The sequence below is a fragment of the Biomphalaria glabrata genome, chromosome 1 (genome assembly GCF_947242115.1).
Source record: "Biomphalaria glabrata chromosome 1, xgBioGlab47.1, whole genome shotgun sequence".
Taxonomy (NCBI): domain Eukaryota; kingdom Metazoa; phylum Mollusca; class Gastropoda; family Planorbidae; genus Biomphalaria; species Biomphalaria glabrata.
In genome coordinates this window covers 82,808,187-83,048,025 of record NC_074711.1, presented here as the reverse complement: position 1 = coordinate 83,048,025, position 239,839 = coordinate 82,808,187, and the positions used below count along the sequence as shown (strand labels likewise).

The window sequence follows — 239,839 nt, the reverse complement described above, 5'->3', positions numbered from 1 at the left end:
CCTCCCCCTTTTTAATTAATTAATTAAGGCGGCAGGCAGGGTTAAAAGCGGGGGCCGCATACCACACGACCAGGTAGCCTAATTGTTAGCGAAGCAAGTATATCTAGTCTACTAATTCTAAACAATATTTTTTTTATAATCCCCATGACCCAACACCTGGTACGCTTGTTTTTACAAGTTTCGGAACTGAAGTAGGCATAGGCAAACTAGCCAGCATCCTAGCCTAAACCTATAATAGGGATGAAAGGAGGCAGGGTTCAAACTCGGGACCATTGGGACGTATAGTCTAAAATACATTGTAGGCCTAGACGAACAAGGAGCAATCTCTGAGTATTGTTATTGTCCAGGGCTTTTGCAAGAGAGGATTTGAGCCTCTCAAACCCTCACTCAAATGGAGTTTGATGATGATGATAAACATAGGTGCACTTGCACCCCCACCCACCCCCAACCCTGATTCTGAGTAGCCATTTTTTTTTGCATCATCAAATCAATTCATATAATATAATCAATTCAATTCTTAGTAGCCACTGAGCACTTAGTACTTCCTTATCTTATCTTATATAATACAGACGTTACTTCAAAAAGAAGATGATTTAATCCTACGCGTCATGCATTCAGTCATGCATATAAACCAATGATTTAAATTCTACCAAGTCACTGGTTTTTCCTGGCTAGCTCAGGCAACCCATTCCATGCTCTAATAGCACTAGGGAAGAAGGAGTATTTGTACAAATTTGTCCTAGCATATGGAACGAGGGATGTGCCTTTACCTTTGTGTCTTTCTGAGTATTTTATTAAATTTTGTTTTTGTATTTGAAGATTATGGTTCAGTGTTTTATATATAATTGCATAATTGTATAACAAACTAGTGTTTAAGAGGGAAGACATATTAGGAACTCCATTTATTATGGAAACACAAGCGGTGTTGCACTGACGCGCTAGTGTACAAATGCAATACCATTATGTTACAGTTGGAGTACACAATGTTTTGAAAAAATTTCATAATTTTATTTTTTTCCCATGTATATTTAAAAAAGATAATTTTGGTCTATATCTATTAGGGGCCTCCAATTATCTAAGACCGGCCCTGAATGAAGATTATTACATCCTAGCCCAAACCTACTATAGGGATGAAAGGATCGAGACAGGGCTCTATATAATCACACTCGGGACCATCGGGACGTAGTCTAAAAAATACATGGTAGGCCTACACGAACCAGGAGCCATCTTAGAGTGTGAAATAATTTCAATAAATTATATGATAAGGTAAGAAAATACTTTCTTATGTAAATGGATTCGAAACCTAAACAGATTTACTGCATAACAGCAGTAGCCTATAAATAGATGATTAAAAATAAATGATTCAATAAAACTTCTCTTTTCAACTATAACCATCATTAAAACAATGTTTATTGAACATACCTATAATTAGGCTTTTAGTCGATACCAAAGATTAATGAATTGCACTTTCTGTGTAAAGGCGGAGGAAGTCTGCCCTCCTATGAACGCTACTTTGTCATCAATGTTTTTTTTTTTTTGGGGGGGGGGGGGGGGGGGAGGGGGCGAAGCGGTCGAGCGGAAACTAAAAAACACTGCCGACCAATCCATTTTTTAATTATTTTTTTTCTTTTCCTTTTCTATGTTTGGGGAAAGGGGCGACACGGAGGTCAAAAGACAACGCCCCTTCACCTCTCTCCACGTCTGTTTTGAGGGATTTGTTGTTGTTGTTATTTTTTACTATTTTTAGGGTCAAGACTGAAGAGTTGACTGGCAGTGGCCTACTTAATGACACATGTTTGTTTTTAGGGCTCCTTCTTCCCTAGCGCTATTAGAGCATGGAATGGGTTGCCTGAGCCAGCCAGGAAAACCAGTGACTTGGCGGAGTTTAGGTCATTGGTTAATATGCATGACTAAATGCATGACGCGTAGGACGTAATCATCTTCTTTTTTTGAAGTAACGTCTGTATCATATGATAAGATAGGGTTTTAATTCAATGGTGCAGCAGCCTGGTTGAGTGGTTTGCTCTTCGACTGTCGTCACGGTGGTCCCGAGCTAGAGACCAGCCTGCTACCATACCCTGCTACCATACCCTGCTGTCTTACAGAAGATCGTCACAAAGTATAAAACATAAACGAATGCGTTTGTAGTTGTAGACTGTTGATTTAACGTAAAGTTATCATAAACACAATTTGATCCAACGTGTAATTAGTTTAAATGTAGGCTATTAAAAATAGATGTTAGTGCTATCAGGTCATGGAATAGGTTGTCTGAGCCAGCCAGGAAAACCAATGACTTGATATTCATTGGTTAACACGCTTAGGACGTAATCATCTTATTTTTCGAAGTAACGTCTGTATTTTATAAGATAAAAATAATTGCAGAAAGTGTCAGGCTAAAGTGTTCTTTCACCATAGAAGTGTCGTAGTAGATACCGCTTTAAGTCATTGCTATCATCTTGTTGGTTCTTGATAAACAGAAATAACTTCTGGCAAGATCTATGCTCAGATGGGGTGAATATAGAATACTAGTCGACCGGCGGCGTAGCATACACCGCTATTTTGCAGGGCCAACCTTAGGCCATTGCAACCTATGCGACCGCAGTGGGCCCAGCACTTTTATAGGACCCGCGCTAATTTTAGGTGTATAAATTATTAAATTAAACCATCTTATAACTTGTAACAGATTTCCCGCGGCCTCCTGTTGATTTAACAGGAGTTCCTGGACATCTCCTGAAATTGCAAAATATACGAAAAAGTCCTGAAAATATTCGGAAATTATTAAAATCTTTTGAAAACTCATACCAATCTCCTGAAATGTACAGACAAAATTGTCTTTTTTTTTCACTCTTAAATTACCTAGGATAACTCCGTCCGTCCGAGTTGCAAAAATAAAAGAGTGATCTTTCCATGGTGTCCAAACTCTTGAGCGTGCACTGTCGCCTCGATAATTACTACAGAGTAGATTACTCCCCCCACCCCTTTTTTTTTTAAACGTGAGGTAGAAAAAAAAAATAAATAAAAAGAGTGATATTGCAACGGTCCTGCCCTGCTAGGTTGTGACTACGTGTTCTCTCCCCTCCCCTCTTGTTTTCTCGTGGACTATCGCAGAGTGATCTTTCCTTTACTTCTTACTACTCGTTTAAACTGTTGAGGGAAGAAGAGAATTTTATATATATATATATATATATATATATATATATATATATATATATATATATATTGATACATCTGATATAGATTTACAGCAGGTAGGTTCTGAGCTTTGGGTGGTAAAGAATGATGCTAACTAATTATAGAGCTTGATCTTGTAATGAGAAATGTAGCAGTCACCGTGTGAAGGTAGTGTCCAAGTTATTTTGATCTTTTTAGCAATGGTTCAGTTGATTGGAGCTAAGTTAATGAGTAAAAAGTTGCGATAGGCCGAGACTGAGAGCCAGTAATTTGATAGACAAGAGACAAGGATACATGACTTAGCCTTAAAGATCGCTAGTCCTGAAAGTGTTTGGCTACATTTCTAATTATACGAACATAAGCTGCTGTTTCAATCCACTATTAGGCTATAGACATTATGTTGAATCCACCATCTTCTTATTACCTTTACACTGGAGTCTTAAAAACGTAATTTACCGATTAACACGAGGAACATATTACGGAAAGAATCAAGGGGCAATAACAAGTTTGTCAAAGGGCAGATAAATAGGACTTCCTATGATAGAGGATTGCCAAAAAAAAATAAAAATACGATGTCATTTGTGCGTGGCCTTATAGTTTACGTCAGTCGCTAACAGGTGCGTTGAAGCGTAAAGCGTTATGGCCTTGAAATACAAGTTACTGTAAACGGATATAAAATAAACAACAAACGACTTTACAGACAGTAAATAAGTTTACATACCGACCAGACAATGACCACCTTAAAGTACACCGAAATATTGCATTCCAAAATGAGATGAGCTTAACATTGAACTAAATGTATTTTTTTAAGATGAAAACGTTGCAGTCAGTACAAATAGTTTATTTGTAAGAAAAGATAAGTTAACCCTTTCTGTCCTTAACCTTTTTATTGTTGTCAATTATTTAAACAGGAAAATAGCGCCTATTGACATAATAATACAGCACATAACAAAACAACAAGAACAATAAAAAGTTGATATTTCTTAATGGTCATTTCATAATCTAGAACGAGATCTTAAACACTTTTCCCAGTGGCGCACACCTTTTTAGGGCATCGGAGGGTTATGATCTGTTCTTAACACACACTTGCTGTAAACCTGACAGATAAATATGATCTCTCTTCAACGTCTGTCATAGAATTCTTGATCAATTGTTTTTCAGATATTCTGTTATATCTGAGAATTTTTTTTCGAGACATCTTCTTCCATTTCAACAACGTATCATTTCTCTGCCTATCAAGCTTAATTACAGAAATACACTTGATGCAGAAGATGTGAATTCCTAGTGAAATAAAAACAAGCTCAACTTTCGCAATAACTTTGGCGTGTTTGAGAATATTGTCATAACAATAGTGTGGCTGAAGTTGACTGTGTCAAAGACTGTACGTTTTACAAGCTTAGCAATATTTTTTTAAGTGTCATTTCTGTTTGCAACAGATCATAAACAAGCAATAAAAGTAAATAAAGGAAAGTTTTAAAAGATACACTTTTTTTTAATAATTGAAGCATTAATTTATTTTACACTAAAAAAATCCCTTGCCATATACAGTCTCTAACAATGGAATTAACATCAGTGATCTACAGTTTAATAACGATTCCATCACATTGACCTAGGATTATAAACGAAACTTTTTGAATGGGAGTTGCCGCCAAGTGAAAAATTGTATGAGAGGTCGCGGATCTTAAAAGGTTGAGAACCCCTGCTGTAGATCTTTACAGAATTTTTTTTTGTCTTCGTGCTAGAACTCTCACTTTGTTGTACCGTCTCTAGTTCAAGGTCGTCCCTTTCCTTTAGTCATTGTTTCAGTCTCACCTCTATTCTCTGCCAATCTTCAAAGGTGACCTGCCTGGCCTTGTCAAAGAGCCTTGCTCATGTCCCTTAAAGTAAATACACAATAAATGTGTGCAAGCTCTGCTCCGGTTGTATCAATAAAATAAACTTTACATGTGATTAAACTGTAAGACTTTTCTGTCACGCATTAGACTTGCTTTGTTAAAAAAAATGGATGGAATTTCATTTTTCATATTTAAAATATAAAAATGTTATATATGGAATTAAAACTAATTATTCGCAATATTTAAAATTATTATATTGGTTACTGTTGTCATTAGCTAGTCTCTTATCATCATTATTTAGTTGGTTTATAAGCAAACGTAATAAAAAAGTAATACTTGTAATGGACAAATTGCTTTATTAAGTTAAGAATGATACATTATTTAATTTACAATTAATTAGTAAGGAAACGTCCGTGAAGAGAGTATGGTATATGTGTAGGCGTATAAGCTCGATTGATTAGTCTTAAAGAAACGGCATCCAGTATTGCTAAATAGCTCTGACGTTTTTGTCCGTCCAAAACTGGAACCAGCAGCAAACCGTCATCTTCAGAAGTCCCACCTGGTCTAGGAACAAACCAAGGTTCCACTGGGTAGTGACCTGGCTGCTGCCAGGTTCTGTCCCCTGTTCCACTGTAGCACATGTCCTTTTTCACTATTGCCATATTTCCGAAGCTGACATTGTCCGATTTCAGAACGAGCCCGTAAACGTAACAATATTTCTTTGATCGGAAGTTTTCGTTAATGATCGGGAAGTCTAGTCGGGACGCTAAACTGAGAACAGGAAAGGGAAGTAATTGGAGCTCATGCACTTGCAAGGTTTTCAGATCAATGTGAAATCGCCTCAAGTGGGCCTGAGCGTCAAAGGAGTTTCTGGCGAAGGGATCTCGCATGACGCTAAGTTGAAAAGCATTTATGATGTCTGGAGAAGGATAAGTTGAAATGTCCATGATGATCTCTTGGTCGTTGATGTCATAAGCATTCACATGATGCATGGAGAAGAAACTGTGAAGTGTGATAGTCATCACTTTACCAGACTTCAAATTGATGACGTAGAGAGTCCCATTCTCCTTCGGATGCCAGTCTAGACAAGAAAAAGGCTCCGCCTTTCTCATGATGCACATGATGTTTACGAAGAAAGGGTTGGCCAAGAGAATAGCTTTGGTTTCAGTCACTGAGAAGGAGTGCATGTACGGAACTCTATCCACTCCCCACTCTGACACGACGCTTCTTTTCTTCAAGGAGTTAATCCGTACCAAACTGATTTTGCTCTTTACCCAAGGCAGCACTGCTACGCTGGTCAGAAAGGTCAAGTAATTTTGGGTACCCGGCTCTGGCAACGGATGAGCAGAGGATAGCAAGTCCAAGAAGGCTTTACCAAGCACCCAGGCATTGTTCTTATTGCTTGTTAACTTTGGACTGGCTTTATACTCTGTGGTCAGATTCTCCAATCCAATTTTGTAGACCGACCAAACGTCGGTCATCGCCGCGTATTCTGTTTTGCCGTTATTGCTGTTGCGAAACTCATAAATGTTCACATTCATATTGTCTACGCCTCTTATTAAACACAACAATTTCTCAATGAGGTTAAACCCAGGGGAGACAGATTGGTTTGAAAGATACGGCGCTATTGTCTTGGCTTTCTTTGACGCTCGGTAGAAATCAGACTTGATAAATTTAGTAGAAAACAGTACCGTGGGATTCCCTGAGAATTTCCAACTTGCGAGTTTGGCGAATCCGTCAAAGGCGTGAAGAAACGTTCGAGGTCCGATTTCAAACATCCCAAGGCCGTTGCGAACCTGTTAAAATAATTATACGTTTAGCAAAAATTAAAGCAATGAATATTTATTAAGAGTGTAGAGTGTAGATGAGAGAACAGTTGAATGAAGTACGATTTATTGTAATTGATAGTTAAAACAAGGTGAACAGTTTGTAAATTGATTCTAAGCTTGGAATAGGTGATGTTGGTAAAGCGAATGGCAGAGTCTTAAGTTGGGCCTAGGACAGATAGAATGATAGAGCTTTAGACAAATAGAATGACAAAGCCTTGGAAAAATAGAACGACAGGGCCGTGGAAATAGGAGCATCATGGAATACATGCTATACAAGTATACATGCACATATTTACACCAAGACAGCTTTAAAAAATAGAGACAAAAGATAATGAGCTCTCAAACTTCTAGAATACAGAATGAGATTTAACCTAATTTAATTGCAAAACTGTATTTGGAGTTACCGCGCCAGTCCCACTGGATCCTCCTTTAGCTGCAAATGACCATTTCGTCATTGTGAAACTTAGACACGAAAGTCAATGTTCCACGCCACGCTCCACGGTTTCTTGCAAGTCGTTTATTTTTGTGTCCCCTTGTTCTTCTGTTTGTATGGCCGGTATTCAAAATCTGATATCTTATAACTGGAATGACCCGTATTTATTTTAAGGGTTTCAATTTACTGTGAAATCATGACAAACACACACACACACAAGTTTTTTTCTCTCTCGTGAACGAAATTCCGGAAAGCTAGTTCGACACACGTGAAGTCAAGACTGTCTAAGGGCAGGGCCGGACTTCACTATTGCTATAGCTTAGCGCCCCCAAGAAATAGCACTGATATATCTGGACTTAAAAAAGGGCTCCGTATCTCAAATAGCTTAGGGCCTTTTTAAGTCTAAAGACGGTATTGCTAAGGAAAAGGCTGAAAAGAAAACATTACAGCTATACTGGACACTTTCAAACGCAAACACACACACACATTTACACACACATTCTCACTATTCTTGCACACACACACATTGAATACTTACAAGACTTCCTTTCAGCCAAGATGGCAAAGACTTTTCAAAAGTAACGGGAACATCAAGTAACTCTTCAGGATTACTTTGAAAGAGGAGATTAAATCCGTCGTCTGAAGTTTGGTTTAGATTGCCATCAATGTCAGAATCTGCGATGTTCAGTTTTATTTTACGTTGCGACATCATGCCAGTTTCTCTCTGACGAGATGGGAGAATGGCATTTTTATCCTCACAGAACACGTTATCATGCCCTTCTAGAAACAGTAAAGATATGAACAAAAGCCTGACCTGAAAGTAATACATTAGATCGGACTGGTCCCATAAGAACCACGAGCTTCTAGATTTGCTTTTAATAGTAGATTTGTAAACTGTTTGTACCTTAGTAACTTATATAGTTTCTTAGACAAATACTTCGTAAAAGTACAACTTCTGACATAGATTATTGCAACATCTTGCTAAACTAACGCCAATAAACAAACACATTTCTTCTAGTATTTCCAAAGCGACTGAATGTTTTTCTCCTTTTTTTTTATTGAGTCATCTATTTAATAGTTTCCAATTATAGATCCATTTTATAATAGTACATAACCAGTTCTCACATATAGATCTAGGATGTGTGTGACTATACAAAAAGTGGGTCTAGGTATATTTAGTCATCCGAAAATCTTAAACAGAACTAATAGATTTATTATGTGCCTGTTGATTGATCGAGTTCTGTGTATTTCCACCTCACGATATGTAACAGTTATTATGTTAACACATGCTAGTTGCGGAGTTTGTTCCTTCCTATAGGTAAAAATCCGATTGTTTGATAATTTTTGTTTATATAATGTGTGTTTTGATTCAAGAAAATGAGTATATTGTTGTGAATCTAAGGCAGGCAACTCAACGAAGTTCTACAGTAGATAAATAAGTGTGTTTGATTACCAGGACAAACACATAACAGCCTTCTGCAATGAAAGAGTCTTGTTACTAATTCTACCAGTCCTTTCACCAGTAACTTGAATACAGACCAATGACAGCCTTCCCTGCTTCGCTCCAGGTCCCCACTTCAGTCTTCAGGCAGCCCAAAAGACGGCTCCTTAGTTTCCAACAATTCAGACTCTTGAAAATCACGTGATACACTTTTCTTTCTTCTCATACAGCGTCCTCCTGTTCTGGTTCAATAGTGCGCTCGTACGCACCACAAACATTAGTGCAAGACAGGGTTACAACAATCTTATTCTTTTTGTTATATTTTCAATAATAACTTAGTAATTGATATTTTTCTTACGTAATTTTTCTGCGCTTAAAAAAAAAAGGTCATATTTTCACCGGGGCTTCTATGTGACGTCACATAAACCTAGTAATTTAATCTATTACAGTAAAGTCTACATTCTCATAAAAGAAATATATCTTAGTTTATGCAGTTAGATCTAGATCTTGTAAGCAAAGAAAAAATATCTGTTAAGAGTAGAGCTACATGCTTGAATAACCATGGTCATATGCATCTTCTCGCCTGACCACTCAACACACACACACACACACACCCTATTGCTTGGTTGACTTGTCCTGATCAACTACATGTAGTCAAGGGGAGACTAGTCTTTCACTGACCAGTTTGTTAGAATCCGCCTGACACACTTTCTAGTTTTTTGGGGATAGGGAGGGGTTTAGATTGAAAATGTTGCTTTTTTTCTACCTACGGATTGTGTCGAGACATTTTGCGTTTACAAACCAACAGTAATGTCTTTTAGTCACTGAAACCACCTTTCCACAGCTTCCATAAACAAATTATATGGCTCCTTTTGTCTCGAAAGGCAATGGATGCGCCAAAATGAGTCACTGGTTTTGGCTTAATCTTGAGACGGGGCAGAATCTGGTGTGGCTAATCAAGCCAATTCTAGAACGGCAGACTTTGCCACAATTCGTGCATGTGTATGCCTCTGATTTAGGGCTAGCACACAGGGCAGCTTTCTTTTTTTCTCTCTTGATTAAAGCCGCTTCAATTCTTTTGTTCTCAGCAAGGGTTGTCCCAGCACGCACAGTCTGTCTCCATGCACTCCGGTCTTTGGCTATGTTTTCCCACATAAACAAATTATGGTTCAGACAAACCACAAATAAATCCGTCCATATTGTGTGATGAAATAAGTGCGTAAGATCCTCTTTGCTCTTTTTGTTCTACTACTGACAGCACCTCTCAGGTGTGTGGGTTGCTGTGTGGGGTGCAAGTTAGTAGATTGACTTTCTGATATAAACTTTGTCACATGTAAATTATGAGTGAGTCTGGTGTGAATGTACACTTTGGTTTCTTATAGTTATAATGTTTTATTGTTTGGTGTAATGCACAAATTGTAAGAAAAATTTCCGTACGGACAATAAATATTATTATTATTATTATTATTATTATCATATGGCTATGAATTACCTTCAGTTTCTTCTTCATCATTCTTATTTCGGATGACTAGACCAATACATGAGATGAACTGCGCAGTGGTTTCCAAATCAGGGAGTTCTCCATATAGTTTTCTTTCTATAGGTTTTTTGTGAGGCCAGTGTCTTGTACGGGCCTCTAGGTAAAGAGAACAGTTTTGAAGGACATGGTCAGCATTCTCTGGTGACAATCCACATGGGCAGATTTCACTGGTTCCAATTTTGAGCTTTCATTACATATGTTGTCTCATTCTGTCGTGTCCGGTCCTGAGTCAAAAGATTAGACGTTGATCTTGTCGGGATAGCTTATAAATAGGCATCATCTTTCTTGTGTGATTCGGACGAGAGCGTGTCCATTTCTCATTTATTTTATTCACTATTAGTTTCTTCATTTCTTCTGGATAGAGTGCAACTGTTTAATTGTGTGTTTGTACTCCCACAACCTTCAGTAAATACTTCAATCATTGGTGAACACTATTTACCTCCCATGTAATTTTATTTGATATTCAAAATAGTCAAGGGAGAAGTAAACCCATTTTTACAAAGTTTATTAATTCACTTTCTTTGCATTGGTGCAATCTCCCACTCATTATCTCGTACTTCTCATTCTGGTCACAAGTTGTAGCTTTGCAGGATATTCATTGTCGATGACAACAGATGAATCGTATTCGGAATTAACCACTTAGTTAAATAGTCGTTATTAATAAACGTTGTTTTATATAGAAAATGTACTAAGCTAAGGGGAGATAAGCCTTGTTTAGAGAACTAATAAAAGGATTAAAAAACCTTGCAAGTCGGTCTTCCACCGTGGAGTCTAAGAGTTTGAACTTGACACTAGAAACAATTTTTTTTTTTATAATTATTTTTTTTAAACATTTGTCTTGATTTCGGATTTTGTTTGGAAAGACAAACGGAACATCGAGTCACTAGACACTAATACAAATTTAAATTCTTAAAGTTTTCCTTTTTTTTTTTCACTCATTTTTATTATTATAAACTAAATTATAAGAGATTGAGTAAATTCAATGACCCGAAATAAAACACAAAAGAAAAAAAACAACCAACGAAACAAATAACAAACATAAGCAAACAAAACAAAACAACCTTATTCTGGCCAAACCAGTTGGCAAACTAAGAAATACTCTGTTTGGGAAGTAGATCTCAATAAAACCAGCCCAAACAGAGCAGAAACAATTATAAAAGAGAAATGAATCCACCGAAAAAGAGACTGAAAAAAGAGACAGACTAAAAAGAGTGTTTAAATTACTTCCTTCTCTTGAAAACGAAACAGCTTACACCTCTGAAATACAGGAAACAAATAACGGTGCTGACTGACCTTAGAAAAAAAAAGTTCAGGTTACGGTAAAAAAATTAAATATCCCTTTCTCTATTTACATAATTTCGTATTTTTTGTTTGGGGCGTGTACGCTTTTTATTATTTTTTTTCTAACATTTTTTTTTCTCTATGTATATAGTGTTCAAGTGTGTAGGCTAGCTTTTGAATCTACCCAACCCCGTTCTCCCCAATAATCCTTGTTTAAAACATTCCCCCCAATCTCCAAGAAATCCTAATAAAAACAGACCTTGTTAGTGTCAATACGAAATAATTGTATTGCGTTGTAATGTAGAATCCAAAAGATAATGCGATGTGATAAGAAAAACATTTCAGGTTAGAGATTAAGTGACACTAGAGACTGAATAGATTTTCAAACGGAAACACTACAACTCCAAACATGGCGGCCTCCAACTAGCAAGCTTTTTGGTGCATCCGGTGTACGGACTAAAGGACGTATGTATTATGTAGCGTTTAGTAAAGCCAAAACAATATTATGAAATAAGCTAAATTTTCACTACACTATAAACCAGCGGTTCTCAACCTTTTGTTCTCGGCGACCCCTTTTTACAAACCTCCAGTCTGCCGCGGCGACCCCCCCCCCCCCCACCCCCGCATACACACACAGCAATAGAAGAGTAGACAAAAACAATCCATTTTTTCGATGGTCTTTGGCGACCCCTGGCAAATCGTCAATCGACCCCCAAGGGGTTCGCGACCAACAGGTTGAGAACCCCTGCTCTAAACGATATGTTAAATAAATGAAACAAGTAAGTAATACGTATTAAGGAAACATGTTCCTCAATTTAGTGTATTTAAATAAAAGTGTATCATTTACATTTTTCTTTTTTTTTCCATTAACATTTATGATTGATTAAACGTATAGCCAGTAACATTTGCTTAATTTTAAAGCACACACATCTTAAACCCGATCAAAATGAAATTCAGAGAGTTGGCTAAAGGACTATGGCGGCCTCCAATAGGTTTAATAAACTACGAGGCTAGTGAATTTAAGGCATCGTGTCCTGGAAAACTCCTTGGTGATAATGAAGGAGTCTACAAAATAACTTGTGAAGTCTTCGCAGTATAAGTGTTATACAATAGCCACAAAAGACTTCCGCTAATTCCATGGGCGTAGCTAAGGATTTGGGGGCCCGGAGCCTGACCTCTTAAGGGGCCTCTGCACTTTGACGTACGACATCATGAAATAAGATAATGGCGTAATATTTAAAGTAGAAACAAATTTCTGGCACTCATTTGGGGTCCCTCCTCAAGTGGGGGCCCGAGAGGATTTTCCAATCGGAACCCTCCTCCCCCCACGCTAGCTACGCCAATGGCTAATTCCTTCACCTTCGGAGCGTGGCCGTATTGTTATTATTGACGCTGTTCATTAATAATTCTTATACAAATCACTGGGGTTTTTGTAAATGCATAACAAAGAAAACAATGGGCTTAGAGAGTATTACATCTCATTTCAGACTTCCAACTCATTAGCAAAGAAACGCCCGTGAAGAGAGTATGGTATATGTGTAGGCGTGTAAGCCCGATTGATTAGTCTTAAAGAAATGGCATCCAGTATTGCTAAATAGCTCTGACGTTTTTGTCCGTCCAAAACTGGAACCAGCAACAAACCGTCATCTTCAGAAGTCCCACCTGGTCTTGGAACAAACCAAGGTTCCACGGGGTAGTGACCTGGCTGCTGCCAGGCTATGTCGCCTGTTCCATTGTTGCACAGATCTTTCTTCACAATTGCAATGTTGGTAAGGCTCACGTTGTCTGTCTTCAAGACCAGCCCGTAAACAAAACAGTATTTCTTAGACCGGAAACTTTCATTGATCACCGGCATATCCAGCTTGGACGCTAAGCTTTGCACTGGAAAGGGAGGTAAGTCTATCTCATGTACTTGCAGCCTTTTTAAATCGATGTAAAATCGCCTTAAACGGGCATGAGCGTCAAACGAGTTTCTCTCCACAGGATCCCTCAGGACTTTTAGCTGAAGGAAGCGTACAAAGTTAGGTGACGTATACGTGGATAGATCCATTATGATTTTTCGGTTATTGATATCATACGCATTCACATGATGCATAGAGAAAACATTCTGGATTGAAATGGTTCTCACTTTGCCAGACTTCAAGTTAATGACGTAGAGAGTGCCATTCTCCTCTGGATACCAATCGAGGCAGGAAAACGGCTCTGCTTTCCTTGCCATGCAGAAGACATTCACGTAGAACGGGCTGGCCAAGAGGATCGCTTTGGTCTTGGTCACGGAGAAGGAATGCATGTACGGAACTCTATCCACCTCCCACTTTGCGACAACACTTCTTCTTTTCAAGGAGTTAATCCGTACCAAACTGATGATGCTCTTTGTCAAAGGCAGCATCGACACGCTGGATAAAAATGTTAAGTAGTTTTGGGTTCCTGGCTCTGGTAACGGATGTGCCGATGAAAGCAAGTCCAAGAAGGCTTTACCACTCAGCCACTTGTTTCCATTTCTGCTAATAAACTTTGGACTGACTTTATACTCTGTAGTCAGATTCTCTAATCCAATTTTGTAGACCAACCAAAAGTCGCTGAGTGCTGCGTATTCCGGTTGGCCGTTTTTGGCATTGCGAAAGGAGAGAATGTTGACATTCATGTTGTCCAAACCTCTCATTAGACACTGCAGTCTTTCCAACCAACTAAAAGCCGGTTCCACAGACTGAAACAAAAGATACGGCGCTATTGTCTTGGCTTTCTTTGACGCTCTGTAGAAATCAGACTTGATGAACTTTGTAGAAAACAGCACCGTGGAATTCCCTGAAAATTTCCAACTTGCGAGTTTGGCGAATCCGTCAAAAGCGTGAAGAAAGGTTCGAGGTCCAATCTCAAACATTCCGAGGCCGTTGCGCACCTGTGAAAATAAAATAAAACTAATAAAACATAAAGAACTTTTAAAATAATAAAAGAAAGAAAAAAGTCCCCTGGCTCAAGACATCTCCATTATACATACCTCAACAAACAAAATATAAATCTATATAAAATATAAATGTTGATATATAATAAATTTCAATGCAATGTTTAACAATAAATATTACAGAAGTTTAAAAAAACCTTGACCAAATACGAATAACCCAGGAGTAAATTTCTTTTATTTCCACCCAGGGTAAGAGAAAAATAATCCTGTCACTCCACGGGCAGGTGATGTAAAAGTACTCTGTTTCTATGGTCAACGGGTTACAAGGATGTCATGTGGCCAGCACAACGATCGATCTCCTTTAGTTTCCCCAATTCATGTGAAGTACCCATTAGAGTTAGGTGAATTTAAGGGCGTCCTAAAATCCCCGAAATTCAAAATCCCAGTCTTCAACAAGATTCCAACCCAAGATCTCGGTTGAGAAACTAGGCACGTTACAACTGAGCCATCACGCAGCATGCTCCACCCTGTGTAGCCAGGCATGAAATAGATAGGGCAGTAAATATTGTTTGGTTTTTTTCATAATGTAAAAAAAGAAAAACTATCGATGCAAGTTGTGGATTTAAAATTAAAATGAACTTAAGCTCCCCCTTCTCCCCCCTTTTTAGTAAATAAAAAGTTAAAAAGAAAAACAAAACAAAAAAAAACAAACAACTGAAATCATTTTGAAACAATAAATTTGACTTCATTGAAAAGAAAACTTACAAGATTTCCAGTCAGCCATTCTGGCAAAGGATTTTCAAAGGCAACTGGCACGTCAAGTAACTCTTCAGTGTTGCTTTGAAAGAGGAGATTGAATCCTTCGTCTGTCTGCTGACTTTTGGTTCTATTGTTTTGGATGACAGATTTGATTTCCTGTTTTCTGTGATTAAACGGTGGCAGGCTGGTTTTGTCTTCAGAGAGAACGCAATGCTGTCCAACTAAACATACGGTCAACAACATCTGGACAAGGAAATTGATCATCATGTCTAGAGAAACACTTAGAAACTGAAACAGACAATAACCAAAGTTTAATTAATTAATGCAGATTTATTAGACAGTAAAGAAGATTAACAAATAAAGTCAGCATTTGTTAACATCATTTAAATTGCATTTTGTACCTAAAATATTATTTGGTACTTTCACATTAATCATGATCTTATAATGAAAATTATTATAAAATGTGATTAGAAACTTTCTTATCTTATATATTAGAGACGTTACTTCAAAACAGAAGATAATTACGTCCCACGGATTTCATGTGGCAATCTAGTCATGAATGTTAATCAACGACTTCAGGCAAGCCATTCCATTCTTTAATGACACTTGGGAAAAAGGAGCACTTGTTCCAATTTGTTCTTATGGGATAAGAAATATGCCTATATTTTTGTGACTTTCTGAGTATTTCATTAGGTTTTCTTTTTTAATTTGTAAATATTGGGTTCAGTGTTTTATGTCTTACAGCTACTTAACTTTTTGTTCTCCTGTCCTGAAGTGTCTCTAAGCTAAGTGATTTTTACTAATGGTGCTACTCTAATGAAATGTGAATATTCGTTTGTTATGAATCTCACTGCTCTATTCTGTATTTGTTCTAGTTTCTTTATGTTTTATTGAGTTGAGGCATCCCAAACAGAGGATGCGTATTTTAATATAGGCCTAACTAAAGTTGAATAACATTTCTTGGCTATATAAGTATTAACGTAGCACAAAATACATATTAAGCCGTTAAAGGGAAACTCCGATGGTTTTGACAATTTTCGATATAATATGTGTTTTCATTTACAGATAATGAATATATTATTTGTTTTTTTTTTTTAAATTTGCAATAATAACTTAGTAATTAATGTTTTTTCTGTCATATTTTTTCTGCGCATCCAAAACGATCAGATATTTACAAGGGTTTCTACGGTGACGTCACACTTGCCTATTAATTTAATCTATTGACTTGAGTGTTGAAAGTAGATTTACATGCTTGACTAACCACGGCAGTTTGTATTTTCTCGCCTGACCACTCAACACACCATGGGCGTAGCCAGAATTTTTTTTCGGGAGGGGTTTTGGGGGGGATCCCCCCCCCCCCGCGGAAAAAAATTATATGTGTGTGTGTGTGTGTACATAATTAATCTTTATAACATTCTGACCCTTTCGGAAGACGTTTATTGTTTATTGTAGACTCCCCGCCCTTGATAGCAAGGGGGTCTGGGGGAGCTCTCAGCGCTCCCCCAGCGCGGGGCGAAGCCCCGCCGCCGAGCACTATTTCTGGTATTGAAAGCCAACAAAATGCATATTCTGAGGTATCTACAGTGCATTATCTAGCTATTAAAAAGTTTTATTTTAAAAAGCTAATGTGCTATTCTTACTGACTTAGACCCTCTCGCACCGTTCGGCGCATTTTCCGGCAAGCTGTTTCCGCAACTTTTATTTTGCGTAATTCATTTTTTCGGAGAACATGTCCCGCAAAACCTCATGCGACGCTCTGTCACAACCTTACTAAGGATTCGACTCCCAGTTCGGCATATGATTTCTTTGATTTAGACCCGATCTCTATGACTGACTCCTAAAATCTGTCTTAGCCATCTTTGTTGAGCCACATTTAATGTTTTTCAATTTCGGCAGAAGACTTCACACTTTATTAATGGAGCCCAAGCCACTGGTAGAAATTTGTAACCTTTCTTGACTACGCTTTTGGAATTACATGCCTGTATTTCGCTTTAGATTTTATATCGAAAAGGAAAGTTTTTTCGTCAAATCATCTGTTGAGGGGTTTTAAACTAAAAAATCTCTGGAGTTTTTTTTTTTTTTTTTTTTTTAATTCAAAACCCCATTTAGCTACGATTATAGAATTTGGTGACTGTAGTTTGCTTTAAAATAATATTGAAGAGAGAGGTTTTCAACTCTAAACGCTCTGTAGGGGAATTTTAAACTCAAAACCATCTGGAGGGGTTTTTAACTTTAAAGAAAAAGCCATCTGGAGGTTTGGATTTAAACTCAAAACCCCTTTGACTACTCTCATAGATTTTATAGTGTGTAATTTGCTTTTTTTTTATATTGAAGAGGTACTTTTTTAGCTTCAAACCCCAACTGGAGGGGGGGGGGTTTAAACTCAAAACCCCTTTGGCTACGCTCATAAAATTTTGAATGTGTAATTTGCTTTATTATATTGAAGAGGGGTTTATCGTAAATTTTGAAATCAAAATATTCCTTAACTGTGCAGTTGGAATTTGGGGATTGCTGTTTGCATTTTTTTTTGTTTTGTTTTATAGAAGAGGGGGATTTAACTGCAGAAACCTCTGGTAGGGGGTTTAAAACTCAAAACCCCCTGTTGGGGGGTTTAAACTCAAAGCCCCTGGTAGGGGGTTTTAAACTCAAAACCCCCCTGGTAGAGGGATTTGTATCTCAAAACCCCCTGATAGGGTTTTTTTAAATCTCAAAACCCCCTGGTAGGGGGGTTTAAACTCAAAACCCCCTGGTACAGGGTTTTTAACTCAAAACCCCCTCGGCTGTGCTGTGGTAAGTGATGATTTAGTATTAAAATCTCACCTAAAATAAACAAAATGAAAGCAAAAATCAGTCACTTAATTTCGTCCCCCCCTGCGGGGGGGGATTTCATTTCGGTGGGGGTTTGAACCCCAAAGAACCCCCCCCTGGCTACGCCCATGCAACACACAACAAACACTATCGCTTGGTTGTCTTGTCATGACCGACTACACGTAGTTACACTGACCACTTTGTTAGAATCAGTCAACGAATTTTTTACTTTTTAGGACAAAATGTTACTTTTTTTATCGAGTTGGTTATCCTAATGCTTTTAGATCTCTCTATTTATATAACTGTATCATAGCTCTGGACTAGGCCGTCACTAAGCCTAACAGCCTAACAGCTTCTGTAAGAATGAGTAGTTTCTCTTTTAGTATTGTTGAGGGAAGTGACGTATGCCTAACCTAAAAACAAAATCTTAAAGAACCCTGTTTTTTTGGGAGATGTCAAGAATTTACTGTCTAATTTATTAAACATAAATGTTTTAAATACAAAATGGTAAAATGTTTACTATTACAACTTTTTACGCAGAATTTAAATATGTCAATAACTCAAATTTGAAAAACCATCGGAGTTTCCCTTTAAGAGAAGCTAATTTTGGAGGAAATCACCTAGCGGACCCCGCTTTGGGAGTCTCACAGCGCTTCCCGCAGACTCATTAGGGACATTCACTGCACGCCACTTGAAAAGCTCTTAAACATCATCATCGTAGTGTTGTACATCTTCGCAAACGTCGGCGCTATAGTGCGCACAAGCGCACCATTTAGAACTGGGTCTATGCATTACTGTTTTAATAAATACTGAGCTTCCTTCTGCTCAAGAAACGGGGGAAGACAATGTCTAGAGCTTGGTTCGCTAAGCCTGCTTAACACCAAAGGATCATCGCTCTGGACGGATCAGCAAAGTGTGTATCAGTAGACGTGCTGTGCGGGGATCTCAAGACAGGAAGGTGTCTGAGACACTGGTCTGAGACAGTGGGAAAGTAGTACCTGAATAGTGGAAGACATTCTGGAACAACGACAGAGTGACACGGAACTGTGAACCTTGGCAGTGGGACGTGACATAGGCGGCACCGGTGAAGTGTGTGGACACGAAGCTGTGAACCTTGGCAGTGAAATGAACATAGGCGGCACCGGTGAATTTTGTGGACACGAAGCTGTGGGACGTGACAGGGGCGGCACCAGTGAACGGTGTGATGTTATGTAATTAGTGTGTAAATCTTTGTCGATAATTTGTAGATATCGCGAAAATCATTACAGACGTGAAAGAATTTGTAAAAAAATCAAAAGTAGTTTAATGACTTCAGTTAAGGCTGTTACGCTATGAGTTAGTCGACGATTTTTTTCTAAGTTTGTTTTGTACTATGATTGATCATCGAGCCTGGCTCCTACGATAAGTTGCGTTAATTTACAACGGTATTTATCTATGCCAACCATTATCACAGAGGCTTCAGAAGCTCAACAAAATGTGAAAACACTTTACAAGGAGTTAAGAAATCTATTTTGCCTATAAATTATGAGCAATAAATGAATAAGATGAAAAAAGGGGAAATATTTAACTATCCAATAACAAGACAGACATTGATCTATCAGTACTTTTATGTCAATGTTTGTCTTTATTTTTACTTATTATTTTTTTCTTCTTTAAGACTACTAACCGCTATGTAATTAATTTATTTGAAGACCTATTTTTCAAATTGGAAATCTATATCTATGTCAATACCTATATCTTTATCTCTATCTATCTATCTATCTATCTATCTATCTATCTATCTATCTATCTATCTATCTATCTATCTATCTATCTATCTATCTATCTATCTATCTATCTATCTATCTATCTGTCTGTCTGTCTGTCTGTCTGTCTGTCTGTCTGTCTGTCTGTCTATCTATCTATCTATCTATCTATCTATCTATCTATCTATCTAAATTTAAATAATGATATTTCGTATACATAAGCATATATTTATATAAAATAGATCTCTGGATTGCAAATACTCTTTTAAGACTAGAATAGGTTGATACGTAAAAATAATTTGGTATCTGTGGTAGTTGGCAGCTTCAAATTGAAGCAAGTGAGCTCTGATTGGCCCAGAACTGGCCCCCAACGTGCTGGTTTTAAAGTTTCATAAAACAAATGTGTATGTATTAGAATGCGAGTAACATTGATATTATATCTAAAACTATAATTATACTGATTATTAAGATGACATTGCTCTAGACCGCACTATGTGGAGAGAGATGGACAGCAAAAAAAAAAAAAAAACATGGACCTCAGCCCTGGAAGAAAAAAAGTGCCAAACGAAAAATAGCTGGCTCCTCTACAACCAAAACAAAAGCCACCTTAACCTGCGATATAAATGGATGATGGTGTCTTTCCTATATAGGGCTCTACAGTCACATGAAAAAGTGTTTTACAAATGAACCCTAGTAGTTACGTTTGAAGGAGGCCAAATATTTTTAATGCTAAAAAACTAAAATGGTTAATAGTACTTTTAAAATAAAAAAGCCTATCACCTTTTTTTTTTTTAACAAACTGTCAAGCGTTGAGGTACTTTAAGTTGACCATGGCTACACTTAATAGAGAAGTCCATTTTCAGGTAGTGACACAATTGGTACGCTTTGGCATAGGCTCAGTTTATTTTATATAAATATTAATGAAAATTATTTTGGTAGTCCATTAAGTTTTGACATAGGAAATAATCCAACACCGAACACTGAGAATAAACTAGAACAAAAAATCCTTAAAGCTTTTGCAAACAGAAACACACACGCACACTTTCATGTACACGCGCGCGCGCACACAAACACAAAATATAACACAAGAGACCATTAATAAATGCACCTGACCTAAACAACTGCGCACTCATGTGCACGCAGAATTAAATTCCCCTTGACTGCTCCGAAGCAGGCCACTGGCACCTCACTGCCCCCCCCCCCCCAACGTGTGTGCAATATCTGATCTCCTAATTTGATGCATCGCCTCCCCCCCCCCCCCATCTATTCCCCCACCACCTTGCTCCTGCAAGTTTTCAGTGGTCACGTCTGCCTATTACTGTCACCAGTCAGGCGATCGTCTTGTAGGCATACTGTTATTACCGGTGTGTGTGTGTGTGTGTGTGTGTGTGTTACATCCCTTCCCCCCCCCCCACACTTCGTCTTACACACTCACAAAAATAAAATCTTGCTCTTATAAAATAAATTACAGTTATTAAATTATGATTTAAACAAACTAAGAATAAAAATTTGTTTTCTATTTTGTATGAATTTTTAAAAATCTATTTTGTTCCGTTGTTTTATTAAACGTATTTCGAATTTCACATTTTACATTATTTTTAAAACGCTCCACGTAACTAAAAGTGCTATCAATGTTTAAATCATTGACTTAGGATTGAAAAAAACAACAACTTTATTTCTTGCGGCTACTTTACAAAACAACGCATCGTTTTAACTTTAAACAAAAATTTCACATTTTTTAAAAATAGTTTTAAAAGATCTCCATGTCCAGTCTAGATACAATATAAGTCTATGGATTAAATTACGGCTTTGAAGAATGACGATGTCGCAATGAGATATGGAGGTCTACAATTATTGGCATTCATGTGTGATTGTAGACGGATTAATGCATAGTAAGCATTGGCTATACCCAGGACGGGAATTGGTCTTAATAATGCGCTAAGCTATTTGGAGTCAAACAAGCGGGCTCCCTAAGCTATAGTTTATGTTGCCTATCGGTAAATCCAGCGCTGTCTATACTATTCATTGACAAAAAGAATGTTCCAGACCTTAGATATTTTTTCTTCCTTAAAACGAGTTTCATGTTTATTAAAGAATAGTGCATGCACACATCCAAACATACAGTTCGTACATCTAGTAAACAACAACAAATAAATAAAGGTTATTACTAACATGCAACTAACAGGTAACTCATGCATTTTTTATAAAATATTTTTTTATTACCTGATGAAGTTAAGTCACACGAGACTGCACCAGTTTAGAAACGTATTCTAGTTCTGTTATTTTGTGTAAACGTATACCATGATCCATACTGATCGGACATGTATAAATTATTTCTAAATCCAATCAACTGCCACAATTATCTTTTCCCCTTTTTTATGTAACTGCTGACCTATTTAATATTTAACTAGGTCAAAATTATAAAAATAGTTACGCGTAAAGGAATTACTCTACGAAACAAAACAACAACAACATTGTGTACATACTCTTTCATATTGCTCTCCCACTTCTTATCTGTTGAAATTAAACCAAACTCCTAAGTCCCAAGAAGACGGTTTAACTATTGATTGCTAGTCATTTTTCATTTGAGAAAGGGCGGACAACCCCTTTGTTTAGTGAAATAAAGGAGAGAGGCCAGAAGAACGGCTGGGGAGGGTGAGATAGGGGAAGTGCTTATGAAAGCCTGTCCAGACTATGTCAGCTGGTCAGTAAAGCAGTGACCCTGGAACACTTGCCCTTGACATTGCCAGAACTGTCTAGAAGGTGTTAAGATAGTAGCTCCTTTGTAGGTCACATCTGCCGCTTTTTTTCATGTTAAAAAAAAAAGATTGAATGGATAATATATTTGAGCTAATGGCCTTGAGTTTCGTTTGTCCTCTGTGCACTTCGCACTGAAACTGCCGCTATAGGCATTCTTTGTTAAGATCTGTAGTACAGTAGGGGATAGGAATTTGTTCAGAATACCAATGACCAACTGAGAGGTTTTATTATTTTTTTCAAAATCTTTTTTTTTACGTAATTAAGTTACGTTTAATTTTTTGAGTAAATTTATAATTAGCATTAGTCCACATGTCTAGATCTAATATAATACTTGAACCTAATTTTTTTTTTTAAACATTTGAATATTGAATAGTTTCTTGTAAAAAAAAAAAGAAGAAAAAAGTAGATTAAATTTAAAAGTACTCTATTTCTGTCTTCTAAGATATGTAATTCCTTTAGATATAAGTATTTATAATACTCATAAGATTCACAATTAAATGTTTATTCTTAAAGCTTTCCAAAAAGTGTAGGGGTCTCCACAAAAATCCTGCCACAGGGCTACCACATACTTAAATCCGGCCTTGAAGAGAAATAATGTGTTCAATTATCTAAGGGGACGAAACCGTACATAGTTAGCCATATTGTGAAAATTGCACAATTAATTTCTCTGTTAGTATCAAAGAAAAAAATTAATCCCCAGTAATTAATTAACTGATTGGTTAATTTTTAAAAAAATTATTCATATCTTGTCTATGCCAATGAGTATTTGTGCAAAGTTTCAAACTGATCCGAGAATGAGCGTGGGGTAATTTACGTGTGAAAAATTGAGTTGATAAAAGTTGTGTAAACAAGAAAATAAACAAGGGGACAAGGGGAGGGGGTTAAGGGTATCTGAAGTATCTGTGTAAATGTTTCCATGATCGCTTTTGAAATGCATTTATATTTTTAAAAAAGTTGAAAGACCTGAAATTGAACTTGAGGGCTCAAGCCTCTTCAAGCCGACACACTAATCACTGTGCCAACGAATCACTTATGAAAATAGTTGGCTTTATAGATATCTATTGTTAGTTTCAAACTTTAAAGTGGCGATCTATACAGTATAAAAGTGACTAATTTAACTTATTCGGCGATATCAGTCAAGTACAATTTCTTTCCTTTGTTTGACACCAAACAAAATAGCTAGTTACCAATAGCTCATTAATTAGTTTACTTTTTCAATTGGTTCTTCTTATCTTATCTTATCTTATATAACACAGACGTTACTTCAGAAAAGATTATTGTTTTGTCAGGTGAAAGAAATAATTAAGCAAAATTTCAGCTCGATCCGAGATTGGGTGTGGGAGAAATCAAGTGTACAAACTTTTTACCACACAGACAGTTCCTTGTTAAAAGAACGCCCTTGCGTTCCACTAGTTAATTAACAAGCACCCCCACAGCCCTCCCCCTCCCACAGTTTGAGAAACACCACCTAACAACAAGAAATATTCTTCTTTCGATCCGTATCTTGCGTTGAATGATATTTGAATATGAAATACACCTAGCGGGTCTGTATTTCTTGTGTTCAAATGAACCCCAAGCTTTTTAAAACGGAGATACATAGATGATACGATGCCATTGCAAGCAATAAACTATTCGAGCGAACAGCAGAAGTGACATGGGAAACGCTTCCCGCACAGGCACATAAGTGGAAAGTGTTGCAACTATTGTTATGACGACTGTTCATTTACTCCGAGCCTGCCAAATCTCTCTCATTATCAACACTTTTCCATTGAGTCTCTTCCATGACCCACGACTTTTTAAATTGGACAAATGCGCTCGGTGCTGAGACCCTCGCAATTACAAATAAATAAATCCCAATAAGAAAAAAAACAACCTTAAACAAAACCAAGACTGAACTAAATGACCTTTACCTTCTCCAGAACTTTAACACTGGTAATGAGCACTGTGTAAACAAGTCTTAGTCTAAGTTTAGTGAATGACTGTGTAAGCCTTAGCTGGAAGGGGGGGGGGGGGAAGGGGGTGTTAGGCCAAAGAGATTTTTTTTCCATAGATTAAGCTTCAGTAAGTAAAGCTAACTATTTTCTAAAGAGGTTAATTGTACTACTATAAGTTTGAGGTGGAGGCGCGGTGGCTGAGTGGTAAAGCAATCACTTGGCTTTGAAAACCGTGGTCCCGGGTTCGAATCTTGATGTATACTACGAGAACTACTTTCGGAATCTTTCGGGCGCCTCTGAGTCCAGCCAGCTCTTGTAGGTACCCGACATTAGTTGAGGAAAAGTAAAGGCGGTTGATCGTTGTGCTGGCCACATGGCACCATCGTGGGCCACAAAAAAAATAAATCTTTACATCATCTGCCTCATAGATCGCCAGGTCTGTAAGAGCAACTTTACTTTTTTTTTTTTTTTTTACCAGATCGGTTCTTGATTATAAAAAGATCACCAGCTTAACCACATCTTACTAATGGCCAGTGTACTAAAGAAATGACCAGCAAGTTGTATACACGTGTAATTATTCTTTGTCACGCCAATGGGGATTTAAAAATAAAAAAACTCCATATGTATTCCCACTCTAGGAAAGGTTGACATTGCCGGAAGTGCTAAGGACAATAAGTACACCATTACCTATAGAACACTTCCAAAGTGTCTTAAATAGCTTCTGACAAGCAGTCCAACTTCTGGCCTACAACATTCTCTGAATCCATCTCTCCATCCTGCGCTTCCCGCCTCTCCCAGTACACATTCTCATTTGTTCAGTCTCTTATTGCCATTAGCCATGCGCACAAAGCCTGCACAAGGAGTTCTCCCATAAGTGATTAGGTGTACTCCTGGTGACACGAGAGACAGAGAGAGAAGGAGAATGAAAGAGAGAGAGAGAGAAACGGAGAGAGAGAGAGAGGGAGAGAGAGAGAAGGAGAATGAAAGAGAGAGAGAAAGAGAGAGAGAAAGAGGGAAAAAGAGAGAGCGAGAGAGAGAGAGAGAGAGGGAAAGAGAGAGATGGGAGGAGAAGAGAAAGAGATAGAGAGAAAAAGAGCAAGAGATAGAGAGAAAAAGAGAAAGAGATAGAGAGAGAGAAAGAAAAAGAGTGATATATATATATCGAGATAAGAATTATAGAATTAGATAAATAGATATATAGGTATCTAATCTCTATACATATATGTATGTATGTATATATGTATGTATGTATGTATATATGTATGTATGTATGTATGTATGTATGTATGTATGTATGTATGTATGTATGTATGTATGTATGTATGTATGTATGTATGTATCTATCTATCTATCTATCTATCTATCTATCTATCTATCTATCTATCTATCTATCTATCTATCTATCTATCTATCTATCTATCTATCTATCTATCTATCTATCTATCTAGAGAAAGAGAGAGAGAGAAAGCTAATGTCTCACGTAGCCAATAAATACTACTTTACATGAGATCATGCTTTCTATTACCGTACGTTTAGAGAGCTTGATGTCTGAAAGTCACGCTGGCCCAGATGACATCACTGGCCTGTTGACAAATGGCATTTCTAGATACTCCGATTAGACGTCATTAGTGTCATTATGTGCAAGGCATGTCATTGACATTGTCAGTTGACAATACCACGAAGGCACTAAGTACAAAAGATCACGTATTCTGCGTTAGATAACATTGTATAAGCATTCCTTAGGTTTTAATTCAATTTGAACATTTTTATAAAATATATAATGTATGTCTTCTCTTTACAATCCTTTTCGTTATCAGGATTTATTGACAGCTTCATTGACAGTGTGTTACTTTTGGAAATAGATGTTTAATTTAGACAGTGAAGAGACACTGAAATAGATCTAATTCATCGACACAGATACAAATCTATCGACACAGATATAGATCTATCTCATCGACACAGATATAGATCTCACTGACACATATATAGATCTATCACATCGACACAGATATAGATCTCACTGACACATATATAGATCTATATCATCGATACAGATATAGATCTCATCGACACATATATAGATCTATCTCATCGACACAGATATAGATCTATCTCATCGACACAGATATAGATCTATATCATCGACACAGATATAGATCTATCTCATCGACACAGGTATAGATCTATCTCATCGACACAGGTATAGATCTATATCATCGACACAGATATAGATCTATCTCATCGACACAGATATAGATCTATCTCATCGACACAGATATAGATCTATCTCATCGACACAGATATAGATCTATCTCATCGACACAGATATAGATCTATCTCATCGACACAGATATAGATCTATCTCATCGACACAGATATAGATCTATCTCATCGACACAGGTATAGATCTCATCGACACAGACATAGATCTCATCGAAACAGATATATTTAATCTACACTGATATAGATCTATCTCATCGACACAGATATAGATTTATCTCATTACCAAAAGAAAAGCCTCCTAGGTCTAAGGAAGACGACTTAAAGACAGAATACATCAACCTCAGACACAGACTTTGTTGAGTGCTGGCGTTGATAGGACAAAATACGCTTAAGTAACGACTTGGTCGGCGTACTCCATGTGAAATACTCCATTTCTCCGTTACCTCTAAGACTCCTTTTACAAAGCTTATATCAACAAAATCTATTTGTCTGGCTGGCTGTCTGTCTGTCTGGTAAAAAGTATGAACATGTTTTATTCTCCCATTTCCTATTCTCGGATCAAGTAAAAACTTTGCGCAACTATTCATTGAGCCTAACAAGATGTGAATAAATAAAAAAAAAATTAAAAATTAACCACTTATTAAATTAATTATTGATGATTTATTATTTTGTTTGATGTTAGAATAAGGGGAATAAATGCTACTTAATTTTCGGATCAAGTTGAAATTTTGCATACTTATTCATAGTCAATGACAATACACTAATCAATCCAAAAAAGTTAACAATTAGTTAATCATTTAATACTAATTAAATAATAATTATTTTAATTAACAGAAAGGGAGCCAAAACCTGTGACTTTCAGTAATTGACAGTAATTAGCGGTTCTTTCCCTTAGGTTAGCTTTGTTTTTGTTTAATTATTCTTTTTTTTCTATTGCTAGTTACCCTTTAAAACCTACATTCAAATACTAAGAAATTATTTTAATTAGTAGTGGCCTAAGTAGCGCGAGGGCCATGGACGGGCTGACAGTAACAAAAGTTTCTAGATCTTAACATTAAATTTTATGTTACATAGGTTAGGGTTGAAAACAACGTTTACTTCATATAATTACTTTACAAAACAATGTTTCATCTTTGTTTAAAAGTTTTTCACGTCATTTACTGTAGTGTTAGATTTAAAATATCTCGATGTCTTGTCTAGATATAATATATATATTTAATGTATGTCTGTGGTTCTATATTTCAAATCTAGTGCGTCGTTAAGGTATATAACTGTGTTTAACTAACCAAAAATCTGCTCTTTTAGAATTATTTCCCTTGTCTAACAAGATACGATGAACTATCGGACAAGTTTAATTTAGAAGGATGGATTGTAGTCGCTGTTGGTTGAAATACTTTCCAAGAGTAGCAAGGCTTCAGGCACACAACTTTTTATTAAAGTAAATTATGATAGCACAAACATTGGTAGGGCCTAGATCTTTTTCATACTTATCATCTAGATCAGTGGTTCCCAAACTTATTTGTCTCGTAGACCCCTTGCCATGTTTTCTGATTTTCGGTACACCCCTGCTTAACTTATATTGCATTTTTGCACATTCACAAACAAATTTTTTAAACTAATTTCTAACTGCAGTGAGTCGAAGAGTGAAAAAGTAATGTAAAACTACATCATAAGCTACTGAGATCTATCTTTTTTTTACAGATATAATTCAAATTAAAACCTATTAAAATAACAATTAATATGTATTGATGGAATCACCATACACATTGGAAATGTTTTTTTTTTTTTATGTTCATCATCCTTCAAACATTAAATATTAATTCATTAATTTCCCTATGTATTATTGTAAAAGTTTTCGCAAAGAGTTTCTCGTGGATTTCTTGATCTTTCACGTTTGACTCAAATATTGGCCCTGCGGAGCTGTTTTCACTAACAGGAGAAGGGGCAAAGGTGAGTTACTGGCGCCTGAACCAGTAAGCTTCGGGCAGGAGGGACTCATTAGCCTTGGCTTGCATCCCGCCTAGCCGAAGGAAAATATAAATCAAACCTCTGCTGCTTTGCAGCTATACACCCAAACATGGGAAAGGTTTCGTGGGTCAGCCTTGGGGAAAAATATGGAGCTGAAGACCATTAGGCAGTTTGCAGCTTTATTGCTCATCCAACCGATTTGCCCTTGAACTGTAGTGTTACTAAAAAAAAATTCGTTTCATAATATCAGATGAAGGTTTGTGTAAAACAGTTTTTAAAACTACTTCAAGGGCTGGTAAAATCAATGTTTTATCTATAGTGTTTTACGTATTCGGCTATAGGTAAAGAGATTTTGTAAAACGCTCACAAACCACCATCTTTTCTATATGATGTTGAAGAAAGATTTTGTGAGTCTATTTTGAACTTTTTTCTCACTTTTCTCTTTTTATCAGGGTGGCATTGTCTCAAATAATCCTCGAGTGTAATTGGTTTCATATGGTCATAAAAAGGCTCTTATTATAGACAATTGCTTATTTAACAAGGAAATAAATAATCAAAGCTTTAAAATCAAGATATCTTTTTGTTAAGCCTTGGTTACATGTAGACAAAATTATCTATTTAAATACGTATTTAAATTAAATAAAACTATTTTACTTTTGAACAGAGATATAGATATTTATAACTAAGGTACAAATCATTTATAAGTGTATGAAATAGTTACATCAATGGGGTGTCAACATTAAAGTCATAGACCCCCATGGACATCTCATAGACCCCCAATTTACTTTTTCACTTTCGTAGACCCCTTGGAAGTCTTCGTAGACCCCTGGGGGTCGATATAGACCACTTTGGGAATCACTGATCTAGATTCTAGACTAGGCCTACAATAACAGAAACAACAAATCTAATGCCGGCCTTAAGCTGATGTGACCGATTGCTCCCGCCTGGCAGGGGCCCCCACACATTTACGTTAATCATATATCACAATCACGTTATGGCTCTTGTCACAGTATTCTAAAGATGTAGGACTAAAAGAGCATACTTAGTGCATCGTATGATTGACATAACTTTAATTAACCCTAACGCCAATTGCGTTTGAGTTGCTTCCTATGCATGTTGTTTAATAAATGTAGTTATAATGATCTAATAAATAGTAATAGTTGCTATTCCAAAAATAAATAGAAGAAGGGCCTCTCAAGCATCCATTGCATTGGGCCCGGCAATTCGTAAGGCCGTCCGTGTTTACAAGGATATCATGTGACCATAACAACCATACAAAACCCACCTTATATTCCCTGTCAAACTTCATGTTCCTGTAAGAGATCCGAGACTCGTCTTGCATGCCGGCAGGGGACAGGGGCGGGCAGGGTTCACACCAGATATCATTCGGACGTCAGTTCGGAGCGCAAACCACACGACGAGTTAAAAAAAAAAAAGCCTTCATGTGGAATAATTGATACTAGCTTATAGCTAAAATTAACCTTAATCATAAAACTAATAACAATAATAAAATAAATAATTATCTTAGGCCAAACACCTGCCAGTCCGAACACTAGTACAAGCTACTCTAACTTGACAATGCCTTCGATTCCTAAGATTAAGAGTGAGTGCAGTAGCGACCTATATATTTTCCAGCTTCTGATGCAGATAAAGCCATTGTCCGACGGTATTCTATTTAGGTTTTCTTAAGGTCTTCCAAGTCTGTTTTATACAAGAGCTTTTCTTTGGGCCTTAAATGTTTATTCCCAATAGTCACTCCTCCTGATAATGTGTTGCTGTAGATCGGAGGGACCATAGCTCATCCCTGGTCAGGCTTGTCCACTATTTCCATTTCGCCATATGATATATAATAGCCATATGATATATAATAGACCCAGACTTAATTAGCCAAAAATATAATCTTAATCTAAATAATCAATTTACTTTGACATATATTTACATACATGTCGTAAATGTAAGAGCTAGTATCTTTTACTTAGGGGAATTAACGCATTAAGCCAGACAACTGTGACATTAAACCTTACATTATAAAAAGTACGACTTAATAAAATCGAAACAATTAACGTAATGTTGTAATTAAGCTAGCGTTGTAGGTAGGTCTACGTGTGAGCTCGTCTTGCTAATGTTTTCTAACGTGGGAGTGACTATTGGCAAGCTATTGCTTGAACCACTTATAATCTGTTTGGCCGTCTCCCCATGGAGTCGGCGTTGTGGTCCATGGCTCGTGCGATCCTTGAAATCATTGGCGGGCGAGTCAAAAGAGAAAAAAAAAACCCAATATAGATTAGGTGATGTATTATTTTCTTCAACGAGGGAGCGCGCATTATTAATGCCTAGGGGGTTTACTCTTAGTGACCAATGATGTCCTATGACGCCCTAAGATGTCACGTGATGCCTTAAGATGCCATACGCTATTCGGTGATGCCCTAGATGCACTGAGATGTCATGTGACGCCCTACGATGTCCTGTGACGCCCTACGATGCCCTGTGACACCCTACGATGTCCTGTGACGTCCAACGATGGCTCGTGACGCCCTACGATGTTCTGTGACGCACTACTATGATCTGTGACGCCCTAAGATGTCCTGTAACGCCCTTCGATGTATTGTGTTGCCCTACGATGTTCTGTGAGGCCCTATGACAACGATATCCTATGACAGGTTCGTAGATAGGGTGGGGGAAGAGGAGGATCCAAATTTGAAACCCCCCCTCCGAGCCGCCCATTGATGGGCGCCCCTAAATGAGTGTCCCAAATTTGTTTTAAAATTATCGCCATTATCTCATGTCATGATGTCGAATGTCAAAATGCAGGAGCGCCAGCTAATGAGATCGAGCCGCCCCTGGCCCCAAATTCCTAGATAAGCAACAATCCTATGATAGCCTAAAATGCTGTAATGTAAGGAGCACCTTAGAGAATCAGATGTAAAACTGGGTACAAAGCTGCTCCTAACGAGCTAGATGTATTTGTACTCTGGTATCAGGTTTCAACCCTACCCGCCGCAAGGCTCGGCCGCGCTGTCGAAGAAATGTGCTACAATGCAATAATTTTTAATTTTTAAATCCGAAACATGTTAAACAAGACAAAAAAATGTATGCCTTTAAAAAAAGTTGCTGTGAAATCTGGTATTTCTTGATTGTCGCCCTTTTCCCGACTAGCCCTGTATGTTTTGTATGCTAGTACTATGTTTATATAATGGAAATAGTGTTTTTTTTAGTCCTCTCTCTTATCTAGACAATAAAACAATTAACTGTAACAATAAAACCAAAGAAGGAACTACACTTAATTGAGAGTACAAAGTAGATCAGTCTGTGACATTTGGCACCTCCACATAATGCATAATAAATGCTTAGTATTGGACTACTTACTGGAGAGTTGGAATACACTTGTGTTATGAATCCAAGATACTCAGACAATTTCGTTATAGTTGGCAGGCTTGGTCTAGAGAGTCTAGACATTGAACGGTGAACCCTCCTTTTTTTTTTATTATAAAGCTTATGTAAAACGCACTAAGTTTGTCTGGTAAAAAGTTTGTACGTTATTTCTCCCACACCCAATCTCGGATCATATTGAAATTTAGCACAATTATTTCCTTTTACCTGACAACACAAGAATAAAAAAAAATAAAAATAAAAAAAATTAAGCAATTAGTTTAACTATTGGTAATTAATTATTTTGTTTGGTATCACAAACAAAGGAAAGAAATTGTAATTGACTGAAGTGATGGTATTATCTGAATTAGTTCCCTTTATAGGTCGTTGTCTGAGTTTTATTGAACACAAACCTGAAAAATAGGACGAGGCTATAAAAACAATAGATAACTATACATATCTTCCATGTTCATAAGCTCTCCACTAGCAGAGTGGTTACCCTGTTGGCTTGAGAAGCCTGAGAAGACTTGAGCTATAACTTCGAATTCAGGTCGTTCCCTTTTTTTTCTTTATAAATGCTTTTTTTTTATTGTTATAGTAAATTTAATTAAATGGCTGATCCAAACTAATTTATACAAATGCGCTTAATATAAGCTTTGTTTTTGTTTAAATAACAATTATTAAATGATTAACTTGCTGAGCTGGAGACCACTGGTCAGTTTAATATTTGTCTAATTTTCCGAGACATTTAGTTAGAAGACGGACGACGTACAGCAGCCAGGACAACCACGTGACTTGGCAGAAGTTAAGTCATTGGTTAATATGCATGAATAGGTGCATGACGCGTAGGACGTAAACATCTTTTTTTTTTTTAATAACGTCTGTATTATATATGATAAGAAATTGGAAGATCATTAAATATTGTAATAACTTAAGTGAGACGACTCAACGAGACAAGGATGTCTATTCACAAGACATCACTAATACATTATAACACTCTATCTCTTGCACAGTCTTTTCACTTCGGCTTTAGATTTAAGCGGAAATCGTTCTTCTTCCTAATGTAAACATCCTCCCTAGTTTGGTTTCTAGAAGTGCGCACCTTCTGCACTAGCCTGGATGGCGGTGCGCATGGCAGATTTATAACAATATTTTAAACCAGTGATGCGCAACTTTACTCCTTCTGCGGGCCATTTTCATTTCCAACACACTATATATATTTAACTTATACTAATTCAGGTTAAATTCTACTACACTCCTTACTGTCAGGGGCAGGTATTGCGAGAGTGGATGCGTTATTTCTTTGTTGCTATTTAGGTATGAAAGAGTTATATCTCTTTGTACACACGGGATGGTTTTTGAATGTTTGAGTTTTCCTTGTATGAAAGAGAGAATTATCTTTTTGTTTCCTGTCGAGGATAGTTGGACTTTCCCTAGTAGCTGAAGATAGTTGTTCTATTGAGTGTGTTATTGAACAAGTTGTTTATGTGGATATTAAACTTCTAGTTTTGTTCTAGTTGATGTTCATACAGTGTTTTCTTAATATCGTGTTGGAGATTTGACAATGATAATGTTAAAAATGCAAAGTAATGTATCAAAAGAATAATGCTGTATGTAGACGATGTACAGTAAAGTAACGCTTTCAGACCTTGCGATATATAGGACAGAAGGTATTTTGTTTCTATGGCTTTAAGGAGGGTATCGTGTCTCCAGCACAACGACCAACTTCTTTTTTTTTCCCCAACTAATGTCAGGCACAAATTAGAGCTGGGTGGACTCAGAGGCGCCCAAAGATCCCGAAATGAATAATACCTATTTACAACGTGATTCGGGGCCCCGGTTCGGAAGCCAAGCGCTTTACCACTCAGCCACAGCCGATCAACAGAGATCGAAATAATTTAATTGCATAAATAATAAACATACTATTATTGATCGAATAGAGAAGAAAAAGAACATGCCACCTATATCTTAATGTAGGAGTGTAGGACTGCAACAGTACACATAGGCCTACATAGTTGCACGTATAGTCAGTCCGCCCCTGCCTACATAGTTGCACGTATATTCAGTCCGCCCCTGCCTACATAGTTGCACGTATATTCAGTCCGCCCCTGCCTACATAGTTGCACGTATAGTCAGTCCGCCCCTGCCTACATAGTTGCACGTATAGTCAGTCCGCCCCTGCCTACATAGTTGCACGTATAGTCAGTCCGCCCCTGCCTACATAGTTGCATGTATAGTCAGTCCGCCCCTGCCTACATAGTTGCACGTATATTCAGTCCGCCCCTGCCTACATAGTTGCACGTATAGTCAGTCCGCCCCTGCCTACATAGTTGCACATATAGATCTTGTCATTGTCATAGCGTTTTAAAATATTTTAAATTTGTGTGTGAGGCTGCTATCACGCTTTTATAGGCAAGTGAGCTAAGGGAAACAATGTAAGACTAATATTTTTGTAGATGTGGGTACTTAAAAAAAAAATCAATGATTCTTGGACTGTCGACAGCCACACCATATAAGCAAACCAATTCAAACCCAAACACACACATACACACATGTTCTTTCTAAGTTGTCTGAAATGATTTTGTCTTCTCTTGTCTCTATTAAATTTCAACGTCAAACAGTGTCAGGGGCGCTAACTGGGTATGCTAGATCATAAAATATTCATATGACAACTTTTTTGACTCAAAAATAACTCTATACATTCTACAGGATTATGACAGGGTAACCTCCACAAAGTGTAAGTCGTTAGTTGTTTTTCTCCATTGTGTCCCGAACGTTCACCTTCACCTATCCCTTAGTCCAGCGGTTCTCAACCTTTTAAGCTCGGTGACCCCTTTTTACAATCCCCCACTCTGCCGCGACGCCCCCCCCCACAAACACACACACATACAGCAATAGAAGAGAAGACAGTAACAATCCATATTTTCGATGGTCTTTGGCGACCCCTGGCTAATCGTCAATCGACCCCCAAGGGGGTCGCGAACCACAGGTTGAGAACCCCTGCCTTAGTCTGTTGAATCGTTGGGGCACCACACAAGACTTATCAACCGTCTTTGTCCATACCTCTCTGTCCTTTGCCTTGATTTGAATTTGATTTAATGATAAGACGTACGTCTATTCTTTGATGTCTTCCCCTCACTTCCTCCTGTTCTTCCTGGTACTTATTTTATCTTATAAAAGACAGACGTTATTTCAAAACAGAAGATGATTACGTCCTACGCGTCATGCATCTAGTCATGCATGTTCACCAATGACTTAAATTCTGCCAAGTCATTTGTTTTTCCTGGCTGGCTCAGAGGCGCTCAAAGAAGGAAGTAAGGTCTTCGCGAGCCCTGAGGTCTTTTTGATGTGGCTATAAAGTTTGAGTTTACATTTTTAGCTGCATTTAGTTTTATGATGATTATTATTATTTTTCTATTTTTGTGCTAGTTATTGTAGAGACGCACTTAAGGTGACTGCTAGTGATCACACAATTGTGATGACATTAACCCAAAGCGAGACTGTAGATTAGATATAAATAAACGGACAGTTGAAGCTACACTTTCATAGAGCCATAGACTATATCTATCTATCTATCTATCTATCTATCTATCTATCTATCTATCTATCTATCTATCTATCTATCTATCTATCTATCTATCTATCTATCTATCTATCTATCTATCTATCTGTCTGTCTGTCTATCTATCTATCTATCTATCTATCTATCTATCTATCTATCTATCTATCTATCTATCTATCTATCTATCTATCTAATCTATCTATCTATCTATCTATCTATCTATCTATCTATCTATCTATCTATCTATCTATCTTCCGAACATACATATTGAACCTAAATAAAAATAAGCATGTATCATTCATACGATTACATACGTAGCCTCACATTTATATTAATCTTCTAATCAGTACAAATTATACAGACCCAGATTAGACATTTTTTCTACCTATTTGAAATATTAAAGCCTCTTGAAATTGTGAAACCTAAAATTAAAAGCCTCTTCACCTATTTGAAATATTAAAGCATCTTAACATAGCCTAAATGTTTGTTTGTTTTGGAAAACATTTTACATGTTTCGGATGTTCCTTCAGTGTTGAAGATAGTTTACTTCCTAGTCCAAATCTCCAGCTTGACGGGATAGGAGCGTGCAGGGTTTAAACCCGGGACCATCGATAAATCCAAACGACAGTCCAGCTCGCAAACCGCACGACCAGGCAGCCATCCAATGTCAAAGATCACATCATAAAGTCAGCATCACATAAACATCAGTCTCTGCGTTTTCCATAGTCTGAGAGAATCTTTGTAAAAATTGTAATAAATCGTTTGTCCATTCTGAGTTAGGTTTGTTGTTTTTTTGTTGGAGAGAGAAGAATTGTAAGAACTATAAGCAATAAACACTTAAATATTTCATTACGTTTGTCTAGAACTCTAGATTGATCATTATTTTGAAATGATTGTTTTTCCAGTAAGATACGATGGGGCCTCTGCACTCTTCAGTTTCGTCTAGTCTAGTGGTGAGATATGCGATACTAGAAAACTACTCAAGAATGCATACATTGGCGACACATCGGGCCCTTCGTTAGCTCCTTGTTTATCACAACATATTTGTCCACTCATGACTCAACACTAGCTTACTTTTGTGTGGTATCTGACCTTTGAATTATGGTTTGTATTCGCTTAGGGACTGTATTCGCTTAGAGACTGTATTCGCTTAGAGACTGTATTCGCTTAGGAATTGTATTCGCTTATTTTATCATTAAACTAATGTTGCTAGACAATCTACATACACTGTTTTATGAAAAAACACACTGGACCGACCTATATATTAGCTTATAACAATCTCGTTATTAATAGCAACTACATTTCATTAGTAAATGTGTTTTAGTTATATATTTTTTTTTAAAACGGAAAACATATTTTTGATCCTCATTGTGGGGACACGGTGGCTGAGTGGTATAGCGAATCTGTCTAATCCGGTTCTTAGTGAGCGCCTTGGAGGTAAAATGAACCTGTGTACGAAATTTCATGAGTTTCCGTACGACAGTTTAAGAGATTTCTTGATCATTCAGTGACTCAGTGGTGACTTATAAATATATAGTAGATTGTGGTTCAGTTCTCTATGCATACGAATTATTGTTTCTTTTCTTTAAAGTCTTATGTCCTGAAGCGCCTCTTAATTTAGAGGTTTTACTAATGATGTTACTTATTCAAATGGGAATCTCTTATAAATCTCACGGATCTATTTTGTGTCTGTTCTAGTTTTTTTGTTTTCTTGAGTCGAAGAGTAACAAATAGATGAATAGAGGATGCATATTCTAATATCTGTTCAACCAAAGTTAAATAGTATTTTAGTTATATGTTCAGGTTTAGGTCAATTATTTCAAGTCATAATGCTAAGGAAATTCATTTACATTTGCATTACCTTTGTTCGGAGGATTAATGAATAGTGTAGTCCTTACATACATTAAAATGAAGTTATATCTTTTGTTATTGTGAAATGACGCATTTGCTAATACATTATTTAAGCACGTTAGATCAAGTAAGATGTTTCTCAAACAGTTTACCTTGCTTCTGCCCCACCCAAAATGTGTAGAAATTTCTTCTTTGAATTTCATATTCCTGTACTAACTAACAAACAAACAAACTGACTATTTATATATATATATATATATATATATATATATATATATATATATATATATATATATATATACAACAACAGCATCATAAAATAATTATAACAAAATCAACTACAACAACGATATACAATAACCATTACTACAGCAGTGGCTGAGTGGGTAAACACCTAGCTTCCGAACCTGGGGTCCTGGGGTCCAATCTCGGTGCAGACTTGGACTTTGGACTTCGGGATTTTTAGGGGCCTCTGAGTCTAGCCCAACTCTAATGGGTACTTTAGCTAGAGGAAAGTAAAGTGGGGTGGTTGCTGTGCTGGCCACACCTTGCTCGTTAACCGTTGGTTAAAGAAACAGATGACCTTAACATCATCTGCCCTATAAACCACAAGGTCTGAAAGGGGAACTTTATTCCAACAACTGAGCTTGTTATTAGAGAGTAAGCCATCGTAATAACAAAACAACATAAAGCAGTGTTTCTCAAACTGTGTTCTGTAGAACTCTAGTGTAATGCGAGGCCTGGGTAGGTGTTACACAAACTATTGGAATAGTTAACTAGCAGGCCACCACATGAATTAAAATGTCTAAAAACAATTTAGCGAAGTGTTCCGCTAAATACTCAGAAAGTGCGAAGTGTTCCGCTAAATACTCAGAAAGTTCGAAGTGTTCCGCTAAATACTCAGAAATTGAGAAGTGTTCCGCTAAATACTCAGAAATTGCGAAGTGTTCCGTTAAGGAAAAAGTTTGTGAACCACTGGCATAAAGCAATAAAAACAATCATCATCATCATCATCCAACTCCATTAGAGTGAGGGCTTGAAAGGCTCATATCCTCTCTTGCAAAAGCCCTGGACAGAAACCCTGCTGTCTTGCGTAGTGCATAAATGTCGCCATACAGGTCGAGAATTTTGGGTTTCCCAGACCTGTCGAGACGGAGATCAGCAAGTCTTGGGCAGTCAAACAGAATATGAGGCACGGTTTCCTCTTCTTCCCCGCAGCGGGGGCACCGTGAATCAAAATTTGGCCATAGCCGCGAGAAATATGAGCCAACAGGACAGTGGCCTGTCCTGCACTGTGCTATAATAGCTTGCTCAGGCCTGGACAGCCTCCACCACGGGGAAGTGCGGTCAGGGCGCCTCATGCGCTCCCAGACTCCACGGGCTTTTTGGGACTTGTCCCAGCACTCAAACCACTTTTCCATTTCTGTTTTTTTGTATTATAGCCTGGGCTTGATGAAAGCTTACAGCCTGATCAGTGGGTGCAATTTGCCATCCCTGATGGGCCAAAGAGTCTGCGATTGTGTTGCCAGTCACACCTATGTGACTCGGTACCCACTGCATTATTACAGGGGTGCCATAGCGTTGTTTGATGTTTTGTGAAGCCATGATGACAGTGTTGATATTGGGGGGCCATGGTCCGGGGCTTTGCAAAGCCTGTAGTACAGATTTTGAGTCAGTGACCACAACAATCTGTGTTGCCCTCAAATGTCCCTCGCCGAGTTGAGAGTCAATGACTTTTAAGGCTTCACAGACTGCCATGGTCTCCGCATCAAAACTGCAAACACTACCACATGGTTCAAAGATTTTGACTGTGTAAGAGCCAAGAAAGTCGATGTAGGCTCCATAGCCTGCTCTTCCAGAATCTATTGATGCCGACCCATCAGTGTATGCAAAAATAGCACTGGGCTTGAAGGTATTAATGGTCTCCAGAGCTAGGATTTGAAGGTCGTTAGATGAACGGCTTTGCTTTAGTGGCATTAGGGTCTACTAATTTCAAGCGTATGTCTGGGGTTGTTGGGCGACACCAAGGGGGAAGGGGATGAAAGCGTTGAATGTTTTGTCGGTTGGTGGAGAGGCCAGCTTCATCAGATAGTCTAGTGGCATGATGCATAAAAGACTGCATCTGGATACGTCTTCTGCATCTCCAACCATCAAAAACAAAAACAATAACATCTATCAGCCACAAGAAGAACAAAAAAGAAACAACCACAACAACTGCTATAACAACAACAAAAAATACTATAACAAAGTCATAAAACAACTAACACCTAAAACAACCACTAACCAAAAACTATAAAGTCACAGATAACAAAAAAAAAAACAAAAAAACACCAACTCCGATTGGATATCTGTGTAAGAAATAACAGTTTGCTTTTATTCAATGTAAAAGACATTATAATAAATTTAATGGATCCTTGAACATAGAATCTGAACAGGTTGCACAGGTTCAACAGGTTCAACAACCTAATCAACAACAGACACTTTTGCCGTTTTTTTTTGTCTAGCCCTGAAACTTCAGTAGGAAGGATGGGAAAGGGAGGTAACAGAATACAAAGGGAGGTAACAGAAAACACAGGGACAATAGGGACAAAAGAGGACATAGGACAGAGAGAAAGGACACATAGACCTGTTTAGTTTTAGGGCACGCACTTGTACAGTTACGCACACACTTTCATTTTTAGATGCACCCGACCTTTCCTTATCATTACATGTCTCCCTAGCCGAGACCGTTTGTTAAAGCAGGCCTTATCACTGACTGCGACGTGGTAACGAGGTATTGGTGTACACTGCCCACAGGTTGCGACGTTCCAGGTCAGTGTAAAGGCCTGTCTTCTATGACGATTGGCCACGCAATAGCTCCTACTCAGTTTATATAGATAGTCAAGTGCGGAGCTCTGTTTAATAGTGTCCGAGCAGAGGCGGCCTGAGGGGGGAGGGCGAAGGGGGGAGCAGCAATAAAGAGAATCTTTTGTCAATGTCACCTCATTGTATAACAAATGTGTCACGCGCCCATCGCCCCGCTAAGACCGTCTCTGCCCCGGGTGTACCCTAATTGGCCTAGTTTTCTTTTAGAGTTTATATCTATCAAACTATTCTGTTATATTCCTATATACTCTGCTATATAATATTTGTGTTTGAATATTGTAGACAATTTAAAGAACACTAACTTCCATATTTACATTCCTTCCTGTAATGCTATATTGGTCATTTTGGAAAAATCGTTCTAATTTGCATTATTATAATTTTCTAAAGTCAAGAGGTAAAATATTACTATCACTGTCAAAGTTCTCATAAAAAGGTTTAGTTTTGGTAAACTAATAATGATAAGTTACTTTTCTTTTTAGATCATGATCACTGCCCTACCTATTAAATGGAATATAACTGAAGTTTACTGATTATTGATTTTAAAAATATTTTATCGATTACTACAGCCTTTGTTATCTCATAATTTATTAGTATCTTCGCTATTTCATACCATGTATGGATTATTAGAATATTTGCTTTCTTATCGATTATTAGAATCTTTGCTGTCCTACACATTATTAGAATGCTATTTTATTGATTATTAGTATATTTGTTGTCTATCTTTCTGTTAGAATCTTTGTTGCCATTTCGATTATAAAATTATCGATGCCCCGTTGTTTTAACGAAATTTGAAACAGCCTACATGCGTATCTTATCTTATATAATACAGACGTTACTTCTTGTCCTGTTGTTTTATCAAACCAGATCCTAGAACTATAGGATAGTGTTGGGATTCATAACAGACCCATCTATGCTTCAACCATTAAACACTTCTTGAACCTCTGCTATATGTGGGTGAAAAGTATTCGAAATAGAAGCTAAAAAAACTAGTGGAACTCTTTGATGTGCACGGATATATATATAACGTATAATTTTAATGTAGTTAAAAAATTATTAAGTGACGATTAAAATTGCGAGAGACTGAGTTGGAGAGTGTCGTGTGAGTAGAACTTGTTAAATTTGATAAGGTGCCTAAGACTGTCTTTCTTATGTGGGTACAAAATGCAGGTCAGACGTCCATCAACGACAGTTGTGCATCGCATTCATTCATCAGACGCATTTGTGCATCGCATTAAATCACAAAGACTTATATAGTATAGAAAGTGACAGAGTCAAGGGATTAATGTATACTGCAGAATGAGGGAAAGACTTTAAGGTTTTAACTGACGTAAAGTTTAAAGTGTCAAAGTATAAAGGTCAAAGGTTAAAAAAACAAGAAGTTGTTTAGTTGTAAAACACTCAACATGTCGCAGACAGAATGAAACATAAACGAGTCGTACATGTGAGGCATGTTGATATACCAAGCAGAGAGTTATGTGACATCTATTTACTGACATGACATTCTGTCATCTTACACATTTGTACTTGAGATGACATTCTATCATCTTACACATGTGTACTTGTAATGACATTCTATCCTCTTACACATTTGTACTTGTGATGACATTCTATCATGCACATTTGTACTTGTGATGACATTCTATCATACACATTTGTACTTGTAATGACATTCTATCATCTTACACATTTGTACTTGTGATGACATTCTATCATACACATTTGTACTTGTGAGGACATTCTATCATAAACGTTTGTACTTGAGATGACATTCTGTCATCTTACACATTTGTACTTGTGAGGACATTCTATCATACACATTTGTATTTGTGATGGCATCTGTCTTCTTGCACATTTGTACTTGAGATGGCATCTGTCTTATTACACATTTGTACTTGAGATGACATTGTATTATCTTACACATTTGTACTTGAGATGACATTGTATTATCTTACACATTTGTACTTGAGATGACATTTGCCTTACACATTTGTACTTGAGATGATAACTATCATCTTACACAGAGAACGTTTGTTCATATCATTTATCGTTCTAAAGCTCTAGTTGTCTAAGGCATCCTAAATTATATGCCATTTTATACACATAGGCTAACATTCATTCAACACATCGACTATCTCTTGACGTTAAATTCATTGTACCTAATACATATATACATTGAAGCAATTTATAAACAGATACATGTTTCTAATAACCAGAATTCTAAGGAATAATTACTATAATATTAAGATCACCATGACACGTCATAAATAATAATATAACCTGACATTAACCGTATTCCATTTTTTAAAGTTATTCATCATTTAGACAAGATAATTGAAGTTCGTTAAAAACACATAGAGTTAAGACACTCACCTTGCGATGGTCTATTATTACAGATCTATACGTTTCTATATCAAAGTATATAAATACATAATTCAGTATGTTATCAATCTGCATTTCACACTTTCACATTGAAATTCCGAGACATTTGAAAATGTGCATTTAGAAACGATTATGAAACAATTAAGCGACATAAGATCTTGAAGCAAGCATGCGCCATTTACTTTCCGAAGATACTTAAAGAGAGTCACTGTGTCCATTGCATCTCAGTGATTGGTCAATCATCAGACACTTTTGTAGACACATGTCTCAATGCCCCACATGGCTTTATAATGGACATAGACACAAAAGGCAACGTCTATTTTATACTGTATATGTAATACTATCTAATACTATACACATAACTCCACCTACCCATCTGTTTATACAATAAACTTAACTGGGTAATGGTATTTATGGTACTGATTTTGTACCCCATCACGATTTTAAATACTATTAATGAAGTTCAGTTCACTAACTATAAATCCTTCCAAAGCAATGATTCAGTTATAGGTTTAACCTATTTGGTTATTTTGTCATTCAAGTTTCAATAGATCCTACAGAACTGTGGATTGTTACGTCCCTAGTCAAACCATCATGCACTAAGATGATGGCGGACTCATACCATCATGACGGAAGTCTAATGCCCATACCACATGACTAGGCATCAAGGTTCAACGCCTGACAACGCCTATTTTTTTTTACTGTCATAAACCCTAAACCGTAGTATCACAAAATACACTATAATAGTAACACAACTGTTCAAGACCACCTGTATAACAATTGCGGAGAGACCAAGAGCGAATGTCAAATTTAAAGGGATGTCATTGTTCACAAACAATGAATAAATACTAATTTACATCTTATCTATACAACCATGACGTCAGTTTCTCAACATTTTAAAAAAATACTAAAAACAATCAACGAAACAATTATAATTTGTATAAAAATAATAATTTAAGATGATGAAGGCATTGAGTTGATACTAATCATGTAACCTTAAAAAAAAACAAAAAAACAAAAACAAACAAAGATGGATGCCAGATAAAGTACAGATCATAATTAACAGCAATATATAAGCTTAAAATACATATATAGGTCATGCTTATGGTACATGGAAAATATAAGACACATGATTTTTTTCAATTAAAAAAATCTATTTCAATGTGACCACATGAGAACCAGGGTCAAGGCCAGGGTCCACAAAAGGAAAACAATGTAGACAGTATTACAGTGATTTAAAAGCAGTAATGTTTTTCTTTCAATGAAAAATAATAGGCGCATGTATACGGCTAGGAACGATAACTCATACAGCCAAGGGAGAGTAGGAATGATTAATAATTGAACTGGTAAGCAGGCGTCCTTTATTAATGCAGGCACAACATTGGAACATATGTTCTTCCTATTGTTTTTAGAGCCCTACATGGAACTTCACACGCGTTTAAAATTTTCCAATTTAAATAAAAATATCGACGTTCACCATGCCTAGTACACGAATATTTGAGATACATTTATAATATATTCCTTAGCAAGAAAGATCAGAATATACACAGTATCGCTTTCTTTTGTTGTCCTTTGTGTTGTATATAGGATATTAATAATACTAAAAACCCAGATAACATAAGTGTATTTTATTTAACAAAGATTGTATTTCAATTAATTAGTTGATTTTAGCAGATTTTTTTTAAAACTACGATTAGAGAATCTGACAGTCTAGGACTGTTAGGTCACAGCACAGATCAGCTGGCATTACCCACTTAGCTAATTCATTACTTACGTTGATTGTATATACTCAATAATTTGGACCCTGTGTGCTGACCCATCCTGGGGATATTCAAACTGATTTGGTTATTATCGATGTTAATGAACTGGGTCAATTGTTTTTGTCAATCATTGACATATTTTGCAGAGCTATGAGTCAAGTATATCTCATTAAGATGCCCCTCCCTTAACGCTTTAGTTCCCTCAATGCAATACCACTTAGATATAGCAATTTATTTCCCCCCCCCCCCCTATTAATTTGAGACAGTTCTTAATGACATTGGTTTTTAGGGGAAATAATAATACCTAGCCTAGCTGTGTTTAACGGTTGTTTCCCTTGGCTCATGCACTTTCTTTAATAATCACGAAGGCCCACTCAAAATAGCTAAGCAGAAAATATACGTGTAAGCGTTTACGCTACAGATTCGTATTCGGAGACTTGAAATGCAGGGCCTGGGCTGTCATCCTTGTCCTGATTATTGCCCCTGTCATAGATAGGCATCTCCCGCAGAGAGAACTGCTGTTGAAAAGGTCGTCGTTGTCTGGGATTCGTGGATCTCCTTAATCCAGCAAAGTCCGAGAGGGGTCTGGGGGCGATGCTCCTTATATCCGCATCTTGTCTCTGCTGGGCGCTGACCTGGGTTATCGATCTAGCAATCAGTTCAGGTAGAGTGTCCAGATTTAGCTGGCGAGAAACCAAAAAAAAAAAAAGTCAATTATCGAATAAAAAAAAATCCAGACACAGTAAGTGTTCTATTGTATGGCGCTTTTATGTGACATTTTATTCGAAGTGATACAGCAGCACGAGACTGGTTGAGACAAACAAAATATAAAAATCGAGAATTGTAAATGTGTGAAATAACTTCACTGTCGATTTTTAATTGTTATTAAACATTTGATTACAGGTGAACAACCTAAGCCATTCTACAAAAGTACAAAATGAAAAACATTACCATTTTGGCAACCGTGAACGATTACCTGGCCAATAATTTCTACACATGATTAGACATTTGTGTACATGGTGAGCTAATATCTAGAGCGAAGGTCTAGTTGTAAAGCTATATAGTATTCTCCTAAAGCTAGTCAATTACTTATTGTTATATAGTATATTCTGCTCCGTTAGCATCCGCTCTGTTATCAGTAGCAGACGCCTTGGCTGGCTTGGCCACGTTCGTAGAATGCCAGTAGGTCGACTTCCACAGGACATTCTGTATGTCGATGTAATAGAAGGCAGGAGAGCCGCTGGTTGCCCACTTTTACGTTATACGGATGTATGCAAACGTGACATGAAGCTCTTTAAAATCGACACTAGCAACTGGGAAAAAGTAGCACTGGATAGATCTACATGGAGAGAGAGCATAAAGGAAGGGTCTCGGACTGCAGATGTCATACACAACAGAAGCAGAAAGAAGGGTGTTAATGCAACGGCGCCTGGTGTTCACATATGTCCAACATGCGATCGCAGCTGTGTATCAAGGATTGGCCTCTTTAGTCACACAAGAAGTTGCAAAGGGAAAAGATGGTCTCTTTGGATGTAAAATGCCACAGACTAGACAGATATAATATATTGTATTTTTATAGTAACTTTATACATTGAGACATAGATGTACTAATTTATTGAATTTGATATATGCGATGTGTGTTTAATTTAGTTACACAAAGACCCAAATCCCATTTTCATCCCTGAGAATTGAAACTCTTCATTCAGTGTCCCGATTTCATTATTTCAATTTATATTTATGGTTTTGTTTAAGTCCGCTTCATCAGTCTTCTTCTTAGACCCATTTCAGTCTTCTCCCTTTTTCCTTCTTTTATCCCTTTTAATCTTTTTGTCTCTCTCTCTCCGTTTTTTTTTTTCGTTTTTATCTGTCTCTCAGACACAATAAACGGCTTACGTCCCTTGTCTGTTATAAGCGCATTGTCTACGAATGCGACCAGACTTCATGAAGCGAAGTGAACAGTTTCCTGTGAGATAAACTCATTGAAATAATTGGCACCTCAACTCGAGACAAAGTTTTCACTTCAAGTCACCTCCACCTCTAGCCGATCTTTCTTTTAAATTATTCGTTATCCGTGTTAACAGGAGGCCTTAACAGTACACGGAGACCTCGGCGAGTGTTATAGGCGTGGCCTTACCCTAACTCTAACCCAAAATATCCTGCTAGGAATTTTCATGCTAATTGCTATAGCCTAGAACAGAGATATAAAAAGCCTTAAACAATATCGAGTATATATATATATATATATATATATATATATATATATATATATATATATATATATATATATATATATCTATATATATATATATATTTTGATTTTTTTCCAGCTTCAGAGAGAAGGAAAATCAATATTTTGTTCAAAATTTATAGTGGAATTAATTCATGTGTAGGCCGACTAGTTAGCTACTCCAAACGTTCGCGGAACACCTAGTCAAGCCTCGCGGAACACCTAGTCAAGCCTCGCGGAACACCTAGTCAAGCCTCGCGGAACACCTAGTCAAGCCTCGCGGAACACCTAATCAAGCCTCACGGAACACCTAGTCAAGCCTCACGGAACACCTAGTCAAGCCTCACGGAAAACCTAGTCAAGCCTCGCGGAACACCTAGTCAAGCCTCGCGGAACACCTAGTCAAGCCTCACTGAACACCTAGTCAAGCCTCACTGAGCACCTAGTCAAGCCTCACGGAACACCTAGTCAAGCCTCACGGAACACCTAGTCAAGCCTCACGGAACACCTAGTCAAGCCTCAAGGAACACCTAGTCAAGCCTCGCGGAACACCTAGTGTTCAGTGAAACACAGGGAAACACTGATCTTAGACATGGTAGTACTGAGGGTGTCATGATACAGGACGCCAGGTATCACACAATCTTGAGGCCAGGGCTCTGTTTGTTGTCAACTAAAATTGAGTCTGATGCGTTACTCTTAAATTAGAATTATCAAATGTCAGGTGGTATAAATGTCCACCCTCTTTTAATTATGACTCTCATTCCATTAGGTATGAGGTCTTCAAAAAAAGGGGAAGAACTCCTGACCGCTTTACTGGATGAAACGGAACGAAGGACTTGAACATATTTATTGAGACTCAGTTTCATCCCCATCAAGTGCAATGAACTCTGTTCCATTTGACGTCCCAACGAGGGACTCCTAATCGTGTCCCTATAAGACTATTTATAAATTCCTGACAAATGCAAGAAACGTGTCTGCGCATGTCTACATGACCTACAGGACCTACATGACCTACATGACCTACCTGCAGCTGGGCCAGCTTCTCTTCTATCTTGCTCACTCGTTTCTCCATAGCCGTCTGATTGCTGTGCATCTCAACCACCAGCTCCTGGATGTTGGACTGAGTCTGTCAACATAGAAAAAACAAGCAATAGGAAAAAGAATACTTTAAAAAAAACAAAGCTTATTCAAGGGAAAGAATCGCTAATTACTGCCATTTATCTGAAAATTACAAGGTTTAGCTCCCTTTCTGCTATATACAATACATAAATTAGTATTAAAAGATTAACTAATTGATTGATTTTTATTGATAGATCGTTTATTGTCATCGATTATGAATAATTATGCAAAACGTCAACTTGATCCGACAATGGGAAGTGGGAGAAAAAAGTGTCAAAACGTAACAAGGGGCTTAAATCCATATATACATCCACACTCTCATTAAGTAGCATACATTCCCTTTATTTCGATATCGAACAAAATAATTTATCACCAACAATTAATTAACTAATTGGTTAATATATATTTTTTTTTTTAAATGTTCGAACTTTTACCTATCAGTCAGAAAGAGTTGATATAAGCTTTGCAACAAATTCAACACTAGAATTATTAGAAACTTCGAATCAATAGATGGAATCTTGCATTGATAGTTTTAACTCATGACATCGAAAAGAAGGATCTATATGTCCATCTCTTGGACATGTCCACATCACCAGCAAAAGCTGGTATTCAACCTTGACATTGGCCTTCGATTATACTATAAATGTTATGACTATACAATGTTTTTTTATGCTCGTTCAATGCATCCCGTGGTGCAATGTTTATGACGTCTGCTTGCAAGTGTAATTTATTTACTAGTCGAACGTTCATTCACGCGCACATTTAAGTCAAGGCCTTGTTAACAATGATATATATATATATATATATATATATATATATATATATATATATATATATATATATATATATATATATATATATATATATATATATATATAGTTATTACAGTAGGACTGGAAAACTGGAATCTATCTTCGATGTCCAACTAACTGTGTTGAATGGCAGTCTAAACGATCATCTAAGTCCAACTTGAAACATACGAAATTGGTATTTGTCAAGATTCAAGAATGCCCACTATCATTAAATGTAACATTTCTTATTTACTCGATGCGGTCCCTGTTTTAAGCTTAAGAAATCAACATCTTTTATCATCAGGAAGAAGATGTAAGACGCCGATCGCAAAAACAAATGGAGATATGAACTCTTTTGTTCCTTTGGCAATGAAATCGTTGAACAAACTGTAACTTACTGTTGTAGATTTCGCATGTAATGTTAAAGAAAAACTAGGGTATGAACGTATATCTTGTGTGCTATCGTACAAATTGTTTGCTCTAGTTATGTATTGCTTTTTAGCGGCCCCCGAAAGGGGAAAAGACGCTATTAGTTTTGTGCGAAATGTCTGTCCGTATGTCCGTCTGACCGTCTGTCCGTCCGTCCCGTTTAGATCTCGTAAACTAGAAAAGATATTGAAAATCCGACATCACAATATTTTAGACCATTCAAAGTTCTGATGCAACGGCTACTTTTTTTTTCACTGAAAGCGAAAAATCTAATTTTTTAAATCAGTTATGCAAGCATTTTTTTAAAGAGAAAAATCTAATTAGTATGCATTATAAGTTAGACCTAATTTAAAATGAATAGTAATCTTATAAACTTCATTTTTGTGAACATTTCTTTTATTGCGAAAATTTTTTTTTTTTTTTTTTTTTGAGGATTTGAATAAGAGATTGAACCTTTTCAAAACAATTGGATCAATTATAAGACATCAGTTAGGCCAAGGGAGGCGCGGTGGCTGAGCGGTAAAGCGCTTGGCTTCCGAACTGGGGGTCCGGGTTCAAATCCTGGTGAAGACTGGGATTTTCAACTTTGGAATCTTTGGGCGCCTCTGAGTCCACTCAGCTCTAATGGGTTCCTGACATTAGTTGGGGAAAAGTATAGGCGGTTGGTCGTTGTGCTGGCTACATGACACCATCGCTAATCGTAGGCCACAAAAACAGATGAACTTTACATAATCTGTCCTATAGACCACAAGGTCTAAAAGGGGAACTAGTATCTAACTTTACATTCACTTTCACCTATCCTTTGATCTGCGGGACCGTTGGGGCACTACACAAGATCTGTTAACCTTCTTTCTACATTGTTATCTCTCATTTGTCTTTGATATAATTTCATTTGCATGTTCTTTCTGAAAATATTGAAGCCTGCCTGGATGGACCTTTTCGGGGGCCGATTTTGAGTTTGTGTTTCCACACAAACTGTCTTTTGTTACCTTGTTAAATTATTATTATTATTTTTTTGTATTACGACATAGTAGCTGCCAACTTAATAAAGATTATGGTTATTGTTATTTAAACAATTTTGATTTGCTATTCACGTCATGTCACTGTGATTCGTTACTAGTTTAAACGTCTAAAATAATTACAAAATGAACCCTTCGCGCCATCTATACTTATAGTATTAACACATCCTTACGATACAGAATATAAATATGACATTTAGGTTTGAACTAGGACAACGAAGTGATAGCTAAGGACAGCATAGCACATCTGATGAAAAGAAACAAAGTTATCTCTCTTTTCACGTGTTTCTTTCTTCCTTTTTTTTTCTTTTAATTAAATCATGAGAGCTAGGAAATACTTGCAGTTGACTTTTATGTATTTCTCCTTTCATTGCGTAGGAACTCTGATAAGTCTAGTTAACTTAATTCGGTTTTTCGACACATATAATAATTGACACAAAAATTCTCCTAAGTGGAAAGATTAAAGGCTGTCTCACCCGTCACTTTTGACTTGACGTCAAACAAACTAAACAAATTCATTAAAAGAAAACAAATTTGAACAAAAAAAAAACTTTTTTTCAAAGCGTGTTTTTTTTTATTGGAAAACTTCTGGATCAGACTATGTTTCGGTCGATAGTATTTTACTAAAGAAGGTAATTATAACATAACTAGTTTCCAAAGTCGAGACATTCAGAGACATAAATAATTGGATTATTTCATATTATGTATTATGTAATTACAAAAGAAAACAAATAATTGTAAACTCAAAAAGTAAAAAAAAATGACAAGATTTAACAACATTGGGTGACCACTTCCGCTAAAGATGGTTACAACAACAACGTGGGGTGACCACTTCCGCTAAAGATGGTAACAACAACAACGTGGGGTGACCACTTCCGCTAAAGATAGCAGTTACAGGAAGAGATTACTATAGTATATAGTACTATATACTATTACTATAACACCATAATGTATATGCTACAACAGTAGGAGTATCTTATCTTATAAAATACAGACGTTACTTAAAAAAAAAAAAAGATGATTACGTCCTATGCGCCACGCAATGGCTTAACTTCTGCCTAGTCATTGGTTTTCCTGGCTGGCTCAGGCAACCCATTCCATGCTCTAATAGCACTAGGGAAGAAGGAGCATTTGTACACATTTGTCCTAGCATATGGAGCATAAGTTGTACTACACATTTTATCCAATCCCGTTTAGATCTCGTAAACTAGAAAAGATAGAGAAAATCTGACACCATAATATTTTAGACCATTCAAAGTACTGATGCAACGGATACATTTTTCTTTTCTGAAAGCAGTTCTAGGGGAGGGACTGGCCAGTGGTCAAGTCTTACATTTACTAACCAATGACCTGTTTTTTAGCGGCCCCCGAAAGGGGAAAAGACGCTATTAGTTTTGTGTGGAATGTCTGTCCGTCCGTCCCGTTTAGATATCGTAAATTAGAAAAAACAGTGAATATCTGACCCCATAATATTTTAGACCATTAAAAAATCTGATGCAACGGCTACATTTTTCTTTTCGAAAGCGAAAAATCTAATTTTTAAAATCACTTATGCAAGCAGTTTTTAGAATAAAAATACACCACTTTTACAACTTTTCACTATTAATAGTAACAAACAAGGGAGGCTCTTTAGAAGGGGGGATGACCATTGAACATATTTTTAACATATTTATGCAAATGGTTTTAGATTTTTTGTCAAAACTTTTTTTTTTACATTTTTATTGCTAAGTTAAGTAAGTTCGTCAAACCTACATACTACATCTACACACAATTTTTTTTTTCTATTTTTAAAGAGAAAAAATCTATTTAGTATGCATATAAGTTGAACATAGTTTAAAACAACAATTAATAAGTAGTTTTTCATATTATCGCGTGTACTGTAGTTCCCTGCAGACAAAATAGTACATTGAACTATTATTTTAATTTTTTTTTTTACGGAAATTTTTTTTCTTGAGGATTTGAATAAGAGATTGACAAAACAATTAGATCAATTAGATATTCATTATAAGACATCAGCTAGGCCAGGTTCACACCTAACTTCACATTCTCTTTCACCTATCCTATCTTCTCTCTCATTTTTCTTTGACAGAATGTCATTCTGATGTTCTTTCTGAAAATATTGAAACCTGCCTTTTTACCTGCCTGGGTGGACCACTTCAGGGGGCCGATTTTGAGTTTGTGTTTCCACACAAACTGTCTTTGTAATCTTGTTTTTATCCTTTTTTGTATGATTTGACTTCACATTGAACAGACAGCTCTTCCAGACGAATACAAATGTTAAACATCATTCTTCTCGTGCCATCAGTTTGTCAAGTTTTCTAAGACTTTTTGTGTTGATTTATAATTGTTTTTTCTACATGTTCCATCAGTACTAAAGACTATTATATCCTAGCCCAAACGGCCACTAAAAGTCAGGGGAATGACGGCGGACAGGGTTAGAATCCTGAGTCACCGAGAAAACTTTCCAGAGCATTTGCTAGATCACTAGGCAGCAATATTATTGCTTTGTACCTCAAGAACTATGACACGGGGTAGTCATTAGTGAAAAATATATTAGACATGAGAAAAATGTAGAGACGCTATTAAGTCTGAATATGTCTCATGAATAAATACGTGGCATCGTCTTTAACTTCTTTTTATCAACGTACTACGTAAGAGTAGATCAAGTGTGTTTATATGTCTTACACGGGTTCTGACCCTTTGTCTAGGTCTAGGCTAGTGATGCCAACAATCTTGGTCATGGCTAGTGATGCCCTTGTCTTTGTCTACGCTAGTGATGCCAACAATCTTGGTCATGGCTAGTGATGCCCTTGTCTTTGTCTAGGCTAGTGATGTCAACAATCTTTGTCATGGCTAGTGATTCCCCAGTCATTGTCTAGGCTAGTGATGCCAACAATCTTTGTCATGGTTAGTGATTCTCCAGTCATTGTCTAGGCTAGTGATGCCCTTGTCTTTGTCTAGGCTAGTGATGCCCCTTTCTTTGTCTAGGCTAGTGATGCCAACAATCTTTGTCATGGCTAGTGATTCCCCAGTCATTGTCTAGGCTAGTGATGCCTTTGTCTTTGTCTAGGCTTGTGATGCCCCTGTCTTTATCAAGGCTGGTGATGCCCCTGTCTTTGTCTAGGCTAGCGATGCCCCCTGTCTTCAGTGTGTTGTTCTTAATCAAGATGGCACCGACATAAACAATGCTCTTTATGTTGCTTAACAAGCCTACTGTTTGTCCTTGCTTATAGTAGCCATAACAAACGGAATGGACGGAATAGATTTGAAGTCAAGAGGAAGATTGGGGATCCACACAGCATTCAGGCCACCTATTAGAGTAAAGTTATTCAGGGTTTGAGAATACGTCGACAACATTATCCCTGTTCTTCCCCTTTGCTGTTATATTTGGCGAAACAAGGCATGAAATACTATTTAGACACTTTGGGATCAGACATTCACTGCCTCGAAACTTCGATTTGCCATAAACTCTAAACTAGAGAGGAGACTTACACTTATGAAAACAATGTCACGTGACTAGTAAATCTATAATCATGCACTGCAGTAGATCCAAAAGGTTAATGACGGTGCCATAGAAAAAAGTTTGTCAACCGTAATGAGCAGACACGCAGAAGCCAGACGTGGAGACTGACACGTGCGGACCAAGCACACAGAGACCAGACATGAACATCCAAACGTAGTAACAAACAACAACAACAACAACAACAACAAAATCCTTTTTTTTTTAAAAGTTATTCTAAGGGGAAGAACACCGCTTTTTAAACTATATCTCTCATTAATGCAGAAACTATTTCACTTATTCGATATAAAAAAAAAATTAATAATCAAAAATCAATTAACTAATTTTTTAATACTGCGAATAATGAATTTTTTATGTACAATAAATTATCGTTTAAAGTTTCAACTTGATCCGAGAATGGACGTGCGAGAAAATACTATGTAGAATTATCTAAGAAGACCAAAACTCTTAAGTATTTAGCCATATCCGTCAATACGGAAGCACCGATTTCTCTCATGGGTATCAAATAAAAATAACTAATTACCAGTAATTAGTTGGTAAATTGGTTAATTTGTTTATTGATTCATGTCTTGTCGATGCCAGTGAATAATTGTGTAAAGTTTCAACTTGATCCGAGAACTGGTTTGGGAGAAATAATGTGTTCTTTAAAACGTGTACAGACTTTTGACCAGACAGACAGAGTGAGTTGATATATTTAAAAAACCAGGTTACAAAGACAGTTTGTGTTTCCACACAAACTCAAAATCGGCCCCCGAAGAGGTCCACCCAGGAAGTTAAAAAGACAGGTTTCAATATTTTTAGAAAGAACATCAGAATGAAATTCTATCAAAGAAAAATGACAGAGATTAATGGAGAAAGAAGGTTGACAGATCTTGTATGGTGCCCCAGCGGTCCAGCAGACCAAAGGTTAGGTGAAAGGGAATGTGAAGTTAGATGTGAACATAGCCTAAATAATATCTTATAATGAGTATCTAATTGATCTAATTGTTTTGTAGAGGGTATCTCTTATTCAAATCCTTAATAAAAAACAGTTGATTTTGAGTTTGTGTGAAACTGTCTTTGTAACCTTGTTTATTTTTAAACTTAAGTTTGAATCCAGTCGAAGGCTGTATTTTAAATACAGGCTTGGTTCATACCTCTTCGAAAGTTGAGTCGTTTTTTTATTCAAGTTAAAATTTCATTAAATGCAATTTTCTTAAACTTAAGTTCCGTTGAAGGCTGGGCTAATACCTTATACTTATAAACGTATAGATCTTTGGATGTGAATTGTTACTTGATCCAATCAAAGATTATCTAATGGATTCCCAACGTCAGAGTGTGTTTGTTAATTGATACTTAGTAACATTCACCTTGTAATGCATTCATCATCCCCCCCTCCCCCTCCCTTTATCATAGTTGTCTTATACTCGAGTGAAACAGGAGGGGAAACTGATCTAATTGCCATTTAAGCAGGGCGCCAAATAGTCTTTTAATTATTCATCTCCCGCTATGACAGACTCTTACAAAGCTCTAAATGTCGACTGTAGTCCCACATCCAACCCCACAATCCATCGGCCGACCGCCCCCCCTCGGCCAACTCCGTCAAAGTTCAGACATGACGCTTCTGCTTAACGTGCTGTGCACTATAAATGTTGTTTTGGATGCGTCAAATAATTTAGTGGGTTAATTGGTCTAGATCTATAAGAACATACACAGCGCGCGCACACACACACACACGGCACTCAACGTTCTTATGACTCTTAACCAGAGGTTCTCAACATACTTGTATAATACCCCCACATCGGTCCAAAGATAAGACTTAGACAAGAGGTCTTGACATAAAGCTAAGAATAAACTACAAGAACTTTTTAACGACAACTCTTCTGGACACTGTCCAGTCCAGAAGCTTATACCGTACGTTCAATAAATATCTCATTGAACTAGAGAATCGCCTGCTTTTGTCAAGTCACTAAACATAAACATAGGTCAAATGGAACACTTTACTAGGTTAATGAAGCTGAAGCGTCTGCCTGTGTGCCCAGGTACTTATTATACAACACACAAATGTAATATCATAAAGTTATTTGCCTATATTATATTATGAATTAGATCAGGCTCATATGATTAGTATTTTGTAATCAATTTTTTGTGTTGACTTATAAGCGGATATATATACAACCCAGACAACGAGACGATTTTTATTGGCTTCCATCTCTACTGATAAACACAGCGGTTTTTAAATAGTCTGTACATTTTCTCTTCGCCTAAGGAAAACTTGTGATCTTCAGTTTAAAGAATCCAAATACAACCTGATTCCCATAATCCCGATATTTTGAATCGGTACATTAAAAATAAAGCCAAAATCGTTAATTCTTTGCACCTATTCTATTTTTGTTTATGGTATTCGTGGAAATCTTGACATAATGTTGTACACCTCAACATCGTTTCAGTTAGATCTAGATATCTAGACACAAGTTGAAATCTCAATAGAATATACCACACAGAAGTTGAAATCTCAATAGAAAAACCTAGACATAAGTTGAAATCTCAACAGAAAAACCTAGACATAAGTTGAACTCTCAATAGAAAAACGAGCACAATTTAAAAACATTATTTTAACAAAAATATTATTTAAGGAAAAAGAACTGCATGTTCACAAACAAATATATAACTACTGCAAGATTTATTTCCTTTTTCTATATATATAATAACATAAATTAATTACCATTAGTTTATTTAATTGGCTAATATTTTCTTTGATTCATGTTTTCAACTTGGTTCGAGAAAGGGAAGTGGGAGAAATAACGGGTGCAACATTTTTACTAGACAGACAGACTGACTGACTGACTGACTGACTGAGTTGATATAAGCTCTGACCAGAATGTGCTCCGACGTGCTTATTGTGACGTAGCGCAAGTCAAACTGTACAACGGTCAAGCAATAACTTTGTATTCAATGCTAGTTATTTTAAAGCCGTATATCAAAACATGAACAGGACAAGATGTACAGCCTAAAATATACATTTTCCAAACATTTATCATGTTCCTGTGATTCATTGACATAAACAGTGTCTCTACTTTATTCTATCGTAATGACACTCTACATAGACAAACTAAATGTTCAATCCGTTCGCCAACTTCTAGACTAGCATATTTATGAACCTAGAAAGCCAGCTAGCACCACACGTATAGCAGCAAGCAATATATGCACCAATACATGTACTCTAATAATGATTAATGACAAAAGCATGCCCTAAGAAAACTCAGCACTGTCATCATGCCCAGCGGATCGCAGATGTTAAATCCGGCTCGAAAAACAACAGCTCATAAAAAGCTCTGGGGAATTCGACAGTCGGCACTGGATTGATCTAACAATAGCAATCTATCACCGTCAGAACCAGTAAAGAACATATAATTGCTTTTCATGTTCTAGTGACTTTTGCTATATTTAATGTTGCCTATAGCTAGCATGGTTGGTTCATTATAACGAGATCTTTGTATAGAGCTTAAGAAAGATATACTATCTCCTAGCCCGTAACCCCCTGGTTGGAATAATTACTAACTATTAGTTTTATGCTACCATATACATTCTACAGTATAAAGTACCTAGTTTTAAAAGTAATATGATTTAATTTTTGACTATGTACACACACACACACAGACACATACACACATACGTACATGCACACACACATACATACATAATAAGGCTTGTCCTCGAGTCCGAAGATTGGCGAGGAATGCAGTATTTTCCGTGACTACGCAGTCCCAGGCGTGACCTACATATTTTGCCACATGCAGCGCAGACGTAATCATTGTCCGCCGGTGGTCAATTTAGATTTTCTTTTCGCCGTCTACGTCTGTCCTCAGTAGCGAATTTTCTTTAGGTCTTTTGGTCATATAAGTATTGGGCCTACATATTTAAGACCAAGAGAAGCTCCGAATCTCTACATGTGTTAAAATTCATATGCAAACAAAGACATTAAACAGCGATGAAGAACTGGCCCTCACGACTATGATGAGCCCAAAATAAGTGTCTAGAAAAATGTTTATGTTTAGATATAATAATAATAAGGCTTGTCTTCAAGTCCAAAGATTACTGAGGAATGCAGTATTTCCCGTGGCTACGCAGCCCCAGCTGTGACCTACATAGATATAATAAGCTCTACATATACACAATATACAAGGTATTCGACAATAGTACATTACTAATTTCTAGATCTACATTATATATATTTTTTAATTCCTAGATCTACATTATATATATATATATATATATATATATATATATATATATATATATATATATATATATATATATATATATATATATATATATATATATAACGCGAATATACGATACTGAAGCCATGCAACCATTTCGCTTCATTCAAAAATAAAGCTTACAGTAGACAACACAGCATTTCCATATTCCATAGACAAAATGCAGAGCTCAATAAGCGCTTGTTTTCTTATATTCTTGTTTAAATGCGTTGTTGAGCTTGACATTATAGATATTCTTTGTCTCGACACAGTCGGATGCATGAAGATGCAAAAGGGCACATTGCTACACTCAAAGCCATCAAGAACCACAACAAGCAATGACATTCACAGGAAATATAATTCACAACAATAGTTTGCCTAGAAAGGTGTGATTATTATTTCTATTAAAAGGGCTACAACAACATGATTATTCAAGGGAAAGCACTGAAGCCGTAAACAACAAGCAGAGAAAGAGTTGTCCAACCTGATGGTATACCACGTGAGGGATGGAGATATACACACTGGGGGTGGGCAGTATACCCGCGTGACCCATGTTCTAGAAAAAGAAAGTAATTACGTCATCAAAAAAATGATAAATTACTTTCGGTTATCAATTTTTATTTTTAAATTAAAAAACAAAACTTTTTATATTGTTAAAAAAATGTAAACAGAGGAAAATCAAAGTAGGGCAGACCTAAAAGATCTTAATGGAAACTTAACCATGGAGAAAGAGGCTAAAGTGTTATAAAATAAAATATTTTTATCTGATCGAGTCCTAACTTTTGCTTGATTGGAGATTTTTTTCCATGAACTAAATAATGTCCAGGAAGCGAGATGAAACTTCTAAACAACTAAATTTAAAACAAAACAAAACAGAGCTACAAAAGTTTACAAAGATTTTCATATTAGTTGAAAAAAAAAACCTAGCTCATCAACACTTCCTTAATTCTGTACACCGGATACACCAAAAAAGCAGCTATTTATAGGATTTACTGAAAAACAGTCAGCACAACCGCCCAGGGCCTTATCCTAAAAAAAATTAATTCAGAATATGCAAACTATAAAAAGAAAAAAAAAGGATATTAAATGGACCCTAACATTAATGAAGCCCATTTTCATTCAAATTTTCAAACAAAGGTAGGAGATTCAAAAAAAAGGTCCTGGCCAGGGCCTCCACACATTTAAAACAGGCACTGGAAAACCACGTTAATTTTATAACTAATAGTAGCACTCTTTGACATACTAAAAACCTCATCATTCGCCGAGATTTGAACCCGTGAAGTCCAAAACTCTTCAGTTACGGCATTGAATACTTTTCTTTCTGACTGTGACTGACATTTTTCGACCATTCTAGACACAGGGGAGGCAACGTAGAGTTTGCCTGATTGTGTCAACGAAGATGTTACGGTAAACTCTTTGTACACATACACATTACATGAGCTTTTGAAAGATTAAAGACACAAAGACAACACTAAAAGTGGATTTGAACCCCAAGCAACAAGCCTTTTGGGCCAGAAAGGACAAACCCTTAATGATAAAACTTTATGGTCTAGGGGACATATACATTTCTGACATATTTGTCACTGGCGCAGTAAGGTTAAATATCGTAGAGTCCAAACGAAAGCAAGTCTCTACGGCATTTTTATGCACTTTGGTTAAATGTTTCGAGAGGGCGGGATACATCGCGCGCGTCATGGACCAGATATGATATACCTGAGGGAATGGTCTAAATGAGGACCAGAATACTAAGGATAGATAACTAAAAAAAGATTTACTGCTGCAGGGGTAAATGGGTCTCAAAACACGACTCCGTTAACACATTGGAGACATTCAAAATGGTGAAACTAAGCCGGTCTTTATTCATTTTCAAAGCACACAACATAAGTACCACTCATCTCATAACAATGCAATGACCAAATACACCCGTCTGATGATTAAAAATAAACTTATTTACATGTCAGGCACCCTGCAGCGCCACATCTATGTAACAGACGTTTCTTTAAAATGAGATGGGGACAAACATTCCGCTCAATTCTCACTTTTGTCAGCACTGCCTCCTTCCGAATTCCCGCGCTTTTACACCAGCACATCTCTTTTCTTTTCTGCCTCGATAGACAACCACATCGGATTGATAAGTTTACTGTTGGCCTATTTGGTTTTAACTGTTTATCTTTTTTTTTTGTTTGTAGCTGGCGAAGGCCTCACGGCCCAAGCGTTCTTTGTTTTTACTTGGTCCTATCGGGTTTTCTAAATGTATGTTGATTGTATTTAATAAGGATAGAGTCATTCTTCCTATCTTCATTCCTATTAGTATTCTACAGAATTCTGACCAATCAGAGAGAAAAAAACAACTCGTAATTAATTCAATAACAAAAAGTAAATTTATTAAATCAATTTTTTCCCTTAGAGTTTATTGGAATGTAGAGGTGAAAAAAAAACAGAAAAACCCGTTTAGTCTAAAGTTTAATTTCAAAGTTTGAGCACTTTACCGTCAGTTTAATAGTTAATTTAACTTGCAATTGATGAAATAATCTTATTGCCAACTCCAAAGGCATACAAAACAAAACCTGTGATTAGTTTCAACAATATATCATCCAACTTTGAGGAGGCAAATGAATGAGTGAAAAGCAAGGAGATATTTTCAGCCACAGTATCAAGAACAGAAGAACTTGTGTTTTCATTTCTCTCTGGTGTAATTCCTACGCACTTGAGACTGTTTAAACTATGTCTTAGAGACAATCTGCTGCCTTGAACTAGTTTATAAACAGTGTAAACTTTGTTTACTTTTCAGCTGGACACAAAATAAATTTCATTTTTTACAATTTTTTTGTTCGTTGGCTGCTCAAGTTACCAAAAACAAAAAAATCTTCGATAATTCTACAACTGTAAACAAAGCAAGGACAAAGATGTTATTTTTAACTTTTCAATTTCAGAAATTCCAACACGGTCTTAGAAGTCTGACAAAGTGCCTTCTCAGGATCAGTGGCGTAGCTGAGGGGGGGAGGGGGTCGAAGCGAAACCATTCGTTAAAGAAGGCCTCATCACTGACCTGCAACGTCAGAACCTGTGGGCACGTATCAAGGGCTGCACCAAAGTGATCAAATGACTACGAAATAAAAAAAAAATCTACATTTGTTGTGTATTCAATCAATGCATGTTGGTAAATATCTCTTTCAAATATTACATTTCAATAAAAAGATTAGACCAAATACATATTTTAGCTAAAAGTCTGTTCAGGGCTCAGGGAATGAATAATTTGAGAGTGGCATCAACATCATAGCACACCGGGTGTCGCCAAACCTAGCGACGCCACTGCGCTGGATGCCTTCTTTAGTATTTAAAGTAATTAATTCATTGCTGTGATGTAAACGTGATACATTTTTAAAAAAACTTAATTGATACGTTTTCAAACGAAACATGAGACAGAACTAGTTGATGCTGTACAGATTGATGTAACATGTATGTAACAATGGATGCTGTTGTAGATTATGTTGGAGTCCTTCAGTCGTAGAACGACTATGGTTCGTCTCGCGCACTTCCTCTTGTGGCTGTGGAGGCCTATTAAATATCGCAGGTTAAAGTGGCTTTTGCTTCGGTGGTAGAGGATCTGGCCATTTCTCATATTGTATGTTTTTCTTCCTGAGCTGAGACCCATGTTCTTTCACTGTCCATAGCTTTCTTGGTCACTGTCTCTCTGCATCTGGTGCGGTCTAGAGCTATGTCTTCTCAATGGTCAGTATTGATGTTCACTGATTTGAGGTCCCGTTTTATTACATCTATGTAACGGAGGTGGGGGCGACCAGTGTTTCTTGAGCCAGTCATTGTCTGAGGACTGTAAAGATGCTGGGAATACCTGTTCGTGCAAGGATCTCAGTATTGCACACTTTTTCTTTCCATGTGATTTTCAAGATCCTACGGAGACATCGCAAATGGAATGAGTTTAGTTTTCTCTCTTGCTTTGCGTAGGTGGTCCATGATTCACTGCCATACAGTAGTGTACTAATAACGCATGCCTGGTAGACTTCCATTTTGGTCACTGTAGTTAGCTTCTGGTTTTCCCAAACTCTTGTAGATATAATAACAGAAGTTGCAATAAATGTTACTGCAGACATATTGTAGATCTTAGAGTCGATATTCTTATAGATGATGTAATACATTATGTAGTGGATGATGTAGTTGATGCTTTAATATGTAATGCAGTAGATGCTGTGGTAGATGGTATGATTGATGTAGCAATAGATCTTATAGCAGATGCTGATGTAGTTCTTTTAGTAGATGTTGTAATTGTCAGGGAGAGGTATGGCGAGAATGAATGTTAGTTTTTGTTATTTTGGTATGATTGATATATCCCCTTGTTATGAATGCAAAGTGTTGCACGTGTTGTGAACTGAGTGATTGTCTTCGTTGAATGTGCGAGAGAGTGTGTTAGGCCAGTAAGTTAGTAAGGTCTTGCTCCCGGTCTAGGAAGGTTGGATAGTCGCTTCCTGGACTGGTGTTTGTTTAGTAATATTTATTGTGCATTATTTGAGCTATATTTGATATTAAGATATCATTGTTATATTCTTGGACATCTAGATTGGAGTTGATGTGTATCTAGTGGTAACTGTTCTTATTTGAGTAACTAAGCAAGTATTTAGTAATTGTAATTGAGTATTGAAGAATTTAAGAATCAAGTAATATTTGTTCGTATAAGTGAAACCCCTAGAGAGCCAAGTTAAGAAACACAAGAACAAGAGATAAGCAGCAGTATGTATAAAATTGAACCTCTGACAGTAATGAATGATCTAGTTTATGTTTTAATATATGTTGAAACAGATGCTATTGTAGTTAGTTCTTTTATTAGATGTTATTTTGTTGTATGTATGTGATAGATGATGTGATATATGATGCAGTAGATGTTTTATTAGATGTCTCAACAAATGTTAAAGTTGATGTTATTGTCGATCATGAAGTAGATATTTATAGTAGACATTGGAGTAGACGTTTTATTAAATGTTGTAATGTTTTGTTGGATGCAGTACATGTTGTGGTTAATGTCTAAGTTGATTAAGTGTTAGATCAGTGATTCCCAAACTTGTTCCTTAACGGAACCCTTCGTTTATTCTGAATATCTATCGGAACCAGGGGCGTAACTAGGAATTTTTCATCGTTTGGGGGGCCCAGGGGCTTGACCTCTTTGGCGGCCCCTGCATTTTGCGTAATATTTAATTTGTAATGTAAAAAACACTCATTTGGGGGCCCCTCTCAAGTGGGGCCCGGGGGGATTTTCAATTCTCCCCCCCCCCCATCCTCCCCCACCCTAGCTACACCACTGATCGGAACACATTGCTTTTTTGTTAGAGATTAATTCGCACGGTGGTCTACTAGCTCACCATACCAGTAGTTCGGGGAACACCTATTCAGGAACACCAGGATTCTGCCGGAACACAGTTTGGGGACTACTGTGTTAGATGATGTAGTAGAAGATTTAATAGACCTGTATCAGACGTTTGAATAATCCTGTAGATGTTTAAGTAAATGTTCTTATAGATGATGTACTAGACTATGAAGTAGAGACTGTTATAGATAATGATGTAGATGACATGGCTAATAACCCAACATCCGTCTAGTTACAACTTGGTTCTCCAGACAGAAAAATAAATATCTTTCCAATTATTTATACATTTTATTTAGGTCACTGACACATGTTGATAAAGATAACAAAGGGAGACAAGTCAGTCTGCAGACGTTTGAAGAAGGTAAACAGATATTTAACAACCCAGGTGTTCCCGCCTAAAATCTAAGTCTACACCTGCTTCGAAATCAGCCACTTGGCGGTCTAATAAAACGAAGAGAATGTTGAAGAAAAGATTTGTTTGCAGCTCGCCAACACTAAAACACAGGAACAAAACATTTTCTAATTACTGCCAAACTAATTATCTAGGACAAGAATAATTTTAAGGAATAAAAAAAATTTAGCACAAGCGTAACTTCTATAGGCACATAAGTATGGATATTTCTTTGCATATAAGCATGATGCATGTCCTTGTGTGTGTGTGTGTAACATTCATTCAGGTTTGTTTCTGTGTTCGGCAAAAAAGCGTGAAAGTTCCACGTCTAAATATATTTTCTCGTACCCCCCCCCCCTCTTGCTTTCCTTATTTATTTTTAAAGAGGAAAACCGTTAAAGGGTTGTTAAACATATAAAACATAAATAAATAAATTTCTAGATTTATAAATATTAACATTTTTTTTAAAGTTGAGAAATACTTATCAATAAGTACTGCTTCGTAACCTTATCAATAACTGTCAATAAGTATCAATATCTATATGTACCATGGGCGTAGCCAGGATTTTTTTTCGGGGAGGGTTTGGGGGGGGGGATTCCCCCCGACCCCCCCCCCCCCGCGGAAAAAAATTATATATATATATTTATATATATATATATATATATATATATATGTGTGTGTGTGTGTATGTGTGTGTGTACATAATTAATCTTTATTACATTCTGACCCTTTCGGAAGACGTTTATTGTTTATTGTAGACTCACCGCCCTTGCTAGCAAGGGGTCTGGGGGAGTTTGCAGCGCTCCCCCAGCGCGGGGCGAAGCCCCGCCGCCGAGCACTATTTCTGGTATTGAAAGCCAACAAAATGCATATTCTGAGGTATCTACAGTGCATTATCTTGCTATTAAAAAGTTTATTTCAAAAACCTAATATGCTATTCTTACTGACTTAGACCCTCTCGCGCCGTTCGGCGCATTTTCCGGCAAGCTGTTTCCGCAACTCTTATTTTGCGTAATTCATTTTGTGTGAGAACATGTCCTGCAAAACCTCATGCGACGATCTGTCACAACCTTACAAAGGATTCGACTCCCAGTTCGGCATATGATTTCTTTGATTTAGACCCGATCTCTATGACTGACTCCTAAAATCTGTCTTAGTCATCTTTGTTGAGACACATTTAATGATTTTCAAATTCGGCAGAAGACTATTCACACTTTATTAATGGAGCCCAAGCCACTGGTAGAAATTCGTAACCTTTCTTGACTACGCTCTTGGAATTGCATGCCTTTATTTCGCTTTAGATTTTATATCGAAAAGGAAAGTTTTTTCGTCAAATCATCTGTTGAGGGGTTTTAAACTAAGAAATCTCTGGAGTTTTTTTGTTTTGTTTTTAATTCAAAACCCCATTTAGCTACGATCATAGAATTTGGTGACTGTAGTTTGCTTTAAAATAATATTGAAGAGAGAGGTTTTCAACTCTAAACGCTCTGTAGGGGAATTTTAAACTCAAAACCATCTGGAGGGGTTTTAAACTTTAAAGAAAAAGCCATCTGGAGGAGGGGGATTTAAACTCAAAACCCCTTTGGCTACGCTCATAGATTTTATAGTGTATAATTTGCTTTTTTTTTATATTTATATATTATACTTTTTAGCTTCAAACCCCAACTGGAGGGGAGGGGGGTTTAAACTCAAAACCCCTTTGGCTACGCTCATAGAATTTTGAGTGTGTAATTCGCTTTTTTTATATTGAAGATGGGGTTTATCGTAAATTTTGGATGGTGTTTTAAAATCAAAATCTTCCTCAACTGTGTTGTTGGAATTTGGGGATTGTTGTTTGCATTTTTTTTGTTTTGTTTTATAGAAGAGGGGGATTTAACTGCAAAAACCTCTGGTAGGGGTTTAAAATTCAAAACCCCCTGTAGGGGGTTTTCAACTCAAAGCCCCCTGGTAGAGGGATTTGTATCTCAAAACCCCCTGATAGGTGTTTTTTAAATCTCAAACCCCCTGGTAGGGGGATTTAAACTCAAAACCCCCTGGTAGAGGGTTTTTAACTCAAAACTGCCTCGGCTGTGCTGTGGTAAGTGATGATTTAGTATTAAAATCTCACCTAAAATAAACAAAATGAAAGCAAAAATCAGTCACTTAATTCCGTCCCCCCCCCTGCGGGGGGGGATTTCATTTCGGGGGGGGGGGGTTTGAACCCCAAGAACCCCCCCCTGGCTACGCCCATGATATGTACTGCTTAATTGCCTTATCAATATGTATCTATGTCGATATAAAGCGATATTTCTTAGCATATGTATCAATATGTACAGAGTTAAATGTGTTCGATTATCTCTACGTATCGTCGTCTGTAAATGTCTACGACGGAATTTTTCAATGGGTCTTCAACGCATGCACCGCGGACAGTGGATTAAAATAATAGCAAAACAGATCGAATGGAACCGTCTCCACCCAAAGGACGCAAGGAGACATAACACCAACACTAGCTAAAATAGAGAATAGATTCATTCTAATATTAAATCAAAGTATTTTTTGTTTATCTCCCGTGATATGAAAACTTCAATTCAGGGTAGGATTGATACATTTATAATAAGACAAATTTGTACAAATGCTCCTTTTTCCCTAGAGTTTTTAAAGCATGGAATGGGTTGCCTGAATCAGCCAGAAAAACCAATGACAATGGCAGAATTTAAGTCATTAATTAACATGCATGACTAGATTGACTTTGTAACACGCGTAAAACGTAGTCATTTTCTTGTTATATTTTATAAGATAAGATAATTCACTCTACGTTGTGGTATAAAATGATGTACAAACCCATATAAAAATTAATTTACCCCTCCCGATCCGTCCCCCCAGCAACTCTTAACATGAATACGTCGGAGTAGCCTTTCGTTCTAGAGTTTAATTGATTACATCTTGATGTGGGATCATACAGGAGCTAGGCAGAAATAGACGATCAGTCGTCTGCAAACATGAAATAGTTCACTCCTTTCTGGGATACAAGGACGAGGGAGTTACGCTAGTTACATTATTTACTATGTATTTTTGGTAAAATTCTTTTGAAATACTGTTTTACTCTTCAATACATTGATATCGTCTACACAAATCTTTGTTTTTATTGCAGTGATCGTAGAAATCCTAAAACAGATCGAGTAGCGCGCATAGCTCATGAGTTGCGCCCCCTACACCTGGACTTATCGTTTAGACTCGTGAGACCTTTAAACACTCAATAAACCTAGGCTAGAGATAAGACTGACTAGCAGTCCATAATACTACTAAAGTGATTAATAGTAATAGATTTATATATATACAGAGAGTGATAGATTGATAGATAAATAGAGATAGATAGATAGATGGATAAATAGATAGATAGACAGATAGAAAGATAGATAGATAGATGGATAAATAGATAGATAGATACATAGATAGATAGATAGATTATTTAGAAAACGGCTCTAACGATTTTTTTCATTTCAAGGTATATCACCGTATATGTATATAAATGAGGGAAAAAATATCTCCACTTATTGGTCACATCGCAAAAACTCAAGGTCGACCATTATATAGATTTAATAATGTTTCATTCTCGTTAAAATGTATTTTAGCTTTAATTTCTAAAAAGGGAATTCCTGCTCTCGTCCTTATAAATAGACACACGAACGTTTCCGAAATGGGAAACAAATCATTCAACCGAGCGAGGCTCGGTCACCTGGTGCGGCGTGAGGGGCAATGAAACGGCAGACACCCTTGCACGAGAGGGAGCTTTGGCAGCCACACACCTCGAAGCACCAAGCAAGCACGTTTTTACAAGCAACGGCAGAAATCCGAGCACTCATTCATGAGAAGTGATTAAAGTCCTGGGAGGAATCCGATAGAGCACGTTGTGTCTGGCAGCATATGCGTGACCAAGATCGCGACGATCCGTGGTGGCGGTTAAGGAGGTCAGAACAAGCAATCATTGCACATTGTAGGACGGAACATTGTCCTGTTGGAACATACTTTGCCCGGTTCCGCCCGAACTATGATTCCCGATGCCGTCACTGTGGAGAGAACGTCAAAACAGTGTCGCATATCTTGTACGAGTGTCCCCAGCTCCGAGAGCCAAAGGTGGGGGGGACGTGTCTGAGCAGTCACTCGACTTGTATGGTAGCTACGAATCCGAATGGCCCAGTTTCTTACCAGTGCACTACGGGAGGATTGAGTCCTTCCTGCTCTGATTTTTCAATAGGAGTTCATCTCATGTACTAGATTTAAACAGAACGAGGCTTGCTTATGACGTTTTATTAGTGATCCTAAGACATTTCTCAGGGTCCGAGACATCTGTTTGAGAATAAAAGTGTGTCAGTAACACTTTCCAAACACTGGTCATTAGCAGCATCCACATCTAGCCAATGAAGTATTAGTCTTTCAAATAGATTTTTTTTTGGGTACAATTTCTCACTCAAATTAGTTGAAATAATTTTCATGAGTTCAAAAAAAAAAGTGTAACACTGGACACTTCGACATTTCAAAAACTGCTCTAACGTTGTCCTAAAAATGAGACAGTTTATGTATATCCTTGGGGGGAAATTGACCACACAGCGAAAACTCTGGTTTGACCATTGTAAATTTTCAATATATAATCATCTTAAAATTATAATTTGGCTATTTTGGAGACATTCCCGCATGGAAGTCCATGCACATTTTGCGCACCGTCCTGGCTTGGCAGTCAACGACGAAATTAATTGTGCGAAATTGAAGAGTGACAAGAAATAAATCCAATGAGAAATATAGGTCAGCCCCATCTTCGTAGAGGAGGAATTTTTTTTTTTTTTTAATGTTCATGTTTTTTTTTTAATTTATTTAAGGGATCACTAACTTAAAATAGTATAATTTGTGGTTCGGTAATTACTTTCTATTGTTGTAAATGAATTGAACACAAAAAGTCCATCCCAGAAACTGAAAATGACGTAAACGCCAGACGATGTGAAGAAAAGAATTACAAATTGACGTCATTAAAAGCTAAACCCGCTACACCAACTTCTCCGCCAAGCTAAAATTAGATGGATTAGTTTGAGACAAACTTCGCTGAAATTTAGCCAATCACTTTGAATCTAAACATAGATAATACAAGAGTTGTCTCTCTCTAAACCAGGGGTTCTCAACCTGTGGGTCGCGACCCCCTTGGGGGTCGATTGACGATTTGCCAGGGGTCGCCAAAGACAATCGAAAAAAATGGATAGTTTTGTCTATTCTTCCTATTGCTGTGTGTGTGAGCGGGGGGGGGGGGGGGGTCGCGGCAGAGTTGGGGATTGTAAAAAGGGGTCGCCGAGTTTAAAGAGAAGATTCATGAACATTTTTTTAGATAACTTTTTTTTTACCAAAAAATACGAGATAACTGTAACTGTGTGTCTTTGTCATAAGACGTCATTTCACGTGGAAAAGGGAATTTTATAAGGGTAAGTGCCAGATCTACAACTATAAATAAATAGATTTGAAGATTTATGTAGGTTTTTTTTTTTAGAGGAGGGTGGGGTGGGAATGGTCGGCAAGGGTTGCGATGCTTTATGAACCAAAGTACAAAAAAAGGAGATATTGGAGAATTGTTTGCCTTTAGTTATTAAAAAAAAACATTCATAAAGTAAGAATTTTAAACATATCTTTCTGTCTGAAGACATGAACTAGACTCGATTAGTTTAATTGGTAACCATAATGGAAGACGACACAGGAGTGTTGCCATGGATACTTAGCCAAGGTAAAACATCTACCTTAATCGACCCTGACCTTAAATCAAAAGAAATCCAGCCATCGAGTCTAAAAAAGGGGTTTATCTTGCCATTAGAAGAAATGAGAACTTTAAACAGTGATTGGATAAAATGCTTTTAATTTGAATCACCGCTTTCATCATAGACTAGAACGGGCACGGGAGACCAGGAATAGTTCACTTCTTTATTTGCAGACGACGAAACCACTCAACCTTTCGAGCATTGTGCCAGGAGGGAATTTTTTGCAGTCTGTCTTACTTTGACGTCTGATTAATTGGATGCGATGTGCAACATCACGACCCGTTGGCCAGGAGTTTGGTGAAGTCGTTAGCCAAAGGAAAATACAAGCTTGGTCTGACACCTTGGAACAGTAAGTGTTTGAAGAGTAATAAATGAGTCGTCTAAACCAAACCAAAAGGCTTCGGCTCTTCTTTCAGTGGGGAGAGTTTGATCTACGTAATAGCCGTCTAGGCTGGTCTAACGGATGTTAAAATACTAATTAGCTGTTTAGGATGAGTTAAATGATGTTAAAATACTAAAAAGCTGTCTAGGGTGAGTTAAATGATGTTAAAATACTAAAAAGCTGTCTAGGATGAGTTAAATGATGTTAAAATACTAAATAGCTGTCTAGGTTGAGTTAAATGATGTTAAAATAATAAATAGCTGTCTAGGTTGAGTTAAATGATGTTAAAATACTAAATAGCTGTCTAGGGTGAGTTAAATGATGTTTAAATACTAAAAGGCTGTCTAGGTTGAGTTAACTGATGCTAAAATACTACATAGCCTTAAAGGCTAGTCTAAATGATGTTAAAATACTAATTAGCCGCCTACGCTGGTCTAAATAAATGTAATCAGATGTGAACAAATGATAAAAGACTTTCAATATACAAAAATGCCTCTATTATTATATAGTCCTTGAGATATTACTAGGAAATAGGAACTCTTACATCTGTAGTGCATACCTGATGTTATTTCCCCAACTCAATAAACGTTTCTTTTTTATTTAATAAAAAACAAAGACTTAAGGCTCAAAGTCAATACAGCACAACATAGCCACGTGACTTTCAGACTCAATGAAGACGAGTTTTATACACAAACATGGAAGTCAAAAATAAGTTTAACCTTTTTTTTACCAACTATAAGCTCTTCAAGTCAGTGGAAGTAAAATGTAACCCACATTCACAATGCGTTATTACAACGAAAGTGGTGCCTGCTTAAAGATGCCCTACCGAAAAAGAAGCGCTTGAACACTTCATGAGAATACGAATGCATACAGTAATGTCTCAAGAGGATTATTATTATAGCTTTTATATAGCGCTACTTTCAAGCTTATAGCATGGTAAGAGCGCTTTTGGTCCAATCTCATTTGTGGACCAGTGGGGGGGGGGGGGGGGGGGAGGGGGGGAGGCACTCAGTAAACACAACTCTGCCCGAGTCGAGTGTCGAACCTCGAGCCCAACCTCGAGCCCCCTTCTAGGTAGCCAAGCCAAGCCAAGTTCAAGCCAAGACCGCGCTTCCCACATGTGGTGTGAACATGTTAACTACATAGCCTAATATTCAACCACTTCGATACAAGGACAGATACACTACTAACACACCATTAAACCAAATGTAATAGCTCCTTTTACATTTTTTAAAGGTATTAAAGATTTTCATAGAAGGGAGGCTAATCCAAAAATTAAAAAAAAAAGCATTTGAGTGTATCCGGTGTACGAAATACGAAAGTGTTGATATTTTAATAAACCAGATAACAATTTCTGTGCACTTTCAGTAACATACATTCAAATTTGTAAACCGTTTTAGTTCATATAGAAAACAATTATAATGGTTTAGTTGGCAACAGTGATCTTTAGATATGTACACCCTTGACATTATGCACTCTGCCTATTTATTTCAAAACTTTTCGCAATCAAAAAAGTTTCATTTTTTTCCCTCCAAGGCTCCTTATATCTACACCACATTTCTTCATATTGTTTTGTCTTCTTTTTCTCTGTGATTGTATTCTATTGCTTAATGAAAACAAAGAGAAGATTACAGTGGTTCACTTTTAGGGTAAAAGTCCTGAATAATTTGGAAATGTTCTGAAACATCTTTCGGTGAAGCATAACAGACATACACATATCTAAGAGAACTTTAACACACACATACACATCTCTAGATGAACCGTTACTACCAACGTGTTCACAACATATTATTCACAATTTTGTTTTCACTTAAAGTTGTATATCCCACAATGCAGCTTTCTAAATAAAAATGTTGAGTATTGTAGACCCCCCCCCCTTTCTCCGTTCTTCTTGATACCCTCTCCATTCCCCCATTAGTTATTAGATAGAGTTTCTAGACCACATAAATTGTCATAGATAACCTATAATATAGGGGGACAATGGACCTCATTCACCAATTGTAAATAAACACATTTTGCCACGTCATAATATTGATAAAACAATGAAAAATGCGTATCACTGACAGCCTTTATGGATTACATAGTTTGTATAGAGGATATAGAGAATCACGTGGCAAAATGTTGTTTGTTTACGATTGGTGAATGGGGTCCATTCAAGTCATATGACTTATAGATCTACTAATGACTGACGTGTTCGACCATCACAACAACCTATAACGAGAGCCAAGATATAAGGCCATCTATTTTGCATAGACTCGATGGGGCATGATGGCGAGCCACGAAGCAGAGAGAGGAGCCGAAAGGTGTAGGGCGTAGGGCGTCCATGGTAGACCCAGATTGAAAGGGAAGAGGGCTGAAACATCAGCACAGTAAGCGGATATTACTTAGGGGCCTTAGTCTACAAAATGTAAGGAATAGTCATGCCCTTGATAGTAAATGCAATGGCTATTGGGGCCTGATATCAGCTCTATCTCCACAGAGTTCAAGATTACAGTAAACACGTCTTTTATCCGAACGTCAAATATCCGGATTTTCTTTGTTATACAGCAGGGGTTCTCAGCCTGTGGGTCGCAACCCCTTTGGGGGTCGATTGACCATTTGCCAAGGGGTCGCCTAAGACCACCGAAAATATGGATTGTTATTGTCTACCCTAAAACTTTGTAATTGTGTATAGGGGGGTGTCGCGGGAGAATGGGGGATTGTAAAAGGTAGTCGCCGAGCTTAAAAGGTTGAGAACCGCTGTTATACAATACGGTATTTAAGTAGTCTTGCCGATGTGCATTGAAAGATTACCGATTATTTATCTCAATAATGGGAGGCTACTACGTACAACGCTTTGTTCTGTATATTTTACTTGAATTTTATGTTTACCTACAACGCGGTAAACCCCCCCCCCCCAAACCTATTTGAATTTTCTTTATATTGTTGGGGAAATGGACCGTTTATAATATTCCGCGTTCGATTATCCGGACGATGGATTATCCAGACAGATCCCATTACGTTTCGAATTAATCCGGATAATGGACGTTCTACCTTAGTGCGGTGTACAAGATTCTAAGGTTAATGATGGCGACCAAATACTGAGGATTGACGAGATTTAGAAATAGTCAAAACACGAAGTGAGAAGATAGATTGCTAAAATAAATATAGATAGATAGATAGATAGACAGACAGACAGACAGACAGACAGACAGACAGATAGATAGATAGATAGATAGATAGATAGATAGATAGACAGACAGACAGACAGACAGACAGACAGACAGACAGACAGACAGACAGATAGATAGATAGATAGATAGATAGATAGATAGATAGATAGATAGGTAGATAGATAGATAGATAGACAGATAGACAGATAGATAGATAGATAGATAGACAGACAGATAGATAGACAGATAGATAGACAGATAGACAGATAGACAGATAGATAGATAGATAGATAGACAGACAGATAGATAGATAGATAGATAGACAGATAGATAGATAGATAGATAGACAGATAGATAGATAGATAGATAGATAGATAGATAGATAGATAGATAGATAGATAGACAGATAGATAGATAGATAGATAGATAGATAGATAGATAGATAGATAGACAGATAGATAGATAGATAGATAGATAGATAGATAGACAGACAGACAGACAGATAGATAGATAGATAGATAGATAGATAGATAGATAGATAGATAGATAGATAGATAGATAGATAGATAGATAGATAGATAGATAGATAGATGTAGAGAGTGGAGAGAGAAAAAAAGCAATAAGGTGAGAAATAACATTCAAGTTTATTTAAGTTAAAAAGAGTCAATTGCCCCCTCCTGGATCATATCTTTCTATGACCAACGGTTAACGAGGGTGTCATGTGGTCAGCACAAGGACCAGCCTCCTTTCCTTTCCCAAACTAAAGTCAGGTACCCATTGGCGTTGGAGTAGCTCTGGGATGTCCTAACGATCCCGAAGTTCAAAATCTCAGTCTTCACGAGATGCAAACCCAAGTCCTGCTGGTTCGGAGGCCAGGCGCTTTGCCACTCAGCCATCACTGTCTATTTATGGATGAATGCAAGCTTAGCTTCAACAAGGACAGCCGAGCAAGAGGCAGTTTCAGAAGGGTGTGGAATGTTGTTTTAAAAAACACAGCAACGACAACATATTGACATAACTAATAACAGAGAAGTAAGGAACTAAGAAAGAGATGTATCGTTTGCACATCGATGACCGATGGTCAGTTATGGATCTTTCATTAATAAAATTTAATTGTAACATGAACAAGTGATCTAACCCCTCGAGGTATAGGGGATACAAATATTGTACAAGGCTTGGCTTCGAAAATGCTAGATATAATGACTGTCATTTCACTAGTTACTTGAATTAAAGTTTGTGTAACAGAGAAACAGTTTAAATTTACTTTATCTTCTATTTTATAAAGTAGAATGTGAGGTGTATGTTACTTATAGACATCAAAACCGCTTGACCAATCTTGATAAAACTAGGCAGGAATGTCCCTTGGGTACTAACTTAGACCGTAGTGTATGTATCATAGCCCTAAAACAAACTTAAGACTCTCAAAAAAATAAGTTGTCCGACTCTATTAAAGCTTTAGTATTTATGGATCTAGGCCATGGTTGACAATGTTGACATGAGAAAAGATCGAAAGGATTTAGACCTAGATCTAATTTTAAGAAATACACTTTGCGCAGATAGTTTTTTACTTTGACACATGAAAATACAAAAGAAGATACATTGATTTCATTATATAATAAAATTAACCTTCAAATTTGTGTTTCAAAAGCATTTTTTTACATAAATTAGTTCCTGATATCTGTGACTACAGATTTCCTGGCGAAGATTCTTTCATTAGACAATACCGTAATGAATCGCGTACTAAAAATTAATTCATTTAATTGTTTACTTTATAATCCCATCCCTAGATCTAAAACTCTAATTCAACTCTAAGATGATAAAACCTTCTCTTCGCACAGATAGTTTTATACTTTAACACATGAACATACTAATTATAGTCATTTCATTTCATATTTTGATCAAATAAACATTCAAATTTGGTTTTCTAAAGCATTATTTTCAAGAGACTACATTCGTTTACAAAAGCTGCGAAGCCGAGTTGAGATAGGTCTAGATCTATATTCGTTCATGAATCGCGTACTAAAAATTATTTCGTTTAATTGTTCAATTTATAATCCCATTCATTTAACAAAGCTGTCGCTCTTCTCGTTTTTAATAGATGTGAATGTATCGGCTTCTGGTAAACCCATTTTCGCAAACCTAATTTTATTTTCGTAGCGAAAGAGAAAAAACTTGAAAGGGTCATTAGCTAAGTTTAACATACATCTAAATCCAATCCACTAGATTAGTAAACACAAACTTAGACCCACAGGCCGCGGGTAATGTCAGGCTAGTACAAAATAAAATCTCTTTTTTTTTTTTGCTCAACAAATTATTAACCTTTAAAGTTTACATATAAAATATACTTATCTAATATGTTCATTTAATCTTCAAAGCTTTTTAGTTCTTAAATCTTATTTTTATGTATCGGAGTATGTATTGCGCAAGATGTCTTTGACGCATTGTTGTAATGGGCTTTTGAAAGTCAAGATGTAAAGAAGATGATTTCAATGATTTCAATTTCTATCTATCATATCTATCATATCTATCTATCTATCTATCTATCTATCTATCTATCTATCTATCTATCTATCTATCTATCTATCTATCTATCATATCTATCTATCTATCTATCTATCTATCTATCTATCTATCTATCTATCTAACTATCTATCTATCTATCTATCTATCATATCTATCTATTTTATCATATCTATCTATCTATCTATCTATCTATCTATCTATCTATCTATCTATCTATCTATCTATCTATTTTATCATATCTATCTATCTATCTATCTATCTATCTATCTATCTATCTATCTATCTATCTATCTATCTATTTATCTATCTATCTATCTATCTTTCTATCTATCTATCTATCTATTTATCTATCTATCTATCTATCTATCTATCTATCTATCTATCTATCTATCTATCTATCTATCTATCATATCTATCTATCTATCTATCTATCTATCTATCTATCTATCTATCTATCTATCTATCTATCTATCTATCTATCTATCTATCATATCTATCTATCTATCTATCTATCTATCTATCTATCTATCTATCTATCTATTTATCTATTTTATCATATCTATCTATCTATCTATCTATCTATCTATCTATCTATCTATCTATCATATCTATCTATTTTATCATATCATATCTATCTATCTATCTATCTATCTATCTATCTATCTATCTATCTATCTATCTATCTATCTATCTATCTATCTATCTATCTATCTATCATATTATATCATATCATATCATATCATATCATATCATATTATATCTTATCTATCTATCTATCTATCTATCTATCTATCTATCTATCTATCTATCTATCTATCTATCTATCTATCTATCTATCTATCTATCTATCTATCTACTGGCTTGAGGAACTTAAAAAAAATATATCAGTTAACGAACACATTAATGCTATTGATAAGAAACTTGTAGCCACATTGTAGCCCCTAAAGGTAGCGACTGCTGCTAGAAACTAAACGAAACAACACACGAGGTACAAGAGGAGATCAATGCCTGATGTTGTCTTTAACAAAGTCCACATGTTGACCCCCAGCACTCCCCATGTTGACTCTGATCTCTGACCACTCTCTTTAACATCATGTACTGAGTCCAGTCTTTCAACCAGGCCAGGTCTTAAGAAAATTTGTTAGTGTCGAGGAGTCTCACATTAAGCGAACTCCAGTACTTGACAGTGAAAGTATTTGTTTGAGAGTTACTTCACACATAAAAGAAGAACACGTGAGCGATAAAAAAAACAACTTAAGAACTGCTAGTCATTTTTTTTGAAATTATATATATTTTTATAAAATCAAATAGTTCCCAAATAAATTTTCATAACAACCCCACCAGATCAAAGTAGCACCAGACAATCGTAAATACTCTCAAAAAAAAAAAAAACAACACCATTATCTCAAGTTAGTAATGAACAGTTCTACGTGTTTCAATACCAATAGAAACATGCCTGTAAGCTTGGATGCGAATAGAAACAGACCTACATGTTTGGATCCCAATAGAAACAGACCTACATGTTTGGATGCCAGTAGAAACAGACCTACATGTTTGGATCCCAATAGAAACAGACCTACATGTTTGGATCCCAGTAGAAACAGACCTACATGTTTGGATGCCAGTAGAAACAGACCTACATGTTTGGATGCCAGTAGAAACAGACCTACATGTTTGGATGCCAGTAGAAACAGACCTACATGTTTGGATACCAGTAGAAACAGACCTACATGTTTGGATGCCAGTAGAAACAGACCTACATGTTTGGATGCCAGTAGAATCAGACCTACATGTTTGGATGCCAGTAGAAACAGACCTACATGTTTGGATGCCAGTAGAAACAGACCTACAAATTTGGATGCCAGTAGAAACAGACCTACATGTTTGGATGCCAGTAGAAACAGACCTACATGTTTGGATGCCAGTAGAAACAGACCTACATGTTTGGATCCCAGTAGAAACAGACATGTTTGGATCCCAGTAGAAACAGACCTACATGTTTGGATCCCAGTAGAAACAGACCTACATGTTTGGATCCCAGTAGAAACAGACCTACATGTTTGGATGCCAGTAGAAACAGACATGTTTGGATCCCAGTAGAAACAGACCTACATGTTTGGATCCCAGTAGAAACAGACCTACATGTTTGGATCCCAGTAGAAACAGACCTACATGTTTGGATGCCAGTAGAAACAGACCTACATGTTTGGATCCCAATAGAAACAGACCTACATGTTTGGATCCCAGTAGAAACAGACCTACATGTTTGGATGCCAGTAGAAACAGACCTACATGTTTGGATGCCAGTAGAAACAGACCTACATGTTTGGATGCCAGTAGAAACAGACCTACATGTTTGGATGCCAGTAGAAACAGACCTACATGTTTGGATGCCAGTAGAAACAGACCTACATGTTTGGATGCCAGTAGAAACAGACCTACATGTTTGGATGCCAGTAGAAACAGACCTACATGTTTGGATCCCAGTAGAAACAGACATGTTTGGATCCCAGTAGAAACAGACCTACATGTTTGGATGCCAGTAGAAACAGACCTACATGTTTGGATGCCAGTAGAAACAGACCTACATGTTTGGATGCCAGTAGAAACAGACCTACATGTTTGGATCCCAGTAGAAACAGACATGTTTGGATCCCAGTAGAAACAGACCTACATGTTTGGATCCCAGTAGAAACAGACCTACATGTTTGGATCCCAGTAGAAACAGACCTACATGTTTGGATGCCAGTAGAAACAGACATGTTTGGATCCCAGTAGAAACAGACCTACATGTTTGGATCCCAGTAGAAACAGACCTACATGTTTGGATGCCAGTAGAAACAGACCTACATGTTTGGATGCCAGTAGAAACAGACCTACATGTTTGGATGCCAGTAGAAACAGACCTACATGTTTGGATCCCAGTAGAAACAGACATGTTTGGATCCCAGTAGAAACAGACCTACATGTTTGGATCCCAGTAGAAACAGACCTACATGTTTGGATCCCAGTAGAAACAGACCTACATGTTTGGATGCCAGTAGAAACAGACATGTTTGGATCCCAGTAGAAACAGACCTACATGTTTGGATCCCAGTAGAAACAGACCTACATGTTTGGATCCCAGTAGAAACAGACCTTCATGTTTGGATGCCAGTAGAAACAGACCTACATGTTTGGATGCCAGTAGAAACAGACCTACATGTTTGGATGCCAGTAGAAACAGACCTACATGTTTGGATGCCAGTAGAAACAGACCTACATGTTTGGATGCCAGTAGAAACAGACATGTTTGGATCCCAGTAGAAACAGACCTACATGTTTGGATCCCAGTAGAAACAGACCTACATGTTTGGATGCCAGTAGAAACAGACCTACATGTTTGGATGCCAGTAGAAACAGACATGTTTGGATCCCAGTAGAAACAGACCTACATGTTTGGATCCCAGTAGAAACAGACCTACATGTTTGGATCCCAGTAGAAACAGACCTTCATGTTTGGATGCCAGTAGAAACAGACCTACATGTTTGGATGCCAGTAGAAACAGACCTACATGTTTGGATGCCAGTAGAAACAGACCTACATGTTTGGATGCCAGTAGAAACAGACCTACATGTTTGGATGCCAGTAGAAACAGACCTACATGTTTGGATCCCAATAGAAACAGACCTACATGTTTGGATCCCAATAGAAACAGACCTACATGTTTGGATGCCAGTAGAAACAGACCTACATGTTTGGATCCCAGTAGAAACAGACATGTTTGGATCCCAGTAGAAACAGACCTACATGTTTGGATCCCAGTAGAAACAATTACAGCTTTGGATCTTAGGATCCCAAAAGAAACAGCTACAGATTTTGGTCCTAAAAGAAACAGACCTAGATGTTTGGAACTAATGTTGTGAACAATGAACCGCTACAAATTAGGCTTAATGCAATAAATGGTATGCGATCTGGACTGTCGTCTGGATGGTCCAGAATTTGAACCCTGCCGCTGCCATCCTCTGACGATCTGCAGGAGGTATGCGTTAGAACGTACTAATCTTTATTTTTGAAGGCACGCCCGAAACAAAGAAATAAAACAAACAAATTGCAATACAGAATTTTTATTGGAAGTTTTTCATGTCTTGAGGGCTAGGAGTTAAAAAGGGGGTAGCAAATCAATTTAGATTTGTGATTTTTTTTTTTTAGGGTTTGTGGTGGCATGAATAAATGGGCAGAAATTCCTTCATAAATTAAAGTTTATTTCTCAAATTATGCCGTGTTAATGTATTGGACTGTAACCAGTTTGACTTCACTATCGTTGGTACTAAGAGAAGTGTCATTATAATCAGACCATCAACTCCTGTCTCTCCGGTCAGACACGAAAACACTCGAGAAAAATGTGATGTCCAGAACTTCATTTGGAATTAGTTCCCCAACAAGCCGCCAGACCAGAAAAGAAGAAGAAGACAGCGGAACATTGCGTTGTTTCTCAGACTCTTGAGTCAAAGCCAAGCATTGAAACAGAGAGCTCTATCCCCCATCTTCCCCGCCCTATGAAAAATATCCCCCCCCCACCTGAACACCGACACACAGACCCCCCCCCCTCCCACAACAGCGCCTGCTTAAGCTCAATGTCCTCCACGGATTCGGGCAGAAGATTGTCGAACTCGAACTTTTGAACTTCTGGGACAAATTGGAATTAACCTTCCAGGACCGGCTGCCGGACCACTGATTCCTTTACAGGGTACGCGGCAATTGAAGGTCAAGGGCCTTGTGGGAGAAGGGGCGGGGGAAGGGGAAATGGATGATGCTGCGACAGACGACTTAGTATTTGCGTGCGTGCGTGTGTGTATAAGTGTGTGTGTGTGTGTGTATAGCAGGTCGAACCATCGTCTCAGTGTTTTATCAATAAACATCGGCCAAGCTTCCATTTATCAGGCGCCTTGGTCTAAAGAGTCCGTTTAATATAACGGTGTGACCAGTGGCTACTTGATGTGTTTACGTTTTCCTAATTCATCAATCTAAAAAAAGTAATTGCTTATACATTAGTTAAATTCGGAATTCGTCTGATAGCGCTCTTAGTGTAAATACTAATCATGGCGTTCGAATCCTCGGTTTATAAATTTTTTTAGAGCGTAAATTACAGTCAAATAAAGGGAATCAATAACATCTGAATTCAATGGCTTCCAAAATAAGTAGGTTCATTTCTTATTCCATATGCTTGAGCAAAATTGTACAAGTGCTTCTTCTGCCTTAGTGTCATAAAAGTGTTGAGAATGTAGCTAGAATCAGCCAGTAAAATCAGTGAGTCAGCCATCTGCGTCAGCCTAAGAACTCTACAATTTAAACGTTTTGTTTATCTCGTTGTCAATGAGTTAAGATGATAATAATGAGACTTGTACAGTATTCTATTTTAAATATTTTAAACTTTTTTTTCTCTCAATTTATACATTTCACCAAAAACTTGTGATTTAAAAATAAATCGTTTTTTTTTTGGCTTTAAAACAAAACAAAACAAAAAAACGGAAATAAAACTACGGATTATAAACAATATAATATTTTTTTAATTAGTTATTTAAAGAATATGTTACAAAATAATTGGAGATGACAAATAATGCATAATCAATATCTGAGAAAATATTTTGTTTGTTTCATTTTGCCACAAATAGAAAAGAAAATTAAACATTACTAATTGAAGAATTATGAAACATTAATTTTAAATTATTTCTCCCTGCGACATTTGAATGCCAGAAATTTCAAAGAAAAACTTCAAAGAGAAAATTATATCGTCATCAGCGTCAAAAACATCAATTAGATCTCCCCAGTCTGACGTCATGACATCGCTCTCTTTTTAAGCGGAGACATTCCTTTTCAAAACATCACTCTCTTTGTGACGTCTTTCATCACCCCCCCCCCCAACCCTCCGACTTTCACCAGGCCTCCCCCACCCCCCACCCCAAAGTGAACTTTCTGTTCAAGGAGCATCCCCGATTCCTATCGATTGGCAAATCAATGTTGACTGTTTAATTGCTTGTTTCCCTTTGAGCACAGACCTCATGCCAATATTGATGTCTCCGTTGTGCTTCCAGACTTGAACCGTCCCTTGACTTTATAAATCTAAACGCCTGTACATGTACAGTTGTCAGGCACGTCTACAACCCTAACCGTCACTTTTCAAATAAAGGCTTTTAGCTGCACTATCTCCACAGCTGTAGTAAGTCTGTAATCATTAACAGACCAAGACTTTCTTTAGCTGCACTATCTCCACAGCTGTAGTAAGTCTGTAATCATTAACAGACCAAGACTTTCTTTAGCTGCACTATCTCCACAGCTGTAGTAAGTCTGTAATCATTAACAGACCAAGACTTTCTTTAGCTGCACTATCTCCACAGCTGTAGTAAGTCTGTAATCATTAACAGACCAAGACTTTCTTTAGCTGCACTATCTCCACAGCTGTAGTAAGTCTGTAATCATTAACAGTCCAAGACTTTCTTTAGCTGCAATACCTCCACAGCCGTAGTAAGTCTGTAATCATTAACAGTCCAAGACTTTCTTTAGCTGCAATACCTCCACAGCCGTAGTAAGTCTGTAATCATTAACAGTCCAAGACTTTTTTTTACTTCGTTGTTTACAGTATCAATATAGGAGTGTTCAGGGCCGGATTTAGACAAGGCTAGGCCCTAAACTATTTAAGGCATGGAGCCCCTTGTAATACATACAAGACAATTTCTCCTTTGCACTTTCTATGATTGTGAAATATTGCCGAAATCATTTTTAGGGGCTGTTGTTGGTCGGTCGTTGTTTGTAGCTCCAAACAGTTACTAGGTGTAGGCGTATTATTATATTTTAAATTAATGAACTTAAATAGCTCATACAAACGTCTCTAGTGCACAAAAACTTAATAAAACTTTTATTACAATATTTACAGATTCAACTTCAAATAAGATATAGATCTAATAGTAATGAAAAAAAATGATATAAAAAAAACAACAACACAACAAAACACGTCTATACTGTTTCATGTCTCTAGATCGTCTGCCGTTCATAACATAAATTGTGACAGATTGCTTCTTATTTCATCATTCTAGACTGCACCAACCAATCGCTTAACCTCTCCCCACCGTCAAATAGGAAACACACACACTCCATAACAGTGGGTCCCCAAACTATTGTGGGCTCTAAGCTAAAGGTTATATTACCTATAGGTAAATCCAGCACTTTGAGGGTTAAAATAAATAGTCCCATATTACAGATGAACTGCGCAGTCATCTACTCTGCAGCAACCAATCGCTTAACCTCTCCACACCATCAAATAGGAAACACACACACTCCATAACAGTGGGTCCCCAAACTATTGTGGGCTCTAAGGTAAAGGTTATATTACGTATAGGTAAATCCAGCACTTGGAGGGTTAAAATAAATAGTCCCATATTACAGATGAATTGCGCAGTCATCTCCAAGTAAGGCTGTTCATACTGTATTTTTTTTTGTCTTTTTTTTTTATCCCGGGGCCATTATCTCGATCGCGAATTTTTGGTAAAGTATAGAAGATATAGATTTAAACACAAACTAATCAGTGTTCCAAAACGGCGTTGTACCTCAAAGTCAAGCGGTTCAATAACAGTAGAACATAAAAAAAAAAATGTCAGACGGATTCATGGATGCAGGGGAATGGTGCTGATGGGGTGTCTACGTAGGCATGAAAGATATCATGTTGAAATGTCAGAAAGTGGTGGGTGATGTTAGCAGCTTAAAATATGCATTGGGTAAAACATTGATCTAGAACAGGGGTTCTCAACCTGTGGGTCGCGACCCCCTTAGGGGTCGATTGACGGTTTGCCAGGGCTCGCCTAAAACCATCGAATATATGGATTGTTTTTGTCTATTCTTCTATTTCTGTGTGAATTGGGGTCGCCGAAGAGTGAGATTGTAAAAAGAGGGTCGCCGAGCTTAAAAGGTTGAGAACCGCTGATTTAGAACGAACTAGATCTAAGTAATGAATGAAAATGAAATATCAAGATTGGAGAAGTAGAAAAAGACAGACATTAAAAATACTTATTTTACAAAGACAATACCTTCCTTATGCAAATTATTGAGCGTTGTTTTTATCTTAAAAATTAATGAATATTAGATTTAAAAACATTTTTTTACTCCGCCCCTGTTACTCCGTTACACTCAGAAAGACTCCTGGTTAAACGAACGTATAGATCATCTTTAAATAATCTAATAATAAGCAGTGAATCTAGAATTAGATCTAGACTCAGAAGACAATGCGTACAATTTCCCTGAAACTTAATACTTACATTCGGGAATACCCGCTAAAGTACACCTGTTCAAAAATGTAAAGTGTCTAGACCTCCGGAACAAATTAAATTTTAAAGATTATTAGATTTTGAAAAATCATAGCGGTCAGAACCATAATTTTTACAGTGTGGATTATTAGCTTGTAATTCTTTTCCCAAAGATATACATAGAGTCGTGTTCGAGATCCGTGTCAAGGCAGGTTCCAGGTTTTGCCAATGCTGATAAGAGAAACTGTCAAAACAGAGAAAGAGAGAGAGTACAATGACTTGGATGTTTGACATCTTCGATGTTTTGCTTAGAGATTAAACAGACAGTCCCCAGTACATGCAAATCTATTGTCACGTGTTTAATCTATAAACTTCCCCAAGTGTTGTAGCTTGATAGGTCTGCTGTTTGTACAGCCGGTATTTGTATTTCGATAACCGTAATGTCCTAGGATGAAACTCTTAAATTGATTTGGCATTGGCCTGGGTCTACAGAGGTGAAGAGCTTTTTGGCATTGGGTTGGTAACATGATCTTCAGGTATGTTGAGATAATACAAGCTCTACTTTAAAGACAGGAAAGAGTGTATCTGACTGTGGGGTCTTTATACTCCTATAATTCTTTATTCAGTTCTACATTTAATGTACAAAGCTTATATCAACTGAATCTGTCTGTCTGGTACAAATCTTGTACACATGTTATTTCTCAAACTTCCCATTCTCATATATATATATATATATATATTGTATTTGTAAGTTTATATGCATTCAGAACTTCTGATACTATCGCTATCCCTCAAATTATTGCAATTGTGACTAGCTGTAAAATAGAAGCTTGTCTTTTCAGTATTACAAAGAAGAAAATAGGAAAGGTAAGACCACTCCGTGACGAAAATTTCTAAATACGTCAAACATCAAAGGGAGATAATTGCTTGAATCTATACTATATAAACTCTCAAAATAACACAGACATTGAACCTCGCTACAAAGACTTGTGCAAATATTCAACTCCTACATGGCATGCTTTGTGCAAACAGACGCATTAGAAAATCAACAGGGCAATCTCCGAGCGCGCGGGCATTGTACAGGAGAATGGCTCTTAACTCAACGTGCCCTTGTTCAGAGTTCTGATTACAGAATACTGGAGCCGTACTCTTGGCCCTCGTTACCGGAGTCATAGCTAGACTCTTGGCCATCATTAGCCTTGAGCTAATTCGTTAATCGTTCTTGATATCATCTGCATTCCCCCCCCCCCCACCCCACCACTTCACCGATCTATTATTAAAATAACGTCCAGATATTGTGGTCAGTGCTTCCACACTGACCTCGTGGGATAACTTGTTTTTATCAGGATTCTGGCACTAAATGTAACTTTTCGGAGGAAGTTTTTTTTTTAAAAAAAAAGGCGAGTGAAAAAAAAAGATAACAAAAAGGAGGTAACTCTAATATTTCAGAGCGTGAGTTATCTCTCCTTGACATGGAGGAAAAAAACAAAAACAAAAACAAAAAACACACAAAAAACAAAAACGAGATATGTTTTGATAAGTGCGTGCTTGTGTGTCAGTGTGAATTCGTGAAGATGCGGTCAGTCAATGAAAATGTTCTGTGTGTGTGCGTGTGAGTTTGCTGTCTGTGAATTTACACGGAGATTGTGTGTGTGTATGTGTGTGAGCTAGGCAAGTGTGATGAGCAGAGTTCCCTTTTTTATGGGCTTTGGTTTTTAGAACTCCACAGATGGCTCTAGCACAAACAATGAAGAGGAAAAGAGGGAATGGAGAATATGGAGGAACTGGGGGGCGGAGAATGTCATTTAACGGCATATGTTTCAGAAATGACGTCTCTGCTCATTTAAGAAGGGGTACTCAGCCCATGATAAGGAACATCCCAGGAAAATATGCATCTATTACATGATAAGTGTTGAGATGAAACAGAAGAACTTAGACTAGCCGTCTTTTTAAAATCAGAACTAAGAGTGCTTGTAAAATATTTTACAGGTTTCGGGTGTTCCTTCAGAGTTGAAGTTATTTCCTAGTCTAACATTCCCATAGGACGCGGGATGGCAGCGGGCAGGGTATGAACCCAGGACCATCGATAAAGTCCTAACGACATTCCATCGCAAATACGACTAGGCAGCCACTGCTGTCTTTTTGGAATCATGGATCAGTCTGAAATCTGAGAACTTGTTCTAGATTTACATCAGCATAGGCGTGATATTCGAACAGTCAGCCGCATTTTATCTTATCTTAAACAGTAACATTCCCCTTTCAGACCTTACGGTCTGTAGGGCTGATGATGTAAAGGTCATCTGTTTCTGTGGCCCACAGAGGGTGTCATGTGGCCAGCACAACAGCCAACCGCCTTTACTTTTCCCAAACTAATGTCAGGTACCCATTAGAGGCGTGGATTCAGAGGCTCCCAAAGATCCCGAAATAAAAAAATCCCAGTCTTCACCAGGATTCGACCCCAGGTTCGGAAGCGATTTACCGCTCAGCCACCGCGTCTCCCTTATCTTATCTTATAAACGTATCAAAGTACTGACTGGGCTTCAAAGGAGACTACTACGTCCTAAACGTAGCCACGTGTAAATCTAATCTTGAATGTTAATTAGATACTTAAGCGCTACTAAGTTATTGGTTTTCCTGGCTGTATCAGGATACACGATCCATATACTCTAAGACACTAAGGAAGAAAGAGCACTGATACGACTTGTGCGAATTTGTCTTAGCATATGTAATCAGAATTGTGTCTTTATATAAAGGTCTCTAAGTATTTTATTAGAGTGTGATTTTTGTTTTTGTAAAGAATGGTTCAGTATTTTACTTATTCATGTTGCTCTACATAAAATCTATTGTTCTGAAGTGTCTCTTAGCTTATTGATTTTACTAATAGCGTTACTTTGTCAACTTTAGTCAATTCTAATTTGTTGTAAATCTCACTAATCTAGTCTATATCTACTCTATTTTTATCGATTTCTAAATTATTAGAGCCCGTGATGTCAGACACAATCGATTAGATATGTTTTTTTTTGTAACATTGTAGTTTACGAACTAATAGTTTATTTTTTAAAAAAGTAGAAATACACACATGATTCAAACGGAACCTTTTTTTGTTAGGTTATTTTTTCATTCATGAAAAAAAAATGCCAATATTACCGCACACAAACAGAAATTTTGTCATTTATTTCTTAAAAAAAACAAAAAAAACTTGAGTGAATGCACTAGTCAACCCTGTTACATAGATGGCTTCTGAAGATGACACAAAATCTTAGATATTCTTTTTTTTTTTTTTTCAATTACTTTTTTAACGAAATACAGACGATTTTTCTCAACAATGAAATGACGTCATTAGTTAAAGCGTAGACTAGACGAAAAGTGACAATTTGGTCTCAAGAGTATTGTGTTTCTTTAGATCTTGTCTGTCTTTCTTAAATCTTAAAAAAACACAATTAAAAATTTCAACGTGTTATATATGTCATGTATGTATTTAAAAAAGGGAAATATTAAACAAAGGAAAAAAAAAAGATTACTAAGTTTGTGTGAAAATACAAACTCAGAAGCGGCCCCCGAAGTGGTCCACCGGGGCTGATAAAAAAGCACAACAGATTTAAATATTTTCAACGCAAACATCAGAAGCTATGCACTACAAACTGTTAACATCCACAACTCTACCTCTGTCCAAACATCAGAAGCTATGCACTACAAACTGTTAACATCCACAACTCTACCTCTGTCCAAACATCAGAAGCTATGCACTACAAACTGTTAACATCCACAACTCTACCTCTGTCCAAACATCAGAAGCTATGCACTACAGACTGTTAACATCCACAACTCTACCTCTGTCCAAACATCAGAAGCTATGCACTACAAACTGTTAACTTTCACAACTCTACCTTCGTCCAAACATCAGAAGCTATGCACTATAAACTGTTAACATCCACAACTCTACCTTCGTCCAAACATCAGAAGCTATGCACTACAAACTGTTAACATCCACAACTCTACCTTCGTCCAAACATCAGAAGCTATGCACTACAAACTGTTAACATCCACAGCTCTACCTTCGTCCAAACATCAGAAGCTATGCACTACAAACTGTTAACATCCACAACTCTACCTCTGTCCAAACATCAGAAGCTATGCACTACAAACTGTTAACATCCACAACTCTACCTTCGTCCAAACATCAGAAGCTATGCACTACAAACTGTTAACATCCACAACTCTACCTTCGTCCAAACATCAGAAGCTATGCACTACAAACTGTTAACATCCACAACTCTACCTCTGTCCAAACATCAGAAGCTATGCACTACAAACTGTTAACATCCACAACTCTACCTCTGTCCAAACATCAGAAGCTATGCACTACAAACTGTTAACATTCACAACTCTACCTCTGTCCAAACATCAGAAGCTATGCACTACAAACTGTTAACATCCACAACTCTACTTCCGTCCAAACATCAGAAGCTATGCACTACAAACTGTTAACATCCACAACTCTACCTCCGTCCAAACATCAGAAGCTATGCACTACAAACTGTTAACATTCACAACTCTACCTCTGTCCAAACATCAGAAGCTATGCACTACAAACTGTTAACATCCACAACTCTACTTCCGTCCAAACATCAGAAGCTATGCACTACAAACTGTTAACATCCACAACTCTACCTCCGTCCAAACATCAGAAGCTATGCACTACAAACTGTTAACATCCACAACTCTACCTTCGTCCAAACAAAGGAGACATGTGAAAGTTGAAAGTGCTGCCGATGTTTTGGTATTGTTATGCCGGCTGATGTCATAATAAAGGAAAGTAATGCAGTGGCGTAGCTAGGGTGGGGGAAGAGGGGAGAATTTGAAAATCCCCAGGGTCTCCGCTTGAGACGGAGTCCCCAAATAAGTGTTCGAAATTTATTTTACATTAAATTTAAGCCATTATCTCATGACGTCGCATGTCAAAAAGCAGGGGGCCCCCAAAGAGGTCAACCCCCCCCCCATTCGGGCCCCCAAACGATGGCAAATTCCTAGCTCCCCCATTGGTGTAATGTTATTATTATTATTACGTCGATAATATTCAAATCAAATGCATTTAATGAACTGATATGAATTTATTGTTTCCTGTGAGTCTGATTTGACAGATGCTATAAAATGATCTTCTATTTGATTATTGGTGGGGGCTGGAGGGGCAAGCCTTCATTTGTGGCTTTTCCTTTTAGTAATGTGTCTTTGGGATTTTGGTAATTGAAAGAGAAATGGGTTTGGGAAATTAAAAAAAAAAAAAAACGTTGTGCTTGCTATGGCGGGATGCTATTATGAACTGCGTTTAAAATCTTAATTTAATTATATTTTAATTGTGTTGCATTTTGTTTTTAACAAATGTAAACGTATTCTGTAAATAGTTTGTAGCTTGTATAACATAAAAAGCATTTCAATAAGTAATAGAAATATTTCCTAAAACATTGTAGAAAATAACAAAACAAAACCAATAATGTGTTTGTCTGTTGAATAAACACAACGATTAATAAACTGTACAACTTCGTTGAGGTACCGTCCTTGGGTTTATTGCCTTATTTCGGAAGTTCTCAAACTTTTTTGACCTGGGGACCCCTTAATATAGTCAAAACTTGCCCATGGACGCCCCAACTCACTAACTGAAAAAGCTACATCAATGCATATTATGAAAGCAACAAATGTAAAAGAAAAAAAAATTGTTGAATGAGTGTTTCGTATTTTTTTGTTTAAAATAAAATAAATAAAAATAATAGTTTGATGACATTTTACGAGTGTATTTATTTTAGGCTCAATAAACACAGATTTTAGTTTCTTTTTTTTTTTTTATGATGATGATCTCTGAATGAAACTATGTTGTACCAAACAAGAAGACAGGAAAGCAGTCAACAATTTCTTTACAATGAGCCATGGTGTAGGATATAAATATGGAATAAGTGCTTGTAACCAGAATCTGTGGTCTTCTTGTTTAAACATTGGTTTAAGTTCCTCGTTTGTGAATATTTCAATAAGATGCTCCTTTATTGTTATGGATTTATTTGTGATTGGGGTCTGAAATTGTCCACGTACAAAAGTATTCTATGATTCAATCCCCCTGAGGCCCGCGGACCACAGTTTGAGAAACACTGCCTTATTTTATAGTAGGTCTATGTGTTATGGTGTGAATGTGTATGTTTCTAATGTAAACATGAGTAAAGGTGGCCGGATGGTTTGTTTGTGTAGGCTGAATAGATTCTGATGAAACCATGAGGATGTCTGTGGTAATTCAGGTTTAAAAAATAAGGGTTTGAAAGTTTAAGGCGAGAACAAGTGAGAGACGAGTGACGGAAAGACGTGTTTTCTTTAGAGTAACTTCTATTTTGTTTACATTGTTGAAAATATAACATTATGTTCATTTACATTGAAGTTAAAATCTGCGTAGGTTTATTAATAAAAGTGACATTTAGTTCTGTTTTAGAATTAATATGCCGACACCGGTTTAGCTCTTCTAGCTGTTGGGAGCTACAAACCAACGACCAAGTTGACACTTTATGTTATTAGCTGTTTGGGTCTAGGGTAAGGACAAATTATTCAAATGGTTCTTGCGCGCGTATGTATTTAGAACCACTGGTTGTAGTTTTTCAAAATTTTTTCAGAGACAGAAAGTTTTTTAAAAAAATCTAAAATGATGTCATTTTTGTTTTCTTAAGGTTCTAGAGGGTATATGAAACCTAGATCTTTTTTTTTTTTTCAAACGTATTAATATAACAAGATTCTGCCGAGCGCTTATTGAACTCTGAATAATTTATTGATCCGCTATCAATCATTCAGAACATTCCAATATTCGAATTCAGAATAATCACAACGGAAACAAAGAATCCTATTTAAACATTAATAACATTTTTTTTTTAGAATCGTTCCAAATCCGCATTCGATCCCACACTGCCTCACACACTGCCTCACACACTGTCTCACACACTGTCTCACACACTGTCTCTAACACTGTGTCACTGCTGGCTTGACATTCTTTAATACAAGCCACCCTACGTGGACTCAGTCGACCTCCCTACTACACGGAATATTAATTACTAGGCAATGTTCCCGTCTTGAATGAGAATAGAAAAAACACCCACTTTAAAAAAAAAAAACCATTTAAGTTCTTGATAACTTGACACAAAAACTCATAGGGTCACACGCTTTGTAGAAGACGCTTTCTCAAGACATTGTTGACTCAACCTTATTAGCATACTCGTAATATGAACAATGGTTACCCTTATCTTATCTTTAATTTACAGGCGTTCCAATAGAAACAAAATTTCATTTCTCGCATGTCAATAGAATATTTCAAGCTGATTAGATACTTTCATTGTGCCTATGTATTGGTAATGTATTGATGAGGTAACCGAGTCTTTCCTCGAATGACCTTAAGAAAGAGTCATTATATAAGTGTGTTCAGGTCATAGAAACGGTCTTTTATGTTTGAATCGAGATTTATTATGTTTACAATTTATGTGTATAACAACCTTTTACTTTGTATTTATAAACTATCATAAGCGTATAGTTTGACTGCGTAAACCCAGTTGCGGTCTAGCATATTTTTCGTGTAGACAAAGCCTTAGCGGTCTATTATTAAAGAAAAAGTAAAACTGCCCTTTCTGACCATGCGGATGATGTAAAGGTCATATTTCTGTGGCCCACGGTTAACTAAGGTGTCATGTGGCCAGAACAACGACCAACCGCCTTTAATTTTCCCCAATAAATGTCAGGTACCCCCTAGAGATAGGTGGACTCTAAGATCCCAGTCTTCACCAGGATTCGAATTTCGAACCCCAGACCTCGGTTCGGAAGCCAAGCGCTGTACCGCTCAGCCACCGCGCCTCCACATTTAACATATATATTTTTCGTACACTATTCTATAACTTATATTTCTTCCCCACTGTCTATAACTTGTATTTTTCGTACACTATTCTATAACTTATATTTCTTCTACACTGTCTATAACTTTCTTTTACACGTTGTCACTCAAAAGAAACGTGGCAATTATGCATAAAACACTGAACCATAATCTTCAAATATAAAAAACAAAATCTAATAAAATACTCAGAAAGACAAAAAGAATCCATGAAGTATTCTATCCTGAAATCTTTCTAAATTTAGTGATTTTACTTAAGTTGTTACTCTAGTCAAATGTGAATATTCGTTTAATATGAATCTCAGTGCTCTATTTTGTGTCTGTTCCAGTTTCTTAATGTTTTCTTGAGTTGAGGGGTCCCAAACGGAGGATGCATATTCTATTGTTGGTTTAACCAAGGTTAAATAAATTTTTAGTTTATACTCTTTTTTTTATTTATAAAAATTTCTTTTAATAAACCCTAATGCTTTCTTTGATTTTTAAGTATTTTCATCAATATGGGGATTCCATGACAGTTTTTAATTTTTTAGTATGAGTTACCGGTGTACCATGATAAGATAAATGGAATTTATTTGTTTTAGTTTTTGTGCTAATCTTAATAACTGACACTATTCCAAATGTATAGACAATTTGATTCCCATTTCTGTAATTCATCTAATTCTCTTTGTAAAATTTCTGTATCTTGTGTTGTTTTTATTGTTCTATAATACTATATATTATGCAATCGTCTGCAAATAATCTGACATTTGTTCCAGAATCTGAACTAATGCAATTCGGTAAATCATTTATGTAAATTAAAAATAGTAGTGGACCTAAGACTGTTCCTTGAGATACACCAGAGTTTACTGTTTAATGGAGTTGATTTAGAGCCATTTATTATTACAATTTGTTCTCTCCCTATCAGAAAATCATTAATCCACTGATGCAATGGACCATCAATGCCAAAATATTTACATTTTTTAAGCAAAATAAAATAAATAAATAAATAAATAAATAAAAACGTCGCGAATGAAAATCTAAACACAAAGAGTGCCAGAAAACAAAAAAGAGCCTGTATGTTTAGTGACTAGCTCTAGAAATCAACAGAAAGAGATTAACACAAAAGTTAGATGCAGATTTTGCCTACTTAAAAAGATCAGATCATTTAAGAAGGGAGATAATAAAGAAAAAAGGGCGTGCTCGACCTCGGACTATCCAAATAAAAAAAAAACACATAAAAAGAGTGATTTTCACAGCCAGAAAGAGCGCTCAAGTGACACATTGAAACATAGAGAGATGTAGGGGCGGGCAAGGGGGGGGGGTACACTGGACATTCCATCATCTAACACAACATGAAGGAGGTGAAAACACGAACTGACCTTAGCCATGTCTACAAGTGTGCTCTGATTCTCAGTCAACTTTCTTTGGTCCATCTTAACTCTCCTTAGGCTGCAGAAGAAACAAATAAAGCGTTCACATGATTGGCTTAGACACGTCTTAGAAACGTCTTAGAAACGTCTTATAAACTTCTTTGTCCTCGCTATTAACAAAATCAAAAAGTCATCACCCTTCATCTAAAAAATATATAGCGAGCATTCTAATCTAAAAATAAATATAGCGAACTTTCTAATCTAAAAATAAATATAGCGAGCATTCTAATCTAAAAATAAATATAGCGAACTTTCTAATCTAAAAATAAATATAGCGAACTTTCTAATCTAAAAATAAATATAGCGAACTTTCTAATCTAAAAATAAATATAGCGAACTTTCTAATCTAAAAATAAAAATAGCGAACTTTCTAATCTAAAAATAAATATAGCGAACTTTCTAATCTAAAAATAAATATAGCGAGCATTCTAATCTAAAAATAAATATAGCGAACTTTCTAATCTAAAAATAAATATAGCGAGCATTCTAATCTAAAAATAAATATAGCGAACTTTCTAATCTAAAAATAAATATAGCGAGCTTTCTAATCTAAAAATAAATATAGCGAACTTTCTAATCTAAAAATAAATATAGCGAACTTTCTAATCGAAAAATAAATATAGCGAGCATTCTAATCTAAAAATAAATATAGCGAACTTTCTAATCTAAAAATAAATATAGCGAACTTTCTAATCGAGCCAAATCTAGATGCACGTGATATCACACTATGAACGTTTTCAAGGACAGTATAATATCCTTCAGTTAACCAATTGCGACCTGGAGAGCACTCAGCTCTGGTGGAGACCACAGTTGGCACACCTCTGTGGAGACCATAGTTAGTCCACCTCTTGTGGAGACCACAGTTGGTTCACCTCTGTGGAGACCACAGTTAGTCCACCTCTTGTGGAGGCCATTTGTAAAATTTCAAAGTGCCTCTAAACATGATGGCTTCTATGACAGCAGTGTTAAAAATGCTCCGATTGTTATCTACCCTTCATTAGTTTTAAGGGCAAAGTAATCGCTCTTAAAAAAAAAAAACAACACTTTTTTTTTTAAATGTTACTCGTTTTTAAAATGGAAAATCTTTGGTGTAAAAGAATAAATCAAGATTTGATAATCAATATTTCCTTTTTGGCTAGAGAAAAAGTTACAGTGAATCCATTCAATGTGGTTCTTCGAACACTGAGCTTTGTCCTGTTCGATATTCTGGTTGTTTTCATGTGTGGTATCGCACTGAAACACGTCACGTCACGTTTTGTCTCACGGATAGAAAGTTTTATTTAGCCAAAATGATAGGTCTCGAGCCGCGTGTTTCCGTGTTTTTGTGATCCTCTTCCGTTTCGTCTAGTAGTCTCTACGTTCTCTGTCATTTTGTAATCTGAGCATCCGACAAAACGCGTATTTACCCGGACGCAGACTCTTAGAGTAGACTGACTTTATGTGTAAGTAAAAAGGGTTAATGTAGATCTAACGTGTATAAAGTGTATTTTTCCCTTGATTGTTGCATTCATTGCACTGTCTGAACAGTTCACATGCACTCTCTAACAAGAGATATATATTGTTTACAAATGACATTTACGATACTTAAAGCCAAGGGTTTTATTTCCAAGGGAAGTTCCTATCTATAGTTATCGTAAGGAATTTCTCTACAGAATACTGCAGAAGTAAATGTAAACAAAACAAGTCTATGAACTATTTTGGTTTATTGTCCTGTGGTTTGCTTGGCGTTCTTCTTCTTCTTCTTGAAACTATCAGGTAGAGTTGAGCCTTCCACTCTTGGAACTCTTGGCCAGCCAAAGCGATGAAGAGCTCCCTCCCACTGTTCTGTCTGGCGGGGGTCAGACTCGGCCGCGTACACTGGGACCGTTTTACTTAGGTCCCATGAAAGTGAAGCTTCCCCTTTCAGACCTTGTGATCTATGGGGCAGATGATGTAAAGGTCATCTGTGGCCCAAGGTTAACGGAGTGTCATGTGGCCAGCACAACGACCAATCGCCTTCATTTTCCCCAACTAATGTCAGGTTCCCATTAGAGATGAGTGGACTCATTGGTGCCTTACAGATTTTGAAATTAAAAATCCCCAATCTTCACGAGGATTCAAACCCGGACCCCCGGTTCAGAAACCAAGCGCTTTACCACACAGCCACCGCTCCTCCTAATCTACATGATACTAAAAAAAAGTGCCCTAAAGTTAGCACGCCTTGTTTCTATCATTTCGACCGAACCCTCCAAAAAACGTCGCTCGACTTCAAACCATGGTCCAAAGAAGTAAAGCTTAGCCTTCGGCTAGTTCGCCTTCGTTGGCTACATTAATCATAATCTCACACCAAAAAGAATCATGCAGCCATCCATGTTAATTAATGGACTAGCCTCGGGGCTGGGCTTCAAACATTAAGTGGACCAGTCTGGCTCCACTGACCATGGTTTTGAAAGCCATTACCACATATGATGTGTCTGTGTGTGAGAGAGATAGTTTGTGTGTGTGTGTAAAAATCTGCGAATACATTAATAACAAAGGAGCAGAAAAAATGTATCTCCCCTGGGAAGCGATCTGTTTGGTTGGGACATGGATATCATGGCTGGCCTCCAGGCACCGATTAAGCGAAGAAATGGGTTGGGGAAAAATAAGAGAGGATGGAGCTATATAATGATGTATTTTTTATTTTGAATCACGAGATAAGTGTTCCATTATCTTACAAGCGAACACATACACTTTTAGAAAGATTGTCAAGAATTATCCAAGAATATTAGGCGTGAAACAAGAGATGAAATTAAAGGTAGAAAGACTCAACTACTAAGATCTCAATTATTTATTTTAAGCTAAGTAAAATCAAGGTCGGTGTGGTATATTATCAATGTTCAGCACAATTACACGTGAACGCATCTATTTATCAAGTTTCAAAACAGGTGTTGCCTAAATGCATTTTTTAAATTAAAAATATTTCGCAAATTGCTTACAAGGTCTTTTCTTAGGGATTTCTTTGTTTTTCTGATTTCTAGAAGAGAAGTTGAACAAGTTTTATGTGATAGCATTAGGACATTTCCCCTTATTGACTAAGTAAACCTGGGATTCACCTGTGAATGGCTTGCAAGAATTTCCTTTGGTGTGACCTGACCTTGCTGACGTTGACCTTCTTGACCAGCTTTGTATACCTGTAGATCAACCAGGTCTCTCTCAGGACATTGGCTGCTGCGTTTTTTAACTGAAGGAGGAGATAGAATTAAACAGATAGTGATCACCAGGTATTTATTAAATCAGTGGTTCCCAAACTGTGTTCCTATGTTCCGCGAGGCCTGAATAGATGTTCCGTGTAAATACTCGAATAATTAACTAGTGGGCCGACACGTACATTAATCTTTCTAAAAAAATAAGAAAAATGTTCAGCTAAATATTCAGAATGTGCGAAGTGTTCCGTTAAGGAAAACGTTTGGGAACCACTGGATTAAACAAATAGTTGTTATATATCATCTAAAGAAAAACACTTCGACCACATGAGAGCTCACACAGGTGCTCAATACATCTGGTGCTAAAACATTCGTTTGTGATGAACAAGATTTCTTTCCGTAGAAGGGAAACATTTTATTTTTTGTCCTCTTCTTAATGGGTCTCTTGCATTCCTATTTTATTAGTTCTTTACCTTAACAGTTGTTATTCCTGTGTAATAATAATAATAACAATAATAATAATAATAATAATAATAATCTTTATTATCCAAATGGAAATCGGTCTTACAATTTGTGCATTAAACCAAACAAACCCAAAATATACATTCACACCAGACTCACTCATAATTTACATGTGAAAAGTTGATATCAGATCGTTAAATTTTATTGAGTGATTTGATGGCCAGAGGGACAAAAGAGTTTTTGTGTCTGTATTAGTAATCGGTGTCTTAGATATCTCTTTTTTGTGGTAAAATAACAAAATCCTGACCCAAAAGGTGATTTGTTCTTCTAGAACTTTTTTAGCTTATGAATCTTTTTATCAAACAGATACAAAATTGGGGATTGCTTTTTGCCAATGACTTTACCAAACCCCTAATTCCAGCTAGTTTTGACATAGCTTATATTAACTCACACTGTCTAAGACTAAGACTGCTTGATCCTTACGGAAATTTGCTGTGATTACAAGGACTCTTTTCTCATATAAAGAACAAAAAAAAAAAAAAAAGAAAAAAGTCTGTCTTGGTGAAAACTTGTACACGTTATGTCTGCCCCTTCTGATACTCAGATCAAGTTGAAACTTTGTCGATGACAACATAGGAATCAGTTAAAAAAACAAACAAAGAAACACTTAGTAAATCAATTAATCGTAATTTTCTTTTTCTATATAGAAAATGTATTGCGCCAAAGGGAGATAAGCCTCGTTAGAGAATTAAGTCATTGGAATTCCGACTCTGGAGCTTAACTTTTTTTTTTTTTAAAGTAGTTTTTGAAAAGCCAGAATGGAAACCTTTTCCCAGAAATCCTCCCCCTCCCCACCAAACCAAAGTGATTGGACCCAAACTCACCGAGAATACTTTAAGCATGGACGTTGCGCTAAACAAAAATAATTAATACAAATATTTACAATCGTACACATTTATTATTGTTAGTCTAGATCTATTTAAAATAACACTTTTGATGGATTCAAAATAATTTATGCCATTTCACTCAACTTAAACTTCGATTCGAAAAAAGTATTTTCTATACTTTACTTGTTTGGATCGGGATTACACAACTCTAAAAAAGACTTATTTCTTTAATCTATTAACTATGTGACTTAAGTAATGTCTCAAATTTTAAAGTGAAGTGCATATTGAAATTAATAAACAGATGATATTAGAAGTATCACAATCCTCGTTGACTATAAGTATATCATCCAGTCGACAGCTCTGATATTTCATCAGTAAAGACTTTCGCTCCGCCAACGATGGGGAAAACAAGCTGACGTGGCCAACGTAGCGAGTTTTTGTGGCCAACCCTGTCTCAGAAGTTCAACGAGAAACTCGCATGATGGGAAAAAAAAACAACTCGATCCTTCCTCCTAATGTAATGTCAAGATTTAATAGACAGTTTGTTTTCACACGTTTCCATGGAAACACACACACACACACACACACACACACAGAGAGATGACAAGGAAAACTTAGAAGAGATCTAATTAGACAAAAAAATCGATTTTTTTTCCACCTTAAGATATTTATTAATATTTATAAAGATTTATGGTAGTATAAGAGTTTTAAATAAAGAGAGTCAGTTACAAAAGAAATGAAATCCATCTGTCGGAGCTGATTACATTACATAGAAACAGCGCTGCAATGGCTTGAGGTTAGGTTAGTGGACAGGAGTGACCTACCCTTTTGGTCAGCTGTGTGTCCATCATAAAATAATGCACATGTTTCTCAGCCCTGCTTAGTTCCAGCTTCCTTGCGATGACCGCAACCACAAGAGCAGTACAACCCGAGCCCTGCAAGTGGAGAACCAAGCAAAAAACATTGTTGCATCAATATTTGTAACCAATATAAACAAATAATTATTATTCCCTCTTTCTCTCCTAACTGACGATACCATCGTTGATTTGAACTCATTAAATTAAATTAATGTTTTGATTTTATAAACTTTACTTTAGTCTTATTTTAAAAGTGCATGCAGTCCCCTTTAACTCTTTACCAACTAAAACATTTTCTGATAACAAACGAAAAGGTTTTTTAGAGCTTAATTAAAAAAGAGTAGTGAAATACTGCTCAGCAATAGGAGTTTGAGTTTTGAGTGTTTTTGGCACATCGGCACACTTAAGGCCATGTCGTGCCCGTCAGCACTATTCGATAACCACAATGGCTGACCCCTATGACGCCACTGCCTGTAGGTCTATACACGTCTACGTTTAGCCATGCCAAGTGTTTCTTTGTAAGTCTAGCTACTTTAGTTCAGCCGCTATTGTGCTGTCTTTTTGTCCCAATATCTGTTAGACTGTAATGTTTAGAATTTAGATTTAAAAAACAAAAACACCTAAAAATCGCTTTTCATTATCCGATTCACCATCGCTTGAAATAGACGCAACGGCTACTTTTGGTCTTCACTGCAACGAACTTTGGTTTGAAATTAATATGAAAACTTTTGTACATAACCAAACATTGCTTTTAAAGTAATAATAAAATGTCGAGATGTTATATAAATTTTGCATCGTGCTGAAAACATATGCACAAACGTACAACCAATTTTTTAACAAGATTTACAAGACAGTTCGTGTTAATCCACAAACTTCATCGTTATGCAATCCTCACATTGTGTCTGACGTAATGCGCCAAAGCGAATGACCCACAAGGGCCGCCTTCGAGTTAATACACTTTTATTAACTTATTGTTGTTTTTTTTTGTTTTGTTTTGGCGTTAAATATTTTAATCTAAGCTATTTCGAAACTAACCCTTTTCACTCGTAACCAAATTATGTCGTCTGCTGCAGTTTTTCGGGACATCACAGTGAGGTCGTGACACACCAAGTTATTAGTCAAGTCCAGAAGTCCAGTTCAGAGTTATGTCAGACCAGACTGTGTCGATGTCCAGACTAAACAAACACGGGCCAGTACTATGGGACACTTTGTGAGTCCGACTAAACGGAGGGAAGAATGCAGTACGGCACTGACACAATCAAATCATTCACTACAGTCACGTGACAACCACGTGATCGTGTAACCCTATTAGCGGAAGCAGCAAGGCAGCCATAATTATTTCCATAGCCTCTCACGAGAGATGAGATGAATGTAGGGAAGGAGAAGGAAATAGATGTAGGTCCAGTTTGTAAAAGATAAATACTATTTATTAATGTTTATGTTTTGTAAATTTTCAATTGGATTGGAATATTTAACGTATTCTAAAATATTTCTCTTAATTAGATACCACATCTCAAAGTATACGTAATATAATATATTTCAAATATATATTCTATATAACACAAAATTAATTATATACTACTAATTGATTAATTGATTGATTTATTGTTTTTTTTAAATTGATTAGTGTATTGTCTTGGACAATGAATAATTGTGCACAATTTCAACTTGATCCGCGAATAGGAAAAGGGAGAGAACAAGTGTAAAACAATCCACACAGACAGACAGAAAGACAGACAGACGGAGAAAGTTAATATACGCTTTTTAAAAATAGAGAGTACAGATTCACTAATCATCACGATCTGTCTGATTTCTTTTGTCCATGTAGTTTGTAATCTTGGAATTTTCCTAACTTTTCATCCACACATAGGTCAGCTTTGTGAAAGTCTCTATTTGTATCTGCGCAGATTAGGCCAGATCCGATCATACCTATCAACGTAGTCAACTACCAAGCCGTGCTAGCGGGTATACCCGATCACAACAAAATCGCAAAGCTGCTGCTAATTCAGAACAACGCTGCACGAATAGTTCTGCTCAAAACAAGACGCGATTCTCCTATCGCTCTCCCTTGCGTACACTCCACACGCTTCCTATGAATGCAAGAATCCACTACAAGGTGGCCGCAGTTGGTCATCAGGGCATCTACAACAACAACAAAAAATGCTCTGGTACCTTGGGGAATTGATCTAAGAGCCTTGCGCTCCGTGGATCAACGGTTCTTGTTGTGCCACCTTTTTCCCTCAAAATTTACGATTTGTGGGCTATTTGTGTGCATGGACCAAAGGATTGAAACTCGCTCTCCATTGAGCTCAGGCTTACAACATGCTTCACTACTTTCGATAAGAACATTAAAAACTATATGTTCAAAACCTTTGTTAAAGATTTGGCTTATCATTTTAACTCTCAGGTATTTGTTTGTTATGTTATCGTAGCGTATAGAGCCTAAATTATGTTTGTTAACAGCGCTTTATAAATTCAATTATTATCATTATGATAATAAAACATTCACTACCGACATAGATTAACTATATAATCAACACTTACCAAGAGATCCTTCTAATAAGGAACCTTCTGAGAGCTAAGCTTTAATCCAAGCCTCAATCAAAGTGTCCCACAGAGTCTCACACTAAAAAAAGTTTGAAACTAACAATAACTATAAAACCTTCTATTTTCATTAGCACTTCCCTGGTACAGTGGTTAGTGCATTGTCTTGAGGAGGCTGAGCAGGCTTTGGCCCTTAAAGTCGCATTCACGTTATTCACCTTTTTAAAATAAATAAGTGCATTTAGAAGATACGGTACCCCCTACTTTCTCCCCCACCTTTTCCCCAACTGTTCAAGCCAAGTGATAGGATCAAAGCGTATTGATAAAGCTAAAAGCATTAAATAGCGCTAAACAAAAACAATCGGTAAAAATATTTGTAATCGCACAGATTTAATATTGTATTATAGATCATGGGTGAGTAAATTACGGCCCGCGGGCCACATGCGGCCCGCCGAGGTGTTGTATGCGGCCCGCCGATACCTACAGAAATCAGGTGTGTCCGCAGTATATAGATATAAAAATGCAAATGGTAGAAAAAAAAATATCTATATAAATTATTGAAACTGTCTAATTATAAAAAGTTTCAAGTAAACGAAGATCTTATTGGCTATACATCAATACACTCAATTCAAGACACAAATTCTGAGTGTTGGAACAAGATGGCAAGTGTAAAAACTGATGGAGCTCGATCTTTGACTGAGAAAAATAAACTTGAAACAGGAAAGTTTGCACAAAGCTGCATATAATTTCAACATTAAATTACATAATACAAAGCAGAATAAATTATTATATCTAGGCAGACTAACCACAGGTAGCTCTGTTTTATGAATAAATAATCCAATGTATCCGCTAGATTAGCATAGGCAAGGCAAATGAGAAGAATATAAAATCTCAAGGATGAAAGTGTTATGTTACTTAAAGGACATTGACTGTGACTTTGTTACCAATATTTCTAATGAAGAGTGGAAGACAACATTTCATGTTCTCTACAAGCTATACTTCAATTAATTGTTTACATATGAAATGTAAATGCATGTTAAATCTTTTCAAAGAAGGCATTCCCATTTCTACAGGCAAGCAAAAAAAAGTTTTTTGTCATTTTCCTTTGCTGAAAGGTGAAACTATCTTTAGTGAAATGATGAAAAGTACAACACTTATTAAAAGAAGCCGATTCAGCTCCAGAGGACATAACTCAAAGCAAAGAGAAGTTCCAGTCAGCGCTACCATTGGAGCTTTATTGGTGCCAGAAGCTGTATTTCCACACTTAAAAAAACTTTGCTGCTGTTCACATTATTTGGGTACCCATACATCTGTTGTTCTTCTTCGTTCTCATTTTACATGTTAAATGGTTCAGATCAGTAATGCTATATCTGAGATGAACTGCGTAGTGGTTTCCAGATCAAGCAGTTCTCCGAATAGTCTTTGGAGAGTCTTGTTCGGGTCCCTTGATTTAGTATGCACCACTGAAGGACATGGTCAGCATTCTCTGGTAATACTCCACAAGGGCAGGCTTCGCTCGTCCCGACATTTAACTTCCGGAACATAAATTGTCTCATTCAGTGAGCAAGCATTTTTTGTGGAAACTAAACAAGTATAATCACTGGTCAATGTTAACTGACTGTAATTTGACAGCAGTCACACACAGGGGTAACAACTAGTAAGCTAGTTTCAAAGTCAAGAAACATTATGCACGAGTGTAAGAAGTAATATACTGCACAATAAGTACGACTGTATATTTGTGGGGATATTGTGATATAAAAAGACAACAACAATTTATCGTAATACAGTGTATATATGAATTCAATGATATTCTACACAGCAAGCTAATCTTTTATATATATATGCGGCCCACCGTTCCCAAACTTTTTAAAATACGGCCCTCGATACAAAAATGTTGCCCACCCCTGGTCTAGATCTATCACAAATTTAATTGCATGACTGATCTGTTTTGTAAAATGTTTTACATAATTCGGATGTTCCTTCAGAGTTGAAGATAGTTTACTTCCTAGTCCAAACCTCCCGCAGGACGACGGGGGATGGGAGCGGGCAGTGTTTGAACCCTCTACCGTCGATAAATCCGAACGACAGTCCAGCGCGCAAACCGCACGACCAGGCAGCCATCTAAACTAATTGATACAACTACGCTAAACATGCCATGGCACAATTTGGAATTAATTATTTGTTAAATAGAAAGGGAAAGTTTTGACTTGCAGACAATGACGCGACTAGTAAAAACAAAGCTAGGTTTTGAGGAAGAATCTGTGGCATTTTACGTCTCGAGAGACGATCTTTTCCCTTTGAGGAAGAATAGCGACATGTAAACAGACTACTCTTGGTGGCTTTTAGAGAGTAAGTTTAAAGACGCAGAGATTCAGCTTGACGACATTCGACAGTTCCCTTCATTTATTATTAAACTTCTTGTTCGACATTCACTATCAGCGTCGACAAAATTTTTGTCTGTTTTTTCTTGATTTCGCTATTTGAGAGTTACCTCCGTTTGACTTATCTGCACAAGACAGTGTGAAAGCGCCTAACAAATTTTTTTTTTTTTTTTTTAAGCATTTTATTTATGTTTTCTTGTGTTTTTTTTTTACCGTTGTGACTAATACCCGTATAACCAAAACAGACAGTACTTAGTTCCAACAAATACGAACATATTTCTTTCATAATCATCTGACATTTATTTCCAATGCAATAATGAATAAACATTGTATCTTAACTGAACACGTGACCAGCCAACCCAACGAATGGTTAAGTGTATGATCCTAAACAACCTGGGCTCGTGTCCGTATCGGAGGTAGAAACATAACGCCTAGTATCTCATATTCATGAAACATACAGTTAAAGAAGATCGCTGAAAGCAGAACGAACCCAAATGTCAATGTAACAAATATATACAGCGATCTGTTTGCTGAGACATCTGATCAAGTTCCTACTGCAGGCCTGTGTGGCCAATGTCAATAGAACCAAATTTCTGACATTTGATGTTTTTTTTCATAACTATTTTCATTTTATTTATCTGGAGTCTACATTCAATGTTAGAAAATAACAGATTCAGGAGAGAGAGAGAGAGAGAGAGAGAGATAGAGAGAGAGAGAGAGAGAAATGTAATGTTTATACTGATATCCATCCGTTTTGGCTTAAAATAAAGGCGACAGAAAATGGAAAAAAAAGGGGGGGGGCGGGCCAAACAAAAGAGAGAGAGAGAAGGGGGGTGGGTAATATAAGTATGAATGGAAAGTAGAAAATAATTATGACAATATAACAAGATGGAGCAAGAGAGAGACAGAGGGAGAGAGAAAGAGAGACAGAGAGGGAGAGAAAGAGAGAGTAAAAGAGAAAGTCGAAGAGAGAGAGAGAGAGAGAGAGAGAGTTAATGCATTTGCCATTTGCTGAAAGATCAAATATGTTATTTGTTATCACAGCTCAGAGAGTTAATGATCCCCAGATTTTTTCAAGCAAGAGGAAAAAAACCCAGGAAAAAAAAACCACAGAAATAGTTTAAACATTGCATGTCTTCGCTTGTTAACTCTTTCAAGCTGTCAAGTTAACAAAAATGAAACAAAATGAAGAAACACGATTTTGAGAGTGTCTAATCATTATTTACACAGTTTCATCTCACAGAAAAATAAAAAAAATTAAATTAAAAAGAATTTATAAAAGGCACAAGGAAGTGGGGCAGTGGTGGTATCAAGGTTACACAAATGCTATTAAAAAAAAAGTTTTAAACTTTCAGGAAAGCACCTGTCTGGCGTAATGATGAGGTCAGTTTCTTTGCGTGCCTTTGTCAACAAAATAATAAGTAACATAGAATAATAACCTTATAAAATCTTTTTTCTTTTCAGGCTAAACAAATCGGCTAAAAAGAAAACGATGAACTAATTAATGTCAAGGACGCTAAACTTAACTTCAAAATTGCAAACTGATAGAAAAAAACAACAACAGAAAAGTTTACAAACATTTTATTTCGAGGTTCTAAAATGTGCACTGAAATAATCATGTAACTTTTTAAAAAACAAAACTTATCATCACTTAATTTATTTTATACACCTGATGCACCAAACAGCTTCCCGCCAACAATGAAACTCTCCGCTACCCGACATGCATCTCGATCAGGTTTTCATTACATTCAAATGTGGGAATGTTGGCCACAATGGTAAAAACACTAATCTAAAGGCCTATCATTAGAATATTAGAAAGTGTAGTAGATCTATACATTCGTTCAATCAGGATTCTTTCTCCGGGAGAAAGCAATGAGGAATGGGGCCGGGGTAAAAATGTTCCATTGTTGTCTTTTTTTAAATCTAACATTCATTAGTTATTAAAAGAACAACAACCGCTTTTAAGTCTAACATTCATTAGTTATTAAAAGAACAACCGCTCTAAAAGCCGTATGCGGCACTATCGTCTCATCTTTTAAAAATTATTTTTAATGTTTTTTTTTATTGCTATCAAATGTAAAAAAATAAAAACAATGTGCAGATTAATGTGATGTAGCCAAGTTTCTGTTCCTCCAAATCTTAGAGTTAAAACAAACAAAAATATTTTTTTTTAAATACTTTAAAAAACAACAACAAAGATTATCTATGGGAAAGGACCGAATAATCACTGCCATATATTTCAATATTGCAAGGTTTAACTTCTATCTCTATTTAAAAAAGTATTAATTACTACTAATTGATTAACTAATAGTTTTCTTTTAAATTGATTCAGGTATTGTCATCGACTATGGATAATTGTGCGAAATTTGAACTTGATCCGAGAATGGGAAAGGCGAGAAAAAAAGAGCACACTATTTTTACCAGACAGACAGACGGACAGACAGACGGAGTGAGTTTATAGAGGCTTTGGAATGATATCTCCGTACACTGCTACAGAAAGAACAGCTGAGAATCTTATAGTTTAAACACTTTTAAAGGCACCTTTAAATGCTCAAAAATAATTGTTAGATCTAATACAAGACTAAATGCGTTCCTTTTTTTTTATGGTCTTCTGTGTAGACATGTTTGGTTGAGATCTCGTAGTTGATGTTGACCATCTGGTCGAAGCCAACGCTCAGAACATTGAAACATTAAAGCTTTATAGCAACGCCATGTTGGTTTTAAATGTTTGTGTTTTTTTTTTTTATTACCGGTGTTTGCTAGAATCTTAGATGGCATCATCACAAATTCAAGATTTTGAGGTTTTTTTTTCTACACACAGCAGTTTACAGAGTTGTCGTTTGAAATACAAGATTTGGATTTTATTTTCTTCTTTAGCCGTTTATAAGACATGTACTTCAAATTATATCTCTGTAAAGTGCTAAAGAAAAAAAAAAGCCAAATCTTTTAATTAAAATTATAGTTTTTTTTCCCTTTGAAACAGTTTAAGAACAAATCATTAAAATGCATTTTTTTAAACTCATATGTAGCAGTTTAATGAGATATTTAAAACATAAGATAATCAGTTGTATTTTTTTTCTGTAGCAGTTTACAGTGATTTTACTTTTCGTTAAATTTATGTCGAATATTGCCTTGCTATCAAGAGATGGGACAATTAATTTGGGTTATGAGGAACTAAATTAAATCCAGGCCATTGGCGTAGATAGGGATTTACCATCATTTGGAGACCCGGGGTGATGGTTGACATCTTTGGGGACCCCAGCATTTTAACATTCGACATCAGATAATGGTCTAATAATTAATTTAGAAAAAAAAATTCGAAGTCATTTGGCAGCCCCACTCAAGTGAGGGGGGGGGGCCTGGGTGATATTCAAATTCTCCCACACCTCCACCTCCCCCCTAGCTGCGCCACGGATCCGTTATAAATTATTTGCGAACTTTTTATTTGGAACAAAATAAATTCCTAAAACCCCGCGAAGATTTAGTTCCTCTTTAAATTTTTTTATTTCGTTTCATTCTTCAATTCCAGTTTTATATCATTTCACATTTCTTGTAGACTGCAGTTAACCAACTGGAGTTCGCTCTTTTATCTTGCTAGCAAGATTCGTCTGCTTACGTTCGATTGTTAACCGCCCGGATGTGAACTTTCATTAGGTGTGAAAAGGGCGGGAGGCGAATGAGTACTGTTTAAAGAAACGCAGACGACACGAGTACATGTATTGTTTTTCGCGAGGTTTACCTGGTATTTTAGTCTGGTCATGGTAGCAGAACGATTGGTCCTTGCGGTTAGACTGATCAGGACTGTGTTAGTATTGACGAAGGAAATCGATTTCAGGAAGATACAGGGAGGGGGGAGGACAAGGCGGAAGAGCGAGTGAAAAAGGAGAGAGAAGGGGGAGGTGGTTAGATTACTAGAAGGATCATTAGTGAGGGAAGATAAAAGCGAGATTTTTTTTTTCCTTTTAGTAGAAAGAAGAAAGTCGGCCATTGAACTAAAAGATTGTTCAAACGAAACGCTACCATTAGGAAAGGGGGCATAATTTGGGACAAGCGGATATCTTGGAATAATTAGCCTCCCCTTTGCTTTAAAGAAAAAGCTTTTAAAGACACGACTCGGCTTACTCACTTAAGCGGCAAGATTAAGCCAAAATATATTACTTGGTCAATACATACATCAAATATAAAGCTTTGGAAAATATTACGCATCACAACAAAAATGTTACACACAAGAATATTCAGAAATCTTATTGCAAGATATGTTTGTGAAATACCGCAGCCTGGAGTTACATTGTTTCTGACAGTTTGTTTACAAAGAAAAGGACTTCAAACAAACTTGACGTAAACTAGAAATGAGTATTTAGATCTTTAATTTGTTTCGCAACTGCTTCAAAGGTTAAAAACGGAGTTGGTATTTTTAGATGTGAAAATGGGTAATATCGGAAGAGGTATATAGTCGTCTGCTAGTTTTGATAATTGTGTGATAGCCATAATAAAATTATAATCAAATGTATTAATAAGATAATCCATTTTAATCTTAGTTACAATTGGAAATACAGAATTCAGTTGACTACATTGGATATATTGCAAAACATGTTTATAAGCTTCAAGGAATATTTACTATTGATCAACACTACTAAATGTATTTGAATGCCGGAATATTTTGTATTTTCTTTATGTTTTCATGAGAGCAGAAGAACTGAAAGTGAGTTTTGGAAAATTGAAAAAAAAAAAAAAAAGAATTTGTAGTTAAATAAAGTGTAACAGCCTCGCCATTAATTAGTGGTTGTTACATAGCTGTCAGGTTTTTTTTAAAATTTAATTTTGTTATTTAAAGACTAGGTTCGGATTGGCTCTCTAGCAATCTTGATTTAAATATTAGCAATGTTTACTTAGATTAGCAATGTTTACTTAGATTAGCAATGTTTACTTAGATTAGCAATGTTTACTTAGATTAACAATGTTTACTTAGATTAGCAAAGTTCACTATTACATTCACTTAGTTTATTGCATAACCGATCCAGACTTATTGATACAATTACACTTAATATAAGCTTTTTTTTTTTTTTTTTAAATGTATTTTTTTTTAGTTATTCTTGTTAAAAAATCAAAAAACAAGTAATCTTCAGAGTTAGAATCCTGTTTTAAAATCGCAACTTATATAAGAATTCAAACTGGGCAATTCAGGTCGTTAAGTAGCTGAGCATTGTGGGACTTGATCATCCTGTGCCGCAGGACCAGAGAGTAAAAGAGGATATGTGTAGGTACTTACCATCACCCCAACGGATATGGCGATACCACGCCCGCAGTAAGTGTTGGGCACAATGTCACCATAACCTATAGACAAGAACGTGATGGCAATCATCCACATTGAGTTTAGGATGTTTGCGTGTTCGTCCTCATGATGCCTGTCAGAGAACACAAATAATAACAGCATTAGTTGTGGAGAGCCAAAGGCGAGGGAGAGAAAGGAAGGGAGGGAGAGAGAGAAAAGCAGAGAGAAAGGGAGGAAAAAGAAAGAAAGGTAGAGAAAGAGAGAGAAATGGAGAGGATTATAGGCAGATAGTGAAAGGGAGAGAGAAAGAATGAAAGAGAGGAGGAAGAAAGAAAGGGACCGAAAGAAAGAGAGAGAACAGAGAGAGAAATGGAGAGAAAGAGAATAGGAAGAGAGTGAGAGAGCGAAAGAAAAAGAGAGATAGAGAGATAAAGAAAGGGAGAGGAAGATAGGAGGAAGAGAGGAAGCGAGGGAAAAGGAGAGAGAAAGAAGGAGAGAGAGAGTGAAAAGGGTTAAAGGAAGAGGGTGAGGAGAGGAAGAGAGAGCGAGAGAGAGAGAAAGAGAACAAGAGAGGAAGAAGAGTTAAGTATTGACGTGTAGAGTGACCTCTTTAGTAGAACATAATATCTCAAAGCGAGTTGCAAAAGCAGCCAAAGTGAATAATAAATACTAATAACCACGATCAAGTTAATACCAGAGATTAACTAATAACAATAACATTAATAATATTTCAGCAAAATTATACGCAAATTACCCATGGTGCACAATTCAAGAGAATACGATGCATTAATTTATCATTAGCAATCTCTATCCAATCAATGCCAGACTCACAAATAATTCAGGATAGACAAGAATAATACTATCACGAGAAATAATTACTTTTATTATCAAGAAGTTAAAGCGTTTCGAGGAAATATTTACACAACCTTTCATAAATATCCGTGTAAATGATTACAAACTTAATTAGGGTGTTTCTTTTTACAAAACTTATACCAACTCCCTCTGTCTGTCTCTTTGTCTGTTTTTCTGGTAAAATGTTTGTACACGTTATTTCTCCCATTCCCAACCTGAGATCAATCTAAAATTTCGCACAATCAATTCAAAAAAATTGACCAATTAGTTAATTAACTATTGGTAATTAATTATTTCGTTTGGTATCTCGAACAAAGAAAAGAAATTGTATAACTATTTGTATAACTATTGTATAACTAACTAAAGTAACTATACATATCTTCCATGTTCATTAAGGTCTTCACTAGCAGAGTGGTTACCGTGTTGGCTTCAAAAGCCTGAGAAAGCGTACATGTGTCAATTAGTTTGGATCAATACAGCGTATATCCAGTACTACAAATTTTAGTAAAATATGAAAAAAAAAAATCTTGCGCAAGAAACGAGACACGCCTCTGGTTTGAATGAAAATAGTTCTTCCAGTTTTAGATTGAAAAAAAAATGCATCCTAGTTTATTTGTCCTAAATTTTCTTGTCTATCGTCTGCTTTCGCCTCTATCAATCATGCCCAGGGTGAGACACATACATTTTTGTTATTATGTAGCATGTCTACGATAAGAAATATCTCAACCGACTGCACCAACCCCCCACCTTTTAAAAAAAAATTCTTGCCCCTCCCCCTCCCCGCGCCCCACCATTCCATTTTGTTGCATCTCTTCTCCAAGAAATTGTTACGTCATGTCACGTGACGTGGGTAGAAGGGTTTCCTAGTTACGCGTCAAGTTCTCGACGACAGCAAAGTTATAAATGGGGGAGAGGTTCAAACGACTTTGTTTTTTATAAGTCGTCTGCGTCAAATGTTTGAGCCGATGTACGAAACAAATAAAAAAAGGAAATGGACTGAAACATTGAAGAGACGACAAAATGCTGTCGAAATATTGGCAATGGAAATCTCGAAAATTAATTTTTTAAAATCTAATCTAATATTCACTTTGGTTCTAGGTTTCATCTAAGTATCAGTGCTTTATGGTAGTAGCCTGCTTATCTTCATCTTCACCTATCCCATAGTCTTTTGGGCACTTGGGGCACCACACAGGATCTATTGACTTTCTTTCTCCATTCTTCTCTGTTTTTTGCCTTGGAAAGTATCCTGGAAAGTATCCTGGAAAGTATCCTGGAAAGTATCTTGGAAAGTATCCTGGAAAGTATCTTGGAAAGTATCCTGGAAAGTATCCTGGAAAGTATCCTGGAAAGTATCTTGGAAAGTATCCTGGAAAGTATCCTGGAAAGTATCTTGGAAAGTATCCTGGAAAGTATCCTGGAAAGTATCTTGGAAAGTATCCTGGAAAGCATCTCTTTCAACGACAGGTCCATTCTTTTATGTTGTCTTCCCATCGCTTTCTCTGTCTACCTATTCTTCTTCCTGGTACTTTTCCCTGAAGGAAGGTCTTTGCGAACCCTTAGGACCTTGTGATTTGGCCATAGAGTTTTAGTTTTTTTTTTGTTTTTTTTTTTTACAGTAGTTAGCAGGTCATCACGGGGTCCAGTTGCTGCTTATCTAACTACACTTTAATTTAGTTTCTCGATACTTTGTCTGGACCAGCTTTTCTGACGTTTTTTATTGTCTGTTTCTACAACATTGCATAGCCTGGAGAAAGGGAAACTTTTTATTGTAGAAGTTGTTAGAACATGACGTCGTAAGCCAGGCCTTCTTTTTTTTTTTTTTTTATTGTTTATAAGGATTTAATGTACACCCAGCTGAAAAAAAAAAGGTTAGTATTGAGGTATTAACAATCTTTGTTACTTTCGTTGAGAATGCAATTTCGCAATAGTTTTACTGACTTATCTTGTTGATAATTGCATAGCCCTATTGGTGTACCTCGGATACAGTGGGCTACAAAAATGAGAAATGAAACAGATTTTGAAAGGTGGAGAAATTACTACAAATGCATGAAAGTATTCTTAATTATTTAAATCACAAGCTTAGTCAATTTTCTCCTAATACAAAGATGTAATATAACGATTTATAAATAAACAGTAGCTTCTTAATCCCGTACAACTCATGGAACAAACTATCTGTTTACTTACGTTTATAGAAAAAAGATAGCGTGAAATGTTATTTTGAATGTAATTCATGAGTTATCTACCCTAGTAGCTTATTTTTAAGAAGTATATCGCTCTATTACATTTTTAAAAATATATATTTATACAAGCAAAATATAAAAATACTTTGAAAAAAAACACAGCACAATCAGTGCCATATATCTCAGAACTGCACATTTAATTAATTGCCACTAATTGGTTAATGGTTATTTTTTTTTATTGATTGTTTTCGACAATAACTAATTGTGGAAAATATCATTCGAGATTGGGAAGTAAATACAATAGCGTGTAAAATAATTAGAGCGTGACGGACAGACAGACAGACAGACATAATCAAAATCAAAGTAAAAAAAACAAAGCATTTTTAAAGACAAAGCTCGCCACGTCAACGCATGTTTTATTCCTAGATTGTGAGTTCATTTCCAAGCATCTACATTGATTGGGATTGTCAGAGACATAGGAAGGGCGCATGTCACTAACACTTCAAATATACGCCAGAGTCTAACAAATAAAATGAAACGAGTTGTCTCTAAAACATCTGCCCCATCTCTTGCCTGGCCTACACTCGAAGCGAAATAATTTTGTTAGGATTGTACTTTAGGAGTGCTGGGCCAGTGGCAGGCGGGACAGAGTCAGCAATGGCACCGCAGTTGTTTAAGCAAATGCCAGGGCCAAACAGTCTGGAGGGGTAATTAACCTGAATTTAAAAAAACAAACTATAACTTTGTTATAGTGCTCTAGTATATCAAGGATTCGTTTACGTAGGTTGGATCACAATTTATTTCACTTTCACTGCGTGGTATAAAAATGAATAATAATAATAAAATTTATAAAGCGCTGTTAACATAACATGCATAAACACGCGAATTAATAAGATTACAAATGGAGTTTGTGTTATCACACAAACTCAGAGGCGTTTCCCGTCGGGTCCCTATCGAATCCGCCTTTTGCAAGGAATATTCAAAAACCTGATTTTGTTTTGATTGTCCACAGTAATGTTTCAAAGATTCATTTGGCGTTGTTAAAAAATGTTTGTTTGTAAAACTGTTATATGTTTCAAATTTGCATAAGTTTTCAACAGATATGTCTTTATGCTCATCTTGAATGTAGTGGAGCATGTTGTTTGCTTAAACTCAATGGGTGACCCATGCACTGAAAAAACTTTTCAGGGTAAAACGCGAAAACTAGAAGTATTGTCCATAGACGTCAGGGCCCTCTGGGGGAAATATGGAATGACCAATATGCAAATGGCCTCTGCTATACAGTCCTCATTTGAACTCACCAAAAGTGTCTTAAGAACGCGGATGTCCTTCATGAGAACAGAATTATTGTGAATTATCAAAAAAAAATAGTTTTAAATGTTTTTGTTTTACAGGCCTTCTAATTTTGAAGCTACACCATAAAGCGTGGGTAACCAACGACTGACTAGTAGACATGGATTGTTGACGAGACAAAATAAGTCTTTTTTTTTACAAAGCTTATATCAACTCTGTCTGTCTGTCTGGTAAAAAGTTTTAACACATTTTTTGTCCTCATTTCTCATTTTCGGATCAAGTTCAAACTTTGGACAAGTATTTATTGTACTTGACATAACATGAATCAATAAAAAAAATTTAACCAATTAGATAATTAAATATTGGTGATTTATTATTTTGTTTAATATCGAAATAAGGGGAATAACTGCTAATCAACAGATTTTAATGTCCACTTATTTCGTTTTGTCACGTTTTTGTCCTACTTTTCAGTTTCGAAACAAGTTAAAATTGTGCATAATGTTTCGTAGTTGTGGCAATACAAGAATCAATCCAAAAATTTACAAATTAATTAATCGATTAGAACTAATTAAATTGTTTTATATAGCATATATTTTATATTGATTGTTTTTTTTTTTTAAACTTTAGACGGTGATTAGAAACAGTGAATATTTAATCATTCGGTAATACTGTATTCCGGTAATCTTACATCAGCAGCCCTACAAAACTGCCTGCTCTGCCAGTCTTATGAAGTGTGTGAGAGAGTTTCTGATCTAGTTATGAGAAAATGTGAGCGGATAGTTTTGGTTGTGTAGGCTGAAGGGGTTCTGATGAAATCTCGAGGTGGTCTGTCAAGTTAATAAATACTGGCGTGTAGCAATAAACTGGAGACAGAAAAGATCTGAGTATTTTTAGTGATTTATATCTGGTTTAAATTCTCATTTCGGTTGCGTTTCTGCCTACGTCTACTTTCGAGCTGAATCTAGTTTTTTTTTATAAAATAAAAAAGTCTGTTTATCCGAAGTTAAGAATGAAGTATTTAATAAACCTACATCGGTTTTAGTTTTACCAGCGGTTTGGAGCTACAAACCAACGACCAAGTATCAACACAAAGTAAGAGAACAGAATTATTTGAAACAAACAAAACAAAAAAAAAAAAAAAAGATCCTGCATGGAGATTTCTGCTGAATATCTTCGATTTTCATAAAAAAAAGTAGCCCCAGAATGATAAAGTTGTAGAGGTTAATCAAAGACGATCACAAGATTCTGTTTAATGCCGTCCAAAAATGTAACACTCTTAAAAGTCTCTCTTACATCAGTTTGAGAATGGCGAGGCACATTGGAGGGCAGCCAAGCTTCAGACGCAATCTTCCACAAACCACCAAAGCCCATTGCATCCAAAGCTTTAGTGAGATCAATAAAGTCTGCGTACAAGTCACTACAAGTCACTACAAGTCACTATAAGTCCCTAATTCTCTTTCTTTTTTTTTTAGATTCTACATCAATTCATTTTTTCATGAACCGACCAGTGCGTGGTTTTAAAGCTATTAATGGGATACATTATTCAATTTTCTGTTTTTCCAATTCAAGACAAAAAAAAAATATGATTTCACTATTTTCCTCCTACTGATTGTCTCATTCGGATTTGGCTTCGATTCTTTTCGATTCTAGGATGCGCTTGAATATTAAACATCATTTTTAGAGTTTAGGTTGATCAAAATATCCGGACGTATCCGGTAGCTAAAGTCAACTACATTTTCGAAATGGTAAAGTAAGGTGAACTATTCATGAAAACATTTTTTTTTCGAAAACATATTTTTTAAAAAGCAACTAAAAACGCCTTTTAAATAGATTGTAAACTACGATTTAATAAGTATAAGGCTGGTTGTAAACTACGATTTAATAAGTATAAGGCTGGTTGTAAACAAAGATTGAATAAGTATAAAGCTGGTTGTAAACCAAGATTGAATAAGTATAAGGCTGGTTGTAAACAAAGATTTAATAAATATAGGGCTAGTTGTAAACAAAGATTTAATAAGTATAAGGCTGGTTGTAAACCAAGATTGAATAAGTATAAAGTTGGTTGTAAACCAAGATTGAATAAGTATAAGGCTGGTTGTAAACCAATATTGAATAAGTATAAAGCTGGTTGTAAACCAATATTGAATAAGTATAAAGCTGGTTGTAAACAAGGATTGAATAAGTATAAGGCTGGTTGTAAACCAAGATTGAATAAGTATAAAGCTGGTTGTAAACCAAGATTGAATAAGTATAAGGCTGGTTGTAAACCAAGATTGAATAAGTATAAAGCTGGTTGTAAACCATGATCGAATAAGAATAAGGCTGGTTGTAAACCAAGATTGAATAAGTATAAGGCTGGTTGTAAACCAAGATTGAATAAGTATAAGGCTGGTTGTAAACCAAGATTGAATAAGTATAAGGCTGGTTGTAAACCAATATTGAATAAGTATAAAGCTGGTTGTAAACCAATATTGAATAAGTATAAAGCTGGTTGTAAACAAGGATTGAATAAGTATAAGGCTGGTTGTAAACCAAGATTGAATAAGTATAAAGCTGGTTGTAAACCAAGATTGAATAAGTATAAGGCTGGTTGTAAACCAAGATTGAATAAGTATAAGGCTGGTTGTAAACCAAGATTGAATAAGTATAAGGCTGGTTGTAAACCAAGATTGAATAAGTATAAAGCTGGTTGTAAACCAAGATTGAATAAATATAAAGCTGGTTGTAAACCAAGATTGAATAAGTATAAGGCTGGTTGTAAACCAAGATTGAATAAGTATAAAGCTGGTTGTAAACCAAGATTGAATAAGTATAAGGCTGGTTGTAAACCAAGATTGAATAAGTATAAGGCTGGTTGTAAACCAAGATTGAATAAGTATAAAGCTGGTTGTAAACCAAGATTGAATAAGTATAAGGCTGGTTGTAAACCAAGATTGAATAAGTATAAAGCTGGTTGTAAACCAAGATTGAATAAGTATAAAGCTGGTTGTAAACCAAGATTGAATAAGTATAAGGCTGGTTGTAAACCAAGATTGAATAAGTATAAAGCTGGTTGTAAACCAAGATTGAATAAGTATAAGGCTGGTTGTAAACCAAGATTGAATAAGTATAAAGCTGGTTGTAAACCAAGATTGAATAAGTATAAGGCTGGTTGTAAACCAAGATTGAATAAGTATAAGGCTGGTTGTGGACCAAGATCTAATAAGTATAATACTGGTATAATGTGTTGCCATGAAATAAGTGGAGCGAAACAAAGTCCCAGGTTTGGTTCACAGCGAAAAGAAAGCGAGTGTGTACGCAGCCTAAATATCTCTAGGCTCATTCACAGTAGTAACTAACGACAGTCCTACATATTATTGACATAAAGGCAAGGCTAGAAGTGTTTTGGTTTAACCTTGCAAAGATAACAAACAAACTATTTGACAAAACAAGTTGGGGTATAGATATAATGCACAGAGAATGAGTACACTCAACATGTGTGTGATAAGAAAGGGATTTCCTTAATGAATCAAATCAATAAATAAGAACAATCTGGTATAAACTTTGTCACATGTAAATTATGAGTGAGTCTGGTGTGAATGTACACTTTGGTTTCTTATAGTTATAATGTTTTTTGTTTGGTGTAATGCACAAATTGTAAGACAAATTTCCATACGGACAATAAAGATGATTATTATTATTATTATTATTATTATGATTCATTTCATACCAAACAAAAAAAAAAACATACAAGAAAATACTTAAAAAAACAAAGCTTACGAAGTATACTTGTATCATTTAGTTTGGATCAGTCATGTAATTACTTTGTAAAAGATCTAGACCAACAACAATAAATCTGCCCGATTAGAAATACTTTTACCAATCGCTTAACTTAGTGCTATTTCATGCTTTTAGATTTCTCAACACCCTATGATCTTCTGATTCTTATCAATTATCTGGAGAAGTTAGGAAAATGGGAGGGGGGGGGAGTAATAAAAAGATATCTGGGTGAATTTTACCGTAATCGGCTTTTAAGAGCATTTTTTTTAAAAAGGAGGAATGACCTGAATTCGAATTTATGGCTCACGGCTCCTCAAGCCGACATACTAACCACTCTTGTGTGAATGTTAAGGCGCGTGGTCGTTGTGCTGGCTCCACGAGCATGACGCCAACACTAGGCAACAGAACCATGTGCCAACAAACGAAAGTTTTTAAAGCGACATTCAAACACAAAAACTGCTCAAGTTCTCTACTTACACTTCACTAAAACCACTTCCTGTGTTCCCACCGCCATTTTGTCTATAATTAAGTTAATAAGTCAATTAGGCCCCAACTGGTTTTCAACGCAGGGGTGATATTTGCCATGCGTTTAGAGTTATCAAGAAATGTTTTCAAATGTTAATATTCTTACGATCGCTGGATGCACCTAAAACAAGATACTTTTTTTTTTAAAGGGGCGTTCACTAATACGCTACATTATATTTTACAATCTATAATGTATTCCCAAGGGCCATGACTCACGCAGCACTCAACTAACACCGATTCTCCCTCTTGCGGTGGATAAAACAAAATACGATAATTAGATCTAGATCTGTTTTTACTTACCTTCGGTCAGTAGCGGATCCAGAACTTTGAAGTAGGGGAGGGCGATTTTTTCCCAAACTACTAGAATTTTTAAAATAAAACAGTGTTTCTCAACGTTCGGATATAAAAAAAAAGCAGCCCTGTTGAGGCCTTTCTCTTGACAGATAGGGGTGTGTATAAGCTCCCCCAGTGGGGTCCGGGGCGAAGCCCCGACGCCAAAAGCGTTTTCTTGCATTCTTCACTACATTCTCCTGTCATCTACAGCTCATTATTTATCCTATTAAAAAAGGACCTTTTGAATAATGTTTTACTTGAAAAATATTCTAATATGAATTTACAGGCCCTTACTACGATGCAAATACAACCGATTTGTTCCTTGAAAAGGTAAGATATTCCAGATATTTAGATTAAGACTTTGACGATCGCCGCCGAAAATAAAATATTCGAAAAATAATATTTAAAAAAAAGTTTATTTGTATGTGATACATTTTGTTCAATTAGCATGTTTGTAACTTTGTTTTGTGACAGAACTATAATTCAAAATTGTAAACAAAAAATTTCCTTAGTGGGAGTAGAAATTAAGTGGGCCAATTAGATTTTACTCTAAATTTTTTGCATTTTTAGGATTCAAGCATAAATTGTTATAGTTATAGTCCCAAATTTATTTAACAAGAAAAATATCAGATTGAGTAAAGGTTTGAAAAAGGCGACTAGGAAAAGAATATTTGAGTTCAAATCTCATCTCAATTGTTACTCTTATAATGAAACATTTCGTATGAGTTCTAAATTTTCCAAAATAAAGTCTTTCTTAAAATAACTAAGATAAATTCGTGTGCAATTACATAAACTCTGTCGCCATATTTGACTATTCTATTTTAAAACGTCATCTTCTCGTCTGGAAAGGAGAGAGGGCGATAGAGTGAAAATGTTAATCCTCGCTCCTTTTTATAAATTCGCTAATGATTGCATTTGACATTAAAGAATAGGGGGTGGGGCGATTCGATATAAGAATTTACTTTATAGCATATATATATATAATATTAGTGACATATTTTTTTTTAAATTTTGTAATTTCCTAACTAAAATACAAAAGAAACAAGATTACAAAGAGAGTTTGTGTTACACAAACTCAGAGGCGGCCCCCGTCGAAGTCAGATCCCTGTCGGATCTGCATATTCGCAAATAATATTTAAGAGGTGATTTAATTTTGATGGTCAAAAGTAATAATGTTTCAAAGATTCATTAGCCGTAAATTTAAATTTAAATTAAATAAAAAAAAGTAGATTACTTTTAGTATATTAAAACATTGCAATATTGATCAAAACGTTTGGAAATGAAAATCTACACTTTTTTTTACACTTTAAGTTTAGAAATTGAAATTCTACATCTTAATCTAGTCTATTTTAGTCTTAACTAGATCTAGAAATTGTAGATCAAGACTCTAAAATAATTTTAATTAGAATATAAATCCAGATCTAGATATACTGTAATAAAAATCTAGATCTACTTTAAAAAATCTAGATTAGATCTAAATCAAGATATCATTCCTTTTTAAACGCGAGTCACATAACGAGGCTTAATAAACATTACTATACCGAGTTCTTTTTTCATTTCATTTAAAGAATTCATTCCATATGACGTCAAAGGAAAAAAAAAACACTACGTCACACGGCCTAGCTAGACTAAAAATCGTCTTCATCATTACGAGCCATTTATCGAGTGTTCATAGACATTGGTGCACCGAGTGCGTTCTTTTAGCATTTCTTTTAAAGAATTCATTCCATATGACGTCAAAGGAAAAAAAACACTACGTCACACGGCCTAGCTAGACTAAAAATCGCCTTCATCATTACGAGCCATTTATCGAGTGTTCATAGACTTTGGTGCACCAAGTGCGTTCTTTTAGCATTTCATTTAAAGAATTCATTCCACATGACGTCAAAGGAAAAAAAACACTACGTCACACGGCTTAGTTAGACTAAAATATGTTTTCATCAATACGAGCAATTTTCGAGGGTTAATAGACATTGGTGCACCGAGTGCGTTATTTTAGCATTACATTTAAAGAGTCATTCATATGACGTCAAAGAAAAAAATTCCATTACCTCACAATAGGCTAGTACCGGTACTATAAAAAAATGTCTTTATTTACACGAGATATTTAACGAGGGTTCATAGACATTGGTGCACTGAGTTCTAATAGAATTTATTTAAAGAGGATCAAAGCCGCATTGCTTTTGCGTTTTGTCTGTCATGTCCGTCATCTTGATATAAAAAAAACAACAACTAAAAATTAAAAATTGATTAACCTTTATTTTACGTTTCAAAACATCGCAATAATTTTTAGGTATGAACACAATTGAAAAGTTCATATAATAGATTGTTCCGGATGTTTGTATAAATAGTAAAAGAAAAAGAGAATTTCAGATAAATGTAATACCGTTAATTAATTTTTTTTGGATGGTCTCGTACAAAAATTAGATGTACTACAGCCATGTGGAGAGATTTTCATACCTTACTTTGGTGTTTGGATTCTTTTTTCCTTAAAAATCGGACCATAATATTAACGATAATTAGATTTTTTAATGTTTTATGTAGAAAGTTAAATGTACTGTAAGAGAGTAGTGAGTTAAAATATTTTTCATAAAATTCCGTAAAAACATTATTTCGTAAATAAAAAGATTATTTGTTTATTAATTAGAAGAGGGAGTTCAAACAATTTTTGGCGGTAGTAGATTTTTAAATAAATTCATAACTTTCTGGCGACGATTTGTAAGAAACAAAATCCGGAACATTCTTTATCGATTACAAAACTTCTATGTTATGTTTCAGCAAGAAAATTAAATGTCTAAAAAGTAATGTTCAGTAATCAATTCTAGTAAATTACTTTTTTTTAAAGCCCTGAACAACCTATTGTCGATATTTTTAAAATTTGTTTAAAGATGAAAATACGGAACAATTTGATATTGATAACCAAATTATAGTGACGCTTTGTCAAATAATATAAGTGTAATATAAGTAAATTATGCGATTTCAAACAATCATTAGGCATAATTCATGTTTTATAAAACAATATCCGGAACATTTTTACACTTAATGAAATATAAGTCAGTATAGAGATTTTGATTTAGCATTAATATGCTATTTACATAAAAAACGGAACAACATATTATTGATAATGTGTTTTTGCAACGTTTAAGCATGGAAATTGAATGTAATATAAATTAGAAGAGCAAACAAACATTTGTTGGGGTTGATTAGTTTTGCACAAAAAAATCCGGAACAATCAATTTTTACATAATTAAAACTATTGAGATGTTACGGGAGGAAAATTAAAGGGTAAATCAGATTTTTAATTGCTTTTAGAGTTCTCATTTTTTTAATCTAATCGTGACGGACAGACCGACCAACAGACAAAACGCACAAAAATAATCTTCCTTTATTCGGATGGGGGCACTAAACAAAAAATAAATAAAATCTGATTTTTTAAAAAAGTTTAAGGAATTGGTTTAGCACCTGATCATGTTGCGACGTTACGCTACTGCACGAAAATCGCTGCATAAAAAGTCCATTTAAACAAATGTGGGTGATATTTACATACAAAGTGCATTATTAGCCTTTATAAACAAACAGAAATGTTTTCTTTTAATTTTAGCAACTAGTTGACCAGAAAAAACATCTTTAACTATTATTTATATTTGTTGTAAACATTTCCTGTACATTTTTAAAATATATTTGACTTAGTGATACTGAAAATACACAAAAATTAGAAAACCAAAAGTAGCCGTTGCACCTAAACTTTTCAAGCCGCATTTAATGATGAAATAATATTTTTCATATCTCTTCTAATTTTCGAGATCTGAGTGTGACAGACGGACAGACGGACAGACGGACATTTTGCACAAACCTAATAGCGGCTTTTTCCCCTTACGGGGGCCGCTAAAAAGTATTGTTTTTTTTCCGATGGGCGGAAAGCGATTTCATGTATCGCCCCTCCCACCTGGTACAACCTTTTTTCATTTTATATTTACTAATGATAAAATTTGTAATCAGAGTATGTGTGCGACATAATATATGAATGGGTTCAAACATTAATATGTAGCTTATATTATATAGATATTCAACTAATTTTGTTCACAAACTATGATTTCTCCATAAAAAATAGGACCGCCCCCCCCCTGCTCAGAGGGCTAGAGTGGGGAAGGCAGTGGACGCAATCAACTCAGGGGTTTGTTTCTTATTCCTTAAATAGAAGTTTAAATTTTTTTATTCTGGGACAAGTTATAGTCTGTATATTTGCAGGCCAAGTTTAACAAAAACCTAGATTTGGGTTATTCTCTTTAAATTGTATCGTACTAACTGTAGTCCCCTAAAGGGAAAATGGACATACGCGTATGTCAGTAGATCACAAGAGTGTGTTTGAAATGTTTTATTCCTAGCTCGCGCAATTTCCCGCGAGACTGAAGCACTGGCCTACATAGTTAACAATCTACAGCTCAGTGACATACTCTGCAGTGTGAGCCATTGAAACGAAGTACAGCTATGTAAGACATTTAGATAATGGAGCAGGCACACACACACACAATATAGTGGAATAGACACATATAGACACACACATACTTTCAGACATATAATCTAAGTCAAACATACACATAGACATACAAACACATATAAATACACACATACACACAAACACACAGACAAGACATTCACACAGTCACACGCATACAATCAAACACACGCAGACATAGACACACACATGTACACATACACTGATAAGTTCTAACGATACCTAACTCTTTCTTGAACGAGCGTGCCATTCAAAGCCTGACACCAAGGGCCTGACTTTGTGTTGCTAAATTTTGCATTAAGTTAAAAAAATAATTAATCAGTTTGTAAAGCGTAGCGCACCCATATGCGAGAAAACAATTCTGCAACCTAAATGGAAGGGAAGTTCACGAAATTTAACTCTTTCTCTCCTAATTGACGTTGCCATCGTTGATGTGACCTCATTAAATTAAATTCATGTTTAATTTTATAAACTTTACTTTGTGTTCTATAAAAAGAGCCTGCGTTCCCCGTTTAACTCTATAGCAACTAAAACATTTTCTGATCACAAACGAAAACGTTATTGAAGCTTTATCATAACATGGTAGTGAAATAGTAATGAGCGAAATGAAGAATTCCGTCAGAACGTGAAACAAATAATTACGGAGAGAAAGAGTTAGAAATTTGCAGCTTAAGCTGTCGCGAATAATATATTTGAAATATAGCACGGATCAACAATGTTCTAGGACACAGCTAAGTTAAAACGTCCCATCAACAGTACGTCAAGACACAGCTACACAAAAGTATCGCATCAACAATGTGTCAGGACACAGCTAAACTAAACCGTCATATCAAAAATGTGTCATGAAATAGCTAAACTTAAACGTCACATCAATAACGTGTCAGGAGAGCACAGCTAAATTGAAACATCTCATCAATAATGCGCAATGAAACAGCTAAACTGAAAAATACCACATCAACAATATGTTAGGAAACACTTAGCTAAAATATACAATATGTGCAAGAACGAAGCTAAACTAAAACATCACATCAATAGTGTGTCAGGACACGAGCTAAAATATCATAAGAATCTTTCATTATAAAGCTAAACTAAAAACATCACATCAACAAAGTATCATGCCAGAAATAAACTAAAATATCACATCAATAATGTGTCAGGAAAAGTTAAAGTATTACATGAACGAGGTGTCAGGACACAGCTAAACTGAAAAATCACATCAACGAGGTGTCAGGACAAAGCTAAACTGAAACATCACATCAACGAGGTGTCATGACACAGCTAAACTGAAACATCACATCAACGAGGTGTCAGGACACAGCTAAACTGAAACATCACATCAACGAGGTGCCAGGACACAGCTAAACTGAAACATCATATTAACAAACTTAAAACAAGTGTCACAGGGTGAATTCAATTTCTTAACATTTAGAGGTAGATGGCCTTAACCCATTGTTGCCCAACTCTTTTCGGCCTAAGGGACCAGATAAATTTTCCAAACAAGTGTTACGGCCCGAGTTATTGGATATCGTCGATTCCACTGGAACCGATCCTTTGAGGCTTCATAATGCACTGTGGACCTAAGTTTCGAGGTCACCGTCCGGAAATGACCCGCGGGTGGTAGTTCCGGCATCACTGCTGTAACTCATTAAATGAAACAATGTTACAGGAGGAAAGTCAGTACTTAGAGAAGTTGAGGGAGAATGTAACAGAAACGCTGCTCTAATTTGTGGATGCTTCTCTCCAGAGTCAGTCACATCAACACGTCACCCCATCACTACGTCACCTCAACACGTCATCCCATCACTACGTCACCTCAACACGTCACCCAATCACTACGTCACCTCAACACGTCACCCAATCACTACGTCACCACAACACGTCACCCAATCACTACGTCACCTCAACACGTCACCCAATCACTACGTCACCACAACACGTCACCCAATCACTACGTCACCTCAACACGTCATCCCATCACTACGTCACCTCGACACGTCATCCCATCACTACGTCACCTCAACAATTCATTCCATCACTACGTCACCTCCACACGTCATCCCATCACTACGTCAACTCAGCACGTCATCCCATCACTACGTCACCTCAACACGTCACCCCATCGCTACGTCACCTCTCCCAATGATTTCTTCAAAGTCACACACCATGTCCCGCGAGACTCAACCCCTCACCTAAAGCTCATCCTATTAAACTGTTTCTCCGGGGAGTTATCCTCCCATTACTCAGTAACCTCTTTTTAGAAAGAATTACATTCAAACTACTTTCATTTTTTCACACACTCTCAAATACTGACACGCCTAAACACAAAAACACATACATACATACACAGCCTACAAATTAAAGCCAAAAAGAGAACCTTTAAAAATCGAACAGTTTTAATACGGAGTAATTTGATATTATTACTGCTTGATTAGTTATTATTTAGTATTAGTTATTATTTTTATGTGGACTGGAGTGTTTCTCCAAAATAGGGTTCCACAGTCAAATGAAATAGTGTTTTACGAGATGAAAAATAGTCTTCAGGACTGAAGGATGCCAACTGATTAGTTATAAGTCCAACTTGAAATAGCATAAGCTTTTAAAATATTTTTCATTAATTTACAAAGTGTAGCGATTAGTTAGAACTTTGATCGCGTCATGTTGAATGTTCAAAATACCATTCTGTAATGACCTGAATACGGAAAAGAGTGAGTCGTTTGACCTTGAGTTTATCTTGAGGGCCAAATATCTAATCAATTTTTATTGTTTATGTAGTCGATGTTATTGTTTATGTAGTCAATGTTATTGTTTATGTAGTCAATGTTATTCTTTATGTAGTCAATGTTATTGTTTATGTAGTCAATGTTATTCTTTATGTAGTCAATTTTATTCTTTTTCTAGTCAATGCTATTCTTTTTTGTAGTCAATGTTATTCTTTATGTAGTCAATGTTATTCTTTAAGTAGTCAATGTTATTCTTTATGTAGTCAAATTTATTCTTTTTGTAGTCAATTTTATTCTTTATGTAGTCAAATTTATTCTTTTTGTAGTCAATTTTATTCTTTATGTAGTCAATTTTATTGTTTTTGTAGTCAATGCTATTCATTATGTAGTCAGTTTAATCTATGTCAAGCCAATGGTATTCTAGAGTGTCTAATGAAAACTTGTAAAAAAAAAAGGATAATTAATGCACACGTTTATATGGACAAGAAATAATTGTTCATTAGCTCATAATCCTATACTCTTAAGCGAGCAATTCTTGTATGTATGTATATATATTTATATATATATATATATATAAATTTTATTTCGAAAACGGCTCTAACGATTTTCTTTAAAATTTCACGGTATGTGCATAATAAGGAGAAAAAAATTCTCAACTCATTGGCCACATTGGGAAAACTCGAGATCGACCGTTATATCGGTTTGAAAATGCCTCATTATCGAAAAATTAAGTTTGGCTAGAATGTTTTATGAATGAAAATTTTCCATGACGTAAACGGGAAAAACGCTGCTTACGTCACTAGGCTTATCGCAGTATACTAAAATATTTCTTTGCAAACAAGAACAGGTTTAAAGAATCAATAGACCTAATTAAACATTTGCGCACCATCTTACTGTAGATTGATTTATTATTTGAACTATGAAAGAGAAGTAATGAAATTAAATTTACCGATGTATGATTAATTATTGTGTTTTAAGTGCTTAATAAATTGTTTACTCTTTAATTGCGTAGAGTGGTGTAAATACTTTTTACATTGTTGTTTATTTTGCTGGTGACCTCCAGCTGTCTCGTTCTGTGCTATCTTCTATGTCAGCTAAGGCACCTAAACTGGTCTTTTAAGCGTTACGGTGTTACGTCGACCACTTTTTAGCTCACCAAAAAAGACTGCCTTTGGCATACGTTCGTCTGAGATTCGTCTCCTATACAGGATACTGCTCTGTCGAGCGTAACTGTCGGACTTAAAGAATTCCCTCTATACAAAGGACGCGGATACACATTTGAGACCAAAATAAAATCTGCTGCCGAGGACAGACGCAGACGCTAAAAGAAAATCTTAATCGATCACCGCGGACAATGGTTATGCTTGCCCTGTATGTGGCAAAATATGTAGGTCACATCTGCAATCCTCATTAATTTTCGGACTCGAAGACAAGGCTTATTATTATTATTTTGCTGGTGAATTATTACCATGTGTTCATGCTTCGGTGTCTACTGTCCTGTACCAAAACAAAAGAAATGGTCATAACACAGCTTCTCTGCGCCTTACTTGCTCACACTAAACATGATATCCATCTAGCGGTCAACGAGTTTGCGTACGATGCAGCCTCTTTTGATTTAATTATAAACCTCGGTAAAAAGCTTGGAATTAGGGCGTGTTGACGCAAGGCTTAGGAGAGATCTGAATGGAGAGATCTGTAAAAGCAGGCCATATCCCTTCACGGGCTGTAGCACCACTGGGATGGATGGATGGATGGATGGCAAAAGCCGGTATGAACTTCTTATAGTCCCACAGTCAGGCTGGGCAGGGCATGTATCACGTATGCGGGACGAACATATTTTTCGTCGAAACATAGGTGCCCCACGGAAACATTTCTTTAGAAAACTAATGCAATGGTTTAAGTCTATTAAGAAAAAATTTGCCAAATCTGAATGGAGAGATCTGTAAAAACAGGCCATATCCCTCCACGGGCTGTAGCACCACTGGGATGGATGGATGGATGACAAAAGCGGTTATGAATTTCTTATAGTCTTTCAGTCAGTCAGGCTGGGCAGGGCATGTATCTCGTATGGGGGACGAAGAATATTTTTTCGGCGTAACAGAGGTGCCCCACAGAAACGTTTCTTTAGAAAACTAATGCAATGATTTAAGTCTATTAAGAAATAAATTGCCATTTTACTTTGTCACAAGTGCCTGTTTTACCCTATAACGTAGAGATTTGCGTCACTTGATGTTTCGTACTAAAGCCATAATGAATGTATACTAATTCCATAATTAAATGTCTGAACGTAACCATCTAAGAAGTAACACTGCAAAGACTTTCTTCCAAGCCAATAATAGTAGGCCTACAATAGTTTTACGCAAAAGATGGATTGTAAAACTATAAGACGGATGTGAGATGCGGTTGGTCTAGACTATAGGAGGACTTAAGAGACTTTATATTTAATCGCGTGTGCAATTACATTTAGAACTAACAGAACACTAAAGCAGCTCTTCAGATTAGTAGTCTTTATCTGATCGTTCATTTTTGTAATTACAACAATAGCCCAATAGTTTTACGCGAAAGAAGCAATGTAAAACGTTAAGACGTGAGCTGTGGTTTACTATAGGCCTACTGTTGGAGGGACTTTCTATTCAAATCGCCATGTACAATTACATTGAGAACTGACAGAACGAAAAAGCAACTCTTCGGATTGAGTCTTTACCCGATCGTTCATTTTCGTAATTACAACAATATTCCCAAAATGACTTCGGGTATATATCCTTCCTTCACAAATTATTCATCCGAGCGAGGCTCGGTCACCTGATATTTGCAATAATAATACTAATAATAATTATGTAGCGCTTTTTTTTTTATTATTATTCTTATATCAATGTGACCCAGAGAGAGACAGAAAGTGAGGAAGCGAGGGAGAGAGAGACAAAGAGAGAGAGAGAAAGAGCCAGAGAGATGGGCATACAAAGATAGAGAGAAAGAAAGAGTCAGATTAAAACATACAGAGAAACAGAGACTGATAAATATTGAGAGAAAGAAAGAGAGAGAGAGAGAGAGAGAGAGAGGGAGGAAGGAAAGGAGAGAAAGAGAAAGAGAGAAAGTCGGGGGTGTTGTCTCCCATGATGAGAGTTATTCCGACTTGATTTATCAAATTAGTCACAGTAATGCTGAGAAACGTAAAGCTCAAGAATTGAACAGATTGAAAAGAGCAATGTTGTATTTGCCTGTAAAGCTGTAAAGCTGGCCCAATTCCTCACACTAGAATTTAAATTCTATCGCAATTAAATCGCAACAATAACTTTCTGTGATCGGCATAGCCTACAAGGGACAGATTTAAATCAGCGAATCACTCGTTCAATGATGCTATAATTAGAAATCGTCTTCGTATGTTTTTTTATATTTTTTCCCCTCCGGTCTGAGTTTTCGGGTTTTCCTGCTAAGTGCTTAGCCGTAAGGTCATGCAAGAGATGTCTGGTCAATTATGTCCAGTGAGGCCAGATGAGAGCCCATTTGTACCACGTGGTAAGTGGCTTAGTTTTTATTACGTGTGGCTATTATACGAAAAAAAAATGTTTACCACACATCACTTTCAAGCCTCTGTCTCGTATTGACTCGTATAGCCTACATACACAGTTTAGATGTCCTTACATTGGGTTTGGCAATTTTAAAGTTTAGATTTAGGGAGTACTTTCATTAGGTATATTTAAAACCAATGCCTCATTGGGTTAGCATTCGTAATAATCTTGTTAGCGGACGATGTATAGTGGTTACTATCAAAATTAATGTGTATGATTTAATTCGCCCCTTTGATTTAACAATAATATGGTTTACATAGAGATACAAGTGTATAGGTCTATATTTAGACGCGCAAGGATATTGACTACAAATTCAAACATTTCAACATTTGAAGTAAATTTAATGGGTTTCTAACAAGCTATGCATTTCCACTATATCCTTTCCAACAGTACCATTAGCATAATATGATTATTTAAATCCTACACGGTTGAATTTTTTGGCATAGGGAGACATAACCAATTAACACAAATGGGCACTTATGTTTCTTTGTTGTTGTTTTTTGTGTGTGTGTTTTTGAGGCCACATAGATATGTAAGTATAGAAATATAGTTCTATATCCTATGTCTAGTGAAAGTAAATCTGTTTCACGATTATATATATTTTTTTAATGGTATAAAATAGGTATATATCAAATTAACTTCAAAACAAGCAAAAAAAAAAAAAAGCTTGTAATAAGTGTCATTATATCAATTAGTTTGGATCAGTCATGTGATTAAATTTTTAAATAATCTAGACTAACGTAATAAATCCGTGCGATTAAAAATATTTTTACCATTTTTTTTGGTTTGGCCCTAATTCAGGCTTTTAGATTTCTCGATACACTATGATCCTATCACTAATTTAGACCAGAGGCGCGGTGGCTAAGTGGTAAAGCGCTAGGCTTCCTAGCCGCGGGTCGCGAAATCGAATCGTGGTGAAGACTGGGGTTTTTAATTTTGGGATAGTTGTGCTGGCCACATGACACCCTGACACCCTCGTTAACCGCAGAAACAGATGATCGCAAGATCTGAAAGGGAACTTTACTTTTTTTCTTTACTTATTTGCCCAAATTTAAAGGGGAAGGGGAGAGAGAAAAATGTGGGTATCACGGTGATCGCTTTTTAAATGTTTTTATAGAAATAGATCGACCTGAATTCGAACTAGAGGGCAAAGGCCTCCTCAAGCCAACACGCTAACCACTGTGCCAGACAGCTTGTTACGAAAATAGGTTCTATAGTTATTGACAAACTTTTCTTTCTACAAACAATACAGAGGACTAATTTAACTTGCACCACCTTATCAGTCAACGAAAGTCTCTTTCCCTTTTTTCCTTTATTCGAGATAACAAACAAAATAATTAATTACCAATAGTTAATTAGATCGAGGCGCCGTGGTTGTAAAGCGCTTGGCTTCCGAACCCGGGTTCGAATCCTAGGAAAAAACTGGGATTTTTTTTATTTCGGATCTTTGGGCACAGAAACAAATGGCCTTTACACCATCTGCCCTATGTATCGTAAGATCTTAACTCTTTCTCTTCTAACTGACGATACCAGCGTTGATTCCAGCAGAATGTGGTAAATAATTACGTAGAGAAAGAGTTAAAGGCGAATTTTAAACTTTAGTTAATTAACCAAATTGGTTAATTTTTTTAAATTGATTATTGTGTTATCAGGTACAAAAAAATAATGGTGCAAAAGTTCAGCTTGATCCGAATTTGGGTGTGGGAGAAATAACGTGTACAAACTTGAACAGACAGACAGACAGACAGACAGAACGAGTGAGTTGATGTTAGCTTTGTGTATTTATGTGTATTTTTCTGTTGTGTTGTCTTTATATGAGAAACGAGTCCTTGTAATCACAACAAATTTCCGTAAGGATCAATAAAGCAGTCTTAGTCTTAGTCTTAGTCTCTTTGTAAACAAAAGAAAGGAGCGCATCAGTAACTCAATATGTAAATATAACCGACTTTTTAAAAAGAACTGTGATTATTTCTAACATAACCAATATATATTTAAAAATAGCACTTTCGTCAACCTGACACCTCCTACAATGACTAATCGTAGAGTGCAGACAGATACACAATTGGCAGCTGTGCTTTAAATTTTCATCACTGTAGGAGTTACCTCGTATAACTATTTAGAAAGATCTATGAATTATTACAGGATCTTTACAGTCACTTCTAATATTAACAACGCAGAGAATTTTTTTCATAAAATGATTTATTATTTTTTTAATATGTATGTAGATGTTTGTACAATTAAACACAAGTTTTTCAGAGATAGACACTCAGAGAGAGAGAGAGAGAGAGAGAAACAGAAGAGAGACATAGAAACATAGAGAGAAACAGAGAAAAAGAAAGAGAGAAAAAAAAGAGAGAAAAAAAATCAAATAATTAAATGTTATATAGAAAGAGAGAGAGAGAGAGAGAATGAGAGAGAGAGAGTGAGAGAGAGAGAAATATAAAGAGAAAACTATAGAGAGAAAGAAAGAAACGTAAAGGAGAATGAGGGAGAGAGAGAGAGAGAAAGGTTTTAAAAGCTGTTTGAATTATATTGGATGTTGTATAGGGAGTTTGTTTTGAAAATTTTATAAATATTGATATAGACTTATATTTACATATTACATATATATTATAGATAGACATAGATAAATATATTATATATAGATATGTAAAGATAGATAGATAGATAGATAGATAGATAGATAGATAGATAGAGAGAGATAGACATATAGATAGATAGATGCTTGTATAGCTAAGTGAAAAGCGGAAGTCTACATTTTACACATCACGTGCTGTCTTTGATCCAATACAACGATCGCTTACATCAATGATCTCACGTGAGAATGAATCAGGCACTGTGATTGGGCATGATTTATACCGGAAGTTAGCGCTGTGATTCGATGTAAGCTGCTTCCATGACAGTTCCAATCAATGGCTAACCAAGGGGACTTAATGAGCATAGCGTCAGCTGAGTGTCTATCACAAAGGTCGATGCACGTTGTCTCTAGACAGTGATACCTACTTCTGAAACTAACTTGTATCATACACAAATAGATTCGCAATGAAATGTGATACCTACTTCTGAAACTAACTTGTATCATACACAATTAGACTCGCAAATGAAATGTGATACCTACTTCTGAAACTAACTTGTATCATACACAATTAGACTCGCAATGAAATGTGATACCTACTTCTGACACTAACTTGTATCATACACAATTAGACTCGCAATGAAATGTGATACCTACTTCTGAAACCAACTTGTATCATACACAATTAGACTCGCAATGAAATGTGATACCTACTTCTGAAACCAACTTGTATCATACACAAATAGACTCGCAATGAAATGTGATATCTACTTCTGAAACCAACTGGTATCATACACAAATAGACTCGCAATGAAATGTGATACCTACTTCTGAAACCAACTGGTATCATACACAAATAGACTCGCAATAAAATGTGATACCTACTTCTGAAACCAACTGGTATCATACACAATTAGACTCACAAAGAAATGTGATACCTACTTTTGAAATCAACTGGTATCATACACATATTACACTCGCAATGAAATGTGATTCACAAGGAGAGAATGAGCTTTTTTCGTTTTATATATAAAATGCAAATGTTTGACAGAAAGCGTGCGGTTTTTCTCCAATTGCGGTGAACAGGTTGCGAAACTTTGAAAACATGCTTTTAGTGAGCGCCTAAGAGATAAAAGGAACTTGTGTACGAAATTTCATGCGAATTTGTACGATAGTTGAAGTGATCACTTAATCAATCAGTTAGTCAGTCAGTCAGTCAGTGGTAACGTAGATATAGTAGATATAAATAGATTTAATAGTTTGCTAGAAAGTGTCGATGTAGTCATCTTTAATACTTAATGATACCTCTACTGGAAGTGGGGTACTCTTTAATGTACCCAACTACTGACATTAATCAAAGTTAGTTGGCATTATCTCTAAGTACCAAAGTAATACCCTTACTTGAAGCTAAAGTTAAATGAAATTAATGTTATCATTGGAATTTAGCTAATGCATTTTCTCTAGTTCTTAAATAATATCCTCAGCAGAAATAAATTGATGCTTTCTTTTTACTGACTTTGATTAAATATAAACCGTCTGTCTGCCTGCTCGTGTGGTATGCGCTCTGGACTGCTGTTCGATGATCTCGATGGTCCCTACCGCCATCCCCTTTTCGACCTGCGAGCGGCTTGGGCTAAAAATAATTATTTCTAAATCTGAAGAAACATCCGAAACAATATGCAAAACATTTTTTTAAAATGACGTGCTTAGTATTATTAAAACATAAATTTAAAAAATCTTTTAAAAAAAAACTCGCTCTCTCTCTCTCTCTCCCTCCTTCCTTCTCTCTTTTTCGTTCTCTCTTCTCTTTATTCTCCCTTCTCTCATTTTATTTACTCCTCTCTCACCCCTTTCTTTCTTCTCTTTTTGTCTCTCTCTCTTTACTTCCATTTTTTTTTTAATTCAAGGCATACATCCTTCACTGATCTCTGAAACATTTTTTTCTTTGACTGATATCATGCTACTTACTATATGATTGTGTCGTCAATATTTATGGAACAATCCTGTTCTGACATTTTCTTTCTGACAGTTTAAATGTCAGACGACCCAGAAGTAGATTTGATGCGCTTAATTTTGTAAGGGAGAAGCTATTATTTTATTTTGAAGAAGTCTATGACTAACGTCAGACTAAAGGTTGCCTTATTACATGTATCCCAACTTTATCACTTTATATAACAATGAGAACTAGAACAAGAGAAAAGGATCCTCCCTATGGAATTGATATGCTATATAAGGATCCCAGATATCCCCTTCAAAGACCGCATCACAAACAAAGAGAGGAGAAACAGGATTAGAATGGCAATATGGCCCAAGGATGATCTGTGAAACCACTGTCATAAAACACAAGCTGAAACTTAATGCCTCGCAAAGACCTTCCTACAGAGAACAGCACCAGAGGAAGGAGAAGAGGCTGTCAGAAGAAGCGATGGAAAGAAAAGACGGGCATGTCATTGAAAGAGTTTCTATTCAAGGCCAAAGACAGAAAGAAAAGGAGAAAGATGGTCAACAGATCAAGTGTGGTGTCCCAACAGCTAAACAGACTAAGTCACTAAGGTGAACGTGAAGGTTAAAACAATAAACAATGAAAGGTGACATATAAAGATACAAATTAATATCTTTATAAAGCAAGTCTACTCTACTACGCAAGTTCTTTATCTAGACCACTTCTTTTTAACATAAAAAAAAATCCGTAATCGTATAGATCAGTGATGCCCAAAATACGTCCCGCGGACCAGATCCGGCCCGCAACGTGGTTCCATCTGGCCCGCCGAAACATTGGCAAAAAGTGTAGCGTCGATGTTTTAAAATAACAACATATAAACAGCATTTTGAAAAAAATATGGGAATATTTACCAAAAAGAGACATAAAAAAAAAAGAGTCGGTGGTAAAGCTAGCTACATTGTTGCTCACATTTTAAATAGAGAAATGAAGTTATTTTCTGACGATAAACTTCAAACCTAATTGCTAGATCCATGGGCTTTTCAGAAAAATAGTTTCAGGTTAATTTTATTTCTTTTGTATCTTTTCGGTCATCCGGGCCGCGACGCGAGTGTCGGAAATTAAAATGGCCCGCAGGTCAAATTAGGTTGGGCATCACTGGTATAGATAGATCTATGGTTATTAGAAGTTTCAGTAAAGATTCTAAAAGTCTAAATATTTTATAATTTCCAAAAACTAAAATAACGTATTCACTTTAGAGCCTAAACGGATTTTCTAAGGCCTCGTGAAATGGAGAGCTCCGTAATATACTTCTATCTTTTCTATAACTGTATTGCACAACTCGCGCCAAAGTCCATCGACATTTCCCGTGACAACTTTTTGTTTTGTTTTGTTCCTTCCAAACCTTGACTTTGAAGTGCACATTGGTGAACACGTGAATGTCACTACACGTAAATAACGTGTTGATGGGCTCAACGTGTTTTGTTTTTTTTCTCCCCAACACGTTTTGATGGCTCGAACAGCGGCAACAAGCAATTACGAGAAAGTAGTGGGAGGTAAGCAGGATGTTCTGCACAGAAGTATGGAGCAGAGTTGTGGTTCCTGGCTTTGGCTTTTTCTACAATTGACTGTAGTTCCATAAGGAGTGGGGATGAAGTCTAGAAGCAGACGATGAGGACAGAGTGAAGGAAGGGTTATACGAATATATACATGACAGAACGGGATCTTGTCAGTGGCACACTGATCTACTTTAGGAAGAAGCTTGAAGATATTTATTCTAATGTTTAAAATTTTGTATAGTTTGACCTACTTCTTATATATGAAGGAAGAGATTGACGTTAACCAACATTATGTTATGTAAAGAGGACGCCACTTAAAAAAAAACGTTGATAAAAGGTAGATATGCATTTACAAAATAAATAAATAAATGATGATATGCGAAAGACAAGGAGAGCGTCTTTAAATTTCCTTTAAATAATTGTTTTTGTATTTGTAAAATTATGTACATGTTTTGGAAATTTTTTTCAGGGTTGAAGATAATCGACGTTCTATCCAAACCTCCCGCGGGCAGGGTATGAACCCGGTACCATCGAGACAACCGAAAGGCAGCACAAAAAAAAAACAACTCCTAGATACCCCCTCCCCCCCACTGGTCCACAAAAGGGATTGGACCAAAAGCGCTCTGAGCATGCTATAAGCATTAAAGTAGCGCTATATAAAACCTATAATAATAATTACAGCAAACTCATTTGAGATGTTTTGGTTTGAACGTGAGAAAGAAATATGGATGAACATTACAGGGATGTAACATAATCGACAGTTATTGTTATTGGCTAGGTCTTTTTTAAAAAGATTATTAGAAAATATGGTTCTATATATACATTAATTTATTGAATAAAACACTAAGACTTCAAAAAGTATTCTCCTATAGTGCTGTTCCATGAGGCGCGAAACAAAGATATTTTATCCTTAAGAGTCACTATAACTCAAGAGCCAAAGTTTCTTTACAAAAATCCTTTTTATCTATGATGGAAAAAAAAATGTTCCGTCAAAATAAATACAAAGCATAACTCAGAAAACAATTTTCTTTGAACTAGAGTGAAATGCAATCCCTAGATCGACCTTTAAACTAAAGAACAGCGCAAGTATCAGCAAGTCACTGTAGAAGAAGCTGTGTAAGATAAGATGAAGTCTGCAAGTGAAAATAACAACTTTTTAAAAAAATAAAACAATCAGAGAATCAGTTTATTTTACGCTCGTTTTGGAGGGGATTCAAGTTTAGTGTTAGTTGATACGATTGGAGGGTTGGATTGATTTATGTGTTCCGACACATGTACACACACTATCGCACACGAGATACAAATCAATGAGCCAATGAAAAAAAAAGTTTCCTTTTCAAAGTCATCTTAGTTCTTCTCTTCTGGACACGTTCCAATCTCCATTTCATGATAAGCATTAAGTCTTAGACAATTATTATTTTTATTATTATTATAGCGCTACTTTCATGCTTATAGCATGCTCAGAGCGCTTTTGGTCCAATCTCATTTGTGGACCAGTGGGGGTATCTAGGAGTTGGTTTTCCGTGCTGCCTTTAGGCGCTCAGTAAACGCAACTCTGCCCGAGTCGGGTGTCGAACCACGAGCGCCCTTCTAGGTAGCCAAGTCAATCCAAGTTCAAGCGCACTTGGCCTCTCGACCACACTTCCCACAATGATAACGGATCTAAAGACTGTATTAGAGTACACAAAGTCATTTCTGATAAGGAATTCAGTCATTCATAAAGAAACAAAAAAACTTAAGGCGCCTGAGTTTCAATAGATGGTAAGGAGTAAGATAATCTCACAAATGTTTACATTTCCCAAGTGCTACGTGCAAAGTCAGAAAACGTTACCATAGCTCCAGAGAACAGTGTGAATGAACAAAGTGAGCCATAACTAGTGCACAACCAGGCCAGAGCCTTAGAATGCTGGGGTAATAGAAGATGTGAGGTCCACCTAGAGATTTTCCTGCTCTCTGGGGGACCGAAAACACCCTAAACAACTCACAGTTTTGCCTGAGCCCTAATCCCTGTGCAGTCGAAGACGTTGCAAGCCCTGACAAAATATCAAGGACACATATCGGCATGCAAATTTTTTTTGTTACAAATGTACCATAAAATTGTTTTTCCTACACTTCGTTTTCCGATCAAATTTACTGAAATTTTTTTAATGATAAATATTATCTTGTAAGCTTTTAAGATAACCTTAAAGCAATTATAATAATAATAATAATAATTTTATTTATAAAGCGCTGTTAACAAACAAAATGTAGGCTCAAGGCGCTGTAATAACATTACAAACTCAAACACGACAGTAGAACACAAAAACTAATCTAAAAAAGTTTTAAATAAGTAGGTCTTAATGTTCTTCTTAGAGTGGTGTAGCATGTTGTCTGTCTGAGATCAATGGGGATGAGTTCCAAACCTTTGGTCCGTGCACTGAAAAAGCCCGCAGACCGTAGCTTTTGAGGGAGAAACGTGGCACCACTAAAAGCGTTGAGTCCATTGAGCGCAGGGCTCTCTGGGGGACATATGGAGTAATGAATTCGCTAAAGTACAAGGGCATCTCATTTGTATATATACACTGTTGATAATTAGAAAAATATTTACATAAATGTCCAAACGGTTAACCAAAAAGACCCTATTACAGTAGCTTATATTCTCCATCGCCTTTCGGAGCATATGGTGTCAAAATCCTGCCAAAAGCAGACAGATTTTGAACGCCACATTTTCTACTGACGGCATAGGCATTGGGTTAGAGATTATTATTGTAGACTTTTAAGACAGTGACTGCTAGGCTCTAGAAAGGATAACATCGTTTTAGTGACTGACTCGACTGTGGCCCATTCTGCATTAAAGTCCGTTCTTCTAATTTCATCTCGAGTGAACTTCGCTACTGTGCATTGGCCCTGTTGGTTATTGTGACGTGATGTATGTTTTAATAATCTGACTCTCATTAGTAATACACTATACAAGATACCTAAGCATCTAGGGTTATCAAGGTACTATATACATCAAATACAAACTATACATACATCCGTTACATCTAGCTGCCTCTTCCCAGCTGGGGCCCACGGATTTTAGGCCTTCTAAAAAGGTGCGACTCCATGCTAGAAGTGGACGGCAGTGTTTTCGCTGTCCTCTTTTCATCCCTGTTATGGCTGACTTTGGTGAACGTGTTTCGTTTTGTCTAAGGAAATGTCTCATGACGTTGGGTCACCACTTCATTCAGGGGACGAGTGCCCGTGCAGGAAAGGACTTCTCTAATGGTGACATGATCTTGGTACATTATTCATAGGAGACGTAGCCTAATTATTTGAATTGTACTTAAAAAAGTTGTAGGATGTCTGTAGAGCTTCTCCATGTTATTTAAACACTTCTGTGCTCAGGCATAACCAGTTTTTCTTTTACATAATGTGAAAAAAGGAGCAACCCATTGAAGTGTATATTCTTCAGAGATGATGGAGATGGATAGGTCACACTCTTCAGAAGCCTGCATCCGACATAACAAGGCAAGCCCTAACCTGGAACCCACAAGGAAACAGAAAGAGGGTACGGCCCCCGCAATTTGGCCAAGCAGATGGGCAAGACGTGGGGACAGTTGGATAGACTCGCCTAGAAACGAGTCGCCTGTAGGAAGCTGGATGGTGGTCTATGCCCCAGAAGGGATCACAGAAATGAGATGAATGCAAAAAAAAAAGACGGTTTCCGTTCTGCATGTATGCGCTCAGCAAGTATAGTCATTGGCAAAAAACTAAACCCATTTGGGCAGTTGTTTGAGACAAACATCTATAAAAAAAGCTAACAAGATCCTCGAAATAAAGAATCTCCCTTTGTGTCAGGATTTTGTGATTTTGCCATCACAAAAGAGATATAAGACACCGATAGCAAAGACCAACAGACACAAACACTCTTTTGTTCCCCTGGCAATCAAATCATTAAATAGAAACAATCTGATATAAACTTTGTCACATGTAAATTATGAGTGAGTCTGGTGTGAATGTACACTTTGGTTTCTTATAGTTATAATGTTTTTTGTTTGGTGTAATGCACTAATTGTAAGAAAAATTTCCGTACGGACAATAAAGATTATTATTAAGTACAACTCAGCTTGAGTTAAGTCTCGAAATTCCATCGGGATTCAAACTCGATCCTCTCATTAATAGCCGAGCTCAGCCACAGGAGCGTAAAACTTGGTGAAGTTCGATTTAATATTGAACAAAAAGTGAATATAACATGACGTCGACAATTCGGAATTTAAAAAACAAAATGGGATAAAAATCTGACAATAACAAAATAAAACGATTACAAACTTGACTATTACAAAATAGTCGATTACAAAATAGACGATTACAAAATAGACGATTTCAAAGCCAGAAAAAAGATTTAATAATAAGTAGCTCGAATTAAATGTGCGAAATCGAAGAGTGGAGAAGGAAGAGGAAGTTGTGACCTAGTCGAGGGTAAACAAAAAATTAGTTAAGAAAACAGGGGAAGTAATTAAAGAAACGAAAGAAAGAATTAAAATGTAAACACCAACAAAAAGCACGTGCAGGCTGTGCTGTTGGAAAAGAATTTGTGATGGGGAGGGGGGCTGGGCGGGGGACCATTCGTCCTTGAGCAACATGCGCGTGGCGTGCTGTGAGTACACCAGGTACAGAGACAAACGTCTCACGATCCATCACCTGGACGAGGCAGACGTTGCGCTCATGACATCGGTAAATAAGCCAGGTAATGGGGGGGGGAGGGTTAGAATACACAGTGAAGCCCGTTTATTTAAGAGCTGCCTACCTCGCTAGGAGCAAGCCATACACACAGGGCCGGATTTAAGTGAGGGGAGGGCCCCGGGGCAGGATTTTTGTAAAGACCCCCACACTTTTTCGAAATCTTTAATAAAAGAAAGAGAATACTTGTACATTTTCCTTTTTTTTTTTAAAATAATATTCAATACACATGTGGAGGGTGAGGCCCTGTGTTGACGCACTGTAATAAATACAGAGCTGCATTTATATATTACAAGCAAACTACAAACGGACATTTCTTAACCACGGGAGTGGGTGCCAACCGCAAGATTTAAAGTACTGTCCGTAAAAAAATTAGAAAAAAAAATATTTTAAATGAGAAAACGTAAGTTACCGAACCGTCGAAATTTGTAATTTAAAAAAAATCTCTATTATGGAGGCCCCCTCTTAAATCCGGCCTTTATCCGGCCCTGCATACACTATATATATTAAACATTTCACTTTTTCGGTATTTACGGCTGATTACGGTACAGTATATAGCGACAATAATGTTAAGTCCTTCATTAAGTTCGAATCCTAAAAATAGTGACAATATTAAAATCCTGCTGAAAGACTTCACCCAGCGTAAGAGGATACTTTGATAGATACATGGATAGATACTTGGATAGATATTTTTATAATTGTACTAGTGACGGAGTATCGATAGCCGTGTGTGTGGTTAGCTGACACATGTTACACAGACCTGCGTACTGCACTTAGACTCGTTTGAACACTTCCCCTGTATATGATCCGTCATATGGTCATAGGAACATCTAAAAAGGACTAGAGTTTCTGTCATTTTTTTCAGAAGGTCTTGATGTACCCTATATAAAGAGTGAAGGTGTCAGGTTCAGTCCGGTAAAGTTCACTACAGCAAGACAGGTCGGTACAGGGAATCCAGAGTGAAGTCGGTCTGGTACATTAGAGTCCAGTAAGTGTCCAGTACTAGACTGTGATACCAACAGGGCTTAGCACAGCAATACGATTATCTACAGTGAAGCATTTTACAGTGTCTCGTGTTGCCAATTGTACTGTTTTGGCTGTGAATTTATCAGACAATAAAAAATAAAGTTATGTGTAGCCTGAGTTGTCAATGTCAAGTTCTTAAGTTGTTGAGAGAGAGAGAGAGAGAGAGAGAGAGAGAGAGAAAGAGAGAGAGAGAGAGAGAGAGAAAGAGAGAGAGAGAGAGAGAGAAACTGAGACAACGGCGTTGCTAGGATGGGGAGAAAGGGGTAGAATTTGAAAATCTACTCGGGCCCTCTTTTGAGGGAGGCCCCTAAATGTGTGGGTTTTTTTTACATTAAATATTAATTATTTCGCAAAATGCAGGGGCCCCCAATGAGATCAAGCCCTACGAGCACCCATATGATGAATAATAAATAAATATTCGTTAAAGAATACATGAAGTATGATAGCTGTGGACCCGAACATTGGAATGCGGAGGCCAATGGATGCCCTATTAGTACAAATTATTATATTGCAGCTAGGTGGTCTAGTAGGGCGCTATGGCATCTAGGTGGTCTAGTAGTGCGCTGAAAGCAAGGTTTAGCAGAAAGGTAGGTTTCAGGCTTCATGTAGCAGAGCAGCGTTATGACTTTATAAACTCGTGGGATCCTTTCAAGCTCGAGAATCTCTGCGGTCACTTTGCACCCCCGAAGGTCCAGCTCTTTTGACTGGTAAACGATTCTTTTTTAATTAATATATGAGGGTAGTCAAATGATTAAGTACTCAGCTGTTGATTTAAAGTTCGAGGGTTCAAGTCCCGGAAGAAGATTTCGGATTTCTTTTCCTGTTTTGAGATTTAGTTTGAAGACTAAAACTTTGAGCTAAGCTTCGAGAGAGTTAAAAGTAAAGCCATCCCTCGTTGTGCAGACCCTTTGCATTAAAACATATAAAGTTACCATCATAAATACTATGAACTTCGCGGTCTTATAATGTGTACATTTGTTTTCTTCTGCTGATGTCCGCAGAATGGCCTTTAATTCTGCTTTTGTCCCAAATGACGTCCATAGCTTATCAGCATTCCTGAATGCCAATTCAAAAGCTCTTGTATCGATCAGTAGTGTTTCCCCCTTCTGCTACTGGACAGACTTCTTAGATCAGAAACGTAGCAATAAAAGAATTCTTTGATAGTTCTCCTGGACAGTCTCATTAGACAGTCGGCTTTGACAGTTCCATAGACAGACACTTAGGGCACTTTAAAGGAACATATCGATAAAATGTACCGGTATAATACTTCAGAGAATAGGGAGTAGACTGATGAACACTCACCCTCTCTTTCGCACATAGAGGGGAGAGAAATAAATAAATAGACAGACAAGCAAACAGATAGATAGATAGATAGATAGATAGATAGATAGATAGATAGATAGATAGATAGATAGATAGATAGATAGATAGATAGATAGATAGATTGATAGATAGATAGATAGATAGACATAGATATATTATATATAGCTATAGATAGGTGTTGCTTTTTTAAAAGCTAGTGGCTATAGAATACCATAGTTTTATATTATACATTTTACTAGATATCTATGGTGATACATTGTACGCAAACTACTCTCTCTCTCTCTCTCTCTCTCTCTCAATCACACACATACTATCTTCGTTTCTCTCACCCAACTCTAATAATCGAATACGTTGTCTTTAGAAAACAATCTCTTTGACTGACAATAACAATAACAAATAGGACCTCGATGTCTGCAGTCAGTTGAACAATTCAACGAACAACTAAATCAAGTATTAAAACACGCCCCCCCCCCCCACAAATTTCCCAAACACGCACACATGTCCCACACACTCACACATGTCCCACACACTCACACAAACTCACACGTATCAAATTCCATCGGAATGTTTTTTGTTGTTTGTTTTTTTTACTTCAGTGAGTGTTAAACTAATAGTCTTAGCTTTCCAACCTTCGCGAATGATGTCCCCTGGGTTTGTTTCCATAGAAACCTCCCCTCTTCTTGCATCCTTTTGCTATACTCGGTATGAATGGATATAAAGTTGTTTTTCTATTTGTTTACCTACATGGGACTGAGGATATCAGTTCTCTCTTCTTTGTATTCCCCAAGCCTCTCAGTCTCTCTCTCTCATCTATCTCTCTCTTCACAGACACACACGCACTCACAAACACACACAAACTATATTTTTTCTAACAATCTCAACAATGCTATGTTATCAAGACCACAATCTCATTTTGTCACACATAGCCAAGGAAATCTTTCAATTTCCTTTTTTCTTAAGAGCCGCTTGTTAAGGAGTGTGTGCGCGTGTTTCTGATGTAAACATAAGTAAAACTGTGGTGGATTGTCCTATATTAAGCTAAAGAGATCATGAGGTAACCTCGATGAAGTCCATCGCAGATGAAGTTATACATTGGGGGGTAGCAATTATACATAAAACACTGAACCATAATCTTCAAATACTAAAACAAAATTTAATAAAATATTCAGAAAGACACAAAGGTAAAGGCACATTCCTCGTTCCATATGCTAGGACAAATTTGTACAAATACTCCGTCTTCCATACTGCTATTAGAGCATGAAATGGGTTGCTTGAGCTAGCCAGGAAAACCAGTGACTTGGCAGAATTTAAGTCATTGGTTAATATGCATGACTGAATGCATGACGCGTAGGACGTAATCATCTTCTTTTTTGAAGTAACGTCTTTATTATATAAGATAAGATAAGAAAGTGGAACTCAGAGAGACACGAATGACATAAAGACGTGTAGCTATAAAAGTAACTTGTATTTTTTTTTTAAATTGTTGAAGAAAACATGTCACTTGTGTTTCTGCATACATCAACACTGAAGTCAGAAGGCTGTAGGACTTTGCTTTTCAATAACGTTTTGTTAGACACCTAGTTAGCATTGTTTGACCCAACATAGTTGACGGACTTTGAACGCGACATACAGTGACGCCACAGTTTAGTTGGATTCTAGTCTGTTTATGTTATTATTAGTCAGTTGGTGTTATGACTTTAGGAGTATAACTCCGTATTACGGTCAGAGACTCGACTGTCGCCTTTTCGGTATTAAACTTAATTCAAGTCTATAACGGTCTGCGCTTAGTCCTTTAACCTTGTTACATCGGTTTTGAAAGGACTATCGTGTTCATAAAATGACTATCGTATGTAAAATTCTCTGAATCTATGGCTTTATTGACTCAAGAGATTAATAAATTTAAGAATAATATTACGCACCGTCTGTTAATAAACATCAAGTTTCGATGACGCAATCAACCTCTTTTCCGATGTAATCTACAACTATGCAAAATAATCACTTATAAGAAACAAAAGAATATTTAATTAATTTGACGTTCTACTCTATAAGTTACACTTGTCATTAATCTTTGGTCTCGAGCACAAGCCTTATTATGTGTTGAATAAAGGAGGTAATGAATTTTGTTAAAAGTATTTTTTTAATGTCTTTTTTTTCTATTCCCATTAAAGCTTATTTTAAAAAATTAGAAAGGAAATGTTTACTATTCTTAAAAGCTTAGTCTTGTAGGACGCATGCCAATACTGAGATGTGTTTAAAACAAGAAATACATAAAAAGATGTTCAATCTGGTTTTCTTTAAACTTAGGGTTAGTAAAGGAAGACAGTAATGAGACAGGAAGTTGGAAGTATTTCAAAGTAAAACATTTATGAGAATTGTCAATGGAATGTTTCCTACATAACAGTCTCACATCCCACAAAACATTGCTCGTTTCTATATATAGAACATTCTTAGTGTCTGCTGGAGTTGTCTATTGGCTACACAAAGCTAATGCCCAGGCATTCATGTCATTTCCATGAGATGATCCATAGGCGTTTCCCCACCAAGTTATATCTTTAGGCCTCCACGAAACCCCCAAAACTTTGCTCGAAAGAATTTGTAATGAATAATAATGATGTAAGTTATAGATGTATTATTTCACTATTACAGTTTAAACCTATCATCATCATCATCATTATCATCATCATCTGTCCCTTGACGTTTGTTACAGGGGTGCTGTGACAGATCGCGTCACCAACTCCCTCTACTTTTCCCTATCAGCAGCTGCTCTAAGTAGGTCATCAAGAGAGATGCCGGTCCAGTCTTCAACTTTTAGGTGCCCGAAAATCATATTTTGCGTTTAAATATAAAATCTTAACTTACAAAGGGCACCATATTTCAAAGAGATTATGACCTTATGAAATCTAAATCCGGCCCTGTTCAGTGTTACTCAAACTATTATTTATGATGCCTCTTCCCTCACCAAATAAACCCCCCAAAAGATTGCATTCGCATCCCCCCTCAGTCCTTTAGCCAGCTACCTATCTTATCATATCTTATCAAATACAGACGTTACTTCCAAGAGAAGATGATTTTCTTAGCACTAACAGCAAAAGCTAACAGATCAGCAGCAAAAAGCTGAATAGAAGGAGAAAGAGAATTCCTTAAACAGCCCAGGTGTCTAGGACAGGGCTGTACGTTCAATCAGCGCTGTTGCTAAGTATTTTCCCTGCGTTTTGATGCTCAGAACTTTAGAATTCGGCCTCATAATAAGAGCGCAGGTCAAAGTTAAATAAAGAAGGGGGGGGGGGGTTAGGCTCGAGCCGATACTGAAGTATGGGAGACATTCGAAGCAGCAGAGCATTAGCGTCTGAATAGATCTTTGATCGTGGTAAGATCATGCTTGTGTTAAGCAATACTTCTTATAGAGGGCATCTTCTGTTGAGAACGAGCGTACGTCACGCGAGAGAAATTTGACCGCCTTGACGTAGGAATGACAGTGAGCTCCTAGAATCTATTTCTTTCCATTTTTGATCCTATCTTCGTTGCATTTTTGTTGCATCTTTGTTGCACCTTTGTTGCATCTTTCTCAGACAGCAAATATCAGGGAAGGTCCTACTTTGTAAACCAATGTCACCTAGTTCATTGATTTTTCATCTCTAACCATTTGTAGTAAATATGGATTTATACTCTATAACAAACTTTATATAATTCAAATAAAAAAAAAAGACACATTTTGCTCCTTGCTTATCAGCACATAAAGCCCCTAACCACTGGCTTCCACACTTTCAGAGATTGCAATTTAATAAATTTAAGGTCAGTTAATGAATAGGTCGTCTGCTACTATGGCCGACTGTTAACGAAGGTGTCATGTGGCTAGCGCAACGACCAACTGCCTATATTTCCCTAAATAATGCCAGGTACCCATCAGAGTGGAGGCGCGGTGGCTGAGCGGTAGGATGGACTCAGGGGAGTCCTAAAAATCCCGATTTTTTAAATCACACTCTTTACCGAGATTCGAACCCGAAACCCTCAGATCGAAAGCAAAGCAGCTTTACCACTAAGCCGCCACGGCCCACCCCTAACTACGCCTGCCACCACCCCCAACCCCTTACTACGCCAAACAGTTTAAGAAATACTGATCTAGTAGTAAAGTGGTTCTCTAAATATGGTACGCGGACACCAAGGGGTTCGAGAGACACCGTTTGCTATGAAAATTGTATGCAATCAAAATAACGTCTTCGCTAAAAGCCAGTTTATCCGATCGGAGGATTTTTAATAATAATCAAACCGCTACTTCGTACTATTCTTTGACGGACTAATTTATATACTATGAGTTATGAGTTTTTTCACTTAGGGGCGTCCGTGAGCAAGTTTTAAATATGTAAAGGGGTCCCCAGGTCAAAATAAGTTTGAGAACCTCTGAAGCAGACTGACTACAGAGGCACATCGCTGAGCGCATCTTGTAAAAAACACTTTGAAATGCGTAAACCGACATTCAGAGATACCCCGTGGGGCGTCATCCAGCGACCAACAACAGTAATTGTATGCAGCGTCATCCAGCGGCCAACATTAGTAGTTTATGTGGCGTCATCCAGCAAAAAAAAAACATCAGTAGTTGTATGCGGCGTCGTCCAGCGACCAACATCAGTAGTTGTATGCGGCATGATGTCAAAAACTGTCCCCCTCATGCCCCACTTCACTTTCCCGCCTACATCCACTCTCATCTTATTATTTTATTCCCACATCACAGACTGAAGTTGGAAAAAAAAAGGGAGAAGGGATCCTTTGAAGAGGGGAGGAAAAAAAATGACCAGAGGACACCTCTATGGGCAGTAGGCCTTAACAACAACAGAGTTTGCGTGTGTGTGTGACGCGAAGCTAGAGCGGTTCCCTAAGGGTACACAATCTCATCCGCCCCCACCCCTGTAACATCGCCCCCTAGCAATAAATAATGACCATCATTATCCTTCTTTTAAGGACCTCCAATGAAATTGTTCGGTCAGACGTTTTGCAGACGACACGCCATGCTTGTCTCCCCTGTCTGACGTCATGTTTTTTTTCTTTTACTTCCACGACTACAAGAAGGCCTAAAAGCGAGGGAAAACCTTTGAAGCGAGAGTACGAAAATGTGTGTGTGTGTGAGAGAGAGAGGGAGAGAGAGGCATAGAGAGAGAGAGAGACAGAGAGAGAGAGAGAGAGAGAGAGAGAGAGATTGACGGGCGTATGTATTAAAAGAATTTTTCAAGCTCGAAAAACATAAAAACAACTGCAGGAATTTTTTTTTTTAAATTCGAATCTTAGAATAATAGAGAAATCCACAATGGCGTCAAAATTTGGAAGTTTTTTTTTTTTTGAAGAGGTTGAAAATTGCCCGCCAAAAATCGATGAGCCTAATTCTTTTTCTGTTGTTGTTTTTTTTCCCTTTTTTAAAATCTTTTTTTTTTTTAATTCCAAATATTTATTTGTTAGCAGTGGCAAATGTTATGATAGTGTCACTGTGAAAGTTGAAAAAAAGCTTTCGTTTATTACACCTACACATTAAAGAGTAATGTACCCCTTTCAGGTGTAGGGCAGACGATGAAAGGCCAGCCGTTTCTATGGCCGACTGTTAAAGAGGGTGTTATGTGGCCATCACAACGACCAAGCGCCTTTACTTATCTCGACTAATGTCAGGCACCCAGTAGAGGTGGGTGGATTCATGTCCTAAGATTTCGGAAATATAAAATTCCCAGTCTTTGTAAATTCTTATTCAACTAAAGCTGTCGGGTAATTTAACAATGAACTCTTTTATAAGTGTTATGTAAAAACTCATGCTGTGCAATTAAATTTTGCTTTTTATTTTCATTCCCACGTTCATTTAGGGAAACAGTTTAATTTTTTTTAACAAAATTATTTTTCATTTACTTTTTTTTTAATTCATTAGATTTTTTGTTGTTTAATCAAATGAACTTTTTATTTTACACACAATGCATTACCGTTTGGTTGCTTCCAATTCTAAAAATAGAGTCTCGGAAGACAGTCTATTTCTGTTATGGACTTAACTAAACAAATATTTTCATTTCAAAAGAATAACTGAAAAGGTACAGACAATACCAAGATATCTTGCTATACAGAATCCTACATAACTAATTGGTGTTATCATATTCCCCAGTACTATTAGAGCATGGAATGGGTTGCCTGAGCCTGCCAGAAAAAACAGAGATTTGGCAGAATTTAAGTCATTGGTTAACATGCATGACTAGATGCATGATGCGTAGGACGTAATCATCTTTTTTGAAGTAACGTCTGTATTATATAGTGTATATCCAAATTGCTTGGTAAGTAGTTAAGCGCATGACTACCATACTTATAGACTTCCTTCAGCTTCTTAAAATATGAATTGATTTATAATTTGTCTTTTCGCTGTTTTGTTTTCCTAATTAAAAGTCTCTTGCTAAAATGTAAAAGTAATGAAAACATAGTGCATTCTTTTTTTTTTGTTGTAATATAATACTAATTAAAGGCTCATTCTTAGTTTTGTAATAGAATACTAATTAAAGGCTCATTCTTAGTTTTGAAAGAGAATACTAATTAAAGGCTCATTCTTAGTTTTGTAATAGAATACTAATTAAAGGCTCATTCTTAGTTTTGTAATAGAATACTAATTAAAGGCTCATTCTTAGTTTTGTAAGAGAATACTAATTTAAGGCTCATTCTTAGTTTTGTAAGAGAATACTAATTTAAGGCTCATTCTTAGTTTTGTAAGAGAATACTAATTTAAGGCTCATTCTTAGTTTTGTAAGAGAATACTAATTTAAGGCTCATTCTTAGACTACGAAGCAACAGAAATGAACAAAAACTTATGAACAAATCTTACAGTTCTATAAATGAAGCTGAAAAAAAAATATCTAAAATTGACACAATAAACTTTCTTTAAAAGCGCAAAGCACCGCAGCCATATTTCGAGAGAAGCACTCCAAAGTGTGTTCATTCGCCAAATCATGTTTTAATAGAGACACCAGCATGCCACTGCATGTTTGTAAGGTTATAGACGAACGTGAGTTAGAGGCTATTCGCCCAAGTCTTGGACCTTATTTGCACAGTGGATATTGTCGTGTTAGGGCAATGTCATCGTGACACAATCAGACTGTCAGAAAATGTTTCACAAGGCCAGACAAGGGTTAGCGCCCCTCATCAGCCGACTTCCTATCTGTGTCTATCCGGATGTCACCGAAAAGAACGAAAAAGAATGGCACATAAAACATAGAACGGGACAAGATGAGGCTGAAATTATTCCAATTTTATAGGAGCTAATGTTGCGTCATTCATTCCCTCTCTTTCTCTGCCTCTCACTCTGTCTGTCTGTCTGTCTGTCTGTCTCTCTCGATCTATGCTTCTGTACATTATTTTTTTTGTTCACGTAGCTAACAAATACATTCTAGGATGTAAGGTAGACAAAACAGATGACAGCGACTCTTGTTATAGGGAGATTTATTAAGCTGTTTTAAGCTCGTTTTACATGGACACAGGAAGACAAAGAATAGGAGATGTAGAAATCAGTACATCTTGAAACATGGACACAGGAAGATAAAGAATTGAATCTGCTGTAGAAGCCAGTAGAACTTGAAACATGGACACAGGAAGATAAAGAATTGGAGATGTAGAAGTCAGTAGAACTTGAAACATGGACACAGGAAGATAAAGAATAGGAGATGTAGAAGCCAGTAGAACTTGAAACATGGACACAGGAAGATAAAGAATAGGAGATGTAGAAGTCAGTAGAACTTGGAACATGGACACAGGAAGATAAAGAATAGGAGATGTAGAAGTCAGTAGAACTTGAAACATGGACACAGGAAGATAAAGAATTGGAGATGTAGAAGTCAGTAGAACTTGGAACATGGACACAGGAAGATAAAGAATAGGAGATGTAGAAGTCAGTAGAACTTGAAACATGGACACAGGAAGATAAAGAATAGGAGATGTAGAAGTCAGTAGAACTTGGAACATGGACACAGGAAGATAAAGAATAGGAGATGTAGAAGTCAGTAGAACTTGGAACATGGACTCAGGAAGATAAAGAATAGGAGATGTAGAAGTCAGTAGAACTTGAAACATGGACACAGAAAGATAAAGAATAGGAGATGTAGAAGTCAGTAGAACTTGGAACATGGACACAGGAAGATAAAGAATAGGAGATGTAGAAGTCAGTAGAACTTGAAACATGGACACAGGAAGATAAAGAATAGGAGATGTAGAAGTCAGTAGAACTTGAAACATGGACACAGGAAGATAAAGAATAGGAGATGTAGAAGTCAGTAGAACTTGAAACATGGACACAGGAAGATAAAGAATAGGAGATGTAGAAGTCAGTAGAACTTGAAACATGGACACAGGAAGATAAAGAATAGGAGATGTAGAAGTCAGTAGAACTTGGAACATGGACACAGGATCGAGAGTTCTGCATTGTCAACATTTAATTAGTTTATCCATATAGTGATCTCGATATAACGTTTCATTTGCTATAACACCTATGTACTTTGAATTAAATGGTATGTGCATATTGTAATATTGGCATAAGAAAGATTAAATAGTATTTTTATGTTCCTGTTTGATTGTAAAACAAAATTCTCTTGATAAAACCTAACACTTTGTTTGATTTCATAATTATTTACAAGGCTCCTTTTAGAGACAAAATCAGACTTCAATGGAGCAGCAGAAAAGTAACTTGGCAGGTGTTAAAACATTTAGCACAAGACTTAATAAGCAAACATGTCTATGACTCTCAAAATTTAAAGACATGGGGAGCTATATAGGAAAGAACATATGAATATCTTAAAAACTAGAAATTTAAGTATCTCTGCAGTAAGAACAAACACACTAAACTATTACTTTAAAAAACGGCATTTCTTTAACCCTTAAAACGCGTGTTGTAGTTTAGCCTCTAAACATCAGAATTGTAATTCCATTTTGTATGCACACATTGTAAAACAGCTCAGCACTTTAAGGGTTAAACATCCCAAAGTTCTGGCCACTATCAAATGCTGTAACTCCAAACTCTACAAAACAAAGAAATGTAATCGGAAAACGTTACTTTTCTTTTTCCTTAAAACCTAGTTTCTAGCGATTATTAACATTTTAGACTAAGCTAATACAATTCTCACATAAAGCAGTGATTGAAGTGATCTTACCTTTCACAGGCCCGCACCAACCAGCCAGCAATAATCCACAGGCTCAACATAAACACTAATAGAACAGTCCCTGGGCAGATTGTCATGAGCGTCTTCAGGACAAACTTCGTGTCGAAGTGAATCCTGTTCAGGGCGCCGATGCTGCGCGAAGAGGCGTCCGTAAAGAGCTTGCTGTGCAGCAGCATCACCCGACAGATGAGGTAAAGTCTGAGGAACATGGGCACGGACAAGATCACGTCGATGGACACCTCGGAGTCGAACCGCTTTCCGGACTCCGCCAGGGTGCCGGACCAGGTGAACGTCACGTCCCCAGGGATCGGGTGGATGGCGCATATGAAAAACTCCACTAGAAGCTGAAGAGCTCTTCTCCAGGAAATTGCTATCCTCCAGTCCTCAACACAATTATCAATAGCGAATAACTGAAATAGATAGTTAAAACAAGATGAAGCATACCAAAAAAACAACAACATTCAAATACATATTACAACACATTCATGCAATCATCGAGTGTGTAAAAGTGACAAAGCCTGCTAGAAAAAAGAGTATTTAATGAGGTATTTTAGGAAATCAATATTCCTACCAGTTACTCACACAGTTGTCATTGTCGGAAAAAAAAAATTGAATTCTTTTTTTTTTTTTTTTGAGAAGAAAAAAACAAAATATTTCCGTATCCTATCGAGCTGAGATTTCAAACACAAGCTCGTGCTGCTTGCCGAATTATTTTATTAAAATTTTAGAAATTATAATCGATTTATATTTTTTTAAAATCTTATTTAATCAAGAGTCGTATCTATTGGACTCGGGGGAACTAACAATTCATATTATATTTTTTCTTAATACTGATTATCAGTAATATCTCTTTTACACATGGCCACCACTATTTAAATCCCGGGATCTAATCTCGGTGAAGACTGGGATTTTTTATTTCGGGATTTTAAGGTCGCCCCAGAGTTCCCCCTCTAGTGGATGCCTGACATTAATTGGGGAACGTAAAGCAGTTGGTCGTTGGGCTGGCCATATGACACCTTCGTTAGCCGTCGGCTAGAGAAACAGATGACCTTTACATCATCTACCTTATACATCGTAAAGTCTGAAAGGGGAACTTTACTTTTTCTTTTAGCCCTACGTAAAATAAGACACAATCTATTAGAACATAAAGTAGGATTGATTTTTGTTTCTATAGTGCTTGTTTCATCTATTAGCTCTAAAGAAAACAGACAGTTGTAATTGCTACACAACACCTTCGTGATTACTGGGAAGCATGGTCGAGAGGCCAAGTGCGCTTGAACTTGAAGCGGGCTCGAGGTTCGACACCCGACTCGAGCAGAGTTTTGTTTTGCCTAAAAGCAGCACGGAAAACCTTCTACCAGATACCCCTCCCCCCACTGGTCCACAAATGAGATTGGATCATAGCGCTATAAGCATTCTATAAGCATGAAAGTTGCGCAATATAAAAGCCATAATTTATTTATTTTAGTTTGTTCGGTGTTATAGTGTGAACTTCACTTCACTTAAACCCATAGACCTCTCTACAAAAGCGCTATAAAGATAAACTAAGGCGCTTTTTGCCCTCACTGACATAGAGGAAAGCAGCTGGCAGCAGATGGCCTCTGAGAGAAAAAGTTTGAGAACTCTCACCAAGGCCGCGGGGCGCACATTTGAGAACCACAGTAAAGCCCTTGTAGAAGACTGGCGCATAAAACCTAAATAGAGCCCCGGCGAACAATGACTTTGTCTGCATCAGGTGTGCAAAATATGCAGGTCGCAACTGGGTTTGCGTGGTCATGTGACACCGTACTGATCTTTATTTTTAGTAGTCAAAGATATTGTTACGAATCTCACTATCCAGGCTCTCTGCAAACTGCACCATACACCACCAACTTAAAGAACTTGACAACTCAGGGCTCCAAAGTAACGTAACACTTTAATAGTTGAATAAATAACAGCCAATACTGTACAATTGGCAACACGTACACTGTACAAATATCTCTCCGCCGTATCAACTCTTGTACTGGTCTCTCTGTCTCGTCTCGGACTTGTACTGAGCCGTTGTAACGAACTGTAGATCGGGAAGTTGTGACTCACTGGTCTCTGATACCTTCGCTCTTTATATAGGGTTCCTGCTGGCCTTCTCGAACCGGACAGAACGTCGCTCGACCATTCTGGGTGGTCAGATGACTACATCCCTGGTGACACTCTTGAGCTCTGTTCACGACGTCGATCCTTCCCGAACCATCATGTTGATACTCGTCTCGGACGATCGTCGTAACTCGTCACGGTTGACCGCTCGTCTAGCGCTGGCCTGGGGCGATTTGCGTCGGCTGACTACACACACACACCACTACCCCCATCTGTGCCGCCACCAGGTTTATAACACTGCCCCCTCCTTAGATCTGTCCGTCCCGGGCAGATCCAGCTTCACCATAGTACTTGTTGAGTCTGTCGATGTGGACGACCTTCAGTTTCGACCTTGGGCTCTTCTGTATTCGATACACAACATCGTTGATTCTTTTTATCACTCGGTAGGGTCCTTCCCAGTCTTTTTGAAGTTTTGGGGACTTGCCTTTTCGTCTTTGTGGGTTGTACAGCCAAACTAGATCGTTCTCATGAAACCCAGCGGCATTGGCCCGTTTGTCGTACCTTGTCTTCATCTGGTCACTGTTGATCTTGATGTTCCTGCGGGCAAGAGCGTGAGTTTTCTCCATCCGTTTTCGGATTCATAATTCATAGTAATTCATAGTTCTGTCCTAAGAAACACGAGCGTAAAATAACAAAATGTCACAAAAAGATTATGACGTCAAACGTGTTTCACCGAGTTTCCCGCTTTAATTTTTTAATCTATTTATCGACCAATCCGTGATGTACTTATGGTTGAAATCTATTTCTGTATCATCCTTGACCTTGTTTATTCAGAGGCATTTTTTTTGTTTTGTTGACAAAATTCTTAAACCCCTTTCTTAATGTACATTTTTTTTTTCGACAAATGAACATCTGTTGTCCAGAAAAAAAAAATTGAAAAATATTGAGATAGATCTAGCTCTGTTTTTTTTTTTATAATCTAGATTTATGTACTATCCGAAACCGTTACATTCAAGAATATATAGATCACAGCTGGAGGGTGTCATGTGGCCAGCACAACTAACAACCACTTTTACTTTTACCAATTAATGTTATGAATCTGTTAGCGATGGATGAATAGACGTCCTAAGGATCCAGGAATTCATAGACGTCCTAAGGATCCAGGAATTCATAGACGTCCTAAGGATCCAGGAATTCATAGACGTCCTAAGGATCCAGGAATTCATAGACGTCCTAAGGATCCAGGAATTCATAGACGTCCTAAGGATCCAGGAATTCATAGACGTCCTAAGGATCCAGGAATTCATAGACGTCCTAAGGATCCAGGAATTTATAGACGTCCTAAGGATCCAGGAATTCATAGACGTCCTAAGGATCCAGGAATTCATAGACGTCCTAAGGATCCAGGAGTTTATAGACGTCCTAAGGATCCAGGAATTCATAGACGTCCTAAGGATCCAGGAATTCATAGACGTCCTAAGGATCCAGGAATTCATAGACGTCCTAAGGATCCAGGAGTTTATAGACGTCCTAAGGATCCAGGAATTCATAGACGTCCCAAGGATCCAGGAATTCATAGGCGTCCTAAGGATCCAGGAATTCCTAAGCCCAGTCCCCCCCCCCCCCCCCCCAGGATTTATGCTCATTCCCTCTGACCGGAAGCTAGGCGCTTTACTACTCGGCCCCCTCAAATCTTGTGAAATAAGGTTTTTATAACTTGTGAGGCCCACGCTTTGATCTGAGCTAATATAATGACGCAATGTGGTTTAAGACGTGACCTAATTAATATTCTATTCACTTTGAGTCTGTATTGTCAATGACGAAGCAGAAATGATCAAGTCACGCCGTGAAGCGAGAATTTAAAAAAAAAAATTTGACATTTAAATAGAAAATCAATGTTCAGCTTGCTGTGACTTTTTTATTTTGTTTAGCATGTAAAAAACAGAATAAATCTTAAAGGTTTAGAGACTTTGAAAGAAAAAATAAAGATAGAGAGGTAGACAGAGAGACAAATAGTAAAATGAAATAGAGAATACAGTGAGAGAGAGAGAGAGAGAGAGAAAACCAAGAACGCAAGAACGACAGAAAATGATAGAGAGACATACAGAAACAGATATATATATATATATATATATATATATATATATATATATATATATATATATATATATATATATATATATATATATGGTTATGCTTGCCCTGGATGTGGCAAAATATGTAGGTCACAGCTAGGGCTGCGCAGCCACGGGAAATACTGCATTCCTCATTAATCTTCGGACTCTAAGACACGCCTTATTATTATTATTATTATATATATATATATATATATAGAGAGAGAGAGAGAGAGAGAAATAGTGAGATAAATACATGGAGAGAGAAAGAAACTGAGACTATAGACAGAGAGGTAGTCTGGAAGTGAGAAGCCATCAGAGAGACAGACAGAAAGAGAGAGACACACACACACACAGTCACAGAAACTTAGTTTTTATCACGTGCAGGAGTGACGTATAAAAAGTAAGACCTGTCCGTTCCACGCAAGTACTTTTGGATGGATGTGTGTCAGGCTTATTTTAAAACCACTAAATTGTGACTAAATGGTCAGACTATTTCTTTATTTAATCTACTTATAACGCGGGCCTCATCTGTTTGTCATTTCTAGTCAAATAGTGTTGTTGTTTTTTTTTTGTTTATTTTTTTAAAACTAAGTTCCCCTATCAATGCTTGCGGTCTATAGGGCAGAATATGCAAAGGTCATCTGTTTCTGTGGTCCACGGTTAACGAGGGTGTCATGTTGCCAGCACAACGACCAACCACCTTTACTTTTGCCCGACCGATGCCAGGTACCCTTTAGAGATAGGTGGATTCAGAGGCGCCCAAAGATCCCTAATTTAAAAATCCCAGGCTTCACCAGGATTCGAACCCGGAACCCCAGGTTTTGACATTTAAAGCCAAGCGCTTACAGCTCAGCCACAGTGCCTCCAGTTTTTTTTAAACCAGTAAAACAATTATTCTAAAATTTAAAAATTCTAATTTATCTTCCCCTAGTTTTAACATTTCACAGACCTGCTTACTTTTTTTTGATCTGTGTCTTTATGCCACATTCACATCAAAAGATTAACATAATTTTATATTTTTATTCTCTTTATAAATGCGGTTCTATTCTTGTCTGTGAGATTTGTCCCAGAGAACTAGATCTATAAGATAGCAAGCACGATTTTAGGCCTAAATATGTTCAGGACTTTACGACTCTAAACCAACAAAGTTCATGACTTTCGACAAAATTTTATGGATTTTGTTGTGAGCATTTTTTTTACCTGGAAATAAAGTATATAATTTGAGGCAAATTGAATATAGGTATTTGATCATAATGTGGTAAAAATTAAATAATCCGAGGCAGATAAATTATATTTGTGCCTGATTTGGCTATAATAAATGTAATAATGACATGTTAATGTATTGCTGAAACCTGAATTTAAATTGTCAAAAGTTTTTAAATTTTTTAAAAAAAGATAAGAAAATAGTGAAACAGAACATGCGACCAAACATAATGAACTAACCAAAAGAACATTGCAACCTGTGTGCGAGTGCAGCTGTTTAGAGTCTCTTAATTCACGTGTTACTGAAAAATTGTTTTACTTACTACAGATGACACACGACTGCTAGATCTAGTCATTTTAGAAGCCTGGACAATACTGCAAAGAGGATTTTTATTTTCTGTATTAATTGTCTTGTTTCTTCCTCTTCTAACTGGGATAATGTTGCATTGTCTCTCAGAATGTCTGCTTCTGTAATAATTTTGCAATGCATCTATTCAACTCATACCTTCGTGGAAACTAAAACCTTCTTGGCAAGTGAGCTCAAATGTAAAAAAAAAAACCTGAGTGAACATGGATCTAAAAAAAATGGTTCGAACAATTTCCTAGAATTTGAAAGTTGATGTATATATTAGGGAAAAGAATTACTAGCTCGTTGGTCTCACTGGGAAAACTCAAGGTTGATAGTTATAATTTTTCAATGTATAAAAAGTAATAATTTTAAATTTGGCTAGAGATCTAGAAAATATCTATCTTGAACTAGGTCCGATTTCGGGTATTTCCGCTGGTAGTTATATTATTCAAGAGTTGAATAAATTTGTGAGCTGATGTGTATCAGTGGGACGAGTAAATAATTTTTTTAAAAAATCTAACATTCATTAGTTATTTAGAATAATACAATCTCTCTATATATTTGACTATATATTTGACTAAACCCTGGTATTCTTTACATTGTTTCTAATACATTTGTTTGTTTTACATGGTTCGGTTGGCGGGGGGATGAAAGAGGGTAAGGTTCGAACCTGAAACTATCAAGACGATAGTCTTGAGTACGGCAGCTTTATTATATTTGTATTACGTATGGTGCATCTACATGGTGCCTTGGATAGACTGCGGTGCTAACATATAGTGTTTTGTGTTTGGTTGCGTGGTGCTAACTTAGAGTGTTGTGTGATTGTTTAGCTGTGTGGTGCTAACATGTAGTGTTTTGTGTTTGGTTGCTTGCTGCTAACATAGAGTGTTTTGTGTTTAGCTGTGTGGTGCTAACACATAGTGTTTTGAGTTTGGCTGTGTGGTGCTAACACATAGTGTTTTGAGTTTGGCTGTGTGGTGCTAACAGAGAGTGTTTTGAGTCATGCTGTGTGATGCTAAAATAGAGTGTTTTTTGTTTGGCTGTGTGGTGCTAACACAGTGCGCTTTGCAATTGTTTGGCTGTGTGGTGCAGAGACATTGTATTTTGTTTTATTCCTCCTGGTGTTAACAGAATGCTTTGGGTACTGATGTGTGTTCCTAACACAGAACTGTATGTTTGATTATGTGGTGCTAACACAGAACTGTATGTTTGATTATGTGGTCCTAACACAGAACTGTATGTTTGATTATGTGGTCCTAACACAGAACTGTATGTTTGATTATGTGGTCCTAACACAGAACTGTATGTTTGATTATGTGGTCCTAACACAGAACTGTATGTTTGATTATGTGGTGTTAACACAGAATTGTATGTTTGATTATGTGGTCCTAACACAGAACTGTATGTTTGATTATGTGGTGTTAACACAGAACTGTATGTTTGATTATGTGGTCCTAACACAGAACTGTATGTTTGATTATGTGGTGCTAACACAGAACTGTATGTTTGATTATGTGGTGTTAACACAGAATTGTATGTTTGATTATGTAGTCCTAACACAGAACTGTATGTTTGATTATGTGGTGTTAACACAGAACTGTATGTTTGATTATGTGGTGTTAACACAGAACTGTATGTTTGATTATGTGGTCCTAACACAGAATTGTATGTTTGATTATGTGGTGCTAACACAGAACTGTATGTTTGATTATGTGATGCTAACACAGAACTGTATGTTTGATTATGTGTTCCTAACACAGAATTGTATGTTTGATTATGTGGTGCTAACACAGAATTGTATGTTTGATTATGTGTTCCTAACACAGAATTGTATGTTTGATTATGTGGTGCTAACACAGAATGGTATGTTTGATTATGTGTTCCTAACACAGAACTGTATGTTTGATTATGTGTTTCTAACACAGAATTGTATGTTTGATTATGTGGTGCTAACACAGAACTGTATGTTTGATTATGTGGTCCTAACACAGAATTGTATGTTTGATTATGTGGTCCTAACACAGAACTGTATGTTTGATTATGTGGTGCTAACACAGAACTGTATGTTTGATTATGTGTTGCTGACACAGAACCGTATGTTTGATTATGTGGTCCTAACACAGAATTGTATGCTTGATTATGTGTTCCTAACACAGAATTGTATGTTTGATTATGTGTTGCTGACACAGAATTGTATGTTTGATTATGTGGTCCTTCACAGAATGTTGTGCCATCTGTATGACTGTGCTTCTGCAGATTACTTTTATTAACCATGACAAAACTCTTTAAAAGTGTCTGAAAATAAAAAATCATAGCATCCGAAGAAAAAGTAAAAGATGCAAATGTTGAAAAAGTTGAAAACGCTTTAAAGATAGAAATAAATATTTAAACATGTTTACATTGTCGTCGTCCTGCAGTATCTCCGCGGCGTCTTGCTGGAGAGAGAATTGGGTTTGGATGCATTCAGTGATTAATGACTTATGGGAGTCAAACATTTAATAACTCAACAATGATACAGTAATGTTAAAAATATAAAGGTCACCAACTCTGACATTCTACGAACACCGTTAGAATAGGAAAAATACTAAATTTACTTTGTTTAAATAAAAAGAAAAGCTTATATTAAGAGTAATTAATCAATCAGTTTGGAGAAAGAAAGTGGTCTCTGTGAAGGTTATCGTGATAGCTTTTCAAATGTATTTTAAAAAAAATAAAAAATTCACGAACTCAAGCCCCCCCCCCCCCCCCAAGCCAATACACTAAACACTGTGCCAGCGAAGTGCTTATGAAAATAGGTTTCATAGCTATCTGTTGTTAGTTTCAAACTTTTAATAGACAAAATATAAAGGGGCTAATTCAACCTATACCGCCACAACAGTAAAGTACAATTTCTTTCGATACCAAACAAAATAATTAATTAACAATAATTAATTAACTAATTGGGATCTTTAGCGTCCCTCGAAGAGGGAATAGGCCGCAGCGGTTCTCAGCCTTTTATGCTTGGCGACCCCTTTTTACTATCCCCCACTCTGCCGCGACCCCCCCTCCCCACACACACATACATCAATAGAGGAATAGACAATAACAATCCATATTTTCAATGGTCTTAGTCGACCCCTGGCAAATCGTCAATCGACCCCCAAGGGGGTCGCGACCCACAGGTTGAGAACCCCTGGAATAGACGCTATTAGTTGTGTGCGGTCTGTCCGTGATAAAAAAAAAAAAAAAGTTACTTTCGATCTTAGCGGGGCAGGTAGCTCATCTGTTTCTATGGCCGACGGTTAATCTTAAAAAAAAAATCATGACGGGCCCCGGGGGTGGGTTTCCCTGTTTGCAAGACCCCGAGTATCAGGGTTATATGAATTACATTAATTTGAGCACACAAACGAGGTCAAGAGAGCGTGTAGGCGCCAGGTTCCACACCTAGCTAGAAACAAGCAAATCAAGTAATTTAAGAAATTGTTTGTAAAATGTTGTTTGTAAAATGTTTTACATGTTTCGGATGTTCCTTCAGAGTTGAAGATAGTTTACTTCCTAGTCCAAACCTCCCGCAGGACGACGGGGGATGGGAGCGGGCAGGATTTGAACCCTCGACCATCGATAAATCCGAACGACAGTCCAGCGCGCAAACCGCTCGACCAGGCAGCCAAAAAAGTTGGTCATTTTACATTAGATCTGATCTAGCTATATGCGAAGTTCACTCTCCACGTATTTCATAACAAATGAACGTAACTTCACCTCGAAACATATCAACAGAGCTTTGTCTATTGAAACACAGGCATGTTGTAACCCCAATGTTGCTTCTTCATCCACTAGAGCTGTGTATTGTCTAGAAATCTTTTTTTTTTTTAAATGAAATCTCCATATTTTATTTTAACAAGGAGGCGTGGGCTGATCTTATTAACTTGTTGGTTTTTTTTGACATGTCTAGAGGAGATGTAGAAAGAGTATTAGAAACTAGAGTGTTGTATCCAAGTTTATTTTTCTTTTTTTCTGAAATCTTTTCACAATTTCTCTTTACTAGTTTGAAAAATGTTCATGGGTTCATAATTAGGACACTGACTGAAATATGAACACGGATTTCGAATAGGTCTCCAACGATTTTTCTAGAAATTTGACAGTTTATCTACAGTTTTGGAAAAACAAAAAAAAAACTAGCTGATTGGGAACACGCTGAAAACTCTGGTTTGACTATTTTAATTTTTCAAAATATAATCATTAAAATTTAATTTGTTTTTCTGAACACGCTTTCAGCGGGTATTCCCGCACTCGACTCAAATGTTTTCTTAATTTCAGTAACAAGTGAAAATAAATGAATAGACGGTCACGTTTTGCGCACCTTCCAAAGTAGAAATAAAGCAGTCCTAGTCCTAGTCTTAGTCTTAGTCCTAGTCTTAGTCTTAGTCTTAGTCTTAGTTAGTCTTTGTCTTAGTCTTTGTCTAAGGCTTAGTCTTAGTCTTAGTCCTAGCCTTAGTCTTAGTCTTAGTCCCAGTCTTAGTCTTAGTCTTAGTCTTAGTTTTAGTTTTATTCTTAGTCTTAGATTATCTGGACTGTAACAGAACTTAATGGGGCAAGCTCACTAGAAAGACTCCTTACAATATTGAAGCATTCAAGAAATAAATAGAATGAGAAAATAAATCTTCAGTTATATAAAAGAAGAATTCGATTCAACATTTTTTTTTAATGTTACTTCATTTGATCAACCTTCTCTAGTGAAGAATTGAAAACAAAAACATTCTGTGCCAATTTATTTGGCTTAAAATAAAATACATTTAAAAAAATAGAATGCAGCTTGTCAGCTGTTTTGTTTTTTAATTATTTATTTCTTTTTTTTTTTGCAATCTTCCTATTACCTTACAAACTCTCCTGGGGTTCAAAAAGGTGGATGGATACTTGACGGGTATTTTGAAAACGGCTCTAAGGATTTTCCCTGAATTTTGATAGCTTATGTATATCTTTGGAAAAAATGCAAATAATCTATTCGGACCTAGCTTGATTATAATAATTGTAACTATTCGAATTATAAGTAAAGTTCCCCTTTCAGACCTTACGATCTAAAGAGCAGATGCTGTAAAGGTCATCTGCTTCTGTGGCCCACGGCTAACGAGGCTGTCTAATGGACATCTAACTTTAGTTGGGGAAAGTAAAGCGGTTGGTTGTTGTGCTGGCCACATGACACCTTCGTCATCCGTTGGCAATAGAAACAGATCACAAGTTCTGAAAAGGGATACTCTTGCTTCTTTACTTTAATATGCTGCGGGACAAGGACAGTGTTTATTTAGCTGTGTCCTAATACCTAAGTTCTGTGTTGTTGTTTTTTAACACTTTGACAGGAAGCGCCGCCACAAGATATCAAAATAGCTTGGTTTAATGAAACACAATACATCAATACACTCTAGCGGCCTGGTCAAAATAACAAGGTCATAAATGTGTTTATTTCAAGCATAATAGAAAACAGCAAAGCAAAAAAAAAAATAAAAAATAGGGGGTGGGGGTGGGAATATCTCCGGGATAGTGAAAGGGAAGAACTCGCCCCAGCGAAAGGTCACGAGAAATGTTGCATGAAATATGACCTGGGGCAAGGATCCCAGGAGGATGGACGAAATGCTAGCACGTCAGAGTCACGAGGCGCGGTGCACAATGTGCTGATTGTTGGTTGAACACTTTCGAATGTGCACACGTTAATGATTTATCAAGCACAATCACCGGCAGGGGGGGTGGGGAACATTAAGGGAGACCATTAGTATAGAAGGCCTCAACACTGACCTGCGACGTCGCAACATGTGGGCCAGTTTAGACCAATGCCTCGTTGCCGCGACACTGGTCCTACGTCGAGACAGGTGACGTGGCAACGAGCTATTGGTCTAAACTGACCACAGGTTATGACGTCGAAGGCCTGTTTTTAAGCCTTCTATAACGATTGGCCTAGCTTTAACAGGGAGAACTAGGCCTAGACATCTAAAACCCAGTTCGACCGTTTCAATGAGCCCTTTAAGTGGACATCGTAGGCCAAGGCCGTTCAAATGTGAGCGTTTTTTTTTTTGGTTTCTGTGTAAAATCTAAACCTATAAACATAAACACTTAATTTAATATATGTGTGTTCGCGCCAGTGTTCACATTTGTGTGGATAGTGACTCAAAATATTGTCAAATTTTCAAGGATTATTTTTGATCCTACAACTCGTAGACAAAATTAACTGCCTCATACGATTTCATTTTGCGAAATTTTGCATTTTCCTTTTTAAGGGGGATGCACAGTGAGAAAACATAGATTTAGGTCAAAAATATCGATATTTTAAAATTAATAGATTTTAATAGTTTAAAATGTCTAGAATACGAATTCCCTATCAGAATACTAAAAAAAATACGTTTTATACATCAATTTTGTATTTTAAATGTAGATATATAAGCAAAATTTTGATGTTTTGGTGAAAAATCAACATTTTGTAAGCTATAGTTGATAAGCTAATGTACGCTCTAATCCCTAACAGATGGTATCGATACAAAGGTCTACTTTTCTAGTTCCGATTATGTGCATGGTTTCTCATTCTATAAATAAATAGTACTGCAATGAACTTTCAAAATACGTCACTACCTCTTTTTTTCCCCTATATCCTCATATACACACCCACAAAGCCATATTTACGCATGCGCACCATCAAAGCTTCTATAGTTACTGTAATTACACGCATGCGCACTGAAAAAGCTTCCGTAACTACAAAGTATGCACGCATGCGCACATGACGTGAACCGGTCCTTCTTCTGTAAACTTCCATCACATCAACAATCGATTCATTATTGAAACTCAGAAATGCCAACAAAAGGTTATATGTTTGGAAAGAAAAAACGTTACTGTAAGCCCAGAGGACGACATGCTTCAAAGACAAATGCACAATTACAAAGGTAAGTCTAGATCTAGAGTTTGCTTTTTTTTTTATTTACTAGACAAGCGTGTGCTGACACATAAAATAATGACTATGAAACCTTGGCTCTTTGAGTTCGACAACGTGTTTATCCAATGAATCACATCTAGATCTAGATCTAGAATCTAGATTCTATAGACATTAAATAAATATCATGAAAATGATTGCAAACATAGAGATCTATCCTTTTATAGATCTAGTCTATATTAGGAGCATAGATCACATTAGAACTAGATAATCTCTAGAGATTAGATTATCTGATTATCGTGTATGATGATGTATTGAACAGTATTGTAGGACTTCAACTTCAACTCAAGTCTTGGTCTTAGTTGTTTTTTTTTAGATCTAGTACATATTGTCATATATAGATCTATATTACATGTAACATGTCTCTATACATTCTTTACTTTTTATGATTAATACAATATATGATTTCTAAAATGCATTATAAAATTTAAAATAATCTTCATGTTGTGATAGATGTGACGTGTACTTTCATACTATTGAATTTTTTTTTAAAGACCCTCTAATTTATTTTTTATTTGTTTGCAGCTCTGTTTTGGATACAGCTGGATCTGAAGCAGCAACAACACAGCCTGCAAGTGCAGCTGAGCGAAAAATATCCCTAACTGCAGTTACTAACGCTGATAACACCAATAAGAGGCTGCCTGAAGATTTCATATACGTCATGATGAATTCAATGCAATTGACCACAATGGTCTCCTTGTTGTGCTGTCCACATTGCTTTGACAACAAATTAACTATGTGCATCACACAATCAAAAGGCATGGCTCATTTGATTAAAATCAAATGCCTAAATTGTGAAACATATTTGTGGTCCGACTGGACCTCAAAAAAAAGTAATGATGTTCATCTGGATATTAATGTCCGCGCTGTCGCTGCATTAAAAGAATCTGGAATCTCGCATTCTAAATTTGATAGGTTTTGTGGACTTATGAGTATGCCCTGCATGCACAGAAATACTTATAACAATCTAGCTAACATAGTCAATACCGCTATAATTGAAGCTGGTGAAGAATGTATGATTAGGGCATCTGCTGTTGTGCATGGAAGAAACATTTCACAACCTCTAACTACAGATGAAAGAATAAGTTCAACAGGCTGTCCTGTTATTACAGTTTCTTTCGATGGGACTTGGCATAAAAGGGGCCACTCATCTCATTCAGGAATTGGCACAGTTATTTTGATACTGGACTCGTCATCGACACCGAAGTCCTATCAAATTATTGCCATGTTTGTGATTCAAACTCTGCAGAACTAAACTTTGATGCCTCTAAGCATATGTGTCAAAAAAACTTCAGTGGCTCAGCAAATGCAATGGAGGCCGCAGCAGCATCCAAAATCTTTTCGCGCTCTGTGGCATCCAGAAAACTTGTTTATGGCACGATGCTGTGTGATGGCGATAGTAAATCGCATTCATCTGCCATTACCAACTCAGGATATGATGTAGAAATCTTAAAAGAGGACTGCATTAACCACATCTCAAAAAGAATGTTTAATGCTTTGAACAATTTAAAAATGTCTAACAAAAAAGAACTAAATTATAGGCTTACAAAGCCAAAAATTGAAAAAATTACAAATTACTATTCCAAAGCTCTGCGCCAAAATGCTCCCGACATTCAAAAAATGAAGCTGGCTGTTATGGGCTCATTTTTTCATATGATGAGCTCAGACCTAGATCATAACCACAGGTTGTGTCCTGATGGCGCTACATCTTGGTGTCACTTTAAGAGATCAGAGGCACTAAAACAGCCATATAAAAAACACAACCAGACCATCACATCAGAAATAGGTAAACTGTTATTTCCTATAATGAAAAGACTAACAGACACAGATCTGTTAAAAAGATGTTCTAGAATGGGAACACAAAACGCCAATGAATCTTTTCATTCCCTCATTTGGCAAAGATGCCCCAAAACAGAATTCGCAACATTAAAAACGGTAAGGGCTGCGACATACCTTGCTGTTTTAGCCTTCAATAATGGACCTGTTGGCATCAGATCAGTTTTTGACATATTAGGCATTCCCTGGACACTAAAGAACATTTCTTCTAGTGAGAAAAAGCAAAATGTCAAACTACAGCTTGTTAGAAAAAGAAAATCAATCGCATTAGTGTCCAGGAGAAAAAACTTGAAAAAACGAAGAATTGAGCATGAGCACCGGGCAGAGGTTCTAGAAGGTCCAACCTATCAATCAGGCCATTTTAATGAATAGTTTTTTGTTTTTTTTATTATCTATTATGTTGTTTTATGTAAATATTCCCTTTTTTTTCATTTTTATGGTTACAATAAATATTTTATATCATTTTAAAAACTTTAAATGCGTTTTTCTCAAAATGTATTTTTAGGTGCATGTTGTCCACAAGAATCTCAAAATCTTTAGTTCTGTATAAGTTAGACTAATAATTTTTCACATGTAGTTTATTGATAGTATATCATAGGTAATAGGCTGCAAAAATTTTCAATATGTATAATAAATTTCATAAAAAAATAAAAATAATGATGTGACCTCAGATGAAAAATGGGGTCGGAAAAAAATAAAAATTTTAAAAATTCATAAAAATTAAACCAGTAATAATTTTCAAAACAAAATTAGCCAGTTACCTATGGGATTCAAATATCTATCAGGTGCAATCAAAAAATTAAAAAAATTTTGAGTACTTTAGAATATTTTAAGAATTTTGTAAACATTGTTTATTTTCAAGATGGCCGCCATTTCCATAGCAACCCAAAAGGCTACACTCATAAAATGTGTATGGTTACTCATGTCTCTATATGTTCTATCAAGTCATGCATAAAGCTTTTCTATTTATCTGTAAATTACAAAAATTGAAATTTCATTGTGCATCCCCCTTAAACCCGTGATTAATTGTATGAGTTTGTACATTTACATGCCAACGCTCTAGTTGGCAAAATTGAGGAACTCTTCAATAATGTGAAGAGATAAAAGCTGAGCTGGTTCGAACATATTGTAAGACATGACTCCCTGTCAAAAAAAAAAATTTCCTTCTAGGTACAATGCCAACTCTCTAGTTGGCAAAAGGGAGGAACTCCTCAATAATGTAAAGAGATAAAAGCTGAGCTGGTTAGAACATATTGTAAGACATGACTCCCTGTCAAAAAAAAAAGGATCCTTCAAGGTACAGTGAAGATAGCCCGAAGAATGAGTCTTCCAAAGAAAAGCTGGCTGGACAACGTCCTTGGATGTTGTAAGGTGATATAAGCTTTAGTTAAAATCTTTAACTTGTATCCACGAAGGTCTGCATTATTGAAAGATTGAAGTATCAATCTAATATTTAGTGCATAGTGTTTTATAACTATTCCATAACTTTCCCCAGCTGCTGGTTAATATTTCCTCCCTTGTAATGTATCTCGAATCATCCGAGTATGTCTGTCTACAGCTGGGAATGGGTTAATTATTGGAGAGTGTGCTTGTGGTTTCAAGGATTCAATTATTTTATTTTATTTGCTCCTTATTAAATTCTATCAATTACGTTCACTTTGTGCTGGCATTTATTTTTTTTTCTAACATAGCTATTGATTACTAAAATCTAGCTGCTTATTGAATTCTATCAATTATATTTACTTTGTGCTGGCATTTATTTTTGTTAACATTGCCATTAATACAATTTAGCACGAAAGAGGCGATAAAAAAGGTGGGGGGGGGGGGGGGGGGGAGTCTTTTTTTTTTTAGCCGCAATTCAAATGAAAAATGTCGGGGGGACACAGAAGGTCCTCAGTTCTTGTTGCTCTTCACCAGTCAGCCACTTGTTACAGCGGCCTTCATTCAACTATTTGTTTTAGTAGCCTATATCCAATCACTCTAGTGTGTAATGTACTTGTTTAGAGAGTAGGTTAGTTTTGTTAGACAAATATATTGTGTATAGTTTTTTAGCGACAGTAAAAGTAGTGACGTAGTAAGACAGACTAATGACGTAGTGGACTTAGACGAATAAGAGACCAACATGGCGTTATGTTAGAAGTAGGTTGTGTTTTGAATAGAAGTTGAACAGTAGTTAGAAATAGCGACGTTTTAGGAAGACTGGACGGATTTCCCAGTGGTTAATAAAGTCTCATTTCATAGAACTGAATGTTGTTATCAAGTATGTTTAATTAATAATGTTCTGTGGCTAATGTTAAGTAATAAATGATACTTAGTCGAAGTCAGATTAGATTAGCCCATAACAAGTGACATTCATCTATATTTGAGACAGAGTGGGAGAAAAAGCAAGAAAAGAAGATCTTCTTAATATCCACTCCCAACTACCCACCCTGACTACCAAAGGTCAGCCTCGTTCCTGTGTATCCCAGACGATGCAGAACTTACCCCTATCATCTTGCTTTAAGTAAGGCCCCCCTATCCTTGGTATGATCATACGATTTATGAAGATCTAGAACTAGATCATTGTTCCAATGTTTGTTGTGGACCTTTATATTCCTTTCGAAGACATCATACAAGTAGCAAGGTAAGACATCGGAGAGTGACAACATGTAGGAATGTACACAACAAAACCACTCACCTGTATCTCCAGAGCGTGGTACGCCAGTATAAGACCAAGCAATATGATTGTGGAGATACTTATCAGAGATTTTAAAGCTATGGAGTAAAATGCAGACTGAAAAAGAAGAAACAAAAAGCGGACCATTATTGATCACGTGTCTAATAGTTCATAGGTTAATACTTTATTATATATGTCAACATTGCTACGACGGGGTGGGGTGGTCGAGTGATAAAGCACTAGGCTTCTTAACCGAGGAACATAGAGTTCGAATCCAGGTGAATTAAAATAGGGATTTTGAAGTCCACCCGAGTGCAGCGGGCAGGGTAGAACCCGGGACCATCGAGACGACCGAACGACAGTCCAGCCTGCACCACACAACCAGATAGCTGTATTCCTAATAGATTAATCGAATCCAAACATTGATAGGTCTCATCTATACAATAGTTTACAAGCAACATTAGAAGGTTCAGGGCCAAAACATTTTTTTTGCTTCTAAAACACATATTTGTATATTGATATGGCATGATTAGAAATTAGTTATTTGTTTCATAGAAAGGAAATGTTCTGACTTAGAGACAATGACGGGCGACTAGTATAAGCAAGACCAGGATTAGAGGTAGAATGGCCAACCATACAAAGACTACTCTTGACGGCTATAGAGAGAAGCAGTTTTTATTGGGCATTCGACAGTTCCCTTCGACATTATTCAACTTCTTGTTCGACATTCACAATCAGCGTCGACTAACATATACTGGTGGCCTTTCGCCTGTGTTACTGGATTTCTTATTTTAGTGTTACCTCCATTTGATTTATCTGCATAAGACACAACGCAGAAGCGGCTTACAATATATATATATATATATATATATATATATATATATATATAAATTCCAACATTAACAAGGTCTACAGTGACACAAAATTTTAAACAAATTTGTGCTATTCAGAACTTCATATATATATATATATATATATATATATATATATATATATATATATATATATATATATATTGGTAAGACATAGCTCTAGACCGCAACAGATGGAGAGAGACAGTGACCAAGAAAGCTATGGACAGTGAAAGTACATGGGTCTCATCTCAGGAAGAAAAACGTACAATCCGGAAAACGGCCAGCTCCTCTACCACCAAAGCAAAAGCCACCTTAACCTGCGCTATCTGTGGACGGGAGTGTCTCTCCGAAATAGGGCTCCACAGCCACACGAGGAAGTGTGCTCTGAGATGAACCATAGTCGTTCTGCGACTGAAGGAGGCCAATGAATAAATATATAGGTCTATTGATGTAGGACTTTACCTATTTTGTTTTCACACGGAATCCTCACCCTCATGACATTTTTTTGTTTAGTTTTTGTTAACGCCTGTGCCGTGCTGACAATGGAGTCACTATTCTTTATCAGCCCCATCATTTCGTGCCCTAGATACTCCTATGAATATTGAAAGCCAGGCAGCTAAGACAACTGCTACATTGAGTTTAATTATTCATCACATTCCGTCATTCATTTGCAACTTAGAGAGCGACTTCACAGTTCAAAGGTCACCAGTTTTGTGTTCTTCATTGATCAAGTCTTGTAGCGAAAGATGTCAAGTATTTTTGTTTGCTATACTCTTGGCCAGGTAACAATTTCTAAACAGCTAAAACAAAAATACCAGAAAAGATGGACTGACTTGACAGTGGCAAATGGACAGGATTTTCTAAGAAAGTGGCCAAAAACTTCATCTTTTTTTAAAACAGATTAATTTCTTCTGTTATTTTTGCACTTCGTTAGTAGAAGCTAATTTTTTTTTTTTATCTTGATAAGTTAATAACATTGAACAAGCCAAGCATTTTTAGGTAAAATAATCTTGTTTGAAATTCAGAAGTAAAATTTACATTCTTTAAACATTATAAATTAAACAACTAAACAATATAAATTGTTAGAGCTATGAGCGAAAGAGCTAGCTAATTTGATTTCACAAAGTGCAGACAAAATCATTGTAAACTTTTTAGATTCGTAGATTATCAGCCCTGCCTATAGATAGTTATCCTTCATAGAAGGGAATCTCCAACAAAGTAGATTTTGTTACCAAACAGAAAAACCAATGAAGTAAAAAAAAAAAAAACAACAATTAACAAATCAGCAAAACCAAATTTAAAGTATGAAAAATCAGAGTAAATTAAACGTGACCTACACTAGATTTAGTCAGTCAAAGAAATGGAGCTGTACATATATCGTTAATATGGTTGAATTCAAATCAGTGAATTCAACCACTTAAAAATCAATATTCATAATCGTCTGATTTTGAGACCGCTCCTACTTTATATATAAACTTTTGAATATAAACCATCTAGATCAGCGGTTCTCAACCTTTTAAGCTCGGCGACCCCTTTTTACAATCCCCCACTCTGCCGCGACCCCCCCCCACCCCAATACAAACACACATACAGAAGAGTAGACAATAACAATCCATAATTTCGATGGTCTTAGCCCACCCCTGGCAAATCTTCAATCGACCCCCAAATGGGTCGCGATCCACAGGTTGAGAACCGCTGATCTAGATTATTCAGAGAACTAAGCAACGAACAAGGGCACAAAATGCTTCTTCAGGCTTCCTTCAATCAAGATAAAATACCAAGTGAAGCAAAAGAAAGCAATGTCTCTCCTCCCAATCAAGGTTAATGCTAATTAATAAGAATGACGAAAAAAAAAAAGACTAAAACCATAATTAACGACTTATCTTAATGACGAGCATGGATCCCATCAGAACCTTTCAATTATTGTAACATTTCACGACCATTTGTTGAATATGTAAATATTTCCCACTATTACAATTACAATCGGATTGCCCTTTAGCCAGAGCTATTGGAACTATTTTGGAACCACTGGATTGTAGCGATAATTTCAATCACACACAAAAAATGGTCGTGAGCCTGCAATTGATTTGGGAGACATCTTAACATCGAAAAATGTCATGTTTGAGTATAATCTATATTGTTGTAAATCTGGTGGTGACACAGATGGGGGGTAGTGCTGTGTGTTTTTAGCCTACCCAAATCGCCACAGTCCAGCGCAGGACGAGCGGTCAACCGTGACCAGTGACAGTACACGCCAGTTCGGCAAGGACCAATGTCGTAAAATATTACGCACGCAAGTCACGGCGAAAGTGATCAACCGGAGTGGTCAAGAAGGTTCGAGGCCAGTAGAGACACTATATAAGAGCGAGTGTGTCAGAATCACTTCACTTCACGTTACCTCGCAATGTGACCAAGACGAGGCGAGAACCAGCACGGTGTGTGAAGTCAGTGCGGAGCAGAGACTTGGTATTTGTAAAGACAGTGTTAATATTGTTGCCAATTGCGATGTATTTGAAATTAAACTGACTGATACTTTGGAGCCCTGAGTTGTGCGGTTCTTTAAGTTCGTTCTGTCTTGTGGTGTAGTTTGAAGAGAGCCTGGATAGTAGGAGAGACGTAACAATATATATATATATATATATATATATATATATATATATATATATATATATATATATATATATATATATATATATATATATATATATATATATATATATATATTTAATTACAAATAAGCCGTAACTTTCCATGTTATAGGCCCCCTCTAACTTCCTATATTATTAACGACTCCCCCCCCCTCATGACTTTCCATGTTATAACTCACATCCCCCCAACTTTCCATGTTATAACTCACCCCCCCCCCCCCAACTTTCCATGTTAAGACTCCAGCCCCCCTCCCCTTACCCAAGATAACAAAAAAACTAGTGGAGCAAAAAAAAGGGTGGTGGGGTGGTGGAGAGAGAATCTATTCCCTGCAACATGAGGTCTCACATTTCGAGCCTGCAAAATAATGTTATGTTAGCGTTTCCCGCCCCGTGCGGTGACGTCACAGTGCATCCAGCCAATGATCGCTCGTCGATAGCGCTTGGCCTGGCAATAACAAATTCCGAGTCTAAATAAACTTTCGTTGATTTCGGAATATGATCAAGACAATTCCCAAGATGTTCCTAGTTTTATCGTCTGTTCATATTTAAATAAGCGCACCAGGGGGGCACTCTATTGGGAAGGTGGGGGTACTACTAAGATGAACCGATAAAAAGATTCCTCCTGCTTCCTTCGTTGCTAATAAAGGGGCGCCAGCTGGCGTGCGAGCGATCAGCTCTGTAATTGGCTTAACACCGCGACAAAGAATGTGACGGCTGGGTGGTTAAATAATAAATGCCCCTGCGTCTAGTCTGGCTGAAGAAATTTGACCCCCTACTTTTAACAAATGACACTAGCAAAAACCCAAACTTTACACTAAATCTTGGGATCAGGGGCTCCGCCCGGACACTTAACAGTGTTAATAATTGTAATTAGCAGACAGAAATAAACTTCAAACTGTGGTTGCGTGTAGTTGCTTATATCTGAGGTATTTGAAGGTAATATATTTTGTATTATTGCAGTAGATACCGGGTTTCATCGATCCTTTAATATTGTGAGAACCTAACCTAAGAAAAGGTAAAACCTAATTACCTATTTTTTGTAAGTGATGTGATAAAATGATGGCCGTAGCAAATTTTCTGATAATTGTTTTAAGACAGTACTGAAAACAGGTTTCTAACAATAAAAAAAAATTTAAAAGGCATATATTAAACGTAGTTGTATCAATTAGTTTGGATCAGTCATGTCATTTAAATTTTTAATAGATCTAGACTAGCACTAATAAATCTATGCGATTACAAATATTTTTACCAATTTTCTTTTGCTCAGCACAATTTCATACGTTTAACTTTCTCAATACGCTTTAATGTTATCATTTGTCTGGATCGGTGGGAAAGGAGTAGTGGAGAGAGGATGTATGTGGGTGATATAATTTATGTATTTATAAAAAAAAATTGTGCGACCTGAATACGAACTCGGGGGCTTAGGCCTCCTCAAATTGCTAAAGCCAATACGATAACCACTGTGCCTGGGAGCTGCTTACGGAAATAGGTTTTATAGTTGATTACAAACTTTTTTTATATACAAACAATAAAGGGGACAAATTTAGCATATAACACCAAATCAGTCAAGTAAGATTTCTTTCCCTTTTTTGAGATACCAAACAAAATAATTAATTAGCAATAGTTTTTATTGATTCTTGTGTTTGGCGAAATTTCAGCTTGATCCGAGATCCGAGATTGGATGTGGGAGAAATAACGTGTTCAAACTTTTTACCCGACAGACAGAGTTGATATCAGCTTTGTAAAAAAAATAATCTATAATTATACTATATTACTTCTGAAAAAGTCGTAGCTCAAGACACGTTGCACTTGTTTGAAATAGATAAGTTTAATGTGTTGCGAAATTGCTATGTTACATGGCACAGAAGTATAAAGCAATAAGAGACGTATTGGTCGTCGGATGGTGTTTGTGGTGTTCACTTCAGATACCCGTGACTTACTCTCTTGCATTCGGTCTTTATTTTAGCTTGTCTGTCGCAAACAATTGATGCCATTCACACATTCTGTTTTAAAAATGTTTACAATTCTGACAATACAATTTCGATGTTCAATCTCCCTCTTCAAAGTCTGTGTGTGTATGTGTATCTGTGTCTGTGTGTCTATGTGTGTGTGTCTGTGTGCCTCTCTCTTTCTTTGCTTGTGTGTTTAGGAATATGTTCACAAATACACACTCATATTGACGCTCTAACTCTCTCTCTCTTTCTCTCTCCTTCTCTCTCTATTTACTCATTTTTACCGACTCATACCTGCTCTTGCTCCGCCATCACGATTTTATCAATTTCTTAAATGTCTCGCGCCAAACCATGACATTCTAAAATAGATGCTCCACTAATTTGCCATTTAGAAAGTCTTATTGTTGTCATATGTAGCTAGATAGCACGAAGAAAATTGCTTCCTTAAAAACAAACTTTCCATTTTCATTTCCTTAAAACCAGAAAATAATCACAAATTTCCTTTTCAAATAGTCTTCTGACATGTCTAGTTTGCGGAAGAATAGCGCCACACGTACCACATGGACAACATCATCGCATTAAACAATATCTTATCAAAAGGATCCGAATCAGAAGGCATCATTATGCACTCTGGGCAGAAGCTTCCGAGAGTCAATCAGTATCCGCGGGACGAGGCTTGAGAATCTCTGGTACAATGAATATGGAAGAGTCATTTCATTCATTTCATGTATTTGTGTATATATATATATATATATATATATATATATATATATATATATATATATATATATATATATATATATATATATATATAATCCTTCACATATACACATACAGTCTCCAAAATAAAATAATTACTTACACATTTGCACACATATACACACAGCTCTAGAGTGCATTGATATCTGCTAATAATAGAATGCGCGCATTTTTAGGAGTGCAGTTATTAACCCTTCATTACCCACAACAATGTGATATGTTTCGAAAGGGAAGAAAAAAAAGATACCACTATTGAATCAATTCTGTCCGTTAATTGGTTCCTAAGCCTATATTGGTTCTGGGTGAAAATAAAATCAGTCGTTGATTCTCCCTGACCTTAGCTAATGATGCGGGTCGAGGCAGAGGGTGTGTCCAAACTCAGAGTACTCTCCAGGGAGCTCGTGCAGTTACTGTGTTGACTAGTGGCGGGCGGATTTGACGTCATTTATTATGTGGCCGTTGACGTCACTGGCGTATCATTTCTCATTAATTAATCAGATAGGGCACACTGCCCCCTTTCGTTCTTTTTCTTTTTCTTCTTCTTCTTCTCTCTCTCTCTCTCTCTCTCTCTCCTTCTATCACTCTCTCTCTCAGCGTAAAAATATTAATTATTTAACCATAAAATATTCATTTTTTTTATAAAGATCATTTTTTCCTTCTTTTTTTTTATAAACATATTTGAGAATGATTCATTTACATATTCAATTAATTTTTTGTTGCATTAATGAACAGGGGAGACAATGGTTTTCTATTTTCCCTTTTTCAGTCTGCATCACATTAACACTGTACGGAATACACGTCTAGCCTTCACACTGTCTGTAAGTGTCTCTGTCTTTAATGGAATCCTGTCTAGTGTTAACCTTGCTCTTTTCTTTAGATGCCTGTATCTTTAATAAGCTCAAGTTTGGTGCTAGCCTTGCTCTTTTCTTTAGATGCCTGTATCTTTAATAAGCTCAAGTTTGATGCTAGCCTTGCTCTTTTCTTTAGATGCCTGTATCTTTAATAAGCTCAAGTTTGATGCTAGCCTTGCTCTTTTCTTTAGATGCCTGAATCTTTAATAAGCTCAAATTTGATGCTAGCCTTGGTCTTTTCTTTAGATGCCTGAATCTTTAATAAGCTCAAATTTGATGCTAGCCTTGCTCTTTTCTTTAGATGCCTGTATCTTTAATAAGCTCAAGTTTGATGCTAGCCTTGCTCTTTTCTTTAATGCCTATATCTTTAATAAGCTCAAGTTTGATGCTAGCCTTGCTCTTTTCTTTAGATGCCTGTATCTTTAATAAGCTCAAATTTGATGCTAGCCTTGGTCTTTTCTTTAGATGCCTATATCTTTAATAAGCTCAAGTTTGATGCTAGCCTTGGTCTTTTCTTTAGATGCCTATATCTTTAATAAGCTCAAGTTTGATGCTAGCCTTGCTCTTTTCTTTAGATGCCTGTATCTTTAATAAGCTCAAATTTGATGCTAGCCTTGCTCTTTTCTTTAGATGCCTGTATCTTTAATAAGCTCAAGTTTGGTGCTAGCCTTGCTCTTTTCTTTAGATGCCTGTATCTTTAATAAGCTCAAGTTTGATGCTAGCCTTGTTCTTTTCTTTAGATGCCTGTATCTTTAATAAGCTCAAGTTTGATGCTAGCCTTGTTCATCTTTAATCATGTCAGTAATTGTGTTCGGCTAATTGTGTGGTGTATGTGTGCGCGATCGCTTTGTTCGTCGATACACATAGGATCGTAAATGGATAAACCATTATGTTTTCAAACTGAGGGTACCGGTTAGGTCTAAGATTTTCACACCTGATCTTTAGACGTCTTTTAGACAAGAGCTTCACATTATTGAGAAATAATAGAACGACTCGCAATTTCGATGTCCCAAAACGAAACATTTTTTAAGTATGCCATGATATGGGATTACCATTATTATGATAAATGAACTGATATTCATTCTATGGCACTACTGGGTGGGAACTGTTATTAAAAAAACAACAGAATTCATTGCTGCCCCGAAACTGTGTCCAATGAGGAGTGTCCTGATGATGTGGCAGCTCTGCAGCAGTACTCTGACACGTAGCAGGAATCTTCGGATGAATTGAATGACCTCCAATATTATTATTAGTTTATTATTATTTATTGCTGCGTCTATAGCTAAAAACACCGCGTACTTATTACGAATATATATATATATATATATATATATATATATATATATATATATATATATATATATATATATATATATATATGCACACACATGTACATATCTGAATTTCTCTCTGTTTGCGTACTATTTTTTTATGACTCACGAAGGTCCCGGATTTCGCTTTTATTTTGGTCTAGCGTGATTTGCATAATGTTTATTGCATTTTTCTTAGAAGGATATGTAAGAATGTGCTTCCACAATGGCTTCAAAGTCTGGGACACTGCCATTTATTTGCTTAAATCCTTCTTCTTCTTCGTTCTCATTGTTATGTTGGAGTGTTCAGATGATTAGAGCAATATATGAGATGAACTGCGCAGTGGTTTCCAAATCAGGGAGCTCTCCATATTGTTTTCTTTGTATTGGGGTGTTTTGGGGCCAGTGTCTTTTACGGGCCTCTTGGTAAAGAGAGCAGTCCTGGAGGACATCGTCACCATTCTCTGGTGACACTCCACATGGGCAGATTTCACTGGTTCCAATTTTGAGCTTCCGATACATATGTTGTCTCATTCGGTTGTGTCCGGTCATGAGTCGAAAGATTAGACGTTGATCTTGTCGGGATAGCTTATAATGGGCATCATCTTTTTTATTATTCGGATGAGAGCTTGTCCATTTCTCATGTATTTTATTTACTATTAGTTTCTTCATTTCATCTGGATAGAGCTATGTTTAATTGTGAGTTTGTTCTCCCACTCTTGCTGGCATCCATTTATAACAGTTTTTTGCAGTTGTTGTTGAGCTTTTTAGGTGCTGTCCTGAGTCGTTTTATATAAGAGGAATCAGAGTGTTCCAAGCTTTGGAGGGTTGTTTTCGCATCGGTTAGAAAGACAATCTTACTGTATGATTTGCTAGCATGGTAGCAGCTAGTTCTAATGCTTCCTTTTCTATCTGTCTGTCAAGAGAGCTCTCCACTTGCAATGGATTTTCCTAGTTTTTCTCCATTCGATAAGTATTCCAACTCCACCCTTTTGTGGTGGCTTAATTGGATGAGCCATCCGTGTAAACTCTGATCCACTGATTGCTAGAATATTGAGTTTGTAGAAAACAGTTCACTTTTTCCTTGAGCTCTGTTGGAATGGAGTCAGATTTGTTTTTATATTTTCAATATGATCTCTAAAAGTAGGAAGAGAGCTTTCGACCCAGGGTGGAGATTCATTAAGATATTTCGTGGATTCCAGAGTTATTTTTTCAAGTTCTTTTTTAGATTTAGAGATTCTTGTATGAAATTAGTCCTTTTGAGTCGGTTTTTAGTGCCAAGTTTTGTCCTTCTAAAACAGATTAGTTTTCAAGTATGTTGGTCAATAAGTACGTGGAAGAAATAGGTGTAGAGAACCTGGCTGCCGACGATAACGTGATTCGGACAGTCCAGGCGTGATGGTCAAGCAGGGAATGAATTAAGTCAGAACGTGATGGCAAATCTCGGGCTTGATTGTCACCGCGCGAGACTGTCCGAGAGATCGCGGGAGGTTGTAAGCGAGCGACAGAGTGAAGTGGGGAGGAAAAAAAAAAGGTGTCAAGATAAAAAGGAAGGAATGATGGCGGAAAAGGACGCTGGCCGTTCTGGGGACACCTCGCATTGATTGGTTCGTTTGTGACGAGGTCGCAGAGGTCAAGGTTAACACGTGAAACACAATGCTCGTATTTTTTTTTCTGTCGGAGGTGACGCGATTTCTAATGAGACTTGAGCTAGAGGAAACATGTTTAGCGTCCTAGGAATAAAATAGAAGAAGACAAGGTCATAGGAAGTTTGCCTCGGAAACAATTTTTTGTTATGTACATTTTTTTTAAAAAGATTTGCGACATTTGGGTACATGTGTGTACATTTCAGTAAGAGTTGCATATTTGTTTTTTTTTTTTTTTTTTTTTTGTTGTTTTTTATTTCTTTTTCTAGTTTGAATTAAGTTTGAATAAAATTTTCAGGTAGACTTTATTTAAGAAAATGATAATTAGAAATAATAAGAGCCATTGTACAAAGAACTTTGGAGAGAGATAATAATAATAGAGGAGTGGCCGATTGGTCCTAGGTTCGAATCTCGATAAAGACTGTGATTTTGAATTTCGGGATTTTTAGGGCGCCCTTGAGTCCACCCACCATGATAGGTACTTGACTTTAGTTGGGAAAAGTTAAGGCGGTTGGTCGTTGCGCTGGCCACATGACACCTTGCTCGTTAACCATTGACTATAGAAGAAGACAAGATGGTGTGTATAGGATAATGTTTTTAAGTCAAAGTGAGATATGTTTAAGTAAAGTTTTATGATTTGGTTTAGGTGCAACATTCCGAATCGTTATAGAATGTTATAGTAATTAGATCAAATACACCACATAAAAACTCAAAAGATTTGATTCAAACACCCTAATGGTAGCAAGCCAACACAAAGATGTTCAAATACTTGAAACTATAATCCTTTTATTGGTCTGTGTAAGTAAACAGCTTACGATTAACTTAATACGTATACAGTAAATAGTCACGCATAAACACTACAATAATCTTCAATGAATTTGATTATCCTATTTTTTTTAAATATTTTTTTTTTATCTCTACAATGAAATCAAAGTGATGTCCCCTTTGTTTGATAGCACTATTTTCTGTATTCACCAATGCAATACAGATCTATCTGGTTAGAGTTAACTTATGAGTGGCAATGTTGGGAAAAAAGTGTTTTACTCTGACATTAGTTAACTCATTCAGGATATCAGTTAAAGTTAAATAAATATTAATTATGATAGACAATATTATATCAAATTTTGGAAATTTGTCCCGGTAAGAAAATGTCGGACGTTCAAATGTCCACGTATTTCAAATGTCATTATTCTTGTAGAGTTATCATGACGGAAACGTGCTTAAATCTAATTGCTATCGCTTAAAGTACTATTGCTATTCTGACGCAGGCCGTGTTACTAAAGATAATCTCCCGTCACTTATACCATCGCCTAGCTATCACTGACATTTCATGATCAGATTTATCACTGTGTTGCTATCACGCGATAGTTCGGGAAGTTGATGGTGTTTTGGGGGGGGGGCCGAGTGGTGTGCAAGCCAAGTCTGGGAAATACAATTATTACTCTAATATCGTCAGAGATTGCCACAGTTGAAGAAGCTCCAAACCTGGAGATTTAGTGCACTGGCTTAGAGAAACACCCGTATCATCAACGTGACAGGAAGACCTCAAAGTGACCTACATATTTTGCCATAACTATCGCAGCAAGGTAGCCGCCTACATTACAATAACATAGCATTCAGTTTTTCGATTCTTTGACTAGATCCAGCATCGGTTTCGAAAGGACTATCGCGCTCTTGAAAGGACTATCGCTTGCGGGAATTTCAGTATGCAAGACGTTTATGACTTAAGAGTTAAATAATGTTTACGAAAAAAAAGTTTTAATGCGTATTATTGAATTATTTTAAAGTGTAATAGACGTTCGTTTAACCAGGATTCTTTCTTGGGGTGAAGGGAGAGTGGTGGGCGGGGGAAACAACAATCGCTCTATTAGTCGCATAAATGAGGTACTGTCTTATTACTGTCTTATTCAAATGTATTTGTAATGTTTTTCTTGTTAAAAAAAGACAATTCCTTTTTTTTAACATCTTGTAGAGTGATTATATTGCTATTAACTCTTTCTCTCCGTTATTTATAACACGTTCTGATGAAATCAACGTTGGTATCGTCAGTTAGGAGAGAAAGAATTAATAACTAATAAATGTTAGATTTACAAAAATCCCGTTCCTCTCCCCTATTCCTAGAAAAACATTTACTGGTTAAGCAAATGTATAAATCTACTAGAATGTATACTATTCTACTGATAGTCCCTTAGATCTATACTTAGAGAACTCTTCAAGGGATACTACTCTGTTCAAGATAAAGCTTTGCTAGTTCTTTAGCCGTCGTCCTACTGGAGGTTTGGACTAGGAAGTAAACTATCTTCAACTCTGAAGGAACATCCGAAACATGTAAAACAACAAACAAACAGTTTAAATTATATTTTTTAAACATCGAAATATTATAACGGTCAAACTAGAGTTTTCCCAGTGTGGCCGAATTGCTAGTTCTTCTTTTCCATTGTATATATATCAACAATCAAATTTTAATGAAAATCATTACAGTTGCTTTTGAAAAATTTTTCCAACCAGGTTCTAGGTTCCATTCGTTATTTATGTTTGAATTTTTTGCCAATGAATATGTAACCAGAATAGAGGAGTTGAAATAAAAAGGAGCGTCATTCGAGATTTCGAAGAACAGAAGGGGACATCACACCTACTCTTTAGTAGTCACGTATCACATTAAGCATATAATGGACGAAATTAAAATATATACACCACTACAAACACACACACACACACGTGTATAGTTCACGTACGCACAACGACCCATACAACAGACTAACATACGAAAATAGACATGCATGCATAGAAGGTACCACAATAACTCAGGCGTAAGAGCCAACACACACACACACACAGACAGACACACACATGTGGACATTCTTACACGATTTATTAGACTAGACCTGCTCAGGTCTGGACAATTAGTAAGACGACCTGGAACTAGCGAGTGTACTGACGTCATGTAATTGCTACTTGGCAAACAACAGCCCCCCCCCCCCCCCCCAGGGCTTCTCATTCTTTAGGCTGGGACAAATTATAAATAATTAATCCGCGTCTTACTCACCAATCAACAAGTTATCTCAGCTTTCTGTAGAGACCAGTGCTAAAGGCGAGGTAGACAATTTTTAAGACGCGATTACAATCTCAAACTTCTTTGACTTATAATAGAACTGAATACACAGTAAGATTCCAACACACCAGTCGTTAATGTTTTACTCTATTACGAACGTGGCCTATATGTATTAGAGGTTTCACTCTGTGGTGGAAAAACTTTATATAGCTAGCCTTTTTGGTGTATCCGGTGTACAGAATAATGAATGTGTTGATGAGCTAGGTTTTTTTTATGATAATCTGTTCGCCTTTTAGCACTGTGGAATAGAATAGCTCTGCTGCTTGTAGCTCAATTTATAGTTGGCAACATTGAAGTTCAATGTAGCGTCCTTGACAACAATTAGGTTACAGTGAAACTCTCTAACATAAGCATGATATTCATACGTGATGAGAATAGGGTGAGCTCCAAGATTTATGGGGGATATCTATAAATAACTTTTTATCTAGTGTACAGAATATAAAAATTGTTGATTAACTTTTAATGTGAAAAGATATTTTAATATATTTTGTGCCCTTTTTAGCACTGAAAAATCAAATTTTTAAGCTGTTTCGCTTGTAGCAAAAAAAAAAAAAAAAGGTTTCATTACTCCAGAAAATTCCCAAGAGGTCCACATTTGTTTTTAATAAACGTAGGAAGCCGAATCTACGCCCAAAATACGTCCATTGACCTCTCACCTCATTTTTTTTTTGCCAGCTAAATACTTTATCTTATCAACATAAGAAAAACTAGAAAAGATACCATACCGGTGATACTATTGTGCCCAACATGTCATTTATTTCGGCATGCTGATTTTTGTGATTTTCGTATTAAATTTGTTTTTAGTTAGAGCCTTATGGAATAAAAATAAAGACAATACACTAACGAGATATGTGATAACAATTTGTCCAGGGTTTTTCAACATTGGTGAGGCTGTAAGGATTGAATTCCTTAGAAACAATAACATGCAAACCAATTAAAAGTAACACATATAGCTAATGGCATTAGACTTAAGTGTAAATCAATAAATTACACTCAAACATTATATCGCTAGAGTGCAACCAGAGCCGACCTTGGCTCCCCACTCTTGTTAAAGTAAATCAAAATTATTATTCAGTTGTACATTGCCCGTATTACACCATTTGAAGGGTGCCGGGTATCCCGCGTCACAAGGTGCAGCCATATTGTCTTACAGAAAATGCAATAAACGAAATTTACTGTCGACCTTGGGGGGAATGGGGGTTTTCTGGAATAACATTAAACCAAACAGAAAATGGCTACTGTTTATCACGTGGCTGTGTGTTTCCGGACCTGCGCAACAAATCTCCTTTTTTTTTTTCAAATAGAGGTGGTCTCCTCTCGCACCTAACGTACAAATCATGACGCGACACGACAGCTTCCGACTTCGTCATTTACCCGCTGCTCTACCTGGGACTTTACCTGATTGGCACTTCTGGAAGAATTCCCCTCTCTTTCTCACGGCTGACATAAAACCTCCCTCATCCTGCCCCCCTCCCCCGATCTCTCCTTGAAGATCATCCATCACGTGGACTGACTTCGCTGTCGAGTTAAAAGACCATTTTATTATTTTTATTACTGCGCTCTTTCTCTTTATTTCCTTTTGGCTTTCTGAAGGCCAAACAGGCACATTGTGTAATGAACATCGGTGTACTTGACCTTCCAGCCTGGCTAGCACGAGAATGAATGACGTAATTGGGACACGTCCTTACATTCACACACACACACACACTGACAAACAGTTACAAACGAAGCAAGGTTGTCAATGAAACAATACAAATCATACAGGACTTGGCAGAATTGAAGCCATACGTTCACATGCATGACTAGATGCGTTTGACGTAATCATCTTCGTTTTCTGAAGTAACGTCTGTATTTTATAAGATAACATAAGATTTGATTAAATATACTTTCATAACATCACAACGGTCACCTGTCACACACTTGCCGCACAAAAACTACCAACGTTTAGATTTAAATTAGCTGCGCACTAAATCACATCACACACTTCACAAACATTACACACATCACACACTTCACAAACATCACAAACATCATACACATCACACACTTCACAAACATTACACACATCACACACATCACACACATCACAAACATCATACACATCACACACTTCACAAACATTACACACATCACACACTTCACAAACATCACACATATCACACACTTCACAAACATCACACACATCACACACTTCACACACTTCACAAACATCACACACATCACACACATCACACACATCACACACTTCACAAACATCACACACATCACACACTTCACAAACATCACACACATCACACACTTCACACACATCACACACTTCACAAACATCACACACATCACAAACATCACACACTTCACAAACATCACACACTTCACAAACATCACAAACATCACAAACATCACACACATCACACACTTCACACACATCACACACATCACAAACATCACACACATCACACACTTCACACACTTCACAAACATCACACACATCACACACATCACACACTTCACATACATCACACACATCACACACTTCACAAACATCACACACATCACACACATCACACACATCACACACTTCACAAACATCACAAACATCACAAACATCACACACATCACACACCTCACACACTTCACACACATCACACACATCACACACTTCACAAACATCACACATATCACACACTTCACACACTTGACACACATCACACACTTAAAAACTCTGATCACACACATTTCACACTTCACAAACATTACGCACTTCACTATTTCACAGACATCACAGAGATCCATTCAGTTTTTACAAAGATTAAATCTGATTTTTTAAAATATTAAGTTGGTATATATACATTTAAAACTCACTCTGTACATTTTAAATAACAAAAGAATATCTGCAAGTTATACATAAAAGAGACCGTTTTTGACACAAATTGTTTCTCATATCAAATGTAATGTTAGTGTGAGTTCCGCGTGTCAGTAGGATCTATAAAGTTAAATAACCGAAGACTTCAAGAAAGCTCAAATACTTGACTAAATTTCTCAAGAAAACTCAAATACTTGACCAGAGTTGTCGGGAAAACTCAAATAATAGCCCAGAGTTGTCAAGGAAGCTCAAATACCTGACCAAAGTTCTCAACAGAAAGCGAATCTGATTTGAATGGTACTGTAACAACCAGATGTACTCATGAATGGAACTGCAACATTTCAAACCATTTGACTAATTGGAAGTGAGATGAAACTTCTGCTTGTAGTGTCATCTTCCAAGCTCCTCATCTTTAATGCAACTTTCTGTTCACGCTCTCTGGAACCTTTCGACACAGATACAACAGTTTCTTTGGTTTTGTTTCAATACAAAAAAGAAAAAAGCACCTTTTGATGACGTCATATTGTATCTTTTAATGATATCAATGTCTTGCGTTCCACTGAGAGTTTAATGACTGAATTCAAACGTTCAAACTAAGATATTCTATTCTGGTATGCTTTGAGGAAAGAGAGAGAGAGAGAGAGAAAGATAGAGGGAGAGAGAGAGAGTCCTAATTCAGACTTAGCAATGTGTAATGACGTCACTCTCTAGATCTCCTCTTTTATTGCCACCCCCACCCCCCCCCCCCCCAACCGGGTGGAAATGAATACATATCGACTTGAGTAAGGCAAAGATTTAATTTGAAATATGGAAATGATAAGTCTGGATCTACACATGAGTTTATCGTAGGGTGAAGGTAAAGACGTGGACACGTCCGTATTCGTGCGAACTGTGAAGTATCTGGACGGATCTAGATCAGCATAGTTTCATGAGATGCTAGATTTGTAATTCAACTTAATGAATTCATATATCAGTTTTAAGACAAATCAGCAAACATAAGACAGCAGCAGCCGAGAATGAGATCCTCATTCACATGATCACTGAACAGTCTGCCATTATTATAGTCATTTTAAAGATTGATTCCTTTGAAAATTTAGGCGCATTAATTACCTCTACAGATGCATGACATTGCATGAAGCTTGAATCAGTCACTTACAATACTCATTGCATAAGCTCTTACAGTGGCTGTGGTCTGCCTAGAATGAGTCTTAATATAACTTGTTGATGGAAAAATGGGAATATAATTAGGTTCATAAACTGTAGTTTTGTGTTTCTTCTTCTTCTTCTTCTAGCCAGCTTTATTGCTGCTGAGCTGTCAGCTCTTTTGCAGACTGTGCCAAGGAAAAAAAGTGTGCTGTTTTCTTCAGTTGTTCAGCACTGCCGTACAGGGTGTTAGTTATGTTTGGCTGAAATATGTATGTCCAAGGTGGATTTGGGAGGGGCATTCAAAGAGGATATGGTTTACGGTTTCAAAGGGGTGGGAGCAGTGTCTGTAGTTTTGTGTTTAAAAAAATCATTATGCGTATTTCAGTGAAAAAGCATTTACTTGGATATATTATGCTGCTGTTGTTGCTTTTTCTAGTTTATCATTTTCTAGTTTATCATTTTTATATTTACTTAGGTATCATATACTGATTGCTTGCACAAGACTAACTAATGTTTACCCCTTTGACAATTTTGTGAATGTTCATATAACATTTTGTTTTAATCGAGTAGTCTCCCGTGACTGCTAGAGCTCTATTAACCTCACTGAGACCTAAAGGTGTTGTCAACGTAATCAAGTAGAAAATGATGACGTGCCCCAGTGAAAAAGAAAAAAAATCAGGGGAGGCGGAAATATCTAGAATAACCGGTGAAGGCTATATTTAGAATCATCTAGCGAATTTGTCCAAAATGTCAATGTTTTTTGTTACACACACACTTAAACAGACACAAGCAATATAAATGTTAGCATTTTGACGTGATGCCTTACATCAAAGTTAGAAATATCACGAGGTTAAAGGTTTTGATGTTCAAACAGCTATATTAAGGATCAATCACGTACATTCGTACACACTTGGTAATGAGTTACTGAAACTTACATTAGTAAATTTGTACTTTACTAAAGAGGCAAATGTCAACATAAATGAACATTAAAAAGGGAAATCGATAACTGATTTATAAATTAAATGTTTGACTTTAGTTATGGTTTTTATTATTTTAAATAAAACACCTGTATTACCATTTCTAAATGTTTGTTATAGAGTAATAAAAGTTACTTCATCTAGAAATACGCGCCGCTTCTCTCTACAGGTCAGAGCCCTGGGACTTAAGAGCTGGAACCGGCCCTTTTTTTTTTTTCAAACATGACTACGTGAAGACGTGAGTAGTCCATGAATAAATACTTGGACACAAAAAACTTGAAATGGAGGGGGAGGAGCAGCAAATGGAGGAACTTAAACTGAGTAAATACATTTCAGGCGAGTAAGATAGTCGGGGAGAGAGAGAGAGAGAGAGAAAAGGAAAGTATGTTTGTAATGGTGAGAGAGAGAGAGAGAGAGAGTACGCAGACAGAAAAGAAGAAGTATGGACATAGTCAAAGCGTCTCTCCACTGATCCAATCGAGCCCACCCCCCTTCTTCCCTCTGGCCCTTATCTAATGAACCTTTTAGGACCTTTTAGTAGTTAGAAGAATTTATGTTAGGGTGAGGTTAGTTGGTGGTAGTAATCTTTTCCATCGGCTATGGTAGGGAAAAAAAATATCTATGTAGTAACGATATAGAAGATAAAATATGGAAGTCGAAAGAGTTAGGAGCTATGGGAATGTTAGAGACTGGTGTTAAGCAGAAGGCTAAAGCAAAAGTGTGATAGTGTTCCAGGACAGGACAAAACATAGTAAATACAACATTTGTTATTGTTGAATTAGACACGTGATCATTGTCATTGTAATATTAAACAAGCAAAATATAATGCATAGTCTGATAGGGGAACTTTAAAATTTTTATTCAAAATTTAAAAAAATCCTATTTAAAAAAAAAACAAAGCTTATCTGAGAGGAGGAACTGTACATTTACAGCCATATCTATCTATACTGTATGACTTTTTTTTCTTAATCAATATCAAACTGACAGACTAACAATTTGTTTCTGACAGACCAACTCTTTGTTTCTGACAGACCAACTCTTTGTTTCTGACAGACTAACTCTTTGTTTCTGACAGACCAATTCTTTGTTTCTGACAGACTAACTCTTTGTTTCTGACAGACTAACTCTTTGTTTCTGACAGACTAACTCTTTGTTTCTGACAGACTAACTCTTTGTTTCTGACAGACCAACTCTTTGTTTCTGACAGACCAACTCTTTGTTTCTGACAGACCAACTCTTTGTTTCTGACAGACCAACTCTTTGTTTGTGACAGACCAACTCTTTGTTTCTGACAGACTAACTCTTTGTTTCTGATAGACCAACTCTTTGTTTCTGACAGACCTACTCTTTGTTTCTGACAGACTAATCTTAAATAGAATTTCACATCTCCAATACACAAAGTTCATATCCAATGAATACATAGTGCTCCTTGTTTACTGTGTTCCACTAAAGCAGTGCTTCCCAAACTGTGTTCCGTGGAACCTTAGTGTTCCATGAGGCCCGAATAGGTGTTGCACGAGCTACTGGAATAATTAACTAGTTGGCCACCACGTGAATTAATCTCTCTCCAAAATAAACAAAGTGTTCCGCTAAATACTCAGAATATGCGAAGTGTTCCGTTAAGTAAAATGTTTGGGAAACACTGCCCTAAAGGTGCGCCCACCCCCTGACTGTGTGAATCTAGTCTAGCCAATGTTGAATGAATCTCAGACACCATTTATTGGTCTTGTTCTGAATGACCTTCCTTGCCTTCTTGGGAACTCAATGGTACTTTCCTATTAGCGAGCTCGTAACCTTGCTAAGTCGACCCTTGCTTCATCAATCAAGACTTGATTCGCATTTTTTAATAGTCTATAGTCTAAACCACTCCTCTTCAATTCACTCAAAGATAATGTCTAACTGAAAGCGTTCGTCACTGCTACTTATTACATCAAGTCATTAGAAAGTTGGCAAGTGTTAATTGGCATTTGTTGCTGCTATCTACTTCAAAAAAGAACTAAAGGAGTAGGTTGTCACTTAACTCAAGACAGATGGATGTTGTATCTATATACTACGATGTTATACCCGAAGTCTTAAATAACCTTTATTTTATCTTATCTTATAAAATAATACAGACTTTACTTTTAAAAAAAGATGATTACGTCTTAGGTTGATGCTAGGTCAATCTTGTCATCCATAGTTTTCCTGGCTGACTCTGGCTCTAATAGCATTAGGGAAGAAGGGACATTTGCATAGATGTGTACTAGCATATGGAACAGGAATTGTGCCTTTATTTTCGTATCTGAGTATTTTATTAGGTTTTGTATTTGTATTTGAAGATTGTGAATTAGTGTTTTATGAATACTTGCTACTTTACTTTTAAGTCTTTTATCCCGCATCATCTTCATCATCATCATTCCTTTGGGTTCCTCGTGGAACATAGGGCCTCGACAAAAACACGCCACGGTCTCTTGCTAGTTTTTTTATGGCTTCCCAGCTCTTTCCGGTCCTCTCGGCTTCCTCTAGTATACTGCCTCGCCATGTGATTCATTCGACTTTCCCTGCACAGCTTCATAAGTCTCCTTTTGTGGAGCTCTACTTTCGCCTCTGACAATGTTTAGTGTTTGTGTTTTTGCTCTGGTTTCTATAAGACTATTTTTATTCCATGGACAGGTTGTTAGCCTATCGCACAACCCCTGTGTCCCAGTGAGGGGGGTGCACCTTTTGTCTGGCCTCTTTCCTAACAGACCTGTCCGGCTTGTTAGTACCTGCCAGGAGTGATGAGCTCCCGCCGGTATAGCTCTGAGGGTCATTGAGGCACTCAAGCTGTCACACCAGGGCAAGGTAAGTGCATCAGGTGATAGCTTCTATCTCGCATAGTCAATAATAATGTCTTTATTTTCTAAATTCAGTACAAATTTACTTTAATTCTTTCTAAATTAGTGCATATTTACTTTCGTTTAATTCTTTCTAAATTAGTACATATTTACTTTCGTTTAATTCTTTCTAAATTAGTACATATTTACTTTCGTTTAATTCTTTCTAAATAAGTACATATTTACTTTCGTTTAAATCTTTCTAAATTTATTTCGTTACCTCACATTTAAAACGCTTTGCTTCCGAACCTGGAGTCCTAAGTTCGAATCTCGGTGAAGACTGTGATTTTGAATTTCGGGATTCTTAGGGCGCCCTGAGTCCACCCAACTGCAATGGGTACCTGACTTTAGTTGGGGAAAAGTAAAGCCGGTTGGTCGTTGTGCTGGCCACATGACACCCAGCTCTTTTACCGTTGTCCAAAGAAACAGATGACCTTAACATTATCTGCCCTATAGATCGCGAGAGCTGAAAAGGGAACTTTAGTTGTTTTTTTTACAATGGAAACTGTGATTTAAGTTAGTTAGCCTATCTTTCCCTTATGCTTATAACTTCAACTGTTTTCGTGTCGTCCGAAACAAAAAATTAATTGACCAAATATTTCATATGAATTATGATTTTAAGCCAACAGTTAAAATGTGTAGCAAAATGGATGAACTAAAGGCTACATCGACGCCCAGGTTTGCAGGGAAGTGATAGAAATGGAAAGAACTTGTTTGAATATCACTTATGGTACCCCAAACAGACCTCAGCACAGGTGAAAGTGCGCATGAAGAGAAAAGGTTGGGAAAAATAGGATGAACCATCCCAGGCCATAAAGATTGCCGAAATAGCTGTCAATAAACATGTCGCAGATACTGACATATCACAGGCATTAGACGTCAAAACTGCAGACCTGTAAGAGACACTAAACATGCCGGAACTACAGACATATCCACTGACACTAAACATGTCGGAACTACAGACATATCGCAGACAGATTTAAGGGAGCATGAATTTGATAATGTTACTACAAATGTATTGCCAATGTCAGAAAAGACTTCCAATTGAAAAAAATAAAAAAATAGTGTTATTTGTTCAATAGTGTTGAGAGGAGGACAAGTGATCTAAAACGTACGATTTCATTTGTCTGTCCGTCCCAGAATTTCTAAGACTTTTACATTTTCAGGAATTTTTGTCCAAATTAATTGAGTACACACACGTAGCTACATACCATAGACATAAATAAATATAGAGTGGCCGATAAAAGAGTTTTTTATGAAACGAAAATTTGTGACTTGCAATTTTGTGTACTTTATTATACAGTGTAGTTTTGTTTAATCTCTAAGACTCAAGAGGACAAACACAGACGGCGAAAAGAAAATCTAAATCAACCACCTGCGGACAATGGTTATGCTTGCCCTGGATGTGGCAAAATATGTAGGTCACAGCTGGGGCTACGCAGCCACAAGAATTACTGCACTCCTAACTAATCTACGGACTCGAAGACAACCTTATTAGACTTACAAACACAAGCCTCGTCCCACTTGTTTAGCTCTTCAACTCGACTTAAGAAATAGAGCTTAATTTGTTTATTTCAGTCATCGCGCCTGTCATTTAGCTCCACATGAGTTGAAACCAAGGCGCGCCACTGGCTGGTTATGGGCACAGGGTCAAGTGTAACTGGTGGAGTTTTATATGACAAGTGAATGACAGTAATAGGCTACAATTTGATGACATTAATGTGTCGTGACAATGCCACGAGAGTGACACACTGTCAATGCATCACGACGCAAGGAAATTCTGGAGTTCAAAATAATGGACACAATAATAACAACAATAATGCTTTAATAATTACTTTTGGTTCCAACCCATTGGCTTAGCGGTGGGCTGTTTGAAAATTACAACAATAATCTTGTAAAGGACCATATCGTTGCTCCAGATAAAGACAACGATACACCTAATTATTTTTTAAGTTGGTATTAAAAACAAGAAAAATATAAAAATTCCTTTAAAAAAAATCGTATCCAAAGTGGAAGAACTCCGTCCTTAAATCTATATCTACCAATAATGTACAAGCTATGTCCCTTAGTTGATATCAAACAAAATAGTTATTTACCAATAATTAAATAGACTAATTGAGTATTTTTGTTTATTGACTTATGTTTTGTTAGGTACAATAACTAACTGTAAAAAAAAGTATCAACTTAATCGGAGAATGTGTGAGGGAGAAATTACAATAACAATTATTTAAATGGGCTAAGCCCAACACATTTAGCCATATCTGTGAATACTGAAGTATTAGTTTCTCTTGTTGCTATTAAACAAAATAATGAATTACCAGTAATTAATTGTCAAATCTTTTTTATTGATTCATGTCTTGTCTATGTCAATAAATAATTGTGCGAAGTTTCAACTTGATCCGAAAATGATTGTGAAAGAAATGACGTGTATACTCTTTTTACCAGAAAGACAGACAGATAGACAGACTGAGTGAGTTGATATAAGCTTTGTAAAAATGAGATTTTACCTTTCTTTGTAACATCGAGTCACAGAACTGTCGAGTCTACATTTGTGGTAAAAAAAATTTGAGATTTCTATTTTTTGCGAGATCTACTCTTTGGGATGAATGTAGGGTATGTCATTGTCGATATTACAAATTATTCTTTTGTTCATAAACATATAATAAATGTATGAATCATTGGTCTTTGGTTCCATGAATAAACTATTGTATTGATTTCTATTACAAAAAGAAAAAATGGTTGATGTTCTGCTTGTAAACATTTCCATTGACTAGTCCATGTACCAAAGACTAAATAAAATCATTCCGAGCTTAAAAGTGTTCCCATTGCCAAGGAATGTGAATCAATTGACATTGTTCCTACTAATGTATGGTAATAGTCTACTTGCTTATTCACGAGACCACTCATTACAACAGTATTACACTGACTGCCCCATCCAACCATTGCACAAACACCAACTTTCAGTTGGAACTAAATATACAAGAATGTTTACTGAATGGTGTTTTAAAGTTACTATTCGTTATCCCCCCCACCCCCCACCCCCACCCCCGCAAAAAAAAAATAATTCCCCATTGCTCACATACTCTAGGACGCGATATCAACATTGCGTTTTTTAGTATCTTTGCTTGGGTATCAGCCTTTCTACCATTGCTTTGCCTTTATTCATCCTAAACAATTAACCATACATCTTACCATTAAATGTTCTGTAAGAAACAAATATGCACCTAGGCATGCACCAATTTTAAAACGTTTTTTTATAGCTAAATTTACTCTTGTATTGCATTTAAAGACACCACGCGTATGTGGTACAAAACATAAGTATGTTTTGTTGAATATCTACATTTCACAGTAAGTGAACATAATAAACGAGGTTCACTAAACGACCTTGCTACACTCTTTCTACCAGGTGCAAACGTGTATCAAAAGTTCATCCAACAAAGTCAATACAGGACAAAGTTGTGGAAGAACATGGAAGCTGTTAGACAATGTTCAGTTCACTTGGTTTGAAATGTTCATGCTGAAGCGGAGGAAGGCGAGGTCTAAGCTATGTAGAGAAAGAAATGTTGGTTTTTCCCACAATAGCATTCAGGGTAATGGAGTGTTAGGTTTACTTATTCAGAGAGAGAGAGAGAGAGAGAGAAAGAAAGAAAAAATATAGGAATGGGTAAAAATGGAAATTTATGGATCTTTCTTTTTTTCGCAGCAATCTCCCGTAAGTTAACAAGCGCCAAGTGAAGCCATGCCAATGATCTACAAACCAATTCGAACAATCAATGATTATAAAATCAATCAATAATTGTGATCCGATATCAAAAATTAAAAGTGCACAGAGAATCCTTATAATTCTGTTGTAATCTAAAAGTGATCTTTGAAGACATGCATTAGATTTTTAAAGAGAAAAAAAAAAAAAGAGAAAAAGATACACCTAGCCAGAAAAGAAAAAAGAGTCAGCTGAATAAAAACCAGTCCAAGCTTTGAACAATGCAGAAGAGGGAAAAGATAATATTGAAATAAGCCAAATGCCAGGTTTTTAGCCAACCGGAGACGGACGCTATCACGTAATTTTTGCCGGGCTGGATCAACCACTCCAGTGATGTCACTTCCCGACAATCGCCTGTTGGAGAGCGGAAAGCGAAAAAATTTTTGCATCGGCGTGACGTAAGCAACGAAACAAAAAACTTAATATGCCTATCGTTTTGTCAGTTGCCATGGCGACCACGAGTAATGTTACTCTTCCACAGGAGACGTATACCGTACTCTCTCGTCTGGTCAATAGCTCCGTACACATGCTTTGTAGGACGCGTGAAAAAAAAAAAAAACGGTAAATTAAAAAAAGAACAACACGGCTTAGCGGCTATTGTCATGCGAGGTTTAAAGTTACTGCCGGGCACAGTTTGTGCATAATCTTCAGAAAGCCAGACGCCACGATTTACGCTGCCACAGCGCGCGCGCGCACACACACACAAGCACAGACTCTTTGGGGGGTTATAATCAGCTACTCATAAAACTATTGAGCAGTGCAGACTTAAAAACAAAAAATACCCCCAAGCACTATTCGCCATTTAAAACCAACCAATGACATGCATGTAATAAATAAGAGGGAAGGGGGGGACAGCGTCCTATATAATTTACTCAATAAAATGGCGGTCCTTTAATTCATCCATATACAACTGAAAGTAAGGCTCTAATTGGGCCAACGATTAGCTCCTTTGCGAATTTGTTTCAGATCATTCTATTGGCCAGTGGTGAGCTGTTTCAAGGTTAAAACGAGGATATTATAACGGGTCATTTTATTGGTCTAAAATTAAGCTGTCATTCTATTGGAGCTCTACCTATACCGTATATTCTTGTCTAGACTTTTTTAGTATATAGATTTCAAATTTATAGCATCGATCGTGTGTTATTGGAGATGTGTACACATGGAGAAAAAGTCCATAAATTGCAAGCTTTTTGGTATATCTGGTGGACAGAAGGAAGGGATGAAAAGCTTTGTTGTTTTATTCAAGTTGTATGATTATTTTTCAGCACTTTTGAGCACTGGAGACTCAAACTTTCTGAGATTTTCTGTTTGTAGCTTCTATTTAGTTGGCAACGTTGAGGCTAAAATTTAGCGTCCTTGACATTGCTTAGTTTATTGGGAAAATCTCCAGAAGAGAAAGTTGCAAAGAGGAAGTCAGTAACCCTATCAAACTGCCATCTCTGGGTCAGATGACGTAAAGCTCATCTGTTTTCATGGTCGACGTTTAACGGCCAGCACAACGACCAACCCACCTTAACTTTCCCAAACGCATAACAGTTATTTCCTTGGGGGTTTACTGACCATGGTGTTAGAACCGCCATAGGAATGAAATTTCTCGGGTGAGTAAATTGGTTGGTATTTACAGGTGGATGGATAATGATGTGGTTAGCCGCAGAGTTCTAATAGGGACGAATGAGTGGAGAACCTTTGTTGCGTGAACGGTCACAATATAAAAAAGGTTCACACCAACATTCCTATAATAATTGAATTCATAAAGCGCTGTTAATAAACATGATGTAGGCTCAAGGCACTGTACTAACATAACAGACATAGTAATAATAATAATGGCATTGTCTTTGATTCCAAAGAGTAACGATAAGTACCATGATTTACATGGCTAGGCAAACCCAGTTGCGGCTATCATATTTTTCAACAAGGCTTTTTTTCTTGGCCTCAAATGTGTATCCCACGGCCTTCGTGAGAGACAGCAACTCTTATTTTCAGAGGTCCTTTGCTGCCAGCGTCTTTCCTCTATGCCAGTTAGGGCGAAATGCTGCCTGAGTTGATCTCTATAGCGCTTACGAGGCACCCCTGTTACGCCGTCCTTCTTAAGTTCGCCTAAATGTGGTCGTCCCGCATGAGAGATAAGTGTCCGCCAAACCCAAACACAAGAGTTAACATGACAGACTAATCTAAAGCTGTGAACGGATAGATCCTAATGTCTTTCTTGAGTGCAGCGAAGCACGTTGTTTGTCTGAGATCAACGGGGAGAAAGTTCCGAGCCTTTGGTCCAAGCACCGAAAAAGCCCGCAGGGACACATCAGCTCACTATAACAATGAGAATAATGTACATTTATATATGTTTGTATTGGCCACTTCTGACACCATGTTCTGTTGTCATAGAGAAATAAATAAAATACTTTAGATATTAATAATAACTATTAATAAACAGAGATTTTGTGTTGATATAAGTCAGCTGTTCTCAACCTTTTAAGCTCGGCGACCCCTTTTTACAATATCCCACTCTGCCGCGAACCCCCCCCCCCCCTTCGTACACACACATACAACAATAGAAGAATAGACAATAATAATCCTTATTTTTGATGGCCTTAGGCGACCCCTGGCAAATCGTCAATCGACCCCCAAGGGGGTCGCGACTCACAGGTTGAGAACCCCTGATATAAGTAGACATAGAAGACTATCCTTTTATTACGTCACATCCTGGTTATGTACTTTCTCACAAAAACATTCACAACAAACAATGACGCAATATAAACAAATGAGCACAATTATGTTAGATCTACATGTTACCTAGATCTATGTAGGTATAAACAGAGACCCAGATAAGTGTATACAGTTATTGTTAAGTGCGAGATGAAATCAACAGACAGTCAGACTTAACATACAGAAAGAAGGACAAATCGCTCGAACACAAAAAGTGTCTCCAGGTAAACCTATAAAACCCCAAACGCTCCCATTACGATCAGCACAAAGCCATCCACGAAGATACAGCACCGAGCCAATAGACCAGTTTAAACAAATAAAAGTCTTCTACTCTCTGGGGGGATGTTGTATTACCTGGGCCACCTCGGCATGGCCCGCTGCCAGTGGTGCCCTCCCATCCACTCGCTGAAAGTTAATCCCCCCCTCTCCTCCGGTTTCCCACTCAGCCTTCACTACAACCTGTTGTTGATTAGACCGTGAGTGTCACGTATGATTTAACAAAATGTAGCCATGGCTACAGGAATAGAGGGGCGCAAGCCTTTTGGTTTAGAGAGTGTTCAGGCTCTTGTTGGTGATGGGGAGTGAAAGAAGGTTTCGAGAGTATTTATGCTGGCCTTGCCTCTATGCCTTTCAGGACAATGCAGACAGTGTGTGACCTACTTAAGAGCATTACTGCCTATATATATATTATATAGTCGACCCTTTTAGAAAGTATTGGAACATATCAACTAAAATCTGTTCGAAAATTCTAAAAACTTTTAGATGGGCGAAGCGCAAAAGTTATCTTTTCTTTTATTCTCGCGACCCTTTTGAGGGTCGAATCACAATTTTCTAGGGGTCACCTAAGACCATCGGAAAAAAATAGAGTTTTGTATTTTAAAAAAATCGACATTGTACAAAATTTTTCTTGGGTAGCTACCATTTTTTTTTTAAATAATTATCATTCGAGAATAGATGATGCAAACACCTCAATCATTATCATTCCAAACTTTGTTATTGTCGCAACATAAGTTGTTTTTTTTTTTTTTAACAGTTTCAATTACTATCTATCAAATGGTGTGACGAAAGAATAAAAAAAATGAATATGTTGATCATGATATACAAGTAAAATTAATGCAAGTCATAAAAGTACAATCTCAGTTATTTGTCATTAGTTATAAACACAAATATTTATAGATTGGTGATTAAACATACAGATTTGGTAATTCTATCAGATATTTACATTATGGTTATGATTTTATAACATTAACAAAAACATGATTTTAAGGTTTGGGGTCGCTGCATAGTGGACAATTGTAGAAAGGGGTCGCAGAATTTAAAAGGTTGAGAACCGCTGATGTAGAGAAAGGCCACATTGGTTTTATACTGTCAGTCTGTCTGTCTGTCACGTTATGTTTAAATCGCATTAGACTTAAATCGCTGTAGAAAACTCGATATAATCAACACCTAAGTGTTGCTAAAAATAGTTGTAGCGGCTACTTTTGGTCTTCTGCTAGGAAACCCTTTAGTTCTTAAAACCCAGAGATTCGTAAATGCAAATACGCCATTTTTAAACACGCTCTGTATAAAAGAAGAAAAGGGAAATCATCAAAGAATATTGTTGTGAAGTATATGATAGTTATTTTTGTTGTACTTGTTTAATTAATGCAATTATTTTAAAAAGTAAGACATATATGTGGAGACTGCTGGTAATTGTCTTCCTGCTGTGGGACTGTGGCGATGCACCGGGGGGAGGGGTTCAAACTTAGGACCATCATGACTACTATTGAAGCGCATGCGACACGAGCAGGCAGCCTTCCACCATCCAGTACTCTTTTTACAAAGCTTATATCAACTCTGTCTGTTATTTCACGTTGTTTGTCCAACACCCAATCTTAGATCAAGCAGAAATTTTTCACATTTATTTCTTTTACCTGTCAACAAAAGAATCAATAAAGAAAAAAAACAACAATTATTTAATTAACTATCGTTATTTGTTTGGTATCTCGAACAAGGGAAAGAAATTGTACTTGACTGAAGTGTTGGTATAAGCTGAATGTATACGTCGCCGCTTTAAAGTTAAGTTTCAAACAAGCAATACATAATTATACTATCTTCTATCGTCTTAAGCACCTCACTAGTAGAGTGTTTAGCATGTCGGTATGAGGAAGCGTGAGCCATGAGTTCCAATCCGGGTTGTTCCTTTTTTTTTTTCTTATCTAAATGCTTTTAAAAACCGATTACGGTAAAATTCACCCAGATATCCCTTTCTTTCTTATCACCCCACATTTTCCCATATTGGTCTAGAGTCTAGATCTATTACAAATTTAATTACAAGACTGATCTAAACTAAATGATACGATTACACTTCGTGTAATTTTTTTTTTTTTTTTGTAAGTAATTTTTATGCTTTTCTTGTTTTTGAAACAATTTAAATATTGTTTTTATAATCAAAGAAAATGACAAATTAAGGAGAATCAAAATAGATTGACTCATGCAAGCTCAATCAATCGAAGACAAGTTTAGACTATTTGGTATTCACATCAAGGACAAGTAGAAAGATTTTGATTGGAGCGGTTAAAGGGACTGGTAGATTTATTGGTAAGAAAAATAAAAGAGTTTTGGTCCTTGGAGAAGAAAAGATTTATGAGTTAGTAATGTCGGTGAATGGGAAGAAGATTTACGAAGTCAGTGAGTCCCAGCCTTGAGATGAAACTAAACACTTCAAGATGAAGGCAATACTGATTTCTTTCAATAGCATTCCATCAGGGCCGGCCCTAGCAATTGCGGGGCCCTATGCGAAACGGATTTTTTCAGGAGATTTTAATAAATACAGATTTCCTGAAAATCAGAAGGCCGAGGAAACCGTGTTATTTTATATATAAATTATAATGGTTTAATTTAATAATTTACACTTAGAATTAGCGCGGGGCCTATGAAAGCGCGGGGCCCACTGCGACCGCATAGGTTGCAGTGGTCTAAGGCCGGCCCAGCATGATTCCAGACTGACCTACATAGCTGGAGGAAGACCTAACCAAGGCGGCTAGAGTTCAAAATCCGATGGAGACTTCGAATTTTTAAATGTGAGATTTGAAACGTATTTGCAAATATCACCCCTCCCTCGCCCTAAAGCAAGGACTGCTCAAGAAATTTGACCATAGCATACTGCCCGTACTAGCGTAGTTTAAAGACACGATGCTTTACTAATTGAGTGAGATTTTATCGAGTTAATATTCCCTCACAAGTTTAATGAGTTCCTAGCACACGATGAGATAGACTAACTCGATTGCTAGCCACAAAACTCCACAGAAAACTTGATCAGAGAAACGGGTAGCCCTTAACTTTATAAAAACTGATCCCCAAAACCCTAAACTACCCCAACTGATCCCCAAAGCCTAAACTTAACATTAGACCTCTCCCCCCCCCCCCCACACACACACACCTTTTAGCCATCGAATTTAAGACTAGGCCTAAAATTTTACATAAATAGAAATCATACTGAGTGATATCTTCTTGTACTTCCGTTCTACAGTTTTTACAGGGGGGTGGGTGCTTGTGTGTGTGTGTGTGTGTGTGTGTGTGTGTGTGTGTGTGTGTGTGTGTGTGTGTGTGTGTGTGTGTGTGTGTGTGTGTGTGTGTGTGTGTGTGTGTGTGTGTGTGTGTGTGTGTGTGTGTGTGTGTGTGTGTGTGTGTGTGTGTGTGTGTGTGTGTGTGTGTTTTTTTAAGCACCATTTAGAAACGCCACTTTTCAGATGTTAATTTTGATGAAGAAAGGGGCATAAAATGTGTTTATCTAAACGTCTAAAGGGACTTAATTGAACAGCAACCGTGTCCATAGGAATCTTACGGTAGACTGGTGATGAACTAGGAGACTCACACAAAAGACTTTCGAGTATAATTATGATAGTTTAGAAAAATAAGACTCTACGCAATCAGATTGTTGAATGTACCTTAGGGGGATCGATGTAGATGGGGAGGGGGTGGGGTGGTATCGGGGAGAGGGTGGCCATCAGCGAGTCTGACAGTCACGATGCGGAGATGTGTAATCAAGTCCTGGAAGCTGAGTTGTTAGTGAATGGAAGAGCCGGTTCCGAGTTTTTTTAAAGGAATGGCCCCAGGGGTCAGTGTTTAGATGGACATCTTAGCATCTGATACGAGCGTGTGTGTGTGCGTCCTTGTGTGCGTGAGAGCTGGTGAAAGCCACAAGAAAAGAGAAAGAAGGTGGCAAAAGCTTAAATAAGTAAGATCAGTAGAGAGAGAGGGGGGGGGGGAGAGTGTGGCAAAGGGAAAGAGGGACTTTGAGAGGGAGGGAATAAGATTGAAAAGGGAAGAGCGAGAGAGAGAGAATGAGTGAGAAAAAGAGAGGGGGAGGAAGAGTGAGGGGAAAAGATAGAAGGAGAAAATAAAAGAGGGGATTGGATAGAGGGAATGAGAAGGAGCTCAGAAAGGGATTAGATAGAGAGAGAGAATGAGAGTAGGAATGAAAGAGAATGAATGAGGGGGATAGATAGATAGATAGATAGATAGATAGATAGATAGATAGATAGATAGATAGATAGATAGATAGATAGATAGATAGATAGATAGATAGATAGATAGATAGATAGACAGATAGATAGATAGATCCTAAACCCTAGATCCTATCCATGACCCTTAAATCATACCTCTAGTGTGAATTCATCTTCATAAAGTACTAAGTACTACCAAGTACTACCAAATACTCATTTTTCTAATGTACCACCTCCCCCCCCCACACACACTATTCAGTTTTGTATAAACCGACTCCGAGATCTAGATCTAGACTTACTTCTTTGATTTCTTCAAACATAGTGGGTACTCGCGACTCCGGCCTCCTTTCAAGCCTACCGCCAGGCCAACACACTTAATTTACTCCGTTGTACTGAGTTACGACGCCGGCCGTTTGATGTGGTGTAAGTGAATGGACAGCAGGAGATTTAATTAACCCCTTTGGTCACTAACTGTCAGTAATAGCCTCTCTACTCACAGCCAGGGTAAGCTCAGCTTTCTGCTCTGTTGGTATTAATTTCTTTTAAGCTCGTGATGTTTTGAAAGAGTATTGAAGTATAAACTTAGACTAAAGTAGTGTCATAATTGTCTCAAAGACTGACATCAAATCTGCCGCAATCGTCTCACAAAGAACAAGTCACGAGATAGCAGATATATTTATTTACAAACTATAGATATATTTATTTACAAACTATTTATCTTGCTTTGTATGGTAGTCGCTTAAATTTAAACAGATGTAAAGCTATGGAGCGACAAACAGCATTGAATCGACATTTTTGGAGACACATTTCTAGGATATTGTCGTTGTTTTTATGTACCTGGCTTGTTGTTGAGGGCCGTTGACTTATAGCACCAAACTGCTTATAGACAATTAAACCGATGTAGGCGTATTATGTTTAACTCTTTCTCTCCGTAATTATTTACCACATTCTGTTGGAATCAACATTGGTATCGTCAGTTAGGAGAGAAAGAGTTAAAATTATAAAATAATTTGAACAATCTCTTTGTGAACAAAACTAAATATAACTTTCATTACAATATAGACGAATTCAACTTGAGATAAAATGAAATAAATGTTGTAGACTTGAGTAATAATATAAAATCGTATTTTGAACAAAATCTAACTCACTACAAAAACATGTCCTTACACTCTGGTATCCTGGAGTCTTCTCGCGTTTTTAACACAGCTTACAACCGCGTCGCTTATCGGGCATTTTTCTATAAGACTAACATTAAATTAATGCTCTCTCTCTACACCTAACAATGAATACTCCCTTTCCATATCACCTAGGAAACACACACATACACTCAAACTGCAAAACACTGGTGATCAGAATTAGTAAGTGTTGATAAGCCAAGTGCTACAATTTATTTCAATATGCAACATACAAAAGTTATACATAATGACCTAATAAGTCAATAGCTTACCGGAGACATCGATTAGATTTTCTTTGCGAAATAAATTGTTTTGATCCCTCAAGTAAAAATCATCAAAAGATTAATACACACCATATAACAAGCAATATTTTACTTTAGAATTCAAATTCAATAATATATTCTCTCTAGTAGACCTGGCACAAGGCTTCAAACTTATGAACTTAGAGGAACCCAATATAAGCCTGTCTCCCCTAGTTATAGGTTCCCACATTAGAAATCAAACATTTTGTAGGTTTTTGGTATCTCCCTTTCATCAATGTGTTCGTATATGTAGAAACTGGAGGCTAAAGTATGTGACCCATATCCAGTTTACACTTCTCTGGCAAACTTCATGCGTGACATTATGTAGTTTAAAAGGTGTAGCAATATATGTTTAATTTTATTTTTGAGCACTACGTAATAATATCAATCTAAGGTGGTATAAGTGGCACGCTCTAATGTAGGAAATACAAAAATGTTACTAACTGTACACGTGCTCCTTCTTCCCTAGTGCCATTAGAGAATGGAATGGGTTGCCTGAATCAGACAGGAAAACCTACGACTTCGCAGAGTTTAAGTCATTGATTAATATGCGCGACTGGGTTGACACGGAATGCGTAGGACGTAATTATCTTCTTTTTTGAAGTAGCGTCTCTAATATATATATATATATATATATATATATATTACTGTATTCTGTAAACTAGGTCTTAAAACTTTAAAATGTAAATAAAGAGCAGATTACTGCGATGAACAAGGCGCACAAATATGCAGACGTTTGTTGAAGGGACAAACAGAATGGATTCCTTCATTCACAGGTTAGAAATGTTGACGAGCCCCCATGTGACCTAGAATGTACTGGCAAGTTAGTCTAGTGATATTTTGTGGTCCCAAATTATACTACCCAGGCTATTAATTATAACCTCTAGATATATAACTTACTGAGACATACAAGTAATAACTTTGAGATTTCAGTACAACTAATAAAGAGTTTATTAAGGAACACAAGAAAATGGGCATAAGGGCCAACAAAGGCAAGTCAAATAATAAAAAAAAAAATCAAAATAGTAGGGCCGGTTCAGTTCAACATAATCAAAGAACTGCCATCACAGAGGCACAGTAGTGTCTCAGCTCAAAACAAACAATGGATTACAATAATATAATACAGGTCCTAACGGTCAAATGACCGTCATCCAGAGACACACAACTGTCTCGTATCAAGACAAAAGTTTGTCTTTTACATACTATACGACCCAAATCTGGTCTTTATAGAAAAAACACACACAGGAAAGGATAAGAGACTAAGTAGACATAATATTTACATAAACCAACTTATTAACAACAAATAAATAAAGTCTACTTAGCTCATTATTGAAAGATACATTCACATAAAGTGACACACTCCTCTTTATTAACACAGTCAGAGCAGAACAACAAAACTATTATATAAACGTTATGGAGATTTAGTTCACAATAATGTACAGTGGTCAGCTCAAAGACTCAAGAGGAAGTGGCAATTGTGCACAGTTAACAGGGCCTTAAATCAAGTAATAAAGGGGACTAACTCTAATAAAAAAATAAAGGTAGCCACCCTTATTGTCCCTCTTGTCACAATAGCCCATACGACCGTATCAAAAGAAACAAAAGCAGTGTTGAATGTGGTACTGTTGAAAGTAGTACTGTTCAAAGTATCTTTGTTGGTACTTTAGAAAGGAGCACTATTTAACCGACAAGTTTTGAAAGTAGCACTGATGAAAGTAGCACTATAGGAAGTAGCACTACTAAAAGTAGCAATACTGAACGTAGCAACATTGAAATAGCCAGAGAATCGTTCACACGAAAACCTAACTATGTCATGTAAGTTTCTATAAAAAGATAATGGGAGGGGGGGGAGGCAGTAAACTTTTCTCCTTTTTCCCTACGACTGACACCTCCCCACGCGCTCTCCCCCATGATTCAGGGTCCCTTCTAAACCCGCCGTCCAGGTGGGCGTGCCCTGAGAGATTCCCAATGCACTTATTGGCTTCATTGTAAAGCTGCTTCTTGTCACGGTTGCAGGCATCAAGACCTACGCCGAGAACGGTCTTCCGGCTAATCTTAGCCCTACAAATAACATGATCTCGTTATTCCTTTGCGAATATTGGCTCCTCGTTAATTCTATATCGCTAAGCCAGATCATTGTTTTAGTGTCAACGAGAACCCAAAAATAGGTTTTGAAAATAGTAAGTCAATAATATGAACCAATCTCTTTTTGTTTTGTTTGATAAATAGGTTTGATGAAAGTTCTCGAAAGATAAATGCCCAGTGGAGATTTCCAAGATAAACTCAACAATGCCAAGGACGCCGAATTGAACTACACTCTTGCCGACTAAATTAAAAATGAATTGAGTTGTAATTTCAAATTTTGAATCTCAATACATGGCGTTTTTTTTTTTATCTTCGTATCAACTGTCCTTAACTACTGCTAATTAGTTGCCCATTTGTTTTTAAATAAGTTTGAAGCCATACACTGAAAGTTGAATACCCTATATAGCAGTGGCATAGCTGGGGTGGGGTGGGGGAGAACTTGAAAATCCCCCCGGGCCCTCATTTGAGGGGGGACCCCAATTGAGTGTTGTTTTTTACATTAAAATTTTAAATATTACGCTAAATGCAGTGGCCACCATAATAGTCATGTCCCCCGGACCCCCAAAGGATGGAAAAGTCCTAGCTACGCCCCTGCTATCTAGACATGTGCTTCAAACGGAAGAGTTGAAAGAAATTACAGTACCAATGTGTACAACGAACATTTCATACATCTTTTAAAAGAAATAGTATACTAGCACTTCCTTTATTGTGCACACCGGATACACCAACTAGCTAATTAAATATAGTTTTTCCCCTATTAATGAAAATCTTAAATATTTCTATTCATCCCTGTTGAAAAATATAGCATTAGAGTAGAGCAGGAATCAGCCTGAATCAGGCAGGAAAACCATAGACTTAGCAGATTTTAAAATACTCGACTCTATTAACACATGGATGCACGTAGGGCGTTATTAGCTTCTTTTTTAAAGGAACATCTGTAATTTATAAGATAAGATCTATCTTTGGAATGAACACATGAATGATTGAATATATCTATCTTAGGATTGAATGGATGAGTGAATGAATGCAACTATCTTAAGGTTAATACTGAGCATGCATCCCCCGATACTTCAACTGGATCCATCCTGAAAGATGTCATCCTGCCTCATTAACTTCTGTATCTGACCAGATCTCCGCGTGCTTTGTCAGCTAAAAATAATTCCCTAATGGAACTGTGCTGTCACCATTACCGTGAAAATGGAAGGGGGCATGTCACAATTGTGGTCTTGATTTGGTCGCCCCCCACACACCCCGTCACCACTCTGACACACACACACACAAACACACGTTTTTATTTGTTAGTATTTCCAAGCTCTCTCTCTCTCTCAATCTCTCTCTCTCTCTCTACTCTGAGTGTGTGTTTATGTATCTGTGTGTGTTGTTATTGCGAAGGGAGAGTGGCGAATCGATATACGAGTTATTGTCTAGAAGAACTGCAAGTCTACTAATAAAATGCTTCAAACATCTCCTCTGTTCTTCTTGAACCCCCTCTCCCCCCCCCCTCATGTTAAACTCCCCTGAGGCCTAACCAGTCAAAACCCCTTTCCCCCACCCCCCATTTTTTCCCTGTGATTTATCTACTACTGAGGCGGGTTGAGTCGTTGGCAGCGCCAGTTACAGCACGTGCAGCTAATTACACCAGCTACACACAACATCAGCATTGTGTGTGTGTGTGTGTGAGCTGTGTCGGGGTCTGCGTGTCGGGTGAGCTTTGAATAGAAGTGTGTGATTGGTGTGGGAGTAAAAGTATCTGAGTGTCTGTCTGCATGCACGTGCTGGGGTGAGTACTAGAGTTATATGCTTGTCCAACCAGCTGCTGTGCTCATTACGTGTTGCATGGTGCCCATGAGGGGAGGGGTGGGGGTTTCATCCCTGGATTTACAGCAGCGCATTCGCTTACCATATATTTCAACCTAATGAGAGATCGTAATCTAATCTTATCAATACGTATTGTCTAGTTCTGTTTTGTTTCTGCACTGCAGCCTACTAATCAATCCATCATTCTACATTGTTTTCTAACGAAAGCATTTAAAAGTAAATAATAGATTTGAACTAACACAATTAGCACTCATTATGTTATCAAAACTTTATTCCGAAAATATCTTAAACCTGTTTTCTTTGTCTTAGTCCCAAGATATATTTATATTACAATGGCGAACAAGAATAATGATAATGTATTATGTACAAAATGAACTCAAATAGATGGTCGACGTGTTTTTTTTAAAATGTAATCTTAAAGTTATTTACAAATAAGAGACCAACAATCAATTAAAGGGGGATAAATCGACAATTATTTTAATGATACATATAAGAAAACAAAAAGAGTGAGAATTGTAATGACAATAATGTTTGGAAGAATTTTGTTGATGATCTAAGCTGGAGGTTATGGGGATAGGGGAAAATATGTTTCAAGAACATGAGAAGTACAGAAATTTTATATTTAAAACTTTGACGGACAATTCATTCAATGACCAATGGGCAGCTACGTTGCAATTGTCGTATTGAAGGGTCACTGGTTCGTGCCTCGGTCAGTGCAGTCCTATATTTCGTCATATTAAATTCGCCATTTTCTCTCATTATAAATGTGGTTCCCTTGTGCTGCTTTATCTGTGTAATGTGTAAGCATCTTTCATTGTTTCAGCACTTTGATTCTCATGTGTATTTTACTCCTTCTCTCCTAATTAACGATACTATCGTTGATTTGACCCCATTAAATCAAAATAACTTTTGGTTTTATAAACTTTAACTTGTGTTATATAAAAAGAGCATGAATTCTCCTATAATTCTATACCAAAAGTAATGTTTTCTGATTACAAAAAAAAAATGGTTTTGAAGTTTAATCCTAACAGTGTAAAATGTACAAGTGTGAAAAATTGACAATCCTATTAGAACGTGGACAAATAATTACGGAGATAAAGAGTTAAGAGTTTCCCTGACAGATCGTATCTGAATTCGGCAAATCTTGGACAGGCAAATAGATCATGAGAAACTTTTTTCCTCCTAGCAGTGAGAGCACCGTGAATCAAAGATTAACTTAAAAGCGAGCAAAAAAGGAACCAACCAAAAATCACATAAGCATTTAATACAATATTTATATAAGGCAGGAGAGCCGCTGGCCCCTTCTCTTTTAAGGTATACGGATGTACGCAAACGAGACATGAAGCTCTTCAAAATTGGCACTAACAGTTATGAAAAAGAGCCACTGAGTAGATCAACATGGAGAAGGGTCCCGGATTGCAGATGGCATACACACCAGAAGAAGAAAGAAGGGTGAAAGTGCAACAGAGTCTGGTGGCTACAGATGTCCAGCCTGTGACTGCAGTTGTGTATCAGGGATTGGCCTCTTTAGTCACATGAGAAGTTGCAAAGGGAAATATGATCTCTACAGACAAAAATTAGTATATAAATATATATATATATATATATATATATATATATATATATATATATATATATATATATATATATATATATATATATATATATATATATATATATATATATATATATATATATATATATATATAAAGATAAGAGCAATTACAACATATAAAAACAAACAGCAGACCATTTGTAATAGAACAATCCACTCTGTATATTAAGCATGTGAACGTTTTTTCGGATGAGGGGTCAGCCTTATTGTCTCCAAGTTAAACACAAGTTTTAAGTGGCTGAACAGTGGTTCTCATCTCATATTAAATAAGAGCCACAGTTGGGCCAAGACTGGATCTAAGAGGTTTCGGATCAATAAATAAAAAGCACAATAAGCGAATAAGATGATGACAAAGATGATTAATAAGATAATAGAAGAAATCGATGTACTGAAAAGTAGAAGGAAGATCTGATTACCTAGATATCAGCTTAATATCATCCATATAGGCCTACTTATCGTTTTTTTTATAGCGCGTCTACAAGCTAATTTAGCATGCTCATTACGCTATGCTCCAGTCTGGCCTTGTGAGATAAGAGTGTATCTGAGGGGTTTCTATGTCTCTTCAAGCAGAGTTTATTACAGACTTAAACAAGACTTATCTCTATTGGGTTTCAAACTCAGGCTTCATATAAGCTCATTGAATAGTTAGTCAAGCGTGTATCAATGCAACATAGATACACGTCCTCAGGTGAGAGTCAAAGGAGTATGTCCATGTTACACAGATGTCATGTAAAAGTACCGTTAATAAGTGTCAACAATGTCTCAGTATTAATGTCCAAAACTTGCATACGTCTTTGATAAAGAAATAGTAACTTTAAAACACTTGGATTGTATGAATTGTACTCTTGCTGGATTTACTAGAATAAAAATCAATATTTAAGCGAAGAATTGAACAAAAAATCGATACTTCCATTAATGACCAGCAGCTTAACATTTCTTTTTGTTTACCTTCTGTGAGAGGTGAAAACGTTTTTAAAAGCATTACAATTTTAAACTGTATTTCGAAACAGAAGCCTGTTGTTGTGAATCAAAAGGCAAATCTAAGCTCTTTAAAAGACATTTATGAAACAGTACCGTATTTTCGCGCATATAACCCGCATTTACATATAACCCGCACACGCGAATATCCCGCACAAATTACTAAATAAGTACATAACAATCGTACAACCCGCATCCTTATATAACCCGCATGTGCATGTGCATTGTAGTCTATACGTTTCGACATTGCCGGTATATGCAAATTAGTTTAGTTGCTTACTTGTCACAATTGATTAATAATAATAATAATAATAATCTTTATTATCCTTAAGGAAATTTGTCTTACAATTTGTGCGTTACACCAAACAAAACATTGTAACTATAGAAAACCAAAATGCACATTCACACCAGACTCACTCATAAGTTAATTGCGAAAATTTTATATCAGTCTCAATTTAATGAATTGATTGCTAGGCGAACAAAAGAGATTTTTTGTCTGTTTGTCTTTGCTATCGGTGTCATCTCTCGTGTGATGGTAAAATCACAAAAACCTGACCCAAAGAAGCTTTTTAGCTGATAAATTAAAGATTTTCTACCAATCGGTTCAATTTTGTTTTCTTGAGGTTTAGAATGAGATGTTCATAAAGCTTTACAATGTACTTTTCACAACCACAAAGCGAACTGTAGGAGGTATAAAGACCCACCTATATGTCCGTAGTTTCCCTTATGCTATGTTTGAGTAAAATACATTTTGTAAACCCCGCACCTTTTGTATACCCCGCACAGATGCCTTTCGTTTCGGGTTATATGCGCGTAAATATGGTACATGGTGAGCAATATAAGTACAAAATAGTCGACTGTAATTTAATTTTATATACAATTTGTATTTATAAGCAAAAAAAAGTTTACGTTGCTAAAGAAAGTAATTTAATAATAACAAAAACATTTAAAAAAAAACATTTTTTTAAAACGACAATACTTCCATTGTACAGCTTCAAATAAAATATTTTTAAAAACTAATTTAATCATTTTGTCTTTGCTCAAATCGGGTATCAAACGCGCGATGTTGACACCGTCAGCTTCTTGATTCTACCAATTAGGCCAGCGAGCTTCGTCTAGGAAACCAATTATTTATTTGTACTTTTATTAAACGTAGAACTCTTTACACAACGGTAACGTCAACAGATTGCCTCGAAAATGGTATGGGCTGCATTAGGCGCGTTGGGTGTAACAAAACTCAAAAGGTAGAAACTGTTAGATAGCTAGTTTAGTTAGTTGGGTTGCGCACTTTAATGTACTGACAGTGAACGGATATTTTAGAATGACGACATAGACTTTGGGGTTAGAGGTTAAGATTGACTTATAGAAATCAGTTACCGCTAGACTCTTGAGGGGATAACATCGTTCTATAGTGACAGACTAGACTGTGGCCCATTCTGTAATAAACGTTTGTTTGAAGTTCACCTTGAGTCAACTTGGTCATCGAGTCTGTGTTCCTGTTTAGTACCTGTTCAATCTTGTAACGTGATGTCCATGTCCCGAACTCGCAGTCGTAATACACTCAACAAAGTACGCACGCACCTGTTCTAATTAAGCATCTTCTAGAAATACTTCACCTACATCTGACTTACACATGCATCCGTTACAGTACTAAGTGGACTAATGTCTTGTAAGCCTCTGATAATGTCTATCCAGAGTTCTAAATAAGGAATTCATTACAGAAGTGATTTCCAACCTTGTAAGTCCTGGGGCCAAATACATTTCAGACACGCTTGTCCCGGGCCGTGTCATGGAAATGAAAAAATTGATGTGAGCCTCTGCGTGTTCATTGTAACTCTGTGGGCAAAAGAAATCCGGAATAGACCGTGTCACGGGACGAACATGGTCTGCGGTCGGTTCTTTTGGTATCAATACTTTAAAGCATTTCTGAAAACAGCCCTTTGAAAACTACTTCGCAATGGGCGTGAAATAAATATTTCGTTTTTAGAACCAAATGTACGAAAACAAACAAAAGTCCGATATGTAAACAAAAAAATTACATGTTAAAAATCGACCAATAAAAAATGTTACAACCACAGGCCTATATATATTATATCTAGACTGGACATGGCAGGGGCGTAGCTAGGAATTTTCCATCATTTGGGGGCCTGGGGGGGGGGCCTTGACCTCTTTCAGAGCCCTGCATTTTGCGTAATATTTGATATTTAATGCAAAAAACATCCATTTGGGATTTTCAAATTCTCTTCCCCCCCACTCTCTTGATCCCACCTTAGCTACGTCACTGTGACATGGTGATCTTTTAACACTACAAAAAATATCGTGAAAATGTTTTTAAAAGTTGAAACAAGGCGTTGTTTCGTAAAGTAGTTATAAGAAGTAAAGTTGTTTTTTTCAACCCTAACCTATGTAACATATAGATCTAGTAATTGAACATCGAAAAAAAGAGCACTCTCGTTTCATAATTATTATTTTGCAATTTTCAGAAACATAATCTAAAAAGATCACGGTAATGAATCTATTTAAATGTACATAAGATGACTAAAAATCAATAGACGTGAATTATTTCGATGTAAGATTTTCGAAACATCATCTTAATGGAAACTAACAGGAAATGGCTTTATTTCATGAATTTGCGTGAATATATAGTTCTGTGATTAATACATAACAATCTATATATATATATATAGGTCTGTGAGTTGATCAATCTCGGATAAGAATTTGTTTCCGTTTTCCAGTCTAGATATAATATATATAGGTCTGTGGTTACAGCATATGTCTTCTACTATTTCCACTGTGTCACAGTTCAAAAGTTGCTCTATCAACATGAGTATTTAGCAGCCATCCATCCAAACATGTATCAAAGACTAACTAAACTAGTAACAGCCAGTGTCAGAGTTATTGTTTTAAATCGTCTGTCTTCATTCATTTCATTTGTTACATTATTATGACATGTACTTCATAAGCGTCAGTCCGTCCCACTCGCGGCACGGATATTGTGACCTAGAAATAGCCAGTTCCGTTTTTTTTTTGGTCCTTCTTTTTTTTTTGTTTGTTTCATGTTTTTCTCCCACTACAACACATTAGGCACCACCACTCCTCCCATCCCCCCCCCCCCTTATTTAGGTGCTACACAACGCCCCGCCAATTCGCCACGTTGCTAAATAGTAGCAGAGGAAAGAGGCTTTTAAGAAGGAAAACAAGATAGCACGTGCAATAAACGGACGGACACACGGGCCACACACGGGCCCAAACTAACTGTTAACTCAATAAGGCAAACTCAGCACTAAAATATTCATAAGTCTCCGCCATTGGTGTATTGATCTGTCATCGTCTGCCCGTAGCCGAGGACCGCACTACACCACGGTGGTGTTCCTACTCAAGCAGAATAGTTCGGGGGGGACAAATGAGGTTAGGGGGGTAAGACGGAGGGACTTAACTTAGGAGCAAAGGTCATGGTTGAAGTATTATTCTATGTAAATACACGTAGAGTGCATTCTCGCCAAAATATAGACCTGTCACAATGCAACGAGTTTAGAGTTCAATGTGAAGGCGCTGTTAGAAAAAGTGCAAACACAAATAGTGAAGATACTAGGCGCTATACCCGTCCGAATGATGGAGCAGTATATTCTAGTTTCAAGCCTCTAAAACATAACAGCGTCACTGTGTATAACATTTAAATGAAAATGTGTTTTCCCATTCTTATTTGAAATAAACAAATGCAGCACTAAATATTATTGAGGATGTTCACCAAAAAATAATTCGATTCTAAATATTGTCTAGCACGCTCTATTGAAGAGTGACTTTTTCCAACAAAGTGACAAACATTTGTTTGAGCTACAAGGAAAAGAGCTTAAAGATTATGTTTTTACAGTGTTACAAAGTGCACAGTATTAAAAAGAATGTAAGTTTCCTTTTCAAAACTTGAAATCTATGGGGCAGATGATGTAAAGTTCATCTGTTTCTACGCCCACGGTTAACAAGGGTGTCATGTGGCCAGCACAACGACCAACCGCCTTTACTTTTCCTCAACTAATGTCAGGTACCCGTTAGAGCTGGGTGGACTCGGGATTAAACGCACACCTAAACTGCCTAGCTCATCAACACTTCCTGTTTTCTGTACAACGGATACACCAAATATCAAGCTATTTATAGTTATCCAGCATAGATCTCGTTGACCTAATAAGACTCTTTGTACATATACCATCTCAACAATACTTAGGCTTTACAATGAACACTCTCGTAGTAGTGTAGTAAGTATTATCATGGATGGCTGCCTGGTAGTGCGGTTTGCGCGCTGGACTGTCGTTCAGATTTATCGATGGTCCAGGGTTCAAACCCTGCCCGCTCCCATCCCCCGTCGTCCTGCGGGAGGTTTGGACTAGGAAGTAATTATCTTCAACTTTGAAGGAACATCCGAAACATGTAAAACATTTTACAAACAAACAAATATCATTGGTCTGATCAACAATGAATGCTATACACATCCTGTTATTATAACTATAAGTAAATGTTGGAATGACATCAACTGTAATGTATTGCAGAAAGAAACTGCAGAGTCTAATGAAAGATGTTTATTTCTTTTCTTCATTCAGCGCCCCCCCCCCCTGACTCCCTTCCCCCAAAGGTAAACATATTTTTTTATTATTTGTAAAGAAAATAAAATGCAAACAAAACATCGCTGCTAAAGAATCGGTCCAAAATAGTTTCCGCTGTCTGAATAAAAGTTTTTTTTTCTTTCTCCTAGTGTAAATATCTCCTCTGGCACCGAATCTGCCCCCTGCACATACTTCCAACTACACTCTGGCTCTGTAAATGCCCCTTGCTGTTTAAAGAGCTCTTGCCTCTTCTGAGAGCTCTTCTTTAAAAGAGTTTACTTTCGTTCTCAGAAAATGATCTATTCATTAAGTCATCTCATTTTTTTTTACAATGTAACTTTCATGTTTCTTAATTTTTTTTTAAAGATGTTCACTAAATGTGCATCATCGAGGTCTCAATTTTTTGGGGTCGGTTACTTCTTGAAAAAAAAAGGGGGGGGGGGAACTTGCATTGTTTTTAATGTTTTTCTTTCTTTTAAATGCAAAAACTTTAAATAAATAAATAATGGCTTTTATATAGCGCTACTTTCATGCTTATAGCATGCTCAGAGCGCTTTGGTCCAATCTCATTTGTGGACCAGTACTGGGGGGGGGGGGGAGGGGGTATCTAGGAGAAGGTTTTTCCGTGCTGCCTTCATGCGCTCAGTCATTCACAAACTCGAGCCCCCTTCATAGGTAGCCAAGCGAAGCCAAATTCAAGCGCACTTAGCCTCTCGACCACGCTTCCCACATTATTGCAATACTTACATCGTTTAAACATTCTAATAATTAAAACTTGCTCTGGCTATAATCCAAAGAAATAGAAATGGAGAAATGAAATAGAAATAGAAATGGAAAAGTTGTTTGAGCGCTGGGACAAGTCCCAAAAAGCCCGTGGAGTCTGGGAGCTCACTTCCCCATGGTGGAGGCTGTCCAGGCCTGAGCAAACTATACAGTGCAGGACAGGCCACTGTCCTGTTGCTTATATTTCTCACGTCTATGGCCAAACTTTGATTCACGGTGCCCCCGCTGCGGGGAAGAAGAGGAAACCGTGTCTCATATTCTTTTTGACTGCCCCAGACTTGCTGATCTCCGTCTCGACAAGTCTGGGAAACAAAAAATTCTCGACCTGTATGGAGAATGTATGCACTACGCAAGACAGCAGGGTTTCTGTCCAGGGCTTTTGCAAGGGAGGATTTGAGCCTCTCAAGCCCTCACTCAAATGGAGTTTCATGATGATAATGAATAACTAAAACTGTGCTTTTGTTTTCAAGCATACAGTTAAAGTGACAAAATATGCAGGTCGCAAACTGGGTGTGTGATGTCACGCCAGATACTGGACTCATCCTTCCCCTTTCAACTCGTAGACAATGCCTTATTAATATCATCAGCATGTCTCGTTTTGTGAACGAGATTATGTGCAAAACAAAAAATGTTTGTCCAAGAATAATTCTCGCGCACTTCCACGTTGTGTTAGAGAGTAAAATATGCAATTCGTTTTGTGTTGTTTAAATGTCAGCTGTCCCATTTATTTGCTGTTGTTTTTTTGTTTTTTTAACATGAAGGAATCCTGTTAAAGCCTGAATGCTGCCATGCAATTTAATTGTAGCGGCAAATTCTGCTAAGAGTGAATCATAGTTGGCAGGTCATTCTAACATTTGTAATCATGTCGTCTGCTATAATGGGACCATCAGCTGACAACGTTTAATTATTAGGAATATTTCCCATTTAACAGAAACCTTTTAAATACATAATGTTATATCAGCTCTGCATACAATGGGACGAAACAAGGGTTGGGTTTCTCATATAAACATATTCATTCATCTCTTTTGTCATACTGTCCTCTACATGGCATTTTAAAGACCAATACAGGTTACTGGCAGGTACCTTTGCTAAATATGTATGTATATTCTAGTTGTGTTGATTTTTTGGGGGCGAAATGGGAAATAGTATTAGACAATCCTTACTAGACTCTCTTTTAGGTCATTTAATAAATGTGTGTAACTGTGTATTGTTGTTGTTGTCAATGTGTTTCAACATTGTTCTATATCTACTAAATAGACCTATAACGAAAGTACATTGTATTCCCTTATACGCTGGTCAACCACAATTCTTGAGTCTGTTCCTAACAAGTCACAGACTCACAACCCCCTCTCCCATCTTAAAAAAAAACAAGCAAATTTTTTTTTTTTTTTTAAAGGTAATGTTAGGAAAAAAAATTACAATCACTGTCATATCTTAATACTTCAAGATTTATCTCCCTTTTTGTGCATAAAATAAATAAAAAATTGATTAATTACTACTAAATAATTAATGATAAATGATTGTGCATAGGTTCTACCTGATTCGAGAATGGAACTTAGAAGAAATAACGTGTTCAAAAGTTGTAGAAGACAGAGTGAGTTGAGAGTGAGTTGAGAGTGAGCTTTGTAAAAATAACTGAAAAACTGAATGTGTTTCTTGACTACTGTTCAGCCCTTGATAAATCGTTCACCTGTCAGCTGACCCTCACCCTTTAATAAAGATGTACTAATAATAATGAAAACAGATTTGAGATGATTTGATCGTATCAGACGTGTCTTCAGAGACGAAGATTATTAACTCTTTCTCTCCTAATTGACGATGCCAACGTTGATTTGACCCCCATTAAACTAAATGGAGTTTAGATTTCTAAACTTTAATTTGTGTTGTGTAACAAAAGGATGAATTCTCCAATAATTCAATACCAAATATCACATTTTCTGGTAACAAACAAAAAAAGGTATTGAAGTTTAATCATAACAGGAAAGTAAAATACAAATTAGCAAAATTAATAATATTACCGAAACGAGGAAAATAATGACGTAGAGAAAGAGTGAAGTCATAGCCAGAAACTCCCTCATATGGCCAGGTGAGAACGGCGACCATGGTTCGAACCCTGAACCATGGTAACATAAATCAGAAGCCTTTACCATATGGCCAGGTGAGAGAATACAAAAGAAGTAAAGTTCTCCTTTCAGACCTTGTTATCTCTAGGGCAGATGATGTTAAGGTCAATTGTTTGTTGTTTTTTTGTGGTTTTTTTTGGGGGGGCCTACGGTTAACAAGCAGAGTGTCATGTGGCAAGCACAACAACTAACTGCCTTTACTTTTCCAAACTAAACTTAGATACATAAAAGTGGGGTGGATAAGGAGGCGCCCTAAAAATCCCAAAATTCAAAATCTCAGACTTTTTCTAGATTCAAACCCAGAAGCCCAGATTCGGAAGCCAAGGACTTAACCACTCAACCATCGCGCCCCAAGTGAGAGAAAGAATGTATGGCCTAATTTTGGAACAAATTTTAACCACAGAACAAGAAACAAATCAATCCAAAAGAATCAACAACATAATGGCTTACATGAAACCTAATTAGTAAACAGCTGCTAATCAAAGGTGTGGATTACAAATTACATAAACATAGGACTGTGGATTGAAAAAATGTGAACGAATTTGATTTGAAAAAAGGAAATGAAACAAATGTAAACAAAAAGTTTAGGGAACGATTTACTTTTGATTCTACTCTAGTAGACAAACCATGCGATTGAATTAGTTCCCATGATTTTTATACTCAATGTAAACATTTCAATGAATCTCTTGTACTAAAACCTATAGGTCAACGTCATCGGTAAGTTTCGTTCCATATTAGCGCTTCATATTAAGGTTATTACGGAATTATGACAAGTTAATAAGCGAAAAAAAAAAAAAAAAGGAAAGCAATTAGGCCTAACAGCTGTAACCTTTTACCAATGATCCAACTTTCATCTCGGTCAAAGGTCAAAGGTTGAGATGTTAATTTCTATGCAGCAGTGCTGCTTTGTAATGAGGGCTAATAATATTAGCATAGAAGCTGTCATTAACAATGAGAACCCTACCAATCACTCCCCTCCCCTCCTTTTTTTTTGTCCGCTTCCCCCCCCCCTCCTCCCATCTTAACTCCACTCAATCCAGAATGTGTGCGTGTACGTCTGCTAGGCGATGTGGTCATGAATAGAAGGTGAGCAGACATTAACAAAAATAAATCAAAGATTGCCTGGACAATAATAAACTGGTTGTTTTAAGAAAATGTCAAATCAATTTTAAAAAAAGGTCGAAGGTCGAGGAACTTGTTTTTATACGCGTATCGATCGTCGGCAGTTATTGAATCTTTCAAGGCTTGGTGATTGTATCACTACACTCAAAGCTTGGTGATTGTAAATCTTGTGGTTAGAAACATTCAAGACCTGATAACTGTAACATTCATGGCTTTATATTTGTAACATTAGAGACTTGATAACTGTAACATTCATGGCTTTATATTTGTAACATTAGAGACTTGATAACTGTAACATTCAAGGCTTTATATTTGTAACATTAGAGACTTGATAACTGTAACATTCAAGGCTTTATATTTGTAACATTGGAGACTTGATAACTGTAACATTCAAGGCTTTATATTTGTAACATTGGAGACTTGATAACTGTAACATTCAAGGCTTTATATTTGTAACATTGGAGACTTGATAACTGTAACATTCAAGGCTTTATATTTGTAGCATTAGAGACTTGATAACTGTAACATTTAAGGCTTTATATTTGTAACATTAGAGACTTGATAATCGTATAGTATATAATTCAAATTGTTAAAATTGGTGGACTCATTCAGTTGTAGAACGACTATGGTTCATCTCGAACACTTTTTCATGTGACCGTGGAGCCCTATTTTGGAGAGACACTCCCGTCCATAAATATCGCCGGTAAAGATGGCTTTCGCTTTGGTGGTAGAGGAGCTGGCCATTTTCGTATGTAACATTAGACTTGATAATTGTAATATGAGAGACTTGATAATTGTAATATGAGAGACTTGATGATTGTATTATAACACTTGCTAATTGTAACACACAAAATTCATTCAAATGAACTTCTCCTACCGAAAGGAAATACAGCAATGTTAAAGCTAATGGTCTCCGAACTGGGGGTCCCGGGTTCGAATCCTGGTGAATACTACAATTGTTAATTTAGGGATCCTTTGGCGCCCCTGAGTCCACCCAGCTCTAATGGGTACCTGACATTAGTTGGGGTAAAGTAAAGGAGGTTGGTCGTTGTGCTGGCCACATAACACCCTCGTTAACTGTGGGCCACAGAAACAGATGAACTTTACATCATCTGCCCTATAGATGGCAAGGACTGAAATGGAACTTTACTATATGGAAAAAGACTCGTATATTCAGATTTTAATATAAATGACTCATAAGCCAGCAAAATCCATATGTGTCTTTGGATATTTTGCTCAAGCCTAACTGGAGGGGGGGTATTTATTCTACCAATAGAAACAACCCAACATTTTTAAAAGATTTAGATAATATCACAGGCAAAACCAGAATTTGAAACGGAGAATAATATATCCAGAAAGAAAAACCCACTATGGCTTTAAATTTTGTATTTAAGTCATTTAAATATCAAGCTTTAACTCTTTCTCTCCTAACTGACGTTACCAGCGTTGATTCCACCAGAAGATGGTAAATAATTACGGAGAGAAAGAGTTAAGGAGAAAAGGGTAAAGTTCTGAAATAAATGAGAACACTTGGTAGCTTATTGAATGATAGCAAAAGTCAGGACAGATTTTTCTTTTTCGCTTCGTTTGAGAACACACCGTTTAATCACGGGACCAAACACCATTAAGGTTGAGAAGGGGGGGGGAGGAAGGCGGGTGTGTTGACACATGAAGAGGTGGGGACTGTAAGATAAAGTTCGTAGTGACCTTCAGCCATATGTCCTTACACAAGCCATAAATATGACCTGATGCTGTGACGTCAGACACCACGTGACAGCAAGGTGCCATCCATCGAGACATTAGTAAGAAGATCGAGAATGAGTCAATTATGTATGCAAATCTGACTTAATCAGCAGAGAGTATTTTAGTGTTATACCCTGGATTTCGACACGTCATATGTGCTTCTCCCTTAGTGCCATTAGAGAACGAAGCGGGTTGCCTAAATCAGCCATGAAAATCAATGACTTAGCAGAGTTTAAATCTTTAATTAGCATGCACTACAAGATTAACGCATGGATACGCGTAGGACGTAATCATCTTATCTTTAGTGGAAATGTCTATGATTTATAAAATAAATGTCGTTTTTTCCCAAGGATAATTGTCAACGCAAGGACTATAACCCCATTGCTTAATTTTCTCCCTACACGGACGGGAGACAGGAGGGGGAAGTCCCGGTTTCGAATCCTGGTGATGACTGGGATTCTAAATTTTCAGGGTCTTTACATTGAATAATACAATGGTTTTGCTTGCCATGCTGGGGCTACGTAACCACGGGAAATACTGCATTCCTCATTAATCTTCGGACTCGAAGACACGCCTTATTATTATTATTATTATTATTATTATTATTATTACATTGAATGATATGTATTAGATAAACGAATCTGTCAATGGAACGTAAAAACAAACCAGATAAATCTTGTCAAAATTGAAAAATACTTAAGACTTTTTTTAAGGTGTTTTCATATTAGACCTCAATAGCTTGCATGACATCACTAAGTTATAAATAGCAAATGTTCTCAATAGCAAGATGTGAGGCTGACTGGTAAAATACGCTTGGCTATGTATCTAGGGAGATGAGTTCAAATCCCTAGCTGAGCGCCTAAAGACTCCCACCGGTCCACAAAGGTGGTCGGACTATAAAATTACTTCAATGTTAAGCTACAAGGCTTGGATTTTGAATTCCGGGATTTTTAGGGCACCCCTGATTCCACGCAATTTTAATTGGTACCTGACTTTAGTAAGGGAAAGTGAAGGTGGTTGGTCGTTGTGCTGGCCACATGACACCCTGCTCGTTAACTTTTGGCCAATGAAACATCATCTGCCCTATAGATCGTAAGGTCTGAAAGGGGAACTCTAATCTACATTATACAAAATTTAGTTTAGGGCGTCATTATGCAGTGGCCAGAATGGGATGTAACTCTTCAGAAGTTGATTCATCTTTCCATGGCGCCAAATTGTGGCTTTTTTTTTTCTCCTCGTCAAGTAACTCAATCCACACCGATTAGAATTATGAAATAGATCAGGGCCCATGTGTGTGTGGCAGATGCTCTTGTGATCTGGTTTAGACCAGACAGTTCCAGTTGTAGAGAGCCGATGACGTAACGCGACACTATCGCATCAGGATGAAACCGGAGTGAGAGAAGCAGGGGGATGGGGGGGGGGGGGAGGGGGAGTGTTGTATTTATTACTTGTAGCTTTTAGCTTTGGTCCTACTTCTGGTCACTCTGTGGTTGCGTTGGTAACCGTTGCATAATGCAACTTGGAAATAAAATAGAGTGACACATGGAAAAAAAAAATTCTTATCTTATACTTGAAAAAATAGAGTGACATATGGAATAAGAGAATATTATCTTAAAATTTCGGACGAATAATAACGTCCTAAATGTATCCATGGGTTAATCTAGTCCTACATTTTTAATTAATGATTTCACCTTTATTCTGTATGTATTCTTGATCTAATCTAAAAATACGAAGATATAATTTTCACAAAGTGAGTTATTCAGCGAACTTAAAAGACTTCCTTTACAAATGTAATGTAAAATATAAACTTAACTATATTTCATATACATTTTAGTATTAACAACTGTAACAAAGAGATTCAAACTCGCGCCGTCTGCTTCAAGGAATTTGCTGTTGACAAAAAGAGTTAGAAGAAAATTATTTTATCTTTAAGCCTTTGTATTAAGTAGCAGAGTTCATTAACTTTGAGCTATTTTTAATTAAGACAAATTGATTTCATATTACTCAAACTTCAATTCAATCCTGAGCACAGCAAAAGAACCATTGACAGAATATTTGTTTCGTTGTTCCACAGTTAAATGGCGTTGTGTCCGTTGACAGGTTGGGATTTTTTTTTATCGACTTCTTTCCACGCAATATTTAATCGCGGTTTTCTTTAGGCTGCCATTGTTTTTGTCGGATTTATTGTGGCTGGGGGGGATTAGGGCAAATTGGATGTTAACCTTACCCAAATTTAGCCAAGAAACGGATCTCATGGGTCAGTTTTATTTTCTTGTCTAGGATGGGACCACTAACCCCAAGATTGAGATTTTCTAGAGACCAAGTTATAAAAGTAAGAAGCAAAATATACAAATCCTTTTCAAAAGACAAAGCTTATTTAAGGGGAAGAACTTCACACTTACAACTATAAATCGATATTAAAGAATTTATTTCCTTTTTCTTCGATATCAAAGAAAATAATTAAATAACAATAATTATTTGACGAATAAAGTAAGAACAAAAGAGAGAAGTCAAAAGGGAACGTTCTTTTAGCAAAGGGAACAAATAATACAGCACAGATCAAAACAAAGCTGTTGGCACTGAGCACCACTATCATGTGACTCTGCTGCCAGTAGAAAAAACTTGTTTCTGAGTTTTAATTTCATTTGCACTGTATATATTGGAAAGAATCCAGGTCTGTCTTTACAATGAGGGTAAAAATGAATGATCAGGAACAAATTTCCATTGTTGCTCATTCAAGCGTTTTGTATCAAGAGATCTTATCGAAATTTATTTTGTTTTGAAAAAGGTAGTAGCCAAATATTTTTCTTATGATGCTGAACCCATGCTGGATTTACCTATAGGCAACGTAAGTTATAACTTAGCCCCCCCCCCCAACCTGTTTGGGGCCACCAAAAAATGGTTCCAGTAATATTTACAATCATTTTGAAAAAAAAAAAAAAGAAATGAAAATTACCTTATGTTGGCTACAAAGGGCCCCATATCTCAAAAAGCTTAGGGCCGTATCAAATCTACATCCAGCCCTGTGCTGAACCACTCTTACTACGTTTATTTTAAAAAATCGGTACATTAGTTTGCTTATTCGAGTTTTCAATGCTAGCATCTAATATAGTTAATCAGTAATAGTTACTGACAATTAAGTAAAATGTAAAATAGCAATAATACATAAAAGGTGAACAATAACTTACAAATACAAAAACACAACCTTATAATAAAATTTTCAAAAAGACACAAAGATGAAGGCACACTTCTTATTCCATATGCTAGGACAATATCGTACAAGTGTTCCTTCTTCCCTAGTACAAGTAGAGCATGGAACAGGTTGCCAGAAGCAGCCATGAAAACCAATGCCTTAGCAAGACTAAGATTAACCAATGGATATACGAAGTAGATCATTAGATCTATCTTCTCTTTTGAGTGAAAGTCTGTAAGTTAAAATAGGCTGTTGCTGTTTTTTTTTATTATACACTTTTAGTCTTAGGTCGTTGTGTCATTTAACTTTTAGATATATTAATACAAATTGATTTGGTATTGCTCTGACTTCACGGGGACATTGTTGTTTTGTTTTAATACTATCTTGAGCACAACAAAAGAGCCATTTACAGAGTATTTGTTTTGTTGTTTAACAGTTAATTGGCGATATTCTTAAAAGTACACAAACCTTTGGCATGCATTTCTTTTCTAAATTAAATCAAAAATGATAATTAAGCTATATATAAGAACATACCTTATCATAGACATGGGCCATGGTCAGTTCTGTCTCCAGGACCATGACCGCGATGCCAAACATCCCAAACACCAAACAGTAGTCCGAGATTTTCTTACGCTTTTGATACAAAGCCCGCCGTTTGCCTAACCGGTATCCGACACTGGGCTTCTGGCGGACTTTGTGCTGAAGTCGTTCGTCTGTGTACTTTTGGAAGTCGGAGCCACTGACCAGGGCGAACCCGGCCTCCTCGGTGTAGCTGAGCTTTGAGGAGGTGGGCAGAGATTGCATGGATGTTGGCTTCTGAAGCTGCTTGAATGAGCCAATAGCGCCATTGATGCGCATGTAGTCGGCTCCGATATCTGAAAGTGTATGGGTGTTGTGTTTTCCGCCATCGTCGCTGTACGCCCGGCCCCCTTCCTCCTCACTGTTGGCCCTGGCTTTGTCTCTTTGGTTGTAGAAATAAGGGGAGCGCCCTCCTGACCTCGTGCAGTTCGGCGCCCTCAGGTTGAGCTCTGATTTGGAAACGACGTTGAAGGTGGGGGCCGGCTCTGTGCTAGTCGACGCCAGCTCGTAGCTAGGGCCCATGTTTCTGAGTTTCCACTTGCCCAGCGTGTTTGCCGCCTGCTGGGGCGTCGCCTGAAACATTGGGCTGCGCTGCTGAGGGTCGCTGTCGCTAAGGGCCACCTTGAGTCTAGGGGGCTGGAATTTATCTGAGGCGCTGCCTGGTGTGTGCTCTGATTGGAAAGCGTAGCTGTGCAGTTCGATATCTGGCGATGTGTAGCCTTTGTTGACTCGACCATCGTTGACCTCTAGAACCCCGTTGCCTTTGTTTTTTGTGTTATTATTGATGTAGATGTTCCGACCGGCGGGCCCTTCTTGGGCGGAGCTGACTACGACGGTGCTGCTGTGGTCAAGGCACTCGGCCTGCTCAACATCTGAAGTCAATGGTTCTAAATTATTTAAGTCAGTTAAGTAGGTCACGGGTGAGAAAGGTACACTGACTTCAGGTATCCTAGTCTCTCGTGCATCCATATCATGGTAGGGTACCGCAGGTATTTCACTCCGAGCGTGTAAATCCAATGAAAAATCGCTGTGGTCGACAGAAACGCTGAGTCTATTGTTGTTGTTGTTGACAGTGCTGCCGACAAAGTCCAGGTCAACTGTTCTAATGTTGGCATTATTGTCGCCGTAGTGTGAATGTACGAACTCCGCCGTGCCTGCTTGCGATATGAAGGGAGAGTATTTACAAGTTCGGTAAACTGGTCGATGCCTGCTCGCTTCTGGGGCGGCGGGCGGCTCCTTGCCGTCAGTCGGCGAGTCAGAATGTGGGGCGCTGGAACACGGATTCCGCCGCTCACACTCCGCGGACAATTCAGCGGCCTTGTTATCAGTGCCGTGCGGGGCTCCCCTGTCCTCGCTGTGCGCCCCCGATCCCTCCCCTAGCAATTGTTCCGTGGAGTCGACCCTCTGCCGTAATCCGGCCTGCTCCCCAAACAACACTGACATAGCTTCTCACTCTCTCGCCCCCCCCCCCTTCCGATCCCCTCTCCCTATTTTTTTTTTCAAATTGTATGCTACTGTCCTGCTGTGTATCTTGTAGGTATAGGTAAAGGTGTACGCCGGCAGCTCAAGTCTACGTCACTGAAGGTACAGAATCTCATGCCGTGTAATAGAGAAACATGCCTACGTCATCGCGCAGTTTCTCGGCTCCTTTGATTCCTTCAGGGCACGTTCGTCTCACTCACCTGTAGAGGAGGTACAATGGGGGAGGGGGGGGAGGGAAAAGAAAATAAATTAGCGTTGGCATGGGGGGAAAGATGGTGTAAACATATTAGTAAAAAATGAGAGAGGGGGAGAGAGAGAGAGGGAGAGAGCGCGTGAGAAAGATAGAGAGAGACTAATGCACTAAGTGAGACAAAGAGAGAAGCAGACAGTGAGAGTAACAGAAAGTGAGAGGAACAGGGAGAAAGACATTGAGATAGAAAGAGACTAAGAGAGTCAAAGAGAGACAGTGAGAAGCTGATTGAGAGATAGAGTGACAGTAAGAGAGATACTAAGAGAGAGAGAGAGAGACAGGGAGAGACAGGTTGAGAGAGAGTCACAGAAAGTGAGAGAGTAAGAGAGTCAAAGAGAGACTGGGAGAAGCAAATTGAGAGATAGTCACAGAAAGAGAGAGAGGCGAGTCAGAGAGAGACATGGAGATGCAGATTGAGAGAAAGAGTCACAGAGAGAGAAAGAGAGAGAATGATACACACAGAAATGGAGACTAAGACAGCGAAGAAGAAGAGTGAGAAAAATGCAAAGAAGCACAAAATGATCTACAAGAAAGGTGAAAGAGGGTTGGGAGGGTTACAGAACAGAGAGAGAGAGAGAGAGAGAGAGAGAGAGATTTGAAAGAATAGCATGTAGGGAGGACGGGTAAGATAGAAGGGCCAGCCAGAGAAAGGAGAGATACAAAAAGGAAGGAGAGAGAGAGGTTGAACTATAAAATAAGAGAAATACACAAAGTTAAATGTAATTTTAAAAAAAAATGTTTCCCTGATGTGATTAAAGGGTCGAGGCAGTGCAAAACTAAACGAGTATTGTAATGAGACTTTTTCTTCTGTTCTATTTACATACATTGGATATATTCTTGCCTCGTGTTGGGATCAATCGTTTCATCGAGAACTAGAGAGAGAGAGAGAGAGAAAGAGAGAGAGCGAGAGATGGACTGAGAGAGATAGAGAGAGAGAGAGATGGATTTAGAGAGAGAGAGAGAGAGAGATGGATTTAGAGAGAGAGAGAGAAGCTTACAGATTTATGAACAGAAAGTCGGAGAGATATATAGACAAACATAGACAGGTAGACATAGACAGGTAGACATAGATATAGATTTTTTTATTTTTTTTTAGGATACCTCAGCTTTTTTAGCTCGTGACATCGGTTGTCGAGCTATTTACATCCTAGGAATCCTTTGGCTTTTTTCTTTGCCTCTTTTTGGGCTCTGCCTCCTTTTGTGGCTGGTGGCCTCTTTGTTATGCTTTTTTTTAGCGGCCAAGCGGCCACCGCAAGGGGAAAAGCCGCTATCTGGTTTGTGTAAAATGTCCGTCTGTCTGTCTGTCACACTCAGATCTCGAAAACTAGATGAGAAATTAGTACGATGTCTTCCATATTTAGTAAAGATTTATCTGATTTTATGAATATTTCTCTGTAGTGAACACGTTGTTAATGTTTCTTGAGCTTTTTATGTCAAGATTTGAGTTCACATTTTCCAATACTGATTTAATCAAAATTAAATGGTAGATTATTTTTATCCTTTTCTTTTTATTATTATTTTTTTAATTTTTTTTATAAATATAAGCGCCTCATTTATTTTTTTTAATACGGGAAGTACCAAACGTCATTTTATTGATTACTTCCCCTGTTAACTCAGCTGTTATTTTATCTGTTATCTCACCTGCGTATTTCAAGCTATTACGCATACTTTCTGTCTTGATATTTATTAAGGCAATAATTAATAAAAAACAAATATTTAATTGGCAATAATTTATTATTATTAATACATCACAAAAAGTGCTAATTAGGCAAATTTCATTAAAATTATGTCGATATGTTTTTATTTTGGCAGCTGAATCATAAATAAACTGTGACTACTGCATTCTTTATAATCTGCTCCATAATAACAGACATTATGACTATATTATAGATGTGGTCAACTAAAGGGATGAGAACTAGTGTAAGCAGTTTACGTAGCATTTTAACAATTAAAATAATGGTCATGGCGTTTGAAACACTGAACAAGATATTCAAATCACTCAGCTATAATATTTAAAACATTGGCTATAGCATTTAAAACAGTGTGTCATAACATTTGTTACACTGGGCTATAACTTTTATTAAACTGGCCTATAACATTTATAACTCTGGCTATAACATTTAAAACACCAGTCATAACATTTATAGCACTGGGCTATAACATTTAAAACACAAGTCATAACATTGATTACACCGGGCTATAACATTTAAATCACCAGTCATAACATTGATTACACCGGGCTATAACATTTAAAACACCAGTCATAACATTAATTACACCGGGCTATAACATTTAAAACACCAGTCATAGCATTGATTACACCGGGCTATAACATTTAAAACACCAGTCATAGCATTAATTACACCGGGCTATAACATTTAAAACACCAGTCATAACATTGATTACACCGGCTATAACATTTAAAACACCAGTCATAGCATTGATTACACCGGGCTATAACATTTAAAACACCAGTCATAACATTGATTACACCGGGCTATAACATTTAAAACACCAGTCATAGCATTGATTACACCGGGCTATAACATTTAAAACACCAGTCATAGCATTGATTACACCGGGCTATAACATTTAAAACACAAGTCATAACATTGATAACATTGGGCTATAACATTTAAATCACCAGTCATAACATTGATTACACCGGGCTATAACATTTAAAACACCAGTCATAACATTGATTACAACGGGCTATAACATTTAAATCACCAGTCATAGCATTGATTACACCGGGCTATAACATTTAAAACACCAGTCATAACATTGATTACACCTTGCTATAACATTTAAAACACCAGTCATAACATTGATTACACAGGGCTATAACATTTAAAACACCAGTCAGAGCATTGATTACACCGGGCTATAACATTTAAAACACAAGTCATAACATTGATTACACCGAGCTATAACATTTAAAAAACCAGTCATAACATTGAATACACAGGGCTATAACATTTAAATCACCAGTCATAACATTGATTACACCGGGCTATAACATTTAAAACACCAGTCATAGCATTGATTACACCGGGCTATAACATTTAAAACACCAGTCATAGCATTGATTACACCGGGCTATAACATTTAAAACACCAGTCATAACATTGATAACATTGGGCTATAACATTTAAATCACCAGTCATAGCATTGATTACACCGGGCTATAACATTTAAAACACCAGTCATAACATTGATTACACCTTGCTATAACATTTAAAACACCAGTCATAACATTGATTACACCGGGCTATAACATTTAAAACACAAGTCATAACATTGATTACACCGGGCTATAACATTTAAAACACCAGTCATAGCATTGATTACACCGAGCTATAACATTAAAATCATCAGTCATAACATTGATTACACCGGGCTATAACATTTAAAACACCAGTCATAACATTGATAACACTGGGCTATAACATTTAAAACACAAGTCATAGCATTGATTACACAGGGCTATAACATTTAAAACACCAGTCATAACATTGATTACACCGGGCTATAACATTTAAAACACCAGTCATAGCATTGATTACACCGGGCTATAACATTTAAAACACCAGTCATAGCATTGATTACACCGGGCTATAACATTTAAAACACAAGTCATAACATTGATAACATTGGGCTATAACATTTAAAACACCAGTCATAACATTGATTTCACCGGGCTATAACATTTAAAACACCAGTCATAACATTGATTACACCGGGCTATAACATTTAAATCACCAGTCATAGCATTGATTACACCGGGCTATAACATTTAAAACACCAGTCATAACATTGATTACACCGGGCTATAACATTTAAAACACCAGTCATATCATTGATTACACCGGGCTATAACATTTAAAACACCAGTCATAACATTGATTACACCTTGCTATAACATTTAAAACACCAGTCAGCGCATTGATTACACCGGGCTATAACATTTAAAACACCAGTCATAACATTGATTACACCGGGCTATAACATTTAAAACACCAGTCATAACATTGATTACACCGGCTATAACATTTAAAACACCAGTCAAAGCATTGATTACACCGGGCTATAACATTTAAAACACCAGTCATAGCATTGATTACACCGGGCTATAACATTTAAAACACCAGTCATAACATTGATTACACCGGCTATAACATTTAAAACACCAGTCATAGCATTGATTACACCGGGCTATAGCATTTAAAACACCAGTCATAACATTGATTACACCGGGCTATAACATTTAAAACACCAGTCATAACATTGATTACACCGGGCTATAACATTTAAAACACCAGTCATAACATTGATAACACTGAGCTATAACATTTAAAACACAATTCATAGCATTGATTACACCGGGCTATAACATTAAAACACCAGTCATAGCATTGATTACACCGGGCTATAACATTTAAAACACCAGTCATAACATTGATTACACCGGGCTATAACATTTAAAACACCAGTCATAACATTGATTACACCGGGCTATAACATTTAAAACACCAGTCATAGCATTGATTACACCGGGCTATAACATTTAAAACACCAGTCATAACATTGACTACACCGGGCTATAACATTTAAAACACCAGTCATAACATTGATTACACCGGGCTATAACATTTAAATCACCAGTCATAGCATTGATTACACCGGGCTATAACATTTAAAACACCAGTCATAACATTGATTACACCGGGCTATAACATTTAAATCACCAGTCATAGCATTGATTACATCGGGCTATAACATTTAAAACACCAGTCATAACATTGATTACACCGGGCTATAACATTTAAAACATAAATCATAGCATTGACTACACCGGGCTATAACATTTAAAACACCAGTCATAACATTGATTACACCGGGCTATAACATTTATAACACCAATCATAACATTGATTACACCGGGCTATAACATTTAAAACACCAGTCATAACATTGATTACACCGGGCTATAACATTTAAAACACCAGTCATAACATTGATTACACCGGGCTATAACATTTATAGCACTGGGCTATAACATTCAAATCACGTCATAACATGTATTTCACTTGGATGTAACGTTTACGACACTGGGCTATAACATTGAAAATACTGGCTCATAACATTTAACACTATGCTATAAGATTTGTAACTAGACTGTACAGTGGCGCACATAGACCTTTACAAAACAAGTAGATCTGATAACCCTGGTTGTCTAGTGCTGATATATCTGTTTTCTGTCTAGATAGTTTTCTGTCATTCAATGTCTGTGTTATGTCTTTTCTATGTATTTCCAAGTCTTTCTAAGTTTTTCCAACTTGTTCTAAGTATTTCCAAGTCTTTCAAGGTCTTTCTAAGTATATGTAAACGTAGTATTTCTTTCCGTAGATGACTACTTCATTGCCAATCTTACCAAATGGATCTGATTGCTTGCCAAGTGTCTTTTAAGCTCATTCCCTGATACTGCTCAGGGAAACCTAGCCTTGACAAACCATCTGCTCATAAGCTTAGGCTTTAGGCTTTCACGTACACTTCGGAAGTAAACAAAAATGTGAGGGAATAGAGATTACCTTTCGTTGTTATTATTAAGAGAAATATTTTTTTGTGTGGTTATTTCTCTTTAAGTTAAGCCTACAGTAAGTATGATTGCCTCCCTTGAAATCAATGTGCAGTAGCCTAAGATAAATTCGTCAGAAAGTTTATGTTTAATATATAGAGTTATAAGTTATTACTTTTCACTCATTAGAGGAAATAAATAAGAGGAAGGAGTTCCTTTGGTGCAGTTATGGATTCAATTATAATACCCATATCCAGCTTTTTGTTTTCGTCAGCAGAGTATTGCCCCCTGTGTCAGCAGAGTAATGTCCCCTTGTCAGCCGACTGATGACACAAGCTTGATCGATCAGGATCTTGGCGAGACTAACAGCGACATTTTAATACATGTACACAGAGGGACGGGTGGGGGAGGCGGCGGTTGGGTTTCCATGGTTTCAGGGTGGTAAACCCAACAGGGCCGAGATTATTAGAAGAGAAAAAAAGAGAGATGACTGCTGATGTGTGATAGGTCTCTGCGCATGCGAGTGTGAGTTCAATGCGAAGAGCGATACGAAGGGAAAATAGCGTGGAAGTAATATGTTTGACAGATGACAAAAGGTTTTTGTCTTGAGTAGATATGAGATCTACATCAGACAACAGGAGTCAGGGGAGGGAAGGCGGGGTTTGAAAGGGAAGTGAGTATGGATGATATTAAGCGCGTGCGTGCGAATGAAAACAGATTTCGTTTATTGTTGTTTGCTAAAGCGGTTTGATACTAGAGGAAGGGAGATAACCTTTTGCTAGCACTATTTTCTCAGGTTTACTGTTCCTGGTAAACGATTTCCGGTCGCAGAGGCCGGCACAGATACTGTGCATTTGTTAAAACAACCTAATGGAATAGGTGTGTTTTGGGAGAGGTTTGGGATGGGATCTCAACGATACGGTATGATAATGTCTTAGAATTTATGTTATAGTTTATGTAAGATGTAACTCATATTAGCCCAGGCTATTTGAACTATCTCTAGATTGTGTTTCCTTCTCTACCGAAACAAGTTTACTTCTTGACATTGCTTTTTAGAAAAATCTGGCCAAAGCTGTCACACCTCCTTCAATAAACTCATCACTGCAGCCGCATCACAATGCCACGTCCATTCTCCAGAGGCGACCTTTGTGGGTGGCAAGCGTTCTAGCGCTAGAAGGGCTCCGTAGTAGGGACATATGTTTGTCGCTGCCATCCCATTACACAAAAATGCGGGGCCTATGTTACATATTCTAATGTACTGCACCAAATCCATTATAGACTGAAATAGGGACTACAGTGTGGTGGATCTCTACGGAAACAATCCTGATGAACCAAGACTTGTAACTCATCTACACCAGTTCCGTGGACTTAGAAAGCTCTTAACATAATCTTTTTGGTTTTAAAATACCGTAACAGTTCTATATACATAAGCAAGGCCTACGTGTAGAGTGCCGTAGACCACAGGGGCAAGCAAACCCTTAAGAGTTGTGGTATGGTATGTATGACCTAAATTTATTACCGACCCATCACATGACACTCACCCAAGGCCGCTTCTGTCACCCCCACACACACACACACACGCTTCAATACACTGAGAAACACGCACACACACTCACACACACATATCTAATATATGAATTTGAATGTAAGGAGGATGTATGTATGTATGTATGTATGTATGTATGTATGTATGTATGTATGTATGTATGTATTGTATGTATGTATGTATGTATGTATGTATGTATGTATTGTATGTATGTATGTATGTATGTATGTATGTATGTATGTATGAGAGATCACGAGTCCATATAGGCCTACGGTCTACCAGTGTAGGAAATTGAAATTTGAGCTTCAGTACCTGTATAGTCCAGACAACTCGGCTACCTGACATAAATTGGCGGGGGGGGGGGGGGGGGCTGCTCGTTGTGTTGACAATATAAGATGTTCCTAGACCAAATTGATTCGGTTTTTAATAAAGTGATTCGGTGCTCCAATGTAAACGTATTAGCGTATATAGTATGCATTTCTCCCCTTTAAAAGGCAATTAAATGCGTTATTTCAACTGTCAATTAATTTTTTTCTACTCGAGGCAAAGCTTTGAAACAAAACAAAACCTTTCTACTAGAGGCAAACCTTTTTAAAAATGTAGTTAAAATCTACTTTAGGCAAAGATTTGAAACAAAATCAGTTCGTTCTAGGCCTGCTTTGCACTCTAGGCAATGCTTTGAACAAAAGAAGCTCATTCTAGGTCTACTTTAGACTCTAGGCAAACCTTTGAACAAAAAAAAAATCGTTCTAGGCCCACTTTAGACTCTAGGCAATGCTTTGAACAAAAGAAATTCGTTCTTTAGGCAAGAGCTTTCAAGAGTGCTCAAGACCTTAATTACATAAACTAAACTAGACTAAAAGCATGTAACAAACATGGAGAGAGCGATAAACTATAAAGAGTTTCTCTACGCTAAATACAGGCGTGTCTATTATAAACACGATTATTACATCTTATTGCTGCCCCAGCCTACTACATGGTGCCCGGGAATAACCGCGTCTGGAGTCAAACCTGAAATTCTAGGGAGCGCTAGCCACACGACTTTTCACTGTTTCCAGCTGAACACTCCAGCTCTTCTGCGTTTCATTTTGAAATCTGGATCAATGAGTAAAGGTGGAGTTCTCAAAGTACATCGCCCTGAGCTATACACAAAAATAAAGCACACACACACAAAACACAAACACACATACTCTGTCATCAAATTTGTCATTACATGCAATTAACGCGACAGAGGACTAGATCGAAATATCCGTACAAGCATTGACTCGCACACAATCTGTTATTTCCTCATGTCATGCTCAGTAATTGACTTGGCGCTGTTATATTATTATTATAATGTTGGTATTGAGACCGCATCCATTTTCTCAGTAGAATTACATTTTTTTTTATTGTCAACTTTTCGTTGGAATATGACTCCCCACTTATCCCTCTCTCTCTCTTACTCTTTTCTTTTCCTTCTCTCTCCCTCTCTCGCTCTTTCTCTCTCTCTCTCTCTCTCTCTCACACACACACACATAAACATATGGACAGCGTTGAAAAACTTTTTTTTTTCAAATCAAGAAAAAGAACCGAAAAAAATGAAAGGAGAATACTGAATGGTGATTGTCTCCCTTACAATCAATCAACAAACTGAACGTTCCAAAAAATGTATCATTATATAGGAGCACAAGCTTTTTTTTTTTTTTTTTTTTCGGTCTACGTAGGGCCGGACTCAGGCATAGGCAAACTAGGCATCAGCCTAGCCCCCTCCAATTGGTTGGGGCCTGGCACAGAACTACAAAAATAAAAAATAAAAATTGCGAATGTGGATCGGATCTTAAATAGTAGAGCACATGTTACCGCTGTTAGATATTTTAAATGTTTCACTGCAATTAGATAGTTTGAATTGTTCTTAGCTATTCAATAGCCCTAAATGTTTCAGCGCTATTAAAAGTTTAAATATTTCACCACTTTTAAATTGTTTAAATGTTTCACCGCTTTGAAATAGTTCCAATTGTTCACCACTATTATATAGTTACAATTGTTCGGATTTGTTCCCCACTATTAAATAGTTTAAATGTTTCACCGCTTTTCAATAATTTCAATTTTTCACCACATTCAAATAGTTTACATTGTTCACCATTGTTAAATAGTTCAAATTGTTCACCACTATTAAATAGTTTCAATTGTTTACCACTTGTATATAGTTACGATTGTTCACCACTAGTATATAGTTACGATTGTTCACCACTTGTATATAGTTACAATTGTTCACCACTAGTATATAGTTACGATTGTTCACCACTAGTATATAGTTACGATTGTTCATTACTAGTATATAGTTACGTTTTTTTCACCACTTGTATATAGTTACAATTGTTCACCACTAGTATATAGTTACGATTGTTCACCACTAGTATATAGTTACGTTTTTTTCACCACTTGTATATAGTTACAATTGTTCACCACTAGTATATAGTTACGATTGTTCACCACTAGTATATAGTTACGATTGTTCACCACTTGTATATAGTTACGATTGTTCACCACTTGTATATAGTTTCAACTGTTCACCACTTGTATATAGTTACAATTGTTCACCACTAGTATATAGTTGCAACTGTTCACCACTTGTATATAGTTACAATTGTTCACCACTAGTATATAGTCTCAACTGTTCACCACTTGTATATAGTTACAATTGTTCACCACTAGTATATAGTTGCAACTGTTCACCACTTGTATATAGTTACAATTGTTCACCACTAGTATATAGTTGCAACTGTTCACCACTTGTATATAGTTACAATTGTTCACCACTAGTATATAGTTGCAACTGTTCACCACTTGTATATAGTTACAACTGTTCACCACTATGACGTATATGAAACCCACAAGGTGCCGGGTGGCTGAGTGGTAAAACACTTGGTTTTCGAACCGAGGGTTTCGTGATTGTTTAGGACCCCCGTGAGATCACAGAACTCTAATGGCAACCTGACTGACATTAGTTGGCAAAAGTAAAATCAGCTGGTCGTTGGGTTGACAACATAACAGCCTCGTTAAGAGTCGACCGTAGATATATATTGGCTTTTTCTTATCTGCGCTATAGAGAGAAAGGTCTGAAAGGGAACTCTACATTTTTTATTTTAACAAATTAAGTGCATAAGGAAATAACTATGACCTGAAAAAAAAGTAGCCTGTCTCAGAGCCATTCATAAATGTTTAACACTGGTCTAGCACATGTCTTTCGTTCGGACACAGACCCATTAGCCATGCTATTGATTCTACTGTTACAACCTGAAAACGAGTGTATGTGTCGTTCTACTGACCGCAGGGCGTAATAATAAAAGACCCTGAGGTGGATTGTCTTGTGAGCCCTTAAAAATGTCGCCTGATTTCCCGGAGGGTTCAGGCCCCGGTGCATGAATTTGAAAACTGTTATGAGATTACAATGTAATGTTTAGTTTTAGCAATCTTTGAGGAGAAGAAATCTACTTAAATACAGTGAAAAGACACAGAGTTGTGACCACAGACATGGTAGTGACATTCGGTGATTGGAGTTTGACAGAGGCGTCGTTAAGGTAGGTGTCAACCGGTGCGGTATCCTGGACGTGTCACCTCTCCCTAATCACCTTTCATAATTTAAAAAAAAATCAAAACTTGATTATTAGATGCAGAAACTTGTTACGTTCTAATGTAAATATTTCTTGAAAAAAATGTTTTTTTTTTTTTTTTTTAAATTAGACGATTTTTTATTTCATTTTGAAGACAGACCCTAATCGGTGCCACCCGGTGCGGTTAGCTTCTGTTCTTTGGGGATGCTTAAAACCCACGTGGTTAGTATGTTGTTTATTTTCTATGACATTTTATTATAACAAATTAATTAATTTTTTTAATCGCTTTATCTGGAGTCGGGGGTGGGGGGGGGGGTATTTGGATAAGTTTCTGTGACTGATGAAACTGAAAGATACTTTGTTAACACATTGTCTCATAGACATAAATGTTTCAAAAAATCTTATTGATATGTATAACGTTAGACTTCATTGATGTCTTTCTCAATTTATTCCAACTTTTTAATATACTTGGTTTATCCAAACTAGGTCAGAGTTGTGTGATCATAAAACAGCCAAAACGAAAAGACTTTGTCCCTTTCATACTGCCATAGATAAAAGTGTGTGTGTGTAATGTAGTTTTACTTATATTGGTTAGCTGTATAGATCAGTTGTATAGATCAGTTGTATAGATTACATTTATAGATCACTTGTATAGATTAGCTGAATAGATCATTTGTATAGATCAGTTGTATAGAACACTTCTATAGAAAATTGTATAGATCACTTGTATAGGTCAGTTGTATATATCACTTGTAAAGATCAGTTGTATAGATCACCTGTATAGGTCAATTGTATAGATCACTTGTATAGATCAGTTGTATAGGTCACTTGTATAGGTCAGTTGTATAGGTCACTTGTATAGGTCAGCAATGCGGATCCAGATGGGGGGGGGGTAGGGGCGATCCTATTTTTATGAAGAAATCAGAGTTTGTGAATAGAATTAGTTGAATATCTATATAATGTAATCTAGCCTACTTATTGATATTCGTATATTATGTCGCTCACAAACTCTGATCTCAAATTTTATCATTAGTAGATAAAAAATGAAAAAGGACTGTACCAGTTGGGAGGGGCGCTACATGCTATCGCCTTCCGCCCATCGGGCAAACCAATACTTTTTTCTTTTTGTATTTTAGTTAAGAAATTACAAAATTTAAAAAAAAAATGTCACTAATATAATTTATACATGCTATAAATTAAATTATTATATCGAAGAATTCGTTAATGCCAAAATGCAATCATTTAGCAGAAATTATAAAAAGGAGCGAGGATTAACGTTTTCAGTCTACCGCCCTCTCCCCTTTCCAGACGAAAACATGACGTTTTAAAACAGAATAGTCAAATATGGCGACACGAATTTATCTTAGTTATTGTTAGAAAGACTTAGTTTTTGGAAAATTTAGAATTCATACGAAATTTTTCATTATAAGAGTATCAATTGAGATGAGCTCTGAACCCAAATATTATTTTCCTAGTCACCGTTGCCCAACCTTTACTCATACTGATATTTATCTATTGCATGAAAAAAAATTGGGACTATAACTCACGATATATGCTTAAATCCTAAAAATGCAAAAAAAATTAGTGTATAATCTAGTTATTCCACTTAATTTCTCCTCCCACTTCCGAAATTTGTTTAGAGCTTTGAATTATAGTTCTGTAACAAAACAAAGTTACAAACATGCCTATCGAACAAAATGTATCACTTACAAATTAGTTTTTTTTTTTATATTATTTTTTGAATAGTTTTTTTTTTCGAGGCGATCCTCAAAGTCTTAAACAAAATATGTGGGGTATCTTATCTTTTCAAGGAACAAATCGGTTGTATTTGCATTGTAGTACGGGCCTGTAAATTCATATTAGAATATGTTTGAAGTAATACATTATTCAAAAGGTTCTTTTTTAAATAGGATGAATAATGAGCTTACTGCACTCCCCCAGACCACCTAGTTGTCAATAGAAAGGCCTCAACATGGCTGCTTTTTTTTTTAAGTATTATTTTTTATATTGTTATAAACCTGGTGGTGGCACAGATGGGGGTAGTGGTGTGTGTGTAGTCAGCCGACGCAAATCGCCCCAGGCCAGCGCTTGACGAGCGGTCAACCGTGACGAGTTACGACGGTCAGTCGAGACGAGTTTCAACATGACGGTTCGGGAAGGATCGGCATCGTGAACACAGCTCAGGAGCGTCACGAGAGTTGTAGTCATCTGACCACCTAGAAACGTCGAGCGGAGTTCTGTCCGGTTCGAGAAGGCCAGTAGGGACCCTATATAAGAGCGGAGGCGACGCAGTCAAGACGGTTCAGAAAGCGGGTTCACGACAGGAGTTCAGAACACGGTCGACTACAGCACAGTTCAACGGTGTGGTTCTGTACGGAGCATTACGACGGTTCAGTGCGGAGTACTGTCAAGTACAGTTGAGACAAACGGCGTCTTGATCTTGGTCTGTGATCGAGTCCGACACAACGAGCCCAAGTGTGTGAAGTCAGTCCCGAACTGTTGAACCCAGTGCAAGCCCGGAACGAGACGGAGAGGCCAGTGCAAGACTTGATACGGCGGAACGGTGTTATCGCAGGGCTATTTGTACTGTTCTACGTGCTGCCAATTGTACAGTATTGGCTGTTATTTATTCAACTATTAAAGTGTTACGTTACTTTGGAGCCCTGACTTGTCGGGTTCTTTAAGTTGGTGGTGTATGGTGCAGATTGCAGAGAGCCTGGATAGTGAGATTCGTAACAATATATTTTTTTCGGCGGCGATCCCCAAAGCCTTAATTTAAATTTGTGGGGTATCTTATCTTTTCAGGGAACTAATATCGGTTGTATTTGCAATGTATTAAGGGCCTGTAAATTCATATTAGAATATTTTTCAAGTATAACATTATTCAAAAGATCCTATTTTAAAATGATGAATAATGAGATGTAGATGTCAGGACAATGCGTTGCTGCAGTGAAGAAAGCAAAAAAAAACGCTTTTGGCGTCGGGGCGAACCAACTGATAGAGCTTACAGCACTACCCCAGACCCCCTAGCTGTCAAGAGAAAAGTATCAACATGGCTACATGGCTGTTTGTGTGTGTGTGAGTGTGATAGTGTGTTTTCGCCGAAGGTTGAGAAACACTTCTTTATTTTTTAATTATATATTTATATATATAGATAGATATAGATATATGCTGTTTGCCCAAAGATCAAGATACCGAAATTTTAAATCCCAGCCTTCACCAGCATTTGAACCAGGGACCCCCGGTTCGGAAGCAAAGCGCTATGCCTCTCGCCAACGCATCTGAATTAAATAAAAGCATTAAAAACTACTGATGAAGACAAAATGGTCTTACAATTTGGAAAGAAACCTGATAACTATTTGAACAAAGACTAAGAATGATTTTCAAAGGATAACCATTTCACTCTTCTTTGACGGAAAAAAAAGTAAAATGGCGACATTCTTGACCCCCATCTCTCATTAGTCCGGCAAATATTTTGACGTCATAGATTTCTGTGTCCCTCAGGCTAATGTGACAAACAGGATGTGACAAGGGTGCTGTGCTTCAGTCCAACCAGAAAACATTCTTGTAGCCAGCACAGTGACATTTACCAGTCCAGTTCCGATGCTAAAATTGTGACATTGTAAGATACCACACAAAATGAAATAAAGAATTTTTAAAGAATTTTTCTAATGTGTACATATAGATTTATCTCTCTGGATGAAATATATTATATTTTGCATAGGTTTCTATTTATATAAGGTAAAGCGCTAGGCTTCGGGTCCCGGGTTCGAATCCTGGTGAAGATTGGGATTTTGAATTTCGGGATCTTCGGGCGCCTCTGTCCACCCAGCTCTAATAGGTACCTGACATAAGTTGGGAAAAAGTTAAGGCGGTTGGTCGTTGTGCTGGCCACATGACACCCTCGTTAACCGTAGGCCACAGAAACAGATGACCTTTACAGGGGAACTTTACTTTGTTTTTATCTATTTGTATAATTTTTAAAATATGGAAACCTCTTTGATTTCTATCTATCTTCCTTTCTGTCTCTTTATGTGCATTGTTGATACTTCTACCAACTATATGTCTCTACTAATTTGATTATCTTAAGGCTTACCTGTTAAATAGCAACCAAATTCCACTTAATTCCAATTCATTTAATCGACTTCATTGGATTGACTTTTAATGAAAATACTTAACTATGAATTTCATTAGAATTACGCGTGATTCAATTTATGCGAGTTTGAATTCCATATTTGTAATGAAACAACAAATACTAGCATACCAATAACATGGCTTTATTCGACAAAATGGACCTCATTCACCAATCGTAAACAAACAATATTTAGTCACGTGATCATATTGATAAAACAACGTCACAGCCACTATGTATTAAAATTAGATCGTAATTTGTATAGAAGAAATAGAGAACCACGTGGCAAAATGTTGTTTGTTTACGATTGGTGAATGAGGTCCATTAGACTACAGTAAACAGTGAATGAAACCAGCAGGTTTCGCATAACACTGATGCAGTACTATACACACACACACACACTGGACATGAAAAACACACACTGGGCATGACCTTCAGACACGCTGGACGCACGCAGAAAATCAACTCAGTTACACTACAATTTTCAATCTGTCAAATTAAAATTTCTGAACTTCGTATTCAAATTGGAAAATCTAATAGTCAAATATCAGATCCTCAACAGTTTCATAATTTACAAGACCCACTCAGATGCACTATATCTAAAGTGCTGGATCTTCTCCACTCAATTACAAGACCCACTCAGATGCACTATATCTAAAGTGCTGGATCTTCACCACTCAATTACAAGACCCACTCAGATGCACTATATCTAAAGTGCTAGATCTTCACCACTCAATTACAAGACCCACTCAGATGCACTATATCTAAAGTGCTGGATCTTCACCACTCAATTACAAGACCCACTCAGATGCACTATATCTAAAGTGCTGGATCTTCACCACTCAATTACAAGACCCACTCATATGCACTATATCTAAAGTGCTGGATCTTCACCACTCAATTACAAGACCCACTCAGATGCACTATATCTAAAGTGCTAGATCTTCACCACTCAATTACAAGACCCACTCAGATGCACTATATCTAAAGTGCTGGATCTTCACCACTCAATTACAAGACCCACTCAGATGCACTATATCTAAAGTGCTGGATCTTCACCACTCAATTACAAGACCCACTCATATGCACTATATCTAAAGTGCTGGATCTTCACCACTCAATTACAAGACCCACTCAGATGCACTATATCTAAAGTGCTAGATCTTCACCACTCAATTACAAGACCCACTCAGATGCACTATATCTAAAGTGCTGGATCTTCACCACTCAATTACAAGACCCACTCAGATGCACTATATCTAAAGTGCTAGATCTTCACCACTCAATTACAAGACCCACTCAGATGCACTATATCTAAAGTGCTGGATCTTCTCCACTCAATTACAAGACCCACTCATATGCACTATATCTAAAGTGCTGGATCTTCACCACTCAATTACAAGACCCACTCAGATGCACTATATCTAAAGTGCTAGATCTTCACCACTCAATTACAAGGCACACTCAGAATCAGATGCACTATATCTAAAGTGCTGGATCTTC

At 36.8% G+C, this 239,839-nt stretch overlaps 4 protein-coding genes across 11 annotated transcripts; 1 reads left to right on the top strand and 3 right to left on the bottom strand.

The window, feature by feature from the left end:
* Positions 1–5,398: 5,398 nt before the first annotated feature.
* Positions 5,399–8,709, bottom strand: LOC129926447 (apocarotenoid-15,15'-oxygenase-like). Its single transcript, XM_056030578.1, has 2 exons — positions 7,807–8,709; positions 5,399–6,802 (listed from the first exon to the last, which is right to left on the bottom strand). Exons 1-2 carry the CDS (start codon positions 8,095–8,097, stop codon positions 5,399–5,401), a joined length of 1,695 nt encoding a protein of 564 aa, XP_055886553.1. The 5' UTR covers positions 8,098–8,709.
* A 3,611-nt stretch (positions 8,710–12,320) lies between these two features.
* Positions 12,321–22,334, bottom strand: LOC106057071 (apocarotenoid-15,15'-oxygenase-like). 4 transcript variants are annotated; one of them, XM_056018173.1, is made up of 3 exons: positions 22,231–22,334; positions 15,198–15,479; positions 12,321–14,429 (listed from the first exon to the last, which is right to left on the bottom strand). In XM_056018173.1, the coding sequence occupies exons 2-3, from the start codon at positions 15,456–15,458 to the stop codon at positions 13,014–13,016; spliced, it is 1,677 nt and encodes a 558-aa protein (XP_055874148.1). In that variant the 5' UTR covers positions 15,459–15,479; positions 22,231–22,334; the 3' UTR covers positions 12,321–13,013. The 4 variants fall into 4 exon arrangements, with proteins under 4 accessions (XP_055874148.1, XP_055874147.1, XP_055874146.1 ...); XM_056018172.1 differs by lacking the exon at positions 22,231–22,334 and adding an exon at positions 21,968–22,124; XM_056018171.1 differs by lacking the exon at positions 22,231–22,334 and adding an exon at positions 20,525–20,934.
* Positions 22,335–39,756: 17,422 nt separating this feature from the next.
* Positions 39,757–223,213, bottom strand: LOC106074407 (small conductance calcium-activated potassium channel protein-like). 4 transcript variants are annotated; one of them, XM_056018164.1, is made up of 11 exons: positions 221,711–223,213; positions 167,743–167,838; positions 158,680–158,715; positions 150,533–150,951; positions 108,511–108,646; positions 98,284–98,394; positions 96,021–96,148; positions 92,896–92,965; positions 58,246–58,317; positions 47,667–47,768; positions 39,757–45,098 (listed from the first exon to the last, which is right to left on the bottom strand). In XM_056018164.1, exons 1-11 carry the CDS (start codon positions 223,196–223,198, stop codon positions 44,826–44,828), a joined length of 2,931 nt encoding a protein of 976 aa, XP_055874139.1. In that variant the 5' UTR covers positions 223,199–223,213; the 3' UTR covers positions 39,757–44,825. The 4 variants fall into 4 exon arrangements, with proteins under 4 accessions (XP_055874139.1, XP_055874141.1, XP_055874140.1 ...); XM_056018166.1 differs by lacking the exon at positions 58,246–58,317; XM_056018165.1 differs by lacking the exon at positions 158,680–158,715.
* LOC129924237 (uncharacterized) lies at positions 162,524–165,543 on the top strand. Of its 2 annotated transcripts, none has more exons than XM_056018169.1 (2): positions 162,524–163,182; positions 163,755–165,543. In XM_056018169.1, the coding sequence occupies exon 2, from the start codon at positions 164,505–164,507 to the stop codon at positions 165,435–165,437; it is 933 nt and encodes a 310-aa protein (XP_055874144.1). In that variant the 5' UTR covers positions 162,524–163,182; positions 163,755–164,504; the 3' UTR covers positions 165,438–165,543. Both variants share the same exon structure in this region, with proteins under 2 accessions (XP_055874144.1, XP_055874145.1).
* Positions 223,214–239,839: the final 16,626 nt, after the last annotated feature.

Excerpts from the sequence above, each read along its gene's own strand:
- LOC129926447 (XM_056030578.1), bottom strand. The coding sequence starts at position 8,097 with ATGTATTACTTTCAGGTCAGGCTTTTGTTCATATCTTTACTGTTTCTA. Across the intron at positions 6,803-7,806 it reads CTTGGCTGAAAGGAAGTCTT|GTTCGCAACGGCCTTGGGAT; the intron begins GTAAGTATTCAA and ends TTATTTTAACAG.
- LOC129924237 (XM_056018169.1), top strand. The coding sequence starts at position 164,505 with ATGTGTCAAAAAAACTTCAGTGGCTCAGCAAATGCAATGGAGGCCGCA.
- LOC106057071 (XM_056018173.1), bottom strand. The coding sequence starts at position 15,458 with ATGATGATCAATTTCCTTGTCCAGATGTTGTTGACCGTATGTTTAGTT. Across the intron at positions 14,430-15,197 it reads AATGGCTGACTGGAAATCTT|GTGCGCAACGGCCTCGGAAT; the intron begins GTAAGTTTTCTT and ends TTATTTTCACAG.
- LOC106074407 (XM_056018164.1), bottom strand. The coding sequence starts at position 223,198 with ATGTCAGTGTTGTTTGGGGAGCAGGCCGGATTACGGCAGAGGGTCGAC. Across the intron at positions 58,318-92,895 it reads CACTTGTAGACATGGCTAAG|AACATGGGTCACGCGGGTAT; the intron begins GTCAGTTCGTGT and ends TTCTTTTTCTAG. Across the intron at positions 47,769-58,245 it reads CTCACGTGGTATACCATCAG|ACTCAGTCCAACATCCAGGA; the intron begins GTTGGACAACTC and ends CTATGTTGACAG.